The 263,542-nt window shown below is 32.3% G+C and overlaps 1 protein-coding gene across 2 annotated transcripts; it reads right to left on the minus strand.

The window, feature by feature from the left end:
- Positions 1 to 38,059: 38,059 nt before the first annotated feature.
- On the minus strand, positions 38,060 to 181,528 carry LOC143226015 (neuroligin-4, X-linked-like). Of its 2 annotated transcripts, none has more exons than XM_076456382.1 (8): positions 180,516 to 181,528; positions 95,552 to 95,701; positions 90,662 to 90,847; positions 62,583 to 63,375; positions 60,732 to 60,841; positions 45,009 to 45,511; positions 44,399 to 44,661; positions 38,060 to 38,590 (listed from the first exon to the last, which is right to left on the minus strand). In XM_076456382.1, the coding sequence occupies exons 1-8, from the start codon at positions 180,940 to 180,942 to the stop codon at positions 38,554 to 38,556; spliced, it is 2,469 nt and encodes an 822-aa protein (XP_076312497.1). In that variant the 5' UTR covers positions 180,943 to 181,528; the 3' UTR covers positions 38,060 to 38,553. The 2 variants fall into 2 exon arrangements, with proteins under 2 accessions (XP_076312497.1, XP_076312498.1); XM_076456383.1 differs by having other exon boundaries at positions 44,395 to 44,661.
- Positions 181,529 to 263,542: the final 82,014 nt, after the last annotated feature.

A 263,542-nucleotide genomic window follows, 5' to 3' on the forward strand; every position in this document is an offset into this window, starting at 1 on the left:
CGTCCACCCGTGAATTGGGAAACAGAAAATTTATCTTATGAAGAAGATAATGGATCATCTCCATCTTCCTCATCTATCGATTCTATTCCTGCAACATCTTAACATAAACTACCTATATGACAACAGAAGAACAGCTAAGTGATATGATTTGTGTCTTATCTCTATCAATGCAACATGGGGAACTTTTTGGCTCTCGTTTACATTAGTGAAATTTATTAGCTCCAGGAACAAGAGTTTTAATTTACCAAAGTCGCCATCAAAATCTTGCTTCTCGTTACCATATGGAGGAAATTATACGTACACACCTAGACCAACAACAAACAAACAACAATAAATCTCAAGATACAACAAACCACAAAGCCTATCATATGTTTATCATATGCATATCATATGTTTCCGACATCAGCGAAAAATAACCAACATTTGGAAAAAAACTTATAACAAAGTACAACGTTCCAGTAAACACCAAATTTATTCAAAAACAAGATATAAAGCTCAACCCATACTATGAAAAAACTATACTGACAAACACAACACAAACACAATTTAAAAGATATAATACAACAACTGCCACGACTTTATATTGGAAAAACAAGCAGAAAAATGGAAACTAGATTCGGAGAACAAAAAAAAAAATCTAAAACACCTTGACACGCTTTTGAACATTACATGGCCCGGCATGGCCAAGCGTGTTAAGGCGTGCAACTCGTAATCTGAGGGTCGCGGGTTCGCATCCCGGTCGCGCCAAACATGCTCGCCCTCCCAGCCGTGGGGGCATTACAATGTGACGGTCAATCCCACTATTCATTGGTAAAACAGTAGCCCAAGATATGGCGGTGGGTGGTGATTACTAGCTACCTTCCCTCTAGTCTCACACTGCTAAATTAGGGACGGCTAGCACAGATAGCCCTCGAGTAGCTTTGTGCGAAATTCCAAAACAAACAATGAACACTACATATCAAATAAACACAACATAACCGTATAAAACTCCCAGATTCTAAGTAGGGAAACATATGTAAACAAACGCAAAATCAAAGAAGCCCTACTTATACAACAACTAAAACCAAAATTAAACCAGTATAAAGGAATACCTTCATACCTATACTAATTAATAACCTAACATCCAACTGCAACTACCCCTACTATCTCGTACCCGTTTACACTCTCGTATCTAAGATGTCGAAACGTTGTTCTCTGCTTATCAATAAAAATGTTAATACCCATACCAGCCGTTCTGAGATACATATGCAGGATACTTTGTGCTTTGTACACATGCTGATAACCTGATGGAAGAATTAGGTTCTCGTTACCATATGCAGGATACTTTGTGCTTTGTACACATGTTGATAACCTGATGGAAGAATTAGGTTCTCGTTACCATATACAGGAAACTTTTGCTTCTGTACAAATGCTGATGAACTAATGGAAGAACTAGGTACTGAACATCTTTCTTAAGAATGGATACTTTTTATCCATTCATTTAAAGTAAGTCCGAAAGCTGTGTTTTTACTCAATGGGAACGTTAAATCATCGATTCTTGTTGCTCATGCTCTGAACATAAAAGAAACTTATCAGCTCATGTAGAATATACATTTTAAATGTAATTTTCAATGAATAAGTAAGTCTATTAAAGAAAAAGTCGTTAATTTACGATGCATGAGAATATTTTTAATAGATCTGCCACTACTCGAAAAGTAGTAGTGATCGGTTATTTTCAACATGGTTTTTACGATCAGCACTTTCAGGCCACTCTGAAACAGTTTCTTTTTCTTGTAGAAGATAAATTTTTGTTTGTTGCTCAGTGTTATGTGAAGTACCGCTCACACCCTCGTGAAGTGAGAGATGATATAAAGACGATCTCGGGGCGACGAAAGGACGACACTGGAGCGATACGACAAATTTGGTACTAAGCAATCAGAGGAAAGCTTTAGTGCGCGTGGTCCAAATGTCTGAAGCGGTATTAGATATAATATATGGCAGTCTATTTCAAAGGAATTGAATTTACTCTGTACTTACGATATATCGATAGCTACAACCATACTGGATAAAAGCTCTTCTTCCTCTTTGTGGGGCCTGGCATGGCCTAGCGCGTTAAGGCGTGCGCTTCGTAATCTGAGGGTCGCGGGTTCGCGCCCGAGTCGCGCCAAACATACTCGCCCTCCCAGCCGTGGGGGCGTTATAATGTGATGGTCAATCCCACTATTCGTTGGTAAAAGAGTAGCCCAAGAGTTGGCGGTGGGTGGTGATGACTAGCTGCCTTCCCTCTAGTCTTACACTGCTAAATTAGGGACGGCTAGCACAGATAGCCCTCGAGTAGCTTTGTGCGAAATTCCAAACCAAACAAACAAATCCTCTGTGTGAGACATAAGCGGTACGTGTGTCTTTTATTTGGGTGGGCTATTCTTTCATACATACTGTAAAATATTTTATGAGTTCGTGAATAAAGTTCTCTATAATGGACATTCTATTTGATCAGACTGTTTATTTGTTAACGCCATGTGTTCAAGTGGAAAGCTGCTCCTCGATCGGTCAGAATATAGCCTATCCTTCTTTACCAGTTCAGCTTACCCATGTCTTTGGTGCATGCCAACTCTAGCGTTGGACGTTTTCAAGATACGTCAGCATATTTCGTCAAACGTATTGATAATCTTCCGTACTGTTATATCGCAAACGAAGGACATCTAATTTAATAATAATTATTGTGAAAAAATATCGTAATGTATCGGAAAAATCGTATTGTATTTAGTACGTAGATTGTTTGTTTATTTCTGAAATTTGTGCAAAGCTACACGAGGGCTATCTGCGCTAGCCGTTTCTAATTTAGCAGTGTAAGACTAGAGGGTCTTCCTACTGCCAACACTTGGGCTACTGTTTTACCAACGAATAGTGGGATTGACCATTACATTATAAAGCCCTCACGGCTGAAAAGGCGAGCAGGTTTAGTGTGACGTGGGCTAAAACTCGGGACCCTCGGATTACTAGTCAAGTGGGCCCGCATGGCCAAGCGTGTTAAGGCGTGCGACTCGTAATCTGAGGGTCGCGGGTTCGCATCCCTGTCACGCCAAACATGCTCGCCCTTTCAGCCATGGGGGCGTTATAATGTGACGGTCAATCCCACTATTTGTTGGTAAAAGAGTAGCCCAAGAGTTGGCGGTGGGTGGTGATAACTAGCTGCCTTCCCTCTAGTCTTACACTACTAAATTAGTGTAACACAGACAGCCCTCGAGAAGCTTTGTGCGAAATTCAAAAACAAACAAACAAAAACAAAACTAGTCAAGTGCCCTAACCACAGAGCCATGCAGGGCCCCAGTACGAAGAGACCCTGATATAAGAGTCAAGAAATATATACACAAAGACGTTTTAAAACCAAACTCTCAACTACATACTTGAAAACAAAATAGTGTCTAATAGTAATACTGGTTTTTTGAACGGTTATTTATTTTCATTTATTTGAGTATGTTTTGCATTTAGCGCTTACATGTACATCATGGCCTCTTATATAAGCAAACCTACTCGTATCCATTTTGCTTGGTTTGTTTCTTGTTAAACACAAAACTACACAACAGGCTATCAGTGCTGCGTTCCACCGCGAATTTATAAACCCAGTTTTTATCATTAGAAGCTCTCATAATTAATTGTGAGCCACTCGGAGCTTTTTATTTTCAAGTATTACTGTTTATGTGTTAAACGTCTGAGAATAATAGTTCGTTCATCAACGGTTAGTGTAAAGTTTGCGGAGTTCTTTAACTATAGAGATTAAAGATAATTTGTATTATATATATATATTTAGTAAAATTAAATAATTTATATCTAAATGAAGTTAAATGAATAAAGAAAATCATGAGGAAGAACTGCGTTAAAAACAGCAAATCCCAACCTCTAATATTATAACCATAAAATATTCAAGTCACAAACCAAAACACATAATACATAACCTATAATTTTTACTCTAATCCCTCTACACAGTAATGGTTCTGTTTCATCTGTTAGCACGTGAAGGCTAACATGTGAAAATTGAAGATAAAGTCATACGGAAAACGAAATAAGAAGACAGGTAACAATAAAAGATATGGATTTCGACAAATAGATAAACGATATAAACGGAAATTGAGAAAACCATTTGAATTTGCGGATTTGAAGATAGTCCCTATGGATGGGAGATAAGGGTGGTGTAAATGCACCCTCTGAATCCCAAATCCCCCGCATCAATTTGAGTACATTTATCTCGCAATATTTACACAATAGCGCATATTTTACGGTAATTAGTAACTCTTGCATTGTTAAAAATAGAGCTTGTTTGTTCTTAAGCATAAAGCTCCACAAATAGGCTATCTCATCTGTAGCTATCACGGGTATCGAAACCATAAGCCTTCAGAATTTCAACTGAGCCACTGTGAAGCAATAAAGGGGGAAAATGGCATGATATAAAAGCTAGTTTGTGAGAAAATAAAGTTTAGTTATGAGTTTAAAAATGCTTTAAAACAGTGTCCAGGCTTTCTTGGACCAGATTCTAGCATAAGAAGTGAATAAATTAAGCTATATACATGTACCTGGAGAAACAGCTTGTATTTGAGAGAATAGTTCCACGTGTTAATGATAAAACATCATATTTTAAATATGAATGGTAATGAGAGCTAAACTTATCTATAAACGACAGTGCTTGCTTCACTTTAGAAATCCTCAGCAATGTTTTTTTTATAGCAAGGCCACATCGGACTAACTGCTGTGCCCACTAAGGGGTATTGAACACCTGATTTCAGGGTGTGTAAATTTGAGGACTTACCGCTGGAAGCAAACTACGGATATGTACCAGGCCAGGCGTGGCCAGGTTGGTTAAGTCGTGCGACTCGTAATCTGAGGATCGCGGGTTCGCATCCCCGTCGGACCAAATATGCTCGCCCTTTCAGCCATGGGGGCGTTATAATGTGACGGTAAATCCCACTATTCGCTGGTAAAAGCGTAGCCCAAGAGTTGGTGGTGGGTGGTGATGATTAGCTGCCTTCCCTTTAGTCTTACACTGCTAAATTAGGGACGGCTAGCGCAGATAGCCTTCGTGTAGTTTTGTGCGAAATTCAAAAACAAATAAACAAGCATATGTAATATATACGAAGTGTGCTTAATCTGGAAATTATACATTACTATACAGGTGAAACGTCGGATTCATGAATATAAGAAGCAAGGACAGGTAAGTAATAGACAAACAAATTGTGTTTATTTCTGCAATTATACACGAATACTGCAATGGTGAGACGTTAGTCTTTGGCTGTAACAAGCCATAAAATGTGTTGTGGACAAGCAATTTTTTGTCTTCTCTATAATTATTTTATAGATGTAAAGTATAAAATTATTGTAATATGGGAGTTTCGTGGCGTTTCATACTGGAATTCCAAAGATTAACGGCGAAACGTCAATTTCTAATTATTTAAAGGAAGTAGAATTAATAAATCTTGCTAAGTCGCCAGCGTATTTATGATATTGAGTTTTACGGCTTTAAATGTCAACAAATAGAAATGGTTTGCACTGGAATTTTGTTTCAATAATGAAGTGCATAGTTTAAAAGAAACTTAATTTAAACGTTTCAGCTTCTTTGTCTTTATAATTATTGGAGTAGTCTATCTATCTATCTAAAATATTATTTAACAAAAGTCTGTCTATGCATTATGCCCACTTATAACTGATGAAACACTGGTCCAGTAGTCAACAAACATTGCATGTACCCATAACGCCTATAGGAAGTGACATGGGGAAAGATGAAATTCGGAACTGACCTCCAAGTAAACCTCTGAAAGCCCTATTTCTTCTATTGTCTGCTTAGAACTGGCGAAATGGGTGTGATCTTTAATACGATTGTTTTGAAATCCGAACCAATTAATATAGTTGTTTCAACAATGGGAGTTTTTGTTGCTGACGTCTCATAGTGGAAATTCAACATAAATGTCAGTTTCTCAAAATTGTTTAACAATCATATATTTACTGTTTTGAATATAACTAATTTTGTGTTTGTGTTAAACCACATTCTTTTGTCACTACTTTTTTAAGTTTTTAATCTTAAGCTTTGTGTTATACTTGGACTAGAACACTTACACCCAAACCTTAAAAAATAAACAATAAAAAAACAGAAACCTTGATCTTCTTTTCGTTTCGAGCTCAATAAATTAAATTGGGTTTTCCTAATCTCCATTTATTCAAACCTTCTTTGAAGGCCAATAAAAATTGCGTCTATCGTAATCTTTCCTATAAAGTTTGGATTTTATTTTTCACCAAGTTATAGATTTACTATTTTACTTTAGAAAATCGCAGACATAATTTTGTTTAATTAACTTTTAAAAGTCTTTATGATTCACATATAATCTCAAAGGGGTGTTTCTTAGCTAATGAATATTCATATTCCTTTTGCACCTTACTTGATAGACAACTAATTACTACTAGTGTCAGTATAGTAAAGTCCGGTAAAGTGCTTTTGGTCTTTCGAGGATGTGTTTATTCTCACAGGAGTGATTGGAACACTATGAATAAATTCTTCTATGGGATTACTTCTCGCACATGGTACATAAAAGTAATGTTTCTGCTAACATTGCGAAAACTACGAAACGTGTTTACGTTGCTAAGAGACTTAAAAGGTATTTGTCTTCTAGAAATAGTCTTTGACTGAACATTGCAGTATATTTGTTTCTCCGTAGAGAGTTGGTTTCCCGAGTTTGAATGAGATTTTGTATTGTTGGTATTTACACTAACTATTTCGAAAACTAATACGGAAAACACTTTTTTCGAAAGTCTGTTAAACTGAATCAGCTTTGCTATTTCGGAACTGTTGATGAATTTCTCAAGCTAAGTAAAACAATATTCACTAGATGGTGCTCAGATAGAAATACATATTTTATATTTAGGGCAAGTGCTGGTTTATCAAATATTAATGCACTGAACTACGGAGGTGAGGGGTGGGAGATTAGTTCAGTATGACCAATTTTCAAAATAATAGTGAAGTTAAAAGGGGGGAAAAAAGTTCAATTTTAGTAACAATGTTGTTAGTACATTTCTACCACGGTATGAATACCTGAGTGAAATGAACCATTTCTGATTTTTGGCGTTTAAGTTTGCCAGGGTTACGTAACTTGCACTCAAATGAGAAGAAGCACCTTCACTCTTCTGACAGCAAAGACACATAAATCTGTAAATTGGAACCCCAGCGGCTCAGCGGTGAATCTGAAAGCTTATAATGCTAAACAATCGTTATTGTTACGTCTTATTATTACTATTATTATTTTTCACCTAATAATAAGCAGGTCTCTTATTAACACCAATGACAGTTTTTTTTTCTATAAAAGTAATTTTGTAAAGTAAAATACGTCGATTAACACAAAACAATTATGGTTAAAACTTTAAAAGGCAATACTGTAAAATCAAGATGAAAGGGTACCCTGGTAGCAGAACTTATATCCTTCAAAGTCGGGTTTCGAAACTCGTGGTGAGCCCAGTAAAGATAGCCCATTGTTTGACTTTATGCTTAATAGGAGATAAATAAAAAATAAATTGCAATTTCACAAATAACAGTTTATTTGTTTTTTAATTTTGTAAAGCTATACGAAATTGTAATTGAAAGGGCTAGCATGGGTAGTGTGACGAGAATTCGAATCTACGACCCTCAGATTACCATTCGAGCGCCTCTACCTACGTGGTTGTGTTGGATTAAATAATTATAATGTTCATGGTACGAAGAAGAAGTAAAAAATATTAAATATTTTCAACCCAACTGAAGCAATCAAACAAGTTGTTATATAAATATTTTAAAATCCATTTGGCCCTATTTTCATTATTTTATATGTTGCTAAATGAATTAGAAAATGATAATTGCACAAGTTTTTTGGTTTAACATCATACAACAAAAAATAATTTTATTATTTTCACAATGATTTTTGGATTTGACTTTCTTGTTACAGATTTGTATTTTCTATGGACGTGATTAATTTTTATTATTTAGTTTTCGCCTTTGCGTTATTTCGACTATTTTTCGTGGTTTGTTTCATTTATTTCTAAATTGTTAATAAAGACAATAAGACAGAAAAGAGGTACCCAAAATATTGGCTTCAACTCTTAAACGTGCCCTCCAGTGACACAGCGGTATATATGCAGAATCGCACCGCTAGAAATTTGGTTTCGATAGCCGTGGCAGTGAGTAGAGCAAAGATAATTAATTGTGTTGCTTTGTGCTTAATTTCAAACAAACAAATAGTGCATATTGAAAAACTTGTATTTTGTCAATCCCATTCATTCAGTGTTGACCAAGATGTAGCCTTTGTAGCTCTGAGTGTTGCTGTTTGGCTATCTTTTTTCTGATCTATAGTTTAAGATTAGAAATGCCTTGGGAGTTTATGGCCTGACTGTTTATCCCACCTGCGTTCAGATTGTATATTTCAATCATCTATGATATAAGATATTGATTTTTACGACCTTGAGTTGTTTGTTTTAAAGAATTTTGTAGTTTCTCACATAAATTATTTTATCTAATGTTTTAACATTCTCATCAGGGCATAAACTACGCAGTAAGAAATTAGGTATACCGTCTATAAAGAAGACCAACTAATGCTGCTATGGAGAAAAACAGAGAACTTTGAGCTTTTATTCTGGTTTGAAATCTATGAAATCCATACGCAACGTTCGGAATTTTTACTGTGGTCTAAATTAATTAATCGAATTAACCTGACAATTTAATTTTGCTGACTTCGCAACAAGATGTAACATACAGCTTTGGTAATTTATTTATGTTATTAGAACCTTAAACTAAGAATCATAGATATAAAATATAGCTTATTTTATTGAATTTCGCACAAACCTTTTCCGGGGATTGCTGCACATAATTTAGAAAGACTATGTGTAAAGCAGCTAGTAAAATAACTGTTAGGTTAGGGCTACTCTAAGTGAATAGTGGGATTGACCATCACTTTATAACGATTTTTCAGCTCAAAGGGCGAGTGTGCACAGTGATGGAATTTTAACCGGAAAGTTGTAGATTGCGAATATAACGTCCTTACCACCGGTCATGCGAGGCCCCCAATTTGTAGATTGCGAGTCGAACGTTTTTACCATCATGCCATGCCAGTCCCCAATTTTGAAGTGATAGACTAGAGGAAGGGCAACTAGTCAACACTGCCAATTCGAACTTTTGGGCTACTGTTTGTTTTTTTGAATTTCGCGCAAAACTATTCGAGATCTATCTGTGCTAGCCATCCCTAATTTTGCAGTGTAAGACTAGAGGGAAATTTGTGGGATTTTCGCACTAAAAATCACTTTTCAATACTTACTGCAGATAGAGCATAGAGCATTGTATGGCTTTGTGCTTAACAACAAGCAAACAAATATTTGAAAAATAACTTGTAAAATTTATTTGTTTTTTTTTTATTCCGCATCGAGATAATTAGTAGTGGAATGCTTTGTTTTATGTAATTTTTGCAATTCGTAGATTGGTGTGATTAAAGATGTTTGTTGAAAGATCGAATTTAAATGTTTTATTATATATGTATAAATAAGAATACGGTTTTACATATCACAACTCATTCCTATTGTAAATAAATAATCGTGTATGCTTAACAAAAGATGATGTTAATAATATTTTAAAGTCTGTAATATATATACTTTCGCTTACTCATCTTTACACATCTAAACATCCTTGTAATACAATACATTTGTAATTATGTATTAAATATCAAAAGCTGGCGAAGCATTTTAATCCAGTAGGCTTAATATCTGTGGTAGAACCAATCGGATTGCAGAAGCACATTTCTCCTAATTTGTCTTCTATGGATTTCAAACTATGGATGTGTAAAAATAGAGTTTCACACTTACTTTTTATTCCCCCACAAACCATTGTAACATTTTCGTGAAGATACACTTGGATTAATTGCATAATTTGAAAGTGTTGCCATAAAATTCGTGTGTTCTTTAGTCCATGCAGTTTAATATATTTCTTGCTGTCTTTGTCCTGTGCAGACGTGTATAGAGAGCCTCATCATTCCCAGCAACTTCTATGAGCACAAACAGCTCAGAAGCCAGCCAGTCTGGTAAACTGTATACATGTACACTGACTGTGAATAAAGGTTTTTGTTTGTTTACTTTATTGTCCGTGATCGATCCAAGCCTAATATTTCCTATGGCTTATATTTTGGAAATTCATGTATTGAAATATAGCAAGAGCTCAGCGAAATATCGTTCAAATATGTACATGCGCCTCATTTCTTTTCTGTAACATGTTAAAAATGAAACAAAATACATAATATTTTGAAAACTATGCCGCATTTCACAAAAACGCAAAACTATAAGTCGAGAATATTTAAAAATATTTGGAGACATTTGTCAAATAATTTGTATCAGAATAAATTATATTAATATTTCGTATTTAGCACTTATATGAAATATCAAGCAATTATTGAGCGAACCGTCTGAAGGCTTATACCATTTAAAACATCTTTCGATGCTCGTGTTGATACTCAAAATGTAACCCTCGTTGTGTAGTTTTTGTGCTTAACAACGAACAAATGCACAAACAAAATATAGGAAGATAGAAACTTCCTCCTTTTTTAAAAAATTACATTACTTAAAAAACAGAATTCAAACTTCGAAGTGTTAACTACTACGTATTCTCTAAAGAATATTTCACTTGCTCGATTCTTCAGGAAACTTTTGCTGACGCCATACGCCTTTTACAGATGCTATATTATTAAGGCAAGGTATTTTCTATTTGTTGTTATTGTTCGAATGCTACTAGTGTATGTTTCTTTTTTAAATAAATAGAAAATATACCGCTCCAAATGCAATCTTCAGTAAAGATATAATAGGCACAAAAAACTACTTTATAAAAAGTGATAGCAAAGCTTGATAAATAAACAAAAACTGCTACAAAATATAATAATTAGTGTCTTTTATAAGCCCTTATTTTTATTTGCTGAATAAAATAAACAATATTTACTTTTAAACAATCGAAACTTTAACTCACAATTTGTATTTAATATATAGTTTTATTGCATTATTATAAGTTTACGAAATATACTGAATTTTAACTTATGTACATTTGAATACAGAGAAATATTTTACGGAGCCATATACAGTGTTTATATTTTATAAGTAAAAATTCAGAGTTTAATCACTGCACTGGATAAAACAGGTAGTCCATATTGCATATATTTCTGTTCTTATTTGTTGTTACGCACAAAGTTGCACAATAAGCTATTTGTGCTATTCCCACTGCGGGTATCGAAATCCAGTTTTTAGTATAGTAAGCTTTTAAAGTTGTCGCTAAACCACAGGAGGGGCAAATTTTTGGGCTTAAAACCGAACAATAGAGTTCCAAAAAGTAATTTTTTAAATTATTGGATTGACGTCTTTTACTAGTTACAGAGAAATAATTTATAACATATGACAATGTGTACTCAAAAATAACCATTGATATATGATTTAATATTTTACTAAATACAATAATTAAATTTTATTTTCGTTTTGTAAACTTAGTTATTCATTATTATTTTATTTTAATTTATTGAACCTTATTCACATGTTTACAAGAGCTAATTTTTATTTAATTTAATAATTAATAATAACATGCCATCCTGCTTCTGGTTATTGTTAAATTGTGGTTATGAATTTCAAAAAAAATTATTCGAAATTTTAATATTCAAAGTAATTTTTACACTTTTTGTGTGATCACTAAATAAAATTTTCTGAGCATAGAAACAACCATCTTTGATTTTATTACTGAGATTGAAGTCAAAGTTTTCATCCGTTTCATTTTAAATTAATTTACTTGTTTTTAATCCTTAGCGTTGACTCAGAAGCACACAATTAATATGACGTTACATCATGAATTTTAGTCTGAGAGATTACATTAGACTTTTGGACTCTTTGCTTTCACATATCGTCCTTTGAAAAACTGTATGACGAACGTTATTATTTTTTATTAAGTACAAAGTTAAACAAAGGGATATCTGTGCTCTGCCCACCATAGATATCAAAATACGGTTTATAGCGGTGTTAATCTGCAGACATACCGCTGTGTCATTCGGGTCTTATAGGTGTGTGTGTGTGCGCGTCTTTTCTTATATAGCAAAACCACATCGGGCTATCTGCTGAGTCCAACGAGAGGAATCGAGCCCCTGATTTTAGAGTTGTAAATCTATAGACTTACAGCTATACTAGCGAGGGACGGGTCTTGTAGGACGAACAAACTCTATCGTATATTACCATAAATCATTTTTTTAAAAGCTTGCACGAACATAATAATCAGTTTAGTGTTATTTTCTTATTAACTCAATTTTATTATCATTTTAATAAGAATGAAAATTTGAGAGCGCTTAGTTTTATATTATATTTGACGCTTATATTACTTCAGTTTAGATTGTATTAGTTCATTCAGGTCAGTACTTTATATTATAATATCACCAGCACTAAAAACATTGTATCAATTAAGCACAACTCTTCACAATGGGCTATCTGTGATCTGCCACCACGAGTATCTAAACCTGAATTTTAACGGTATGAGTCCGCAGATATACCGCTGCGCCACTTGGGGGCTTATCAGCACTAAATGTGAGGTATGATGTTTGACGTTTCAAAACTCTAAAAATAGTTTTATTACTAAAATATAGACATGATGTGATTTTCAAACCCAATAAAAGATGATTTTTGTATTTCTATTTATTATATTCACTAAGTTTAGAAAATACACCTTTCTTTTTTCATGCATTAATCAAAATATTTCAACGCACAACATGATTACTATATAGTATTTTTTAAGTTTTTGATTCCTGTAGTTTGTTAGATTGTTTTGAATTTCGTGCAAAGCTACACGAATGCTGTCTGCGCTAGCAGTCCCTAATTTAGTAGTGCATGACTAGAGGGAAGGCAGCTAGTTATCACCACCCATCGCCAATTCTTGGACTACTCTTGTATTAACGAATAGTGGGATTGGCCGAAAAATTATAACTCTCCCACGGCCGAAATGGGCGAGCATGTTTGGTGCGACGGGGATTCGAACCGTACCGGGCCTATTCCTATTGTTGTCATTATAATAACATAATGAAGTTGAACGCATTCTACTTTTCTTTTGTATAGCAAAGCTCAATTTCAAATATTTGAAACGTGATTCAAAGGTTACAGTGAGTGTTACAACCCTCTTTTGAAAATACAGTTACACTGGAATGTATCCTTTTTATATTATTATTGTTTTCATTAATGTTAACAATGCATAAAATAATCAGTTTTCAATTTTCTGATATAAATTGTTATATTTAATACGGATCAAGTTTAATTTTCAAACACAGTTAACAGTACAAGGAGTTGAGAATAAACGTTAATTTCGAACCAGTTTACAGATACGAGAAAACCACACTAGTTTCGATTCATAAACAATAAAAAAAAACACGTTCTAAGTAGGGAAAATCTCATGTATACTGTAAATAAAGTCCAGACATACAGCTTTTGAGTAAATTATTTATTTTTATTTCAGCTCTATAACAACAACAAGTACAAGAATAGAACAAACTTTAAACTGAGCTTTAAAAACTATCTTGATTAAACACGTAAATACTTTTATTTGACTTAGTTTAGAATATATGAAATTTATTAATGATTCTCCATAGAACTTGTATCATATGTTATTATATATCTGTACTAGTATGTAATGTGACCATAAATTCAGGATTATTAGTATAGGATGTACTGAAACTAGAATGTATAAACAAATGTAAACTTAATATTTACGTTCAATATAATATGTCTAGTGAAATATTATATACCTTGAAACTATCAAGTTTGTAATGCAATTTGTAAAGTTTCATATTTCAAATGTGATACACACATCCTCAGCTTAGAACTACAAATTATATATATTTAAATATTTAATTTACAGTTCACGTTTTTTTTTTTGTTTGGGGCCAACAATATGTTTTCATGTGTAACTACATTTTTAATTTTCTTTGTCCCCCAGACAATTGTGGAACAGCCCACTTAAAACTATCTTGATATACAATTAGGACAACTAAAGATATTAACAATTAACGTGACTGGAAATTACTGTTTGGAGTTAGAAAGTATCTTTAATTAAGCTGAAAGGACTTTGTAAGCATTGTTTTCTTAGTATTGATTTTAAGATAAACATTGAGAGGATCTTTTAACAAGAAACTACGTGAATACACTTACATGTGTGTAAGTGATTTTAAGTTTAGCGTTTACACCAAAGTTCATTCGGGTATGTGAGCCCTGTTTATCGCTTTAAGATTTATAATGTAGTGATTGTGGTTTTAATCAACACAGAAAACGAATCAGACTGCGCTAAATCACATCGGAAAAGTTCTATTTTATTTAATTTCAACTGTAATGTGAATAATGACTTACGAATAACAACATATCATGATGTTAGACAGCTGGTATTTATGAGCATTTAGAATAATTAGTAATTTTTACTTTTGAATATTGTATTTAGTCTTTGTTAGTCTGGATGTATATATATCCATAATGTAGTAAATAGCATGAATATTAACCTAGGCTGAAGAGACATGAATTTAAAAAAACTATTAGTTTGGCTGAATTTTGCCTGTGACTATTTATTTCGTGATGCTGAAAGAGAACGTCGTGTCTATATATTCAGAGATGACAATAATATATCGGGTCGTGTAGCTATGGAGACCGTTGCTATAGTTAAAATACATAAGTCACAAGGGAACCTGTTTGACATAATAAGTGTGTATCATAAAATTTTATGTTATATATATACGTAGACGATAGTGTATGAATATATTTGTGGGTTGCTTTGGACACTTATGCTTAGATAATATAAAAGCGTTCATTAATCAAAAATACATAGAACACACCTGTCGAGTAAATGAAGAAATTGGTTTTAAAGAATTAGATGTAATATGGTCAATAAATATCACAGTGGTTATCTTGGATCACATTTAGACAATTAATAAAGATCACAGTGGTTATCTTGGATCACATTTAGACAATTAATAAAGATTACAGTGGTTATCTTGGATCACATTTAGACAGTTAATAAAGATCACAGTGGTTATTTTGGATCACATTTAGACAGTTAATAAAGATCACAGTGGTTATCTTGGATCACATTTAAACAGAAACATGCCCACTAGTGGTACACAGAGGCATGTTTGCGCACTTATAACACTAAGAATCGGATTTCGATACCCGTGATGGGCAGAGCACAGATAGACCCTTGTGTAGCTTTGTGCTTAAATTTAAACAAACAAAGATAGAAACATAGCTTATTCTGTGTTTCCTTCATAATGGTGAAGGATGTTTTTGATTTAGGCGTAAACTAAAATATTCGCAAGTGCGTGGTTTCTCACTTAAGAGAAAGAAGAGATATTTCGGGATGTTAAACCTGTATATTACATTAAATAAGATATACCGTCAATCCATTGTTTCCATTGGTGAGAGTAAAGTATCATTTCGCAGTTGAGGCAGGTGAGATATTCTAGATTCAGTTTGTTTTTTTGGGATTAAGTGAAAAGCTACACAATGGGCTACCTGTGTTGTGACTACAGCAAATATTGAAACTTGGTTTTTAAAGTTATAAGTCTTCAGACTTATCGTTGAGCCACTAGGGGCTCTAGATTAAGTAACTTGGTCTTTGGAGGAGAAAATCATTATCATATGTCTGCTTCAAAATGAACAAAAACATACTGTATCGACTGTTGATTTGTATGATTGTATAATTTCCGTACTGTACAAGTATTACTTAATGTTTCCTTATTATTTCTAAACAATGTATAGTTACGCACAAATTTTTGTGATGGCTATATAATATAACACTATATCGGAATGCAACTTACAATACGTCCTGTTCGACCTTCGGAATAAAGAGAATTTTTAGTTACAGAAGTGTGTAACCTTTATGCAGTCTGCAGTCTCTCGTTGGACCTTAGACCATGTTTTTATAACAACCAGAAGTTGAGATAGAAGCTGACCAGAGCTCTAGAGCTTGATGTATCAATAGAATATGTTCAGGTAAGAACACATCCGAAACTGGTGGAACAACATCTGTAGAGTAAGGTGTATGCATTATCTTTTCCATTTATCCTGTTTCTTTCCTAACCAACTTGTTTATGCCTTCAATCTAATGTTGAAGACTATCCTATAGTCGAACAATTTGATCACTATCTAATTTGTCACATCAATGAAGCCATGAGTCTTGCCAATTGTCTGAACTTTTCTAGCTCTCGTAATGGAAGAATAAATTCATGCAGGTAAACGCATTTTCCTTTAAAATATTTTACTGTATCGGATGTATAGTTTCAATTTTATTTAGTGATTATTACATGTTTTTAATAAATAGAGATGGTTGCAGTGCAAACACACATAATTGAAATATAAATATTAAAATAGTTTAGTTTTAAAACACATTGGAGTGTAATATTTTCACATTTTCGCTAAAGTGAAAAGGTATGCATTAATATGTAGTTTTGTGATTATCATAAAAGCACATTTTATAACGTATCGCATTTAGTAAAGTTATATTGTGAAACAGCATTCAAAGTTTCTGTATTTTACAATAGTGTCCAGTTTTGTAAAGTTAATATGAAAATTCTTAGTTTTTCTAAGTCTGATTAGTTGATAACGGGTGTTTATGTTACATTTTATATTCTAAGATAGTCAATAACAAAGGATTTTTAATGCATGTCTCTATTCATATTGCCATTGAATAATAAACTGTGTTAAAGGTAATTCTCACGAGATACCTTCTATTGTAAATATATTAATTGACTGGTGTTAAGTGATGTTCCTTAGTATATGACATATTGTATTGTAGTTTGATTAATTTCATCATAAAGATACTCGTATTAAGTATTCCTATATCATTTTGTAATTTGTACTAAGGATTCATCTTCCTATATTTTATTTTCAAACGGTGTATTGTTATGTTTTTAATTATTAACTGATCATTGTGAAATGACTTCTTAACCTTAATCACCGTGAATTATAAAACTTAAAGGATACTACATACTGTTATGAACTTAATAATAATAATTATTAGTTTAAAGAGTCTGCTCTTTGATTTGTTTTGTAAACTGGTGCTGATTTGAACTTTTAAAATAGAGTTATTTATTTTGTTATTGTGAATTTAATTTTTATATTGTATTTTCTATTGATATCACTGCATATTTATTGAAGTGTGTTCAAGATTAAATTCTGTGGTGTATGACTTATCTGTGTAAAAGTTATATTCTGTGATATATTTATTTCATTATTATTCACATCTCTTCTAGTTTGGGGTTTTTAAGAACTCGAGAGAAGTATTTTCTATCATTTTTAATTAGTTATAACTAAAAAGATATCCTCTTATTTAATTTGCAATGAGTTTAGCTTTTCTGCAGAATCAATCCAATCATGAATCTAGTTTTGATTCTACAAAGCATTTTTTGCCATATTTTCCGCTATTGCATAACTACTTTTATAGTTATTGTTAACAGTATACACCATATCTTATTTTTACATTTACTTGATGTCGTACTTACACATTAGTGGTACATGCTATTTTACTATTTTATATACCTAGGCTTTTCATTACAGGGAAATAATATGTTGAAGCTAAGAAGAGTTTCAGACCTACATTTAACACTAATTTTTCAAATCACCATATTCGCAAAACACATAAGACATAGCTTAGATAATTGCTTTCGAAGTAAATATTTTATTTTCATAATTTTACTGTTTGCATCGTAAATTTTAAACATAGGCATTAATACCAGGAACAAGTACATAAGAGAGTGATTTTTCCTTAATAAAGAGTGCTTCGATAAACTAAAGTCAAAGTTTTGTGCTACAAGTTTTTCATAATTTTATTTCATTATATATGTACATTAACAGAACCAAAACTGTAAGGTCTAAGAATCTTCTCACTGAATTGTATGTGAAATTTAGAAAAATGACATATAAATTAAACTTTAACTAATCATTTCGTGTGTGGTAATCCCATCTTTACTGTTCAAACCTAGATGTTCCTTTTTGCAATTAAACCATTTCTTGAAACGTGAAACGTTTGTAATGATATGAGAGATGAAAAAGAAGTGGGAATGAGACCATCAGGGAAAGAAACGCTGAGATCTGACAAGCATAGAAATATTCAATTTACGTATATATTGTTTTAGTTTTCCACGCATTCTCATCTTTTGCTCTTTAATCAGAAATAAATCACAAAAAAAAATTAAGAAAATAACGTTTTGGTTTAAGTAGGCGATAAATCTACAAGTTCGCTTTCAACGTTTATTTCTCACATGCCTATCAAGTAATCAATTTAGAATTATTTTTAAATTACAATCCAAACATTAGAGGATTTTCAAACATTTTTTAAAAATGATTTTAATGTAGCCAAATAATTAATATCTATTTTTGAATTAATACAAATATCGAAGATTTATCAAACGCTTGAGAATGCAGAAATGTAATGACAGTTCTAGTAATGGCCTACTCAGATAACCTTTATGTTGAGAAATAAAATGTTTTATGTAAATAATTTTAAAACGTGTACTATACACCAAAGACATCTATACCTCAGTCAATGCTTGCGATTTTGCTTTTTCATTTGTTCTTCTGTAAGTGAAGCCTTTACAGGTTACAATAACACTATGGAGTATTTGTTCGATCTTCGAAGCAACAATGGGTTCGTGGTAGTTGGAAAGAAGGTTATCGAAGTTCGTTGCAGATGGAGTGAAAGAAACAAGGCATGACTGAAGGAATAAATCTTTATTGGTAAAAACAAGAAACAGAAGTGCTTGAAAGGTAACTGACCATAAAGAGAAACAATACTTATTTTTGTAGCTGGTTATAATTAAACAGATATATGGCCTGGACAGTATTGGAACAAGACATTTTTTTTATAGACGGTTATAATTGAATGGCAAAAGTAGCTGTATTAAAAGCAATAAAGTAAATACAGTGATTTTAAATATATTAATGTAGATAAAAAAAAACAAGCAGATGGAACATAGACGGTTAGTAAGTAAAAACACCACTAGAGGCACAAGCACAAGACTTTTACAAAAAGTAACCTGTCTGAAAACTACTTGGACCATCAACACTGTTACTGTACTTTGCTAATAAACGAAGCTGGATTTCAAGCATCTGGATAACAGTCGTAAAGTATTTTCATATACAAAAGCTGATAAAATTTTCCATGAATCAATATAAAGTCTTTTCGACAAATTATGCCGCAGAAGATGAAACCTAGAGTTGAATTAGCACATGCTTTTGGCCGAATGCACTATATTAGAATTAGAACTTTTACAAAATCTAAACATTTTATTGTATTAAATGTATTCTCTAGGAGAGTGAGGTGTGTGAAAGTTGCAAACCACAAATTACTGCTGATATGTTTTGTTAACCTCAAACAAACATAACTTTAAGCTTAACTCTCTTGTAGGCACAGGTATAAATTAAGCTTTCATTTCAAACTGATTCTGTCTGTTTGTCTGTTTTTGAATTTCGCACAAAGATACTCGAGGGCTATCTGTGCCGTCCCTAATTTAGCAGTGTAAGACTAGAGGGAAGGCAGCTAGTCATCACCACCCACCGCCAACTCTTGGGCTACTCTTTTACCAACGAATAGTGGGATTGACCGTCACATTATACGCCCCCACGGCTGGGAGGGCGAGCATGTTTAGCGCGACGCGGGCACGAACCCGCGACCCTCGGATTACGAGTCGCACGCCTTACGCGCTTGGCCATGCCAGGCCTTAAACTGATTCTACTGATAAAACTGGTAACTTGTTTTCGTAAATCTAATGATTCATTCCGATCAACACGATATTAATAAAAAAGTAAAAAAAAACGTTATTCTTGTCCTTGAGAAAATGTCTTTATGTTTTACAAAACATATACTAGCACCAGGGTATATTGACACTTAAATATTAATTACCAAGTTTAATCCACCTAATTTATTATTATGTTTTCGTAATAATAAAATCATTTCTCAATAACAGTTCGAAGGAATTTAAGTTTGTTATTTGTCTGCTGTTAAGTACGAAACTACCCAATAGATTATCTGGGTTGTATGTACTACAGGGATCGGGCCATGAATTATAGCGTTTTAGTCCCTAAAGTTTTCCGGTGCAACACCTGAATAAGGGTGGAGGTAAGACCGAGTAACGTGTTTTGAAAGCTGTGTAACTGTTTTATCTCAGGACTTAGAAATGTAACTTACGATTACCTTGGTAATCCAAATTATCACTAAATCTCGAGTAATATTTTCATCTTTTATTACGGGTAAAGTTTTAGGGTAGTTGAATGTCCACGTCGTAAAAATATTTAGCAATGCTTTCGATAAAAGAATATTATTGATTTATTTGCCTAAGTACTTTCAATTTCAGCGAAATAGCTTAAAATCTAACAGCTGTAACTGACTGTTTTTATAGACGTAAGAAGCTGTAGTTCTCGTACACATATATTTAAAACAGGTAACTGCTTAAAATTAATATATAAAAATTACAAATAGTAACCGTATAAAAAATTCAATATAAACTAAACAGATGATTCATGAAATAGTTAGCAACGCGATAAAAGCAAATAGGAAGAAAGCATGACATACTGCATCGACGTCAATGCCTATTGAATAGAAGCAAATGTTTTTGTATTCAAATGTAAATTTTAATTTATTTAAAACGAATTTTTACAATGATTAACTCAAAGAGACAATCAGTTGAAACATGAAATCACATCCAGGCTTGAGACCTATTACCACCAAAATGAAAATAGACTTCACGATCTGTACTTTGAGACCATGAATAGATTATATGAATGACTGTGAATTCCATTATTCTATTAGTATAGCCCAAATGTTGGTGGTGGGTGGTTTCAGTTTGTCGGGTTTCTTCTGTTGTATTAATTAAAAATTAGGTATGGCCAGAGCAGATAGGCTCCGAGTAGTTTTGCGCAAAAATTCAACTTGTCAACAAACAAACACACCTTTTAAATTGGGTGTATACAAACTGTTATTAATAAATAAAAGTATTTTCTGTCATGTGAATTTAACGTAAATGATTCCTTTGTCAAAATTAGAATATAAGCGTTAAAACAGATATGAGCGAATTTTCTTGTTTGTATTTCGCGCAAAGCTACACGAGGGCTATCTGCACTAGTCGTTCCTAATTTAGCAGTGTAAGACTAGAGAGAAGGCAGCTAGTCATCACCACCCACCGCCAACTCTTGGGCTACTCTTTTACCATCGAATAGTGGTATTGACCTTCACATTGTAACGCCCCCACGGCTAAAAAAGCAAGCATGTTTGGTGCGACCGGGATTCGAACCCGCGACCCTCAGAATAGAGTCGAACGCTTTAACCCACCTGGCCATGCTGGGTCGTGAGCTACCTAAAACAACTTCTTATAATCTGTAAGCCTCCTCAGTTGTTGACCTATAGATTTTAAAGGTGACTTAATATCGCTTGTATTATTAAAATGGTTTTATTCAGTATCTTTATAGAATACATTACACCATAATTACAAATTTAGTGCTCCTCTAGAGCGTGTGATGTAATGTTACACTAATTAACTCGAGTAAATTGATTAATAAATCTAGTGTAAAGACTCGAGTATAGTTTTCGTGATCTTGCAAAGTATATTGCAAGGGTTGCTAAGTTACTTGACCATGACTGTTTTAAACAAGTGGAGGGTTAAGGTAAAATTATTCATATTTAGTTCATTTATTTTCTAATTTATTAATACATATAAGCATACATAAGGTATATGCTGAACTTAATCAAATCATTCTTATTTTTTAATGTTGAAATTGCTGTAACAAATCTTGTAACAATCCTGACTTACCATGGTTAAACGTTGCGTATTATAATAATTGTAAATGATTTTTTCAAAAATATGCTTATTTATAACAATAATCAAAATTTTATGACGAGTAGAAAATGAGGAAGTTTCTAAGGATAATGAGTTTTCTTAGCTAGTTATTTGGCCTTATTAATCAACAAACTAGAGATGTTAACTTCATACAGCTAGTTATTGCTTTCTTTTTGTATTTAGCCAGAGCTACATAAGGGCTATCTGCGCTAGCCGTCCCTAATTTAGCAGTCTAAGACTAGAGGGAAGACAGCTAGTCATCATCGCCCACCGTCAAGTCTTGGGCTACTCTTTAACCAACAAATAGTGGGATTTACCGTCACATTAAAACGCTCCCACGGTTGAAAGCATAGTTGGTGTGACAGGAATTCGAACATGCGACCTTCAGATTAGGAGTTGAGCACCCCAATCACTTGGCCATGACGGACCTCATCGAGTTATGGGAAATAAATTATTTGTTTGCAATGAACCAAAACTACACAATGGGATATTTGTGCTCTGTCCACATTGAATACTTAAATTAGGATTTTTACAGTTGCAAGCCCCCAGACATACCATTGAGCTACGAAGGACTAATCTTTCTCTACAACTTATTTTACCATGGAATCTTCTCTTGCTTTTCTAGTTATCGGTAAATGAAAAGTTACTACAGTAAATGATACTTTTCAACTATTTCTGATTGAAATCCTTTGCTAATGTGGATTCTTCCTTTACGAGCAAAATAATCTAATAATAAAGAAGTAAATTTATTCTGTTACTCAACCGGTTGGTGGAGACTCAACTGGAACATAAATGAAGCTTTAAAGCTACTTGAACCTTTCAGTTACAATAGCAACAAAACTAATAAATAAATCAGTATTTTCTCTCTCATTACAAATATCTTAGCAAGTGTTGAGTCTGTTTTAATTTATTTGCGATATGTGACTTAAAAGTTTACAGATAAAATAATATTATGCTTGTTTGATGTTTTAAATTGTGCGCAAAAGTACTTGTGGGTTATGTGCGCTAGCCATTCGTAATTTTTTTTTTGAAGCAATAGACTAGAGGGAAGACAGTTACTCAATACTAATCACTTCCAACCTTTGGACTATTATTTTACCAATGAATAGTGGGACTCACCGTCGTATTATAACACCATCACGAAAGAAAACTGGTAAATATTTTCTGCGATACGATGACGGAGTTCGATCCCACAAGTCGAAGATTGTAAGTAGAGCACCATAACGACCAGGCCATCTCAGGACTAAAATGAAATTATCAAAGAACAATATATGATTTTTGTTATTTACGCTAACTGAAATTCGACCTCAAATGGGCCTCCGTATGAAGCTGAAACGTCATCCCACTCTACAGATACACATGAATAGTCTATTAAAACGAAACCTCTAGATATTTAGAGATATTTTGAATATGTAACAATATCAATAATAATTTGACATACTTTGATGGAGGGTTATTTGTATTTTCTTATAACAGTATATTTTAACTCCTGCACTATCCACGAAATTATTCCTTCCATTGTCAACTGTAAACAGTCTGGTAGCCGTGATTACGCACCACTGCACGACACCGTAATTTTTATTTTAACAGGTTTTGCGAAGTTAAATATAGATCACATACATATTGAGAAACTTTCTACGGACAGTTCATTTTATGTGGACTGTGATTTTTCGAAGTCAGTTTTAATAGATATAAGGGTTCATTGGAGCTGGATATAGATCTTAATAGATATGTGCTCCAATACGGTTGTGGTGATTTTAGTCTTTTCGACTTTCTTTTTCATGAAGACAATCGATGATTCCGAAAATGTGGCTCTAGAAGATTTTGAAATTGTAGCTTTCGTAAAGTTTATATTTTCATTGCATTCTTCACAGTACTAGGACATACACTTAGCTTCAATGCAATCGCGACTCAAACCGAGAGGTTATTTTCTTAACGACAGACTTCACATTCTGAAAGAAAGCCTTGCTCTGGATTGGCTTGCGATGTCTCTTCATAATCCATTTATGTTTTAACTTTCTGTTGTACGAATGATAATAATAATAATGCGCTTTTATGAAGAACATGAGAGGATCACTTCTCTAAAATGTTGTGTTCTTTGGCTTTAAATTGGATCACTTTTCATAAGAATATTCTTCTTCAGAAAGAGGTGTGGCACAGCTCTATCTGTGGTGTTACTGCACTGTAAATGTCTGTGAGCTCGCCTTGAACCAACTATGCTTGTACTAAAATCAACTGCTGCATATCACAGTATTTACATGTCTTAACTATTCTTATAAAATGTACAGATTCTTACTTTATTTCATTTGCTATACACATTAACTTAGCTTTTATTTCAATTACTAATGGAATGGATGGAAATTCTTGTAAACCGCTTTTGTTATGTAGACGATTGTTAGAATCATCAACACGAAAACAAGTCTAAAAGAAGAAAGATAAGAAACATAACATGAATTGATAACGTATAAAACTTAAACGACACCAGTCAATTATCTGGTATGGATTAGGTTATACACAACATGTCTATCTACTACAGTGTATGAGCCTTCGCTCTTACTGTTTTATTCTACAACTGAACAGTGAATCTTCAACCAGACCAGTGTAATAAAACCTGACGAAAAAGCCTTTATGTTGAAAGATAATAAACAATAAAACATATGCTTCCCATGTATAGAGAATTCTTATTTGTTTCTGTTTATACTGCACTTAACATATAAGGTGTTTGATTACGTGCAAGGCATTTTTTTCAGCGACTTAGTTAAACAGACTACAGAAACTCAAGTGTATGCAATAGAAGTTAAACGCGAGAAGACATATTTTGCTATTCGCACTATAGTAGAAATAATATTTAGTAGATTTATGCAATTTTTACAGTTATTTTGTTGAATAAAATAACAATGTAGATAGAAAAAAACGTTTTCCATTATCAGTCCTACTAAAATATTTTTAACGACTCCTTGTAGCAGCGTTCTTCACTGTTTAAAGTGTAACAAATGAGAAATAAATAAAACAAGAAATAAATTATCTTATAACATCTTACTTCTTAATCTTTTAGTGGTACAGCGTTATGTCTGTGGACTTTTAACGGCAGAATCCGTGTTTGGGCAGAGCAAACATAGCTTCTCGTGTAACGTTGTATTTAATTACAAAGAACTAATTTTTTTAAAAACCTGAAAATTCAGTTTGCTTTATAGCTTTTTCAGAAGCGCTCCACTAAAACATAAACCATAAAAGATAGTACAAAGCTTCAAATGATTTATATAATAAATTCTAATTTATGTCGCTTTGGAAAAGCTTTGTATAGAGAGTCAGATGTTCTATTTTTGTCTGTAGGGTTATTCCAGTTTCCCCAGTGTACCTATCATGAGAGATGTTACAAGTAAGCTGGTAAACAACATTGTAGACAAGGCATCCATTTTTAAATTGCAAACACGTTTTTGTAAGACAGTTGGCTTTATTACATTATTGGATAGTGAAGTGAGGTTCTGAAAGTTTACTTGTTTGGGGTTGAGACTGGCTGTTATATAACTGTAATCGTCAATTTAGATTTCCTGATTATAGTTTTTGCTTTCTTGTAAATAGTTTCATCAATTAGAGGTATCATAAAATCATTCTTTTTTGTGTTATATGTGGGAAATTGTTTTTCCTACAAATTTATCTGTGTATTTTTCATGTTGGAGGTACAATAAAAACTTTTCACGTCATAGTCCTTGAAAATTTGTTTGGTATAAAAAGGTGGATATCTGTGGATAAAAAGAAGCCATTTTGGTTCAGCGAGTGTAGAGTATTTTCACTAAAATTGCAATCACTGATTTTTAATTTTCCAATAATTGCATTTTGTGGAATCATTGGGATGATAGGTGTTGAAGTTAAGTAAAAATATATTTTGTAATTAGTTTGTGAAGCATTGTGGATTGTATATATTATTGTCATTGTAGATCCTTAAAGTAACGTCAAGAATATCTATACTCCCATTGTTCAAGGAATTCAGGATTAATTGGATAACATAGCCTATGGAATTTAGAAAGTCTTAAGAATTGATTAGAGAAGATAAAACATAGTTCCATAGTTCAAACACCTCATCGTTGTATTTGAGCTGAATATCAATGTAGGTGTTGGTATTTTGATGCCACTTGTCAAATGCCATTGTTTTAAAATCATGCTTAAATATTATGGCATGAATAACATGGACTCTATTACCCATTGTGACTCTACTTATTTGGAATTTGTTATCAAAACGAAAATATCCGTTGTGAAGGTGGAAATGTAAGATTTCTCTGATAGCATCTATTGTTAGTACACAGATCATTAAATTGTTTCCATATGATTTCACATGCTGCAATGACCCCATCCTTTGTTTGTATAGATGAACAGAGAGCTACGTCGTTCATGTAAAGAGTATTGTTGTGTTCGTCACTACGTGAAGGTTCATCCTTGATTCACTACAGCATGTCTTGTATTATTTGTGTTTTCTGACGCCCAGTTTATTAGCCACACTTAAATTATATGCATAAAGCAAGACAAGCTTTCAGTGGCACTGCCATATGCCGAGACTATGAGTCTTAGTGGCATATTCTGTATACTGTAAACTGTATAATTTTGGAATATGGCTTCTAGAGGGTTTAAGTTTATTTTGTTTTCGTAAGTTCATCAGTAATTGTTTATCTTCAGTGCTAAATTGTTTTCTATAAACCAAGATGCACTAAGGAAATTAAGTAATAAATAAAACTATATATATTATTACAATAATAAACCAATAAACAGGAGAAAAAAATCAAGCTATGATTCAGTTGTGATTTGACATACTGACTAGAAAACTAAAGGGAAGTTACTGTAAGTATCATGGTGTTAGTTTGCTTTGCTTGTTTTGTTTGAATTTTGCGCAAAGCTACACGAGGACTATCTGTACTAGCCGTCCCTAATTTAGCAATGTAAGACTAAAGGGAAGGAATCCAACTCCTGGGCTACTCTTTTACCAGTAGGAAGAATGGGATTGGTCGTGACATTATAACTCCTCCAAGGCTGAAAAAGGAAAGCATGTTATATGGACAATATATATCTTTATGTAATAGATATTAATAAAAATATTTCATATTACAAATTCTTCTTTTGTATTTCATTGCTGATAATGCTGAAAATTTGTTAAATTAAATAAAACAAAAGTAAGTTGGAGTAAAAATGGGAGGAATTAAAAGAGCAATAAATATTTATATGACAAGTGATAGTGAAGTTGAGAAACGTTAATTAAAAACATTTGATAATTTTAAATTTATTGTTATGAACCACTGAATTAAATGAAACAATAACAATTTTTCAAAAGGAAAGGTTTTATGAATATATGATCAATAAACTTTTGTTTAAAAAAGGATTTGTAATTACTGAGTAATGGATGATTATATAATGTATTAAGTTAAATACGAATGAAATTTAGAACAGAACTTCGGCGTTGTGAATTGAAGTGTTGATATAAAAGTTTCATATTACAAAAATGTATCTAATTTAAGAGTTTGAATATTGAAAATCTTTGTTTATGATAGTTAATCTGATAAGACTGAATCTGAAGTAAAAGAAAATATCGTTATCTTCATTTATCAATTTTTTAAATATCATAAAACATGTATTTACAGATTATAAAACAAACTGAAGTTTTTAAGTTTAGTAATTATCACACATTCTCACAATCTCATTTGTGAAACAAAGACCAGATTAAACTTTGAACGCCTCTGTTGACTTAACTCAGTATATTCGTTTGAAACTGATTAAATTATGTGATATTGTGAGAACATATTTATAAGCTTTTCCTGATAAACTAAAGGATTCCTGTCGATAACCGAGAATGTGTATGTTGTGGGATTATAAAATATTAATGTACTATATGCTATTTAGTGAAATACAAACCAAGGACGTAATATAAAATTAAAATTAAGTGGAACCTTTAATTAGTTCATTGTCTTATACATATAAAAAAACATATGTATGTATAAATACGGGCAAAAATAAAGGTTACGAAAATAAACATCATAAACTAATATAGTCGTGATGGATAAAATTCCTTTTGGACACTTATGTATAATCAAAAATAAATAAATACAGTTAAATACAACAGGCTCTCTTTATTTATACGCTAAACATTATTTTTATTGAGATTTTAGTTCAGTCTGAACAATAAATTATGTTTATTGTGTAAAGAAAACTAGATTTTAGTTTTTAACTGTAGTTATTTATTTGAAGTCTCGAGTGGTGTTTAATTATATTGTATCATTTAAATAGTTCTTCCTTTATCAATGCGAGTGATAATGTATTGAAAAATTAAAATGAGTAAAGAGCCAAATTCAGTTGATTGTAATCGTGATATCCTTAAACTAATTACATATTCGTGTTTGCAGCTAATTATTGGAAACAACTGCCCAGTAATAAAATCAGCAAAAGATGAAACAACTCAACCATAAGTAAACCTAAAGAAATTAAATAATATTAATTTTAAAAGAATAATTACGCAGAGAAAGATTTGAGAAATGAAAAGTAAATAAAACTGAAATAAAATAATAGCGGATTATTCAATCATATATAATTAAAAGGTGTCGAGTTTCCTGCCTTTATTTTCAATAAAATCTGTTAAAAGCATGTGATAAAAAAGACGCCTTTGTATTAAAAAGGCACAAAACTAAATACAAGTGGAATATAAAAAAAAAAAACTCACTAAATTTAGGAATAACTTTTTGCAAGTAGGAACAGACTGAACTGTCCTTCGATCACCTCCTTTGTCATGTTTCTTGCAAAACTTGCTATAATAAATGTATAAACTTACAACAAAAATAATAATAAAAGTTTACCTGTTTTTAAGACAATTGAACTGAAAAACATTTACAAAACTGAAGCTCGTGTGGGTTATAAAATTAAATAATACAATTAAGGTGTCCGTAATATTCTTCAAATTGCTTGTTGTTAAACACAAGGTTACAAAAAGGGTTATCTGTATCGATACCCCTTTCCAGCAGTATAAGTCGGCAGACATACTGCTGTGCCCCTGGTGGGTATTTAAGATATTTGTATCTGTCAAAGTGATAGAAGGTAAAACAACTTAAAAAATGTTTTTGCAGGTGATTATCATATCATTCAAAGCAATATTTCATGTTTATTGAAAATGGGTTAAACATTTTGATTATACTAGGAAACTTATAGACCTTAAATTTGAGCTTTTCATTTAATAATTTAACAAGGAAGAAAAACTGTTAAAACTTTGATTTTGTCATAAATTATTAAATTAAAGTCTTCGCGAGCAAGAGAAGATATCGATTACTCTTTAACTATATTTTTCTATTTAAAAAAGAAAAAGAAATACCTATATTAAAATATGGAACTAATTTGCTTACTTTTATACGTTTTTTTTTTATGGAAATAGTGTGATATATTATTAAGAGTCCGGCATGATCATGTGGCCAGAGCACTCGACTCGTAATCTGAGGGTCACAGGCTCGAATTCCCTTCACACCAAACATGATTTTGAATTGTGGAAGCGTTATAATGTCACAGTCAATCTCACTATTCGTTGGTAAAAAATGTTGTCCAAAAGTCTTACACTTCTAAATTAGGGACGGCTAACGCAGATAATGTTAGTGTAACTTTACGCTAAAAAAATCGTATTATTTGAAGTAGTTTGAACGACGAATAATTCATAAAGCATGACATATTTAAGACATTAAGCAATTTGTTGAATTAAAATATCATACAAAATTGATTATCGTATAGTTCAAGGATAATACTTACATTAAAAGCATTTACATTTCATAAAACATTGTTTCAAGTGATATTCCAACGTATAAAAGATTTAAGATTCCTTAGGGTCATATTTAATATACAAGATTTATCCAAGCGTAGGGTTTGACTCCCCCATGTATCTGACGATTTGAAAATTATAAAAAAAGGTCTTTACTTGAACTTGTTTAATCTAACTGTTTCGGCTTACTTATTATGTTTCTAAATTGAACATTGTTAGTTTTTATAGTTTAAATAGTTTTCATATCTTGAAGATGCGTGAAACTACGTGAATATAGGAAAACGAAGGCAGATATGAGGAAAAATTATAGTCAAGTGTGTAAAGTTTTAACAAATAAAACAGATTGTAAATCTAAGTTGCTACCTTTAAAACTTGGAGCATATTTTACTATTTTAATATTGGTGGGAGGTTTATTTCTGAAAACGTAAGTGAAATGATTTCATTTATATGGACTAGATTCAGATTTCTTTGAAGATGATGTGATCGAAAACATCAACGATGCTCTCAAGTGCAGAACTAAAATTCCTTTAGTCATAATTTAAAAAAGTTACTCATAATTCATAATAGTTGTGGACAATACTTTCCCGCTGAGACAGCGAAAAGCCAACGGATTTATAGCGCTAAAATCAGGGGTCGATTCCTCTCGGTGGACACAGCAGATAACCCCATGTGGTTTTGCAACAAGAAAAAATACATAAACACAAAACGCGTGGGTAATACTATAGTTTTGCCATCTAGTGTTAAATATGCACAAAATGCCTTTACTTGATTGGTTTCAATTTAAAAATAATTATAATTGGCAAGTCTTGCAGTAGGCATAATTTAACACGTATTAATAAAAATATGTTATTTCGTGTGTACAGAATCTTTCTTTCTAAATATAATGTTAGAAAACAGTGAATTTATTAATTTGTTCCAATGTCTAACTATACATTATTCAGATTTAGATGAAAGGCGGTCGCTAACAAAAGTGTTATTGGTGTTTGACAACGTTATTGGATTTCTTTTCCATTATTGATTTATATGTTCATAGTTGATTTAACTCAACGATATTTCCATTTTGCTTTTGACTAATTACGTTTAATTAATTTCAATCAGTGAGCTTTGTGGCAGTTGTTGTCTTTGTAGGTTTCTATCTAGTTAATGAAAGAAAATTTTAGAAAATATATAAAACTTAGGATGCAGTAATTATCCTTGAAAATTTTTACAAAACTGACAAAGTTAACGGTAGAGATACAAAGACAGAAAAAAACATGCTTTTTAAAGTTTTACACACACCGAATTTCTTACATATACAACAGAGTACCTTTATGTCTCGCACTTTATCTGAGTCTTGCAGGGTATATTTCTAAACACAAAGATGTGTCATTAGCTTGTTATTTAAGATTAGATATTTGGTACGTAAATCTGATTGTTTATAATTTAGTAAATTCGTAGAAATTGATATTTGTGAGATTAATTAAATGTCAAATATTTAGTAAAAATTGATAGCTTGAAGGTAAAATCGATCATTTAGATTTTAATAACATTTAACATTTTAATAAAATATGATAGATAAGGAGAAGTATGAAGAAATGTTTGAACGGTCAAATTAAAGGTTGATAACTTAATAAGTGTTAATGGTTCAGATATTTAAATAATTACATTACCAAGACTGGACGTTTATAAGGTAAAATAACACATTATGTCTTTGTAAATTTGTATGTTTCAAAAGTTGGGTTGATGTCTTAAGCCTTAATCCAAATAAGTATTTCATGTTTACAGACTGTCTCGAATGCTTAACGTGTTGAAAATATTGAGTGTTTAACCTGAGAAGAAATAATTTCCTCCTGTTCAGCTATTTTTTCTTTCTTTGCATTAGACCATGAAACATAATAAACTGATAATTAAGATAGGGGTAACTTGCAACTTTCAGTTGCACTCACGTATGTCTAAAGCCGAGCAATTCTAAAAATCGAGTTTCTATACCCATTGTGGGCAGAGCACAGATAGCCAGTTCTGTCTGTAGCTTTGCGTTTAACAGCAATCAAACCAAGTAGTTTGCCGTTCTAAATAAATTCAAGTTTTAATATACTCGGCTATGTTTGTTGCGATATAGCAACAGTAATTCGTTTTGATACGAAACGCTGTTAAACTTATGCAAAAAATACGGTAAGATTAAATTTAATATGTGTGTCTGTTTTCATATAGCAAAGCCACATAGAGCTATCTGCTGAGTCTACCGTGGGGAATCGAAAAATGTATTTAAACTGAACTATAGTGGCACATAACAAAGATAAAAGAGGTGGAAAAAATGGAAGAATTATGATAAAAAATTACTTGTTTTTCAAAAACAAATCCACATGGTGTTATCTGCTCTGATCACATTGGGAAATCGAAACCCAGAATGTAACATTGTTAGCTTCTGAACTTACTGCTATCCTACTTTAGGAGACATTCTTTTCAGATAATGTAAGGTTATGCAAAAATTTTCTCTCTCTTAACAGAAGTAAAGAAAACACTTAGGATAAAACTGATATTGTTTTGTTTCTACTTGTTAAAATAGTATTATTCCTGTTGGGTGCCAACTGTTTTGTTGCAATGTTTATTCGTGAATGACTAAATTTTTGATCGTCTATTAAAATTTAAAATATTTATAATATTATGTAAGTTAATGCACAGATCTCTACTTTTACTGTCTAAAACAGTTTTAATTCTTCTAATAAAGAGTTACCAAAGTGTGGATCATGATTCTAGTTGGGTCGTGAAAGGTTTAAATTGTAAAGTATTTTATTTTTCTGTAAAATATGCACAAAAATATAGCAGTCTTTTAGGACTATTTATACTTTACTTGATAAGAATAAAAGAAATGAATTATGGCAGTTTCTTCTAAAGCATCACATTAATTTTAAAACGTCTGCTAATCCGAATCTTTCTTATTAGAGTAACTGCAAATAAGGGAACACAAGCGACTGAGGGTTGTAAAAACACAACTAGGACTAATAAATCTACAACCACGCTTGTGGAAACTGCTATCGCTTAAAAACGTCTTTCAGCCAACGTAATGGGATTTCTATAATTTAGTACTTCAAAGTGTTGTTGTATTCTCGCCCATTTTGCTAATAAAAAAGATTAATAAAACACTATTCCAATTTATCGAAATTTTTAAATATAGATTCCGGGAGAAACAGGTATTTCTAGGCAAAAGGTCACACTATGAAAAACATTGTGAGCCGTAAGACTTAAGGTATTTTAGCTCCATTTTAGAATTTCTGTAATCACTAATCATTTCATGCAAGTCTTACAGTTAGTTTGTCTGGTGCTAAGCAAAAGCTAAACAATAGGATATCTGTGCTGTCATCTCCCGGAGGAACAGTAGTAAGTTTATGGACCTGGAAAGCTAAAATATAGGGCTCGATTTCCTGCGGTGAACGTAGCAGATAGCATAATATGGTTTTTGCTATACAACAAAGAAGCAAACTATCTATCTTGCTTTCATCACGGGCATCGAAACTTGATTTTAAGAGTTATTAACATTCACACTTATATTTGAGCTACTCGGGAGGCTTAGCCTTGTGAAAGTTAACAGTGTAAAATTAAGTTGGTCATGATAAATAGTTTTTGTTATATTTATAATAAATTGTATTTCTAGCCTTTAAATAAAATTTTATATTTTCATTTCTATCCAATATATCAAGCGGTAAAAATCTAGCAAAGGAAGAAAAATACATTTTATCTGCCTAAGAGCGGAATATTTTACGATGGATAGGAGTTTGTGGTAAATACACATCCTCTGATAGACCAGCGGTAAGTTTACAATACAAAAATACAGGGTTCAATTCCTTACGATGAACAGATTTCAAACAGTCTTGTACAGCTTTTCACTAAAAAAAAATAACCGACAACAACTAAAACAAAGATTTACATTAGTTGTCAATGAAAGAGATGATCAGTTTCCTTCGCTTGTAAGCACGGAAATGAGTTTCATGCCTTCAAGTAATGCGTGAAAACATTTAAGGCTGTAAGTGGCAATTACGTTAACACTCAGAAAAAGACAAAAATCCGTGTATTCTTGTAGCTGATCAAGATATTAGTAGATGGCACGCTAGCCAATACTGACAAAAAAAAACCAAAACAAACCAGAACAGAAGAGGAAGCTGGTGGCTTTTAATTAAAAATATGTTGTGAAACCAGGTTATGGTGTTGGGACTAAATAAAACAATAATTGGTTGTTAAGGGGATAGAAACACTGAGAAAAACCAAAATGTATTACTGTGACTGATAAGGTAATAGATAGTCAAAAAGAACACAGAAATGTATTGTGGTTAATACATTAACAAATAGGATAAGTAGAACTGGAATGTGTCGTTATACATAATAAGGTAGCAAATAAATTGAGGAGAATCGTAATGTGTTTTTATGACGGTAGCGTAACAAATGCAGACTGAAGAATCGGAACGTGTTGTTACGGTTAATAAATTAAAGATATACATTGAGTATAATCGAAATGTGTTATTGTGAACAATTAGGTAACAAATACACTGAGGATAAGTGGAACCCGTTGTTATGGATAATAAGGTAACACATATAATGGATAAGTTAGAATGTGTTTTTGTCGTTAAGGTAAAAATGGGTAACTAAGTAATTAAAGTACAATTTAGAAATAAACTTTAAACCTTTAAAATGACTTTATATAACTACACAGTTAACATTTAAACAACAGGAATTCAGGTTGTGGCTGATTGTGTTATATGATGTAATTAAAACAATGGATATCTCAACAAACTCCATCTAAAGTTGGTCATGATTAATGCGTTCAAACAGAACATAAAGTCGAGTGATTTCTTAAACAGTTATGAGATACATTTTTGAAAGCAAAAACAAAACATAAACAAACATAATACCATCGAAGAGCTTAATAAAACTCTTATGTCATGTAAAAATTGTGATAACTTTATCGTTTATGATTATGTACTTCTTTAGTGATCTGTTTGTACTACTAGAAACGAAGTCATTTTATTCTGAAATTTGAATAAGAAAACAATCAAGACTATGCATATGTAGGAAACATGTTAATAATACGCAGATAAACTTGAAAAATCAGAATTTTTAAAGTTATTGAAATAAAATCTATTAGCGCGATATTTCCCCATTCGGTATGACAAAGATCCGTGAAATAGTGGACGAAGAAGGGTAATTATGATATTTTTTCATATGTAACACTTGTTCTATGTCCTAAAAGTCTGTTATTTAACTTATGAAAAACTGGCATGCCAGAGAAACCGGTGAGATAATAGAACACGTATTTGAGATGTTAGCAAGATATTGGAGTGTCTAGTACAAGAAGCTCTAACAGACACTTGGTTGAGTTGTTAACAAAATATTAGAGTGCGTAGTACAAGAACCTCTAACAGACACTTGGTTGAGTTGTTAACAAAATATTAGAGTGCGTAGTACAAGAAGCTCTAACAGACACTTGGTAGGTAGGTTTGAATTTTGATTGATTATTTCAGTAGCTCCGTGCATGTAGTTTGATAAAAACATAAAAGGTGGTATAGTTTCGCTGTAACGTTTAAATATTTATATTTGTCGTTGACGGACAAATGAGTGCATTATTTCATTTATAAGGGTGAATAATATTTAAGATTTATAAATAATGTTAGCATTTTTACCTTTTGTTTTCCCTATTTTAAAGTTTTACATATTGCTCACAACCAACTGTTCGATGGTGAAAATAATTCAGCTTGCCCATTATTCTTTTCTATTGATCTTCTCTTTATATGTTTTGCACTTGCGGTTTTGAAGTCAATAAAGAAACGGAATATTCATAGTGTTTGTAATTAGCTTTCTACAGGTTTAAATGTGTTGCAGCTTTTCTACAACTAGCATGGTTTTTATTTTATTTCGTGAAGACTGATTTGAGTAATTTATCAATAGTTATACAATTCTATATAAGGTTTATAAAGTTGAGCAACTGCGACACAAACCAATTAGAATAAATTTAACACAGCTTAAAAGCGTTTATCGAAATATTTATTGGATACAGCATTATTACTGTTAGTTTAAGTTATTTTAGTGTCCTTACTGAAACCAAGTTCACTGTGGCTAATTCGTCGAAGAAATTGAAGGCTCTTAGACCATGTTATTAACATATAAGTAAGACTGATGTACACATGATAGACTAGTTCGTCATTTTTCTTTTAAAGTGAGATATCGGCCTAAAATTAAATATTTTTTTGGTTATGGGTGCTTTCGAACATGCTTTCAAACAAAAACCCCATATCTGGTATTCAGAGTTATGTGCTAACCAATACAACAATTCCGTGTAAGCTGGATATCGTGTATTGGCTGTCTTACATAAGTCATTTAGAACACTTAGGCTCTCACGGTGCACTGAGCATCGAAATTAGGGTGAAAACAATAAAAACAAAACATCACGTAAAGCAATAAATCATACTACTAATTGTTTGCTTCAGATGGATGAGTCTGGATTTGACGTCAACGTGGAGAACGTTTGGATACAAACGAAGTTATAAAAATAAACAGGATAGCATCACGTTGTAGGCATTTTTTATTTGTTTTAAACTTAGTACAATAATTATGTAATGTAGCTGAATGCTTTATCGTATTATGATATTATTGGAATTGCCTAAATTAATAGGACTGTACGGGGAAAGACTTCATCCCTTTCAGCATGACTTATGCCATGTTGCATACAGTGCAATGGTTGAGATAAATAAGATCCATAATCTACCTGGAGAATTTGATGACAACATGAAATTAATTTAACTGTTTTGGTCCCTTCTGAAATGCATCCATCTGAGACTCGAAAAATCCTTCCTGCATTTGGAGCTGCATTGTAAGTGGAGTCAAGATCTATTTATTCTCTACACTAGTAAACTATAGAAGTGACCCTAAAATTATACCTATGTCGAAAGGTATACTTTTTTTTTCACCAAAGGGAAACTTAGGAAACTTGTTAAAAATGAATATACCAAATATAAAGCTGAATAACTTTATTGTTATTTGAGATAACAATAACAATTGAATATAAATACAAATAGTAGACTTGTAGGTTTTGTTTTGTTGAATTAATTTGTGTTTTGCTCTTGTTTTGTTTTTTTACCAAAGAGCTGTTACTGGAAATTTATATCTTCACATGCTACAAGGATTCTTTATTCAACAACTCCAAGATACTCTTGACTTGTTACAAAGAGCTATCCTCCAACACTAAGGAGCACCATGTTTGAATTGATAATTCTTTCTTAAAACCAAACTTTTCCAGAGCGTTGGATTTGTAGGGGAGGACCTATCAAATGACCCATTCGTTCGCCCAAATTAACCTGTTTAGACTTTCAGCTCCGGGTCTTTTTGAAAATAAAGGTATAACGTAACAAACCAAAAAAACCTAGAGGAACTTAAACATCTAATTATTGATGTTATTTTATCCATTGCTTCTGCTGTGTTGGAAAATGTTTTATCAGGATTTTAACGTATAATTAAATTAATTATAGCGACATGTGGAAGTTCATTAATTATTAAAACTAAAACTTACAAGTCTGCTACTTGTCTTAATATTCAGTTTTGCTTGGTACCTCAAATAATAATAAAGTTATTCAACTTTATTATTAATATGTTGATTTTCGGACACCCTGTGGGTATAACATCGTGTTTGGCAAGTTTTAGTAACAAGGTTTAGGATGTGAGTAAAGAAAAGGCAGACTTATTATCTTTTAAAATGAGAGATAAACAGAAAACTTTCCTACTCAGAGTGTACTGTTCCAATATTTCTAGGTTATAAAATACAGATTTTATTACATTATAACTTGAATTAGCCATTCGTAACAGTTTGTGTCTTTCTAGTACAAATATTTAATTTTATGTCCTTTATATCATTCTATCTCCAAAGCTTCTTATCCACAATTTCTACCAGGCAATTCTTAAAGCAAATTTATTGAAACTGAATTTCACTTTTATTATCATGCGTTTTTATCAAAACATGTAAATGTTTATGGCATTGGTCTTTTCAGTTTTCATTTTACTCAGCAAAGTTCAAAAAACAAGATGAAACAGTGATAAAATGTTATTATTTTTAGAAAGAATACCGTTCTTTGTCGAGAAATTAATGCCTCAACTGTTATGAAAAAGCACATTAATAGGTTATCATTTTTGAGATTAGGCACGTATGATAGCTAATACAGAAATGATGCTGTAATTTATATTACTATTTCAAGTTACTGTATTAGAATGTTAATAAGATAATTAACATCTGTTTAGGTATTATGTTCTCATAGCGCGAAGTCAAGGGAAGATATTATATCGATATTTTTGAGTTCATTTAGCAGTTTTTAGAAATGAATTACAAAAAAAAAGAGTACAATAAAGTATCTGTTTTATTAAATTTCAGGATAAAGGTGACTTTGACAAACATAAGTATTCGAGCACACAATTCTATCCTTTGTATGACTGTATTGAAATGAAAAAGGAATAAGTATTTTTCCGCTTTCCAGTAAACTACTGAATTACTTTTTGTTTACTTTCTTCTTCAGAGCTCGAACAATCTTTATTGTGAGTTAAGATAACAATATATGGTTTTGAGCAAAAACAAAGTGTTTGTAGCTTAGGTTAGTTGTTTATAAGACTGAAATACGTTATATTTCACCTGTAACCCAAATTTTCAAAATGAGTACATAACTGTATCACAGACTTGGTAATCAGTAAAGAAGTTGTGTTGCTCCACGAAGAACAGTCATCAGTGTGTTTGATAATATTTAACACAAGGTTTTGTTCTCCTGGACTTTGATTGGAAGTTCCAAGTTTTAGCGTGATATTCGGGTGAACTGAAGCTGGTAAGTTGCTTTACGTAGCTGACAAGATAAGAAATGACTTGCTGTTTAGAAATATACTTTAAACTGATTTTTAACTAGGATTCTAGCTGTCTTGACACTATTAAACAGATGTTTCGCCAGGCCTTTCCTGAAAATGACTAAGAAAAATATAGAAGAAGAAAGAAATCTTTTCATTTCCAGTTTTGTTTAGAGATTAATATTATAATAAAATAAATACATAAGCTTTTTATATAAATGCGGTAAATATACACACATACATATATATACATGTATGTACACAGCTTTATTATTACCTAAGTAGTTTGTATGAGTATTAAGATTATCTAATTGGAATATAATTAACAATAACAGATTTTTTAATGATATGTGTTTTTAATGGATACTAATTAATTGCTTAGTAGTATGAGTAAGGCAGTTACTAACGAAGAAACTATTATCTAATGTTATGTAATTATGTCTGAAACATCCTTCTTTGTAAAACAACTACAAGGTTCTGTGCTACTATATAACTTTTAAAAGTAAACATTTTGCACTTAAAGGCATCAAGCTACAGTTTGGCTATATGCGAGACTAGTAGACATACGTATTACATTCATTTACATTAAAATTAACAAATATGAATAACCAATAATATAAACAAAAAGTAGCCATATTCTACTTTCAATGTAATATTCATATGATGTGGATAATGTAACTATAATTTTATATTAGAGCACATGCAAGTAAAATTTAACGTCAGACATTCGTGCAACAAATTTATATTTACAAAAATGTAAAACTTAAACAACAATAGACATTAAGTAATATTTATAAAGATAAAGTAATATTCAAATTATGCACTGAATGCTACTTCATTGAGAGTGTGGGTGGTTTTCGTATAGCAAAGCCACAAAGGGCTATCTGCTCAGCCCACCGAGGGTAATCGAACCCCTAATTTTAGCGATGTAAATCCGGAGACATACCGCTGTACTAGCGGGGGTAAGTTTATTGAGGCCTCTACATAATAAAGAATTGTATCCTTTCATTGCGAAGTATATTGAGTGTGATGAATTGTTTCCTTATACTCCTAGAAAAGACTTTGTTTTTCAGGGTGTAAATAATACACCTAGGCGACAACAAAGTTCAGGTACGCTGTAAGTAATATTTGTCTTTCCAAAGGAATTATAAAAACTTGCCACTAGAACATTTCATACAATATTATATTGCCTCCAGCAGTTAAAATCGTTTTGGACAAACACAAACAGGCTCAGTGTTTTTCTCTATATTTTAATCACACCGCCAATAAAGAAAAAAAAGTCAATAAACTGCTCGTTAAACAACGTCATTTTACTTCTATAGGCTTACTTTCAGGCACCAGTGATGTTACGTTCTTCTATTTTATTTGAAATAAGTGGTGTTTGGACTGGTCGTTGGCTCCCATATAACATTGTTTGTGATATTCCTTATTTGGTACAAGTTAAAAGAATTATAGCTTGACTACTGTTATTATTTACAAACCTATCCAACTAATCTTTTCTTCAGTCTGTAACAGTGTTTGTTGCAATTAGTTATTCTAATTATAGGCATATTTTCATTCGCTACCGCTCAAACTAAGAATCCCCAATAAAAACACTACTGCTAGGTTGGTATTTGCCATCACGTCCATTTGAAAGTCAGACAGGAATTTTTGCTCTTCCATATCATATTGTAGAAAAAATTATGATATGGTAACGTCTTTGCATTTATAATTCACTTGAATAGTTAAATTACACTCCTAAAAGTGTGTGTGTGTGTAAGGAAGGCCATTACTAGTGACCAGTCAGTTAAGAGTAATGCAAAGTCTAGAATTTTGCATCAAAAGCTATTTGTATTATTTTGCAGTAGTCATTAAACCAATTGAGACTTAACCACAAACCTGCTAAACAGAATAAACTATGGAATGTTTTATTATTAATATTAGGACTGAAAAAATATATAAAAATGATTTAAAGCTGCAGATACTTCAGTCAATAACTGTTATAAGATTCATTACACAATAAAACTTAAATTTATAATATTTTTGATAGATTAACTTTAGTTCTTCTGTGGAAGCTTGATAACATTGTAGACTAAATAACATTTAGGCATAGCTTTTTACTTTATAAATTAGATTTATTTTTACGTCGATTTAAAACCTAATCTACGTTGAAGTCTTAATTAATTATACATCGTTTTGTATTTCTATAAATACATACAGCGATTGTGTTTATTTAATGGAATCGATGTTAGAATCTAACCACTTCTTACAGTCCATATTGTCACGCCTGTTCATGTACTGTCTCATCTTCTTACAGTCCATATTGTCACGTCTGGTCATGCTCTGTCTCATGACTATGGATGTTGAAAACAGCTCAAAACTCCTCTCTGCATGTTTTTCATAACACTTCTGATGTATAAAGATAACAGTTTACCCAGCACCCATTTCAAACAGTTCAATTGCACAGAAATCTGTAGATACTGCATAAGGTGACTTGTTTGTATATTCTGTTAAGGAATATCTGAATACCCATTTTATTCTCCGGCTTTCTGAGAAATGCAGTGGTTTAACGGATAGACAGTGGAAGTAGTTTGTGTACAAGTGACCTGTATTGCTCTTACATGGAATTGCCATTGACATTTATGTTTATGGATTCTCACATGTTGCAAGATAACATACTTTGCTTTCCACTGCTGAGGTATGACTTGTTGCATGGCTCTTTTAGGATGATTCTATTGCTCCAAAATGATCAAGATTTCTTTGTTTTCCAATACTTACAAGTACAATGTATATTCGCATCTTAGAAATTCCAAATTCCCAATCTAAATAGATATTTAAGATCAAAGGTTATGAATATTTTGCGTCTTAAAAATAATCAATTTTTGGGGGTATAATATCATCTATAAGATACCAAATTTTATATCAGGTGTGCTTGTTACGTGATTTGCTGATTTGTAAGTTGAAAACCATTTTTATATAACGTACTTAACCTTCTGCACCCTTACTATTTTTAAAAGTACATTGTGTCAGTACATATCTATCTAGTAATAAGATTTATGAAGACCAGCAGTGATAACATACAACAAATTAAAATCGTTGTTGTTGTTTTGAATTAAGCACAAAGCTACACAATGGGCTGTCTGTGCTCTGCCCACCACGAGAATCGAAACACAGTTTTTAGCGTTTAAGTCCGCAGACATACCGCTGAGACACTGGGCAGCAAATTGAAGTCAAAGTGGCAAGAGAAAAGGAGCTTACGGCTCTTAAGTAAAGAATTATTACTGAGTGGAAGATTGAAAGCATAAATATCCAAAACATTGAAGTACAATGACGAGCGAGAAAACAATTAGACTTGGTAATTCTGAATACCGTTATTCAGAATAGCCAAACAGACAGACTAGCCAAAGCAGTTGCTACTGGATTTATGTAAATATGAAAAGATGTTTGAAATTTAATTGCACATTTGTTATTTAATCCATCATCCCAAACTTCAAAAATAGTTTAAAGATGCAGGCCAGCACAACGATAGCAGGTAGGGAGTCCAACGTTGCTGGTATTCTCAGATCGTTGCAGCCAGTAAGCTACTCACTACAACCGTGAATAGAAGATTTCGGTTCTTATGGTGCTTTTAGCGTGAAACAAAGGAATAAGGATTACGGAATGACCACAACGTAAGCAATAAGTCCAGCTAGTAGTTGTTTTCTTCAGATATAACTGTGTTGCTAAATTTTAGTGGGGAGAGTAAAATGGCGTTATCATGTTTTAGTTGGTTGAAATTGATCCTATGAAAATACTTAAAGGATCCTTGAATGTAACGTAGTGGAAAATTTGGCACTGCCAGCATTAATGAAACCCTACAGGAAAGTACTATACTTCTATTAACTTCTATTAATGCAAATTACCATATAGTGCATCATATAGAACGTATTTTTGATAGCATAGACTACCAACTTGGGTTAAATGTCACACAAGGAGAGACGGAAAAGACAGACCCTGAAGTCACACTACATTTGAACTTGTTTTGTAAATCGATTGATAGTCTGTTTCATCAGATCTCTGGCTACGATCCAAAAATAGCTCCACTCCCTTATAAAATTGTATTTCATATACAGAATTTAGTACACTATATTAAAATTATTTTGAATATGCAAATGAGCAAATAACGTTGCAACCACAGTAAATATAAATTTGTAATGGATGTAAGTGTAGCAGAAATAAATCTTAACATGTTTTTCGCATTCTTTAGATAGTGTGATGCCCTTAAATATTGATCACTTTGGAAATGTATGAAACAAATTTTTCTATGTAAAGTATCTATACATTCAGATCATAAACACGTGTTTGAATCGGGGATTTAGAATTACCAAGTCAAGGATATTGGTTTTATTTAATGGCACTGGAAAACAAAAGAATATTGATAAGCATGTAGCACAGAAACAACAATAAAGAAACCTGAAACAACTATTACCTCAGTTGTGGTAAATATAGTATGGAGTCTTTTGTTAACTGAGAAACATCAGTGGAAAAATCCATCTGCTTTTACTAGGCAACATCATCCAACATAACAGAAAAATGCCCATCTGAAAAAGCGAAACAAGTTGCTTCCATGACTTGTCAGTTCAACTGTTTCATAACTCAAGCAGCTGTGGAATAAAACAGGTATTTCTGTTATTCAGTATGAATAAATACTAGTCAAGTGGCCAGATGCACCACCTATGAATTTCTGATTGATCTGACTGTTGATACAGGTGTTGGGAATCTGTAGTTTTAATAAACAAGATGAACTATGGAAAGCCTCGGATTGGATGTGCTCTGACACCTTTATGACCGAGCCTTTTGTAATGGAAAGGTATGTTTTAGGGCTATTGCCAAGATGCATGGTCGCTAAAAAAGCACGACTGGGTGTGGCGACATGGACTGTTTAATGTGAAGTATTTAATATCTAAAAGTGTGTATACATATAAATATTCTTGTGTATTTGTGCAGATATATATTATTAACTTACGTTCACAAAGTCACTACGTTTACGATAAAGAAAACTGCTGTTAAGAAAAGATTAAACTCAAATTATTGGTATTATACTTCTTAAAACAAACGTCAAATTAAAATCAAAATTATCTTTATTATTATTTTAAAATATGTATTTCTGAGTTCTTAAAGAGTATGTTAATTTAGGTTTTTTCTTGATTCTTTTAGTGATTTTATATATTTTATTATGAATTTGAGACAAAACCTAACACAGCATAACTAAGATTAATTAGAAAATATAAATATGTTATAATATATCTAAGAATATAATCTAAATAAGAAATACGTTATTAGTTATGATTACAAATTAATTTGTATTTATTTTACCATCTGGGTAAGTTAAAACCAGCAATAACATGAAACAACGTAATATCAACTCTGAATAAGAATAGAATTTATAATAATCAACTGGCAGTTACTTACAGCTTGCATCCTTACGTCATGTTAAGAACTATCACTTTTGTAGTAACATCTACCAATACTCCTATATTCTGTTAGTTTGAAACATAACAATATAGCAGAGATAAATCTTAATTAAAAAGATAATTATACTTATTATATACCAATTATCGTCACATTCTGAGTAATATTGAACAGAAAATATATTATAGGGACTAATATAAATTAGAACTGTGCTTTCATTCATAAATCTTTCTATTCACGCGCGTGCAGAACAACAACAAAAACAAACAGTTATAGCTATATATTTTAAAAAAAAATTCAAGCTTACAAATTCTACCATTATCTTCAGCTAATCTAAAATCAGAATAATTGCTCGAGCTAGTGTTCTGGACCTGAACTCAGCCCATTCACACTCGTTAAGAGATTCACTCACACAGTCTCATCTAAATACATAGCAAGCGTTTTAATTCTTATTCTAAAACCGAATCATGCTTATACTCATTAACAGACACCTACTCACACCCTCATCTCCTGGCTTGCTCGAACAGTCGTTGGTCCTCGAAAGCTGTGTGACAGGAGCGGCTGGCCTTCTGGAGGAGGAGTCTTCTCTTGACTGGTGGAATATGGAACAGTATGGACAGGTATGGAAGAAGTGGGGACTTGAAAACACAGTTCTTGCGAATGAGTGGACGGTATGGTGGAAGAATGGGCTCTGGTGTGCATTAGTTCCATTTTCATTTGGTTTAATTTTGGCAATGGGTCATCATCACCACATTCCGGTTGCTGTAAAAATACGAACTTTAATTTCAAATTTTTTATTCTGATTCTCTTTTTAGGTTCTTTTGATAAAAGATAACGTAAGGAAAACATGAAAATGCTGCATTTGTAATATATATATATATATATGCCTTTTATTAACCTAATTACTGTTATTATCACTTAATTATAATGATTTCTACTACACTGAGAAAATGTCTAAAGCTACAGATACACAAGAGAATTAATTATTCTTATCCTAATGAACAATGGGAATATAATGTATTTTAAATTTCTTTTTGGGAAGACAAAGCTAAGTCTTCAGAAGATGCCATTACTGTTTATCATCGTTGTATCGTATTTTTACAGCTTACCTCGTATATTCTTTTGTCCATCTTAAAATCTCGCTGTTTGTCCTTCTGATAATAAACTCCAGCAAATATTAAAACATTCAAGATTAAAAGCGAGCACCCTACAGCGATGGTCACGCTGAGTGTTGTGGAATATATTCCTTCTTGATATACGACATTTTGTGACTGTGTGTTATTCGTTGAGCTAGTGGCAATCACGTTATTTTCCACTACAGATCGAGAAGTTACTTCCATGTTCGACTTGACCTCAAAACCTGAACTATTTTCATTGATATCCGTGGGAATATTATCTTCTTTGGTTGAGTAGACTGTGGTGAGAACTTGATTGAAATAGGAATGATGATTACGGATAATTCCATCGTACGATAAAAGATTATTGTAATCATGTAGCCTGTGGTGCTCGAAATTAATATCTTCAGAACTTGTTCTATTCAATGCTGGGAGAAGATGTAACCAAAATGACAGTTGGTGAGCATGATAATGGTCTTTTACTCGAGGCTTCATTCCTATTAAAAATAAACCTTTCAAATAAAGCATAATAATAAAAATACTGTAGTTAAGTGGAACAGAATATTAACGTATTTGAACTCAGAGAAACTGTTTTTAAAAGATTCGTTCTCAACAATGGTTATTTTTAAAGCTCTTTAGTTTGTATAAAAATCTTAAATTTATCATTTCAACACAGAATTATTTCAATTTTGGCGCAATTCAGCTTCAATAATAAAAAGAAGACCAAAAACTAATTGATCTAAAACATAACTTCGTATGTCTAAAATGAAACAATTATAGTTATGGACACGTCTAGGGACAAGGGGCAGCAAGTGTTCATTTCAACATATTGCTCAAATAAAACGTTCCTTAAATCAATGTGGAACTCACAGAATACTTCATGAGTCCTACATTTTACTATCTGAAAACAACGGCGCATTACTTGGAGCGACTAATGAGAAGCACGCATTAAGATTTATATTAAAACACCAAAAAATAAGCTAACTTAAATTTGATAGCAACCTGAATCAATCTAATTTCAATTTCTTTAAAGCAATTAGCTCTTATTGTAGATTGTGTTAAGTGTGACGAGAAGATTAGGAAATCTAGTTTAATTAACTGACACTGTGAAGACACTAGGGTGACTAGGCATTGCTTTAATTAGTCTTAGAGAATAACTGTTTGACTACCTAATCGTACAACAGCTGTTGGTGAGTTACCGACTAATTCGATCACAGTATTCCGATAAGACTTCAATTCTTAAGATTAATTTAACACTTTGTACAACTTAGCTAAAAGATTTATTGGATTACTCATTCGTTCCCGAGTAGGGCAGAAAGAAACCTGCACAAAAGAAATAATTAGTTAATAGACTCTTTTGTAAGTTTTATAAATTAGCGGTTCTACTTGTGCAGAGTCACGGTGCATGGCATATTTAGCCATACTAAACGAATCCTCTACAGTAAGAGTAAATGCAATTCGTGAAGGTTGTATTAACATTTTTCCCACTGCAAAAATGTGATTAAAACTCTTGAGATACAGAGCTCACTGTAATACTTTAACGTTTTTTCTGTTCTTTCTACTGTCTTCACGTTTATAAAGTTCGTGTTTTAACAGCATCCACAGTCTAATGACCAATGTATAAAATCGTGATCTTTATGTTAACCTACAATCATTGTTGTCGTCTAAGAACTCCTTAGTTTTATATTTACTGTCAATGTACATGAAAGCTTCGTGAAAATACTCGTAAACAACTGGCAAAAACTATATCAGTTTATTTTCTCGCTATATTGCAGGCTAAGCATTCTTTGTTTTAAAGATATCTACAACATTGGTTGGGCGTATCCCATTATTTGTGTGTTGGTATATATATATATGTAAATCAGTAGTTGCACGATTCGAATTCGCGTCCCGTGACTACAACTTCACACTCTGCACTTTCGGGTGAGTTATAAAAGTGACAGTCAGATCCCACTACATTACTAAAGCCAAAAAACTAGCAGCTTATGCTGTTAACTAGCTGTTCTCCCTTCTGTCTGTCAATTAAAAATTATGGATTGCTGCCACTGACAGCCCTTGTGAAGTTTTAGCGTGTTTTTTTATCAAACAAACAAACTTTTATGGTGCATTATATCGTGTTATGATATTACTTTTCAAAATTTTCCATCTTTATATATATATATTTGTGTATCTATAATTATAAGTTAAGAAGAGTCCTAATTAGCTTTAATTTTAGTTTCCGACAAACATTTTCTTCTCAACTCAAAGTTCTCCCCCCTTTAGTCAACTGAATTTCTTATTTCCTTCAATAAAAGAGACAAATCCTGCATAACTACTAATACTACTAACAGACAGTGATATAACTAGGTATCCTTGCGCCTAGGGTATGTTTTAAGAACTGCCCTCCTCACTTTACATAATTATAAAACAAAACAAAACAAAAAAGTCACTCTTCTGCACATCAGAAATGTTTAAAGAACGAGAAATTAAACATAAACTGTAAAATGTTATTTAATAATACACAGAAATAACAAAAGCGTACTTCAACGACTGTCATTTTTGATGCTTGTAACTCCTGCAACAATGCCGTATAACCAAACGACAAAACTCGATCAGTGTTTGACCAAATTCTCAAAAGTTGGCAAAATGTTTATTATTAAACACCCTAGATTTTACCTAAAGTGGTTTTTATTACTAATATTAGGCCTTCAGGTTCTATTGTTTTATCAGTTTTCAAAGTTTAACACCCCAGCACTATATTTTTAGTTATGTGAAGTAGCATTTAGACATTAGTTTAGCTGCCATCTTGTCCAGTCTATACGATATTCTGGTGTTAAAATCCTTCTGTGCAGTATTTGTCGTGGTTAAAAAGAAGACCTAAAACGATATTAATACTCATTTTCATTTTGAAATCTGTAATAACCAATTAAGGATAATTTTTGGAAACACTCGAGGGTGATTTCATCACTATCGTGTAAACTTATACAGGAAACATCAGTTTTGCCTGGTAAAAGGAGTCAGACATTCAGACTACTGAAAGTAAAAACGTGTTTTGGTAATAGTAAAATATAACACGGATAAAGCTTCAGGATGGAAAAATCACTATTCATTTCTTGAGATCCAAGGTTGAAAATAAATTTGCTTTATATTTTGTGTGAACGAATGGATTTTTCCACCGAAACTGATTGAAGGACTAAGATGTTTAGACGGTCAACATTGCAATGAGAATTGATGAATTGTTGACCAACTGGTTGCTGGTTCTAAATACGATCTCTTTTTCTCCTTTTATCTCAACCCTGTACAGCAGCTACAAGAAATACAGTAGATCATCATATATTTTCAAGTCCAATTTAAAGTCTTCTTTATACAAAAACTTAATTTAGACCTTAATCTGACGCGGGATGTCATTATTTTATATAGCAGGCATCTGAAGTTAATTGTAATAGTTCATATTGTAAGTTCATATTGAAGTTCAATAGTAAGTTCATATTGAAGTTATAGAAATAACATTATTACAGACTTCATAAGTTTAAATTCAATGAAGTGAAAATAATTACTATACTAACTGAGGTTAAGAAAGAAACTCGAACCCAAAATGAGAGCACAGAGATTATTTTGTATATATATATATGTATATAATGTATGTTATGCTTAATTAATTGATCAAACATGCTTTATCTTAATTTTTAGAACAATGTTCTTAAGAATGCATTAGTGTTATACTCATTTCATTTTTAATCATAAGAAATCTTTGAAGTGACTGTATCTTTCAGTAGATAATTCCAACATCAGTAGATTCCTCTTTACGATAACAATGATACGTGACCAAACTGCGCTTTTATAGGTGCTATGTAATTTATACATGTTCAGTCAATTTACGTCTGAATCTTAAGCCTTTGTCACTCATTAACAATTTGCCGATTTGCTGAGTTTGAAATAAAATCGCAATTTAGAGATAAAGAGTTGTGATGATCCTGACAATATAGTGTTTTTATATGCACTGATTATTTCGCAAGTAAAAAGAGTAAACATAGAAGAAGGAATGATAAAAAATTAATATAGAATAAAAACAAAATTGTTTATCTTGATAGATCTGAACAAAATTGAAATAAGTATTTGAAATAAAGTGAAAACAATATTCATTTACAGTCAGTACAAATCAAACACAAGTGTATAAAGTGACAGAAAGCACTAGTGTCGCTAGCTATTGAGAACATAATAGTATTCTTTCTCTAGTTAGAAGCATTGCTAAATTTTTAAATAGTTTATTTCTATAGAAAAACTACATGATATCTATATAGTTAGTTTTACAGCAACACCCTCCGTGTGAGTATTCAGAAACACCAAAAAGGAATGCCCTGTAACAATGAATAACTGGCTAAAATATTTTATCAGTTATCAAGTGCGTATTTGTGTTTTTCTTATAGCAAAGCCACATCGGGCTATTTGCTGTGTCCACCGAGGGTAATCAAACCCCTGATTTTAGCGTTGCAAATCCGTAGACTTATCGCTGTCCCAGCGGGAGACATTAGTTATCAAAATAAAACAAAATACCGTTTGTATTATATTAATCTCAATTTTAAGATTTATATAAAAAGTAAATAAAATTACAAAATGATACAATGCAGCAAACAACCTCTCTAACACAGAAAACTGTCATAAGATTTTTGTTGTGCAACAGCATTATTCATAAAGTATTTAATAGAAATAAATTTTAAAATTGCATTATGGTGCTACTAATAAAAGTATTTGGAAAAGAAAACTCTTTTCTATGAAATTCTGAATTAAATCCAATTATAATATGTTTCAGTTTTGCATAATGACAATTTCCTGTAAATACAAAGTGAACTGCTTTAGTTTCTAGCTGAGACTAGAAAAACAGGTAATGATGGTGGTGGTCTGATAGCCTCGTCTTCCAATTCCAGGGCTAATCTCTTCGTGGCCTCTGTAAAAACCTGCACATAAGATGTATCAGTAATAAGCACACAATCATCAATTTGTCCCACTTCAGTTATTTACAACATTGAATCAATCCAAAGATGTTTGGGACCTTTTGAATAATCCTCCAATTTTTTAAGGTTGTCAAAAACAGATGTTTTTTTCCATTCCAAAAAGTTAAGGTTATAAAACATATGCATACGCGTGGAACGTTTGACAAATCCATTTGAATACTAGCTTGCCAGGAGGGCAAAAGAAATTTACTTTACACAATAAAAGTCATGACTGAGCAGTCAGAAATTCTGCTAGAGGTGAGAGTTCGAAGTTATTATAGCCCAGTCATAGCTACAATTGCTTTGATCAAACATTATTCATACAAGCATGCTTGCAGTAGCATGTTTATTGACTATAGAAAGTGTCTCTCAAGTGAATGGGCTCAATCCAGTAGGCTTTGTAGTGACTGATTTACAGACTTACTCTCCACTGTGTCATTGACATACGGCCAAAACTACCATTTACAGAAACGTGAGTCTTCCACCCTTCTTTGATATTAATGATAACAGAACCAAAGTTCAGGATAGAAGGATGGGTGTACAAGTGCTGGTTTCTATACAAATAACAGAAATTAGACAAGGTACAGTGCAAGCGCCGACTGTTACGCATTTTAATATGTCTCGGACGAGTCTCGAATTTATTACGTTATGTATTATGATTTCAAATAGTCTTAAACCGATTTAAATTGTAATTTAAATTTAGAAGATAATTAAATGTAGAAATGTACCAAATTTATTATATTTGCCAACAAGATTGATAAACGCAGTATTCTTTCTTAATACAAATATAGTTTAATAAACAAACAATAATAGAATTTATTATAATGATTATTAAAAATAATGATTTATTTTAAAAAGTTTTACAAATTTATAAACAATATTGAGTCTTCTTTTTGGTCTGGAACTGAATATTTTATCGACGGTTCACGATGAATGAATTAATTTCGAGTTGATATCAGTACACTCACACACGTGAGTTTTTCACCGCTTAAGCTATCTAATGTTTTCGTAGAAATACGAACATCCGATGGCAATCAGCTGAAGTTAAATGGTTTGTAATGTACGGAATTTATAAACATTTCTGATCAAGTATCTGTAGTTAGTTTTCCTGTTAATCAAGTTATATCTTCCGAGGTTTATAGTTTATCAACTGTAATAAACCAACAATATGTATACTGTCTCTGCACGTGTTGCGATGACTACCTTTTATAATACTTGGGTGAGATTCTATACATTTCAGCACAACAACAATACTAGCAATCACTGGTACTTGAATATACACGTAGTGCATTATTTATTCTTATATTCGAGAACTTCTACAAATTTAGTGAATAGGCGGGAATTTCGCAATGCACATTTAACAGTGCAAATTACATGCACTTTTAAATATACATATATATATTTTAACTGAAACAAAAATCGATATTAAAATAAATATATAATACTAAATCCGTCACACGACTTATAACTTCTGACTATGGGAATCCATTATCACAAACATAATATTTCTTTCTGACAAAATTTTGATACACCCTATAGCAACAACAAAGAAATAGTACGCGGGTTTCTTTCTGTCATGGGCCAAACACTTTAAATCCACTTTATCGTGTGTTGTAACTACAATTTTTATTGAAAATTTTTAAAAGAAATAATCAGTAAAAACTCATCTTTATAAAATAGTTCAACGTGCACAGTTAAACGCTTATTTTTGGAAACAAATAAAACATTAAATATACCAAACTAACTTTTGTCACGATATGATGGAATAGCATAAGTACATGAATACCCATTTCATTCTCCAAATGTTTGGAATATGCAATGGTTGAATGGATATGTTGTGAAAGCAGCTCGTGTCACTATTTCAGATGGAGATCTTTTTTTCATTATGTTGTGTATTTTGATTGGGACGGCTTTATAGATTCTTACGTGTTATAGAACATTGTACTTTGTTCACCAAAGCTGGGGTTGGATTGTTGTAGGTCTCTTTCAGGATTTTCTCGTTTTTTCAAGTTATAAAAAATAATTCAGAAGAGCAAACGAGCATTATGAAAATCGGTAAAATATAGAAATTTCTTGGTAAAAACACAAAATTCTACATAAATAGATCTTCTGCTATGGTCATGGCACCAAACTTGAACCTCACTGTCCTACTCTGTAGTATTATAAAGTGTAGTAGCTACTTAACAAGTAAGAATAGCTACCATACTAGCAAGAAAAATGAAGGTATATCTTATGCAAAATGAAATTTGAATTTATGACTTGGAATAAATTTAATCCAATGTTTAAAGCAGTATGAAAACAAATCACTATTTTCAAAAAGTGCAAGCCAAACGCAAGTACACAAAAAAAAAACACTAACACTACTACGATTAACAGCTATTGAGAGCTCTGAGTGTAAAAAAGATCTGTTGGAAGGCTCGAAAAAATCTGATTAAGAATTCATCACTACATAAAGAACACAATGGCGTAACATTTCTCCAAATTATCCCAAACACTTGCCATTATGTCAGTAAAAATAGAGAGGAAATATACCACTAGGTTTTACCAAGTCTTTATACGAATGATTTTGCTAGAGAAACTATACATTACTCGACCGTATAATCCTACGACACCTTTTGCGTAAGCACTGAGTAACAAACATACACACACAAGAACTCTCTATTACAACGAGTAATAAAGACACTAAACAGTTGTCCATATGTACGTCTAAAGTGAAAATTAGTATGAGATTTGAACATTTACTGACGAACAGAACCTTTTAGTTCTAAAATTGGTATTTCAAGTAAGACGATACACGCCTGATGTATAATACTAAGCAGTATGAAACCAAAGCAGAACGAAAAGTGTTCTAACCATGTAATGTTCTACCAGAATAACGTACAATATTTATAATGAGGTTTGTGGTGATTCGCAAGACAGTTAGACTTACACATGTATTTAGGATACTTTGAAATACAATTAAGTGGCTAAAATGAATATGTATAATTTATGGAAAATAATATAATATAAAAGATGATTGAAGTGAAAGCAACGGGTTGTTGGGCAAAATTAGCAGATGACTGATTCGACTATATAACAGTGATTCCCTTTAATGAAGAAAAACATAATAAATAAATATATGAATAAAATAAATTGACGATATGGGCTAATATTTGTGGTTAAGTTGACTGAAATTTTAACCATAGGTCCTAATTCTGGATGCTATAAAGATTATTTACGTTCATGTTCTATTGACTTGAAGCAATTTTTCCTTATTTAAAGTTTCCCACAGTATAGCCAAATAACGGCTTATAATGAATAGTTGAACACACATACACATATGTGTATATAACTGAGTTGTTACTTATATCAATGCAATACCTTCTAATGCACTGTATACGTTTGCAAACACTGTGTACGCCTCCCAGTGTCTCAGCGGTATGTCTGCGGACTTACAACGCTAAAAACCGGTTTTCAACACCCGTGGTGGGCAGAGTACATATAGCCCATTGAGTAGCTTTGTGCTTAATTCAAAACAACAACAAACAACAACACTGTGTACATTATGTACTTTTATCATGTAGGTATAAAATTGAGGATTTATATTTGAAACTATAGCTTTCAGGATGTGGTGTTTTTCAAGTATATCAAAATATTGTTAAATAACGCTAGAAACATATATATATATATAATTTAATAGACAATTTGTCAAAAAGGAAGAAATTTAACATTTATTAATAATTCATTTTGTCTTCAAGTTGTTAGTTGTGCTGTCTTTGCAACATCTTCATATACTAAATTCATACAGTGTTGATTATAACCTCTAAAGTAGAAAAAGCTCGCATTTCTTCAACGTTTTGTGTGATGCCAGCCACGGAATTACATAAATGGTGAAGACGTTTAAACTGTGATTTTGCAATTGCATTTTTGAATAGATGAGATATAAGTTGGGTTAGAACAGGCAGGTGTTTTAAATGCGTTCTGTGTTCTTGTGACTAAGTTGATGTCGAAGAAATTTACTAATTGGCTTGAAATGTTGCACATGCAAAGAAGGGCCGAATAATAAATGTTAATAAAATTGACAAATCTTTGTAATTTACGTGGCTGAAAGTTGCAAGCCAGACGTCCTCGCAGAACTAATGTGGTTTAATCGTAGGTCGAAAGGTTTAGTTTTACTTTTTTACATAATTTATAAATAAGGTGGAAAAAAAGAAAAGAACATTCTCTTGCTCATCGCTAAGCTGTTTGAGCAAAATGAGCGCAGACAATCTTACCAAAAAGTCCAATGATTTTCCTAATTAATTAAGGTAGACCCTTAAGATTTCATCATGTAGTATAACGTGTGTATAATTATTTAATGTTCAATCTGACTATGAAACAACAAACAGCTGTTATCACGATTTATATGAATATTCAAAGGCTTCATTGTTCTTTCGAACGAGTGTGGCATTGATGGTTTCTTAGGAAGTTCCAGATTAACTCGTTCCAACAGTTGCATACAGAAGCTATAGGTCTTCTAGAAGTTTCAGCCTTATAAGAAAATATATCTTACTTCATTACAAATCTAATAACTATACAGATTACTATGAATCTTAACATCGGACACGTCTAAAACGTGCTAGAACGCTTCAAGTTGAGAAACTGAATGTATTGGTATGGTTAAACTTTTACTTTTATTATGTATTGTAAGTAATTCATTCAAGTTCTTGGTTCTCAACAAAACTTTTGTTTGTTTCGGATACTTGCACCTTTTAACTCTGAGTAAATACTTGCACCCTTTAACTCTGAGTAAATACTTGCACCCTTTAACTCTTTAATTTTGAGTTGAAAAATAATAAAATGAAGCACACAGCTGGGATCTACTCCCGAATTACAGTGTTATAAACTCTCGAGCTTGCCACTGAGTTACAGAGGTGATAGGTGACTTAAAAAAATGGGTAGTGGTTAGAAGTTATACTAGTTTGTTTAGATAACTAGGTGCTACTCTTCATACTAGTATAATTCGTCTTCTGTGTTATTAATTAGTGCCTTTCTACTATAATGGGAGCTGTAATGGTAACTTCAAGAGGTAAGTTTTCAAAGTACTTACCTCCAAATGACAGTACCTTATTTTCGTATTCATATTTTTATTTCAATTAAGTTTTTCTTACTTACTTTGGAGACAATCAACTTCCCACAACTGTCAATAAGAAATAAAGGGTGACATTGATATGGGACATTGTGGGCTTGAGCACCCACATCTTGCTATCCTAATTTCTATATCTATTGTTACTCTTTTATTTCTTATGTGAGACTGGCGAATGGAAATTATGGCTGGCAGACGGTGTATCCCCAAAACCTAAGGTAATTTTACAATTTCACATTATAGTTTGTACCCTTGGATCATTTCAACTAGTACGGTGTTTTTATTTAATTTATTTTTGTTTCGGCTTGTTTTTACGTTATAACAAACTAATATATTTAGTTAGATATTTGTATGTGCTACTTTTAACGCAGTTCTTCCTTGTGATTTTGTTTACTTAACTTTATCAAAATGTATTAATTTTCACTATAATATATTTAAATAACTACGATACTTACTTTCTGCACAGTTTACTGGTCCATGCTATCTTTGCAATTGATTTTCGCTTATATAACATCTTTACCCGATTTCCTTTTTCTTTGATACATTTTCCCTGTGAGCGGAGCCTTGTGTTCATTCGCTTTCGCATTTGGTTTCTGCTATATTTCGCAGTTTCATAGAGTATACATTTTTGTCTTCCTATAGCATAAACTTAAGATTTGACAGTTCTTTCAGCTTGAGTAATATTTTTAAGAAACATTGAGATTATTTATTAATTTCATAATAATACAGTCTCAAAATGAATAGCAAACTTTTCCATAAAGGAATACAATCATGTTGCAAAGTCAAGTAAATTTAAGAAAAAACACTTTAGCAGCACACACCAAAAAAAAAAACCTAAACTGTATTCTTGATCAATACAAACATATTTTCTGGAACCAGAACCGTTTTCGTAGCTTTCTTTTGTACTAAAGTATTCTTTTGCTCCGTGATTACAAATAAGCCAAACTAAGCTACCTTTATCTGTCAGATAGGTATTGTATTTGTCTTTCTTCGTTAAGCTAAAGTTTCTAAAACTTTTGATCTTTACTTCCTTTAAACAGAATGTTTGCCTCACTTACGAGTATTAGATTACCTACATAGGAAAACAAATTCGGATAACTTGTGATCTATGATACAGCGTCGTATCAACAGAAAGTTGTTTCTTTGAAGTGAACATCGTTGAAATAGCGTGTGTTAATCAACTCACTATCTTGATCACAAATCACATAATAATAGAAGTACATGGAGTAAACTTAAATAGGTATTTTCTTGTGTGACAGTGACTATGAGTAAGATCCTCTTATAAAAACTGATAAAGCCACCTAATTTAAGAAAATTATTTTTGAAATTTCGCACAAAGCTACACTAGAGCTATCTGCGCTAACCGTCCCTAATTTAGCAGTATAAAACTAGAGGGATGGTAGCTAATCACCACAACCTACCTCCAATTCTTAAGCTACTTTTTTACCAACGAATAGTGGTATTGACAGTCACATATAACGCCTGAAAGGGCGAACGTGTTTGGTGTAACGGAAATTTGAGCTCGCGACCCTCAAATTACGAGTCGATTGCCTAAATTAAGAAAAATTAGTAGAGAAATAAACAGCTGTCTAGTATGTTGTTCATCAAATGTATTAATCTTATAGTTTTATAATTTAATCACCGGATTTTTATTCTGGTTCATTTTATTTTTGTAAAACTGAAAATAAACTGTTTTTAATATCATTCGTAAAGCAAGTACAGCCTTGGCAGACAATTTTGTACATTGTCCTATATTGATGTATTGTCTACATGCATGAAGTAGATATCTGTAAATGACTGAGTAGTAACAGAGAAGTTAGTGTATGATGAGTAAAACAAGTACAAGTTGTTATTCTGGTCTGCACAAAAGTTATTTTGAGTATTTACTCGTCAAAACACACATACATGCCTGTTTTGCATAGAATGGGTGTACTATTGGTGTAATCTTTTTTCGACACAGATCAACGTTTTGTTCAGACAGTTTTACTGTATTTGATGTAAAGTTTTACCTCGTCACGTGCCAGAACTTATAGGGCGTCACATAATTCAACTGTCCACAAATGGAATGAAGCAAAATGGCATTGCTAGAACAGTATGGTACTGTATTCAGAATTCTAAAATGGATTGCAGGAAAAGTTACTACAGTAAAGTCTACTGGTAGATGCCGAAAAACTGCTGTCCAAAATGACCGTATTTTGATAAAGTTAACACGTTAAGATTGAAATAAGTCTTGCAAAACAGTACCACAGGAATTCCATGAATACGTTCATTCCAGATTTCCAGAAAAACGGTCAATAGTAAACCGATCAAATAAGATTATTTTGCAAAATAGGTTACCTAATACAATTTTGAATATAAAAGAATAAAACACATTAATTACCGTTTTAAGCGTTCTTCCCACAAGTTGAATTTACAAAATAAACAGCAAATATCACGTAAAAATAAATGAATAATTGGAATACCTTCATTTATTGTGAGTCTATCAAAAGGCATAACACAGATCATGTCAGAACAATAAAACTTAATACAAATGTGAGAGTTAATGGAGAAAAGCGAAGGCTGCTAATGTTAATCAGTGTCTACTACTTGCATGATGAACGCCTTTTATTCAATTGTCCAAATGTACAGTTGCACAATAAATATTTTCTTAATGCAGCCATACCAAAAAAAAAGTAATCTTCATAATTATAACTGAATCCATACTGACATAGATTTAGTTGACTGATAATTCATAACTGTAAGTAAGGACTTGATATGGACTTTTAAGACCATAATGTTGATAAATGAAATCTAACTGTCCATGACTACCTTTGTAGGGAAAATACGGCCACTATGTGGAGAAGTCAAAACGGGAAGTGTAGTCATTCATTTGCGGTTTCTTTCCTTGAATCATATTTGCAGCTTCCAAGTATTTGAAGTAAAAATACTTTTTCTCTTCGAAAGTATTTTTCAGTGTTTAATAAATAGATATTACCATAAATTTAATGGTTAAGAGATTTTGCAATGTACAAAAACTTAACTATTTTTCAAGGTTTCATACGATTTCTTCTGAAGATTTTGTTCAACTAAATTCTACCCAATTCTTTGGATATCTTAACTGTAAAAGAAATGCCAACGCAATTGTATATGAAGGAAGTAGAAGAGAAATATTTGTTCTGATTACTTGTGCAAAACGTATTCTCAAGGGGATGTAGCTAAGTAAGCGAGTTCTCTTTGGAAGAATACTTATATATTTGGGCTTTCTTCTGTTAGAGAAAAACAAACAAACAAACGAAATAAATATACGTATACACCGAGAAATATTTTGAAATATATATATATATTTGGGAAGTTGACTGTAAAATGCTATAAGATATACCATATTCTATTGGTAGAATATATTGTTTCTTCCTATCACGAACAAGCCCATCTCCATTTTATACAAGTAAAAATCTTTATTTCTTTTTATAATAGAAGAGATACGAATCCTCAACAAATATTAAAATAAGCTTAACTTTTTTATTATTCTACAAAGGTGTAGCTAGTGAAGGAAGGTCGAGTAACTTGAAAGAACACGCCATTTTGCCACATACTATCTTTCTCTTTTTTTGCCAGCAATGTTTTGAAGTCCTGTATCTTAAACAAACGTTGTAGAGAAAGTTATAAAGTGCATTACCGTGTTTGACATATTGTCTGCATCCCTTTCGTAGTCTAGTTAATGAAGCTAACACTATGTTGGAACCAGAATGAGATTATATTAAAAAGTGTTTTCGAGATTAATGTTGCAAGGGAAAACTGTTTTGTTGATATTGAGAAGCTTGTTTGGTTTCCTTTTGTGCTTTGTTTATTTATAACCGAAAGAAACATTTTTTGGAGAGACTGAGAAAAGTTAACACTGAGTAATTTAATTAAATTATATTGTATAAAAATAATTGCTCATGGTATTTGATGACCAATAAAAAGATGAATTTGGTATTAGAATGGTTATTCACTGAATTTTAGGTGGCACTGTTTATTTGTTTGAAGTTAATCACGAAGCTACACGAGTATCGAATTCGGGTTTCTATTATTGTAAGTTCACAGACAGTGGATAGTGTGTATGGCTCGAGTATGAACTACTGACTTCCATAACCTATCATAAGTTTCTTTTTAATTGTAAAACTTTAGGGATCGGTTAAAAAGAATAATTTTAACTAGTGTGATTGTAGTTATTAGTACATTGTAGTTACTAGTACATCATTTTTTATTGAGTTCTTTAAAGAAAACTGTAAACAAATTACATTTCACTTATAAATGTTACATTAATCTTTACACAATTATTATCCAAGACGTTAACCAATATCAAATTAATACGCCAATTAACGAAATCCTCACTTGTAAGACAGCTACCACTATAATTATTATTATCAGTTCATTTCTTAAATCAGTAGTGTTCGTGAGATGTTTCAAACAAAATCAAACGGTTTTGTTTGTCTCTTGAATTTTGAAAGTTATCCGTGATAACTGTTTTGCTCAGCTTGGTTTATTTTGAATTTTGCGCAAAGCCACAAGAAGGTTATCTGTGTTAACCGTCTCTAATTTACCAGTGATAGGCTAGACTAGAGGAAAGGCAGCTATTCAATAATTTCCACCGCCAACTCTTAGACTACACTTTCACCGACTAATTGTGGGATTTACCCTTGCATATCACGGCTTCACAACTAGAATGGCGAGCATGTTCGATGACGGAAATCGAAACCACGAACCTCAAATTGTAAGTGTCTTAACAACCAAGTCATGCAAGGCATTTTGTTTGAAAAAATACGTAGTTATGGTAGTAGCAAAAACATTTTAAGTTTAAACATGTGTCAAATCGTGATTTTTCACAAATATATCTATTTGAACCAAAATAAACGATAATGCCATTGTTATATTTCACAGATTTAATGACATTTAACTTGAGAGAAGTTACATTAAATAAGAAACCATTCTAGCTGTAGTGCAATGCATGTGGAAGCAAAAACAAAGAGTTGTAATTATTCGGTATTTCCATTGCAATACTCGCGAATATGAGAAAATATATTAAGTGTTTTTTTATGCGTTCAAGTTACCGTCGTTAAACCATATCTCTGATTGAACATTTAGGATTTCAGCATTAGTAGATTATGTAGTGTAAACATGTATTAACTATTTTCAGCAAACTTCTTGTTTCCTTAGTAATGTTATATTCGTAATTAAAATGACTACGTAAATTAAATACAAATATTGGCAAGACATCTTGTGATATTTCGGTGTTGTCTTCAACAACTAGAATAGGCAGTTCAGATTAAGATTTGAATAGAACATCTGCAGTGGCTATGAAAGACAGAAATATCGATACAGAAAAATGTGAACTACAACAACTCTGTGATCACAGCTATTTCCACGTTCTCTAATTGTAAAGTCAATGTATGTAACTGTTGGGCAGACTGTAAAACAGCCTAATTTCAGTCACCCGCATCAAAGCATCAGAAAGTAATACTTTAACAATAACAACGTAAAAAAGGTAAATAACTATTTACGTAATAAGCTGAGAAAAATATAACAAAATGTAACATTTCATTACGCATAAAGCTTTAACAATTTTTATATATATGTGTAAAATCGTAATTGAGTAAAATCACATCTGATCACTAGAGCTCTTACCTATAATTATGTGTTTCTGGTAGGGAATGTCGTAGCTATGCCAGTCGAAACGGTTGAGTCTTGGGCTATGTTTATCGTCACTATTTCTGTATTGTGTCGAATTCGGATTTCTAAAACAATGAAAAAAATTTAGAAAGTTATTTTCACCTCTAGAAGAATAGTGGATAAAATTTGCAGACAATAAGTATCATAAAAGCACGACACCATTTTTTAAAAATTATACTACGTTTTACTACATTTTATCCGTTTTTATATAACAGGAATATTTTGCACCTATAGACTTTTAAATGTGTTAGGTACTTCACTACATTACTACTAGGCGTCGTAGATTTGTCTAGTAAGAGGTAACTTAATGGGTTTTGTGAAACAATGATGTTTGAGAAGATTTGTTTGTTTATTTTATAATTTAGCGCAAAGCTAAAAGAGATATATCTGCACTAGCCGTCCCTAATTTAGCAGTGTAAGACAAGAGGGATGACTGCTAGTCATCACTACCCACCTGCCAACTCATCGGCTATTCTTTCAGCACCGAATAGTGGGATTGACTGTACCATTTTAACGCTTCCATGGCTTTAAAGACTGTTCGAGAAAATCTGACAGCTTCTTTCTCTAAGAGCTACACACAATTAGAAATATGTAAACTATTCTATTTTTGCAAGGTAATTATACCTGCATTACCGAATTACAGTAGAGCTACTCCTAACTTGTAATGATTCTATTCTATTAGGAATAGCAGGCCAAGCATAGCCAGGTGGTCTCGACTCGTAACCCGAGGGTCGTGGGTTCGAATCCCGGTCACACCAAATATCCTTGTCCTTCCAAATGTGGGAACATTGTAATTCGACGGTCAATCCCACTAGTTTTTGGTACAAAGAGTAGTCTAAGAGTTGGCGGTGGGTGGTAATGAGTAGCTGCCTTCCCTATAGTCTTACACTGCTAAATTAGAAACCCCTAATGCAGATGGTCGGCGTGTAGCTTTTCGCACGAAATTCAAAAACAAACAAACCATTAGGAATAGCTCGCTTTTGTTAATTGAATATGGATGTCTTTCTGATGTTTGAAATGAGAAACACTTTGGAATAACGCTATTTTCTATTTTTAATTCAAATTAAATTTCCAATTTTGATTCAAGTATTAGAGTTTTGAATAAGTGTAAAATTTAATAAACAGTGCATCCGTACCGCTTTGTGGATCGTTCTTCTGCAAGACCACGTTGTGTTATCTGCTGTATCTACCGCAAGGAATCGAACACAAGATTTTAACGTTGTAAACCCGTAAACTTTTCGCTTTACCACCGGGAACAAAAGCTTAGGTAGTATAACTCCTTTGACATTAAATTTTGTCTTTATTTTTTATCCCTCATTATTTGAACCAGTTATTTCTGTTGTGGCTGTTTAGCTCATGTGTGGCACAAAGGCTGAAAAAATTAAAAATATCAAATACTTATAGTGATATTAATAATTCAGGCGAGCTATTGAACTTTATGAACTTGCAAATGTTTTGTTACGTGTATTTTTATTGCTAAAGTTTGGTTTCAAATTTGTGTGGCATTCCATATCAGTAATACTTGGAGTAGCTTACTATGAAATATACAATTTTTGTTCACTTGCGAATCTATTGTCTTATATGTCTCACATGTGCTCTTGTTTAATAATACGTGAATAAGTTATTTCAGTGAAACGTAATATTATTAACGTAAATGCCTAATTTCCGTCATGTGTTAGGTACAATGTTTTTTGTTTACCTTTTTCAAGGGTTTATTACCTACATTCACGTGTAGGAGGGTATTAATTTATGCTAATTTAAAAATCTGACATCTCACTAGTTTGAAGTGGTTAAGACATATCTTACCCTGTTCGAGCAAAATTCGTCCAGTGGGTAACAACAGCTTCAGAGAGAGACTCCTCCGACCGAGTATAGTTTGATTGAAAGTGTGCAAGAGTATCTACCAAAGGAGCACCAAATATGTATGGAAGATCCTCACCATGAATACAGCCAACCGTTGGTAGGTAGTCACCCTCCTCTGATTGGTGGTTAAAAACATAGAAATAGGTATCTTTCTGGACACGAGCCTGTAAGTTACCTAATTTTACGAGTGGGGCCACAGTCAAGCCATCTCCAAGAGCATCTATGGTTTTCTCGAAAAGGTTAATAGGGTGAAAATGATTAGGTCGACTCCAATCAGTGTATTCGTTGATAATTGTAAGATATATTTCTTGCTGATGATAATTAAACAGGTTTCTAACTAGTGTTCGTAAAATTCTGTTTCGCCTTTCTATATCAATGCCAACCTTTTCTTCTTTAGCCGAAAACTGAAAATAAGTTTCTGCTCGAGTGACTCCAAAGAGGAGATCGTACTGTCGGTTTATATCGCTGTTTTCTTGCATTTGGTATTCTGGGTCGTTTTGGAGAGATATACCATCTATTGTTGGCCCAAATGTAGTTAAATAATCTGGGATTTCTATTTTGACATCTAATATGTCTTGAAGTGAACGATGACGTAAACATTCAATAGTCGAAGTGTCGATACTTGTAGGACAATTCAATCTCTTAGCCAGATGACGGGCATAAAATAACGAGTCTTTTGCGATAGCCCATGGACTGAAGACTGACCCACTCTGTAGGATGACGCGATGGAAAAGATCTGAAATAATAATAAAAAACAACAACAAAATGTAAACCCCTGTGTGAAATAACGTGGTGAAGAATGACCTGAAACAGTCAGTTAAAAATGAAACAAAACTTGTTTACCATGCAAGATGAGAAGATCTGATATGGTGAAAAAAATATTATGAAATACATCAATAATAATCAAGAAAGTCAAAGTATTATTTATGAAAGTTATCATAAAACATATTTTGGTTTTCATAGCTTAGTTTTTGTTTTCACCTCCTCGATTGTTGTTTCTTAGAAAACTTTTCTTACACAACTTCCTTTCTTCAAACTAGGGAAAGTGCTGTTTTTATTACTAATGTAGATATTCTAATAATACGAAATTCATAATCATATTTTAAGTGGTTTTTAAACGAAGTGATAATAACATCGAACAAAGTACAAAAGAATTTCAAACAGTTTACAAAACTGCCTTGTAAAACGTGGTTATAAGGTAAAAAATATTAAAACAGTGATTTGTTTCTTGTGTTGTTAACGGAAAGTTTAGGTAAGATATTTAATCATCATTGAATATAGCATTGTATAATTTTACGAAGTGTTGCTATAATAATTATTTTTTCATAACGTGACGAATTCAAAACTTCATCTATTTGATTAATTATATCCTCAAGCATCGGTATGAATCTCAGTTACCTCGATTTAACTTTATTATATTTATGATTAAAATCAAAATATGCGTTGATATCTATATTCCACTTTATTTAAAACCAGAGATATGAGGTTTTCAAACAATATATATATATGTAAGTGTTACAAATAAGATGGTTCGAACAAACTTGAGTAAAACCTGTGAATCGAGCCATGCATTAATTATAGAAGAACATGACTGTAGTCGTGGCTTTAGAAAATATAATATCTAAATATTTAAATTAAAAGTTACCTTTTAAGCATTTTATACTTTTTTGAAAAACAAACTGTGAATTTACGTTGAAAGATTGGATAAATAGTATTTCAGTGACCACTGCTTTATTATTACATTAAAAAACCGTTACTAAAGTTTTTTTAAAACATTACAGGCTGATTTCTTCTGTTATATGTAGACATTAAATACTTGTATCTAGATCAATCTTATACCTCAAATATTTATATATATATATAGCAAAACTCTACGTCTTACATTAAACGTAAATCAGGTGTTATTTTTATTTGTTTGAAAAGCTATTACCTTTGTGTGAAAAATATTCGAAAAATAATGAAGAAATAGGCGTCATTCGAAACATAAATACTTTTATCGTGCTTGTGTCTCTTTGGAATTAGCCACCATTTTTCTTTATTTGTCTTATTACATCATCACGTAAGATAGTGGTTTAAGCATCCAAAAATGGCGCTTTTTTACTGCTTAAGACTAGTTTACCACAGTTACCAATCTCACTGAAACAACTAAAGACTATTACGTTACAATATTCTTTTTTATTCAAATACATGTTTTATTTTGTTTTTCCTTCTGATAAAATTGATTTTCATTTAAAAAGAGGGGCGTGCTTTCTGTCACTTACTGAAAGACTACTTACTCATAATATTTTTTTCATTATGATTATTGAGATTATTCCAACTCAGTTAAATAGATAGTCTATTATTTCTTTAGAAGCTGGTTAGGCATTGATGGTGACGGCCTGAATCAACGAAATAATTGGCTTTCGAAAATACTTATCCAGAAAGCTGTTAACTGAACAAAGTTTTCTCCTTGAAATCGATGTTTCTCAGTTTCTTACGGATAATAACGGTCGAAAATCAACTAACGCCTTTGATATTTTTTTCCAATTACAAACACCTATCTTCCCAAATTGAGGCATTATCGAAAGAAACTTGTACTTGATATCGGAGAACACAGTACTCATAGTTACATTGTCTGACACCACTAATTTCTTTAGTAGTAACCCCAGCATATAGAACAGTTGGATGTCAATATCTCTATGTTTGCTATGTTAAATAGCTGAAGTTTTATTTCTATAAAGTCTTTCACCAAAGCAATGAAACGATGCTACAAACCAAAATAAATATATTAGTTTTGTATTTGCTGTGCATAGAAAATAAGTTTGTTAAATATTCAAACTTAATAAGGTTTTGTTTCATTGTTTTAATTTTTATCTTCAATAAAAAAAAATTGACAAAAACATATGTCTGGTTTCTAGTGTTGTAAGACCGCTGTACCACTAGGGGGGTGAACTACTCAGGTTATTTTTGCTTAAAATGAAATATTATTCACTAAACGCATAACGAGTTAATAAGTATATTATTAGTTTTTATTATCTTTATAAAACAGAGAGACTCAAAATACAGAGAAACTTGCTTTAATATGTTGTGTTATTCACTACTAGAATTGAGCAGAGTAAACCCACACTTCGCTTAGTTGAGAAATATATTTAATGTTAATTGAGAAGACATATCCCCTGATATTCCAGAGAAAGAGCATTTTCTAATGCAATAGATATAGAAGTTTCGTTTCTTACATGTATCCTTATTATACGTTCGGCTTGTCAAATAAACCAAGTGGAAAATTCAGTGCAGTGAATGCAAGCACCGCTGTACATAAATGTTCTCATAGAAAAAAATACACATTTAATATTTAAAAGCAGAACAAAATGCACTACGTACCTTTCTTGTCACATGTTTTGTTTAACTATCTAGCTAATGCACTGAAATGAAAATGAATATATAAACTATGTGAAATCATATAAAGCAATAGTGCCACGTTAGTTGTTGGAAAGAAATATGCGAGTGATGGTACAAGCAATATATTTTGCAGCATGTTCGTTGCATGTCTTAAGCGTACAATGTTTTGATAAAACGATCAAGTTAGTAGTAGAGATGATCTTTTGTAAAGTGCGTTTTTGTAAAAGAAATAAGTTAAGATATTAATGTTGTACAGTTACAGCTGCCTAATCTTTTTCTCGTAAGATAAACTTATTATTTTGCTTCTTAAAAAGAGCGAATAATATGAAAAATACACCTAAACGTTGCTGTCGGGCAATACTGCGTTACCACCTTTTTGGGTAAGTGTTCTTTCACGACTACACTACCATAGTTTCCTGCGCTAGGTTTGCCCGTAACTAGTTCGAGAAGCATGAAAATAAGTTTAGTCAACTTTCTTGGCTATTCGAATCATCAAATATCATTCTAATTGAACATTATTAAGGTGAATTTGAACATCGCCATCCGCTGGCATCCGCTAACCATTTGCAGATGGTACATCTCAATGAATACGCTACGATCTAATAAGATATCTTCCGTTGTCCAATGACAGACCACACTACGATAATTCTAGGGTATTATTGCACCGAAAGGTAGTCAAACCTAATATTAAATTGTGGTTAAGTAATTGACTGGTCAGTTTCGAATCCATCTTAAGTAGCTTTATTTTTTATAGCATAGCTTGACTTGTCACTTCCTCGGCGTTTTAAAAAAAAATCTGAGAATTTGTTTCATATTTATATAATTTCACTTCTTACCTTGCTGTAAATTTAATAATCCTCAGTGAAGTTATGTAAGTCTATGTACTGGCCATGATATTCGATAAAATAACATATTTCTACTGTTTAGCGCATATAGCCTGGTTGATTTGCGCCGATAAACGCTAAACAACCAACCAATCTACTGTTTATCTATCACTTACCAAATTTCAGCTTAAGAAGTTTTCTAACTGTGTATTGAGAAATCTTACAATATTTGATGTTTCTTTGCTATTGAATATCTCCTATGTAAGGTGTGCTTAAACAAAAACGAACAGCGTTACGTCGTTTGAAAAAAAAATAGAATTTTAATCATTCTGTCACTACATGGACAATATACGTTTATAGATTTTGTTTTAAAGGTTATTTATTTCTGGAAATAAAGGACTTTTGTGAAGCTGCAACAAAATCATGAAATATAAAGTAACATTATTTTTTTAAAACTGTGGATATACACTGATATAAAATTTTGTGTTACAGATATAAACATAAAACAAGAACAACCAAACTTTTCGGTGGCGACTGTCGCCTCGATCAGTTGGCATACATAAGAGACAATAGTAACAACTAGTTGAATGAGATAAGTATTTAAATTATCTCCCAACGAAGCTTCTATTTACAACGCCTCTAGAGGAAAGTAAATGACAAACAAATCTGTGTGTTCTACCAAAACGTACAAACACATCTGAATTTATCATTTTGTGCTGATGTAATGTGAGTTATTTTTGTGGCTATTCATGAATAAATATTAAACCAATGACCTCCTAAGTGCTTTAATTATAAATATGGTTACACTGTCGTTTAATGGTGCTCGAATCGACTTTAAATGCTTTTTATATAGTTAGATTCATTATTTACTCAAGACAACATATAATTTGGTTATTGTTAAGCACAAAGATAGAAAAGAAGTGCTCTACCTACCACGGTTATTGAATGAAACCTCATTTTGAGGGTCGTAAGCTTGCTGACTTAACACTAAGTCACAGCGAGTCGAGCACCGTTGGGTGAACTAATCTTATTCTCGGAAGGCATAACAAATTAACTTTTATTGTTTCACAACAAATGGTTACGTTACGTGTTTAGAATAAACTGTGACATTTTACTGTTATTACATGTATATTTATCATAAGAAGATAGTTATTACAGTTCACGTATTTCGTTAAAATAATACTAGAACACTTAAAATAATCAACTCTATCTGAACTATTCGAATTTCAGCTCTAAACATTTCTTTATTAACGTTAACTTATGTTTGTAAACAATTCCTTTTGATATTGACGTTAAGTTGTTGTTCCAAAGATCATGTTAAATATTACTGCGTTATCAGTACAATTATCTATCTATCCATTTGTTGTTCAAATCAGGCCACATTATAAGCTTCAAACCTATCTGATATACACATTTCACTCTTGGATGCATATAAATCATGTAATAAGTTGTTGAGAGATTTTTCAACATTTTAAAAATAACATTTACATATGACTCTATCTTTCTTAGTTTCATACCATAAATAGTAGTGGTTTTCTTGGTGATACTTTGTGTGATATTTTCAAGCAAGCAAAGTAGAGCATAAGCGATATGAAATACAACACATACACACGATGTCTGTTTTAGCGCATAGGTACATAATGAACTATTAGCATTTTGTTTGCACAGGAAACTGAATTCCTGATATTAACAGCATAAGTCCGTAATCTTATTACTTACCCACTCTGGGACAATATCAAATACAACCAATCAGTTTAGGGTATTAGTTTAGAATAAACAAAATCTAATATGATATAGTAACAGTTTTACTTGTAGATGTTCAGATGATTTAGATCGATCGAAGGATAATGAATGACTTTTGCAGAGATAGGCAAGCATCCAATTAATTCACCTGGCATCGTCAGGAGGTTAGGGCGCTCGACTCGTAATCTCAGTATCGCAAGCTCGAGTCCCCGCCACACAAAACATGTTCGCCCTTTTAGCCGTGAGTATGTGTCGATGAATCCCACTGATATCTGGTTAAAGAGTAGACCAAGAGTTGGCGAAAAGTGGTGACGAGTAGTCTTACACTACGAAATAGTGCAAATAACCCTTGTGTAACTTTGTGCGAAATTCACAAAACAAACATACAGCTTAATTATTAAAATAGTAATTCGTATTTGAAAAGTAGAATACCAACTTTTATGTAACTAGGTCTTCAAGAAATAATGACTGCAAATATTACTTTTAAATATAATGAAATTATAAGAAATATCTAAGAAACTTTAGATTGACAACACGAAAAATCTCGAATACTAGAACTAAGGAAACTTATTTTAGATTTCCTAGAGATTCCAGAGAGACAGTTTTAAAACATTTTCAATTTTCTGATGACGTATTTACAATTCACAAATTTTAGAGGTCAGTATTACGTGAATTTTTTGTAGTTTTCTCTCTTTTTAAAAATGTTGTCTTAAAAATACTTATTGCTGTTTTCGCCAGAAGATTAGTTTTTACAGGAACTTTAACGTCCTTTAAGCCATTTTGAAAATTTGAAACTACACTAAAAATGCTTTGAAAATATTACTTATTGGTCTGGAAGTTTATATGTCTCTGCACATGAGTATGCAGACAGTATGTACAGCCTGATTTACTGTAATAATTATTGACTTTCTTGAAATACTTAAATAGTAATGAACGACTCTCAGTGGTAATTATTTAAAAATTGTTAAAGGTACTATAAAGGCTGAAAAAAATTCTCCCTGAGAGAAAGCATATTTGAAAATTCATTTTAATCATATATGGTATAAAACAACTGATTAAGAGGAATACAGTTACTAATGGTACAATTTAATACTTGATAACTAAATTTTATATTAGATTATAAATTGCATATGTTTTAAGTGTGACAGATTTACCGTTGTATATTTATTTTAGCGCCTACACTTTTTTCTCTGTAGTTTTCTTTTTTTGCATGTGACGTATATTCTTGTATTGCGCAACTCCCGCCTGTTCTCGGAATTTGTAAAAGGTTCATGAATGTAAGAATCAACAATATTTATTTACGAAAACGGGTTACACCGTTGTTGAAAATTCTAGAAACTCGCGTGATTGGTATATAAAAACCGACGCGTCGAGAGTATTATTATTATTGGACAGCTACAGTCAATATGGAATAGGCCTAGGAAGATGTAATTGAGATTAATGCTTATTGATCGGAAAACTACAGAAATGGACCAGGAACGTTTAGATATTTCGAATATTACAAATTATTCAACTTCAGTGAATTATTTCGGACGTTATTATTTCTGCGAAGACATTAAGTATTTTTGTTGGAAGGAGTCAGCTTGTAGCCGGTTTGAGGCTATTCAAGAAAAGACATCATTTGCTTAGGCGAGGTGTAAAAAAATCAACCCAGAATTAATTTTGTCGTCGAGAACATAGAGCATGAATAAATATAAAAACTTAGTATTGTTTGTAAGTTTGTGAAACTCTGGTATATAAACCATCATTTGTAATAACTATTAGTAAACACCGTTATTATTTGTCTATTTGTTTGCATATTAAAATGTATTTGTGTGGAAAAATTATGCTTATCAATCTTGTTGACAAATACTATAAATTTGATACGTTATCATTTAATTACCTTCGAAATTCGAACTCAGATTATGGTATTTGAAATAATAATACGTAACGTACGTAGTATAATATATCAGAGACTTGTCCGAAATCAAGTATAGTACGAAACATAGAAATTGAGGGTTCGCCTCGAATGAATTATAATACGCAATATAAGTAATTACGTTATTTATTTGTGAAAAATATTTTTCAGTAGGTGCACTGTTATGAAGTTAAGTGGAAGTGCTGTTATTTGAAGTGCACATAGTGTGTTAAATTTATTTTGTTTTGAATTTCGTCAAAAAATACTCGAGGACTATCTGCGCTAACTCTCCCGTAACGTATAATGTCACGACGACGGAAAGGACTAACATGTTTGATGGGACAGAAGTTCGAACCTGCGATTTTCAGATTGCGAGTCGAGCGTCTTAATCATGAAGAGTGTCAAAAGGCAGTCTGTCTTTAGCCATTCGTTAAAGTACTCTAAGTTATTAAAAAAATTAGACTAAGGAGGTAAAGCGGTCTTCTTTATAGGTTCGCTGTGTATGATTATTAAATGTTATATTCTCATATACTGGAAACAGATATAAAGTGAGAAAGAAAAGGGTGGGTTTGTGAAAGGAATATAAACAACAGGAGTTCGACGAATGAAAATGAAAAAAGACCGGAAGGTGTCAGAGAACGAATAAACCGAAATATGCGAAGAAAGAAGATAATATGCTGCTAGTAAGAAACAAACCATATTTTCAAATATTATTGTAGTAAACAGCAGTTTGCGTTCAAATTGATATGAGTCAATTATACTGATAGGAATAAGCTAAACCTAAATAAAGTTAATGGACTTATATAAGAATGGAAAGCGAATTACGAGTGTAGCACTTTAGTAATGTACACCCAAAATATTAAATATCAACCTCATCTTATTTGCTATTAAACACTTTATTTTTTGGCAGATGCTTTGAAAAAATTAAAAGCCCACCTCAATACTTTTGTCATTCTATGCGAAAAACAAAGAAACAACAACTTATTTTTAGATATTACTTTGAAGATAGATATAGGACATCTTTTGTTATCTGTATTACAATTCAAAATAAACAATTAACTTAACTACTCTTTTAGCCTTGTGATATCTAGCTGTTGAGATTTGTCTCTTCAAACAAAACTGAATTTGAATTTAGATATTATTACATTTTAAATTATGAAGTACATATTATTATTAAAAGTGCAGCAATGATTATGATTATGATTGATAAAGTAGCAATGGTTACTTTATTTTGATATAAACCTAAATTACCTACTTTAATAAATAACTGGAATACTGATTACCTTAAGATGAATTGTGTATGACATTAGTTGGACAAATGAAATATCAACAACTTTTGCATTGCATAATATTTGTTACATAAAAGGAAAGTTACTATACAGTTCAGGTTTTCCTATTGGACCACCAAAAACTTAAAAATATTCGTGATTCATTTTTTAATTCTTAAAATATTCTAATTAAAGTTTAAATATGTAAAAATGCAGTGCATAATGATATTTCGCAGAACGTATTAATGTGTTTGAAAAATTGTCTTACTTAAATAAATACAACACAACTTTCTTAAATAAATACATTTTAAATTCATTTGAAAATTTCGAACCAAAACTGAGAGATAAGCATAAAAACGTTTTTAATAGTTCAAACTCTTTAACTGAAAGAAAGCAACACTATTATTGTTTACAAGAAATCCTTGGGTAAAGTTTAAAATACGAACTATTAGAGTTTTCAGTCGGGTTTTTAGAAATGCTTATCAAATTTTGTTTGTTTGTTTGGGAATTTCGCACAAAGCTACTCGAGGGTTATCTGTGCTAGCCGTCCCTAATTTAGCAGTGTAAGACTGGAGGGAAGGCAGCTAGTCATCACCACCCACCGGCAACTCTTGGGCTACTTTTCACCAACGAATAGTGGGATTGACCGTAACATTATACACCCCCACGGCTGGGAGGGCGAGCATGTTTAGCGCAACGCGGGCGCGAACCCATGACCCTCGGATTACGAGTCGCACGTCTTACGCGCTAGGCCATGCCGGGCCTATCAAATTTTAGCTTACACAACAGTTTATAAGAAGTTAAATAAAAATTTAGAATTTAATAGGAATCGTTAAGAAACTAAGAAAACAAAACTGGAGATATTATATACATTATTCACTCAAACTACAAAACCCTATTTTTGGCTCTATGCTATTACTTAAAATTTCATTTGGTGAAGTTTAGATAGAGAATTTTACTTTGAGTAAGTAATGTCTACAATATTTTAAGTCTTCTTCCATTAATGTTTTACAATTCCTATTTGCAGCAATTTAAATTCCTAATTTTTCATTGATCTTGTTTGCTAGCTTTTTTATGTTAAACTATAGGCAAAGGACTACTTAATATGTTAGCTAACCTTATATATATTATAATGATAATAAACATAGCTAATAGCTATTAACTATTTGTCTGCAATAGTTTGACACGTAAAATATTTAGCTACAACTGCAGATTGTCATGGAGATTTGATGGAAACAACCGTGGACCAGGTAAATCTCATGAGTGATTTTTATTTTCTCAACGCTTCGTTTTCACTCCTTCTTTTGGAGCTTAGCCTTTTATAATAAACTCTATCATTCAAATTAAAAAGTATTGTATTGTAACAATTCAACTACATTGTACAGCATATTATGGATGTGCTCAAAGCTATTATGATAAAGGTCGTTGCATATACATACACAGCACAATACCAACATTATTGCTAAAGAAAGAATTTAGCCTGAAATCTGTGGTAACAATTACATTAATGCAGATGTTTTTATGTCCAACATTCATCTTAATTTTTTCACTGTGAATTCAAAAATCATAGGAGTGTATCCGTAATATACAAATTAAGAGGAATAAAGGATAAAAACACTCCTACAATTAACATGAGTTTTATGATATATTTTAGTCCTATAAGTTTCTCATGCTTCGATATCACTCGGAATTTAAACTGTGGCTTTCAGAGAAGTATGTTTCGTAATGAAATGAAAATTATAGTTGAATAGAATCAAGCGAAATGAAAAAGGAATGTTTAAGTTCTTATCCACAAATCAACATTTTTACTGGTACTTCGAGTATCAGGTTTAGTTACTATTTGATGAAATTTAAGCGAGGATCCCAAACATTAATTTTATTAATAACTTATTTATAATGTTTTATAAGACCTGATCAGTTGATTTTCCGATCTAAGAAACTGTGGGCTCCAATGAGAATTTTCAATATTATTGGAGAATCCGTTCTTGATATACCATGATTCAAGATGTGATGTTCAGTTACTGCACTTTTTTCTATCTCATCTTTCTTTACTTTCTATAGACATTCTTTCGTACGTTCATAGAAAATGGTGGACAGTGAGATTTCACAGACTCAAAGAGCCAGTAAAATCCAGTTCATATCAAACGACATGACTATCAATGCTATCATCAAAACCATTTTGGAAGTTAGAGTTACTAGGATAGAAGGAACTGAAAATCAAAAAATGAATCCAAAAGCTGACTTTCAGAGCTTGTCAACAAGACGTTATCCTGATACAAGGGTTGGAAGTCTTGACTGAATGAAAGCCACCTGTTTCCATTGATTATCTTGTTGTCTGATCTTGAAAAACAAGTCGAAGTTTTAATATGAATACATACAGAGTAAAACAGAAGCGGTGAGATCCAACGTGGATTAATTAATTAATTCATTATAAAAATTCGAATTGGCAGAAAACGCTTTATGCTTTATATTAACGAACTTATGGAACTCGCTTCTGACATACGTAATTAATAAAAAACACATAAAGCTGTCAAATAACTGACCAAATTAGTAGAATATGCTGTAAAATTCAAGGGTAACATATCAAGTGTATGAATAACGGAATGGACCAGAGGTCCTTATAGGACTTTGGTACACTTTTTCTGTTTCTCTCATTTTATTTAACAGCACTAATAAACAGAAAAAAACTTACTATGACAAAATAAACTTATCAAGACGAGCGCTTTCGGAAAGTCAACTTTCCTTCATCAGGAGCAACGGATACCGTAATACTTGTTATTAAGTTATGTGGTAGTTGTATCAGAAGTGAAACGACACGCTTTTTTCGGAATATGATCTAAACTGTGAAATAGAATTGTATGTATGGGTGATGAATAACTAGCAAGAAACAAAGCGAAAGAGTAGTTTTTAAAGGAACAGTTGTAAGAACGCTTGTTCGTGCAAGAGTATTTACAGTGTTTACTTTAGAGAGAAGCTATATTGAGCTGTCTGCTTTGTCTTTCGCGGATAATCGAATTTCGGTTTTTAGTATTATAATTTCGTAGACTTACCGCTGTCTCACCGGAGGACATTAGTATAAGAAATAATGTATCAGAACAACTTGGAGATTTATCAACAAGAACACTTTATTATATAGTAATTGGAAGAGTTAAATATTAATAAGTTTGTTTTTGTGTTTTTGAATTTCGCGCAAAGCTACTCGAGAGCTATCTGCGATTGCCGTCCGAAATTTTGCAGTGTAAGACAAAAGTGAAGACAGCTATTCATCATCGTTTACCGCCAAGTCTTGGGCTACTCTTTTACCAACGAATAGTGAGATTGACCGTCACCTTATAACATCCCCACAGCTGAAAGAACGAGTATGTTTTATGTGACGGGGATTCAAACTCGCGATCCTCAGATTACGAGTCGAACGCCTTAACCCACCTGGCCATGCCGGGTCATAAATATTGAAAATAAATTTGTAAAATGGAATTTAGTAATACTACCTTTATAAAGGAAAACACTAAAATAACTTATATTAAATAAAATTATAATATACAGATAAAAATCATTTTAAATAAATAATAAGAATTAATACTCGGTTAATGCATTAATGAGAAATTCGTTTCAAAACAGAGTTTTTTAAGATTTACCGAAAGCCATTGAGTTACAAAACAAAAATCATTAACAGGTAAAAGTTCCTATGTTATGAGGCGACAGCTTTTAAAATACTGATATAGTAAACGTATTCTCTTTTTATTTAGCCTTTTGACTTAAGCCCAGTTTCTTTACGAATGAGAACCAAGTCATTGATGGAACGGTCCTGAGAGAGGATTTATGACTATTAAACCATTTTCTTAGTGTAATATACACTCGTTCAATATACCGATCTTGCATTTTTCTAAAATAAGCTACATCGTGTTTTGAGTTTGGAAAGAGAATAGTTTGTTATGTTGTGGTGTTTTTTTGGTTTTTCTTGGTGGTGACAGAAAGCACTTCTATTTTTTATAACTTACAAGTCTTTACAGTCGAACTTTATTACAAGAGGAACATCCGTTCTGCGTCGTGCTGTAATTGACTTTAGTCTGAACAAGTATATCTCCAATACTTTTGTTTTTGGAAACAAACAACGGGAGTTACAGAAAATATTTATTTTAGAGGTTGAAATAGCTCTATCAGATGGAAATTTTTTCTAAGAATTTGTGAAACATTTCGAATTTTTGATAATATATAATAGCTTAGGATCAGTCTGGTTGAGGAAAAATCACGTATTTTTTTCATATATATGTTAAGCTGCTTTCTATTTCAGGAATATTTTAAACTTGTTTATGTCATGGATGTTTTGAAAAGAACTTGTTAATCATTACTCTTATTGTACACATTTTTAATGTTAAAGACTTTAAGTGTAAGTTATCTCGTGTGATCTGGAATGGGTAGCAAGTTTGATAGCGGAGGTATTTTGGTTTGTTTGTAGGTTTTGTACGATGCATTAAGTAGTAATTCATTTTTTAAGGACACAATGACATCAATAAAAATATATTTTTCTTGGAGAGTATTCAAATGTGGATTTTATTGATTGATTGAAAGAAACAGCATACGGAAAATAACTGAACGATTGTTTGTCAACAGTTCAAATGAAAAATCAGTTTATTGTTTCCAGAATCGAGGTTTAAAGGAACGTTTCTCGAAGACTTGTTTTTTGAATCCAACCAATGGAGATGTTTGCAAAGTCTGAAGAAATTTTAATGTTCATAAAATTAATTTGAAAGTAATCTTTGTTATTACATTCTAAATTATTTATGGTTAAAAAGTGTGGCAAACATATTGTCTTAATTAATCCAAGGTTGTGGAAATATTCAAGGCAGTTTGAAGAGCTTATAGATCTTCATTCCATTGAACGTAAGTGTAAATGGATGAAACATTCATAGCACAAAGAAAGAAAGATGAATATTATGAATAATATTAAGGAAATGAGAAATGTCTTTGATATAACAAGGAAGCGTGAGGGATGTATTTTATAGTGTGATTAAAATAAGCATATAGTTTTTAAGAAGCCATATTAACGTCAAAAATAATAGAACGATCACGATCATTAGGTTTATAGATTTTTGGACCTAAACTTAAATAGTTTGATTTCAATAATGAACAATACATTCAAATTAATTGTACTGGTGTGGAAACTATAACCGTTGCCAACTTCTCAAACAACTTTATGTGTAAGATTCAATATCAAATTCTAGTGATGATTTCTGTCAAACGACAGTTCTGGAAACAACGCATCAATGACATATTTTATATTCTGAGTCCAATCCATGGAAGACACTTTTTTGTACGGAAATATTTCCATCAATGAATAAAACTGTCATTTAAATATTCTCCAATAGAATACTTTTATGTCACTATATACTTAAAAAATGTTTTTCGACATAATCTCTTCTATAAAAAAATCCACAAAAAGTCCACAGTATCTATAATACCAAAGCTCTCATTCAACAACACTTTACTTACAGCCAAGTCCTTCGCACGATAAACATTTGTACTAACAGTAGTGAATGTGAACACATTGAAACATCCCTGAAAAAAAAGGTTGTAACATTTATGAAATAGATAAAAACAAACAAAAACAACAGCAAATGAAAACGAAGACACTGGTTGACACATGTTATCTTAAAACCTTTTAGAAAATTCGTTAAACAGCTCAGTGAAAGTCTATAGTAAACCTTCTCTGAAATATTTGTTATTTATTTTCGGAAAAACAAAAGTTTTAGAGATATCATTATTCACGTAAAAAGTAAATTATGCCCTGCCTGTTCCTCTTGTGATAAAGTTCAATGTTGTATCTACTATGGACAACATGTAAAAATCACTAAATCGTAACAAAATATATTTATTAAAAAAACAAAAAACATGCTATCTTATTATAACGGAACTTGCGATGTACACATCTAAAACTTGGATCTCGGAAACAACCCCACTGATCATCACTAATTATAACTGGGTGATATTTTTATAACTAGTCATTATTTTTGTAGTTAAACAATAAATAAAGCAATTGAAAATTCCACACGCACAAAAAAGATCTGTTTCAGATTTAACCAATAAAAAATCACTAAAATAGAAAAAGGTTTCAAATATAGAACAATCAAAAACAAACTTCAAAATTATTTGTTTTTATTTAGTGAAAACCGTGTGAGTGTTGGAACAGAATATCTATGTACTTTTATTGAGTGATGACGAGAAAACCCACTTGTAGAGAAATATATATATATGTAAAAATGGGTGGTTTGGGTTGAGAATTTTTTTTTAAAATTTGGTCTTTGATGTAATACTCTGATGATATCTCATTCTTAAATTGAAATTTCAATAAAATACTTTTTATCACAGATGGTGAATGTCAAGTATCAGTACATTGTTGTAGATCTGTTAGACAATTCCAAAAATAAAGCCACAGACCCAACAGCCTACCACAAGAACTAGCAATTATGCCAATCCGGAAGGCGAGAATAACGGCTAGTATATCATAACAATGCAATCATAAATCCGAACTACTCATGAAGAACAGTTTAACAATCGCAGATCTGCTGTTAAGACTAAAACAGATCTTATTTTTTGTTCTGCACGTTAACCATCTTGACGACATCAACAATGGCATGGTTATTATTAGTACTGAAACCGGGTTAAACCAGAAATGAAAGACTTCTACTGGATCTATAATTCAAACACTATCATCTTAACTCCAGTATCACTTATCTTTGTCCTTTAACTCGAGGATTTCTCTTAAAATCCTGGAAAAGTCACTTTTCAAACTAATTTCTTTATTTAAGTGTCATGGCCTGGCATGGCCAAGCGCGTAAGGCGTGCGACTCGTAATCCGAGGGTCGCGGGTTCGCGCCCGCGTCGCGCTAAACATGCTCGCCCTCCCAGCCGTGGGGGTGTATAATGTGACGGTCAATCCCACTATTCGTTGGTAAAAGAGTAGCCCAAAAGTTGGCGGTGGGTGGTGATGACTAGCTGCCTTCCCTCTAGTCTTACATTGCTAAATTAGGGACGGCTAGCACAGATAGCCCTCGAGTAGCTTTATGCGAAATTCAAAAACAAACAAACAAACAAACAATTGTTTTATAAATGTTTTTAATATCTATTATTTGTGTGTTCTTATTTGTATATGTTTTATAACTGGATTTAATTTCTTACATTTCTTATTAATATTTCAGTCTTTCAATTCTCTGATCACTAAGTACTATTAATAGTAAAGGTGAACAAATATTCCACTTGTTTTGGACGTTATTTCTTGCACAAGCACATATTTTTGTAATCGGTTTTTCTTTCAAATTCACTATTTTATTTGTTTTTCATCACTTACTCATCACACCAACACGCAATGTTATTTCACAATTCAGGTCATACCCTTAGAAACGCGTGTCATTCCACTTCAAATACAACGACAAAACTAATCAATCAATTCGTTTGCAATGCTCATTTTCCATTTAACCTTGATGAAGGAAAGTTCAGTTTCTTCAAGCACTCGCGTTGTCGGTTTTAATTCTTAATGCGCTTTCTTTAATGTTAAATAAATAATAAACCGTCATTAATGGTAATTTAGAATTGATGTTTAATTTATCATGTCTCTAAAACTAATTTAAAGTGCTCTATGAGTTTTTATGTTATATAATGTGTTGGGCGCAACTTAAAGCACAACACATACTGAAAATATGATGGACAAAATTTAGAAAATTTTATCATATACGCACCAGATTCCACAAAGTGTAAGTATATCTATATTGAAGAAACTGGAAGATCCTTTCTTGAATATACCAAGCACACACTCAGAATACAAACAAAGCCGAGATGATGGAAACAAGATCAGTATCTCAGCTCTACATCTCGAATAACGGCACACCAAGGACAGGTTTCTCAATAACATTTAAAATTCTCACTAGAACCGATGATTTCTTAGACTGTAAAATCACAGATTTGTTATAGAAGAAGATAAATCAGTTATTAATAAAAACAATGGATGACACCTATCTCACATGCAATCGAATATTAACTAAATTGACTCAGAATATTGAAAACAAAAATTGACTTGTCTATCAAAATTTAAAGATATTTCAATAATTTTTTGAAATTTTATTTATCATAGCTTTCTGTAATGTAAATGATTATTTCTTCTTTAACAGTAAGGTTTATACTATATTGAATACATATATGCTACAAGTTCTGTGATAACAGAAATACTAATGTGCATGATATTGTCTAATATATGATATAATTTTAAAAAATATAACGGTTCCTAATTTGAGTGATATAGAATTTATTATAAAAGTTAAACTCTTGACAATTACGTTAAGTCGAAACGTTGAGTGAATGACAACACATTTTAAGTTTTAAGTACTTATATTTTAATACCTGAATTTGTTTCAGTTTAATGCATTAATGTATATTTTTGGATGTATATTGCATAAGTCCCACTTGACCTCTAAATTTGTAGAAGATTCTCGAGAGCAAGAATCCATAGTTTGTGGTTTATGAAAATATTAGATTGTCTTCGAACATTGTTCACTGTGCGAGAATTTTGTATGACTGGTATCAGAGCCAAGAGACGGTAATAGAATATATTGTTTGTCAGTTACAGTCAGTTTACTATAAGCCGTGGAAGATATAATTGTGATTAAGACTTACTACTCGGAACACTACTAAATTTGACTAAAAACATTTATAAATTAACTTCCGACGTTAGTATTTCTACGATAACATTAGATTGTTTGTTTGTTTTGTGAATTTTGCGCAAAGCTACACGAGGGCTACCTGCGCTAGTCGTCCCTAATTTAGCAGTGTAAGACTAGAGAGAAGGCAGCTTGTCATCACCACCCACCACCAACTCTTGGGCTACTCTTCTACCAACGAATAATTATAACGCTTCCACGGCTGAAAGGACGAGCTTGTTTGGTATGACGGTGATTCGAACCCGCGACCCTCAGATTACGAGTCTAACACCTTAATCCACCTGGCCATGCAGGCCCATTACATTATATATCTATATTCCTTTGTGAAAAGTAAACTTGTAAACTACGTTAGGCCCAATAAGAATAGAGCTATCTAACACTCGTCAAGTGAAATTGAGTTGTGTATCAACATGAATGTAATTTGCGCCTCGTGGACCTGAATCTTCAATAAAATATTAATTTCCAGACTAGACAGAGAAATAAACATTGTTTGTAAGTTTGTAAATTGTTTGTATATAAATTATTATTTGTATTAACTATTTGTAATAACCGTCATTATAAATTGTATTGTTCTTTGAAGATAAAAATATATTTGTGTTACGAAAGAAAATTGTTTGTATAAATCCAATTAGCAAATTTCATATATTTGATACATATTGAAATTCACGTGCGTTCTAAATTAAAATTAAAATTTCACGATACTTGAACTCGTAATACATAACGTAGTTATGTGACAAATAGGAGGTGAGCCCTGGATAAATTATTATAATTTGTAACAAAACATAATTAGCTTTTCATAGATTTATTATTCGCCATTAATGAAATTTTGGGAAACGTGACAATAGTTCTAATAAGGTGTGTTAATGAAAAGTAAACAAAGTCAAAATGGTCTTAAGCAAATAAGTGATATAAATTACACTTTACAACACAATAAGTGATATAAATTACACTTTACAACACAATAAGTGATATAAATTACACTTTACAACACACTTTTCATAGCCTGTACAATAAAACTGTACACACTTTATTTTATTTGTATTAGCAACCATGACGACGATGGTTAAAGCAATTTGCGGGTTGAGGGCTCATTATCGGACACCCTCACCCCTTTTCGACCGTAGGAGTACTGTAATGTTATGGTTAATCGCATTTTGTGTTGGTAAAAACAAAAGGATAAGTAGCTTAAGAGTTGGCGGTAGTTAGTGTTTAGTAAATGTATTTTCTGTAATCTATCACTGCTAAATAAGTGACGTCAGGGCAGACGGCTATCGAGTTGTTTTGCACAAAATTTAAAACATCAATCCAATCGTGAATTAGCAAACATCACAACCACAAATATGCCGTTATCATGACCTATAAACGCTGTCAAATTGAACTGATATCATATCAAAAATCTAAATTTTATAATTTATATTTGTTTCAGAGGCAACAAAAGTTTGATGACTGTTGTTGTCATAGCAATATAAAATAGCTTAAACGTAATAATTTTTACTTTATTTATTTTACGGTAATAAATTGATAGTATGCATGTAGTTTACAAAAGGTTTGTACATATTGATACTATGGATCGTATATATACTATTGAAGCCAGAATATCTACTTCAAAAATTCAAATTTGGTGATTTTAATAGCTTCTGCAGTCTTATTTGTTTGTGCCGTTAAGTTCACAAGATCTTGCAATTTTTTTTAAAAGTAGCTTTACTAGACGTCTGTACTGATTTAATATAACTTTAAACAGTTTTCTTGCGCATAGATATATAACTTAATTGTTTAATTCGATTGATAGCCAGAATGTCTGCAGTAAAAAAAGGCAATGTTAATTAACGTACAGCAAAATATTAATTATTATTCATCGCAAGAAAACACGTGAGGTTGTGCAGAAATCGCTTGATCATGCTCTATCCAGAGGATGTTTTATACAAGGAAAGCAACGTGCGTGTGTAGAAAGAGTAATACTTGAAGTGGAATTTACTTTCATAAATCAGCACTACGTGTGACTCTCATACGGAAGTTGTTTTTCTTGTGGCATTCTACTTTTCCTATAAATAGGACTATTTAAATAGTTGAATAATTGTAACCAACGCTTAAAAGGATATTTTATGATGTTTTAGAATGAAATACCTTCACATCTTTTTGTAGATAATAGACTTAATATGAAATTTCCGGTTCATTTAAACTTGTGTACAAGGATTCGCTATTTTGAATATGCCTAAGCTAGTCGATTTCCATTTGTACCGTTGCTAATAGTTACAGAGTGTTGAGTTAAAAAAAATATGTGTGAATAAAAAGACGTTTTCAATATTCGGTAATGACTTGGCATACCTTAATGTAATTTAATATAAATGCATATCTTTTCAATAGGGAAGAAAAAATGTGAAGGAATTTTAATGATTCCTATAAAAAACTTTCCTTAATTCGCACACACTTTAGTCAATATCTTTCAATGAATGTAACTAAGTGTCTCTTGTGACTATACGTAAGAGGTGTGGTAAATGATATATCTACATAATGGTCTATCTTGATATTCATGAAAAGTGTTGTAATTCTTTTCTGGAAAACCAAGTATGAAACATTCTTAGATGATTTGCATTCTAGAAATGAGTATTAGAAGAGTTATCGCGCTTAAAACTTTGTTCACAAGTATTGTTTTCAAGATTATGTTAATTCAGAAATGTATAATCACCAGTTTTCTAGTTATCTCAAGGGAATAACTTAGAAATAAATATCTTCTGAAGCCTGTTTGGCTTCGAGAAAAAATGGATAGATCTTGGATTATTGGAGTATCTGTACACAAATTTAATGTTGTACTGAAGGTTAGAGAAGTGTATTACTCTTGATTATTTAGTCAGTTATGTTCATTAGCAGAGGCATAAAATATCTGAATAGCTAATATAAAGACATGGCTGGTCTTGGGAGGCTTTGTTTGCAGTCATTTAAGAGAAACACCTGAGAAGTTCTGTATGACGAAAATAGTATTTTTCTAATTTTACTACTTTCGCTTGAAGTGATTATCTTATAATATTTAGTTAATTGTAGCGTGATTAACATCTCACAATTGTACTTACAGGCATTTACATACGAATGTATAGATAAGTATATGAGCATAAGGGTTTCAAAATTAAAGAAAAATAAGACATACGGAACTGAAATTTTTAATAATCTACTTCTCTCTGTTCATTATGTGGTTTAATTAACTTACTGTTATACATTTATTTTAATATCTGCGTATGTTTTAGTTTGATACGTGTGGCGTATATTATTAGATGATATTGCACAAGTTTCACATTTTCCTCAATTTGTAAAAGATTCTCAAGAGTAAGCTTCAACAATATATGTCTTACGATAACGCTACCGTGTATTCGAATATTGTTGAACGTTCGAGAATCTCACCTTAAAGTTTATAAATCGAAGCTCCAAGAGACAGCAATAAAATATTATTTAGACTCTACAGTCAGTATACTATAAGCCTCGGAAGCTATAATAGTGACAAACGTTTATTAATCGGAAAACTACATATATTTGACCAGAAACTTTTATAAATTTTAAACATTAGGAACCTTTTAACTTTAGTGAATTAACTTCAGACGTTAGTATTTCGTATATTGGAAAACTACAGATATTTGACCAGGAACGTTTATAAATTTCGAACATTTGGAACCTGTCAGCTTCAGTGAATTAACTTCAGACGTTAGTATTTCCACGAGAAGATTAAATATTAACTCAAAATTAATTTACATGTCAGTTATGTCGAGAAAACCCACTTGTAGAGAAATATATATGCAAAAACGGCTCGTTTGGGTTGAGAAAATATTTTACATATAAGAGCGAACAACGTGATAACTGCCACGACTTCTATATTGCAGAAACATGTAGAAAAATGGAAACCAGATTCAAAGAACATAAAAAGTCACCTTCACACGTTTTCGAACACTGCAAGTCAAATAAACACAACATAACCATAGAAAACACTCAAATACTAAATAAAGAAACAAACATAAACAAACGCAAAATTAAAGAAGCCTTACTTATACAACAACTTAAACCCAAAATAAACCAATATAAAGGAACGCCTTTATACCTATATTAATATAATAAAATATATAAAATTATATATTCAAACATCTAACACCGCCCTCTACATTCCGACACTCAGTTGCACAACCCCTTTCAAACATGTAGTCAGCTTCTGGTCAGTTACCTCTTTCTTTCTTTGTGAACCTGACGATGACCGAAGAAGTTCGAAACGTTGTTCGCTCTTATATGTAAAATATTTTCTCAACCCAAACGAGCCGTTTTTGCATATATAATTTACATGTCGTGGACGTCGATCGTCAAAAAATATTCAGTTTCAGATCAGATAGAAGACTCGTTATAGTCTATAAGTTTTAAAAAACTCTTGTATATATGTGTGTGTGTATGTGTTTTTCTTATAGCAAAGCTACATCGAGCTATCTGCTGAACCCACAGGGGGGAATCGAACGCCTGATCTTAGCGTTATATATTCGTAGACGTACCGCTGTACTAGCGAGAGGCTCTCTTGTATATAAACCAATATTTGTTATTATTAAAATTTATTTGTTGTTTATATATTAAAGTATGTTTGTGTTAAGAAAGAAAATTGTGTGTATCAATCTTGTTGGTAAATATCATAAATTCGATACATATCAACATTCAGATAACCGGAAATTTTAATTTAGAAGTTAAGGTAAAAAACTGTGAATAAATATGTCTAATAAATATAAACTGTTTAATGACGATCGATATGATTAATATGTTTAAAAACAACACAGCACATAGTCTAATGTGGTTTTGCCCTAAAACAAAAACAACTAAGTTTAAAATGAGTTATTGAGGAACATTTGGACACAATTTCTGAAACTTCATCTAAGCTCATGGGAAAAATTTACTTGTGATAGGATCTGTGTTGCAAATATTTATTTTTTCAAGAATTATCGTTGTTATTCGGGTATCATTCGTTACTCGCGCTTAAGAAGAAAATATTTCTCATCCACATGACAAACCAATGGTCTCAATTACATGCGCTCAATTAACTGATGTTTTCATTATAAAATATTTCTGCAAAATATAACAAGGTAATTTTCAAATCATACTTTCCAAATACTCTCCAAGTGTTTACTTCCAAATTAAATACAAATGCACAGAAATATGTCGCAGCTGCATTAGGAAATTTTCATGTAGGGCCGGGCATGACCAGGTGGTTAGGGCCCTCGACTCGTAATCTGAGAGTAGCAGGTTCAAACATCCGTCACGCCAAAGATGCTTGCCCTTTCAGGCATGGGGGCGTCATAACATGACAGTCAATAGCATTATTCATTGGTAAAAGATTAGCCCAAGAGTTGGCGGTAGGTGGTGATGACTAGCTGCCTTCCCTCTAGAGTTACGCTGCTAAATTAGGGGGATCTAGCACAGAATGCCCCTCTCTAGCTTTGTGCGAAATTCAAAAACAAGCAAACAAAACGAATGGTCGAATGAGATTACTATGGTTCAGGTTACATCGATTTCCTTTATAACAAAAACATTTGTTTGTTTTTAACGATGGGTAGACAGAACTTCGTAATGTTTTGGCTTTTGAGCTTTCATAAACTTATTTTCTTAACGTTACCAGAAGTCATGTGTGAGGGATCCATCTTCGTAACCATAGTCTTCACTTTACGGATAAGGGAATTGATAGCATTTACGCGGATGAGGTTTCGAATCTCGCTGTTTTTCTTCAAGCAAGTGTCTTTTTCACGAAATGTTTTCTCACTTGACACAAGATTGTTAAGCAATCTCGCTATACGACTATCATCCCTTGGAAAAGATTGTGTTACATTTATACAGCTATTCCACTGTCCAAGGGTCGATAATTCACTTTGAACGAAACAAGTATGTGCTAATCATGTTACCCGAGAAGCAACAGTTTTTCTCTTAAGTGGCATACCGCAATATTAACATATGTAAATCTTGCTTGTAAAGTATGAATAACCTTCTGTTCATAAATTATTTTCTTGCGTTGTGAAGGAAAATAACGGAGAAACGAATAATTATATGACATGTAATATTTACGACAGATTTCTACTCTATATCGTTTATGTGGTTGTCAACAGCAGGTCAATTGCACAAAAGGTGGAAGAATCGAAACAACTATGGTTCTCATACGTCCCTAATTTAGCAGAGTAAGAGTAAAGGGAAAGCAGTTAGTCACCGCTACCCATCGATAACTCTTGGACTAATGTTTTACTAACGAATAGTGGAATTGATCGTCACTTATAATACCCCACAGCTGAAATGGAGAGCATTTTTGGTGTGAGTGGGATTCAAACCAGCGCCCCTAAAACTGGGAGTAGAACGCCCAACCATATGACTATGCCGGACTTTCTTATAGGTACAAAGAGAAAAAAATTAACAAGCCATTAGTTACGTTTATTATATGTGAGGAAAGTTAAAGACTCCACTGCTACATTAGGTGCAAGAATACCAACATTAGTAAGTAAATTTATCTTACGTACCCGCAATGTTAAAACCTTATTTTTGTTTTTATTTTCTTTTATTTGGGTATTATGAAGACCAGATATCTTCCCACAAGTGTTTGTAGGCAGTGAAGTGCAAAGTAAATGTGGGACTATGTAGATTTGAGCACCCGCGTCTTATAAGAGGATAATATATATATATATATACATATTTATGATTTAAGAACTTATTCTGTTTTCTTCAACATGTGAGACTCTCGAACTGACTGGTAGACGGTGCAGCACAACTACGTGGGTTTTACTTTCGCGGTCACCTCCGAAACTCAGGGCATATTTTATATACCACCTTATAGTATGTACCCTGGAGACCCTTTTAATTTGACCCCAGTGGCACAGCGGCATGTCTGCGTAATCCAACACTAGAATCTGAGTTTCGATACCTGTGACGGGTAGAACACATAACCCACTGCGTTGCTTTATGTTTAACGTCAACTCAATTCTTTTGATTCATGCAATGTCTTCATCTTTGCTTTAGTTTGAGTCTGTTTTGCTCATTAAACTATTTTATATGTACATATATAAAATATTACGTGCACATGAATAATATATTTCTCTGTAGAAGAAATTTGACCTACTGCTACATAAGTATGATGCTACTGTGTAAATTTTGCTGCTGGTGATATTTATAAAAGTAGACAGACCAAAATATAAATTATTTTTCCTGGAGTTTTGATACAAGCGCACAGAAAGATTTTCATGCATTTTAAAGTTACATGTTTGTTTAAGCTTAGAACTGGGATAGCCCGGCATGGCCAGGTGGTTAAGTAATCGACTCGTAATCTTAGGGTCGCGGGTTCGAATCTCCGTCACACGAAACATGCTCGCCCTTTCAGCCGTAGGAGCATTATAATGTGTGGTCAATCCCTATATTCGTTGGTAAAAGAGTAGCCCAAGAGTTGGCGGTGAGTGGTGATGATTAGCTGCATTCCTTCTAGTCTTACACTGCTAAATTAGGGACAGCTAGCGCAGATAGTCCTCGAGTAGCCTTGGGTGAAATTCAAAACAAACCAAACCAAAACTGTGACAAAATTACGATGGAAAAGTTTATATGCTTTAATTCCTGATAAAGTCCTGACGAAAGTTTGTGACTAGTCCAACTTTTGAAATCTGTTTACAATACGATTAGTTTGTAAATCCAGAAATTGAATGAATTACGCATTGATGGCCTTACGAGAAGACAGATTTAGTTCGTTTCATGTTCACTTAGTCCTCACTTGTCGTTTCGTTCCTTGGTGATGTTGGAGCTGAACGAATGACAGAAGGAAATAAGAGTGTCAAGATATCGAACACATAATTGATGTCCAACGAACAACTTAATACACACATCAAAGTATCGACATAGACAAGGATTCGATCAAAACAAGCAGGCGCATTGCTTTGTGAAATTTCTTGCTAACACACAAACAGTCGCTTATGTATGCTAATAGACGTGTTACTAATTTTGTATCTTGAGATTTGGAGAAATAGTAATATAGCTGAAAACGAATTAACGAGTGCATGTGATTGCAATGCGACTGCCAGTGTATTAAACTACAATCGTTTGGTTTACAAGAGAAGTTAATTAATTATAATTGATTTATAATATCAACCACGATACGCAAATACTGATAATACAAATACTTAAGAAACTCATAGAATACTCACACATTCTACGTAGATACTAAATAATTTTCACTTGCACTTTGTTTGGTTGAAACGAAAGAAAAGTATTGAAAAGGTTTGCTTTTTTTTTATTTCGTTCAAAGCTACTCAAGGGTTGTCTGCGCCAGCCGTCCCTAATTTAGCAGTGAATGACTAGAGGAAAGGTGTGTTTGTGCGTGTTTTTCTTATAGAAAAGCCACATCGGGCTGTCTGCTGAGTTCACCGAGGAGAATCGAATCCCTGATTTTAGCGTTGTAACTCCATAGACTTAACGCTGGAACAGAGGGGTACAGAGGGAAGGTATCTAGTTATCACTATTCGCTATCTACTTATGGACTACTTTTTACCGAAAAATGGTGAGACTGACCATCACCTATAACGCCCCTACGGCTAAAAGGACGAACAAGCTAGTGGGACGTAGATTCGAACCCGTAACCTTCAGATTGTGAATCAAGTTCCCTAACCAGTACGATACACAAACTTCACAAAGTTATATAATTGATAAAAAAATATATAGATAAAAGAATAATGACCTCATAGTATGGACCTACATTTTAGGACAACTCATTTATTATTTATATTTTATAAATGTTATTATTTCTGTAAACGTTTTATCCCATAATATTGATAAACAAAACATTCGAGAATGATGCCCATGGTCAGATCAATGGAATTGTTTCCAGTGTAAATCTTTGATTATGTTCAAATGATACTTAACTTACGTTAACGAATTATCAATCGTCCTATTCGAAATCATGCAAAAGTCTTCAGATTTCGTTGAAGCTCTATCTTAAGATGAATAAACGTTATATACATATATACAAGTATTTTCTGTTTGCTAAGACATTTTGTAAAAGGTTGACACCTTGTAATATTTGTGTCATACTTAAGTTTCCAATGAAGAAGACACAGGATAGGTCACTCGTAATGCACAAAATACTTCTTGTGAAAATACAGTGAAATAAATGATACAACAAACTTGAAAAATGAACTCTTCATAGAATTCATTACCAATAGTAACAATTATATGTAGCTTAATATCTGAGGGCGAATGACTTAGTATTGATTGGTTTAGAATGTAGGCTTATAGGTTTACTTTAGACTGTTGCTATGGTAACAAAGCTACCAGGCTATTTTTGAAATATGAGGCTCTTTCTGACAGATATGAAGCTGAGATGAGATGTGGTGTTTCATAACATGGTGTGAACATCTATTGGATTATTATCATCAGAATAACAAAAGCAGAGTCTTCGGTCCTTATGATTAGAAAGTTTTCCATAGAACCTTGACACCCGTAGCTCTCTTTTATATTTATAACCTTATTCAATGATCATAGTATCGAATTTTTTATGAGTTATTTACATACCACTTTTTTAAAGAATATTGAAGACGAAAATATCCTTACTAGAATTAATTGTATGTTTGTGATGGGTTCTAAATCGAATCGAAAGAAAAAAACATTCATATTTTTTTTTAAAAACAAACCTCTTTTGAACCCTAAAAAATACGTTTTGATAATTATACGGAAAAGTAAACAAACTATATAACTGTTAGCTGAAATATGTTGGAAAGCAATACGCATGACAAAAAAGTTTGGTTTGTTTTGAATTTTACGCAAAGCTACTCGAGGGCTATCTGCGCTAGCCGTCCCTAATTTAGCAGTGTAAGGCTAGAGGGAAGGCAGCTAAACATCACTATCCACCGCCAACTCTTGGGCCACTCTTTTACCAATAAATAATGGAACTGACAGTCACATTATAACGCCTCCACGGCTGAGAGAGCGAGCATGTTTGGTGTGAGGGGATTTCGAACCTGCAACCCTCAGATTACGAGTCGAGTACTTTAACCACATGGCCATGCCGAGCCGACAAGAAATAAAACCTTAAATAATATTTCTTGAAGACAAACAGTGTACGTGAGGAAAAGTCACAGTTTATCTAGATTCATAAACAACCACAATTCTAATTCGCAATCTACAATAACTTTTCCTAGAAAATGTTCACTGAAGTGTACGAAAAAGAAACCATTACCTTTAGCCATGGGAGTTATCATCAGGATATTTGCACAGGCGGCTCCGTGACCATGACCGAATATCGTTACATTAGAAGAATCTCCACCAAAGCCATGTATGTTCTCTTGTATCCAGTGAAGAGCTGCTACCTGGTCCATGAGGCCGTAGTTTCCTCGAGCGGAGCCTTCTATCGCCGGGAAGAAACCTAACAACAAATTAATATTTGTCTGTACTACATACTTTTTATATACATACTTAGACTATTAATCGAGAAATTGGATCATTTTTTGCATTACTGTCCCGTTATATATAATTAAATGTTGTTGCTTTTGTTGTTGATAATGAAAAGCCATGCAATCAACCATCCACGCTCTACTTACTACGTGGAGACGAACCTGGGATTTTAGAGTTGTAAACCTGTTGGGAGACTAACAAAAACAAAGTTACAGTAAACACAGTGTATTTATAACAGTCAGTATTGTTTAGCTATGGTTTATCTCGTAGTTTAAACGTTGCTACACAAAATATCACTAGAAATTGTTAAAATGAAAGAAAGTAGGTGCAGACGAAAAACATTCAAAAGAAAAGACAGAGTAACACGATTTGAACACGGTTTTTTTATTGTCAGAAGATTTTATAGCAATACTTAAAGTAAACAGTGTCAAAACCATATCAATAATTCAAACACAGGTATTAGAAAATTATGTTTAAAAACATAAGTAGAAAAGAATAAGTGGTGGGAGATATATTGTGGAAAAACGTACGTGACAGATAAATTATTGAAAAGCCTCATATACACATAAGTTCTCTCAAAATGAATAAATTTGAACGAAACAGCATGTCAGTTTAATACTCCTGGAAATAAGCAGCTATACTTTGTTGATAGATTATTTTATGGTATATTGCGAAACTTAGAAACTGAAAGTGTAGTATTTAGAGTTTATGTATGTATTTTCCTTGCGATGATTTATTGTATGTGTCTGTACGTCCATAGAATTGCTACTATGCTGTATTTATTTGAACTTTAAATACCTTTATGCCATTTTGGTATTAATTAATAATGTTTGTTTAAAAAAAAATATATATATATACACTTTTTTGTTTAACTTTGTGATTATTTCAAACGGTTTTTTATCCTGGTATTGACATAAGTTGTTTGATGTAAAAAAACCTAATATTATAAAATTTGTATTATTAAATTTCACATTATTGAGATATTCTAATATCAAACAATATAGTTAATTTTCGTACCTAGTTGTATTTTGTAAAAAAATAGTAGCAATAACATTCTACATTATTAGTTAGTAATGTGATATATGGTAGAGGTGGGAGATAAGTCCTAACAATAAATATCGCACATTTTAAACCTAAGAACATTAACCCTTCATTCATTCTCTCTGCAAATATTTTCCACTTCTACTCAAAAGTTAAATAACCCGAAAATTTTATGTTTATAAAATAGTTATTAAAGTCGTTAAACATGTGTCTCTAAAACCCAGTACTTCAGGAATGTTGGAATTCGCAGGATGTTACAAGTCAAAATTACTGTTTCGAATAGGGGTTTATTTTTAGAGTAAATGGGATTTCTCAATTAGATTTTCGTAAAGTGAATGCTATTATAATGAATAAATCTTCAATGTTTTAGAGGTCTGGTGTTGCTCGAGACACCAATTATTTGAATACAGCATAAATTAGATTGGTCTAATTTCATTGAAGTGGATATTGTTACATAGAAAATTAGAATTGCTAAAGACTAATACATTTTGTAAATAGTAGAATAGAAACATCATTATTTTTCATTTCCACCAATTTCACTGCTTCAACTGAATGAAATATACAATCACTTTCACAATTCATAGCGAATATAAAATTATAAATTAAAACTTGCCTCATAAGGACACTATATATACAATATTTAGTTATATTGATTGTGAAGACAATGTACCGACAAACTAGCAAACTTTATTACAGTTGAGCCAGACATGGCTTAGTAATTAGTGTGTAGGGTTGCGGATTTCAAGGTTCAAAGTTCGACATGTGATGCAGCTGAACACGTTCCGCGCACTCAGCTGTGAGCTCGCTATTAATGTCACCTAATATCTTTATTCGGTTAAAAGAGCCAAACAAATCTCTGCTGGTCGCTGTCCTTCCTCTCTTTAATTAGTTATTCAAAATTAATGATTACTAAAATTCAGCCCTAGAGGTCTTTGGCCCCATAATTTAGAGTATTTGCCGGTCAAAATGAAATTTCTATTAATAGGCTTAAAAAAGTTTAAATCAGAAATATTGGTTCTGTTGAAAAGCACGTGAAACGAAGTGAATTGATATGTTGTTAAGTATTGTTTGTTTATGAATTTCGCGCAAAGCTATACGAGGACTATCTGAGTTAGTTCGTCCCTAATTTAGCAGTGTGAGACTGGAGGAAAGAAAGCTAGTCATCACCACCAACCGACAACCCTTGGGGTACTCTTTTACCAACGAATAGTGGGATTGACCACGGCTGAAAGGGTGAGCATGTATGGTGTGAGTGAGATTCGAACCTGCAACCCTAGGATTACAAGTCGAGTGCCTTAACCACCTGACAATGCCGAGCCGTTGTTAAATATATATAATAAATATAAATTTGTGATAAAAAATATTAATGATGAAAGTGAATAATCCCTGTGATGACATTCTTCATAAAATGTCTGAATTCTTTAAAAAAAATTATTGACATTCTTTTAGCATTAAGTAGTCCCTGGTGGCACAACGGTATGACTTACAAAGCTATAAACAAGGTTGAGTTGAAATACTCGTGATGAGCGAAGCATAGATAGCCCATTGTGTAGTTTTGTACTGAATTACAAACAAAGTAATCTAATGCTTAATTTAGGCCTACTTAAATAAAATACTTCCCATTACTGAATCCACAAATCTTTATTTCCTGTCTTTTGTTTCGTGCATTTCTCGCTGATAATGTATGTAGTAGAGTTGAATGACTAGGTTTTATAACTTGATAGTAACTACTTAAATATTCTTTTTGACTTATTTGAGACCTTTTCACGATTAGAATATATAAATAATTACTACTGATTGTGAAGAAATTCTTGTTTATAAGTCCAAATAAGTTAAAGAGAGTCAAAAGCACGACGTACAAGCTCATTTGTGTTAAAGCATTAATAAAAAAACACAGTTTGAAAGAACTAAATCTTTTTGTGTTTTTGTAATTTTTATTTTATTTGTAACCACTGTTGATATTAAGCAGATAAACAATGAGTACATAAATTAGAACTTTTTACGTTTACAATTTAAAAATGTCATTTTAAGTAGTAAATATTTCGTTATTTCATCAATAAATGTATTTTTAAAAGACATTGGTTTTGGCATAAAAGTATTTTAGTGATGGATAGTTGATGTTATGCAAGAATTGTGCTACTTGTTCCCAATAATGTCTCATAACTGTGGAACCTAACTGAATGAATTACATAGACAAAAAACATGGAATAGGTTTCTTTTCTCCTTTCACTTTTTTGGGTTTGCATAAAGAATTCTGACGAATAATAGCTTATTTCAAAGGCTGCTTTATGTAATCAGAATGTAACAAGGTGGATAAACGTTTATATAAATACTTATTTTGATGGATATTAAACGTTGCATCAAGCTTAATGTGCCGTGCTAGTTTAACGAGGTTAATACGTATTCGCTCAAGAAAAATAAGGATTATTTTAAAGTAGACTTCTTTAGATACTCTTATTTGTTTTTTAACGTCGACTGCTAATCCTACAGTAGTATATTGTAATAAGTATAAAACAATACTAAATACAGCAAAATTTTTGTTTGAATTTTTTAGAAACATTTGAGTATAATTGTAAATAAAAATAATCTGTTTTTGATGTTATCTTTAAAATTTTGATGTCTTAAGTGAGAAACTGCTTTTATCAGTTGTTTCTTCATAAGAATTCCAATATCAGTTATAATTATCTTATTTTGTGTTAATATAACGTGTGTAACAGACTAAAATAATTTAGACATTTTCCTACCGGTAGAAAAAAATAAAACATATCAGTCTTCTTGACATCTACGTTAAGGTATAAACAACAGAATTATTTATTTAACCTAAACCAAAACTGGTTATTTTCAAAATAATTTATTTTAGCCATCCCATTGTAAATTATTCATGTCTTTTTAAAATAATATTTTATCAAATATACTTTCTACTTTTTTGTCATTCTTTTGATACAAAAGTTTGCTAAACGAGGTGCTGTTTAAAAATATTTTCAGCCGAGGAATATCGGTTCGTAGAATAGCTCTGAGTACAAACTTTTAGGTCATAGCTTCGTTTCTTGACCGTTCTTCCGGTCTTAGATCTAATTACAGTTGCGACTATTGAGGGTTCACTCTTGCTTCTTGAAAAAATTAAGGAAAAAACATACACTTAAGATTACTTCGGTAAACTGTTAATATTACGCTGTTGCCGTGTAAGGAATGAAATTTATGAATTAAATTAGTTCCAACCATATGTTTCATTTCATGATGTTCACTTTGTAGAGAAGTAGAAAAAAAATAACAAGAGCATAAGTTTTAGTAACAGTGTAATCCCAAACACATAAATGTTTTCAACCCATAAGAAAGGCATTTATTTGTTTCGTAACGAAGAGAAGTTTGTAAAATTTAAATTAATTTTTGTAAAATTTGTAAAGTTTGAAAGTCACACCTACAACACAAAGTCTGAGGTTGTCAGTAACAGCAACAAAACTATCATACTCTCGTAAGACATCTAGCCTGAAGGTGTCAGTAACGATAACAATGTTTCCATACTCAACTAATCAAAATAATCTGAAGGTGTCACTAACGATAGCAATGTTTCCATACTCAACTAATCGAAATAATCTGAAGGTGTCACTAACGATAACAATGTTTCCATACTCACCTAACACACCCAGTCTGAAATTGATGGTAACAACAACAACGTTGCCATAACTAGCGAGGACACTTCCATCATAAGGATTCCCGGAGTTCCAGAAGTAAGATTCACCATGAATGTAAACCATCACAGGCAGTTTCACTGGTTCTCTAGCAACTAAACATGGAAATCAAGCAATTACTATTTGAAGATTACCTTTTGATGGTGGATAAAGAAAGAGGTAGAAACATTCAATAACTGGAAGCAGCCGAGTAAATTAATAAAACTGCAAAATATTAATCCAGACAGATTATAATAGTACATAATCAGACTACTTACGTAAATGATACAAAATAATAAGTGTTTTATTTTGAGTCTTTCTGTAAAATGGTAAAAATGGGTAATAATATTTCGGTCATCCAATGATGTGGTACAAAAGGGTAATAATATGTTAATTATTCAACAATATGGTACACATGGGTAATAATAGTTCGGTCATTGAATGATATGGTATAAATGGGTAATAATATTTCAATTATTCAATAATATGGTACAAGTGCGTAATGATATTTCAACTGTTCTCTAATAAAACATAAATTTGTCCTGATTTTTCATTCATTAAATTTAGACAATATGACACGAACAATATTATAACACACATAAAGCTATAAACAATATTAATACATTTATTTGGTTGTTCAATAATAATCAGCAGTGAGAAGTCAGTGTTTTAGTAACACGACATTCAGCAGTCAATAGTATTAATACACTAGTCATTTACTTGTCACAGTATATAAAGTTAATATCAATGTATATGATGGTAAAAGCTAATTCTCATTACATACTTGTTCCACGACATAAGGTTTAGTATTATAAACTTCGAATATCACAAAGGTTTTAAAAGAAAAGCTTAAAATTTGTTTGAAAAATAAAAAAATCGATTGCGATTTCCTTTCCATAAAACTGTATCACTAAAACAGCAAATCATAAAAAAATGAACATTTCCTGTCTATTTTAAAGCAATGAAACAATTTGCCAAAATCCCAAAACGTTTTTCTTTTTGAATTCTTTAAGCTAAAATGTTTAACGCTGGAGACAAAATGTCTAATCTTTACTCTAGAATGTGTAACATTATTGTAAACAGTTTTGTAGAAAAGCTTGCATTAATTATTTTTACATGATATAATTTTGAACGCATCCCAGATTAATTTAGTCTTGGCTACAATCAGGGCTTCGATTCCCCTCGGTGGAGTTAGCAGATAGCTCGATGTGGCTTTGCTACAAGAAAACATACACACACACTTAGCCACAAGTACAAAAAAGAACATAACGAATGTTGCAAGGTGTTTTATGATTATTTTGAGGTGACGTAGATACATTTCAAAATACTTGAATGAATTATAAAAATAAATAAGTGGTCAGATTTTAACAAACGAGAGTGCTAACTGATCTACATATGACTTACTGATATAGCTAGGATTTTAATTACTACAGTACTTTTTGATTATAGAAAATTAACAATGCAGTAATTAATATTGTAACTTCTCAGCAATGAAGAATTTAAATGTAGAATTATTTTATTATTATTCAAGATTTCAATAATCACTGTGCCTCACTTACAGAATCATTTTGGATTTAAAATTTAGGATAATAATAATGTGTTTTGACAATTCAAATTATGTAGACGACCATAAATATTTAAATTCAGTTCAACACGCATTCATTTCATTCGAAATGGCTCTGTGTTTAATTTTGCGCACAGCCACTCAGGGTTTTATCTGGCCTAGAAGTGCCTAATTTTGAAGTGATGGAACAGAAGAAAAGCAGGTAGTCGATACCATACACTGCCAATCCTTGGTCTACTTTTTTGCCAACCAACTGTGCGATTGACTGCATGTTATAACACCCCCACTGCTGAAAGAGTGATCATATTTAGTGACAGCTCATTCAGAAAAAAGGATTTAATCTAATAATGTGTTTTGTCTCATACAAGTCTTGTTACAGTTTCGGGTAGTTATCATTATCATATTAAATTTCTTATTACACAAACATAACGAAAACGAGGAACCTCAACGTGTACTGAAAAGTTATATTAGCAACTCTGTCTATTTTAAAATTACCTCATAGTGAAGTGGGTCAGAATAAGATTGAGGACGTATAACACTCTAATAACACGATTTCGATACGTGATGGATGAAGCACAAGTAGACCATCGTGTAGCTTTTGCTTAACTACAAACAAAGACATAAAACTATTTTAAATTACACTTGTGATTTAGGCTGAATTGCACTGTAATGAAATATATTAATATGTCTAAAATGTATAACCGTATTTTATTATTTTAAAAAAGTAAACTTGATTTACACTCTATCATTCTTACAGATGGTTGAACTTATGAATTCACACTGTTGGTCTTAATGCAAAAAAAGATACAGTTAGGATGTCGGCTCGAAACATATAAACCTTAAGTGCTTTCATAACGTCGAGTAAAGTGTTTGTTTTCTTGTTTCTTAAACGTCTTTTCAGTGGAGTATCGGAAACTATATCTCTTTATGATTACAAGAAAGAAAGCTTATGCGAAAGGTTTTGTCATAAGATTGTCATGTTTAAGCCACTCTATTCCTCCATGCATGCATTTCATAATCTACCATGTTTATGAGAATGATGATGTCTTAGCGCTCATTTCGCTAGCTCGATCGCACTGAAATATCTAAACGCTTCGTCCGATGAGTTGACTGAAATGTTTTCATGTTTAATAGCTTAAATTTCCGTTTCGTTTGCTAGCTAATACAGTTTATCGAAAGACATTACTGGAAGTATAATCTTTGTGAATTCATACACTCTTTGTCTCGTTTTCAGATGAGATATGTCTTGACTATGTAACGTACCTTTGCCTAAGATACTTGGACAGCCTTTGGCTATGAGTTTAGTGTTTATGGATTCCCATTTGTTAGAAGATGCCCACTTTAATTACCACGAATAGGGCCCAATTTGTTGCATGTCTCTTTCTGGATGGGCTGGCTTAATGTACCAAGTTGATACATATTTCTTTTTGACAAATGTCATTAGCTACAGGGATATTTCAATTCTGGAAATTCTATATCTCCGATCTGAATGCATGCAAGTCCACCGAGGCTTTATATCGATTGAAGGTGTCGTATGTTTTTTCTGATTTGCATATTCAAACTTGTTTTAATATAGCATACTCAGTTTTCTGTATAAATAATGTATATTTCATTATTGTGAGAGGGAATGAAACTAACCCTTCTGTCCTAAAAAATAAAACAATTTAAACATTATAAACCAGAGTTGTTCAACATTGTTTACGAATGGTATTTGTTTAGTAAAAGAAGAGACAAAATGTTTTATTTGAATCATTGTCTCAACTTAACGTTGAGTAGAAGTAAGAAAGCTGGAATTTTCAAAGTTTTCTTCAAGAATATCTGAAAAGGTCACATGAAACACTTTTCTTTTCAACAGTATATACATTTCTCCAGCAAACAGAGTAAACTTCAAATGCATGTTTAAGTAGTAAAGGGAATACGGGGATGGCAGTTTTTATATATAAGATTCAAAATAAAAAAAGCGTGTAAAAATACTTTAACAGTACAGTATGGAAGTAAAATGACTTAATGTAAGACTGTCTATCCATTAAACTTACTTAAAACTCTTCTAAAGTCATGTAAGGTAATGATAATTATTCTTCAAAGGTTCTCAGAGTTAGTAGAGATAAAATAGTACTCTTTAAAATAATGTGCAATACAATGTTATGAATTGTATGATCGTAATAATATAGAGTGGATTAAAGGGTGCGTGCTACACTTGTAATACACCAATATCTGACCACGTAACGGAATAGAATCAATAAATGGGTTGAAACGAGCTAGACAGTTGCTTTTGATTTATGAAATTACTATGAAATGTATAGAATAAGGTGCACTTGAAAGCAATAAGTACATTCAGTTGAGGTAATCAAAAGATGCCAGAATGGTTCGACAAATTTAAGGGCATGAATCAAAAAGATTCTTTCTTATTTGTATGGTTATATCCTATATAATCACAACATTTAGTTGTTAATTAGTTAGTATTCCAGACGAGAGGATTACGCTCCAGCCACACAACCATCGCCACAGAAATATTTCATAACAGTACTTTATTGAAGACGGCAGCAGATTAGCAGTCAAAACATATAAACATAGTTTTAATTAGTAGATAGCTACTAACGAATAAGAGGAAAAGAATTAGTAGTTAATTACTAATTAGGCTTTGATTAACCATGGCAGTCCTTGAAATTCGACACTTCAATATTACCGTAAATACCTAAGATCACTTTGTGTATAACAACAACAATAGAAACAAGAATGGATGAGTGAGATTCCCAAAATCCTCCTAACGACCATTTGTTAAAATTCTACCTTCAACTATACGTACGTACAGGTTTTTGTGGTTTTTTTTTTTTACATTTTGAGAGATAAAATCTATTTCCAGAATCTGGTTTATACGTGATATTTTTCATCCTTTCAACGAATTCGATATATTTTCTTATCTGTTTTGTTTTTTTATAAATTCACAGATTGGAACTATAGCTCACTGTCTTTCTATGACATAAGTTAAATAAAAAAGTTTGTTTTTTTGGTTTATGGATAACCTTCAGGGGCGTAGATTTTTTACACCCGATGGGGGGGATGATTTTTGCAACTTACGTGGACTGTTCAATTTGCAAATTGGTAATCTCTGATTACGTGAACCTGAAAGCTGTAAACATGCAGTCACAGACCAATCTTGTTACCACGATGCTTCAAGGTTTCCATGTAGGTTTGTATAAGTGAGGCGTTGTGAACAGTTTTCAAATTGTTAATAGAATAAAGACAAATGTGTCACAAATTAACTGCCACATGAATTTATTCCTGCACACTGCACAGTACAAAAGATGGACATTATACTTGACAAGGTTACTAATAATTTTCATTGCATGAATTACGTTTTCAAATATTAATAAAATTAGTAATTACCCTTGATAAGTTTATATCTACTGAAAAACTGTTCATGTTGTTTGATAAAAATAATTAAAATGTCTTTGCAATCTCTTGAAAATTGCACATCAATACAGTGTAGCACATAATTATTCATACTTTTCATTGAAGTGAGATTCATTTAGTCCTCTAGTCTACATGTTCCCAAACGTAGACCTCCTTTGTGATGATCTGTTTATGAATTCTTTCGTAAGCCCTTCTATATTTATCTTGTCGACATCATCTTTGTGAGTGTGACAAACTGTCACATGGTTGAGGCGGCACTGAGACATAGTTGACCTTAACCACGTCTTCATCCGTCTTAATGCAGAAAAGCTGCGTTCATATTCGCAACTGGATACTGGACATAAAAGCAATATTTTCATGGGAAGAAACACTTCACTAAACATCTTCTGGCTTTTTTCATTCATTTTACAGTAAGCATTCTTCGCACCTTTCAGAGATACTGCTTTTGTTGTTCCTTTGAACATGGGCAACTGAAACTCGAGCCGTTGTGCAGAGATTTCTGGATAGAAGTTTACAGCCGAGTTGTCAATCTTGCCAGATGTGATCATGTACTCAAGTGCCAGATATTGCCTCAAGTCATTGTTGACTGCATTGAATCTCGTGGTCAGATGTTCTATGACTGTGTCCACAAATTCAAAATATTGGCTTCTATAGTAATCTCTAGCTGTTGCAGAATGGTATGCTGAGCCATCACCTGTGATCCTTCTGCGGGTCTGCGAAAGCATGGTAGTTCAATAGGCACCATATCTAGAGAAGTTACCTTTTTCTCAGCTTCATGAAATATCTTGTAATTTTCCTCTGTTTGCAATACTCGCAATTGCTCAACTGTCATTGCAGATGCTTCAATCATGTCAGATACTGTCGCTAATTTTATTTGGAATGCACGAATTAGTTCCTCTAATGCAGCTAATGGATGCTGAGCCATCAACAATCCTAAAACTGTCTTTCCTTTGTCAAATCTGTTCAGCAGACCTCGTGCTTTCACTGCTACATCTGATTTTTCATTTGCTAATTCAGACAAAGAATCAACAATGCCACTGTGGTGATCATTAGCACATGTAATTGCAGATAGGCGGCACAACCAGCATGTTGGACAGAGTGGGCGGATGTATTTAACTGGAACATTGTGGCTGTCTGACGATACAATATTTTCAAAGATTGTCATGTATTTGCCTGACCTCTGAAGCAAGACACCAAGTTCATGTACCCACTGGATAGAACCTCAAATACATTCACAAGCTTCAACTGCATGTCGCATTATTAAATTAGCCTTGTGTGCTCCGCAGTGACGGTTGCTTCTCTTTTATTTTTGCCTGGCATCCACTGTACGCACCATCATAAGTTTGTGCTCTTAATCCTGACAGTGGTAAATTGAGTCTAGTCAGTACATCAAGTACAGTCGAGAATATTGTTTCATCAGTTGTATTGGAAACACTGTACAAACCAAAAAATATCTCATGGACGTCAAGGTTCTCATCTACGTATCGTACGCATATTGCTTCCTGTTCGGCACCTGTAACATCTGGAGTGCCATCAACCATTAATGTAAAGATTTAACTTTGCTGCACTTCGTGCGCTATGTTCCTCAGTATTTGATGGCTGAACATCTCCATTATTTTATTCTGAGCCTGGAGTGATGTGAATGTGGTTTTCTTTGACAAATAGGCCGTCAACTCAGGATCTTCCTCTTCCAGGAGCTTCATTAACTGCAGGAAGTTCCCCTCCGTATCAGTATGTCCACGTAATGCTAATTCTTGACGCAGTAAAAAACGTAAACTTCTGAATATTTTGGCTAGACTTCTTTTGCATTCTTCCTGCTACTTCTTTTTTCCATCATGTACCTGGACAGTCATTGGAGTTACATCAAGTGAACCTTCTGGAGATATAGCGAATCTGTGCTGAGAGGAGGATTGGTGTTCGTTGAATTTCTGTTTTGCCTTTTTCCAGTTGCAAAAAACCGGTGGATATGAAAGTATACTCCACTGGCCTCTCCAATTTCCCTGTAAAAAGGTTTCTATTTTCCGTCTTGACACAATGAAAGCATATGAGTTTTTGAGTCTGATTGTCGAAGGAAGTTGATATTTTGAGATTTTGCTTTCTGTTGTGGTATTAGTTGTGCGTCTGGATGATATGGCTTTCAACACTGTATCTGTGGAGTGTCAGATTTTTTATTACTGCACAAACTTGTTTCACAACTATCTGGTGATTCCTGATGTGCAATAGTTGCACAAGCATTTTCAGACTCGTCCTCTGATGAACATGGTATTTTCTCTGAATTGCAAGTTTCTATTCCTTTGCTTGAGGTTGTTGGATTATCTGCATCTGCATTGTCACTTGCAGTACTAGTAACTGGCTTGCAAAACTGTGTAATATCGTAAAGGTTCAGACGCTTGCTTATCATAATTGGAATCTGTTTTTCAGATGACTCAACAGGCTAAAATACAGTCTTTATTGAAAAACTCTTACGTACAACGAACGAAGGTAGAACAGAATGGAAGTAGGACTGAACTGTATTTAAGTCGAACGTGCGAATCCATCAGTGACTACCGAGCCGACTGACATCCTGAGCATCGCTGGGACAATAATGTGTGCTCGTTACAACACAAGTAATTGCAAGTTACTCGAAAAATATTTAAACAATCACAAATATATTATATTCCTGTTAAAGCTCATCAAAAGGCAAACACGTTGTGATATAATGTCTATAAGCACGTCTATTAAATAAAAACACCTAAACAAAAACTAGCAATACAATTCGAGTAGAGGCTTCAGGCCGTTGAAATCGCTCCTTTTGTTTTCTAATTATGCAAGAAAATACAATACTTTTACTATCTATGATAAGAGCACATATTGTTCTTTTACTATAAAGCACAAGAACTTTATTAGAGGGCGATGATAATCTGAAATTTCATGGATTAATGAGGGCCACAAACACAGGTCTAATGAGCCCTGTTGTAAAATCGAGGCTCAGACTAAAGGCAGCGGAGGGGGTGATGTAGGGCGCGTTGGATCTGAGCGGCCCGAACCTTTCGTAAACTGTACACTAAACGTACACTATGGTCAGCGCCTTCGGCAGCTAAGGAGAGTAAGGCGTTCGACAATAAAACCGGCTAGACATGCATAAGAATAAATGGCATAGGAAAACCGTACAATATACACATAAGATTGATGCAGCTACAAGCTACAAATGGCCTGCCAGATCTAGATCACAGGTGTTTACGCTTGGGAGTAATATTTTCGAATTTCATGCTCTGTTCAATCTGTTGTGATGAAAATTTAACTTAATCTTACACTACGTACAAGACGTAGGTAGATTCTGTGATAGTGCTTGCAAGCCTTGCATGGACACTTAGGCCTACTGACTGATACTTACGAACTATCGCTTAGATCGAAAAGTTTAGAAGCACGCGTATATTAAAGATGTACATTTCGGCTCCTGTAAAAGCCTACATCTAGGCCTAATTATGTAATTCGATTGGTAAGGACATGAGAATCACAAGAACAAACACAGTCCCTTTGTAGGCCTGTGATGCAATAAAACAATTTAATAGACCAAACTGTAAGAGGGATGATTGTATGCACCATACCCCCCACCTAAAATGAAGGGGGGATGTATACTTCCATTCCCCTAAGATCTACGCCCCTGATAACCGTTATGGTTTGATTCGACTGGTTTCAGTGTTTCCTCATCCTTAGATGGAATTTTTAAAAGAAATAACGGATGTATTGCGTTATGCAGTGTTATCAGTTTTGTACCGAATATTAAACATAACTTATAAATAAATATACGAATTATATTATTTTTTACAAATATCTGTTATTAGTACTTTTGTTATGTACATAAAACGCTCTTTTTCTTATGTTCGGGTGTTTCTTAGTTTCATGTATATGTTGTTGTTTTTTAAGCGATATACGTTTTGCTGTGGATATCTCAGCCAATGGTCTGACAGCTTATAACGCTAAAAATCAGGTTTTGATACCAACGTGTTTCACTGTGTAATTTTGCGCTTAATAATACAAAACAACTGATCTTGTGTTACCAGGTGGGCGCATTATATACCATTTATGGTTAACAAAGACATGTTACTGTAACGTAAATATAATTATCACTACATCAAATCTTTTTCAGTTTAATTCGAAGATTCATTGTAATTTCGCCCCTTTGACGATTTTTAACAAAAAGAATAACCGCAGTCAATAACGTCTCCATTCGGCGGGGCAGTAAGAAAACATAGAAAAAGGCGTAACAGCGTCTTCTATCGATCTCAAACAGTCCTATTTACTCTTCACGTGCATGTAGAATACAAGATGCTTGGAATTAGAGGAACTGTAATAAATGTTTGCAGTAACAGATCCTTTCGCTTGAGCAAGCGTAAGAGGAATATAAAGACAACATTGTTAATGTACTGAGTGGATGAAATAACAATTATTTCTTGGCTAGACAACGAACGTCGAAACAGAAATTAATTGAGGCAAATACCTAAATATTTGTAAGCTTTGCGTGCGTATAAACTTGGAAAGATTGGGTCTCCTGTAATGATCTGAATCCAATCTTGCCATTATGAATCAAACGCCTCGGGTTATTTCATTAACCATGTTGTTTGTCTATCCCTACGGAAGCGTTAAAAAAAACTCAAAAAGTTTGTTCTTTCAGTGTAAGACTGTTTTCATTGTGTTACTTGCAACTGTTTCGAAAAACCTGCTCTGTAAGGGAAAACATTATAAACAGGTGATATATTACATGCTTTATTGAGGAATAAAAAAATCCCGACAAGAATGTCATGTTAGTTACCTAATTATAAAACACACTATATAAATATTTGAATATTTCGTAATGTCTACATAATTATCTTGACATAGAAATTTCTCCACTTATAGAATACCTCATTCATAACTTAAAAAAAAAACACTTTAATTTGTCACAGTTTTAATTGCGAGTTTATTTAAAGACACCATTATATGCAAACACAGGTGTATAAATTATGACAGCAATATTATTGCCAAATGCAACTGTTATTATTAGAAGTTTATTGATATACTACACGTTTAAATTATATTTGGAATCTAAAGGGGTTTAGAAAATTGATCGGTAATGAATTTACCGCTATCTTGCTGTGAAATGCAAGTACACAACAACTTTTGTTTTCCTAAATTAACTGAATTCAGTTTAAAGCCTCTTTGTAGCTTTGAGTAAAATTAATTAAATTAAATTCGATATTCTATTACATTTCACTGTAGGGCAATAGTAGTAGTACCTAATAATAACATTATATAATTATTTGTGTCAAATTAAGTCTTAGTTCATAATTCGTAAATGCATTATATAATACACACTGTACAATTGTTGAACATGAAGGAAGATATAAATATTCATAAATTTTAGTATTAGTAGGGGAAGAGAGAACTTACTGTGATCATGTGTAAAGTTTCAAATAGCTTAAAATGGAGGTTTGCAATGTTAATTTTACAGTATATCTACCGACAATACGAACTGACAATTAGAATTTGTTGGAGTACGTATACGTATCAATTTATATATATATACACATATTACCATTTACAGTTAAAGAAGCAATTATTATTTCTTGACATAAACCACAGAAATTAGATTGCTTAATTTGTCTTTCCTTTCTTTACAAATGCCAATGAAACTTTTTTTATTTTAAAGTGCAGTGGGAAATACAAGCGTTATACGAAGAGGTTTCCGAATGAAAATCTGAAATAAATGAGTGTGAGGAAATACAAGCATCATACACATTTATTATATTTTCTATATAAAATGATTTTTGTACTAATAACATTTAAAAATTGAGTAAAGTTTTAGCAAGCTAATGTAAGATCTAAAAAAATTCACAAAGTTATATGATCAAATATATAATACTCAAACTTAATTTATTAATAATCGCTGAAAAGAAATGGGATTTAGATTATTTGGTGAATATTATTTTCCGTGATCAAACTACACTTTTTCTGATATTCCAGTTATTTGGATATTTACACAACTTTTTTATATCATCCCTCCCAGTGACATAGTTGTATGTCTCCAGACTCACACCCCTAACACCGCGTTTCGATACCCGTGGTGGGCAGAGCACAGATGACATATTGTGTAGCTTTGTGATTAATTCCAAATATAATAATTGTATTATATTTCCCTTTGACTATAGGGTGTTGATTAAGTTTTATTGAAACAATTTTGAACATACAAATAAGCAACACCACATGACAACCTCAGAAGATATAAAGTCGCGTGTATCAGGATTGCGTTTTGACATTGTTTGACGATATGTAAGTAATGTGACGCCAAAAAGATGGGCTCTGTTTAGGAGCTTTTAGAATTTCCAAGACACGGACATTCTTTGTGATTAATGGCATTGGAAAACAAAGGAATATGGATAAACTTGGAAAATCGAGAGTATCTCTAAAGAAGCACTTAACAAGACAGTTTCTGTAAACAAAGTACAGGTTAGAATCCATGAACACGAAGGTGAATTATAAAAGCTGTCTACGTGCCCTAAGCAACAGTATACAACACAATCAAAACGGATCTCTGCCTGGAAGTGTCATAAAAACCGTACATTTATAAGTTTCTTCCATGACATATTCGTTCAGATGGCGAATAAAATTGGTATTTATTTTTCGCATGGAATAACAACGCCTACAGATTTATGTATGTTACTATTGCTTGGAAGAATATAGGGAAGCTATAGTCTTTGTACATTTGATGGATTATAGAAAGCATGCAGAAATAGTAATGTAATTTGAAGATAACAGCTTTTGTGTAATGAGCTTGCTCATCTGAAGCATTGAGTGATTTTACCTAAAACTTTTACATCTTATTACACGCTGAACTCCGTTGAATGGATTTAGGCTATACAACTTAACCCTTCCCTTACACTGTAGCTTTAAAATGTTAATTGAATGATTCAACATTAGCTTGCTAACAACATTTTGTTATTTATGTACAAACAAAATTAAAGTAACTGGAAATAAAAATTTCTACACATTATGGTCTAATACTTTGAATGTACTATAAGAACAAAGCCTTTTTAATACAATTACAAAAATAAAGCATATTATACTTAGTTCTCAGAGAAAAGTGAACACTGCTTTTTTGAACCATTGTATTATAAAATGTTTAGCGATAATCGTATTCCATCATAAAAGTTAACAATTACCCAAAGTGAAAATAATAAAAAATAAATACATTTTCCTATTTGTTGTTTTTATCTACTAAAGTCTCTTCTCTTCGTGTGAAAGCAATCTTTGTAAGCGGCTATATGAACTTTTATCAATGTATTGGAGCTCTTTGGAAACTTGCACTAAAAAAACTCTGAGCTTGCTACCTCTATTATTTTGCTTCTCACTAGTTCTGAATGCACGTGGACGCCTTAAGAAGATATACGTTTCTCCTATAACAGAACTTTGATTAGGTTGATAATTTTTCTTCACTTCTTAATATTTCTGAAGCTTATAAACGAAATACGAAAATAGAACAGCAGGAGAAGTGAAGTAAACCTTACTTTTACTACCACAAGCGATATATATATACTGAATTCTATTACTTCTCATATCTAAAAATACTATTAACTGTGTGCAGGCAGTTGTGAAAGTTTGTTGCTCTTAATGAATCAGGATTGTAAAAATAATAATTTTTTTATTACATTAGCACCACTAGGGTGATAAGCAAAACTTATCATCTGAATTGGATACCCTAATCTCAAAAATGGTAGTAATATCTACGCAAACAGTATAATAAAAACTAAGTTGCCCAAATTAAAATTTTATTATATTCAGACCATCAAAAGTATTTTTTCCTTCTAATTCGGAAAACAAAGTGTCAGTAATCTCACTCAACCTTTCTTTCAAACTGTACTGTTAAAACGAGTGCTACGTTTGCTTAACGACCTGAAATACTCCCGTTTTCTGACAAACACTGATGTGCAATTAACAAAATATATAGATTTGATATGAAAAAGCACCAAAATAGGTTTGATGTAATTAAAATCGCCTTTAATTTAAGAAACGACTTATGTGTTTTACTACATTAACGTTTAGCAGCTTACACAAAACTTGGTTATGTTATAATTTTCTAATTGGAGTAATATTTCATAATATCTACCATCAGATATAATAAATTTTATCAAAGAATATTGTCAAAAATCCATATGTTTAAGTTTTGGAACTACAAGGTCTAAATTAATGAGAAAACTAGTTAATCACAAGTTCTGCAAAGTTTAGGTAACTAAATAATTACCATTTTGCATAAAAGTTGAGGAATGTTAGTATTAGATAAAGAATGTTTATGGGCTCTACTTGCATGATTTTTTAAATTAAATTTTTAGCTCACAAATTATTTTGCAACTTGTAACTTGTTTGGTGATTATTTTCTCTGGTTTGATTGAACGTAAGTTATTAGACCTCAAAATTAATAGATTTTTCATGCGTTCTATTCCGTCGTAAGCTTTCAGGATATTTATATCCGACCAAAGAAAGCAGAGATGAAAGCAAGCTGAAGAGATTCAGTCGACGCGTCAGTAGTATGACTAGTTATACAAAATATTAAGAACATTTTACAGCTAAAGCACCAGCAGATACGTAATAAATACTGGAGACGATGTTAGTTTATTCTAGTTAGTTAAAACCATATTAACTTTGCAGCATAGATACATTTTATTTTATCATATTCTTTGTTTAGCGATGGTTCTGCGATAAATCTAAAGGCTTACAATGCTAAATACCAGGCTTCGATCCCCGCAGTGGGCAGAGCACACAGGTAACCCACTTTGTACTTAACGGGCCCGGCATGGCCAGTTGGTTAGGGGCGCTCCATTCATTATCTGAGTGTTGCTGGCTCGAATCCCCACCCCATCAAAAATTCTCGCCCTTTCAGTTGCGGGGGCATTATATGTGAGAGTCAATCCCTCTCTTCGGTGGTAAAAGAGTAGCCCAAGAGTTGGCGGTGGGTGGTGATGAATACCTGCCTTCCCTCTAGTCTTACACTACTGAACTAAGGACGGCTAGCGCAGATAGCCCTTGGATAACTTTGCGGAAAATTCAAAAACAAACAAATAAAAGAAATGTACTTAACGAACAAACAAATTACTTTAACGTAGGATGGAAAGTGACAATTGGAGTCATTAAAACAATGTGCTACAAGGGAATGAAATTTTAGAGTTAAACTAAATTCACATTTTTTTAAAGTAATGTTTTTCTGAAAGTATATAAATAAACCGCTTTTTATGTTCTCTGGAGGAAGTGCTCGAAATACTTTAGCACTTAAAGAAGCGTAATTTACTTCTTTATTTTTTATTCTTCTAAAAATGAATTTTAAAGAATCGTGAGAATTTTCCTTTTTCAAATGGGTAAAAGTGATTTTTAATGACACATAAAACGTTCATCTAGTAAATTGACCTGAAGAGTAGACTTTCAATGAAGATAAAAAACACCTTCTAATTTTCTCAAATGATCCGAAAACGTTTCTTTATTATTATTTCAAAATGAGTGATGATTTGCTTTGGAAATGTTGAAATGTTTTCTTACATTGCTGAAAACGTTTCTCACTGTAAATAAGTAAATAAAAAGTCGATTCTCGGCCATATACAGGAGAAAACTAGTCGGTATGCAAGTTTTTTTATTAGGTTTATGTGAAAAAAGCATCTGGATAAAAGATAACATTGTTTTAGCTCAGCCTGCCTGTACTGTATAGGATTTTAGAACTAAGCCGAGAGAGAGACGAAATTTAATGACTATATAAAGGTAGTGAATAATTTATTTAATATTACCTGTGTAGTACTATGTTTATTTAAGCATTTAGAACATTTCTCTTTATATGGCTTGAATTCCCGTTCTGGTCACTACAGATTATTATTTGGTGTTTTATGGTTTAAAGCATTTTCCTTTCGTTTATTTATCACATCGTGTCGCATTTCTATGCTGCTGCTATTATTGTTTGTTTTGTTTTTTGAATTTCGCGCAAAGCTACTCGAGGGCTATCTGCGCTAGCCGTCCCTAATTTAGCAGTGTAAGACTAGAGGAAAAGCAGCTAGTCATCACCACCCACCGCCAACTCTTGGGCTACTCTTTTACCAACGAATAGTGGGATTGACCACACATTATAATGCTCCCGTGGCTGAAAGGGCGAGCATGTTTGGTGTGACGGAGATTCGAACCCACGACCCTCAGATTACGTTTTTGATTTGCTAAAAACAAATAAAATCACGATTTAATACAACTAACTGTTAGAAAAGTGTTAACCAGCTTTTATATTTGCGGTGTTTTTGAGTCTTTTTTAAAATTCACTAAATAGTAATATAAATTAATTTAGGTGAAAGTGTTATTACATTGTTGCATAATGTTATATATAATTCATTATTCGATATTATACAAAGGACCAACTGTTTAATGAATGTACATATAAATGTACAATATTTTTTCTTTTCACCAAATATGGCACCAAACATGCTAACCCTTTCAGCTGACGAAGATAGCTCTCATGTAGCTTTGCTTGAAATTCGACTAACAAAAGGAAACAAAACAAACTAAATGTAAAACTTAAAAGACAGAATCAATGACGTCTGGACCTAATACATTATTTGATTGGCTGTATATATATTGTGGATTGCAGTTTCGCCTATTCAAGGTTTATGAGTACAGTTTGGATCAGCGAACTAAAGAAACACATTTAAGCCTCTTATAATGGCGATGTTTTATTAACAATCTTTGTGAGATTTTTGAAACCTTTTTAATTCACCGTTTTGTGACCTAAATTAATTTTGGTGTGTGAACAGTGTTACGGAATTACACCTAATTCAATATTCAATATTATGCAGTAGATTAACTGTTCAATTGAATTTTTATTTATTTATGTGTCTTTTCTTTTCAGTTTTATGTTTGTTAAAAAAGAAAAGAATTCTGCAACATTTATACGTATATATACAAACACACATTATTATTTTTAGCTCTTGCATTATTAAGTACGTGTAACTTCTCCCGTACACTACAACGTTAAACGTTGTATCAACGTTAAACCTGTATCGATTTAAAAATGTATATAAATGTGTGTAGTTTAATGTGATGTTTCATCACATCTTTACATTTGTGTAATATTCACTTCTTGAGAATGAAAATTAATTTCATGTTTTTTCTTGACTAATAGCACCACCAACGGTGGCTCAACTGTAAACTTGAGGGCTTATTACGCTAAAATTCTGGTGTCGATAACTGCGGTGAGCAAGGCATAGGTAGCCTGTTATAAGGTTTGCGTTTAACACAAACTATCTTGAAAATGAATCAAAGAATAACCCTGTAGATAATCACGCCAGTACTAACGATGCACGTAATATAATGGGATAGTTCAGAGCAAACAATATTTTATTAATTAAAAACTGCGGAAGATAAATCTCTTTAAAATCGTATAGTTGCAATGAAATATCGTACCCCTTCAAATCTAAACCTCTCATCTCTTTAACACATAATCAAATGCACTGGATCAACATTCATTTTATTTACTTTTAGGTCCAGTTGTACAACCAAAAAGTAAGATATCGTTTCAAGTGTTATTTTTCTTTTCGGCTTGATAACGCTTCTGTAAATTAAAGTCACAAGATATTAATTGAGAGAAAACATCAGCTGTCGATTTTACCTTGAGGCAAATGCAGACACTCTGGATAAATGTGGTATACATAAAGTAAGAGACAGCAACAGTTGCCCATTTTCTATTCGGGTCGATTCAAACTTTCTGGGTGGAGAAGGGCAGCCATAAAAGTAAGGTGTAACCTTAGTTACTGAACTTATTTTAGAACGGATTCAACCGCTCTGAGTGAAAATAGCAGACGTAAAGAACAGTCTCAGATATTGGTTTCCTCTTAGGATAGAATCAGTCACACAAGATGAAAACCATAGATATGAAGTAAAGGATACTCCTAACTGTTTATTTTCTAGTCTTGTAAGTACAGGATCCTAGGTAAAGAGCATAACAATAATTGTAGTCTTTTTAGTGCGAGTGTTATGGTTTAGTAATTCAAATATAAGGCGAGTGATAAATTTAGTTATTTTTAGAAAGTATAATTTATCGCAAGTTTGTTCACGTAACTGTGCGAATCATACTTTGTGTAATTCAGTTGTTGTGAATTGACGTTTGTTGTATTATTAAGTTATGCAATTAGAACCTTCTCAGTTTTTCTCGTTGTTTTAATTGATTATTATTGTATCATAATATCTCGTAGAGTGTAGAACGTTTTCGGCCTCAGTCAAGCTATAAATACGCGTCTATAATGATGTTCGAGTTAATTAATTACATAGTTAGGTAAATCTAGACTGAGTGACTGAGAGTTAAGCCATAAGAAGCGTATACTGGCAATTTCTAAAATGTAGTTTTACTGTAATAACAGAGTAAAAATAATAATTCAACTTGTCAAAGTGTGTTCTATAGAAAATAAACCAATCTGTGTGGACTTTGTCGAAAAAGAGAGATCAATTTAAAGCTTTGGATACAACTGTGAAAATCAACACTGTAACGAACATTTGTATATACGTTCGATTTGTTTCTATATATATCATACCAAAACAATTTGTTGTTGAAATTTATAACCAACAAGCCACAAACATCTACTGTAAAAATTCTGGCCCATACATACATGAAAACCTGATTTAGTCAGTTTTCAGTCCATCTCATTTGAGAAAGTTTTTTAAAACAAAAGTTGTGTAGAGTAAAAAGTAGAAACTAAATTATAATTCTGCAGTCACGTGCCAATAAAAAATATTTCTGTTGAAGAAAGTATGCTATAATGTTGTCATATCTTTTGAAATGCATAAGTTTGAGAACAGATAGAATAAAATATGTTTTGCATTTATAGAATGCTACTTAGGCTAACTATCACCGTTTCTAGTTTTACACTACTGACCATGGGGAAGGCATCAGTCAGCAACACTTTACTAACATCCACATTCCGGCTAAGGGATCGACTTTTTAACTCACCCATAACTTAAAATGTAAGTAATATTTTGTAGTATTGCACTGATTCGAAACCGGATCGTCAGCTCGAAAATCCAAAATTCTAACACGGGGTCGATCCATTTCTTAAAGAGTGGGAGACTGAATTTATACTTTTTTGATATTCACCAAGGAAAGATGCTGTCATGTTTTCGTCCGTTAGTTAGTTTGTTTCGTATATTTACGAATAGTTAATTTTGGGTTGATAAGTTAGAAGGAAAGTGTGTAGTCAGCAGCGTTCACTGATATCTCTGTAACTATACTAACAAAACAATGGTATTTATTTCACTGTAATTCCTTTAACGTAGCCACAACTCCCAAGTGCGAAGAGCGATTTTATTTTGCTTTGATGGAACACAAACCTTAGACCTTTACATCCACATTTCGGCGTTTTATCCATTCTTTCACTCTCAGTCCACTCTATTTTTCTATACTGTGGGGGAGTTATTATATTTTATTTTATATTTTAAGGCTTCAGCAAAGCGATTAAGATTAAATTAAAAAAGAAAAGTAAAGAAAAAAGATTAACAGTTCGCATGACAGTCTACATAACTACTTGAAAGTAAGTTGTACACTTTATGTTTTCAAGTAAGTAAGCATTTCTATATGAAAATACCTAGGTTTTACGTGTGGAAAAATTTTATGCAAGATACATGACCAAAGTTTCTTATAAGTATTAGGTTATTTTAAAATGTGTATACAAACATAACTGAAAATAGTATCAACTGTGATAATTTTTTTAAAAATAATTTTCATGTAAAATGTGTAGAATACTTTATAGATAGCAGAGATTTGCGATCAAACTGGCTTCTTTATTGCTACAGAATTTAAACACAGCATCTCTAGAATAATACAAAATAATTCTAATCGTAAGCATCGAAATCTACCCTGCCTTTTGTTCTAGGCCAAATATCAGTTATGCCTTTTTATCGAGTTCGGCCTCTATTCGATAAAGAAATAAATTAACACTGTTAGTTGTGTACTTTTTTAGTTAGTTGTGAATTTTACCTTAGTAGCATCAACAAGTAAATTTATAATTTTATTAATTCAACCTAACGTTAAACCTTTTTAAAAGCTCTAAAAAGCTTTTGACATATTGTTGTACAAATTGTATACTAAAGTATATTCATATCCACCTTTTGTTTACATCGGTTGAAATGAAATGCGAGAGTGTGCGCGTTTAGATAGTAAAGTGCGCACACATTTTGAGAACAAACAAAAATATATGTATTAAAGGTTTCTTTTCTTTTTAATCAGAGTAAAACTTAGAAGAGCATGTGACGTAGAGGCTTAATGCATTCCTCGACAGTCCGTGGACAGTAGTTTATCCTATTTAAGGATCATCAACACAATTGGGTCAGCAAACCAAAGAAATATCGTTAGGCATCGTATAATGGTAAAGTGTATATAATATCTGAAGTTTTGAGTCCGTTTTGCTTCGCCATGTAGTAACCTATCTTAAGTAAGTATTATTATAACCATTATAAGTATTATTATCAGTTATTATTTTAATACAAGAAGAAAAGGTAGTCATTGTTTACATAATGGAAGATAAAGGCTGTTAACATTTTTTCTAATAAAAACGCTTAACAATGTATAATTTAATCAAGAAGATTAAATTTAAGAACTAGAAAGAAAAGCATAAAGACAATACCTGTACAAGCAGAAGATATAATTAACAATTATATCTTTATTTTTTATTGAATTTGGAGATATCTCTGGAAAATGTCTCTATATAATCTTCTGACAGACAGTTGCAGAAGTTGGACAGTTTCCGTACACAGTACAATATTGATAAGGTAATGTTTTTATGAGGTTAATGAGAAATAAATAGTGATTTTTTTTAGATAAATTATCATATATTTTAATATTTCATGACATTTTACAATCACAACTTTGCATACATACGGTGAATAACTTTGGTAATAAGTTTAGTCCCGTCAGATCTCAAATACGTAGTCCTATGGAATACGTTTATCCACACAACATTAAAAGTATTAGTTTATGTGGCTAATTAGCAAAGTAAGAAATCAGAAACAAATATTTATTATTAAACTATAGAAATAGCTCAAATTAAGTATTTATAATTCCACTGAATTTTATATTTAGTTTATTTTTGTTGCTATGTTTACCGAAGTCTAACATGAATCACTTCTCGGCCATCTCAAAGTGCTAGACTGAAAATATTTTTCTAGCAATAATTCGCTACACTAAAACTGATTTAGTGATTTTGCTTATATTGTATTTGTTTCGTTTTCAATTTCACACAAAGTTACACGGCCATTTGCTCTAACCGTCCCCAATTTACCAGTGTAAGACCAGAGGAAAGACAGCTAGTCACCACTATCCACCCAACTCTTGGGCAATTCTTTTACCAACGAATAGTGGGATTGATCGAAACATTATAACGCCTCATGGTTGAAATGACGAGCATGTTTGGTGTGAGGTTGATTCGAAACCGCAACCCTCATATTACAAGTCAAGCGCCCTGACCATCTGGCCATTCTGGGTAATTGAACTTTTTGGTAATATTTACTTATTCTACTGATAACCCTAGTAGTAATTTTCTATATTTCGAACAATACTGAACAACTGTGCCTGAGTTATAACTTGAAAACTTTTTTTACTTCAATGAGAAGAAACAGAAAATTTTAAGCACTCTTATGGATAGCATATACTTTGTAAGGTTTCTCCAGTCATGGTGAGCTCTACAGATGTATATTCTTTACACACTGTCTTGTTGCAGGAGTTTTGTTATTCACTGCTTTTCAAACAATCAGAAATTTTTCAACACTTTGATTCAGAGTATCCAGTAGGTCAAGTTTTGAAACATTTTCTAATTTTAAGGGTAAATATTACAGCCTTTTTATTGTTATTCTAGAAACATAATAATTATGGTTTGTGCAAATAATAGTGTACGTGTGTGTGGTGTGCATTCTTTTAACTTATTGCATGTGTACACATTGTGAGTGAACATTTGCTGTCACACACTATATAGTGTGCAATGCCATTTGGGCGATGTTGTGGTAGTTGTGGTTGTACGCATGTACTAAATTTTGATAAATTAATTAATTTAATTAACAACTTCACGCCAGCGCTAGGACGTGGTCTCTATATAATTGTTATATTTGGCGCACTTATAACTGTGATAAATCTGTTTGTTACACAGCTAGAAACATTCAAAAGTGTTAGTCAGTCAGTGAGATAAATAATTTTGTGTTTTTGTCAATGTTTTGTATCTGTCCTGCTGACTTTCTCAAGTAGTTCAATGATTCGTGATTTTGTATGTAGTTTGTTTATTATATAAGGTTGTATTTTAAATTCTTTTGAAGATTTAACATCTGATTGTTAAAGATGTATATGAATAAATAATTTATATTGCATGTATCCACCCAATTCCTACTATAAGTACTAAGGTACTTTTGAAATTTCAATTGTAAGTGTATTACAAAAAAAATAAGAAAATGAAGTTGACACTCATTTACACGTCTAACAAAACTTGAGGTTAAAATTCTCTATCACTATCAACCCATCAGATTTTTAAAAAAGATATATCAATACAACTCTCAATGACTTTCTTCTAAACAGGATTATCCTTGAAATGAGTAAAAATTACTTTATCGAGTAGTATATACCTTTTTATAAGGAATAAGTTGGTTGTGAATATTTACAGGTTTAGCTACAGCACAGTAAAACGCGCTGGTAAAAAACGCCTGTAATTATTTTAGTAAATATATTGCTATTTTGTTTGATTTTCTCTAATTTTGAAAACCGGGAATTTACAAAAAAAAAGAAAAAAGAGAACATTAGGTTCTAACGTAGTTACAATTTAAATGTTTTATAAAGACTGTTTTAAAAATTCTTTGTAAAGTAGCTAGCGAACTACTTAAATTGATAAACTCTACAAATGTTCAATTTTTTACGACTTCACTGGGTATAAATATATCAATAATTTAACATGAAATACATTTGATAGGTGATGCCGGTCCAAGTTGAGTTTGGGTTTGTTTTCAATTTCGTGCAAAACTACACAAGGGCTATCTGCGCTATCTGTTCCTAATTTAGCAGGTTAAGAAAAGGCAGCTAGTCATCACAACCTACCGCCAACCCTTTGGCTACTCTTTTACCAACTAATAGTGGGATTGACTGTCACATTACAACGCTCCCACAGCTGAAAAGGCGAGCATGTTTGAAGGGACGGAGATGCGAACCTTCGACCCTCAGATTACGAGTCGCATGCCTTCCTGGCCATGTCGGACCCGGAAAAAAAATACAGAAAAAAGCTATTGTAATAAATTCCAGTATGTGACACTACTGATCATGGAGAAGAAACATATTCCTCGACTTGAGGCATATTATCTAAATTCCTTGAATAAGATTCAACAGATCGAATGTTTGTTTGAAAACGTTTTCAGATTTAATATGATCCTTCTCCAGAAGTAGTTTTTTCTCTTTCTAAACTTGAATTGCTAACTAATTTACAAAATGCCCTTTTATTGCTTATTATATAACTATTCTTGTTTAAAATAACTGTGTTCTTCAATTTACCTTTTTTATTTATTAAACAGTAAGGTTTTATTCGATACTTTTATCATTGTAAGTATAAAGCTACGATAAGGGCTAACAGATGATATAAGAATCAAACAAATCTGTAACTACAGATGCAAAAAATACTTTTTAGTTGAGACAATATTACTGCTTTTTACCATAATTTCTTATATTGTGTTCTTATCATGTTCTGCTGTGCCGAAATATTTAGTCCTTTCATTTTTATACACTCTTATATTCTGCTAAACAATAATTTAAATTATGTTTTGTCTGTCTGATGTAAACACATTCACATTCAATTTTATAAATTTAAGCTTTCTTCATCAGCGGTATATTATCTTTAGAATTACCTAAAATTTATTTTATCTTTTTCATTGCCTCTCAGTGGGTTTAGATACCCTTGGTATCAACAAACATAGCCAGCTAACAATCTACAGATATGTTGATGAAGCATTCATAATACGGCCGCACAATATAGACCACAAATCCAATTACTTAAGACGTGTAACGAAGGCTTTATAGATGTATAATTTACAGATTGGACAAGAATTGTAATATAGAAAATTTAAAGAAGAAAGAAAAACACACAGCTACAAGTCTTTACAACGTTTACCTGGAACAGGAAATCTACATATATCGGTAAATACCTCGGCTAAAAATCCAACTACTCCAAACATATAAAATGGGTTTTATGGGTGTATATTTTCTTGATTGAACAATATTACTAATGCAGAAAACTCTAAAAAGAGGGAAGAAAAACCCAATCAATAAAACTATCCTTGTTAATGGGTACTTTGGAAGCTAATAAATAAAGAAATTAACTAATATCAGCATTACAAAACCAGCCAGCTACTACTGTAAAATAATGTTATAAGTCAGATCAGTATTTAGAAACAGTGAAGGAAAACATTTGCAGTTAGTTCACACAAAACCATCTAAAAATTTAATGTGGAGGGAAAAACAACATTTACAATTTCCCCTGTGAATGTGACCTCCAATATATATTTGAGAAACAAAAAAGACAAATAAATGTTAAAATTCAGAAGAATAATAGATATTCAGGACAACTTATCTGTTTGCAATAGTTCATTCTGCCAACAAAGAAGAACATGTAATAAATTGGAATAATAATTAGATATGAATCACACGGAACAAAAGAAAAGATAATATCCACCTACATGATAAAATGCTCTTTCACCCTACCATAAACTGTAATAAAACCTGAATACCTCTCTCAGAAACATTCAAATAAGTTCATTGAGTCAAGCCCTAATTAAGGAGACATTGTTTGAGTGTATAGTGCACTAAAAATACTCAAACAATATCTATATAAATATTCATTGAAGAAATGTAATCGAAAAAAATAGAGAAAGTTTGTTTGTTTTTTGTATTTCGCGCAAAGGTATTCGAGGGATATCTGCACTAGCCGTTCCTAATTTAGGAGTGTAAGACTAGCGGGATGTCCAGCTAGTAATAACCACCCGCCGCCAACTGTGGGGCTACTCTTTTAACCAACGAATAGTGTGATTGACCGTCACATTATAACGCCCCACAGCTGAAAAGGTGAGCACATTTGGTGCGACTGGGATGCGAACCCGCGACCCTCAGATTACAAGTCGCATGCCTTAACCCACCTGGCCATGTTCGGCCTGAAAAAAATACAGAAATAAGCTATTGTAATAAATTCCAGTATGTGACACTACTGATCATGGAGAAGAAACATATTCCTCGACTTAAGGCATATTATCTAAATTCCTTGAATAAGATTCAACAGATCGAATGTTTGTTTGAAAACGTTTTCAGATTTAATATGATCCTTCTCCAGAAGTAGTTTTTTCTCTTTCTAAACTTGAATTGCTAACTAATTTACAAAATGCCCTTTTATTGCTTATTATATAACTGTTCTTCTTTAAAATAACTGTGTTCTTCAATTTACCTTTTTATTTATTAACCAGTAAGGTTTTTTTCGATACTTTCATCATTGTAAGTATAAAGCTACGATAATAGCTAACAGATGATATAAGAATCAAACAAATCTGTAACTACAGATGCAAAAAATACATTTTAGTTGAGACAATATTACTGCTTTTCACCATAATTTCTTATATTGTGTTCTTATCATGTTCTGCTGTGCCGAAATATTTAGTCCTTTCATTTTTATACACTCTTATATTCTGCTAAACAATAATTTAAATTATGTTTTGTCTGTCTGATGTAAACACATTCACATTCAATTTTATAAATTTAAGCTTTCTTCATCAGCGGTATATTATCTTTAGAATTACCTAAAATTTATTTTATCTTTTTCATTGCCTCTCAGTGGGTTTCGATACTCTTGATTGGCAGAGCACAGATATCCCATTGTGTAGCTTTGTGCTTAATTATACACAACAAAATACTATTCATCAATTTAAATATACAGTAAAATTGTTATCTTTTAAACACTTTTAACAAGCTAGAAGTTAAAGCTGGAACATATGGTAACACTAAACATTTCTCTTTAGCTTTATCTTAACTCGGTTTTAAGGTAATATCTTGATTCATTATTTCCAGGTTTGTAAATGCTTGAACTGCTCTAGCTAAATAATTGAATTAAACCCTCTTTGAACTGCTATGTCTTTCACTATTAACAATTTATTTTTAAAGATCTCTTGGTACAAATATTAATTACAGGCTAGATAAAAAAGTAAGTGATTTGTTCTAGTAGTAACATATAGATTTCTCTTAGTTGAAAACCGAGACGATCTTCCTCAAAGGAGGTTTGTAATCAAATTATTTTAAAAACAAAGTTACTCTTGAAATATTATTTTTCTGGTTACGACTATACTTTTAGCGTTACATCTTTGCTAAAAACGTGCAACTATGTAGATACACATAAACTGGAAAATATAATTAAAATTTCTACAAAAAGTAGAGATCGTTTGCGCCTCCTAGAATTGCTATAAGAAATATCCAAAACAAAATAAATTCTGTATAAAAAGTACGCAAATAAGTAACGTGATGCTAGTTAGATGGATTTAAAAACGATTTCCAATTTCATTTAAAAATATACCCAATAAAATCACTTTACTTGTTTGTGTACGTTTTACCCAAACATTTGTTTTATTTTGGATAATTCTTATAGCAATTCTGTGAATAACTTATTATCTTTCTCAAAGAAGGTTTGTAATCAAATTATTTTAAAAACAAAATTACTCTTGAAATATTATTTTTCTGGTTACGACTATACTTTTAGCGTTACATTTTTGCTCGCTGTTCCTAATTTAGCAGTTTAAGATTAGAGAAAAGGCAGTTAATCATCACCACCTACCGTCAACCCTTGGTCTACTCTTTTACCAACGAATAGCGGAATTAACTCACACATTATAACGCCCCCATGGCTGAAGGGGCGAGCATGTTTAGTGTGACGGGGATTCGAACCTGCGACCCTCAGAGTGGGAGTCGAATGCCTTAAACACCTAGACATGCTTGGCCTTATCTTACAGCAACTGTGCTAATGCTACAACTCATGAAAATGCAATCGCACAAGATGTACAAGTAGTATTTCAGCTTCAAACTAGAGTAACAGATAATAAATATTTGTTACAGATCTCTCAGTCATTCTGCTTATACCAAGTGTCACAAACAAAGCAGTACTAACAACTTTTATAGATAAAATCGATGTACCAGATACTAATGTTACAATCTCTCGAGTGTTATCCACGTTTGTATAAAGTAAGCTACTCTATTACAAACGAATAATGGGATTGATCGTCCCACAATAATGTCCCCATGGCTATAAGATCTCTCAGTCATTCTTTCACAAACAAAGCAGTACTAACAACCATGTTATTCTTGTATAAAGTAGTTTTACCAATACATTGTACTAACTTACCACTGAACTCATAAATAAAATCGATGTACCAGATCTTTCAGTCATTGTGTTAATTACTTGTTTGTTCTTTTTTTTTTTTAATTTCGCGCAAATCTACTCGAGTGTTATCCACGTTAACCGTCCCTAATTTAGAATTTACAGAAAGGGAGGGCAGCTAATAAACTCCACCAAAAGTCAAATCGTGGGCTACTCTATTACAAACGAATAATGGGATTGGTCGTCCCATAATAATGTCCCCATGGCTAAAAGATCTCTCAGTCATTCTCCTTATACCAAGTGTCACAAACAAAGCAGTACTAACAACTTTTATAGATAATATACTAATGTTACAATTCTTGTATAAAGTAGTTTTACCATAGTAAATACATTGTACTAACTTACCACTGAACTCATAAATAAAATCGATGTACCAGATCTTTCAGTCATTGTGTTAATTACTTGTTTGTTCTTTTTTTTTTAATTTCGCGCAAATCTACTCGAGTGTTATCCACGTTAACCGTCCCTAATTTAGAATTTACAGAAAGGGAGGGCAGCTAATAAACACCACCAAAAGTCAAATCGTGGGCTACTCTATTACAAACGAATAATGGGATTGGTCGTCCCATAATAATGTCCCCATGGCTATAAGATCTCTCAGTCATTCTCCTTATACCAAGTGTCACAAACAAAGCAGTACTAACAACTTTTATAGATAATATACTAATGTTACAATTCTTGTACAAAGTAGTTTTACCATAGTAAATACATTGTACTAACTTACCACTGAACTCATAAATAAAAATTATGTACCAGATCTTTCTGTCATTGTGTTAATTACTTGTTTGTTCATTTTTTTTTTTAAATTTCACGCAAATCTACTCGAGTGTTATTCACGTTAACCGTCCCTAATTTAGAATTTACAGAAAGGGAGGGCAGCTAATAAACACCACCAAAAGTCAAATCGTGGACTACTCTATTACAAACGAATAATGGGATTGATCGTCCCATAATAATGTTCCCCATGGCTAAAAGGGTGAGAGTTTTCGGTGAAGGGAATTCGAACCCGTGACCCGCAGATTTTGAGTCGAGCGTCCTAAAAACGAGGACATGCCAGACATTAATACCAGAACTGATAAACAAAAACGCGGCAACCGATTTCACAGACTTTGTGTTTACACTAGATTACAAAAACAAAGTCGTAGAAACAAGCATTACAAACAATGTGTTAGCTTATCGCAAAATCTCATTACCAAAATAGCAAGACAAGATGTTGCAGGTAATTTGCTTGAATAATAATAAATTCATAAACGCAATATTTGCACCAGATATTAGGTACAAAGTGCTAACACTACATCTCATTAATAGCACCGTCAAATGTTATAGACATTGTGCGAACTTAACATTAGGTCTCTCGAACAAAAGTAGCAGCAATATATCTTACAAAAATGATTGTGCTGTAGTAACACTGTATATTGTGAAAATTGCATCACAAGATTTTACCTTCACTATTAACATCAGATCGTATAAATAGAGTAGAAGTGTTAGCAAGTACTACCTTAATACTAGATGTCACAAATAAATTGAAAGTACCAAACATTACAGGCATTATGTTTTCTTAGCACTAGACTCACGAACAAAGTAGCAGCAGAAAATACGTGTGCGTTGACATTCGCTCTCTTGGAGAAGGTAGCATCAGGAAATCTTGTAAACACTGTTGTAACACGAAGTTACGTTGGAAAAGCAGCGGGACTTATCAACATTACACTGTACATCACGTAGAAAATGTCTACATCATATCCATTGAATATCATCTTTAACTAACACCAAGTAATTGTTAAAATAAAATATTAAATTCAGATAAGGCAGTCACTGTTTTGTCTTAACGTATAACATGGTAGACAGAAAGAAAAAAAAAGTTACGTATTGAAATGCGAAGCTAAAAATACAAAACATCTTTCAACATATACTTCCGTATTTTGTACAAAAGTATAAGTGATGCCACAGAGAACTCCAAAGGAGCCCAATCCAATCTTAGTTTAGTGAGAAGCTCTTCTGAAGGAATGCAATCTACAGTCTTTGGATTCTTTATTGCAAAACCGATATTCTGGTCTTTCGTCGTGATGAAAGGATAAGCTATTATTTTCCAGCAAATGGTTTCCAAGAGGGTATTTTTGTGCCTGACTGCCTGTTGGCAAAATCTTTATGATCCAAGAGGAACATCGATGTTTTAAAGCGCCAGTATTGGTACGGCAGCAGCTTCCTTCTGTCTCAACGATTTTCTTTCATTTTTGTTATGCAATCTTGGTGTTTGATTCGGTTTCACGTACTTGAATTTCGGAAGTTAGACTTTTTTTTTCTCTCTCTCTCAAACAGGGACGTTGTAAGTTAAATCGATCAGGTTTAAACAAATTCAGAGCAAGGAGGTCACAGTTGCATCTATAATTCTTTACTGCAGATACCACATTAACAGAGCTGTAGAAAGAATTACAAATTATAGTGTTACTAGAATTATATTTTGTTGTCTTTATTGATATATTTTTCAAATTTCGCACAAAGGTACTCGGAGATACATTTTAATCCAGCTTCTCGGTGGTTGTGAGTCTTTATTCAGCTGCTATATGTATATTATACAAAACACAAAATTTAGGTCTTATTTAATGTTTATCTTGAAGAAGTGATATATGAGCTATTACCAGAAGTTGTAAAATTATTATTAAAGCAGCTTAAAAACCTTATAATATTTATTCATTAATAACATGAATTTTTGAAATCTTTTGTAGTTTAAACAACGTTTCCTTCTGTTTTCTATATTTTAAAATAACGTAGCTTTAATTGCCTTATTTCTTCTCTTCTCAAACCTTAAGCATTACGATACAATGAATGTGAACTGTTATGTTGGACTTTATTTTTCATATGAGTGTGTCTAAACGACATTTCCTATATTTTCTAATGAATTGTTTTATTGTGTTTATTAAATGGTATTTGTTTTTAAAACTATTTACAATTGTTTCTCTGTTCATTAATTTTCTTCCTTTTCAGTGATTGTTTCTTATCTGTTTTGTTATACTTTTAAAGCATTCTGTACAACTATAGATGTCTTTTGATTTTATAAACCAATTACTCTGATTACATACTAGGCTTTTAAATTTTATTTTGTTATTGTTTGCTCTTCTTAAGTTAATTCTGTCTTTTATTATGCGTTTTTATTCTTTTTACCAAACCAAATTGTGTCTGTTTTTAGTCATTGATTTACTTGTCCCTATCAATTTACTGTTTGTTTCTATTAGCTGTATCTTTTCTTATTAATAAACAGTTTAGGAAATTATTTCTTGCTATTAAAGTTTCGTTTCTTTTATTAAGTTTTATTTACGTTTATAGAAAGTTAAGCATTTTATTTTCTTAATTTATTTCATTTGACTAAATCACTTCTCTAATTTAATTTTTCTTGATTCTATTTTTAATGCCCCCATACCTCAGTGGCAGAGCGAAAGATTATAAGAGGTTTCAGTACTCGTGGTAGGCGCAGCACAGACAACCAGCTCATTGTATAGCTTTGGTTGCAACTATAAAGAAAGAAATCCATTTTTAATATTCATTCTGTAAGTTTGTAGTTTTATAAATGTTGCATTTTACTTTCAGTCGTTCATAATAATCTTATTTCATTATGATTTATCTTTCATCTTCCTTAACTTTTATCTCTATTCATTTTTTACATTCCGATGCTTAACTTTCTATTGTTTTCATTGTATTAAACGCGTTATTCCTTTACAATGAAATATTTGTTCGGCAATTAATGAAATGAAATCAGTTTTAAAGAAATTAAAGAGAAGAAACCTTTATGCACTAAAAAGGTATATAATGTAATAGAATGAACTTTCTTTCGCTGTTTAAATTTAGTTATCGCTTTTCTTTTCTTCTTAGCAAATATATGCAGTTTATAGGTGAAATAACTACATAGATGAGACGTTTATGTGTACATTTTCTATCCGTTACATCACGTCTTGAAGCTTAAACATTATATTTCGCACTTTTATCTTTGTTTCCAAGTGGTTTAGCACAATTATGAGGCTAAAATCGGATTGGTAGAACACAAAGGGTTCATTGTCGAATCTCGTCATTCCACTACGTTTGGCAGTTGGCAGTAAGTGTAGTTGAGTCCAGTTGCTTTCCCTTTAACTTATCATTTAAATATTAAGGACAGTTAACGTAGTTATCTCTTACGTAGCTTTGAACTAAAATTCCGAAACAAGTAAACAATTTACTTATCATCTTCGTTTCATGAATGCCATTTTTATCCCATTTTATTTAACATGTAATATTCAACACCATGAAAACGCAATTTATATGAGATAGTTTCATTACCAAGGACACGAGATATTGCATATCACGTGAAGCATGTAATAGAAATGTTTAGAATTATGAGAACATGTAATTATGGCTGTTAAAGATTAACATCGCAACGTACAAGACTTAATCACTATTTTTGAATATGATATTTTTTTCTTAAAATGTGTGTTAGAATATCAAAAAATATTTATAAAATCGTTAAGCATTTGTTGAGAGAATTGTGGAAACAGTGCAGCTACGTTTGCTTACTAATGAAATATATAAGGTAGAAATCATACTTACATGCTGCTCTGCTACATAAAACGCCAAATATGTTTAAAAGTTGAGGCAATAATTATCAAACGAAATTTGTTGATATTTCTATCAACTAATCAAAGCTTGTGCAGTTCTCCGTCCAAAATTGACAGAAAAGCCAGTGCAAACGTGAATAGCGCTCAGAGTGTAATTCCACTGATGTGTCACCATACCTCAATCTGCCAAAACCAGTGGCGCCAGAAATCAATAATGAGCTTTGAAAATGAATGGTAAGATTCCTAAAAGTTGTATTTTCATCGATCATTCTGCCTTTTTTTTCTAAATTTCTTTTCCACTTTAACTTCTGCCTTACGTGGTATAATGTGTTTCTAACTTTAATACAATCATCTAGGTTGGGATTTGTTTTCCAATCTCTTCAACAGCCTATTGTAGGGCAGCCTGCTTCTATAGAGTGAAACGGGCTGTAATTTTTATGCAGATTGGGGCTTATCTTTTACATTACTATTCTTATTCAAAGTAACCAAGACGGACTTGGGGCTTTAAAAGGTTTTATGAAATTAAATTTAGTTTTTCTGTGTACAGGATTCTCTCGTAGATCATAAATCATAAATAATTTACTTTCGCGTATTACATCACCTATTAGTAACTTTTTAATACGTAAGTCTTGAAAAAAAGCAATGAGTTATTTATAAATGAAGTGTTTTTTTCAACTGGTTTGATTGTATAAGGTGAATACTAATTTTCACTTGTTATATTTTAATAAAATGAATTAATGCCTGCTTAAAGCAAAAAAATCACTACGTACGTTTAGATGTCGAGTGAATTATAAAGTTAATATTCTTTTATGATTTCTACAGTGAAAGTATTTTTAGATCTAGATTACATTCATGATAAAATTATATTGAAGGTGTAGTAATATTTTATTCAGAAATTACAGAAAAGGTAAATTATTATTAAACTAATATCGACCACATTACTACTATAAATATAACTTTTGGAACGATATTTGTGTAAAGTAGCATACTCTATAAATCGATATTTATTAACATGATTTGCTAATTGCATGCTACAAAACATTGACTATAAGATGTAGGCCCTGAGTGAAAATAAAAACAAAATTTAAGCAATAAATAGAACCTACAACTCGATATTATAAGAGTGATGATAAGTGAAATAGAATGACATGTAATTAGCATTTATTACACTTTTTGCCAATTAAGATACTTTTACAAAGAAAGATAACTTGCAATTGATTGTTATTCCAAAATAATGTTTGTTATTTCATTCTGAAACTTTAATATACGAAATATAATTGACAAACTATTTGTTAATGTGCAAAAAACAATGAAATGAGCTTTTTGTAACTATTTCGTGGTAGATATACAAAAATAAGCTTAAGTTTCGTGTTAAAATATGAAAAGTAAGTATCACAATATAACGTATTCCGAAACAAAGGAGAACGTGTACAATATCTTGTTGATATTAGGAAACGCCCAATGTGGTTTTGCTATAAGAAAACACACGGAGAAAAAAATAACATATTTTATATAGCAAAATACTCAATAACAAGAACTAGAAAATGAAAAAAATATTTTCGATAATAATATATAGTTAAGTATACATTGATGACGTTAGTACCCTTGGGGTACCCTTTTATTAACTATAGAGGAATTGACCGATCATTATAATGCCCTCATGGTTGGAGGGTCGAGCATGTTCGACAACAGGGATTCGAAGCCACGCTCTGCAGATTTCCAGTCGCGTGCCCCTAACCACCAGGCCATGATAAGCCCTCAAGTAAAGGAAACGTTTAGAAATGAAATTTAAGTCATAAAGAAACGGAAATCATAAAGTAAGAATAATATTAATAAAAATAGAGACAGAAATGAATATTAACAAAATAATAGTTGTTGTTTAAAACAACTTGGTTCAGTCTCTCTTAAAGAGTGTGTTATTGTCAGTTTTAACATAGAAATAAACAAATCGGTAGTACAAAAATATGGTTCTGACACTCTTGATAATTTACAAAATGTCATTTAGTACAAATAGAATACGAACAAACGGTAATTATTGTGGTATTACCTTTTTACCTCAAGTAATTAAACTTTCAGACATACTAAAGCATTTATCAGAGACAGTCGGTTCTCTGAGAGATGATCGTCTGTGCAATTCGTCCCAAAATTAGCAGTGTAAGACTAGAGGGAATGTAGCTAGTAACCACCGCCCACTGCCAATTCTTGGTCTATTCTTTACCAATAAATCAAAGATGGGATTGACCGTCACGTTACAATGCGGTTGAAAGGGTAAATATGTTCAATGAAGGGATTTGAGTCCATTGTTCACAGATTGCAAGACGAGCACCCTAGCCACCAGTCTATGCCGCGCCCCTTTTACATACAAATGGTTGAAAGATACATTAACTATATATTTGGCAATGCTGATGATCTGTTTAGCTTTATGTATATCTTAACATCTTCAGTAACGTGTGTGTGCCTAAAGAGAATGGTAGAAAGTGTAAATGTTTTAACTTAACTGCACAAAGCTACACAATGGGTTATCTGTGCTCTGCCCACCACGGGTATCAAAACCAGGTTTTAGAGGTGGGAGTCCACAAACATACTCCCATCTGTCCTCTAGACCAGGTATTTTCAATCATGAGTTTGAGATCCCCTCAAGACTTTGAATATCCTTGTGAGAATTGACACCTAATGATTTAATAGAATTTTTTATACCAACGACTTCTTGACCATTATGTTGCCCCATAATAAACTTACCACTTCTAATTTATTATTCCAAAATCTGGTTACATCTGTCTCTGACATATTACGACTACATTTGACTTTCTCTGTGCATTCGCCTCCTGCACTCACCTTCATTTCTTAGATCGTGAGAAATCCTTTTTTCATCATTTGTTTCTCTTACTAAGAGTAATTGTATATAAAGTTGTCTATTACCGATATTTTTTTAACGTCTGAAGATAGGGCGTAATCCTTTGATGATGTGTATATGTGTTTTTTTCTTATAGCAAAGCCACATCGGGCTATCTGCTAAGTTTACCAAGAGGAATCGAACCTTTGATTTTAGCGTTGTAAATCCATAGACTTACCGCTGTACCAGCGGAGGATTTCTTTGATCTCCTGCCAGTCGTAGTATTGAATTAAATAAATATTTAAAAATCAAAATAAAAATAGTCACGTGTTTGTGTTTTCTTGTAGCAAAGCCACATTGGGCTATCTGTTGAGCTCACCGAGGTGAAATGAACCCCTGATTTTAGCGTTGTAAATCCGTAGACATACCGCTGTACCAGCGGGGAGCAAAAAATAGTCAAACCAAGCTACTTTTCTTTCATTGCAATATTTTGTTTGAAAATAAATTTAAAGCATAAAGAAAATTTTATGATCATATTTATTGCGATAAATAAAATGATCCATGAAAATGTTGCTTATTTCAGTATTACAACAGTATTAAAGAAAATATTTCGACATGTGCTGATGCCCTCCTGAAACTATCTCACAAAGGTCAGTTTAGGAACCATTGCTGTAAACATTTCCTTAGTGGAAATAGTCCCTCCAGTGGCACAGCGGTATGTCTGCGTACTGATACCGCTAAAAACCGAGTTTCGATACCGGTGGTGGGCAGAGCACATATAGTCTATTGTGTAGCTTTGTGCTTAATTCTAAACAAACAAACGAACACTGAAATAATTCTTCCACTCAAATAAATTTAATCTTAAACGGTGCCAATTCAAGGCTTCAGTAACCAATAAGGATAATAATATAAAAAAGATACTAGTTCAAGGCTTCAGTAATCAATAAGGATAATAAGTTACAAAGATACGAATTCAAGTGCTTAGTTACCAATAAGGATAATAATAATAATAATAAAAGAGTTCAAAGCTTCAGTAACCAATAAGAAAATAATCTAAATAGATACCAGTTCAAAGCTTTAGTAACCCATAAAGATAATAATTTGAAAAGATACCAGTTCAAGTGTTTAGTAAACAAAAAGGATAAGAATCTAAAAAGATACCGGGTCAGTAAGCAATAAGGATAATAATTTAAAAAAGTACCAGTTCAAGGCTTCAAAGATCAACAATGATAAAAAGTACAGGAAAGATTTTGAGTTTGTTTTGTTTTCGTTTGTTTTGAATTAAGCACATAGCTACACAATGGGCTATCTATGCTCTGACCACCACGGGTATCGAAAACCAGTTTTTAGCGTTGTAAGTCTGCAGACATACCGCTGAGCCACTGGGGGGCGAAAAGATTTGAAAGGACAGATGAGTGGGATCTGTATTATAAAAACATTTTTAGGTAAATGCTTTTATTAAAAAGGTACTAAGGTTAGTAAATCTTTCTTTAGCCAATCCTCGTTTTTATAACCACTAACATGACTAAAAGTAACCTTTTTAATATCAAACAGAAATACAATATATTTTTTTAAGGGAATTATAAACATAACAAACTGACAAATGATCTGAGCGAAACAGTCCAAAGATATGTGTATGTGTGTATAAAGAAATCTACCACAAAACATATAAAGCTCATCTGTAAAACGTTATCTACCATGAGTCTAGCTAATATAGCTCCAAACTACAGTACTCGGTTGTTCATGGTAAGAGATTTGTCATTCAATACGAATGTTTTTTTATTTTAAAATTAGTACACATAACGGGCAACTATTACTAACTGAATAACTAACTGAACTTTAAAGGTGAATTAAAGCTCAGAATCACAAATACATTCTGTGTATAGTCAATATTTGAAATATGAGAAACTATAAGAAATTTGATATTTTACCTATTAGAAAATGAATTTTTGAGAACTATAGATTAAATATTGAAAGTAACGCATTATTTTTGCTTAAAGATATTTATCAAATATCAAATTTTAATGTTTAAAAATAGTTTATTACGAATAAAAGAATAAGTAGATCATACTAAAATACAACTGAAAAACCAAGACATTTAGGAAAATGTACATTTCACACCTAAATAAGACCTATTTACTTTGATAATTATTGATAATAATTAAATGTGTTAAATACTTAAAAATGTTTTTGCACCTATTGGTCCATCGGCTAAGAAACCTACAATCGAAATTGTTGTTTGCTTATTTTTCCGCTTTTCTTGTCTCATTCAGTTTCTATTATCTTGTTGAAACAACTGCAATTTGATTATGAAGCCCTCAAGTGGCATAACGGTATGTCTGCGGACTCACATACGCTGGAAACCGTGTTTTGATACTCGCGGTTAGCAGAGCACAAATTTGATTAATTTCAAAGAAAGAAACAAAATTTATTTTGAAAAGAGACTGGCGTATTTTCTACTGATTTGGGTGTCGAACTGTGAATACAAGTGCTTCCTGTCTATTGCCTGGAAATTGCACCTTATAGTTGGAATCATGCGTGCGTTATAAGTGTGATAGTGAAATTCAACAATTCAATCAGAGTAGTTCAAGAATTGGTGGTGGGTGCTGCTGAATAACTCTCTACCCTATGGTCTATCAGGATGAATAGCGTTCATAACTTCTGTGCAGCTTCGAGTGAATATTCTAAAGAAACAAATTTGATTGAATAGATGATTTCATCTGTCATATGAAAAGTTACAGTTATACTGAGAGCTAATCGCATTTTATAAAAGCGATGTCACAAAATCTGTAGATCCCTTGGTACCATTTCTTTCTTTTCTGGTCGTAATCTATCTGAAGGACATGATTGTACACTAATTTGACTTTTCACTAATTTTTCATTGTGCATTGCTACCCTCCAAGATCAGGTTTAATCCGCCAAAGGTGTAGAAATCCACTGGAATCGCATCGATGAATTTGACACATTTGTACTCAAAGAGGACTTCAGTTTATTTCATATTTGTTAAAATTACACATTGGTTTCAAGGAAATCAAGTTGGGTGCTTTTAACCTTTCAACATTGACATCCTTGTTTCTTATCTTGTTAAGAGTGAAGAATATAAGCAAACGTTAACACAATGACTTTAAAATAAAGGAGTCTGTGACACATTACTTGGTTTTACTATGCATTACTTTTGATCACTTTGGGAGATGGTCTTAAAGCTCATTAGTTTTATAAACACACCTTTGTATTAGAAAATGTAGATCTTTATATAAAGAGTGAATAATCCTCTACCGAAAAAAAAACTTCCCTCAAAAACCTCCATCTGTTACGTCTATACTTTTAGATAAAGGATTTTTACCACATTCAAGGTGTTATCGGAAAATCAAAAACTAGGGAGAAAACAGTGAAGTTGTTTGTAAAAAAAACAGTGAAGGTCTAAAAAGTGAGAAAAGACGAGCAATCAGATAGACTGCATACCCTCACTCCGCCACTCCTTTTTGAGATTGCGTGGGTTTACATTGGATAGCGTCAAGATTCACCTTTCAAAACTCAGGAAATCCTTCGCAGATCCAGAAACGGATCATTTTTTTAGTGCAATGAAGAGTCTTAACTATGACATCGGATAAAAATCTGGTCACACCTTACAGATCTATTAAAATCAAACTGTGAAGATATCCTATCTCCCCTCTGGAGATCTTCAACAAATGTGTTTTTAGACACTAATACTGAAAAGTAAAGAAATTGAGAGCAAAACCTCAAAGCCTCAAAGACAGCAAGAATGTTTATCTTGTTTTCTGTGTATTTCTATCGGATTTGTAAAGTCTATGTATATATATTGTATTACAATGACGACACTCTCTGTAGTAAGGACTACATTGTCAGAATACATCTGGGAGAGATAACTTTATTGTTGAGCTTTCAGGTTCTCTTAACGTAAGTAAGTTGAGAAATGTACGTTAATAACGCACCAACACAAAAGTTTGATCTGAACTTTAACGAACATACAAAAGCTCGGTAAGGATTTGAAAATAGTAGTTAGGGAAAAAATTACTATAGTTTTATCATTGTGTAAACAAACCATTGCAGTTAAACGTGAAGTGGTGAAATTAAACGAAACTATATATTTTTGATGAAAATATATGTCAGTTGTAGCCGATAATTAAATATTTCCTATGTTGTACAAGTAGTAACCTATTTCTAACTTTTATCTTTAGAGCGTGTGTTGCCCACGTGGTACAGCTCTGGGTCATGTCAATATCACAAAACATTTCCTACATTTTAAGCTTCGTGTTAATTTTAAGAATGACAGTTAGTCCTTTACGTGGACAGTGGATGGTTGTGCTCTGCTGATTATCTCTCTACCTTCTCTCTGGTAAAACATTAGTTAGATAGATAGCTTTAGCGGCTTTGCCAGATAAACAAAGTACAAATGCAAAATTTTATCACTTTAATTTAGGTTAATTAACTTAATTAAATTCTTTAAATTTTGCTTTAAGTAAATAATAAATGATGAGTGCGATACACTTTGTCCAAAAAAATACATAAACTATTTCACAGAAAAAAATTACGGCACTCGACTTGTAATTTCAGGATTCCGGATTCGAATCTCCGTTACACCAAACATGCACGTCCTTTTAGTTGTGGGAGCGTTATAATGATGCGGACAATCCCATTATTCGTTCGTAAAACAGTGGCCCAAGAGTTGGCGGTGGGTTGTGATGACTAGCTCCCTTCTCTTTATTCTTACACTGCAAAATTATGGACGACTAACGCAGATAGCCCTTGTGTAGCTTTGCACAAAATTCAAAACGAAGAAACAGAAAAGATTCACGTTCTTAGGATAATATACTTGGATTTTGATTACCAACTAGCATATATATTGAAACTTTTTAACTTGTTTCATAATATTGAAATGCCGTATCTGACGCGAAGAAAAAAATTGTTCTATTGATATTTTCTTTAAGAGTTTAAACACCTTCATATAATTCCAAAGTGTCTAATAAAATTAAAGGTCAAGAACAATTACAAAAGTCACAATTCAGAGTAAATAATAATTGCGATGTTTATATTAATATTCCTAAATTAGTTATTAAACCTTTGATAACGATAAATTAACAAATCTAGTAAAGAAAGATCTTTAGCGCACATTTTTTAAAATCGTTCTCTATAGGGACAGCGACAAGTTTATGGACTTACAACATTAAAATCCGAAGTTTGATCCCCAGCATGAGGACACAACAGATAGTTCAGTGTGGCTGTGGTAGCACTACAATATACAAGCTGTTTACTCCTTTCACATTTAAATTTGCTCTTACAAAACTTTGCACAGCAACTAAAAACTGGTTTTTATTTTATTTTTCTCAATATGTCTTGCCCCCAGTGACACAGCGGTTTGTCTGCGGGTTTACAACGCTAGAAACTGGGTTTCGATATCCATTGTGAGCAGAGCACAAATAGCGCATTATGTAGCTTTGTGCTTAACTTTAAACAAACAAACAAACAAAGACAATACGTTCCCCGGATTTACAATGCTATAGTCCAAGGTTTGATTTCCTGTGGTGATAACCCAAAGTGGTCTTGCACGAAAACAAACAGACTCAGTAAAACTAATGCTAAACGAAAATGTTGCAACATAAAAAAGTGGTTGCTTTCTACAAATTAAATAACAGTAAAAACCTAGTAAAAAATAAAAACAAAAAAGAGGAAAAGGTTTACAAAACCTTAGGACGTGATAACAATTTTTCGGTATTTTACACTTTATTGGAAAAGTTACGTAGACTATCTGTTTCTGTTGTTGTTTTGAATTAAGCACAAAGCTACACAACGGGCTTTCTGTGCTCTGCGCACCACGGGTATCGAAACCCGGTTTTTAGCGTTGTAAGTCCGCAGACACACCACTGAGCCACTGCGGGGCCTATCTGTTTCTAATTACCAACTAGTGAGAAGTCAGCCCACTAGCACCACTATACAACTCCCCTTTCATCTGCAGGAATTCACTGTGTATGTTTATTAGAGCAAAGTCACATCGGCTATCTGCTATATTCACTGAGGGAAATCGAACCACTGATTTAGCGTTAAGAATCCATAGACTTAACTGTTATCCCAGCTGGAGACAGGAATTGACTAGTTTTATATAACTCATCCACAGATTAGAGTGCGGGGAATATGCTATTATATTGTAAAGGGTCAAGCGCTGGTTGTCAACTATAAAATAAACTTTAACAACAAGGCCAATCCATCTCCCCACCACAACTTGGTACTTTAATTGATAAATGCAACTATATGAACTAAAACTAGATAAAATATTGAAATAAAGTGACTACAAACAGAGTGAAACCACTGAATCACACACAGTTATTTTAAATGTATGAGCAAAATTTCTTAAAGACGGGTAAACCGTGAGATGATGCGTTCAATAAAATAGAAACTTACGGTTATGAATTATCTTAAGCTGGTTACTTAAAACGATTATAGAAAACCGCTTTGAGCTTAAAAGGGTTAAAACAAAAGTGTGTGGGTTTTCTAATTCCAAAGCCACATCAGACTATCTGCTGAGCCTACCGCGGAGAATCGAACCCCTGATTTCAGCGTTGTAAATCTGTAAACTTACCGCTGTACTAGCGGGAAACTGGTAAATATTTACAACTACATTTGAAATGAGTCTTTATAAGCTAATTTACCATCACCAGAAACAGAACAGTGTTGTGATTTTTTTCTTGTTCTCTCCAATACTGTCTATAACCGAACAACATATGTGTTCCAAAATTAATTTATATTGCTTTGACGAATCACTACTCAATCTTAATGAGACACCTACGACAGTTCTCCCACAGGGACAAAGGTAAGTCTTTAGATTTACACTGGTTCCAATTCCCTCGCTGGACATAGCACATAGCTCGATGTAGCTTTGCTATAAGAAAACACACATCCATGACAAGTAATAGATAGTGCTAGTATGAATCTTAAAAGTTTCACTGGTATTTACAAATTTATTTATGTGTTCTTATCAAAACTATGGCTGCGTAATTACTCAGATACTTTCGAGGTGCTTTATAATAGAAAGTATCTTTATGATAGTTTTGTCATCACAAATCAATTTTTGCAGTAGATGAAGATATTTAATCGAAGTTGTCTTTGGATACAACTTTTTATAATAACAATATAAGTTTTGAAAATTAGGATTTATCATAAGTGTATTTCAACTGAGTTGTACGCTCATTAGAGCGTTTAGAAATTTTTATCTTTTCATTTGAGTTTTGAAGACGGTTAATTAGACTTTAGAATCTCCAGTAGCAATCAGTTGCTTTGCAGAAGAGGTCAATAAAATCAAAGAGGTTTTGCAAATAAATTATTTTGGATTTGTTGCTGATAAATACGTAAGAGAAAACTAAACAAAATTATTATCCAGTTTTCACAAATTAGTTTTTCGAAACGTCGATTAATATTTTACTGACCGGCCTAGCATGGCCAGGTGGTTAAGGCACTCGACTCGTAATCCTAGAGTTGTGGGTTTGACTCCTCGTCACACTAAACATGCTTGCCCTTTCAGCCGTGAGAGCGTTATAAAGTGACGGTCAATCCCACTATTCGTTAGTAAAAGAGTAGTCCAAGAGATGACGATGGGTGGTAATGACTAGCTGCCTTCCTTCTAGTCTTACACTGTTAAATTAGGGACGGCTAGCGCAGATAGCCCTCGTGTAACTTTGGGCGAAATTCAAAGAAAAAAAGAATATGTTACTGGGTATACTGAAGAAGATGGGATTTGAAGTAGAAAAAATAAATAAAGTAAATTAAACCAAATTTATTTATCGACAAGTACAATTAAGATGTCTTTTCAGAGCAATTATTAGAATTAATCGTTTGTTTAAATACATAGACGCAGTAATGAAAGGTAAAGCTTTCGAAGGACTTTTTTATATTCTGTTTATCTATTTTTTATTTAATAAATTAAACGTTTACTGTTAAATCTTATAGATATATCCACTATTTCAAGAACAGGTCGACATTTTGTAACATAGGCATGAACACCAGTCATTTCAGTATTTCAAGTCTTGTAAAATATACGGTAAAGCAGAACACTTGAAAGTCTTCTAGCAACACACAAAAAGTCAGGTCTGAACCAAGAAGACTTGGCTATTCCATTATTTATATACATATAATGTGGTTACGTTAGTGACCAGTTTAGTCCAAATTGTTATTACTTTTAACAATGAGTATGACTAAACTGTTACTTTTAATGTTTCAATGTTTTATTATGTTTCAACATTAATCATCTTGTTTTTATAGTAAATATGAAAATAGCAAACTACATGTTTACGTTTGCATCTACTTGTGTACTTATGTATTCATATCTATGTTTAAACGCAATATTTGCAATGAGCAGTGAAAGCATTTCTTTCATAGTATGGTTAATAATTTTTTTAGTTTAATCGCGTTCGGAAACCGTTTGTATTTAGTGGAGAAAAACAATGATCGGTTTTAACTATTAATTTTTTGTGAAGAATGTTGTTTTCACATACTAAGGGTATTTCAGAAAAGAAATTATAATTCATTAGTGTGGGTATAACAAACGAACATTAGCTGTATAACGCATTTAATGCTTGCCAATTCAAATATTTTATTTTTGTTTGTTTTGTAAGAAGTACGTTTTCTCGAGTCTTATGTTCTCGCTCTTTAAGAAGTCTTGACTTGTTCACAGAGGACCATGAATCTTCTAAATGAATGTATCACACAAACGTTAGATAACCATTTTAGTTAGTGCATAAAATACTAGATGTCTGACATTGAGTTATGAAAACTGAGCCCTTGGGTATTTGTTCAACTAGATGATTCGCATTTAGGCTTGTCAAATGACGCGCTACTAATTTAAATAGGCTAATAGTTTGCAGTGAATAGATAGGTTAGACGTTATTATATCGCTTAGGGGTTCCCTATAGCGTTATTACTGTATGACCAATTTAAAGTAGTCTATATAGTATCTCATACTTAATTTATGGTATATAACTAATGAAACATAACGTGTACACTCATGTACGACACTACGACACTTGAGGTCATATAAATACAAAAGCATTGGGATAAAACATTGTGCTGTTGTCTAAACTATTCAAACTTCCATCTTATGTTTCTATAAGACATGTATGTATACAAATGTATTGAGGATTGTTTGGAGCGATTTAAAAATATATTAGAGAATTTTGATATAACGCATGTTTACTTCATTCACACATGTGTTGTAAGTAACAACTTCAAGAGTTTTGTAGTCGGTTGGAGCTTTTTTAAAAATGTTTTATATTTTCTGTTAAAAACATTACTGGATAATAAAATTGAAATTCACACCAACTGATAAATATCAAACTTAAATTGATAGTAGTTTCGATATTAGTTAGTCCATATAGTTTATATAAGAAATAGTTTCCATTTAAATTTGGGATTGTTCCGTTAGTGTGGGTTTAAACTTTAGAGAAAATTACTTTGAATGATACTGTGCAATTATCTATTCTTTATTACTGAATAAGTTGGGAACCCCAGCTGAAATAGTAAACAAAATTATAAAAATATTGTTTTTAAAGTGTTTACATTGTTACTATGACAATATCGAATCATCAAGTAAACATTGAAACACGTAAATCGATAAGGATTCCAAATATTTAACGCACCGAAAATCCGCCCTCTAGAATTCCTAAACAACGAAACGACCATTCAAAGTATTGGTTACTATATGCACGTATACTAATAATTCACTGAAAGATCGCTAATATATCCCATATAATAATTGAAAATTTTATAAAACAGCGAAATTTTAATCTACTACTTACCTTCTTGGTCATGTCAATGAGGCGATGGCTACAAGATGTTTCCAGCTTACTTGACTGATTGGTGGATTTTCGGTTTTTGATATTCCAATAACCTTCCATTTACACACAGGTATAATATAAATGGTAAACATATCATGCATATACGTAAAAGTCTTTTTAACCCTATATGTAATGTATATACATTATACACGTATAACATAAAAAACAAACAAACAAGAGTACTAAAAATATGAATTTTAATATGAAGTAGGAATCCTCCTGCAAAAAATAATGAAACAAAAATTAAAATAACTATCACAAACTTATTAAAGTTAATCCCTACTTTATCAGTTTTATACGTCTATCTGTAGACCAAAAGTAAGTATCAAATTTTAAAAATTTATTTGTGGTCTTAATTCTTGTAAAAGTTATAACTGTTAAGGAAAAGGCTATACTGAAGGCCTATAGATGTATCCATTCCATGAACATATTAAAACTGAACAAACAAATAGGAAAAAAAAGTTAACAGAAATTAGGAATCATTAGTTATTCGTAGAATTTTTATAAGAAATATCCAAAACAAAACAAATACTGAAATAAAAATTATGTGAAAAATAAAGTGATACTAGTTGGGTGGATTTGAAAACGATTTTCAATTCGAACTTTAGTTGGTAAACTTAGACTGCTACATTTAGCTATAAAGATACCTGTTTTGGATACTTCTTGCAGAAGTTCTATAAATAACTAATGATCCCTAATTTCTGTTAATGTTTTATTTTATTTTTTCTGTTTATGTAACTGGCTGTTATAGCAAAAGGAGAAATGAATTGTGTTTCCGTATTTATTATGTTTGATATATATTAAATCATTGTAGTAGCAATAATAAACGCTACTAGGAAATGTGATAAAAGTAAAACGCTTTTTAAACAAATACAAATAAACAGACATATCGTGTATAATAATAAAAAGCCTGTTTCTGTGTGTGTGACCGCTATAACTTCAAGAGAAAATAACCAAGAGACCTGAAACTCTGCGCGCATACTAAGGTAATTATGAAGGTTTATACCCGTGTATTAGATTTTCAGATTCCTTTTATAATAATAAAAGAGTTTGAATGTGTGTGCAACCAACATAGCTTGTTTGTTTGTTTTAGAATTTCGCACAAAGCAACTCGAGGGCTATCTGTGCTAGCCGTCCCTAATTTAGCAGTGTAAGACTAGAGGGAAGGCAGCTAGTCATCACCACCCACCGCCAACTCTTAGGCTACTCTTTTACCAACGAATAGTGGGATTGACCGTAACGTTATAACGCCCCCACGGCTGTGAGGGCGAGCATGTTTGGCGCGACTCGGGCGCGAACCCGCGACCCTCAGATTACGAAGCGCACGCCTTAACGCGCTAGGCCATGCCAGGCCCCACCAACATAGCTCAAGAGGAAAGAAACCTGAAACTTTGCCTACATACAAAGGGAATTCTGAAGGTATGCTCCTGGATATTATTATATAATTTGCTCAGACAATCTTGATGCCGTTTTTTTATCCTATATTCTTTAAGCCCCATAATTCTGCTTCCAGAAGGTCTATAGAAAATAAAGCTAAGAAGGTTAAGTAAAACATATTTCTTATTAAAAGTATTGGATTGAATTTCGTTAGTAAAACGGAAATAGAAAAATTAATTTAAAACTACGCACTGGGGTAAATACAGAAGTAATTAAGATAATGGAAATTCTTGACTGGTACACTGAGGTCTCTGTGAATCATGAGAGGACTTTATAATCCTGCAGCGAAGCGTGCGTATATTATGCTAGTAACCAATAGTTTAGCAAAATTATAGTCATGATAATTTCCAGTTTTTCATTTTCTATGATACAGGGTGTTCGAAAAGTCACTGTGCACTTATATATTTATTAACAGACATGTTTCAATATAGAATACAGGAGGTAAATATGAATGACAATTATAAACAATGTTGAAAGTGACCCCCGTTGGCATCAATACAGGCCTGGATCCTTCTTATTTTGTTTCTAAACACCGCTATCAGTTGCTGGCTTAAAATAGACTAAATAAAATATGATTACAAAACTGCACAGTGATTTCCCGAACACTCTGCATAATAAGTCTTATATGTCTTTAAAAAGTTGAATCAACCTAACCAGCTCAAGTGAATCAAATTCAAGATTAGGCTGCACCTTTTTTTTCAACATTTTCAATTTTGATAGTGAGAAAAAAATTTTACTTGTTAAAATATTTTCCTCGTGTATTTCTACACAATGAGGTAGGGTGTGAGAAAGAATGGGTGTAGTCAACTCAATCTTGTACATATACACTTCATCCTAATCCTGTTTACAACAGAGTTTATAGTTCACATAAACATATTTGGCAATTCTTAAGCTTACTTCATTGCATGATAATTTTATTGTTATCTTCACGTAAACATATTTGGTAATTCTTACGCATATTTCGTTGCAGGTCATCCAAAATATCTTCAATCATATATATGTGTCAAATTAATGATCGAATAAACGGAAAGTATTTACAAAACGTTGCTTATAATAAATAATATTTTGTTGCACCTATATTATTCTTACAAAGGCACTTCTTAATCCAAAACACTTTGAACACTAATAAAAGGGAGTGGTATTTAAAAAACTAGTAAAATGCGTAAGTTGGCAAATCTATTAATTTTAAAGGTGATATTTTAATCATTAAATCAAATTATTTCATTTCGATATAGACTTTTTAATTATTATTTTTTAAATTTTCGTGAGATTGTCAGTTGAAATAATCATCGAAAAAAAACAACTGATGAAGCTGGAAAGTGGCGCTATTTGTCATATAGAACACCCATGAAAAATATTCTTTATATTCCTGCCGAGAATAGTTCTATAACGGTCTTTTAGAGGATCTGAAAGAACGAGAGTCTCTTCACGATGATGAACGTTTTCAAGTACATACGCGACTAAAAGACAGCGCAAAAGACACATTTCAAGCATAGAAATACGTTCGCTACCTCACATTACGTTCAAAAGCAGCTACTAGATATCAGTTCAATCGTGCCCAAAATCACCAGCAACATATAATCCGCTCATCACTAGAAAGTAACAAAGTTGAAAAGGAAAAGATCTCGAACTAAGGGAACTAACAAACTTTTGTGATTATTACCGTTCACACAGACAATTGCTTGTCCAACGTACAAATAATCTTGCATATTCTGTCACGACTGAAAAGACCATCAACCTCCAGTTATGACTGTTTACTGAATAAATAAATGTGTTGAATAATTTACAATAATAAAGAGATAACGTTAGTGTTACATACTTTTTTCAGATAATATATAAGTGTAGGTCCACTTTAGTGAATAAAGGACAACTCAGAGCCATTTAACTTGAAATCGTTGTATTATGACATTATTATATTGAATAAAGATGTTTCAACAGCTATCAATCTGAGGTTAAAGATTATAAAGGTGATTCTGTATCTTTCCACAGCCAACATATATTTAGTTACAGACTGAGTGTATTGGTTTGTCTTTCTTTCATCACATAACCTAATAACCCACAAGAAAATAAAACGTTAATGTTTCTTTCCCGATTCAGTGTATAATCAGAATTATGTTCAAATAAGAAACAACAACAACATATCCAATAAAAATGCTCCCAGATTTCTCAGTTGTATGTCGTTTAATACTATGTCATATAGTATTTTATTTTTGTACTGTACAGTTACAATAATATGTTACAATAACATATTTTTGACATTAAAGTATTGATTAAGAAACTAATATTCAAATAATCAAAGATAACCTTTTAGTACTTTTGTTCAAAACCTGTTCTACAAAGAGCACACACGAAAATATGACGCAACTACTCTATTAACACTTTAGCACATGAGGCAAGCACTGTTAGGGTAGTTAAGTATTAAGTTTACTGATATATTACTTTGAAAGTAACAGCCCCAAAATGAATGGAAAATGAATAAAATCGTAGACAAATGTTTTAGATCTTTAACCAGAGGTAATAGATAGAACCTGGAGCGTTAGATGTTTGGAACGTTAAAATCATTCCATTTCTCTTTTGGTATCCACACAAACCTTCAGTTACGTTTGATTTTTTAGCTATAAAGAATCTCCAAAATGATAAACATAGTTTCAGAGTAAAGTATTATTAACATTAAAAACAGATATAAATATAAATTAAAAAAAGAAAGTTTGTATGGATAAATTCGTAGGTTTTTTTACAAACAAAAATTATTTATTCCAAGGTTTTAAATTAAACTTGTTTTTAATAAGTTATAATACCTACCTATATGGCTGAACAGTCAACTAAATCAATGGTAGGCTCATAAAAAAATCCTCCATAGAACAAAAATCTCAGCTAATGACTGGATAGAGTCGAGTAAGGACAGTTAATTTAGAAAATAGCCATGTGCTCAGATTAGGTTTGTTTTGTGTACTATTTTGTTTAATAAGCAGCCAAATTCTATATGTAAAAGCAAATCCGTCCACAAAAGCTGTACGATAATTCTTCCTGATGACAGGTACCTTGTTCCCGGAGAGATTAGATGATTTGCGTCTCAGCAAACAAGTCTAGCTTATTTCATTGTAAAATTTATATATATATATACGCGGTGAGATTAATTGTTCTAGTTCGTAAGCATTAGATGTAGACTTGGTATAGGCTGTTTGCTCTTCAAAAGTTGCTCTATGTTTAATATGTAATTATGATTTGAAAATGAAACCCACCTTTGGATTATAAAGACTCGTATTACCTTCCGAGTGATTGGTAAAATAATGTCACTAGCAGGAAAATAGAGTGTAAATAACTGTACAAAAGTTAATAGTAAAACAAATTCTCGAGTAAATCAATATTAGAGATCCTGGTTTTATCTGTCTAATAAATAGTTAACTCTGATATTACATGACTCTATATTGTTGTTGGTATTTTGGTACTTTAGAAATTATATCCAGCTCTCATGATACAATATTATTATAAGGTACAGAAACATACACATTCAAAAATTAAAAAAAACGTTATATCAACATTCATCTCAACGGTTTCATGTGAAGTTGATTTTATAAAACTGACTGGGAAACTCAAACGTTATACGCCACTTTATCGTAATATATTTAATTTGTTGGTTCTTGTAGTTTCTTTAGGACAAACTTTCACTGCTAAATAAGCGCAGAAAACCATAATAAAAGAAATACACTGTTTCATCACTTTTCACACTTGTAACACTTAATAGACTGGTTGAATACAAATAGGGAACAATGGTGATGCATATTCTCCCTGGGCCCCGATATTCAGAAGATATCTTATGCAAACCACCATCTGTTAATTTGAATGCAGGCCATAAGCAGTTGTAAATTAACGTTATTATGAGATTATGCGTACAATCTGATTGAGCTTAACATTTACTAATGTACACTGACTCAAATAAGAGCAACTAATAATATAATGTTATAATAACCTATTAATATTGAGCAATAAAAGTCCAGCGAAGAAAATGTGAGTCAGGTTAACCTCCGTTCAGGAAATATTAGGCATGCACTCAACCTATGTTGTTAGGTCATAACCGGTTTCAGAAATGCAGCAACCAGAGAAGCACAAATCCTTAACTACCGTTCGTCCTCACATCCAGTTTCAATACTAAAAAATTTATGTTTCGATAGTGATATTGCATTTTGATAACAAGTGTTGAGTTATGCTGGAAGCATTCCGACATTTTATCCGAATGCGTTCCTTTATATGATTTTTACAGCCACTTGGTGTTGTATATTGCATATTATATTGCGTACCTGACAAATGACAGTTTTTATTTCTGGAATCTACATTTTCAAAATGAACTTATTTTTTTTGATATCTGATTTTAAAACACAGAAAGTTTTTGTTTGAAGATATATACTCTGCTAAGGAAAGTCACACACTTTTAAACTTATTGAAAGTATTACTACTTAGTAATAAGACTATTACATTAGGTTTCACCAGAAGAGTAAATTGAATAATTTTAGCAATGGTTATTCCTTTCAATGTATCAGGAATAACTAGACAATACATTCTCAGTTAAGTTAATTAAGCTTTAATTTCCAAATTATCAACTTGTTTTAATATCTTTCACTACCAATGGTACCCACGTATTACGTCATATTGATTAATCTAGCAGCTTTTTGGTTTTACCTTTGAAAAATTGGTAAAAATTGAATGAACGTACTCATTTTCTATGTAAAATAAACTAGAAACCTACACTGTAATTGGTGAGATTACAGTGACTGTCAAAAGATTAGTACGATCTAACAAGAGCTGTTTTTGACTTGTTTTTGACATCTCACAGAAGCTTTTGTTTGGGATAATATTATACATTATATAGATTTTGAAAGAACATTTCTTGCTGGATTTATTGGTGAAGGTAGATTTTAATTATCTTTATTGTGAGTTGAGTTATGATCCAAAACATATAATGTGATGAAAATTCAATAATAACATATCGTGAAACAACATAAATATGTAAGCTGAAACTTTGTTAAGTGTAAAATATAAGTTACAGCACTGTTTTTCAACATCATGGCATATTTTAAGCATTCAAGTGTGCCACAAATATGATGTGAACGTTATAAACACTTTCTGATATAATTCTATCTTAAAATTTAAACATTAGAACATGGAATAATTTGAAAATTTTACGTTTTCTGTTTCAAAAATAAAGTATTTGTTTCATTTCAAGACTTTTTATTTTTACTTCTATCAGTATTTTAGCGATATTCTTTGATGTGAACTTTTTATTTTATCTAAAGTTTTCTAATAAAACTTTTCATTCTACTTACATTAATAGGAAAGAAAAATTTTACTGTTTTCCAGAAGAACATTACAACTGTAATCGCTGCGCTAAAAAATCTTAAAACAGTATAAAGGTATTTCAAGTAATTCAACGTTTCATTTTAAATTCCACGTTCTTGGTAGAAAAAAAATTATTCATTAGTTTCAACTTCAATATAGAAACATTAATACAATTTGTAAAACGCGGTGTAAGTTTTAAACGTAGAATACGTAAAAACATGTAATTCGGAACTAAGTTGATTGCAATACGTAATTCCGCTTCTTTGTTAGGATTTTTTTTTTTTTGTAAATACGTCATGAATAACAACTATAACAAAGCTCCTCCTGCGACAAAGAAACAATTCTGTAAATTAAATCATCTTTGTCTTTCCAACATGTTCGATCTTTTCAAACACCTAACTCGTGCCATTACTTATTTACTATCTTTTAAACGTAAAAACATTGGAAAAAGAACTTTAGTGGAAAGATGAACTATGGTGCTTTCAATCTGAAATTGTAGTATAATACTTTGTGCCTGTATCTGAATCGTTATTGAGCCATTAAGGGTTTGTTCAGTTTCTCTTTCTAAAGATGAAACAACTGAAACATTTAGAACCTAAACCAGAAATATGGCTTTATCATATTTATATATATTTACAATGTTAGAACTCCGTAACTTATTATGTTAATATTGTGCACGACCCGTTAATCTTCGAAATATACTGATTTACTTATGGCAATAATAATATGTAATAACAGAAATATTCTAAATAAAGATGACTAAATCTGAAAACCAAAATGCATATTACGAGGAGGTAGTTAATCTCCTTAACTGAACAAAAAAGCTAACATTCACATAAGAAACAAACTACAGCTAAAGAATTCAATGGATTTACTGTTATACATGTATTTTAATATCTCTGTTTGTTTCAGTTCGTAACGTTTATTGTTGAATGCGTATTGCACAAGTTCCATATGTTCACAAACTTTGTAGAAAAATCTCGAGAGCAAGAATCAAGAATAATATGGTTTATAAAAACACTGATGTGTCTTTGAATAATGTTGAACGTTCAAGAATCTCGCTTCAAAGTATATAAATCGACGCGTCGAGAGACAGAACAAAATATTCTTTAGTTTGCTAGAGTTAGAATACTATAAGTCTCTGAAACTATAATTGTAAAAATCGCTTATTCATTGGACAATGATAGATATTTGATCAGGGACGTTTATAGATTTCGAACATTATGAACCGTTCAACTTCAGTAAATTAATTTCGGACGTTAGTATTTTTAAAAGGACATTAAATATCTTCATCAGTAAAAAGTTGGATTTTAATGGTGTGAGGCTAGACAAGACTAGACGGCTAGTTAGCTTAAGCGAGATGTGACAATATCAACTCAGAACTAATTTGCTCGTTGTGGACCTGGACTAAATAGAAGACTCAGTACAGTTTGTAAGTTTGTAACTTAACTCTTGTATACAAACTATCATTGTATTAATTATTAGTAATAACAGTTATTGTAAACTGTATTATAATTTTTGTATTAAAATATATTTATTTAAGAAAAAAGATTGTGTATCACTTTTGTTGGCAAATATTATGAATTTGATACATATCGAACTTCAAGTAACTAATTAATTAAAATTTCCTGCTATTTGAAATCGTAATACATAACGTACGTAAAATAATTAATCGGAAACTCGTTCAAGATAAATCGTAATACGTAAAAGGAAAAAATAAAATAAAATATTTACACTAAAACTACCTTTTTTATGTTTTTGTTTAAGTAAAAGTCATCGAAACATTTACAAATAACAAATATACGTTTCAAGTTCGTGACGTGTTTATATCGAGAAACTTTACTGCATGATGCCATCATACCAATATACCGTTCAAAAAATATTTAATATCTAACCTCTATAAATAATCTTCATCAACGTGCTTTATTTTCTAAATTAGTGTTCTGTGTCTGGTAATTTTATGTCAGAATGGCTTCGGTTGGCGAGACATGCTTTTCATAATGAATTCTCTAGTACTATAGAAGTCCCCCGCTGAGACAGTGGTAAGTCTATGGATTTACAGCGTTAAAATCAGGGGGCTCGATTCCCCTCGGTGGGAACAGCAGATAACCCAATGTGGTTTTACTATAATAAAACCACCCCACCAGTACAACCTAAAATGATGTAATTTAAAGCATACGAGATAAATACAAAATTATAGATTTAGAAACATACAAATAGGAATCGTTAAAAAAATAAGAACACAAGGCTAGACACAGTGTAGACATTACTTACTGAAACTACTAACCACTATTTTGGCTCCATGCTGTTACTTAAACTACATTTGGTGTAGTTAAAATAGGAATCTGTAATTTAAGTAAATAATGTCTACAGTATCTCTAGTTTTGTTTTCTTCCTTTTCTACTATTTTTTAGTTGCAAGTTTTAACAATTCCCAATTTTTTATTTTTATTTTTTACTGGCTTTTGTATATTCAACTATGGCAAAGGATTACTTGATTTTTGTAGCTAATTTCATACGCTGTGATGACAATAAACACAGCTAGTAGGTAGCTAATACGGTTCATGATGATTTGATGTAGCTATTAACTTTTCGAGTGCATTAGTTCGGAGTGTAAAATGGTAACTAAACTGCAGCTAAAGATCTGTTTGAAAATATAGTAAGAATTTATAACTTATGTGTTACTAGCCTCTAAATATATAATACATAGTAATGGGCAAATATACGCCTAGACACAGAAACCACACTAAGCGCGAAAAATTATTTTACGAGTACAAAGGCAACCTTTTTATATAAAACATTTGCGTCTAAAAATTTAATTTGGTTTGAATTTCGCGCAAAGCTACACGAGGGCTATCTGCGTTAGCCGTCCCTAATTTAGCAGTGTAAGACTAGAGGAAAGGCATCTAGTCATCATCACCTACCGCCAACTCTTAGGCTACTCTTTTGCCAACGAATACTAGGGTTGACTGTCACATTATAATGCCCCACGGCTGAAAGGGTGAGCATGTTTAGTGCGACAAGGATTCGAATCTGCAACTATCAAATTACGAGTCGAGCACCTTAACCAACTGGTCATGCCAGGTCCGCGTCTGAAAGATCACTTTAAATAAACTTGTGTGTTTTAAAGTAATTATTTTACGAATGTGTATAATAAAACACAATATTACGTGAATTGTTCTTTTGTAACTCCTTCACTTCATACATAATATAGGGGTTGGATCCCTAAAGATACCAACTGTATTCTGTACAAATTATCTGTATGTTACAGTTATCTAATGTTCATGTGTTATGAACTGGTAATTCCTTTTCCACCATGTACCTAAGCCTTTTAAAGGACACCAGGCGTTCGTAAGATAACATTGCTTACATTAGAATTATAATGGTTTTTCAGCTTATTAAATGAAAAAAACAACAGCTTGACATTCGCAGTACCTTATTTAATATTGTAAAAAAGGTGTAAAGTGTATGATAAAGTGCAATTACCCCAAGATTTTTGTTGTAGGCTGTCAAGAGAATAATAATAATTATAAACGGAACGTTTTAAGTTGGTATATTAAGAGAGCACATTCTAATTCTACTGGTGTATTAAGAGATCACATTGTGCTGGCATATTAAGAGAAACAATTGTTACTATTTTCCTTGTAAGTCTAACATGCGTACTTTTTTATGCATTTCCATACGTACACAGCCTTAGCAGTCAATAGTACAGGTTTTAAAGTTTTATTTGAACTGAAGTTTTGCTGTTTAAAGTGCTTTTTTTTTTCCCCGAACGTTCTATTAGGGTTGTGTGCAAGTCTTTGCGAACCCTATTACTGAACACTATCATGATTCACGATATTTGAAACATGCCTCAGGCATATGACAAGATATATTTTGACGATAAAGACATCCTCTATAGTTAAAGTTAGATAACTGTAAATAAAAGAAAAAGACAGAAAGTTATTTTCTACGTAGAGCAAGGTAACTCGTGTTGGTAAAATACAATATAAAGTTTAAATACAACTATAAGACAGGACAGTTTTATTTAAACAAAAAATATGGTACTCAATTATAACTGCAAGAGAACGTTCAGTTTATAAATTAGTTAAAACAAAATCAATTTTCTTCAGTGTGAGAATTAAAAACATATTTATGTATCATATATTCGCCAGTATAAATAAGGAACAATCACCACAGTTTTTAAAATATCATATAATACGTCCACTAGTATAAGTAGGAAACTATTAACACCATATGTAGTTTTTGGTTTGTTTTAAATTTCACGCAAAGCTACACGATGGATATCTGCGCTAGCCGTCCCTAATTTAGCAGTGTAAGACTAAAGGGAAGGCAGCTATTCATCATCGTTTACCGCCAAGTTTTGGGCTACTCTTTTACCAACTAATAGTGGGACTGACCGTAACATTATAACGCCCCGACGGCTGAAAGGGTGAGCATGTTTGGTGGAACAGGGATTGGAACTCGCAGTCCTCGGATTAGGAGTCGAACGCCTTAACCCACCTGGCCATGCCGGGCCATACAGTTTTTGATACTGTCTAGTTTAAAACTAGATACATTCAATTGAAAACCTACTGAGATACAAAATATCAACTAGTATAAAGCAGGATAAATTCGGTAGTACATGTGTGTCCTGGAAGAAGTTATATTTGTTTACTGTTAAATAGGCTAGTTGTGCTGTGCTCATCACAGAGATCAGGATCGAACTTAGAATTTATAACTTTTCGAACTTTCAGTTGAACCATCGTAGAAAGTTTTGGAATAAATCAAAATTAACTTCTTGATAATAAGGTAATAATTATGCATTACGGAATAAAGCATACGTATGCTTAAGAATAGATTAAATTAACTTCTTTCAATAATACACATTTTTCAATCTACAGTTAATAAGAAGTGATACAAGATGGTGTTATCCAGTTTCCTGTATGTTGAAAAAAATCAACTAATGAAATGTGTTGTTATAAACTAAATTATTTGTCATAACTACGACTGGCTAAATGCAAGTTTCTGAAAAGAAACGGGTAACTTTCTATTTTAAATAGAACCAGTTTAAAAGGTTTAAAGCATGTATTTCTGTAAGCTTTGATAATTATAATCATTGTGAAATAACGTAAATGTGAAAAGGACCTCTATCACTGTAATTTGCTTGTAACAGTTTACATTATAATAGTAGTTCGATTAACTTATCAGAGCATAATAAATAGGCACTAGCATTTTTGCATGTAGTAGGTGGTCGGTAGTCGGTGGTACGTAATAAATGTTTTCTGATAACTTTCCACTGACGCATTGTTTTAATCCCTTACAACACAGTCACGTATTTATTTAAAAGTTTTTGAAGACTGTATTAATTTCGAATCTTATGTATATAAAAAACTTATTTGTTAAGAATCATAATAAAGTTTTATAGCATTTAAGAATAGGCTAGCTTTATAAATTAAATTAACTTCATTCTACTTGACAGAGTTACTCTGCTTAACCAAACCAGATAACGTCATGACTACTTTGTTTTCTTTTTAAATTTGTGACCCTTACTTTAGTAATTTCTTATTTTCAGGAACTCCATCTAAATAAATTAAATTTGATAACTTTCTGTCTTTTTAAGATGTTGTGGAGGCACTTAAAATACAGTTAATTGTCTTCTTATATTAATGAAGGTTTTGATACAGTATGAAATCACACTAATTCTATTGTCCTGCCTTTTATCGTTAATTACAATTTTGGAATTAATCTTATAATTAACCCAATAAGTGAAATAAGGACTTTATTGACCGTAGTAAAGAAAAAACATACTTAGTTGTAACAAATTAGATGAAGAAAGTAGAAAGATTATTTTAAATTAGAGTGATTACATTATTAAGATAACTGGCATATAAGAAGAGACTAGTAAACTTGTTAATTTAAATAATGGTCCAACATTTACAAGATAAAAATAATACAGCAGTACGTTTCACAGCTGGGTAAAAAACAATACAATTTTAGCGACTTTTATAAAGAAATTAAACATGTTTGCTCTGATGTTCGAGTTATGTGCGTTAACTTGAAGTTCAGAAACCAGACCTTCTTGTAAAATCAACAGTGTTATTACTAGCAATTATTATCATATTTCCAAGCAAAATTAACCTTTCTCTCAAGGCTATTAGCAGTTGCAGTTTATTGCATGAAGAAATGTGTCAAATTAAGTATTTTTAAATTGGCGAGTTTAAGGATAATTTGGTATTAACACATGTGGAATAGTGAATAAAATAATCACTAAAATTTTAATGTTTCTAAGTGTGTGTGTGTTTTTTTTCTTAAAGTAAAGCCACGTAGGGCTATTTGCTGAGTCCACTGAGGTACCGAATCCCTGATTTTAACATTGCAAATACGCAGACTGATATTTCTAAGAAATGTGTTGCAATACTACTACTGCATAGAGAACGATGCGTTATTTCATAAGAAAGAAAAAATAGGTTCTGTTTTTTAACAAATTTCGTCCACAAATTAAGAATCAGGGCATTTAAAGAACCTCTAAAAATGTATTTCGATTTAAGGATGTGATTTTTGTTTCTAATTAAACTCAACTGCACTGGCTACAAATATATATATGTGTGTGAGTGCATGTATGTAGTACAACAAAACTAGGAGTGCATCTCGTATTGCCAAACCTGTCTTGACAGTATGCGACATTTCTATTAAGATTTCATTATGTAGAAGAGTTGAGAGGAAAACAAACTAAAGATCTGCAAGAGTTTTGGTGATTACTGAAGCAACTGGATTCACATTACATGTTACTCCTTCACTGTTACTTTTCATCATCTACTGTTTACACATAATTTTTTCTGATGATACTTTAAATTTGGCTATTTTGTATACTGTTTTCCATAGCTTGATAATAACAATAACTAAATCGATAGTGAAATATATGCTAGTGTTGGTTGTAGACGTTTATGTTTCCAGATAATACTAAACTTCAGAAACTGTTAACAATTAGCAAATTGTTCGATCTATAGAGTGTTGTAAATTATATGGATTTCAGTAATTTGGTTAAATATTATTTTTAAATGAATACAGTTTTGAGAGAACATGACATTTAGGTAAAAAATAAAATACAAACTAAACAAAGACATTTCGAGTATACTATAACCATATACTGAATTGTCATCGGTTTCCACTTATCTGTTTAAAAATTAGACGATTGTTAATATTCCCACATTGATATTATAAAGTATTATGAGAAATCTGACAAGTTTTGTTGCCACTAAGGTGACCTGTTTTTTTTTATTTATAATATTTGATGCAAGCTTCATTTTTGGGTCCTTCAATACTTAATTGTCGCTTCATCATTATATGAGTATAATTACATTTTTGGAATGAATAATTACTTATCTTAAAGGCGCAGTAATGTTGAGGTGAATGATAGCATGCACTATAAAGATGTTTTGTAAGGGATATTTGCAAGAGAAGTTTCCTAAATCCACAATAATATATCATTACCCAAGAAATTAAATTTCAACATCATTTATTGTCCAAACTTTATAATTTACATTCGGAGATATAAAACGCTTTATTGTTCTGGGATCACACACATCTAGCTCGTTAGATGTTCTTTTCTGTATATGCATAATTATATGAAACATTTACACGTAATGTACTTGGACCTTTTCTAACTTGGTAAAGTACTTACTTACTCCCTATGATTGTATATAGCTAATTAGCAGCGAGAGAAAGAATCACAAAGATCTTCTTTATTCTATCAAAGCTTCCAGGCACCAGTTAATCTCACAACGTTGTCATAATGGCTACCAGCAAAGTTAAGTCGAAGCAGCATGGAGGACAAGTCTCACTCCACTAACACAGTCCGAGAAGTACAGCAGTAATTTTATTCATGACGTTAAGTGATGGATATGAAGAACCTCTTTGTAAGGTGAGCCAGAAGAATAGCATTTACTCTTTAAACAAAAACCATTAGCGAAATTTCAATATATATGTATGTATTTGGGGAAAGTGAAGAAAGTAAAACCGATATAAACTGCAAAAAATAATAATTAAAGGAACAAGTACGCGTCTTATATAATTTATTTCAGTGTTCCAAATGTGATAATATTTTTATTGTTTTAGGTAATTTGCCTCATTATAGTTCCATCTGTATCCATATTTTAATAAACGCTAAAATATGGAGAAATAAAATTTTAAAAAATGAACAATATCACCAAAACTGATATCTTATACGAAACAATATTTTAAACAGTTTACATGCGTTTATTCAAGAAATGTTTGAAACATTCAACATCTAGTGTGACTTCCATGGGATGTGACACACTCCTGACACCGATTTGGCACACTTCGAATCTGTCAATCGATGTTATCTTAGGGTATGGCAGCCCACTCGTCTACCAGGGCTCGTCGAAGTTCCTGTACATTCTGAGGAGGGTATTGGCGTTCACTAACACGCCTCGACAACATATTCCAACAGTGTTCAAAGGGATTTAAATCTGAAGATCTGGCGGACCACTCAAAAGTCTCTATTCCTTCATCGTCATGGAAGTCCATACACAGTCTGGCGATGTGTGTGTGTTTTTTTTTCGTATAGCAAAGCCACAAAGGGCTATCTGCTCAGCCCACCGAGGGGAATCGAATCCCTGATTTTAGCGTTGTAAATCCGAAAACATACCGCTGTACTAGCGGGGAGCCAGTCTGGCGACGTGGGCTCGCGCGTTAACCTACATGAGAATGAACCCATCGATGACAGCACCGGCAAAAGGCCTAACAATGGTTCCAGAATTTCGTCCCTATATCGTCGTGCGTTTAGAGCACACCTGCCGAGTATGAGTAAGTCCGTGCTGCCACCCAAGCATATGCCTGCCCAGATCATTACAGAATCTCCTCCATAAGCGTCGAGTTGTACAATGTTACAGGCAAAAAATCGCTCTCCTCGGCGTCTCCACACTCTCGTACGTCCATCATCACGAGACACAGTGAATCTGCTCTCGTCTATCTACAGCTCGTTGACCCACTGACAAAGTTCCCAGTCCAAGTGCTGACGAGCAAACTCCAACCTGGCTGCACGGTGTCGCGCTGTCAGAATAATTCCTATTGCAGGAATTCCTAAGGCGTCCTGCGTGCAGACGACTGTAAACTGTTTGGGTAAATACACGGGTTCAGTGGAATGCTGAAGGTAATTTCGCAGTGACCGAGCCGTAGCTAACCTGTCCTGCAGAGCGGTAGTCACGATGTAGCGATCCTCTCTGGCTGTTGTGCAGTGATGACAGCCTTGACCTGGTCTCCTGCCGCAAGAGTTCGTCTCCTGGTAGCGCCGCCAAAAAAGTCGATTGGTGACGCTTGGTGACACACCGACGCGCTGTGCCACCCTACTTTGGGTCTGGCCTTTCTCCAGCATTTGGCCCGCCCTGGCCACCTCCTTCTCTGTCAGATAAAGCCTGACTGCTTTGGTACACAAGATGAAGGTACAATACGAGCCAAACAAATGTTGGTGTTTGTTTGGAGAATTAATGAGGAATGCATAGTTTCACATAACAACTTTATATAGGATATCTTGAGTTGTATTCTCCTTGAATGAGGTGAGTTTTGTTTGAGTTGCTTCAAACTTCACTCACAAGCTTAAAAATACACTTGTAGACAAACGGATATGTTTTTCATACATAAATTTAGTTATGACAAAAAATACTGAAATACATACTTGTTTCTTTAATTTTTTAAAGCGTTGTATATTTCGTTCGTTGCTAGTTAAGCGCAAAGCAGTACAAATGAGCTATCTGTATCATCGAAAAAGTCGAAACCCAATTTTTAACGTTTTAAGCCACTGGAAGGGAAGTATTTAAGGCGTCATTTCACACGTGGTAATTATATATAAACATGTGTATTATATTATATATAAAGGGAATCTTCGATAGTCACGACAATTGAAATGTCTTAAATAGGATCAGAGTAGATTGATCTATAAGACCTTTGTTTCCTTTCTATTTGCTTTATTTTTGTGCGTCAGGAATACCAAGATTGGGACGCACGTATACCCGATTAGATTTTATTATTCCTCAGGATCTCTACAAGCTCACCCTAAAATTGAAATTCTTTTCGGCAGTATTAAAGTAAATTAACCTGTGAGATCATGGGCATGGTTAAATACATAAATCGAAGTAGTTTGACCTGAGTCCAAAACTATAATTAGATTTCAAATCGGTTAAGAGATGAAAGTGCTGTGAGCTAAACATTTGTACATCAACAAAACAATAACAACATAAAGTCAAAGCCATTGTATAAGATATTATACTGCGGCTAACAATTACCACGTGGAAAAAGTTTATTTTACTGTGAATCGAATGATAAACTTTTGATGCTTGTTCAGCGAATAAAGCTGGTATCAAAATAGGAATTTTTCTTAGCTTGTAGTCCAGTTTTTATAATTTTTTTCGTGTTTGTCCAAGGAATAAATTAAAAGTTCTCTGATATGGAAGCTTGACATTAATTACTCTCGCAAAAAATACACAGAAATTGATGACAAGGAAAACCAAAACAGTTAGTATTAGCTGGGTAAAGAAAATTAAAATTTATAATTATTTCTCAGCAAATGCATTGAAATTCATGTGTTAGACTTTATAATTATTTTTCAAAACATGTAAATGATAGCGCTAATTTGATCTTAAAGGTGCTATACAGCGTTAAAGTCGGAAAATGTTATAATCGACTCAAAAACGTAATATTGTGAGAATGTATTCACACTAAGAAGGAAGTGAAGTAAGTAAACGTTTTCCAAAGTTAGGTTGGAATATTTATAATAATAATTTAGTGATTTCTATTTTATTCTCTTTGTCTTAAAAATAGAAAGTAATTCTCAATAGGTGCGTCACTTGAAATTCTTTTAGAGAGGATTAGAGTACAATAATATGTGATACCCTTCCCCTTTTATTAGCTATATTTTTGAGCGTGTCCGGCATGGCTAGATGGTTAGGGCGCTCAACTCGTAATTTGAAGATCGCGGTTTCAAATCCCCGTCACACCAAATGTTGTCGTCCTTTCAGTCGTGGGGGGCGTTATAACCTTAACCATCAATCCCACTATTCGTTGGAAACAGAGTAGCCTATAAGTTGGCGGCGAGTGATAATGACAAGCTGACTTCCCTCGAGTCTTACATTGCAAAATTAGGGACGGCTAGCGCAGATAGCTCTCTTGTAGCTTTGTACGAAATTCAAACAAAATAAGCAAATCTTTGTGCCCTAAAAATATCAAGCGTGAGGTGTGCGTAAACCTGATTCAATTTTGTTACCCATCAGGATTTCTACAGTCTACTTTCAAATTGAAATTATTTTAGGCTGGAATAAAGCAAAATAATCTATGAAAGCTTGGCGTTTTCCTATATATCAGTCAAAAGGATTTGATCTTCTAAATCCAAAACTATAATCATATCTCAAATAGGCCAAGAGATGACGGAGCTATGTACTAAACGTTCGTCCTTCAAAATAGAAACACAACAAATAAAAAAAGTCAGACCGTTCTATAAGCCATTAACCGCGGCAAAACACAAAAAACAACAAGTAAACTAAACTGATTATGTTTTTACTGGAAAAGCAACACTGTACGTCCAACGTCGCTAATTGTTGACTGGAAATGGCCAAACCAATTTCAAAAAAAACTTGATAGAAGTCTTAAAGATCAAATTTAAATGAATAATCAATCTGTCGAAAGGCCTGAGTTTATTTAGCCGTTTCAATTTTCACGTCTTAATGCCACAAACGAGAGATTTACTCAAAGAGAAGGTCAGTAGTGACGTGTGAAGCCAATACCATAGAAAGCGATGTTTAATGAATACCTTTATATCGGATAAACCATCGTGCGCTATGACAACACACCCATTTACAGTATTAATTTAAGCCTAACAATGCCGGTTATGCACATTTTCTAGTCAAAAACAAGTGCTTTATAAACTTAACCATTCTTTGTGAAGTTAAACTTTAACAAATAACATATAACTAAGATAAATATTTCACTTTCATATGTTTTCTCAAATTTATTTTTCTGGAAGTTATCACTCAGGTTTGTTTTTATTACACACGAATTTAACATCCAATAAAATATCATATTTACAGGTACGTATTTATAACATAATGTATGTTTACTTTCTGCCATACTTGACTATAACATGACAGAGATGTTCCTTTATTCTGTGCTGATTATCTCTGTTGTCAAAAATGTTCATTTTCCCAACATACGTTACTAATTATATCTTTCTGACATGACGTATTGCTTTATTCATGCCATTCTTGAATAATAAATAATGTATTTCCTTATAGATTTAAATATTATCATAAATGTAGGATTTCCTGTTTCTCTATGCCCTCATGACACAGGGGTAGGACATTTTCCGTGTAACTTACCTTAATATTAGAATTATGTTTCTTTTCTCGATGATGTATAACCATGTTATTTAGAATGTTATTCACAATACGTTAATACAGCATCTTTAACTTGTTTCATCTTTTACACAATATCTTAACATCATTAAATGTTCCTTTTCCTGTCATATAAAACCTTAACATTTATAATCAAGATAATAGATGTATTTATATTCACTTTATATTTTATATGCAATCATCTGTCCTCCACAATATACTTGAAGATTCTACAGAAGTATAAACTGTTTGCCATCTAACACATTAAAATACCTCCAAGTCTATTACTGTAAACAACTAGCTCATTCTTTATCTATATTGAACTTGAAGTACAAGAAACTACACAACCTTCATTTAATTCAGCTCAATAGACTTTTAAATATAACTTGGTGTTTTTATTTTTATCAGTAAACAACAGTATCCTTCTTTATCTATTCAATCAGCCATTGAGTTAAGAAAAAGACTACACAATCTCCATTGAATACTGCTCAATAGAAATTGGAATATACATTGATGTTTTTATTTTTATCAATAGATATCTTTGATGCATTATTTATGAATGGTTTTTCAGCAATACAAATAAAGCATCCTATAAACACGTTCTATGTCAGAAATTACATACTTGTAAAAACTAACTTACTGCTTTAGTATCTAACAATAGTTTTTTTTATATTCAAACTTTTCTGTTTTCTTACTTTATAGAACAAGACAAATATTCCCGAAGTTTCTTCACAACGTTTGCAGTTAGTACCAGTATATGTACTGGTGCCATGCGTCAGTACCGGCAGTATTGGTATTAGTTTATAGTACATCATATGTTTAGAATAATATCTGTTATCACAAGTTCTATCTTGGAAGTTTTGACCAATGCCTCCTATAATATTTCTGCCTCACTTCTCAGAGAGTTATAAATGTTTTATTTAGTAGTTTTGAGTTCATAATTCAGTCTATATGTAAATCTCACTGAATAGCATGAACAATTGGAAACTGGCGACTCTTACATTGTGGAAGAGAACGTGAATGTACGTAAATGACTGATTGAACTCTAGATAGGTGCGTGCGTGATTAACCTTTAGCATGCGAGCTGGTAAAAAGCACGTGTCACGACGTTTTAGTGACTTATATTTAAAATTTAACTGAAGTGCTTAATTATCCATCCCCTGCTAGTGCAGCGGTAAATCTACGGAATTACAACACTAAAATGAGGGGTTCGATTCCCCTCAGTGGACTCAGCAGATAGCCTGATGTGGCTTTGCTATAAGAAAACACACATTCTTAATTATCAAAGTATATAAACAAACTTCACGTCAAACCATAAATAATAAATCAAAGTTCAATTTTATGTTTTAATTGTACAAGGAAATATCTAAAAAAGAACCTCAAATTCCTTTAGAAAACTACGATATTTAGCGTAAAATATTCTTTATAATTTCATCATGATGTTATGGAGCTATATTTTTATATTATTCAACCTTATGGAGCAAAGGGGCAATCAATAACATTTCAGAAACCACTTTCCACGTCTACATCTGTCGTGCTTTAATTAACAAATTCCTGATAGATTTTTCTGAAGTTACTTGAGAATACACTGGGAAGAATAATTGAATTTTATCTGCCCAAGCCAGATGATTAGAGATGTTCGAGTACCGGCACCAGTATCGGCGGTACTGTTACAAACTGTGTTTCTTCATCGTTAGTAACTTGTAGATAACATTTGGTAACACGTTAGAGTTAAAGCAAAATCTTCAGTAAAATAGGCCCGAGGCTACCGTAAGTGTTGATCGACACTATAATAATTGCAATTTATTCACACTTCAGTATGAAAAGACAAAAAAAAATCAATTTAATTAAACGCGCAATTATAATAAACATTATGAAAGATAAAATAATTACACTATCACTCGATTAGATTGAATTATACCGTATATAACATGCATGAATATGACTAGGCAGTTCAAAATATGTTTGTCTGCCTTTGAAGTGAGAAATAAAATCGTATCTTAAAGCCTTAACTTAAAAGACGAAAGTTACCTGTCACTACTAGGAAATATGGATTGTGACAACTCATTCTTCACAATTCATTTTGTGATGTTTCATTTCATTGCACATAACCTTAACTTTCATGGGAGTGCAATCTTTCGATGCACTTAATTTAACATCTTAAAAAATCTCATTATTGAGTTACCAAGGTCTGATAAACTATCGAAAATGACACAAAACAACTATATTGACAACAACTAAAGAAATATGACGTATTTAAGACCATAATAAAAAGGTGTTGAATAAAACCAAAACTAGAGGAATATGTGAATTTTACAATAAACGGGAAAAAAGATATAAATGGGTAACATTTATGATAATACTTAACATATATACTGTTCTCAGGGCCATAGAATGTTAATTCGTTACTATTGCAAAGCCTTTGTTTTGTATGATTATAAAAAATTTCTTTATGTTTTTATTTCGCCAAGAGGATATGAATATGTTCATTATAGTAATATTAATAGAAAAATTAGTGCACAGGATCACTTATAATAGGTGCAATAAATTTCACAAAAGAAGAATTAGTCACATATTTACAAGAGCTCAAGTTTGGGGTTTTCTTTTTAAATTCATTTCACCTTGCCACATATGACATTAAAGTTAACTGGATCATTAATTTTTAATACAGATTCCTACTGAACAAAAAAAAAACAAACGAACTCAGCCATACATTGTCATTGAAGTACAAAGAATGTTTCTTGATTACCATATACAAAAAACCTAGAATAATCCATTATTATATTTGGAAATAACTTAAAGACAATTTACAACGTAGATTGTCGAAGTACATAAAGGTACGATAACCAACGTAATTGTACCAAGCCTGATGTTAAAGTTACAACAGTTATTTTGACTATTAGAAAGATGGTGACTGGAAGAGAATGGTTTTTAAGTTCTAACATCTAGTAGGATAAAATATTGTTCATCTGTAAAGAAGGCCCCTTTCCCCTACATTTTTACTTCTTTTGTTTTTGATACCCCCTAAATGTAAATTTTCACTTTGTTTTCTCGTCGAACCTTTCTCCTGTAATGCATGTACTGCGTTTCTTTTCTATTTTTTGCCGTAAATAAATCATTTTCTATTAATGTAGTTGGTAAAAATGTGTACACAATATACAGAACTAACATCATATTTACAACATAACCGGAAGTATTACTACAGAGGATATTCTGAAGTTATTTAGTTCAAAAACAAAAATAAGTAAGAGAAAAGATGTTGCTGAGTGCTGTAAAAACCTCTGTAAAAGCGGCTACTAGACTCTACTATATTTCTGAACAAGTGAGAAACGACAAATTTTGATACAGTTAGGAAGCTAATCGTGAATACGAACATTTGTGACTGAAAAAAAGGTTAATGAAATTATTGATCTAGTACGAAGTGCTTCTGGAATGAAGTTTACCAAGGTGTCTACGTCATTTGTTCTTAGTACTTAAGATGGTTTCTTGAGTGAAAGAACTTTAAAACAGGAAGTCTTATTAAATTGGTACATTATTCGTATTGTTATGTCCTATCATTCTATAAGCAAACTCAGACAGTTTTTTTCATTGTTTTAAAAATGGTAATTAACGGGTTTCCAATTTTATTGATACGTTTGAGACAATGTGTACTGTCCTAACTACTTATAGAATTAATACACTGGAGATGAAACAAAACTGAGCACATAGGGCTTACAATTTTTATTTGTTATATGATGTAGTAAAGTGTATATATACAGATATGTATGTTTGTAAAAAGTTTGATTTTTGTGAGTTTTATTCAGCATTTGCTCAAGTTTCCTTACACTCACTTGCAACAACTGTTTGATATCTTTACAATATATCGTTTTCTTACTTATATATATTTTTAAATGAACTTATTCATTGATTACATTAGTCTCACACAAGCTTGTTGCAACTAATTTATAATGACTACAATTAAAATATATGGAAAACAAAATAAACAAATATTGTTTTACATATAACATTTTGTATTTCAATAACCCGCAAGCTGTTTTAAAATTAAATCACCTTATCAAAAGAATGGTTATGTGTTTTAAATCTGTGATATGTGACGCTGTATTATGACCTTAAATTAAACAGTTTGTTAAAATGTCCTATAGGGAAAATGGTTGTCGATCTAGACAAGAGGCTTAAAGGATAATATAAGATGTTTTGAAATATATAAAGGGACCAAACTAATTCTAGAATATTAAAGAAATTTAAAAATAACTAAAAACACATATATATTCATTGCTAACGATTTAACACATGAATAGGCCTCAAATTAGGCTTAGATCATAGCTTTAATAATACTAATTGTTACGTTAAGAGGTTAAAACCATTAAAATTAGACCCTTCGCGCTGAGATGGACAATAAAATTATTTCAGTACAGCCTAAAGAATGATATCTTCATGGATCTACGAGTCTTCTATATTTTAGAAGTATGGTTGAACTAATAAATTATACAAACTATATAATACACATATTATATCTTCTTATTTTAGAAGTCATAATTTTCTTTTGAGATTTAAATTGTTTTTCTCTTAATTTGAAGTACACTTCCCTTCTTATTTATTTTCAAAACTTATTTATACAAAATAAACTACTGTAGAAGTCATAATCAGTAACTGCCAATCGACCACTTAACTAACCTATTAATATTATAAAACAATTTTGTAAAGGATAGAGAAACTGGTGGGAACATGTGAGCCGTTGTTTTGTTCTCTGTACCTTTTGTTCCAATAACATCTATTTTTGTTGAATTTACAAAGCAATAAAGTATCAGTAACTAATATCTATAAATATTTGTATTATTTTGTGAATTAAGTGAAATGTTCACTCACGAATTTTTGTTTTAGATAAATTCGGGTATGTTTCTTTCGGATATTTACGCAAAGGTACAAAAGAGTTATCTGCGTTAGATGTTCCTAATATGAATTTAAAGACTATAGGTATGCCATGTATGCTGTTCAACAATATCTAGCACAAATCGTGAACTACTTTTATCATATAATGGGATTTTAGCGTCATGGTCCAGAAGTGCGGGCCCCTCAGTGGCACAGCAGCATGTCTGCGGACTCACACCACTAAGGACCAAGTTTCAATACCCGTGGTGGGCAGAGAAGATACAGCCCATTGTGTAGCTTTGTTCTTAATTCCAAACAAACCAAACCCAAAGTGCGGTGTGCGAGTTTAAAACAATGGGACACCAACCTCGGACTCTGCATTGTCCAGCACTTTAACTACTGAGCGACTCCCGGTCATGGTATATATTTACGTGCTTTATAATGTATATTTATTGAATAAGAAGCTATTCATTTTATAATGAGTCATATAACATGAAATATATCTAAATGAAATATAGCTTACACTTTTTTGCCTTAAGGATAATATAAAGTTATAAACCAAATGGAACGATGTTTTAATTTTAAAACGAACACAACAGTTGTGTTATTTATAAATTCTAGTGTTTTTCAAAACCAGAGCTTTACATAATAAAGATAAACGAAACGGAATAAGACTGAAGACAGACAATAAATGAAAGTCAACCAATATTTATGAACATGTATATATAACTATATGCAGAATAACTGGATGGACTGAGCGAACAAAGTCTACAGTACCAAAGACTAAAGATTACATAAATATGTAGGATTTGATTTGGATTTGTATTGAATTTCGCGCAAAGCTACACGAGGGGTATCTGCGCTAGCCGTCCCTAATTTAACAGTATAAGACTAGAGGGAAGGCAGCTAGTCTTCACCACTCAGGGCGAACTCTTGGGTTTCTCTTCTGCCAATGAATTATTATAATGCTTCACATTATAACGCTCCCACTGCTCAAAGGGCGAGCATTTTGGTGCGACAGGGATTCGAACTCGCGACCTTCAGATTACGAGTCAAACGCCACCTGGCCATGAGGGCCTAAATATGTAGGAATCTAGTCTTTACCACTTTACTTCAAAATTTGACCAAGATTTAACAAACAGTCCTAACTGACTGAAGGTCTAAACAAAACTGATTTTACTGCAGACCAAATGCTAGTTTCTTATACGTGCGAGCGTGTTTTTAACGTCACATTTCTGTTTGAATATACGAGGAGTTATTTGATATTGGTATTGCAAAGAGAGACTGTAATATGCATCTCACCTTTAATATACATACATATATACACAAAGATGAGCGGATATGTGCTTATTCAGCTATCCATATTTTTCTCAAAACACATGAAGGTATAGTTTACAGCGGCGTCTTGTCATCTGACTCCTACTCCGAAAAAAAAATTAATATATTTTGCATTGATATTTGACAACCCTTTAACGCTCCGTGAGTTTTAGCACCTTTATGTAAATAGATTTAGCACCTAATTAATCCATTCAACTTTCTATGACTTTAGTCATCTGTATTCAAAACCATGCAATTATTAGACATAACAAGTCTTCTTACATTCTTCATTTCTTACTCCTCTATTGACAAAACAGACATCTGACATTAACATATGTGTATTTACTTTACGAATCTACATAGAGACGCGAATACTCTATCGGAAATGAAAATTTATCATTTCAACTGTGTCAGCCTGAGTTCGTTAAGATTCAAGTCCCTGCATGTTCTTTGCAGTAATTTAACTGGAGATCAAACACTAGTTTCCCAGGTACTGATATTCGACACTCACGTGTGACAATACAACTTCCCTTTCTTTACCCTTTAAAATACATTACCGTGTAGATATTCGTAATTATTGCAATGTATGCATCCTGCTCTCCATAATTTTGCCTTTCTGTGTACAATCATATGCTGATGTGTAAAAATTCATTCTATGGCTTCGTCAGAGTATAAATAAATAAACACTTATATTCTATGAAGCACGTGGTCATTCAATCTACCACAGCTTTCTCTTGTATATTTATATTATATGAAGCACGTGATCATTCAATGTACCACAGCTTTCTCTTGCATTTTATGCAGAAAAATAATTACAGAAATATGCTGTGAAACCATTTATACAAATTAATAAATGCGTTGCAAAATAAACCAATTCAATACAGAAAATATAAAATAAACTAAAAATTAAATAGTTTTTTGTTTGTTTTCAAGCGCTAAGCTACACAATGTGTTCTGACTATAGTGGGTGTCAAATTCCGATTTTACACAATGTATTCTGACTACAGTGGGTGTTAAATTCCGATTTTACACAATGTGTTCTGATTACAGTGGGTGTCAAATTCCGATTTTTAGCATTACACATCTTAATACATACCGCTAGGCCATCGGGTAAAATTATTGAGTTATAAAGTAAGTTCGATTTCGTTTCTTTTTATAAACACACGATTTGGGTGGTGGGATAGGCATGACTTCGTGGTTACTTTGACAGACTGAGAAACAAAAGGTCCAAAGTTTGAGCCAGCAATGTATTGCTAAAAAAGTTCTGCACTTGCACATATGTGGCGTATTATAAAAATAACATTCCCTCCTGTTAATTGGTACAGGAATTGATGTTTTTTATTGAATTCCTCTTTTAATCTCTCTCAGATAAGCAGTTCATAATTAGAAATGCTATATTGGAATCATACATGGGCGTAAAGCCCATGTGACGTTCTGCTGTAAAACAAAATAAAGCTTTATACAAAATGGGCGATTTAATTAATAAAAACGAAACAGCTAACTCTGGTATTTGTTATTTTTCTATATTTTCTCTCCAATATGTACTGAAGTTAATACAGATTTTTCATTAAAATAGAATCGTGCCTAAAGTTTTTTGTTTCTTTTACTTACAAAACATAAATCGTAAATGTTGTTTGTTTTATTATTACATGCTATCCATGACATTTCATAGTAGTTTGCCATTCAGTGGGAACACAAATAACTTACTTTCATTCAGCGTCATGTGAAGTTGTAGTTTGTTACGATACTTAACAATACCTAATACGCAATCTTGAAAATATTTGAGAAGCCCAGTAGTATTTACTGTTGTACAAGATTTTGTTCGAAAGTATGACCCAAATCGACTTACACGTTAATGTAACATAGACGACTACATTTATGATATTTTGTAGTTTCACTACTTTTCTACAAATACTTCGTCTGTTATATTTTAAATGATGGTTTATATTCTTTAAAACATTAAAAGAACCTATAACTTCGGGGCTTAACCGTAAAGCATTCGAGGCGTTGAAAACTCTGTAATATATAACTTATAAAGTAATAACTGAAATTTATATTTATATCAAGACTAAGTCACTACATGTTATGAATGTAATAAAAGTAATAGTCCTATTGAAAATGTTAGTTTGATGCTTAACTGTTGAATACGGAACAAGTTTGGTAATCATGCTCATTTATAGGTGTTTATATTTATTTTCTTCATATATACGACATACTCTTGAATATCTAACTTACATATATAGCATTCTAATTATCTTAGAACGATTTATATTTAAAAAAAGACAGATAACAAAGAATTTGAATCCGATACAAGTAATTAAATATGTATTATTTAAAATGTAAATAAGGTTAGCGATTTTTTAATCAGTATTTAATCATATTCGAAAGCTTTAAAGGTTTCATTAATGGTAAGTAATGAAATAGTTAACACATCTTACTAATATGACTTTGCTCACATTTGTTAATTATAGATATAAAACTTTTGTCGACTACATAAATATCTTACCAACAAACATTAATATGAAGCGTATGAACTAAGTTTTATATCATGGTAATTAATTATGAACTTATAAGATGTTCCTACATTGTTTTGGCTACTATAAACTATGCATTAAGTCTTACAAAATCATGGTGTAGGGGGACAGAATGCTTATGTATTTTTAAGAGTTTGTTCTTCACAGAGAACTTTAAAAAACAGTGCAACTAGTTTTTCAATACATCTATTTCACTTATTTCCATTCTGCTCCGTATATGTTGACATTTCAACCTACTTCAAGTTTAATATCCTTTACCTTAAATTAACTCCAAACTTCTCTGTTTGACTTCCTCCCATTCGGAGCTTAGATGATGAACAACAGTTGAAGCAGCCAGCGAAACCAATAAATGTAAATAAGGCAAAAGTAGACAATGTAATATACATAGTGAAATCAATAGCTAAGAGTTTCTTGGTAGGTTTCCTGCTTACTACCAAACTTCGACACTTTCTTTAAACAAACATGAAAAAAGGCTAGTTTTATAACCTGAAGCTATGAAGCGCATGGCAATTGCTTTACATGTTTTAGGGAATTACGCGTTTAATATATTGGAGGAAGAATACATTAGGTTTATTAGAAACTTTTATATTCTGGAATATTAAAGAGCATTAAAGTTATGTGAGTTTAATTTTTCTTACGTGTATAAAACCACTGGTCCTCAGAAATCGTATCTTCAACTAATTTTTTTAGATTTTAGATGTATACTGTTATCTAGAAATATATTTTTCACGTCTTTAATATAAAAAGGTCACAAAACAAGTAAAGTAGTAACCAGAGGAACATGCTATGCTGGAATAAGTTTTGGAGTAATGTTTTACAGATTTTCTTTTCAGTTACTTTTTCTTCTCGTTGTCGAATGAGTCCTCGTTATGGGGAACATGCTTATTCATTTTAAAACTAAGTGAAGAGCTAAACATCTAATAACCAGCAAGAAATGTAAAGATGTTCATAAAACAAAATACGGTGTTAAAAAAAAACTACAGAAGTTGTGTATGGTAAGTTAAAACGATATTGTACCATCACCACGTCGTTAGTGTCCATGTTGTTACGTCCAGTCATACTCTACCTGACAACCTTGCATTTGAGAATAGATCTGTGACGTATTTTCCATTTCAAAGGGTGCCGTCATGACAAAAACTCTCCACTTGAAATATCTCTACTAGTATACAAGAAAGACGATCGTTGAACATCCTTTTTAATATCCGATCACATAGTACACCATAGGTGCTCTATCCTGTGGGTTTACCTAAATTAGTTTTTTCACACCTAATAACATGAATACCAGTTTCACTGTTCTGCAGCTTGAAGTACGGAACGGTTAAACAGATATTTCGTGAAAGCAGCTTGTTTACACGTGTCATGTGTCCTTTTTTCACATGGAGAACTTTTTCATTATGTCACGCACGGTGGCCTAGATTACCTGGACGGCTTTTGCCGCTGACCTATGAGTCCACATTTTCTCATCACGGTTGAAGCACGAACTGCTAGAGCTTTCTTTCTAGATATTCTCCAATGACATTAAATACAAGGGATGTCTCTGTCTTGGAAAACCTGATTCCCGATCTGCACTTATTTTCATGATTTGAATGTGTGAGTATTTTGTGTCAAAAAGTTCTATTACATATCCTTCCTGTTATGAAGTACGGTGTAAACATCGATAGAGTGTTGAGAAAGGTCACTCACTAAGGGACATGATGTTACAGCCTAAGTAGTTAGTGAATTGTTGGAAGAACAGTCATCTTTCTAAGTTCAGTGGCTTTGGAAGTTACAAGAATTCCTTCAATTATGATTATCAGTGGTTTTAATTTAAGGAAAATATGTGATTGGCATGGTTTGGAGAAAAACATGAAATATGAGATGATAGACAATAAACAAAAGCACAAAGAGAAAGGAGGGAACTGTGATAAGAATACACAGAGAGAGAGTTGCAGGAAATCATGCTGCTAATAAAAAACAAAACTAGTTCTAAACTTAATGTTCTTATGTGTTATCGACATACTGATAAACGAAAATTTATGTTTAAATTTGGTATGAGTCAATTTCTGGCTGAAATAAGAAAAACTTAAATAAATTTAAAGTAAAGTAATGTGTGAGTATAGTGCAATCGTAACAGTCGAGACGTTAAATTTTCAGTATGTTTCGTTATAAGCTACTGTTAAAAGACGAGTTAAACGAAGAGAGTATTGCCAAGATAGGTTATTCTCAGAGATCCTAGAATGTCAGGAGTTTAAGAGGTAACATATTTTCAACAGACAAGTTAAACGAATAAGAATAATCAATTACGGGTGGTTTTAATCAGAGATGTTAATATTTCTACATATTTCGTTATAAACTGCTCTTAATAGACAGACTAAACTAAGATAGGGTTCCTAAATAAGCTGTTTCGAAAATAGATGTTAGATTTTTAAACTGTTTCGAGGTAAATTAACATTCTTAACTTCATAGAGGTGAGAAGAAGCCTCTTAAAGACCACTTAAGAGCATATTAATATAGTTAACTCTCCAATTAATTAAGTGTGAAAATCAGATAGCAGTCCTACACCTACATATTAATGCATATTTAATCTTATAAAATGAAATCCACATAGGTTTAAATTAGCGTAATAAAATGTTACAATTCTATTCTGAAAATAATAGAAAGTTAAATTATTTTCACTGATTAAAATACAAAAAAACTTTTGCTATTTTATTCAGGAATGCTCATTGCATAAGCAAACTAAGTGCTGTCGGATAACAAGCCAAAAACATGAGAGGAAATTGGACTGTACTAGAGCACCAACTCTATGATTCGTGTTTTATTAATGTCAGCTTTCAGGTACGTTCGAACTTTCTAGAATTCTGCGCAGAAATAACCGTTATTATGAGATCGAAGATACGTCTACAGATGAAAAAAAAACACAGCAATAACATCATGAAAGCTGGTACTATGTTAAGTACCAAAATACTGGATAGATTGATTCAGAGTAAAGATTGTAGTGTACAAAACATAGAATGAAAAAAAAAAGTATTTAGAAATTTTATTTTTTCACACATGTTCATTCAGAAACAACGAATCTTATGTGGCTTAAATTTAAATCAAAATTATATAAATGTTGAAAGGTAAGTGTTGTGTCAGAGCAGCCTATTTCTCCAAAGTAAAGAGATTATATCTGTTTTTTTTTTTTTTTTAAGTTCGCGCAAAGTTACACGAGAGTTATATGTGCTAGCTGTCCCTAAGTTAGTAGTGTAAGACGAGAGGTAAGTCATCACCACCTATCTCCAAATATTGGGCTACTCTTTTACGATCGTACATTTCTATTGACAGTTACATTATAACGTTCCCACGGCTAAAAGGGCGATCGTATTTGGTGCAACGGGGATTCGAGCCATTGGTCCTCAGTTTACGAGTCGAGCTTCCTATCCACCTGGCCAACGTCGGGCCAGTTATGTCTGAATAAGTTAAAGGTACGTAATAAACAGTCTTTTGTGTTATAAACTGTAAGCGAAGTAGTGTAAAAAATAATCAATTTTAAAAATTAACATGTATCCAACAATTGTTTGACATGTGTGAATTTGTTTCTACATTTATGACGAAATATCAGAAGAAAATGCAAAATTATTTTTAAATTATTTTCATCTAAATGTTATAACAAAGTTTTTGTTTTTCATGTCCTCTGGAGTATCGGCGGTAAGCTTGAAAGCTTTAAAGGTGACATTCGAGGTTCGATTACCTATAATGGACACATCACAGATATATCACTCTGCAGTTTTGCACTAAAACCAATAACAATAATTTGTCTAATTTTCACAAAATCATCGAAACGAAAAATAGTAATCTGAATTTTGAAACAAGATACAAAACAAATTTAGTTAACAAAAGTCGAGAAGCAACATTAGGAAAAAGTAATAAACCAAGAGGTTTTTTAACAGAATCAATAATGTTTTTCAACCGAAGAGTGTTTGGAGTAACTTGAAGAAGCCTTCGTGAGGAAGTGTTCAAATACTGAGTCCAAGTTTTGAATAAAAGGTACGGCATAGCTACTTGGTTAGGGGTACTCGACTCGTAATTTGAGGGTCGCGAGTTCGAATCCCCGTCGCACCAAATGTACTTGCTCTTTCAACCGTAGGTTATCATGTATAGTCAATCAGTTAATTCCACTATTCGTTGTTAAAATAGTAGCCCAAGAGTTGGCGGTGGATGATGATAACAAGTTGCCTTCCATGTAGTCTTACAATGCAAAGTTAGTGACGGCTAGCACAAATAGCCCTCATATAGCTTTGCCTTAACTAAAAAAACAAAACAAATCGAAATATAAAGTTTAGTTATATAATTTATTAAGTAAAAACAAATTTGGTTGTTGCGGTTAAATTTCATAAAAACAAATACAATTATTATCTAAGATACAATGGAACTATATTCCTAAAAACGCATTCTTTTCTACCTTTTTTTCTTAAATTTCCTTATAGTGGCGCAACGGTATGTCTCTGGACTTAAAACACTAGAAACCAGATTTCAATACCGGGGTGAGCAGAGCACAAGGTAGTCCATTATGTGATTTATTATAAACAAACAAATCTTTTCTAAAGTCAACGTAATGTTCTTTATGTATTCAACATTATCGGTTCCTCGTGTTCTTTTATTTTTACGATGCTCCAAATACTTTTATTTTAGTTTAATATCCGAGTTATTAACAAAATTATCAAATTATGTTATCGACGCTTGAAAAAATTTGGATAAAATATTCATTGTTTCTTTCAAAATTTTCACAAAAGGCTTTGACAAACAGCTATTTGCGCATAGTTTTTTAAATTTTGGACTGAATTGAAAGTTGTCCAGTGGTTAGAGTAATAGGAATTTGAAGCTGAGATTTTATAGTTTGCGTTTCGTTACCGTTAAAACAATAATCTTGCTTCTCGCTTTTGGGATCGTTGGTGCATTACAAGAGTGACTATGAAATCCCACTATTTTGTGTAACAAGAGTATTCCAGAACTGGCGGTAGGTGGTGGCGTTGTTGCTTTCCTCCCAGCCTGTTAGTTCAGAATTAGGGACGACTTGGACAGATAATATTCATGTAGCTTTTCGTGAAAGCCAGTAAACAAAACATTTTGTACTATATACTAGATAAAAGGTAGCTATGGAACAACAGCCACCTACTGGAATATTATAGCATTATGCGAGGCGCGATTTTGTGGTAAGTCATGAATTTTCGGATTTAGAATCCAAGCATGCTAACCACTAGGTCATGCTTGGCCATTAAACTATGCAATACAGTGGTGTTTCAGATAGAAATTCCAATATTAGAATGAATAAATTCGTATTTAGAGTCAAATATACCAAAGTATACCACCCGAGTGATTTCAAAAGTTAAACCCTTCTTAATTTGATGCAAATTGAGAATTATCAGAGTAGCTAAAATAAAATGACATAGCTGTGATAATTTCCTTTGTTAATCTATCCAATTTTTGATAATTCATTTTGATAGCAACGTCCTGAAATAAACTTATAAGTCTGTTTATGGCTGTTTTCCAAAACTCGAAAACACCATACACCATATTTTAAGACTCATGCCACGCTAAACTTCCTGTCTTTATGTAATTCATAGATCTATAAACAGATACCTTTAAACGGAAAACAGCACAATAATTACACAATGTAATAATAAAATTTAGCATTTTAACGAACTTACTCAAAACCTTTTCAAGTTTATCTCCCAACTTCCGTTCATAAAACTAACATTATTTATTCATTCTTTCGCAAGTGATGTACTTCATCTCAACCTTTCTAATATTTTTACTTCGACTTCAAGCTTCAAATACTTTATGCCTTACAATATTCTTCCAGTGTTGTCTTCCTCTTCCAATTTACTGCAACAATCGCACTAAACTATTGTTAGCAGTTTCTAGGTCTTTCATACTTAACCGGTACCAACGTTTCACACTCTAGTATCTCTGCTTTTAACAGCTCCTCCACCCCAGGTTCTGCTAACAAATCCAACCCAAAACACACTTTCGTATCACAACCTCTACTATCCGTTCTTTCCTACTCACAGTTTCTCCGTCTTCTACTTTCTTACCTTTAAAACTACCTAAAGTCAACGTCACTGTAACTACTGCATGATCTACATTATAATCATTGGTAATCAGTCGTATTCTCATTTCTCCTACAGAGTTCCCTTCATCAAAACACCTGAACCCCTCCCTATTCTTCCAACAACAACTTTCATAGTAACTTTCAACCTATATCTTATGCTTCGTCACACATTTTCTTAAGAACACAGCAATTCCACTTTTCTTTACCTTGAAATCCATGTTTCTTTATCTTGCCATTCCAATGACATTCAGCCAGGCCAGGTGGTTAAGGCACTCGACTCGTAATCACAGGGTCGCGGATTCGAATCCCCATCACATAAAAAATACTCACTCTTTTATCCGTGGGGGCATTATAAAGTGTCGGTCAGTCCCATTATTCGTTGGTAAAAGAGTTGGCGGTGGGTAGTAATGACTAGCTGCTTTCCCTTTAGTCTTACATTGCTAAATTAGGGACGGCTAGCACAGAAAGCCCTCGTGTAGGTTTGCGCGAAATTTCGTAACAAACCATACCAACGACATTCTCTTACCAGTGTTCGCCAACAGTCAATCTAAACAAAACTGTGAATCTTTTAATTATTATAAAAGAAAACAACTTTTTCGAAACCCAGAAAGCTTATTTAAAACTTCCTAGATTCCACCAATATGTCAATTCGCTACTCTGTAAAATACAGAACAGAAACATACCCCGTCTCTTACACTAAAATAATCTATCACTGTAGGAGCTAATTACCAAACGCATTTCTACAATAAATGTCACTATATTTTCGAAAATACCTCTTTAGAATTTATGGATATTACTAAGAATGTCAGTCAAAATTATTTTAATATTCTAGATGAGATCTTCTATTGTCACCTCTATAGCCCCTCACTGAAAGAAGTTGACAATGTTAAAAAGAGAACGGAGTCATTATCTTTAAAAAGAATAATAAAAACCAATGTCTCAGCAATAATACCAATTTATAAGTTGTGACTGATCATAGCTTCATTTTTAACATTCCTCCTCTTTTTTGATAAAGAAACTTCCATAGTAACAAGCACCCTGCTAAAACTATTAAAATCCCATTTTACAGTAACGAACATCTGAACCAAACGTCCAAACTCAGACTCCGTGAATTATTTCCCAACAGCTTTCACCCTGCTGATAACAACATACTTATTTTAAAATACGCTTCTTGGGCACCACATCTGGAATTTTGTGCTCAATATAATACAGTGGAAATATTAAGTAAACCACAGTTGTATTAACAATTTTTATACAGTTGGGAAATAATAAAATACAGCCAATTCCTCTCAATTTCTGCTGGCGTAGATATCAAACAAATATGTAACATAACATAATGTTTAGGGACAACAAGGAATCTATTGGTCCATCTAGGCAGTCCAATCCTCTAAGCCAACATAAAACTTTTAAAACATTTAAAGCCAATCCTTATCATTCATATATATACTTAGCTTTCTTTTAAACTCACCCAAATTTACTGCCTCCACAACATCTAAGGTCAATCTTTTCTACAGACCAACCATTCTGTTTGAAAAATAAAACTTTCCTAGCTTAAGACGGCTTCTACCTCGCCAAAATCTACATTCGTGTCCCCTATTTATACTAAGAAAACCAAATAATATTTTAATGTAATTTGGTCATGCGGAGATAATATGTCAAGGTCTATTAGACCCACGTCTTATTCAGAAAAAAAAACAACAGCAATCTGTAAGTTACCCGGTTATAAAAGCATTAAAGACAGTAAAATATTAAGATGTCATAAAATTACGAATGTATAATGGTACAAAGAAGAGAGGTTTCAAAATGGCGCTTTAAAACTTAATATATCAAATTCCTCTGTTGAATACGAACTAGTACGTAAACGTTAATACATTGTCATAATCTCTATTTATCCACTCGTAACTTTCTCTTTTTATATGTTATGTGAGAAATGATAAGATAAAAGTAAAAACGGAAACACACGCACATGTATATATATACATGTATTATATTCAGTAACTTTAAATTCAACAAATATTACTATCACATGTTTGATAAATTATTGCTTCATAGAAATTTATTTCAATTACTGATACAATATTCTGAACAGATAGTGTGCATTTACTTTATGAAAAACCAGTTTACCTGAGAACAGTTAATTAAATTAATCCTGAAAACACTCAGAAATCTTGGTGTACATCACTGAATATATTTATACAACTAATTTATTTATAGCAGTAATATACTAATACAATATATAAAGTGTTAAGTACGCTACGCTAAAACGAATTTAAATATTGAAATCAGCGTGTCATGTTACACTCGTATCCGATATAAGTTTCTGGTGGAATATTATGTTTCAGTATTACGCTTTGACCTAATTTGACGTTCGCAGGCAATGCGATACCATCAAAACGTGAGTGCTTTTGTGACAAACTTGTGTAATATAGCACTATACGACACAAAATATTCATCCGCTCACGTCGCAGAATTTGTTCAGTTCGGAGATTTAGAATTTCCAAGATATCCTATCACTTATAGTTAATGGTATTGGGAAAAAAATAACATAGATCAACAAGAAACACCAGGACCGCCCACAGAGACATCTTCAACATTATGTATATAAGAGATGGTAAGTAAAGTCCGGTGTCTTGTAACTGGTGACAGTCCAACAACACAAAAGTCAGAGACAAATGCTGTCCACATGGCATCTCTACTTCAAATACTTTATTTTCGTTAATATTCGGATCTTTAAAATTGCTCGTATTCTATTTATGAACGTCTGAATCTCTACTGTGAAGACAAGCCATGCGTTATTTTTTGTATGTGCTCTTGTCAATAGTTAAATATGTGGAGTGTAGTTCTTTGAAAATGATATAAGTCAGTTACAGCTGCTAAATCAAATGAGAGAAGGACTCCATATTTATGTTTAGGAACTTAAACAGACAACCTGCTAAGAAAAGTCCAAAAGAGTAGACTAGTAACATTAATGCTGCCTATTCTTACAAGAACGTATATAAATATAGGCTTGCTGTAGTGGTTAAAAGATAGTCAATGATCACCAATAGATATGCTTTTTTGTTTCGGATATTCGAACAAACTTAATAAGTGCTATCTGAAATAATCATCTCTAGCTTTAAACTGTTAGACTATATGTCCCCACGGTACCAAGTGTGGAACACTATTTTGCGACAATGCAACACAAACCATGAACTTTAGCACTTACTGCCCGTCATACAAGCCACTAAGCAACGCTTGTGCATTGTCGCTATGAGAAGTCTAGTCTTGTTTTTTTATATATGTCCTTGTTCAGGGTTTGATGAGAGGTGGAATTTCCCAAAACCGGTGCAGCTCTAAAACAAGTGATCAATTGAATATATATGTTATACTACACTGCTATTAACAACACTACTATATTGTTATTTCAAAACATAAACTAAATAATTACTAACAATCCTAATATATTGTTATCCCAAAACATGAATTTACTACTTGCCAACAACACTAATGTATTACACAGACCTGCGCATTTAAACTTTGTAAAAGTTATTTTGGTTTTAATAAGGGATTTTCCATAATTTAGCTACTCAGATTCGAAAATAATATTCCTTTTTTCTATCACGTAAGGACTTTACACAAATCTGGAAGAAAAACAACTTTTTTCTAAGGTCAAATTATTATTTCGTTAACCGCAATGAACATTTTATCATTACGTTTATTAACAAAAATATGAACAAAGTGAAGAAAAGGGAAGAACATTGATGTCAAACTAATATACATCTCCATTCTTCCTGGTTTTTATGTGCAATCTACGTCTTTTAGTATAAAAAACTACCTGTTGTGGTCTTTATTGCGTCTTGTTTCAATGACCAGCAGCACTCGGAGATTATGCTGATGTTCCACATTCTTTGATACTTCAACTCAATTTTCCTGATGTTTTGATGAAACATTTCCCTTTGTTCTTCGCTGAAGGCATCGAGATTTTCAGGGAAATTGTCAAATGTGAGTGTAGGAAAAGAACTTTCAAGATCATATTACAATTGAACTCTGAATTTATTAAGCATGTTATTTACAATATTTTATTAATTTAGGTCCTTGGCGTTTCCTACAAATTTGTCAATAACATATTTAAAGAATCAACGGTTCTTTTTCAACTTTCCTTATTGTCCTTTTAAATTGTTTACCCGAAGTCAAGTTCCTAATCTGAAACCCAACAAAAATTTCTTCTTTAAGTTTCGCTTCTGAAAAAGCTGGGAACTGCCCTCATAGATACTTGAAACAGTTCCAATCTTTACAAACTGCTTCATCAGGCCCAGTTTCAGTGAAGTGGAGTAAGTAGGACTTTCTGTGTATCAACCAAACTTTCACGTTCAATGTTTTTCGATCCTGGTATCTGACTAGCTTTGCGTGGCCATTGCTTTATTATCCAATGGTGATTTCTCGCTTTGCTGTCCCATTCACACACACACAAAAAAAACATGAAAACTTTCTATAGCCGGATTGTTGACCTAACAACATACAAAGGACTTTTAAGGCTTCACAAAGTATCCAACCATGCTATTTTCATTTCATCTTATTAAGAAAAAGTTCGAGATTTTCTTGTGTTTCCTTCAAGTGGCCAAAATAAGCAATATGCACAGATAGATGCATGTTACCATTGTGAAATATGTACAGATAGATCCATGTTACCATTGTGAAAAAACAACACCTTTCATACTTCTTTTGAAAGAATCAATGAACGATCGTCACTCACTTGGTCCATAAACTGCAACTCTTACATTGGTTTTAGTTCAGCAATACTGTTGCAATAAAACAATGAAAGGTATAAACTCTTTCTCACGATTTCTGTACCAGTAAAATAACATATTTGGAGAAAACAAGTTCTTAGTTCGAAGTGTGGACACCAAAACTCTGAAAAATTCTTTGAAAGGCTCAAATATCTCAACAAATCGTTAAGTTCACCTAGTGGGAAAAGCCGTGGTTCACTAATTGTTTTAGGTTGGAAGCAATCCCTATCATCGTTTCTATTGGTTTCAATTCAGAATCAAATTAAACTGTATCAAGAGTTTCCGGCTGTGTAGGTACAGGTACATCAGGTCCGTGAGCAACAGGTCTTATAGCAGATTGAAGGTTTCGATAAAAAATTTCGTTTTTGTTTCGAGTGTTGTAGATTGCACGTCACGTGAGCAAAAATAGCAGTCATCGTCGTGGTTTATAGGCTCACGTTGGACTATTGTAATTCTAAAAGGTAAATATTTTTCTAACCATTAGCCCATTGTCTTAACTCTTCGACACAAATGGTGCAAACTTTGTGTAGAGCTCATGATTTGTCTTTGCCCCTAAGTTTTATTTTAATATGTTTCTTTTGACGAATAATGTTACTTTTGCCTTTGTTTCTTTACAACAAATATACCACAAATATAACAGAATATGTTTGGGTATTGTAAAAAAAAACTTCTTGTAACCAAAGCGACGAATAAATTATTTTGAAAAGAAAAAAATAATGTCAAAGTGCACGCACAAGCAAATACTATTCAGAAATGACACATAATGTAGCCTGTTAACCGTTTATATATTAGCGGTGTTTTTGTCGTGAGTTCTAGAACGATCGATAAGACTCTCACGTTACGATTGGTCTCAGAAAAATCTATAGCCAGCGGTTGTAAACATTGTAAGGGTAAAAATATGACCCGATTTCAATGAAAATGGTTCACTTATGTAAAAGTTGGTACGAAGTCTTGTTAGAAATCTGTACACGGAAGAGAAGAAATGGATTCAGCGTACAGAATTACTATAGAACATGTAAACATTTCAAGTCAATCAAACTATCGCAGAGTTGTGTTATTATCCCAAAACACAAACGTACTATTTACTAACAACACAATATATTATTTCAAAACACGAACTTAGTACTTACTAATATACTACTAACCAAATCCGCAATATAACAAAGCTGAATTAGACTTTATTTAAAGTTTATTACAAGCTATAGTAATAACTTTCGCTTATTAATGTTTCCATTACAAATTTCGGTCAGAAGCTTTTAGATTTATTAATATTAATTAGCTCACACAGCTGCAGCTGGTAATACGATTTATGGATAAAAACGATTATGATTTAAATCAACCGTTATATTTACTAGCTGTTAAAGGGCGCTTAAATAATTGGAACTAGGAATTATGAATCTGTTTAATGTTATAATATGGTCTACATAGTTTTCATAATATTAAGACAAATGGTTTTGTTTTTAACACAACAGTAAATACTGCAGGCGTTACAGAGTGCTCGTTTCTTTGATCTTGTGTGTTTATATGAGAGTGGGGGTTATAGGTATGTATGTAAAATCGGGTCGTTTGGGTTGAGAATTTTTTTTTTTTTTTTTACGTAGAGGAGTGAACAACGTTTCGACCTTCTTCGGTCATCGTCAGGTTCACAAAGAAAAAGAGAGGTAACTGACCGGAAGCTGACCTCATGTTTGAAAGGGGTTGTGTAACTGAGTGTTGGAATGTAGAGGGCGGGCTTAGATGTTTGAATATATAATTTATTTTATTATTATTATTTATTATATTATTTTTTAATATAGATATAAAAGTGTTCCTTTGTATTGGCTTATTTTGGGCTTAAGTTGTTGTGGTCAGCTTCCGGTCAGTTACCTCTCTCTTTCTTTGCGAACCTGACGATGACCGAAGAAGGTCGAAACGTTGTTCACTCCTCTACGTAAAAAAAATATAAAAAATAATTTTCTCAACCCAAACGAGCCGTTTTTACACATATATTTCTCTACAAGTTGGTTTTCTCGACATCACTGGGGGGTTATAGGTAGTTTCACCTGACGGGAAATTAGCGTATAAGTTGAAGGAATATATATTAAAGAGTTAATATAAAAAAGTCATTTGTTATTTATGTTAGCACTCCTTGTTAACTTGAAACAAAGAAACGGATAACCGAAAAATTATACCTGGAAAAAATAAGAGGCTTAAGAGAGTGCGTATTTCATACTGAATCGTTATTAACTTACAATTCCGCAAATGATTCACCAAGTAAAGAATTAATTGGAATATACTGTTTATAGATTTAAATATTATACCTTATCAATTTTACGTTGACAAACCATGACCTACCACGCTTACAAAACTGAAAACTTTTTTTTTGTTAACTCATGAAATATTTTTTCCCAAACAGTTCAAAATCGTTTTCAGAAAACCAACTTTATGTAATTCTTTGCACATATTAATTCCCTAATTACTGTTTCCTATAAATATATATCTGGTACTAAATTCTGATAGAATTTATGAAATGAAATAGGACACTGCACATTTTTACCTCTTGCAGGGGCATAGATATTCAGGTAGAGACAGTCTTCACTGTAGTTCTGTAAATAAGGACGTAGCCGTCGAAGATATGCTAGTCTTCCAGCAGGCATTCTTTGTAAAGCCTCAGTTTCATTCTGGATATCTGGAAACACCTGTGGACAAACAGGTGCCAGTTTATCAGCCATCCTGACTTTTTTCCATCTAGGAAGAGTTACAGGAGGCATGAAACGTAACGACCCTATAGGTGGACTAGCGAACGGAACGCCCAGAAAGACATCTACAGACTGAAGTCGTCGGTTTGATAGTGTCCGAATAAGACCCCTTACAGATCCATACTTTGTATGTACAACTCGAGAAGGTTGCTGGCGAGGCTCACATGGAAGCTGTTGGAATGCGGCAAAAACAAATATCAAGACGGTCACACTCGTTGTCAGCATGATGTAAAGATTTTCGCTAAGTTTCCTATTAGCTTTTCACTCTATTATTTCTTGTCTTTAGCCTTGATGTTTGTAGATTACCCCTGTAACTAATCACTAGTGTTGACCATTCCAATGTAAGTTAACTTAGAAAAAGAGTTATTTTCACAGGACTGCATCATTTAATGACTTTTAAGATCAAAATAGTTTCCTATACTCGTAAACTTACAAATTCACAATTTCAAGGAAATTACCAGTTACATGCTAATAAACGTTGTTTTAGAGTAATAGTTAAAGTTAGTTTTCAGTGTTATCAGCTAGTTCTTATCGAAATAATCCCAAGAACACTGAAAGCAAATATAGATATACTTTGTAAATAAGAAAGAAATAGTGTTTAGGGCCTCAGTAGAATATCTGAAATAAGAAAGCCGAATTCTTCATCTAACAAAAACGCTATCATTTCAACACAGTTGGGCTTTCGGAGCATCAGTAGTTCTGCAATTCTCCCCTCACCAGTTTGAGGAAGATTAATATTTCGTTAAACCTACCAAAGGAAAATCAAACCAATATTTAAGCTTTATGACCACACGCGAAGCCACTGTCATGAAACGTCTTCTGATGCTGTGAATGTGGGCGAATGTGTTTAATCCACAATGAGAGTGCGCAGAGGATGAGGGAGATCCCAATTTACGACATAGGGGAATAACTCTACTCATGTCCATAAAAAACTAGTAACATTTCCAAAATATTTAGAAAAAATGTAGAATAGTATACCATATTTTGCTAGAACACACAAACTAAGCCCTGGTTTTTAAAACTGAATAAATGTTTAATTGTCAAATGATATATGTAAGATATTTTACATTGGCATATCGGCTTATTGCCAATAGCGTCATCAGCTTGGTTGTTTTGTACTAAGTGTAAAGCCCTATCGATTCTTGAAGCAACAATGTAATGCTTATCAAAAAATCCAATAGAAAAATAGTAACAAGATGTATGACTCCTGTAACGTTGATTCAGACGGTTGTTTTTAATGGATAAAATCTAGTGAGTAAAATTATTTATAACAAAAGGCAATGCAATAATACAGTAAAACTTTATTAATGTTATGTGTAATGTTATGAAACTGTTTTATAACGAACAATACGTAGTTTCTTGTAGTTTTAGTTTCTTATAAAATAGTTTGCCAGAAATATGGCATAATTTAAATACTTTCGTGCTCATATGGAAGTTTTAAAAAAAAGTCTATAAAAATGTATACAGAAAACATTGGTTAAAACTTACGCCATAACTAAAAATAAATGATAAAATGTTCACCGACATTCGGCTATAAAGATTTTCCTTTTTTTTTTTAACTGCAACACACAGAAGAAATTATGATACCATGTTTTAACTTTACTGAGTTCTTGTTTGTTTGTTTTGTTTTTGGAATTTTGCACAAAGCTACTCGAGGGCTATCTGTGCTAGCCGTCCCTAAGCTAGCAGTGTAATACCAGAGGGAAGGCAGGTAGTCATCACCACCCACCGCCCACTCTTGGGCTACTCTTTTACCACCCAATAGTGGGATTGACGGCTGGGAGAGCGAGCATGTTTAGCGCGACGCGAGCGCGAACTCGCGACCCTCGGATTACGAGTCGCACGCCTTACACGCTTGGCCATGCCAGGCCTTACCGAGTTCTTATTTAAACTATTAGTTTGCTATTAAAGGACTCACTAACAGTGTAACACTTAGCAAACTTCGTGAGGTAGGAACTCCAAAACTGTACTTATTGCTGTTTTAGGCACAGTCGTTAAAGCAACGAAAATACGATTCAGTAGTTCAAAATTATAATAACAGCATATTTGATATGTTAATAAGGTAATAACTAGAGGGGTAATATTTATTCTAGAGTTATTAAAATGATTTATTTAAATTTTGTAATGAAAAGAAAGTTAAATTATACGATTTGAATCCAGAATAAAGGAAAAAAAGATAATAATAATAAAGAAAATAAAAAATGTATACACACTTCATTCCACAAACAGATGCCAATTGCGTAATTCGGGTGGCAGAGCATGTGCAGAGTCTTCCAGATCGTTGCTTATGCAAGGTGCCGTCTGCCTCAAAATTAACAGGGATGCATAAAATGATCTGTTACGTTCAAGGATCTGTCGCAAATTCACGTCTCCGTTGCTGTTGGACTTCACACTTTCTCAAATTTCCACTATTACTCCAATACCAATTTCAGCTGTTCGAACGTCAAGTTTACATTCTCCAAGTTTACACCGATATTTTTTTCCTCCCCGAAAAGCAAGAAATAAGCATGAATTAGTCCTCATTTATTTCTGACACTCTGTAGTATAATTTATTTTATTATACAGTAGAGGTTTGGAAAGTTTATGTTTTATTGGGTTTCGTTAATCTAATCAAATAAACAAGTAGACTGTTTTCCATCTTATATGAAAAAAAGCTTTACGTGTTGCTCATGTATAAAAATTTATAGTCCAGTCCTAAAATCTTTGTAAAAATATTGAAAAAGTTTTGCCTCAACAGTATGAGTTTTAAAAAGTTAGTTTACCACAAAGAAAGTGCTGTAATAGATTATAGCAAAACGTATCTTCAGACACATTACATTATGAGTAACTTCCAAAAAGTCCGAATAGTGACAAAAGGAAAATTAGGTACTTTGGATTTTTTTCATATATGAAGAATATTATAGAACATATTCTTCACGAACGTGAATATGAGAGAAGGCGCCATTGTTAATCTGGATTTTCGGATTGAATTTCAAATCGCAGACATTCTCAGTTTTAATCGATGTGTCGGTTATTTACCAGTAGGTCAATGAACACATCTGTTACTGCTAATGTCAAGTACGAGACTGAAAACTCATATCACGTCATGCAAAAACTTAAACACAACCAGCTTCTGGTGAAATGACTTTTGAATTTATGGCCTCAACTCTTCCAAAAATTAAATATTAAATCATTAAGGTTTTGGAATAACTTCAAGGAAATTAGCATTGACTAAGATTGGTTGGTTTGTTTTGAATTTCGAGCAAAGCTCCGCGATGGCTATCTGTGCTAGCCGTCCCTAATTTAGCATGTAAGACTAGAGAGAAGGCAGCTAGTCATCACCACCCACAGCAAACTCTTGGGCTGCTCTTTTATCAACGAATAGTGGGATTGATCGTCACATTATAACGCCTTTACGGCTGAAAGGGTGAGCATGTTTGGTGTGACGGGGATTCGAATCCGCGACCCTCAGATTACGAATCGAGTGCCTTAACCACCTGGCCATACCGGGCCATGACTAAGATAAATTCAATATTCTAACTTGGTTTTTCAATCTAAAACAATTTATTTTGGGACGAGAAGTATTTAGACAGACACTTTCCTCAAAATTAATAAGTCAAAATATTTATATTCAAATGAAATACAAAATAAATAACGTGTAGCTGTTTTTCCAGAAATTACTTAATTCTTAATTATTACAAAACAAATTTTCGAAAATAGCATGAGCAAAGTTATGATTTACATAGGTGCCGAAGTTGATGTTTATGAGCTACATTGTGTTATGAAACAGAAAATATTATTATTGAAAGACGCTTATTAAGTTCTTTACCGAAAGGACTGAAATGTGTGTTTATATTGTTTAGTGGAAGAAAAAGCAGCAGGATAGATTATCACTTAAATCACAGATATCATGAAAAATGCATCAAAATGCATTCACACCCGCAATATATATAAAAGAAACCTTGGCAGCATTTTAAGAAGCGATATCATTAGGCTTAAGAGCATTCAACGCAATTAAATAAAAAGTTCTTTCTTAACGATAGGCTTTATCCTGTTTTTGTTTTAAATCCACTAAATGAACAATAAAGAAATAATCTATAATAATGACAGCACGAACACACAAGAATCATTAGTTTATTCAACAAATGTTGCTTTCCTTTTTTAAATATAGATCACAAAAGATGCTTTTCTTTATTGGCAAGAGATGGGAGGTACGAACTTTACTCTAAATGGAAATGAATTATTTCATAAAAATGCATATTTCACGATGAATATGACAAGAAAAAGAGGAAATAAGTTAGCATTAATGTCTGAAATTCTTTGTTATAGAAACTAGTAGAAAGTCAAATGGAAACGTTGATGTAATAAACGTATTTATTCTGTGTGAGAAATGTGAACAGTTTCAATGAGCGATTTATGAGGAACCGTGAGTTTATTTCAAGCCCTTTCTCTAGGGAAGTTATTTAATTTTTCAGTATTTTTTATATTGTCCTTATTTTTCGAATCACAGAGAAGAGAAGTTTAATTGAATCCCTGCGGTAGGAAAAATTAAATAATTCACTAATTTATGACCGTCACATTTTATTATCTTCTCCTAACATAACAGCTGCATAAATATTAGGTTGTCCAGAAATAAATGTCGTTTTTGAACTGTGAAGTGTTGTAAAACATGATTTAATCAAAGCCCCATTTGCTTCAACACACTTTTGCTAACGTGTAACGATGCTATTTATGCCCCTGCTATAGAAATCAGAGTTTTTATGGTCAATGAACTCCCTGAATGCTTCTTCTGCAGCTGCCTGGTTTTGAAAGCATTTATTGTTCAAAAAAGTTATCAAGGAGCTTGAAAAAATAAAAAATATGTAGGGGAAATGTCTGTGGAATAAAACAGATGAGGCAGAACCTCGATTCCCAATTCGTTCAATTTCTGGAGGATCATCCTTGACAGGTCTCATAACATCGATTTTGTTGATCTTCAGTCAGCTCATGCGGAACTCTCTTATTCACTCAGGTTGTTGACAACGCTTGATTTGCTTGTGCCTAGCTTTTCTGCAAGCTCACGTACTATTGTGTGAGGGTCTGTCTCAACTGCTTCCCTTAATGTGTTTTTATTTAAGGATTACTTCCTTCCATGATTTTTGTGGTCTTGAAAACTTTCATCTCCATGTAGAAGTATTTGGAAACAACACCGAACTGGTTGATGTTCCGTATAGTTTTGGTAGTTTTTCGTCCAAGTTTGAAGTCGTATAGGAAAATCAGACAAAAGTCCTTCTTGTTAATGCTGTCCCGGGGGTTGCGAAATTTACTCTCAGTGGAGTTAAACAGCAGACAAGTAAGACACCTTGTAAGCGACAAATGTTGGATTAAATCAACCAACCAATGATAAGTTACTAAATATTCAGCTTCCAAGTATCATCGTTAGAATTTCGACATTTATTTGTGGACAATCTAATAACTTATCTATTGTATGTACAAATTACGCGTTTTCCTTTAAGCTCTAAAGAGTGTACGGGAGTTTTGATATAGCTGTGGCTCTACTTAAATGAAACTGGGTATCATAAATTTCACATTAACAACACTATAAGTTAAACACCAATCCTACATGTCAGGCCTCTTTATTTACACACCATTTCTCCTTTCTCAAGACTGTATGTTATTAACGTTTTTAATGCAAATAAAATCTCAGTTTGTAGCCCCTCGCTCAAAAACTGGGTTTCTATAATCGCAATGGGCACAGCACAGTGAGACTACTTTGTAGCTTTTCTCTTAACAACAAACACAAGAGCACTCAATTGTGCACGATATATTTCTAGGATTCCTAGATGTTTTGCAATTCAGGATGCAAACACGGACAAGTACATTGTTGAACAATTCTCAATTTGATCATACTATTGTGGAACGTATATAAGTTCAATTATATTAATGAGTTTTATTAGTATACGTCACATATCAGTTGCTAAAGAAAAGAAACACATATATTTATGCATTCAATTCTTAATAGTGACCTCTGGTGACAAATACATTTTTGTTGTGCGTACCGAATTCTTAATAAATTTATGGTCGCTAGGTTTTAGAGCAAATCTACAGAGCCAACTTTCGCAATCTGTTTATCGTGAGGAATCGAACTTATCACTGACCCACCGAGGGGACTAACAAATTGTTGAAATTAAACATTATTGTAAATTTTTATTTTTAGATATATGAAATTGTTTTATCATTGTCTAACTAAAGGATTGTTTGTTCTGAATTTCGCGCAAAGCTTCACGATGGGAATCTTCGCTAGCCGTCCATAGTTTCGTATTGTAAGACTCGAGGGAAGGCAGCTAGTAATCACTGCCCACCGCCAACTCTTGGGCTACTCTTTTACCATTGAACAGAGGGATTGACTGTCACATTATAAAGCCCCTTGGGCTAACTAAAGGTACAATGAAAAAATATGTTAACATTTTAATTTTCGCAAGATAATCCACAGATAAGTTTCTTTGAAAAAGTCTGACGTTATGACATTTAGTTTATATCAAAATAACACATTTATACCTTGGAGAAAAATTTTAGACTGAAGGATTTGTTCCTCTTAAGTATAATACCAGAATGTTTTGTCTGGACATGAAATACGTCATTATTATGTAGTACTTTCATCAATATTATATATTGCTATTACTATGAAGAGATTATAATATAAATTGATAACAAATTTTAGTTGTTTAAATCGAGTTATTAATTTTTAAGTACACTATTACGTTACATATTACTATATATTTATATAAATAGCTGTTTTCTTGTTATATTATGTTTATAAACGTTTCATTCTGTCGTCGTATAAGCGATTTTTACTGACCTTTCTGTGTGCGTGTATATTTTCTTATAGTAAAACCACATCAGACTATCTGCTGAGTCCACCGGGAGGAATCAAACCCTTGATTTTAGCGTTATAAATCGTAGACTTACCGCTGTACCGTTGTTCAAACAGCAAACATTCCACAAAAAAATTGATATGGTTTGATCACATAGTAATCTTTCTAAAGCTGAGCCTACATATCTTACGCAAGGTTATTTTATAACTTTGATTCTCCCATTATAAACATATTTTATTTAAGAATATTATTTCACATGCGGAACAGAAACGGAAACACCTTATTATAATTCTGAGTGGCTTAATTTTTTTAATAATATTTATAAAGTGAAAATTGAGATTTGGAGAAGTTTGAAATCATGACTATTATTACATAGCAAATGTTTTAGTTAACTAAACTACTTCGCTACCGATGTCGTGATTCTCAGTTTTCATTTCAGTAATCAGCTAAGGACATAAAAAAATCATAACGCTTTGGCATAGGTTTCAACGTAAGGTGCATTGAAACTAAGCATAATTTCAACTTTCTAATCCACAAATTTATATATACATTTGTCGATATAAGTATAAAAAAGTTGACAAAAATGACTTTAAAGGAATTAGAATACATAAGTATTAGCACACAACCGTATTATTTAATATACACTGTTTCTGCTTCAGAAAAATGCCTACAACTATATTTTATATAAATGAATCTTAACAATTAGCAAAAGTCATAAACAAGCTAATTAGATTTTTTGTATTTCCGCACAGTGTATTTCGCTCTTATATTGACGGTTGATTGGAATATATGTATCAAAAATAATAAACATTCACATACTTTTAACATTTCACTATGAAATCACCGATTGTTGTACATAATAAGATTTGTTTTTAACGTTTACCTCTTTCGTAATGCATAAATAACGTTTTTCAGCTTGGAGATCATATGATAATTAATTTGATATATTTATTTTGATTTAAGGCTTATTTAAGCTACAGTATAAATCATCTTTCAATTCTAACATTTACATACACGTCTATGAAGAGGTTTTTGTAATTACAATTATACTGTTAGTTGTCGATGTTCTCTAGTTCATTTCTGTTAACATAAAGATGATAACACTGTTTTTTTCTAGATTTTCTTCTTTATATCATACCTGTTTCAGAATACACAAACTTAAAACCTTTCTAGACTGAAATCAAACTAAGCTTATATTTGAAACTGCAGATCGTCAGTTTCAACTTGGTAATTATTTAATTCTTTAAAACTAAGCATAAGTTTGATTTATTCGGAGAAACAATGGTGCTAATAAATGGAATTTCTTTGAAACATTCAATTGTCGTTATTTTCCTCAATTCTGTTATTTACGAGTTTCACCAATTACTGACTGTTTCGGGCATTAGCTATATATTTAATCTAATAAACTTTGGTCTTATAACATTAGAAGCCACGTTTCGATACCCGTGATGAGCAGAGCACATATAACCCATGATGTAGCTTTGTACTTTATTAAAAAATGTATACAATTTTCAATATGAATTACATAATAGTTATAACACAACTTCAGATATTAATTATATGCTTGATTTAATACTACTTCAAATATTAATTATATACTTGATCTAATATAACTTCAAATATTAATTATATGCTTGATCTAATACAACTACCGTAATATGAAACTTTTACATACATTTGCTTACTATGCCTATTATATTAATTCTTGCTTTTAAGAATACTCTGTTTTCTAGACCACCGATTATTATTTTCGTCGAACTGCTACTTTTACGAGAAAACATCTAACTTATATCTTCTGTGTTTTCCTGTCTTTCATTTTCTGTTGCATAGAATGTATCTTTATTATTTTTATTACTGGTTATTGTTTTATCGTCTGCTTTAAGATGAAAGCTACGCTTTTTAAAAATGTCCAAATCACAAGAGAATGTAAGGATTCCTTGAAATAAACTCTCAGTTAGAGTTTTATAGAGCAAACAATTACATGAGAGCAATCATATATTTTGTTCCTGTAAATAGGAAGCAGAAGTTGTTGATTATTTGGTAAGTGAATCTCAAAAAGAAAACCTATTGGGTTATCTCGTCTGTAATGAGTAAAAATGTTCAAGAGGCGAATGACAAATCTTATCCATGAGGAGCGGTAAAACAGATATATAGACTTGTTTCTGTGTAGAGCTATGGAAAAGAACGTTCTTTCTAAATAAACAAACTCGTATGGGTATTCTATTTAGTATTATAAATGGCACGATAAAATTGTTACATTAAAATTAAACGACGTGTTTTTTCCTTAGTTTTTTCTTAAAGACTAACTAACTTAAGTAATTTAAATTAACAAATGTATGTCAAGAAAAAACAAATGATACGTTTGAGTTTAAAATTATTATCAGCTAAGATAATAGCTATACTTGTCCGTAGTTCACGGTTTTATCAACGAATAAAAAAACGTCTATCTAAAAGCAGAAGACAGATTTGTATAATGTTTTATAAATTTTGTCGAAGCAAATAATACCGTGAATCGTAATGCTACCGTATTATTTCCACACTAAGATATAGTTACTGCTGTTGATAATATAAATACATTTAACGGTAATGTAAACCGATGTATAAATTATACAGAAAAAACAAAAATGAGAAACATAAACATAAGCAACATCTCCAACAAAAGAGCACCTCTTAGTGGCTCAGCTTATAACGCTACAAATCGTTTTTCGATACCTGTCAATGAGCAGAGCAGAGGTAATCTCTTGAGTAGTTTTGTGTTTAACAGTAAGTAGACCTATCTGAAGGTATTCTTAAATATTATATGCTCTATGTTATGATTTGTTTCTATCATATAATGTATGTTTGATTTACAACATTAATTCTAATGTGGAAAGTCTTTGCACATTGATTTTCACTTTCTTTTCTAGCGGCTATTACTGTGTAGGTTAAAGTTCCACTGCACAAAACATTATCCATTTCGATTTAACGATATGAATTTGTATTTAAGTGTCCCAAAATATTTTTGTCCTGTAATAATGATCATCAGAGGTACTATTGCTTTCAGTGCGAATCATTTCTATCAACTGAAAAAAAGTCAGCTCTTTTAAAGGGGCATAGTGGAGGTCATATTATGTAATCACACATTAGTTTTCTCATTTTAGAGTTATAGGAGTCACAGACATGTCAAGATTTTGTTACCAATGTCTTGATAACTGCGTAGTCTAGCATTACATGAAGAGTGAATATCTTCAAATGTAAATAAGAAACAAATAATTGATAAAATAATATATTAAAGATAAAACAATGATTTTCTTTACTCTTTGAACGCTTTTATAGACAGTAACCTAGCTTTTATTTTATATACAGTTACAGTTTAATTTGACTATATCAAATAATTATGATATGTTTACAGCAGTACGAATAATTAGACTATTTGTTCAAATGTAGTTTCAGCAACACGCATGATTCGTGGACACCTACAAATGTAGAGATACAAATTGCCACTGTAGTAAGAAATATTTGCAATAAATCAGATCGAATATAAGTATAATAACATATATACTTAAACTACAAAATGAAGCGTAACTACAGTGGCGCATACACCATATTTCAAAAAGCTTAGTGATAGAAACAAATCTTGTCCAATTATTTAATTTGTATAATATATATCTCACGTTTCTTTGCTAGTTAAAGTTATGAATGTCAGAAAATGCTACGGACAGCTAAAGTCAAGATATTAGGAGGGAAAGAGTTCATGTATGAACACTCAATTTTACGTAGTACTGATGGTATCAGTGACAAAGAATTTTGGCTATATACTTATATTTGATTTAATTTTGGATAATATTCTAAAGGAATGTAAAACGTTTGAATATGTGAATGTGAAATATTGTAAACTAAAGATTAATTATTTTTAGGTACATGCACATTTTTGAAAGTATATCGAGAGGAGATTACATTTCGTTTTAATAATACTGAGTACATTACCCAGAACTAAGAGATTAGAATCATTCCAGCTTGTCTACAGGGAGCTCTATAATGCTGCTCTTTATCGCCGTGATTGCAAGCAGTCGGTTTTCATGGTACCTTGAGCGTCAAAATTGGAACAAAGAACAATCAAAAACCATAATGTAAAGCGATTAATCCCAATGTTCAAATTTTCTTTTAATGAAAGGGACTGGACTTGACAGCTGTACAGAAAATATTTTCTATGTGACAGTTTCGGCTCATCCATTAAGAACGGTGGGGCAGTGTCTTAATGTGCTTGCTTTGTTAATTTGGATTTGATTCTTTGGTAATAAAGCAGCATGTTATGAACCATTTTTCGTATTTTGAATTCAGAGTAAAACTGTACTTTCTGGAAGCTAGAAGAACGACATATTGAAATTTCAGTACAGTTAGAACTGTATTGGCAGAGAAGTGCCACTCTATTCCACCATATATCTACTAACAATTTAGTTGATAACAGGTTCTCTACGCAAAGAACTGAGCTTGGAGAACGATAAAAATGAGTTCATGTGATTTTAAAATTGTACTTAAGAGTTAATCTACGATATATTACTTTTGATAATATAGTAATTATATAGTTGCATTCGTTAAGTGTAACCATTTAACTAGACAACAAAATCTAGTGTTAAATTTAGCACTATAACTGATATATTTTGCAAACTTGTGAGTTTTGCAACACAACTATTCTTTTTGTAGAATAAATTACACTGAAGTAGCGCATACTCAGTTGAAAATTGGCACAATCAGTTTTTATTCTTATGAAAATAGTACAAGTCTAAAGATAATTATGAGAATTTTATAATAAAATGTGAGAATTTGGCGCTATTTATATTTCAAGATAGTGTTACACTACTAAATCATCTGACACGTTATTTGCAACTACGAGAGAAAATAAGCACTACAACTGTGAAGTGCAAGCTAGTTCAGCTGTTTTTCGTTTTGAACAACTTGTAACTTATGAACACTTCGGCGTTGTCGGATTGGCTGTATCTAAATACAGTCGTCGTCATGAAGAATAATTTATGATTGAAAAACAAACATGAATTGTAACTACTTAGTTCTACGATGGTATTACTGAAAATGAGAAAATGTGAATTACCACTTTTATTTATTTGTTATGTTTGATATCACGATGTGCCAGACTAGAGGGAATGCAGCTAGTAAACATCATCCTAACAGTGAGGCTATTTTATTAGACCAAATAGTAAGACTTGATCGTCACTCACTTATGGGGTTAACAAGGCTCATACTGTAGAACCTCAGTTTTATAGTCTGCCTTGATCAATCTTTGTAGCTATATATCTACGTTTTTTTTCTGTTGCGTTTTCGCTAACTGTCCCTAATTTTTAAATAATAGACAATAAAGACCCACTGCCAGCCCTTGGACTACTTTTTAACAATGAAGAGAGGGTTGACTTTACTATTATAACGTTTCAACACTTGAGAGTGAGAGTATGTTTGATAATGGGTTTCAGTTCTGCGACCCCTAACTTACGAACTGATCTGTGACAGATTTGCTATAATATATTTATTTTAATATCAGTGTTTGCTTTAGTTAAACATATATTAAGAAAGGCATAAGACTTATAATGTTAGATTTGTATTGCAGAATTCTATAATTGAAGAAGATTCTTCATTATAAGAAGCACCAATAACTGTTTTACGAAAGCACTAACATACCTTCAATATTGTTGAACCAACTGAAATTTCTAGAACCTCGCCCACCGTTAAAATCGACACGCCAAGAGACAGTGTCTATTGTTAGCTTGATACATTCGGTATACTATAAGTCTCGGAAGCTATAACTGTTATTAACGGTAATTAATCGGGAAGTTACAGAAAGTTGACCAGAAAAGTTTGTAGATTTTAAACATTATAAACTGTTTAACTTAGTGATTCACATTGGACGTTAGTATTTTTATGAAGATATATTATATAACTTCAGTGGTGATAAACTCACGTGAGATCAGCGACAAGGTAGCTAGCTCTTGGTTAATTAATTAAATTAATTGTACCTCTCTCATCTCAAAATTAATTCACTGTCGTGAACCCTCGATAAGATATCAAAGTAGTTCCAGATCGGATAGAAAACTCCATATACTGTTTATAAGCTTGTAAATCTTTTATATATAAACCATTATTTGAAGTAACTACTTATAATAACCTTTACTATAAAATGTACTATTGATTGTTTATAAAAACATAAAAATGTATTAATAAAGAAAATTATGTGTATTATTCTTGTTGGCAAACATAATATACCCTGCTGGCTAAAATCTTAAGGCCAATGAACATAAAGAAAAAATATGCATTTTGCGTTCTTAGACTCAAGCACTTATTTGTGCTTCGAAAGATAAAAATAAGAAAAGGGAAAATAAAAATAAAAAACTTTTTTAGCATTTAATAGCGAAAATATGAACACTATAAAATTAGCCTAAATACTAGCTGGTCAAAAGTTTAAGACCATACCTAAAAGAAGTCCTAAACAGAGTAGGAAATGCCCAACAAGAGGTCTCAGTAGTGAGTTGCACGACCGTCATGGTGAATAACTTTAAACATTCGCTTTGGCATGGTCGATATAAGCGTTTGCAGAAGGCTGGCTGGAATGTTATTCCAAGTGGTGAAGACGGTTTCACGAAGATCATGCACTGTTTGGAATTTACATCTATTTCTATAGACTTCCCTACCCTCCAACCCCAAATATTTTGAAAACGCTGGATGGTCCAAAAGAATCACGTTATTCGCCATGAAAAAGTCCTTTGTCCTGCAAGCATTGTGGATTGCAGCGTTGTCCTGCTGAGAGATCCAGTCATTTCCACACAAGCGAGAGCCTTTAGTCAATAAGGAAGCTCTGTCCAACATGCCAATGTAGCCAGCCGCTGTTTGACACCCTTGTGTAACCTGAAGCTTCATTGTTACATGGAAGGAGAAAGCACCCAGATCATGATGAAATTTCCTCCACTGTGTCGTGTAGAAAATGTCTCCGGTGGGATATTCTTATCGTGCCAGTAACATTGGAAGCCATCTGGACCATCCAGGTTAAATGTTTTCTCATCGGAGAACAAAACCTTCTTCCATTTTTCTACGTCCCATGTTTAGTGCTTCTCAGCAAAGTTTAACCAAGCTGTTTCGTGGTGTGGAAAGAGGCGTGGCCTTTAAAGACGTTTACAGTTTTTAAAGCCTTTATCTCGTAGATGCCGTCTTGTTGTACTTGAGCTGTGTTCTGCGTCTGTAAGGGTCTTAATCTGGTTCGACGATCGGCTGATGTCTTGCCGGACAACCCATCGAATCCTTCTGCTCAACGCCGGCGAAATTTTCTTGGACTGACCACTTGAAATCCTCGTTCTGTATCCATCAGGGTCTTTTAAGAAATTTCCAATAACAGTTTTGCTACGCCCAATATAACCAGCGATGGTACGTTGAGAGAGACCTTGCTTTTGTAGCTTGACAATTCTGCCATGTTCAAACTCTGTCAACGTTTTAGCCTTTGCCATGTTTTTATCCAATGTAACACAAAAGATGTTGAAAACGCCAATGCTTAAACAGAAATGACTAAATTTCGTTACGTGTTGACCGATTAACGCTTCGTTTCAGTATGGTCTTAAACTTTTGACCAGCTAGTATTTAGGCTAATTTCATAGTGTTCACATTTTCCCTGTTAAATGCAAATGAAGTTTTTTTATTTTTATTTTTCCTTTTCTTATTGTCATCTTTCGAAGCTCTATGCAAATAAGTGGTTGAGTCTAACAACGCAAAATGCATATTTTTTCTTTATGTTCATTGATCTCAAGATTTTGATCAACAGTGGATTTGACACATCTCTACATTTAATTAACTTCTAAGTCTAAATCATAATTTAACTAAGTTTTAGGCTATTTTAAATCGTAATATGTATCATAATAAATTGAAGTTTGTATGAGAAAAAATATAATATTTAACATTATAAATTGGGTCTCTTCCTGGATAAATCGTGATATATAGCAGCTCTAACAACCAGACCATGTATCTATTGATCAACCAAGATTACATTTTTGACAAAGAGCAGTCTCTCTAGCCTGTTTCTTGATTTAAATAGAACTTTAACAAAACAATTAATATATTGTTGAGCTACAGATGACTCAATATATAAATATATATATCAGACAATGTTGAATTTGGTGAATTAAATGGAAGAAAAATTAAGATTTCTTCAATTACATGATAACACCAAAATGGGAAATTTATATTTTAATTAATAGTTAATGTAAAAGCTACTTATTTAGGTTGTTAACGACTAGCTTAAGAATATATCATTCTAACACATAGAAAACAGAGGAAAGATGCATGTTTATTTTCAATTACTTGAAAACTCATTTTGAGCCCCCAGATGGTAGAACCAAAAACCTTGACGAAAATATAAAGCTGTTTAATATCTTACAAGTAAAAAAAAATTGTCGAAAAGTTTGTTTGTGTTTTTAAATTTCACGCAAAGCTGCTTTTTAGGAAAGACAATGAAATTGGTCAGCGTTTACTTGAGGCTAGCTTTCACATCTTAATGAGAGAGTTCATAATAGTAACAAATGGTATAATATTAAGCTTACAAACATGTTATTCAGCTAGTATTCAGGCTTATAACGTGGGTGAGAAAGCATCGAATAAACAGAAGGGGAACAAGTTTTTATTTCTAGTTTAGTTTGTTAAAGGTGATCGTTTAAATGTTATATCTTAAAAGCAACAACAGTCTTGGACTAAATGTTTGCATACTGATCTCTATTGGTGTTATTGTATACATTCATGGAGTAGTTATTGAGTCTATTCCCGAGTAGTAACAGACAAGGTAGCATCTGATTACATAATCATAAACGATTTATTATTGTGGTACGTATAAGATGTTTTGAGATTTTGTTTGTCTACATACACACATAAACTTCTGTTTTGCATAAAAGGATAAGTTTTCTGCATAATATGTTTGAGCCAGATCAACGGACCCAGCATGGCCATATGGTTAAGCCACTCGACTCGTATTCCGAACCCGTCACACCAAACATGCTTGCCCTTTCAGCTGTAAGGACGTTATAATGTGACGGTCAATCCCACTATTAATTGGTAAAAGAGTAGACCAAGAGTTGGTGGTGGTTGGTTATGACTAGTTACCTTCCCTCTAGCCTTACACTGCTAAATTAAGGATGGCTAGCGCAGATAGCTCTCGTATCTCGTGTAGCTATGCCAGAAATTCATAAACAAACCAAACCATATCAACGCTCTATTCAAACAGTTTCTTTGTACTTGATATAGAGTCGTATCTTGTCACATGCCAGGCGTCAAATTGTTCGAGTGTCCAGAAATGGTATGAAGCAAATGGACAATACCAGAACAGTAGGTTATACTCAGTATACTGTATCCTTAAACGTCATCAGACTACAGGAAATTTTGTTCCAGGAAAGTCTACACACATCGAAAAACTACTGCCTGAAATGACTGTGTTTTAATCAGGTTAATACATTAAAGTCGAAAGAAGTCTTGCAACACCTTAAGACAGGAATGGCATGAACTCATTCATTTCAGGGTATCCAGACAAACAGTAAATAGGAGACTAACCAAAAATGTTATTTTACAAGAAGGACTAACTGAAATCCGATATTAACCAGAATTCACCGCTGTTCCTGTGTTACTTGGGCAAGACAGCATGCCAACTTACAGTTAAGACACTGGAAACGTGTCATTTTTTAGATGATTTCCATTGTAACCTTGTTAAAGCTAATGGTATGATTCGTATTCGTCGTTTTCCTGAAGAACAGGTAAAGGCAAACTATCTTTCCCACAGGAAACACACATGAGATGATGCAGTATATTTTTGTGCAGCTATTCACAATGGTGAAAGAAAACTATTCTCCATATTCTCCAGGAAATCTTCAACAGCGCCGCTTACAGGCATCACATTGAAATAATACTTCTCCCATGTGCTAGGGCAACATTTGGCAACAACCTTGTTTTCTAGAATGGCAATCGCTCACAATGTTCGTATTGCACAGGAACAAGTCGATCAAGAGGACGTTACAAAATTACCATGGCCAGCGAAGTCTCCAGGTTGTCATCTCATTGAGAATTGTTGAGCAAAACTGAATCAGAACACTGTTAATCACGACTATAAACCAGCTGCTGTAGCTGCGTTGCAGTGTCTTCTAGTGACACGTGAGGAAGAAATCACAGTGAATTACATCAGCAGCATGCCATGTCGCCTCGAGGTAAATATTAGGGTACGAGGAGGGCCAACCAAGTGCTGAATGTTTAATGTGAACTGATTTAAAGTTACAGACACAATTTATAATAATTTGATGTTATATTTCGGCATTAGATATGTTTTAGTAAAGTTCTGTTGAGAGTGGTGAAATTTTCTATAAGTTTCTGATAAATTGTTTGATGTTCTAACAAATTGTTCATGGTGTCCGTATAGTCTATCTCATTACACAATTTACATATGTAGATGTTTAATGCACTTAATGTAACAGTGCTAAGTGTATTTGTATTCTGTCTTAACAATAATGATAATATTTGTTACATATGTTTCGCTTTGGCTAAGATTATAGATCAGAGTAAAAGCAGTCTTTAATAAATACTAGCTGACGGGATAATTCAATGTCATAAGAATTACGTAGGATTCATACTTGATTGTCGACCCCTATCTCACTTCTTGAGAGGCTTAAGAGGTGCATGCCTGGTTTAATGACTATCCATCATATATACGAACACTCTCATACTTTTGTCAACTAATGGTTTAAATAAACAAGGAGCAGAAAAAAAAACTCAACTTCTTTAAATGCTCTTTAGTTAATATATTACTAAGTCTTTTCAGATGTAATTTCAAGAAAAATAATAAACAGTCTTGTTAACTTTCACCAAGTTGAAGTTTTTTTTTACGTTGGAAATAATACTGTATGTAACAAACCTAATTTACATTACTGAGATTTTATGTTAGACATTTTTAAATCTACAATTCACAGTTAAGATATAATTTAAAATGTTATTTTCATGTTATTTTAGTTAAGAAACAATAATTAAGTAGGTGTTATTTTGATTTCAGTGTTCATGCAGCAGGAAAGAAGTTATAAAAAGAATATAATCGATAATTCTCCTTCTATACATTTATCACAGGGATCACTATGAAGTCACACGTTGTGTAAGTTTTCTTCTTTAAGTGACGAGTACTTTGTTAAATAAAACAGCTATTTTAAAGTGAAATTATAATAATAAACGATAAATAACAATACATATTTTGAAATAATTCACTTATTATTAATATATATTGTATGTCCAAAGGATTACTAAGTACATGTTAGAGACATGTACTAAAATGTACTTAAGGATGTACTAAAATTCACATTCCAGTGAATTCGTGTCATTTCATACATTGATTATATCTATGTATTTTAAAAGTTATTTTTTAAAATTGAATTACCATTTATAATTGCAATCTGTATTTGGTTAAATTATTACCATATGGACTTATGAGATCAAATTTCTTTTGGGTTTTAAATATTTATTTTAAGTAATCTCTTTATTAAAATGTTTTGTGTTGTTAAGATTTTTGTAGTGTTTAATAAAAAAAAGTGCACGAACGTATCGAAGGATCAAATATATACATACAAGTGTGTGTACTTCATCCATCAGTAACACCGTATTACAATAAAAAAAATGCTATCAGATGTCGCTTCAACTATAAAACTACTTATGTAATGTTTACTGCATAAATATTTGTTGTATATTTTCGCTATAAAATACTGTAGTTAGTTAAAATAATACAGTTAAGTTAGAGCATCACTCCTACCAGAATTGATGTTTTGACATTTTGTGAGTTATATGAGTGACCAACAATATCTGAGAATATTTAGGAGAATTTTCGTTGTATAAATAAAACAGCTGTAAATAAAAACCTCTGTGGTGGAAAAATAGTTAGAATCAATTTATTAAATACATCTGTAGAAGCTCACGAGACAGAATCATGTTACAAGACTAAAGGTGAAAAAAGTTGGAGAACGAAACTGAAACATCAAAGGTCAACGAGACAGAATGACATAATATGACGAAAGAGTGGAAAACAAACAAAGAAAATATGAGAACTAAATTGAAACATCAAAAGTATATTACATCTGTATAGCATTATATATCATCGTATTAAAGCCTGAATTGTGTAGTTTAAACCGAAATGTATTATTCAGATATGTTAACTATAATGTTTTTTTATTATTATTGTTATAGCATACATAAAATATAAAATCAACAATGCAGGAAGTGACAATGTTTAATTTACCTTTACTTTGCCTACCTAAAAACAACATTAACAAGTCTATTAGATAGTCAGGGTTACAAACTAATGCATAGAAATTCTTCTTTCTTCCCTTTTGTTTGCCATAATTTAAAATTTCATCTGTTCAAAAAAGTCACGTAGAGAAAGTTAAACGTGACCAAGAATATTTGCTGGTTCATTTTCTTTCTTACTTCTTTTAAATATATTTGTTTTGTTTTTTTCAGCGAAATATTAACACATAGCCACCTTTGATTTACAGATCTTTTGACGCAACTTATATATAGTTATCTACTCAATCGAGCCTCAGTTGTTCAGAGTTTTAGTAGAGTCCTTTATCAGCCTACAGTTTGGTGTAGGAGAAGGGAAGGAATACTTTTGTTCATCAATACAAGGGATATAAATTATTAGTTAAATCTACAAAGTAATAATCAACTTTACACGTGATCATCAGTTACTCATTACATAATGATCACCATCTTATGCTTTCTTTTCTTAGCATTCGGGTTTTTCTACGGTTTTGTAGAAGTAGTTTGGTTTTGGTTTTTGAATTTTGCACAGAGCTACACGAGGGCTATCTGCGCTAGCTGTCCCTAATTTAGCAATGTAAGACTAAAGTGAAGGCAGCTAGTTATCACTAACCACCGCCAACTCTTGGGCTATTCTTTTACCAACAAATAGTGGGACTGACCATCACTTATAACTCCCCCACGGCTGAAAGGGCAAGCATATTTGGTGTAACGAGGATTCGCACCTGCTACCATCGGATTACGAGTTGAGTGCCTTAACCACATGGCCATGCCGGGCCCTTCTTATAATAAAGGATCTTTAGCTAATGATTCACATAATTCTCTATTCAGACTTAAAATACGTAATATCCTTGAGATTAACTGAAACATTTACTATTCAGGTTTTTCTTATGAATCTGTGTTTTTTAACTTAATCCCTGTGTTTGTTTCACATTATACAGGTTTGACTGTTTGACTGATTATATGAGTGCTTTTGTTTGTTTGTAATTAAGCACAAGACTACACAATAGGCTTTCTGTGATGTGCCCACCACGGGTATCGAAACTCGAGTTTTAGAGGTATGGATCCGTAGACATACCGTTGTACCACTGGGGAGAGTTTGAGTTTTACAAGAATGTAAGATAAGGTCATTATTTGTTTTCATTTTTTAATTTTGATATGGTTATTTTTAGACTTATTGTTCCAGAACTGAAATTTATATTAGATAATTAGAATTTGTAATAAGACTGCCATTATAAGATAAAAACAGCATTGCAGAGCTAAATCAACCTTCCCATTCATTATTGTTATGTAAATCACGCATGTTGCAACCGGTCGTATGATTTGAAATTGAAACGATTGATTGCTTGCCATATGCTATATATATATATACGGTGGAGAACCATCATAAAATACTGACATTATCTTATAGTAATAGATTAATTTTATCGTATTAAAGTATTGTAACTGCTTTTTTGTATTTTATAGAAATACGATAGTTTTTTAAAATATATATTTATTCAAATACTAACGCAGAGGTTGTTGAAAGTAACTTGTTTTTACTCGCTTTAAATAGAATACCCTGAATCAGAAACTGGTTCAAACTCGAAAAGAAAATGAAATATATTAATATAATGAAATGTAACACAGAGGTGTTACATGGTAACGCTATGTAACAATGTTTTTACTTTTTCTTGTTTTGGGCAGAAAGTGTTATTTCCCAATTGCTTATGGCTAAAGTAAATAGAAGAGACCTATTTTTCTCTTCAAACTTTGCTTTTGAGACCTGGGAGCATATAACGAAAACATGATGGGAAATTACATTTGGGGGTTGATATGTGACAGTTATTTTACATTACAGTCGCAAATCTCGAGAAACTACTCACTTCTATGCATTTTGTTAATTTTTGTATAACTTTAGTATTAATACACGTAAATCTTGATTCATATGTTGTTTCATTCAGACCTTATGTAAATGAAAATATGCAAATTTGGACTTTTTTACACAGATAATAAGTTAATTTCTAAATTTCATTATCCAGGTCACAAAAGCAAAGTTTGAAGGGAATAATGACCATTTTCTGTACTTTAACAACATAAGCAATTAAGAAATAACACACACTATCCAGGAAGAAAATTTGTGTTACATAGTGTATAATCAATGCTAAAGTTAATATTCTGTAATGATTGAATTAATTAATATAATATTTCTTACAGTCGTCTCAATTTTTGTAGAGTTATTCCATACAATTAGTCCTATGCCTTACACATGACAGTTTCAAAAATAACGTACTGAATGACCGCGTTATTATCGCTGTATAATGTTGGGTTGAACTTCCATTGCGAAGCCCTGCATGGCCAGTGGTTACGGCACTCGACTCGTAATCCGAGGGTCGCGGGTTCAAATCCCAGTCACACCAAACGTGCTCGCCCTTTCACACGTGGGAGCATTATAATGTGACAGTCAATACCATCATTCGTTTGTGAAAGAGTAGCCCAAGAGTTGGCTAAATTAGGGACAGCTAACGCAGATAGTCCTCGTGTAACTATATGTGACATTTTAACCAAACCAAATTAAACCAATCTTTCGCTATGATAATAGCCTGGACTGGGCGTGGTATACATTTCATATATACTGGAAGTTTTTTTTCACTGCAGCCAATCGCTAAAAATCGCGGTCTTAAGAGTTTTTTTTTTTTACAGATTTCGTCAGACAATTTGTGGTGAATGCGAAACTAAATATCACCTCAAATATTCTTAGTTGGTTTGAGATTCAGTGACTGCTTTAGTAAACGAAGAAGACAGCAGACATTTCACGTCTTTTGAACGGGTGCTATGGGTTCTTATATTATCCTCTTGAAAAAGCACATTAGGATAGAAACATAGAATAGCTGGGTTGATATAATAAATATATCACGGATATTATCTTTCTAATTTAATGAAAGAACATAAACCATACAATAAAGAAACACATATCAATAGAATGAAGAGATTAATCTCCTGATTCGAATTTTCAATAGTAGATGAATGTAAAAAACAAAAATACACATTTTACAATATTTTTATGTATTTGTTGGTCTTGCTGGTTACCAGTGCTTCAAAAGCACTCAATGTTCAAACCACAACTTTTATTATTATACTACATATATAAATAATATTTATATATTATTTTAATACATACAAATATATATATATATTTAGATAATATTTTATGTTTCATTGTCCAGTCCTACTGATAAGTTATGGTGTTCAAAAAAAGACCTCCTAGATAATGAATTATGGGAAACAAAATGTAGGACTGTATTATTATTTATACACGGCTTTGACTTCGAGTTGTAAATGGACAAATTATGAGAAAGGTGAAAAACAAACATTTGCAATTTATGTGATTTTTATCACAATATAAGATTATTGTTGAACTCCTTAAATCAAATGAAATCTGCTAGAACGCTATAAGTGTCATCGTAATCAACATAATATGCACAATTGTACCAAACTTTAGTAGACATAAATAGTTGTAAAATATTACAAAATGTACGCTATAAATATGTCAGAAAAAAAAACTTTTTTCTTTATAAAACTAGATATTATGCAGATACTTTGTTTCTGCAAACAAACATGAAATATTAGAAGATGAATTGTTATATAAAAAACACCATTACTACAAGGAAACCAATAGATATCTCAGACTGTTTGAGGATTCAAGTAGAGATAGTGGAAAGGATCTCATGACTTTCGTCGTTGGCAGTAGCTAACGGAAAGTTGAAAATGAGGTAAGTGAGAGAGCAGTGTGAGGTATTGAGTAAATGAATCAGAAAATATGAAAGAAATGCGAATATAATAATATGCAAAAATAATGAATAGTAATCAAAGAAAAACATTAGAAGGAAGTGTAAAAATAAAAAAGCCGTATATAAATACAGCAATTTATGAAACTAAAAGAACGTTACATGAAGGGAAATTTATTGTTGAGCTCAAAAGAAGTATATATATAATATAAAATAAATATAAAATCTCAGTATTAAGTCTAGATTTTGAATAGAAATGTCAAAGGTTTAACATTGTATTCGTATCAAATTACTTTAAGTAATTAATTATATTATTTTCTTCAAATATATCTTTTATTGCAAAAAGTATTAAAATTTCCAAATAATTCAACTTCTCATCCATTTTGCTTTTTGTTTTTCTTGTTCATTTCTGTACTAAACTTTTCATACTCGGAGTTTTCTGTTACTGAACAAAACAGCTCGTCAGTTTTCATATTCCTTTATCATCTACAACTTCTTTTCATTTTCAAATACATATCAATAATCCTAATACTTTTGGACACTTTCATTTGTTGTATCGTATGATCCTTTGAAATCAGTAAATATTTGTCCAACTTTATTTTCTTTTTATTTCAAAGATGTCACCCACATTCGACTTTGACAGCTTTACTTCAAACACTTTCTTAATATTGCACAACGTGCTGACATCTGAAAATGAATCTAAATTGAATATTTAAATCCTATGTTTTCTTTTGTTCATATTTATAGGGTCAATTTTATGTTCCACTTGCATTGTTCTCAAAAATACCAGATATTATTTTTAATTAAAATAGTAATATATTCAAGCATTGCAGATCTTAACTATTTCAAAATCATGTTAAAATTTAATTATGTTTTTAACTCTTTGGTTAAAACTATCGAAAACCAATTCTTTTTTTCTAAAACATTACATTTCAATCATTTTTCTTAGTATTGCTACTTCAATAAACCCAAAATATTTTAGAAAAGGAAGTAAATGTATGGATCGCTGATAATTATCCTTCAAAGAGAATGCAAGCAAAAGACAAAAGGATTCTATTTAATTTCGTGCAAAGCTACTCGAGGGCTACCTGCGCTAGCCGTCCCTAATTTAGCAGTGTAAATCTAGAGGGAAGGCATCTAGTCATCATCACTCACCGCCGACTCTTGGGCTACTTGTTTACCAACGAATAGTGGGATTGATCGTACCAATACAACGCCCCCACAGCTGTACAAGCGATCATGTTTGGTGCAACGGGGATTCGAACCCCCAACCCTCAGATTACGAGTCGAACGCCTTAAACCACCTGGCCATGCAGGGCCGTAGAGAGTAGGAATAGCATTTAAGAAAAGCCGTCGCGCCAAACATGCTCTCCCTTTCAGCCGTGGGGGCGTTATAATGTGACGGTCAGTGCCACTATTCGTTGGTAAAAGAGTAGCCCAAGTGTTGGCGGTGGGTGGTGATGACTAGCTGCCTTCCCTCTAATCTTACAATACTAAATTAGGGACGGCTAGCATAGATAGCCCTCGAGTAGCTTTGTGCGAAATTCAAAAACAAACAAACAAACACATTAAGGAAGGAAGGAATCAACAAATAACAATATATAAAACTATTCAATTACAGGCTAGTTCAATTTATACTATTTTTGTTTAACATTCTACTGCACTTTATGCTTTTCCTTTTTTGTATGAATGATACGAATGCCTCCATTGTTTTTAAAGGATTGATATTGGTCAAAACAAGTTTTTTCGTTACTTGACTGTTATTGGCTGATAATTTTTGTTTCACCCTATATTTGCTAATTTTAAATTAACACTAAATTTATGCATAAAAGCTAACTTTAAGGGATAATACCAACAACGTTTACACTACAATTATGATTTTTTTTTTTAAATTACTGCAAGTTACTAATCTTTACAAAAGTGGATATTCTATTTTATACTATGTCACCTAAGTGGAAATGATTGACAGCATTGTTTTGAATTTTGACTTATGTCATAAAAAAGGAGAAAAACAGGAAATTAAAGCTTTTTGATATAACATTTACAAACATGCCAGAACTTTTGACTCAGTCATTACATACATATCGTTATAAAAAGGAAACACTGCATGGTATAGTAAAGTTCTGAAGACATATTCAGAAGATATTTAAAACACTATAACGATTAAAAATCCGTCCCATTTCTACAATGGCAATGCTTGGTACAAAAGCGATTGTTCAGGTGTATTGTTTTAGATTCGACGATTATGAAGTTTTTTTTAACATTTCAACAAGAAAGCTTAGTTAAGTCTCACGCTGGTACAGTGGTATATCTGCGGATTTACAAGGCTGAAATCAGGGGTTCGATTCCCTTAGGCGGACTCAGTAGATATCCTGAGTTGCTACAAAACACCCATACACAGTTAAGTTTTGTTGAAGTATATTCGATCGAAACGTTGTGTTGTTAATACTTAAACATTTTATCCTTTTTATTAAACTATGAGCTGAATGAAAGTACATTACGTCTCTAGAGAATTTCATGCGATTTTACACATGTTAGTTTTTATCTTCATAAAATAGACATGTAAAATCTTCTAAACAAAAGTTATTATTTGTGATTTTTTTCGATTTAGATCATATAGAAGTGTCTTACATTACAACATTTCTTCAGCAAACCAGAAACGTGTTTTGGAGTATTTTTTTTCTAACAGATTTTGAGTAAAGCATACTCTTCAAATATAATGCAATGTTATATAGAATATGTACACCAATCACTTCTCGGTTCGCTCCCGCTAGTACAGCGGTATGTCTCCGGATTTACAACGCTAAAATCAGGGGTTCGATTCCCAGCGGTGGGCTGAGCAGATAACCTTTGTGGCTTTGCTAAAAGAAAAATACACACAAACACACATTTGACTTGCAGTGTTCAAAAACGTGTGAAGGTAACTCTTTATGTTCTTTGAATCTGGTTTCCATTTTTCTACATGTTTCTGCAATATAGACGTCGTGGCAGTTATAACATTGTATTTTATAAATAATGTTGGTGTTGTGTTTGTCACTGTAGGCTTTACATAGTAAGACCTTAGTTTTGTGCATGTTTTTTGAATAAATTTGGTATTAACTGGAATGTCATAATGTTTTACTAGTTTGTGCCAAATGTTGGTTATTTTTCTGCTGATGTCGAGAATATATGGTATGCAGCAGTATATGGTTTCGTGATTTTTTGATTCATGAGATATATTTACTTTTGTTGATTGATTTTGCTTTCTGTCTAGGTGTGTGCCTATAATGTGCGAACAAACATAAACAAACGCAACATTAAAGAAGCCCTACTTATACAACAACTCAAGCCAAAAATAAACTAATACAAAGGAACACATTTATACCTGTATTAAAAATAATATAATAAATAAGAATAATAAAATAAATAATATAAAATTATGTATTCAAACATCTAAGTACGCCCTCTACATTCGGAAAATTAATTACACAACCTCTTTCAAACATGTGGTCATCTTCCGGTCAGTTACCTCCTTCTTTTTTTGTGAACCTGACGATGACTAAAGAAGATCAAAACGTTGTTCGTTGCTCTACGTAAAAAAAAAAAAAATTCTCAACCCAAACGAGCCGTTTTTCATATAATTTTTTCTCTACAAGTGGGTTTTCTCGACTTCACTGATTATTTAGAAATTCGTTTTCTTTGCATAAGGCATACATATGCAAAGAGTAAGGTATGCGTAATTTTTTGTGTCTTTAGTTAAGGATGCTTTTGCTATAGCGCCTAGTTAAGGATGATAGAATAGTAGTAATAAGAAAATATAATGAAATAATTTTGCTCGTTCATGGAATAATCTTAAACGAACCGTTTCAAATATCGTTAAAGTGTTGTAATGACGAGGCAGGAATTAAATACTGATATTAAGTAGAACAGTAACGACACCTATCAAAAGCAACTATCACAGATGAAAATAAGCATACAGATTCTCCTTTGACAAATATAGTGAGGTAGATGTAAGACTAGTCAGGTTGTAAGTCTTTATTAAATTAAGCCAAACACAAGCTACTCGGCTGATATTGCAAGTGATCTCTTGGGACGAAATGAAAGAACCGCTCATTTTCTACGTATCCAAATAGATGCAATAAATTATACGTTTCAAAACATACTTTAAGACCTCGCTTCCTCTTCTCTCAATCGGTTTTGATTTTTTCACTCTTATAGCCTGACATTTTTTCCCATAAGAGGAAATGCTTGTTTATTAGATCGATAAATTCACATTTTCTGAATGTTTTCCTCATGTATTCGTCAATATTATGCGAATAACAAATGAAAGTCGAACGTTCTTATTTCGAAATGTTTAAATTTTATTGTGTCATTCAACAAATAGAATCTTGTTTGTTATTAAACTACGAAACCACAATGGATGATCTCTGCTCTGCCCATCGCGGTTACTTAAACTTAATTTTATCGTTATAAGCCCTTACATTTATCACTGAGACACCAGGGAAATTAACTATTGCAATACATATTAATTGTATTTATGGGCTTTCCAGTAATTAAAAGAAGTAGATATTTAACCCATCAACTGTGGTTGACTTCATATGATGCAAATATTTTGCGTGTAAAATTTTGTTTGGAGCTATCTGTGCTAGCCGTCTCTAATTTAGCAGTGTAAGACTGGAGGGAAGGCAGCTAGTCTTCACTTCCCACCGCCAACTCTTGGGTTACTCTTTTACCAACGAAAAGTGGGATTGACCGTCACATTATAACGCCCCCACGGCTGAAAAGGCGAGCATGTTTGGCGCGACGGAGATGCGAATCTGCGACCCTCAGATTACGAGTCGCACGCCTTAACACGCTTGGCCATGCCGGGTCATGTAACATTGTAAATGACCCGCCGCAAAAGTTCCCGATCTTTGCGCTTTTGGTGATAGGCTGAAACGGAGGGTTAAATAGAGTCTTTTTGATTAGCTGTATAACGCAAACCTACATAGTGAGCTCTTTCCTCTACGGAGAATCAAAACCCATGTTTTCTCTTTGTAAACCCTTAAGCCTATCGCTGAGTCACGCACTAAGTTCACTTTCAAAAGAACAAATTATTTTTAATTAAAGCCTCACGAAACAATCTGGAAGTTATTAACATTTCCGTGCTTGATATATGCGATAGGTTATAATTTATTTTCGTCTAATTGCTTCATATTTTAAATGTCATGTTTTGACAGGTTGTTCGTGGACCTTATAAGAAGACTTAAGTACAAAGAATAGATGAAAGTTAACTAAATGCATCACGATCATAAAACATTAGATGTTCTAACGGATTTTCTGTTATGTATTTACTTTAATGCTGATGGGTTTTTTTGTTAAATATGAATCTAAAAATACATGTTACTTATATTGTTAAATATATACAGTGAAAATTCCGCTTGTTCTCTAAACGTTTAGGAGATTCTCGAGCGTGAGAACCAACAGTATACGATGTGTCTTTGTAAAATACCAGTGTTATTATCATAGCTAAAATTTCTAGAAATTCTTCTCTCAGCTTTATAAACATAATTAACGCAGCACACAGGGAGACTGTTTAATACTGTTGGGTCTTTACAGTCAGTATACTATAAACCTCGGAACCTATAATTGTGATTAACGCTTATTAATCACAAAAGTACAGATATTTGACCAGGGACCTTTTTAGATTTCAAACATTACAAACCGTTTACACTTCAGTGAATTAACTTCAGACTTTTGCATTTTTACGAGGACATTTTCATATCACTACTCAGCAATAAGTTATAATACGTAACAATGCAAATAATTTTTTATGACGTAGTGATATATAAGGGTCATAATAAATAAATATTTAATTTATAGAATTGCCTTACTTAGATGTTAAATATTTTTACCAGATTACATTTAAGTACGACGATGATTTTGCAACGACAGGTATGGCTGACCTCGTTTTATCTTGATAAATATTTTAACCACTATAAATGACAAAATTAAATGTGAAATAAAAACTATCTTTCCTAAAATAACAAACTTTGTTATATCTATTTTCCATTAATAAAAGAGTGATGCATAAACATGTCTATTTTATTTTAAAACGTGATGTCACTATTATAATCTGATTTTATTAGCCCAGGGTGAGTTAGGTCTTGAACGTAAGACAGAAAGTATAATTCTTTAGATGCCTGTATTGTAAGAGTAATTTCAGGAGATTTCAGCTTATTGTGAATATTGAAAAGTTTGTTCCTCAGGCTTTAATTAGGAATGTACTGGAGTGAGAAAATGAGGAAAGTAAATTGTACCAAAATAATTAGACCCACGATTAGTATCATACAGTTCAGTTACTCCATAAATGATTATTTTAACCAGAACTCAAGTAAATTTTTTGAAATAATAATTGAAATTTTGTATTTTTATCATAAGTATCGCATTTTGCAGCACATGAACTAAGCAACCAGATCAGATACGTTAAGATTCAGGCAGAGCTATCCAAAATTTCCAAGTGCTAACGAGAGAAAAGAAACCGATTAGCAACACCTATTGCCTACACGGCTACGTTTCAGACAAACCAAGATGGTAAACGTAGCCGAAACATAGGAAAGTTTAGTTTGGTTGAAAATGATGTTAGCAAACTAAGATCAGGGCTAAGTCCTCAACCACAAAACTTAGTAGTTCTTGCAAAGGAAAATGAGAAAAACAACAACAAAATTGACTAAAGGCAGCACACCTTAAACATATACCAATAAAACAAACATGGAAGTTGCACAAAGAAACACGAACAGAAGGGAGAAAATGCAAATACTCAAACACACTAAACAGAAAACATAGAAGAACACAATAACACATAAATACTATACGCATAACATAAAGAAGCACACAAGAATAAACAAGCATAACAAATGAAATAAAGAGAAGAGAAAGAAGAAAGATAAATAAAGTCATTCAAATCTATGGAAACAGACAGAGGAACAAATTATTTCTCACTAGTAGCGTCAACAAAACAAACAAACATGATCACACATAGAGAAAAAAACACACAATCAACCATCAAAATAGTCTCTTATCATACAACAAGTTCCAAGACAAAATAAGCCGACAAGGCTCAGAAAAGGAAAGTAGCAATAGCAAACCAAAGGAAATCCAAACAACTTACTTAATAATAAAATAAAAGATCAAGAATTAACAATAGTTCAGGGGGTAGGAAGAGGTCTAATTAGTAGCCGACCCTTCCAGGTCTCCAAGTTTTAAAGCTTATTGATGGATAGGTAAACTTTTAATCAAGCACATTGAATTTAATGAATGTTAATATTATTATAATTTTCCCATTGAAGCTTAATCCAGCTGTATTGTCTGTAACGGATTTACCGTTGTACATAGTTTTCATATTTGCATGTGATGTATAATCTTAACTGTATATTTCGCAAGCCCCGTCTGTTCTCGAAAATTGTAGAATGTTCACGTGCGTAAAAGTCAATAATACTTATTTGAAGAGATCGTGAGGGAATAATGTCGAAATTTCTAGAAACTCTCGTGATTCTTATAAAAAGCGGCTAGCCGAGAGACGGAATGAAGGTTATTATTGGACAGCTGCAGTCAGTGTGCCATAAGCTTAGGAAACTATAATTGTGATTGACGCTTATTAATCGGAAAAAAAAACTACAGAATTTGACCAGGAACGTTATAGGTTTCGAACATTACAAACCGTCCAGTTTCAGTGAATTACTTCGGACGTTATTATTTCTACGAGGATATTAAATATTTTTGCTGGAAGGAGTCAGTTTTTACCTGGTGTGAGGTGGGCTAAGAAAAAGACAAATTTATCGTCATAGTGCGACAAAATATTCAGTTTTAGACCGAATATAAGACTCAATGTAGTTTGTAAGTTTTAAGCAAACTCATGAATATAAACCATCATTTGTAATAACTATTAGTAATAACCGTTATTATAAGTGGTATTGTTTTATGTTTGTATATTAAACATATTTGTTTTAAAAATGAAATTGTGTCAATAAAATAAATGTAATACATATTAACAGTTAATTAACTACTAAATTAAATTTCAAATTTCCGCTTATTTGAAATAGTAACACGTGAACATATAATAAATCAAAGATTTGTCCGAAATAGGTAATAATACATACCATAATATGCTCCAGTAATTTAATTTATATGTTGTCTGGCACTGTCGTTTTGACTATTTGGAGCTGGCGTTTACGTTTATTATTACAGTTTTATTCACTGCATGTGTTGGTGGAAGTGTTCATACATAGGTATATTGTCCATTCTACTGAATTTGTTAGATTATTTAAAGAGGTGTAGAAGCTGCGTATGAACGTACCAGTTGTCATTTATAAATGTATAGAAAATGATAATTAAATTATACCACTTTTATATAACTATAAACAATAATTAAATTGTTATTTATCATAAAATGATACAAATGTGTAGTTTAATTTGATTCATGAAATTAGTCATAATATTTTCCATTTACTAAAAACTGTAGAATAAACAAAGAGAGTCTCAGGCTCGGCGTGGCCAGGTTGTTAGGGCGATCGACATATATTCTAAGGGTCTTAGGTTCGAATTCCTGTTACACCTAACACATCGTATTTATAATCTCGCATTCAGTTTTAACATCTATCTAACACATACTCCTATTGCATAACCTTCCTATTTGTAGTTAATTTGGAAAAAAAGGGAGTAAAAAAGACAAAATGTATATCATCTCTTGCAGGGATATAATTATTATGTTGTGTAGATAATAAAATAAAAACGTGCTAACACCACTATACCAAGAGGAAATGGCATCTTTGTGGAGAATGATGCCAATAAAGAAACTCTATGAACACAAATCGTCTAATTACACGTCCAAGTCAATACGCCACTTCCTCTGAAAGCTGCCAAGTACCTACAGAAATTTCAGCTATACCATTCGCAACTATCTCTCAGGCCTATTGGAGAGCATGTAGAGAGATGAAGACAACACTGACCTAAATTCTTTGTTTTAAAAAAATGCTCCTATAGTAGAAATTGCACTACAGAGAAACAGTCGATAACCTGAAATATCAAAATAAGTGTCATCCGTGGTGAGCAAAAGCACTGTAAAGCTAAAGCAGTTGTCGTGTATCGTTATCACCGATCACGAACACCACTCTGTATTTCGAAGCTAAAGAGTATTTCAATAGATTTATTAAAACATCAAAAATCACAGATACATAAAAAAGCGAGGTTGAAACACAAAGTTAAATAAAATCTTTGGATTTTTAACTAGCTGAGCAACGTGTTTCGAAAACGTATGGTAAGTGGAATAGAAAATCTAAAATAAAGTTTCTGCTAAAAAAAATAAAGTTCTGATTTTGGCTAATATTACGTAAAAACGTGAAACGAACTTTTGTCACGCGAACAGTCACTCTGTAAAGTTTTTCTTACTTTCATTTTGTCTTTTTTTCTATATTGACTTTGCCGGTGATTTGATAAATCAATATTTACGTTATACAAGAACATGTTAGAAAAAGCAAGTTAAAAATTAAAGTGTAGTTTTAGCAATTTTTTCTACTTTTATCGGTAAAAACGATTATTAAATCTCAAGTTCTCAATAACTTCATAACTAATTACGCTCCTAAAATAAATGTTTTAACACTTATGGATAACGTTAAACGTATTACATAGAAGAGTCATATTCAGCTTCTGAAATTATGAAAAGTTAAGAATTTATTAAAGCAGTGCGGTAACATTATCATCGTCTTGATAAAATGATAAATGCTTTTCAGTTTATGACTGCAATTTAACATCCCATTTACAGCCCCTAATAGATATATATTTTTCCTAAACATTTTCTATAGCTATATAAGATATTATCAAGGAAACTTAATCATCGAAACTTTACGTTGACATTTCCTTTTCAAAACCACTAAGAATGGGACTTTAGCTGACAATCCTATGTATAAATACGCATAACTAAAGCAGCACAAATCGAGTTTATTTTCATTTCTATGAAAATAAAGAATACTTACTTTTGAAAGCCTCATTAAAGCAATCTCGTTGAAGTACCACTTTCAGATTACTTTTCTTCACTGGACTTTATTCTGAAAACTTTTCTAAAAATATTAAATTATTTACTAATATTCCATTCTTGTTGAGTCTTCTTGATACTGTAGATCTGGATGCTTTTCTATCATTTTGTACAAGGTTGTTTATCACATGCTTGAGATCAGTAGCAGTCTTCCTTCTGTCTTGAAGACTGCATAAACAAAGATACTTAACATCAGTAACATTGAGTTTATGTGATCTGCCTCTTCCTTTCCTATTTTCAAACTTACCTGTCTCGGTCTCACTATCTACGGTGTGCACTTCACAGTGTTTGTGGAATGTTTCAAGTCTGCAGCAACTTGTCAGAAAGTCCAACCAGCATCACGTTAAACTTTTATGCGAACTCTCTGCTCTACTGACAATTCTCTACGTTTATTGGGCCGTGGCATGACAACGTAATTTAATATATAGTTTTAAACACTGTTTTTATCAAGGTTTGTTTGTGGAGGGTTATTAAATTGACTTCTTCTCTCATGTACCGGTATCATATGCTAGTTCCTTTCTAGCTTCTTCCTATATAGTTAAACCACTGCATGGGGTACCATGACAATGATTTTAGACCCTAAATTTGATCAGTATATTCATTCAAGCGCAATCCTTGTGACATGTCCATAGTACAAGTATATGGGAATAATAACAAATGTTAAGTACTCTCATCCTGACTTATTCAGTTGTCAAGAGAGATCAGTGAAGTATTACCATAGTGTTGAAATTTACATTCTCTATTAACATGGAAAAATTAACACCAAAAAATGGAAATAATGACAAAATATTCTCTTGTCCTCATACTTTTTGCACAGTACTGTATACATGAAAAATTAGGTTAAATTTTTAAAGCTTTACTGCTTTCGACATGGTTGATCTGCTCCCTTTGGGAGCAAAGGTTAAGACAGTTTTATATTCCTTATTTGTTTTCGTGCTTTCATTTTATAAACAAACTCATTATATTCATTAGTTAACTATTTAATTAAACACTTTCTGTTTTCATACAATTCTCAGAAAAAGTGTAGTGTATGTTTTGCTTTTGATTTACATTAATATTTAACATGTGGTTATAATTGTCTTCCTTAAAGTCAAATGTTTCCAGATTATTTTCACTCCAGCATCTTTGTTGAATGAACCATTTTACGTTCATCGCTACTTTGGAAGTCACTATACTAATAAAGCTTAATTAAGGTCCGTATCTAAAATTATAAAAGACAAAACATAAATACGAAGTGTATAGAAACATTTTACTTTAATAATACGTTAAGTACCATAAATTCCAAGTAATACATAAAAATCGTAATATAAAGCAATAAAGAGGTTATTTTTTGGACAAAACTGTTATAACAAAAACAAGTGTTACGATAATACATGACCTTTTGAAAATTCTAATGTATTCTTTTGATAGTTTAATACGTCTACTAGGATAACACAGTGATAACTTGAAACCATATGTTTTTATAACGTCTGGAATATTTTAATTTGAAACTCCTACTACTATTTTCATTTCATATCTAGGAAACTAAAATAGCAAACTTTGAAAAATTAATGAAGAAGAAAATATTTTTCTAACACGAGGGAAAGTGTTGTGTTTCAAGTCTAAAAATAACTTACTGCAGTTAATAAGTAAATATTCTAAAAAAATGTTTGAAATGTACAGAAAAAATATATCTACGAGATGATTTTGTTGTAGAAAGAAATACGCATAATATTTTGAACTAATGATTAGAAACTACACATTGCTTTTATCAAAACATGTATGTGGGTGTTTTTCTTATAATAAAGCCACATCTGGATATCTGTTAAATCCATCGAGTGGAATTGAACCCCTAATTTTAGCAGTGTAAATCCGTAGACATACAGCTGTACCGGCGAGGAACTCCTCGAAACACCAACAGCAAATAATAACGTCAAATGATTGGCTTCCAGACTCTGAAATCTGTAAAATGAAGTTTTTGAGCAGTGGAACTCCTCAGAATAAAGAGATAAATATGATGTTTCTTTGATAACGTGTGCTCTGAAAACGTTTCTACGTTAAATTAAATGAAAACAAAAACTTGCTGTTTAAACTTGTCCAAAGTATTAAGAGTGTTTTGTGAACTATAAAACTATTTTCTGCTATATTGTGACTTTTGATTTCACAGTAACAACGATAATGGTGCTGTTGAAACTTGTTTTCTTCTTCTTCTTAAGGCCCGACATTTTTAGGTGGTTAGGGTGCTCGACTCGTAATCTGAGGGTCGCAGGTTTGAATTCCCATCATATCAAATACGCTCGCCCTTTCAGCCGTAATATCGTAATTATGTGACAGTCAATCCCACTATTCATTGATAAAAGAGTAGCCCAAAAGTTGGCTGGGGTGGTTATGACTAGGCGTCTTTCCTCTAGTCTTACACTGCTAAATTAGGGATGGCTAGCGTAGACAGACCTCGTGTAGCTTTGGATGAAACTCAAAAACAGACAAACAAACATAAAACCCTTTTTGTCTTACACTTATGATTTATGCTATTCAAGCTATCTTCCCGTCCTCAAAAAATTATACAATAGAAAATAAAAATAATGCCAATGAGGGTCATATTCGTTAATGAAACTTTATTTTTACCAGTGTTACTTGGTTAAATAAGTTGACTTTATCAGTTCTAAACTCTGACCAAATAGAATCTACAGATATTCATATTTCACGAGTTAAATTTTTCAAGACATTATCAATAAAGTAGATTTAATTACTATTTTTCTGCTATTAAACAGAGCTCTTCTTTTTACCCCACGGCCCGGCATTGCCAAGTGGTTAAGGCACTCGACTCATTATCTGAGGGTTTCGGGTTTGAATCCCCGTCACACCAAACATGCTCGCCCTTTTAGTCGTGGAGACGTTATAATGTAACGTTAAATCTCACTATTCGTGAGTAAAAGAGCAGCCCAAGAGTTGTCGGTGGGTGGTGATGACTAACTGCCTTCCCTCTAGTCTTACACTGTTAAATTAGGGACGGATAGCCCAGATAGTTCTCGAGTAGCTTTGCGCGAAATTCAAAACAAACAAACAAGCTTTGCACGAAATTTGAAACAAAAAAACCAACTAAAGTATATTTACAACCCCATTTTTACATTTGTTGAAATGTAGTAAGCGCACATATGTATTTAGATAGTAAGACGCGAACGCATTTTCAGTACGACAGAACTGAATATTATTATGATAGATATTATGCTGAATTCACTTTAAACATGGACAAATATTTGATAATATTACTTACTCTGACATTACTTAAATCTTTACGCAGGCTTACACTATTTAAAATTTAGCATGTTGTGATTTAAACATTTCTTTTATTGTTATTCATTGTTTTAACAAACTCAGAATTCTGTGCTGATATCTGAGTAACATATTTTATGTTTTAACCATCTCCAGGGGGCTAGTAGTACGTTTCTGGATTTACAGCTCCAAAACCGGGGGTTCGGTTTCCTGTAGTACACAAAATGCCGATATCACATTTTACGGTAAAAAAACAAACAAACTGATATTACGTTGCGGTAATAAATCTAATATTTCATTACTTATGTATTAAATACAAGACAGTCGTCAGTAATACTCAATTATTTAAACTTATTAAGCAGTTAATCAAAACCACTAATTATGTAAAAGTTGTTTATGAAATTTCAACTTAGGCTGTTTAACTTATGTTTCAAAAGACTTTGCACGTAAAATATTGTTGTAGTAATATGTAGATTTTTTGCATTATATTATTTCTCGATCCTGTGAAAATACTAAAAAAGGATAAAAGTCTTAACTTCCTAAAATATTTCGTTAATTAAAACTGATTTTATTGAACATTTATATTTGTTGGAATATATGATTTCATCTTCGATCAAAACAATATATATTCGACGAAATTTAGATTACATTCGATTATTCTCGCTGGTGTAAAATGAAACTTATTGTTAACATCATGCGCGTATAACCGACACCAGTTTTTTACTCTGTCAATTACAAGCATATTTTAAAATGCAAAATAAATATTTAAGAATTATACCTTAAATACTCCAGTTTTGATGACTGACTCAATCGCATCCTTCTTACACAGACTTAGGTGTAACCAAAAACTATCTATATATCTAGAAATGGAGACGGAAAAGATATCTTATGATTGATGTCACAAAAGGGATAAATATTACATATCAAAACGTAAATAGACGTAAAAAGTAAGAATCGTAATTACGACTAAATCTCATATTGTTAGCTCGTGCATAAAGCCTACGGTTATGGATATGGGAACAGATTTCCAATCCCCAATCTCATACATAAGATTTCAGACGGGCACAAAATTGATAATACACATAAAACACATTATTAAAAGATCGAAAAGCTTCTTTAGAATTCAATAATGCCTCGAGCTTTCCATTGTTTTTCTCTGATTAAACCACGTATCCACTGGTTATCTACTGGTGTCTATACTTACGTTTAGACGAACAAGTTCCAGTTGCGTGTAAGCTGCGTTAGATTACTTCACTATGTTTCATTACAATTTGAATTTCTTTTAAATTCTCTCCTTTATGTAAGTTATTTAAAATAAAATTAATGAATTAGAGAATTCTAAATACAATTTGAAAATTATAAATTAACTGATATATTTTTCGTTTGAGAAATATACTCTATTTGTGAACTCAAATGAAGTACCTTAAAAATAAATGTTTAGTACTGAAAACATACAAATATTTACGTTATTAACTTACATAAAAATTATTTTACTAAAGTTGAAGTTTTACAGAAAAAATAATTCAATGTTTCAGTTATAATTTCATCCAACAACAACAAGATAAATATGTTATTTTTTATCACCAAAGACTGGGATTATACAATATGTTTTATAACAATATTATACGAAATTCTCATTATCTAGAAAACTTATTATCAGAGTTTTTTTAATAATTTGTGGAAGGCTCAATTTATTATAAGTACACTCTGAAAGATCAGTAAGAAATAATTTTGAAAATTTAATTGAATAATATGTTTCAAAATAAATAGAGCATTTAATTAGTTTACATGTCGACTACTCACCTTTTATTTTTATAGCACTAAATGAATTCGTTAAGTTTACCAAAATTGTATATTATATATATATATACAAAGATAATGAAATAACTCATGAATTTATTCAGTATATATTCTTTAAATTTAAATCTAGGAACCTTTTACTTATTTAATGGAACCATTTATAATCAGATAGATCCTGTCTTATCTGTTCTTATGTTTTTAACAATAAAAATAATTCAAATATATTTGTAGGAATAGAAACATTTTTATCTCGTCTGTTAACTTGAGGATGACCTTGGAAGGTCGAAACGTTGTTCTATGCTTATCTATAAAAGTGTGAATACCGACGCCAGCAATTCTAAGATACATTTTTATTTCAAGTGGTTTTCTCTTCGTTAAGAATAGAAACAGCTGTAGCATTTAAGATAAATAAATTACACTGATGTGTTTTACTTTAGTTTCATAAATAGATTGCAAAAACTTTTTTACATACAGTGTAACGTTAAAATGGTCATTAACTATTTTTGGACTAAAATTCAATAAAACAATTGGTTGTTAAATATTAACAAACGTTTTCAACATTCATTGCATGGTTACACTTGTTGAGAAAGGTAGTTAAAGTCTAACAATTTGGAGTACGTTACAATGACACTTTATATTACTTAATATACAAAGTAAATAGTAATTCCCATAATTTTCAGTTTTGTGTTGTACCAAGAAAAAAATAAGTTACGTAGTTCTTTCTATTTGCCTGCTCACTATCTTGTGTAACTCCAACAAGGACCGGCACTAAATCAATAAGCTTACACAATACCTTTGGTCCTCAAGTAGCAGGTACATATCTTACAAATACTTTTTATATGATGTTTTGGGGCTATCTTTTGATAAACGTAACTATTATCGTAAGGTAGATTTGAATACACTGAAATAATGACTTTAGTAGAAATGCAGTGCGTTCATGAATTGTGACGTGATTTTGATGGTTGATATGTACATGTTTTGTACCTTTGTGTCACCGGGAAAACCATGAACCAATACACGAACCTAATATAACGTGAAGGCTTATCTGATAGAAGTCAGTAATTATAAGTTGAGGTACATCCAATAAACAATACAAGTGCACTGAAGTATTATAGATGGTCTAGCAACTGCAGATAAAACCAGAAATGAAGTTATGTATCAATCTAATAGAAACAACAACAAAAAATCGATTTGACAAAAACAGATAATGAGGCTTTGTAAACTTCTAAAGATTATAGAACAAATAGGTAGATCGTATAATAAATATAAGATGAGCGATGCGCGCACAATTTTCAATCTAAAACTAACAGTAATTAATGTGTAATAATGCAAACTGATAAAGACGGACATATACGAGGCAATATTTTTTGTGGTTAAAATGACAAAAAGTTGTACTAAGGAGGCATTTAACCCTCGCACAGAGTGAATGCTTGCCTTGCAATCCACTCAAAAGTCTACTGATTTTCACGAAAATGTTCTTCCCTAAAATGTGAATGTAGAAAAACTGATATTCTATAATATAGGCTTCCTTTTTCTTTAAGTTATTTTTTTACCTTTAAGAAAACATAAGTTGTTAAACATCCTGCACTTTAATTATCAATTGTTTACGTGATCTTCTGGCAGTTTTTTCAGACAAAAAATTGTCTTCAGTGACACAAACAAAAACGTTCTTCCCGTTGATGAGTTACAGAATACACGACGTGAAACGTTTTAAAAAGTATTTCAGCTACTTGGGATACATTTCATAATACAGTATTAGTTGACGTCTAAAGCTACAAAAGTTATTTTTTTCATAAAATATGAAATCACTTTCAACTGCTAGATTGTTTTTATACATTTATTTTGCCAATATGCAAGAAAAATCTATTTTATACGATTTTTCATCATTATTTATTACGTTGTTTGCTGCTTTATGTTTTATAAGACCACACTGGCTTAGCAGTAAGTCAGAGCTTTCAACGCTAGAAGTAGGGTTTTGATACCTGCTTTAGGCGGAACAGAAATAACCCTTTGTGAAAATTTGTTTTTAATGTAAACAAACAAGCATTATTAAAATTCTATAATTTAGTATTTCGAAAGTGTATAGAATAATACTTTTAGTATGTTCATTTTGCATTTTCTTTACTAAGCCTAAGCCATATTTAAAACATTTTATGATAATCGTTAGCAGAACTGGGACCAAGTTGGACAAAACCATCAACAATTAGAGCACTTAACTTGTAAATAAAGATATTGATCTATTCACTAGACTTTTCATATCCGCTAACATCTTAATATTGTAACTTTCAATAGTGCTATTAGCCAGCGTCTAGGTGTTAAATTAAAAAAATATATAATTTTAAAAACTGTATTTCGATACACAATATTTTAGTACATTGTGTAGCTTTGTGCTTAATAAAACACAAAGAAACATAAATCCTAATACTGCCAAAGATACGTTTTCTTAAGTGCCCTTTATAGCATTTAAACTTTAAGTAACTTTAATATTAATTTATATCGCTTGACATTTTTAGACAAGTCTCTATATTTTACTTTAACTTAACTGTAAGAGTTCCTCTTGTCCCCCATACTTACCTTTTTGTCCATACACTAAGGTTTTCCAAGGAACGTGTACGCTCAAAATTACTTTCTGATGATCTGTGTGTTCGCTCCCCTATTTAATTACGACAGAACATGGCAATAAATCATGTTATTCTACCATATTCTTTCTTATAAATTTAGTGTGTTTGAAGAAACGATTTTGAGAAGACTATGACAGATTCGGAAACTGATATAATTATGTCATTTTTTAACATTTCTAATCTTAACATTCCATTCACTGCTTTTAAACGAGTTAATGAATCGTTGAAAATGGAATTACCATTGGGTATAACACGAAACTGATTAAAGGCGTCTACAGAACATCCAAGAAGCATTACCCAAACAGTATTTAAATACCTGTTTGTTCTTAAACAAAGTATTGTAATATTTTATGTACAGTTTTCGCTAGTTTATATACAGTAAACAAATTTGCTTTGATAAAGGCTATAGATGATCATGAGTGAATAAACCATATCATTAATTTTCTTTAATATAAAAAGTATAATTCTCTTATTTTTAACACCTCTAGCTTATAAAAAAATAGAAATTAATCATATATGTACATTTCTAAAAGAGCTTTCCATATATAATGATTTTTTTAAACAAGATTAATACAGGATAACGTATTTAAGAACAACTTTTAACTGTTGCTTCTGTTTATTTAATTCACATGCAAAGCTACACACGAGATACCTGCACGTGAAAGTCCTCACTTTTGAACTGGTAGGCTAGAGGACAAATACTAGTCTACAGCCCCACCACATATATTGAGCTACTCTTGTTTGATTAAATACTGGGATATGATCGACACTTTTATAGCCCGCCAACGGTCCCAAAGTGCGGAATGCATATTTGAAGCAATAGGCCAAGATTCATAAATACGTGGGTCAACAATCTGGACAAGCAAATATGATAGCTACACTCAGATTTCAACTTCTGTCTTCATGACAAGTAATTGAAAATGAACTCGTACAAACAGAAGATGTATCTAATACACAAGTGTTTTACAAACAGAAAGTGTAGCTGGTAACATAATATATGAAACAAAGACAAAATGTTGCTGATACCACAAAAAGAATCAGAAATTAGGATGTAAAACGCATTTCAGTGACACTTTATGTGTTTGCTGCCAGTATTATAAAAGCAGTCAAATCCAATGTGTAGGCATGCATGAAAATTACAGAACCAAAATGTGTAGTCGGAATACAGACATTAGTGTAAACAGTTATTTACCAGATTCACGAAAACTTCTGTTGACACATATATACTACTCTCCAAAATGTAAATAGAACCTACTACTGTTTGACTTATGTTGTTCAATCTGAATAAATAAAATACATCATACAGATATATCAAACTGTCACTATGTGTACGGATACGTTTTCTTTATTGCTGTTGGAAAACATATGCAGAAATACCTTGACTCACGGCTTTATTTTGACAAATAAATCATAACTATTTGGTTTGTATCCTGTAATAACTAAAATATATAGTAATAAAATATCCATCTACAATGTAGATAATAAAGATATTGCTGATGTTAAGATTTTTTGCTCTTTTATGATTCACATCAATTTATTCTAGTGTTGGAATAAGCGCAAAAGCCTGGATTAGAGAAGGACTTCATAATTCAAGTACCCTTTTATGATATTTTATTCTTCTTGATGTATAATATAGTGTTTTGTAGAATCAATATTCAAGATTATTTTTAAATATAATACATTTAATTTTTGAAATTCAGAAAGTATAAATCTTGATCACATCTCTACTGTGAAATGGGCTTCTTTGAACAAGAAGTGACTCAACTGCTTTGCCATTTTTGCCAAGTTTCTCAACTTGAGAGGTAAGGAGAATACTTTTCTGCCAAAGGGTATTCTAAACTAGTTGAACTCGCCTGTGTGGACTTTAGCGAAAAGGGCACAGTTATTTAAAATTCAGAATGTAACGTATGTGAACTATTCCATGATAAGAATAAATGAAAATAATTCGTCCTATCAGTTGGATTTTAAAGTAATTAAGACAGCTGGTATGGACTTTTGGCAAGAAAAGAGAATTATTTAGAGCTTGAGGTACGACTGTACTATTCATAGTAAAAAGGATTTTGTACATATGTTTGACTTCTTTTGAATATATTGTTTTAAAACAAGTGGTTTGTGTACTGCTTATCTGTCGTTCGAATTTATCCCCAACAAGTAACACATATCTACTGTAGAAGAATCTCAGCCAAATCATATTTAAAACCCTCACAGTTACTCGTTTCTAGCAAATATGTGAGTGTTTTTCCTGTTTTGAAGAGAAAACAAACAGAAGAGTGCAGTCTCCTTAAAATAACCTGCAAAACCTTTAAGGTTTGTTTGTTTGTTTGTTTGAAGATAAGCACAAGGTTACATAATAGACTATGTGTGCTTTGCCAACTACAGGTATCAAAACCCGGTTTTTAACTTTGTAGGTTTGCAGACATGCCGCTGTGCCACAGAAGGGCAAACATTTAATGCAATTCATTTAAAGTACATTGCAAGAACTTCATAAAGAAAACCTATTATGGACTGAGAGTTCACTTTTTCTGTAAGCTTCCACCACGGGTAAAGCTGGGTACGCAATTTGCTGTTAAAAATATCAGTCAAATTACGCTTACTTAATTAAAAAAAGAATGTCCACTCTTTAAAATATTTTTAAAGTTTCAGGCTTTCTAGATTACAACTGTTAACCCGAATGCTATTTTATAACATAGATGAAAGTGCAGAGCACTACCAATAGCATCGTAGCTTAAACTGTGTACCTTCAATTATCAACCCAGGGAGTGGCTAAACCCAGTCGTATTGGGTGTCAGTTTTACAAAGACAAGCTATAAAAGCATACAGTTGCAAAATATTATACATCTGTAAAGTTTTAAAAGTTTACTTTTCATTATATATTTATAAAACATCGTTAAGATCACGCTGCAAGCGAATAACAACAAGAATATATTATTTATTCCCAACAAGAGTTACTCATGCAACTAAAGTTAAGTTTAGGGTTAGACTTTCCCCTACACTTGTGTCAAGATATTGGTAAACGTTCATTGAATTTTATGAAATAACTTCTTAGAAGAAGACTCGGTTTCATTGCTGAACTAAACCTAGTCAATATCCACTTGGAGAATATCCGATAATCATGTTTAGTGTAATTTCAGCAGCAAATAACAATTGAATAATGTGATGTTTACTTGAGACTCCAATATTGTGGCGACGATGGTGTTTTTAATTGAAGCTAAAATTGATAGAAACAAAAATCTTCTGAAAACATTAGAAATTAATTGAAACATGAGAGGAAAAATAACAAAGCCGAATGAGCTTAAGGGTGAAATATTTTGTTGCTCTCATTGTTATCACTTTTATTGTCTTATAAAACTCAATATTTGACAGATTGATTGATTGATGAGACTTTAACCAATAAAAGTCATAAGAAATAGATGAAGAGCATTTATTTTCTTTGTATGCACTAAGTGCGTAGAGCATCTTAGATGCTAAAGACAGTTGCAAACCATTCTGTCAATACAAATAAGGGTAAAAAATGGAATGACCCCTAGAAAAAGTAACTTTGCTTTGGAGGTAATTTCATAACCGCCAAAATAATGTTGAGGAAATTCATTGCGTTTAGGAAGCCAAGGGTCGAACCCTAATCTTATGCTAAAGTTTATATGACAAATTAATCTAATGGAACTTCCCTTGTTTGAAGTTGCTGCCGAAAAAATGACAGCTTCTGTACGATCTTCTCAAGGTTATGGAGTTGAAATATTTCAAAATAACACATTACAATAAAGTCTGCATTTTGGCTAAAATCAAACATCATCTTTAATTAAAATGACATATAAATTTCGGCCCGGCATGGCCAAGCGCGGTAAGGCGTGCGACTCGTAATCCGAGGGTCGCGGGTTTGCATCCCCGTCGCGCCAAACATGCTCGCCCTTTCAGCCGTGGGGGCGTTATAATGTGACGGTCAATCCCACTATTCGTTGGTAAAAGAGTAGCCCAAGAGTTGGCGGTGGGTGGTGATGACTAGCTGCCTTCCCTCTAGTCTTACACTGCTAAATTAGGGACGGCTAGCACAGATAGCCCTCGAGTAGCTTTGTGCGAAATTCAAAAAATAAATTAAGATGCATACTTTACTATTCGACCAAACAAGAGATGACAACTGGCGCTGTTGATTAGAGGTTTATTTTTTTTCTGATCTATCATTATAACAAATATGTAAGAATTACGCAGACAGTATCTGTGTAGGTTTGGGAGAGAAAGAATGACTGTATCTAACTTTTTTATATTTCGTTTTTCATCATATTTAAGGTTTCTTACTCGTTAACGGAAATTATCATTTAAAGTCCTGTTGGCTGATTTAATTATCTATCATTTTATCTTCATTTTTAAAAATTTGGTCAATACAAGTTCCTTTTAATTACCAAGATATTTTGTTAATGAAACCATAAAATTAGTGTTTCACTTATCAAACTTTCTAACCACTTCCTTAAATCTAGCCATTTTAAAATAAAGGACTTCTGGATACAAAATAATACGTGTTTATTAAGATTTGATTTTATACGATAACGTTATTAATACTATTCATATATATATATGTATTAATTCTGATGTATTTTTTTTAAGAAGTGACAGCAATTTTTCCAGTTTCCTAAGATTTAGTAATAATTTCCTAAAGATAACCATAATAAATAGAGCGCCCGTTGACTTTGAGAAATTCTTCGAAAGCTGTTATAATTTATAGCTCAGTTATCAAAGAAATGGCCACGTGTCTACTTCGGAACGATCAAAATATACATCAATTTATCGTCGGTTTGGCTTATCAGATCAATTTCTAGTTCAACTTTGTGTAACGTACGATTTCTCCATTCCTGTTTGCGGTTATATAGAATTCAAATATTACAGGATAGTTTCGATCCAGAAAACTATGATGTACATGAAAACTTTTAAAAAATTTAAAAACGACATTTTAATGCTTCAGCAACTCTATGATTAAAACTCACAAGATAAAAATGATTGAGCATTACCAACTAAATATTAATATAAACAAATACACTGCAGCAAAAAAAAAAGTGCTTATAAAAGAAAATAAATACGTGATGAACCCGTCCACGAAGTAAAGTATTCACGAAGTAACTTAGAAATGAAATATTTTCAAGTCTGGTACTTTGTACTTATTTCTATTACCCTTTTTTTCTTAACCGGCAATCATACAGATTTGGTGTCAATTATCTTCACTGAAAACACAATATTATGTTTTAATTCTGATTCAGAGTACCGAGATGTCTATAAAAAATATTTATAAAAACTGGTTTCGAATTTCGCGCAAAGCTACTCGAGGACTATCTGCACTAACCGTCCCTAATTAAGCAGTGTAAGACTAGAGGGAAGGCAGCTAGTCAGCACCACCCACTGCCAACACTTGGGCTACTCTTTTACCAACAAATAGTAGGATTGGCCGTCACATTATAATTCCCCTACGGCTGAAAGGGCGATCATGTTTGGTATGAAGGAGATTTGAACCCGCAACCCTCGGATTACGTGTCGAACGCCCTTATCCATCTGGCCATGCCGGGTCGTTTAAAAACTGACTTTCAGAGAAAACAAGTATTGTGTTTACATCACGATTTCTTTTAAATCTTTTAGTCTCCAGATTTTGTTTATGTGGAAGTTATCAACTAAAATACAAAAGCTAAAAACGTCGTATGAATTTCTATCTTATGATTAAGATATTTTCAAGGTATTTTCGTTGGTAAAAGCGTAGCAAAAGCGCAACATTGAAAAAGATATAAAATTAAATTAGACAAGAGTAGAAGTATTTTTAGAACCTAATACGACTAAGTTGTTATTCTATTCGAGCTGCAAGTCTCAAATTCGTGATTCGATGTCTACTTATAAGAACAAAAGAAACAGAGAGAGACAAAGTGCACATTACACTTTGGGGCCGTTGCTCCATCGTAAGAGCAGTGATAAAATTTCATTACTAGATCAGGCAAGAGTAGGGTAGCGTAAGAGCTGGAGGAAGATAATGTTTATAAGTCCCTTTATATCTAGTTTACCAGTTTAAAATTGTGGATAGCTAGCTATACACAAGTGACCCACAAGTAGATTCTAGTGTAATTCAGGAGTAAAAACAAAAACAAATGTACTATGTTTAAGTCTCTAGCTGTTTATATAATGTAAAATAACGTTTTTATCATTTGATTAATTTATAAATAAACTTCAGAATTTGAATAGCATATCTAGAGTTTTAACTATCTGACTATATTTAAATATAACTAATATTTATTTGTAACTGAAGATGTAGGTGTTTTCCGTATATTAAAGACCCATCGAATTATCTGCTATGTCCACCAACGGAAATCGAATCCTTGATTTTGACATTGTAACTCAAAAGACTTACTGCTATCTCATCGGAGGACTCCACCGAAGAAAAGTAAAAGAAGGCGTAACAACGCTGGGTGCATTTAACAATTGTTCAAATGAAAATTACATTAAAAAGTAAATTCTTATCTACACAATGAATAACTCTGTTGTTGGAGTATATCTCTAGGGGATATATTTATGCTGGATTACATTGTCACAATAAATTCAGAGAAATGCCTTTTTTATAAACACGGAGAGTAAACCTTCGTCCTTATCAATCTTTTTTTCATATATTTATGTAAAAGTGCTACAGTAAGGAACATATAAAACCTAAAATGTTTATGTTTATTTAATAGATGGTCTAATCTCCTGCTATGTTTTTGTCTAATATTTATTTAAAGCTAGCCCCTTTCCGTTCTATAGTCTTATCGTTAACAATAGCTAAACAACGTTGGTATAGAACCAACAATGTTATAGTTTAAGATTCAATTATGATTCTTATTTCAGGTAAAGCGCTAATAAGAAAATTTAAAACACTAAATAAAGAATAGGCTTAATACTAAATAACAATTATATGATTCGGTTTTGTTATGAACACCTTCCGTCATAAAGTTATAAGTATAACTGTAATGAACGGTTCAGTGATTTAGTTAGTGATAAAATACAATTAAATGTAATGCTACTTAACACTTTCTACGGTTTATACTTCTTGCAAATGGAAATATGTATGTGTGTATGAAGAAATATAAAAACTTCAAATGATAGACATAAGAAAGATGGATAGTTAGAGAAATATACAGAAAGCATGAAATAGATAAGCATATTTGATAGGTAATCTTATAAAAATGAATAGAAAGTTATTTTATATATCCTCAAATATTTCTGTACATAAATGTATGACTACTTTCTAAAACAAAAATATAACAGATTAATAACGTTTATAACAGTTCATTAAATAAAAATAAACCTTTCTTGCGTTTCAGCGTAGATATAGATCATTTTGTTAAATATCCATACTTTATGCATGCAACAAAGATGGAAACGTAAACATGATCATTTTGTTAAATATCCATACTTTATGCATGCAACAAAGATGGAAAATTTCAACTGAATGTGAGTTTCTTGATTCCCGCAAGGTATTTAATTACAATCTTGTTGCATCTGTTAACAAATTAAATTTAAATATGCCTAAAGATAGAAGGATAGATAAGTAGAAAAACTAGCAAATACAAAGAGACAATTTGCCGAAAGATAGAAAGAAACGGATGGATAATTAAACAAACTGTTCTTAATTAAATCAACATTAGATAATAAAATCAAGAACGGAAGGTTTTGGCGCTGTGGCCTCTAGAAATTTAAGAAAGATTACAAAAGACTCCAGCAAGTTATAAGTTTATTTCTCCTTGGTTACTGTTAATTAACATCGAAATTATTAAGAAATGTTTTAGTAAAGCAAATTGTCAATAAAGTTATTTAAAGTGCTATTGAGCTAATAGAAAAGCTGGTACAAATAACTATCAATATAATTTTGTTTGTAATTGCTCAAGATGCTCTCTTTAACTTTCCGAAGGAAATACGTTTATGTAGTTTAAATAAACATCAGAACATTGAAACTAATACCAGTTACTAGATACAAAAGGTCTACTGAAGGGTAATGCAGTTTATGATAAAAACTACTTGGTAATTTTATGTATCAACCATCTCAAGCTTGATTACTGAGACGAAGAAAACACAGTTTCTTTATTTTTTATTAAGATAATACGTTGAGAGGCGAGACGCTTGTCTTGTTGCTGGGGGAAACAGAGTCAAACGAATTTTATTTCCCATGTTCCAGGGTTTTTAATTTTTTCCTTACTAAATAAGCTTAAATGGGTGTGTAGTTTCAACATCAAATAAAATCGCCATCTCAATACGGCGAGATTGCTTAATACGTAGGTTATACGTTAGATGAATAATTTAGAAATATGATGCAGCATTTTAACACCAAATCGGATACTGCTAACGCTTAATTATATATTTTAAGAACGGGTTTTCTTATAACGTTGAATGGCATACCTTAGTAATAAGATTTTCTATTATCAGTTAACGACATACATAAAAACATGTTGTCTGAAACAGTTGAACTGAATGCTTTAGATACACGGTAATCTGATAACGTTGAAAGAAATATGTTAGTTCAACATTATCTGATAGTGTTGAACGACATAAATTATGTAGAAGATAGTCTATTAAATAATGTTGGATGGTATACCTTAGGTGTGAGATTGCTTAGTAACTAAATAGAATGCTTTATACAAAGTTCTACGGTAACATTAAACGACATTTTTAAGAACAAAATTTAGGAACAAGATTTTTGATAACGTTGAACTGTTACTAAACGAACAAGCCTGTTAAATAACATTGGATATATGCAGGTATATATGATAACGCTGAAGATATAATATCTTGTTTTTTAAAAACTAGTATTGACTAGAGAAACGCGGATATTTTTGCACACAATCAGCATAACAACAATCCATGAGTAATGGCTGTCGTAGAGTTAAAACATAATTCTAAGTTTGCACTCAATAAATTCAATCGTAATTTGTGTGGATCTTTTTAATTCGCTCGGGTTATATGGTTTATATCAAGATTTCTTAAACCTACGCGTTTTTCTGATACCATAAATATAGAAAACAAGTAGTCCTTTTCCTAAACATTAAATATGTTACCACTCAATGTACAAAATAAGGTAATAATTTTCCTAAACTTGTTGCTCTCCATTGGCACAGCGACATGTTAGCGGACTCACACTGCTAAAAACCGGTTTTGAATACCTGTAGTTGGAAAAGCACAGATAGCCCATTGTGTAGCATTGTGCTTGATTCTAAACAATCTAAGCTTGTTAATATTAATAAAGTAGAAAGCAAGGTATTCATTTTTTAAAACTTTAAAACTTGTTCTACGTTTAACAATGAAAAGTTTATTGTTTCTATGCATGAAAACTTATTGTGCACTTCATTGAATAGAAAACTCGGAAATCTGTTTATAACCTTTTTAATTTGTATAGTTTGTTCTAAGTTAAAAATACTGTCGATAAATGCGATAAATCTGCTAATTATAAATATTTTAATAAACAACGATATGACTCGGACTGGGAAGTGGGCATTGTGGTGACGCTGCTGAGCTTAAAATAAAACTTTACTAAAGTCCATGAAGCTTTATATGAAACTGTTTAGCGTCGCTTGCGTTTTTATCATTATTACGAAAACGCTATTAAGGAAATATGGCCAAGTATGTTAAGGCATTCGACTCGTAATCCGAGGGTCGCGGGTTCGAATCCTGGTCGCACCAAACATGCTAGCCCTTTCAGCCGTCGGGGCGTTATAATATGACGGTCAATCCAACTATTCGTTGGTAAAAGAGTAGTACAAGAGTTGGCGGTGGGTGGTGATGACTAGTTGCCTTCCCTCTAGTCTTACACTGCTAAATTACAGACGGATAGCGCAGATAGCCATCGAGTAGCTTTGCGCGAAATTCAAAAAACAAAAAAAGACAAATCAAGGAAATACGAAATTGCGTCATAAAGAAGCCCACTAAAGTACATTTTTATACTTAGAAATGAAATCAGGAAAACTCGTCGTAACTGTAACAAGAATAAGAAAAGTAATTCTAACAGTAAGTCAGCTACACATACAGGTAAAGTCAGATAAAAGTCATGGTAACTTTAACAGAGGACTTTCTTGCACATATAGAAAGTAATGGTAACAGTGGGAAAAAATACACTTGCAGGAGAAGTCAGAAAAAACTTCTGGTAATTGTAAAAAAAACAAATGTTAAGAAAACAGTATACATCAAGTAATAATACAGTTTTCAGCTTACAATTTCAAGTTTTATTTGCATAATCTGTAAAATCTCCCAAATTAATATCAAAAGTTTTTAAACAAATTTTATATTTCATCTGTTATTTTCTCTATCTATATATTCAAAAGCCTTCATATTTCAGAGATAAGTGAGCAATTACACCTTACATTTGTACATCACATCAAATTGTTGTGATTGTTTTCTTGCACCGCGAGCCACGTTATCTTACACTTTTTTAGCTACTGAATCATTAAATTCTAATTAATGTAATTTGACTAATGCAATTAACAGTTTTTACTTCTTGTTTTATACTTTTTAAAACCATCCCACAGTTTAGGTTAGAAAGTAGATGTAAAAATAAATAAATAATGTTAAACTTCTTGTTTGTAAATTGTACACTCAACCCTTATCAATAAACACAGGTTGATGATATCGTTTTGCACGACAACGATAAATCTGAATATTTTTTGAATAAATTAACATGATCTGAAAAAAAAAGTTCTCGCTAAAACTACTTCCGTCCGTTGATTTGTAAAGTTAACTGGAATCAGTACTTGTTATTTTATCAGTACTACTAGTAGTAGTATGCTCTAAATTGGTTGTATCCTATATATATATGACTAAAGTTAGTTATAAACATATATTGGAAAACAAGCAAAATATGCCTTGCATTTAGGAATATTAAATAATCATACTTCTGTTTATAAAAAGGAAAGCGTATATTTCAACCATGATAGTCAGATATCTAATTATATTGACAAATAAATAAGAAAACAGTTTTATTTATTTTTCTAAATTTAACGTAGCACCTTAAATATAACATTTAGCAGCAAACCATGAATAAAGATTCAGGCTACTGCTCTTATGCCTTTATACATTTATCTAAACGAAATAAATAATAGGTGTTATTATACTCACTATGTTAACAGGCCCTGCACGACCATATGGATTAAGGCGTTCGACTCGTAATCTGAGGGTCCCAGGTTCTAATCCCCATAACGCCAAACATGCTTGCACTTTCAGCTGTGAGGCTATTATAATGTTACGGTCAATCCCACAGTTCGATGATAAAATAAGTAGCCCAAGAATTGGCGGTGGGTAGTGATGACTAGCTACCTTCCCTCTAGTCTTACAATGCTAAATTAGGGATGGCTAGCGCAGATAGCCTTCGTGTAGGTTTGCGCGAAATTCAAAAAACAAACTATGTTAACTTCGCAGCAACAATCCTAAACACACAGCTTGATAAAATTAAAATTATTTCCTTGAAATTGAAATCAAGAATTGTTTGAATTGCAATAAAACCTAAAGCAAAATAGCTTAGCAGTAATCACATAAAGTTGAGATATTTGTACATCATAAAAGATTTTATGCTTTAACTTTGCAATTTCTCAAATTGTTTTAAATTAAACAACTGTAGCAAGCCAGTTCCAGTAAACATAAGGTATTCTGGTCATTATCTGAGTAAATTCCTTTTGGTGTTTCTTTGTTTAATGTACCATAAAGCGATTAACAGAAATCCTATACATATGCAGTTTCCAAATATTTTATGAAACTGCTCATTTCGATATGCTTTAGTTGTAACTGTTTTCACGAGATAAAAGTGGTTAATTTATCTTTGGTCACTATTACTCTGATAGGACAAAATCAACTCAGTTTAAACAGTTTAAATATTTAATCAAAATACAAGTGATGCTCACACACGTGTAAACCAATAAATCCTTCGGCTACCTATACAGACTGTTTGTTTAAGAACAAATCCACATTGTACTATCTACGGGAAATTGAACGCTATGTTTTAACTTTGTCAGCTCGTAAGCTTTCCGTTGTACCATCGAGGGATACCTACTCAGTTCAGAATTACAATATCACAGTAAACAATATAGCTGATATAATATACTGGTCTAATAAGGAATGTACAATGTCACAATAGTAACAACACGTTGTAATGATTAATATGTTTTGGTTTTTTTTTGGTTTGTTTGGAAATTTCGCACAAAGCTACTCGAGGGCTATCTATGCTAGCCGTCCCTAATTTAGCAGTGTAAGACTAGAGGGAAGGCAGATAGTCATCACCACCCACCGCCAACTCTTGGGCTACTCTTTACCAACGAATAGTGGGATTGACCGTCACATTATACACCCCCACTGCTGGGAGGGCAAGCATGTTTAGCGCGACGCGGGCGCGAACCCGCGACCCTTGGATTACGAGTCGCACGCCTTACGCGCTAGGCCATGCCGGGCCTAATATGTTTTGATTCATCAGTTGAAAATTCGTGGTTGTTATCTCAATAACAGCTCATGTGGTTCCGATAAAATAGTGGATTTGCGTTAGTCCTAAAGCTAACAATGGAAAATAATTTTCATAATAAATCTGTATTATTATGATTTGTTTTTTGTAGTAAAGCACCAAGCTACACAATAGGCTATCTGTACTCCGCAAACCACAGATACCGAAACCCCGTTTCTAGCATTGTGATTTCGCAGATATATTGCTGTGCAGCTGGGGACTATTCTTATAATAAATTAATTGAAAATAATTATATGTTGTATATATATTTCATTAAATATTAAATAAAACTTTACTTTCGAGCCATACGACTCATTTTTTCTTTGATGTACATACTATTTATTTTAGGTTATTTTGAACAATCCCATATTGTTTCAGATTTAACAACAAAAATATTTTAACTTTATAAAAATTCGAAAATGCTTTTTTTTAAATTAATGAACAAAGTAAGCTACTGTAAAACTACTGCTTCTAGCTATCCATAATTACTTTAATGTAACTGTAGTAATTACAATACCGAATTATCTATGTTAAGAAATATAATTTCCCTATACTTGTTATTAAGAGATGATAAAAAAACAACAACTTGTACCTGATTCATTTTCATACTGTACTGGCATAGCCCTATTATGAGTGGGAAAAGTATGATATTTTCATTTTTATAATAGTAAAAAAATCACAAATAAAGAGTGAATTAGTTATCAGTTAAGGAATTTTCAAATAAAAACTTCCTGAATGCATTTGGTTAATATAATGATTACAGAACACTGTCATAAATCTTAATCACGTATTTTGAAATGCAAATAAACCCAAGATTAAAATAACAATAACAGAAGACAGATGATACAACAGACAGCATAACCTCTATCAAAATACACATTATTATTCAAGCGTGATATTCATTTACCGAAATATTCACATAAAAAAATCTAATTCACTCAAAGAATCTTAAAGGAAAAGAAGTCTTTTAACGATATAGGCTATTCTAAATGCACAGAAGTAAAGTGAATAAATACATCTTAGGAGCACCTGGAGAAAGTTCACTGTATAAGTAAATGACCATACTATCTTCTTTCTAACACATAAAAAACATTCACCCTAAATGTAATTACACACTAAGAAAACACATTGCAGTCTTCTAGAAAAAGAACAAAAGTCATTCAGATTCAAGGTATAGCAAGTAAAAAATCCAGGAAACAAATATCACCCATCCAATCAGTAACATGGTGATTAAGATTACCAGTTTCTCGACTAGCATAAAACAACTGGAAACAGAAACAGTCAAACAACTATTAGTGTATCATGACCAAAGAATACCGCCTCACGCTGATTGGCTGCTTCAGGTGAGAGAAAGTGGGAAAGGGTGTTATTAACAAAGATGATAAGGTTATAGTTCCAAATGGTGTCAACAGAAGTGCGTGCAGTCAGAGACGCATTGCTAAGCCGCCATGAGAGCCGCTCATTATGAATGATTACATCACAAAGTAGAGAAGATATTTTTAGGCTGTCATGACTCATACAATACGTGTCTCATTGTGTTGATATTTAATTAATTAATTAATCATCCTAAAAGGATGCTCAAAACTAATTCATTAAATTATTTATAATTAATTAATTAAATCATTTATAATCAAACTGTCATAAAAAGACATTTAAGACTATTTAATTCAATCAATAAAAGGATGATACAATACTTAAAACTTAATTAAGTTAAATCAATCAATTTTAAGTGACATGAACTATCATTTATTATGATCACAACATATATTTTAATAGGCATACAATACATTCCTTTGGGTTAACACGATATCATGCAATAATTAAAATTTATACTTTTACCTAACTGACTTTATAGAATAACTTACATCGTCAATAAAATGTTTATTATGAAATAACACTTTTACTAATTTCTGAAAAAATAATTTACATATGTGGAAATTTACAAACGCGGAATTTCATTATTCTATTACTAATTACCATAGTGATTTAACAAATATACTCTGACAGTACAAGTCACCAATGATTTGATTTGATTATGTTAAGATTCATTATCTGTAATAAAATAATACATAATTGGCTTACTTTGTTCATTTTTATATAGCCATTGACCACTAATAAACGTACACAAAACTTGTGAAAGTATGGAATAAACAAGTTAATTCAATGGTCTGTGGGACACGTAATGTTTTACAAATCATACATAACAAATAATTGCCCTACAACTAAATATGATAAATAAATAGCATACTGATTGCTATTAATTAAAACCACAGAACTTTTAAATTGTCTATAACACATATACAAATTTCTAACTATCATTTTCAATTACATGTTAACAAGACTAAGGAACCGATGTTTGTTTGACATTACTTCACATGTAAGAAAAGATTGTAACAGTATGCGATAAAATGTGAAGCTTTCTTCCTCAGTGCCTTGGAGATACTGATGTTACCAACAATACAGTTTACCAAGTGTGACTCACTGAACGTCTGGAATGTCTTAATTAAGAAATGTAAAAGCTTAGAAAATCATCAGGATAGAAGTGTCAAACATTGATACTGTTTAACTTTATTTCAATGGATAGAGAAATACAAAGCCAACCAATACTACATAATTAGTTCATAAGCCAAGTAACTGAAGTTTTTATAATAATTCAGTGTTTGTAACAAAAACATCAGTTACTATAATCATGTTATTAACACTGCATCGTTTATTAGAATACTTAAGTTTTGATGTGGCATTTCCAACAGTTTTTATGAACTCGGGTATTGATAAACATGTGAATAATAAACAAGGGTCAAAACACTGGTTACTCCTTGGTGTCTTCTTAGAAAGTTCATTACTTCTGGATATATATATGTGTGTAAATGAAGAAAAATAAATAAATAGATCCATGGGTTACGAGTGCAATCTTTGTAGGAATTTTATTAAAGGTTCAATCATGAGATCTTCAATTCTGAACAAATAATTTTGGTAAGAGCCCTAATTGTTTTGTTTATGAAATGTATTTACTTACATAGTCATATGATTGAACATTTAAATATTCCATGGTTACTATATTACTGGTTCCTTGGTACTATCCAAAGTATTTAGATGGGAATTCAGACAGAAGATGACGAAGATGAATATTCTTATTCCAAATAAAATGATTTTCCTTAAATGTATGGAAATGTAAAGTTCTTTTATATTTATAGTAAAGTCATCATCAGTTATTGTCATGTATGACTACCTGATTATCTTTGACACGAGTTTGAGATTTATGGATCTATGAGCTAGTTTCAGTGTTTTGTGAACCTTTAATAGAAATTATAGGAATAAACTGTAATTCTTTCACTCATTATTTTAAATTGCAGCAACATGAATTGCTAGATGAATGACATGAAGGTGTAAGAGTATATTTTTGTCTAGATTACTTAACAAACCGAAACAATAGATTTGTTACAATCCTATGGACAATCTCAAAATAACAGTCATTAAATCTAGTGTACGACTCGTGTATTTTTGTTGCTGGCAAAGACATTTGTGTAGTTTGTAGAATAATACATGAGAACTTAATTTTTTGAAAAGGAAGGTATCAATATGGTGTTTTCTAAGATATTTTAGACATACTGTATGTTCTGCATGTAATTGTTATGATATTGATTATCAGTGTAATAAATCCTACTAGAAATGTTTGTGTAAACAAAGCCTTTGTCCTATTTTTATTTAAAATAAACCTATCACTGCACCTACATCAGCCAAAAATGACCATTGTCAGTTATTTGAAATATTAGTCTACAATATAGCAATAATGTTTTGAACATGAGAGAACAAAGTGTAATGAAGTCTCACATATTATAATCGATCTTTTGTTTTAAACTGATTAATACAGTCTGACAATTTGTTACAAGTTTGACACAGTATCATAATTAATAATTGTTTTTCATAAATATGATGCAAATATCACATGTTTAAATAGAATAGAACTTTTATTTTATTTTAAGTAGACGCACTTCAGTAAGTAACAACAAAAGTATAACAAGGATTTAACACTAACTTGTATGACAGTTCGTTTAATCCATAGATATTTCAGGACATTATGCTGTCAGATAAAAGCTGTAAAATGTATGATATCAATATTGCTTTAAGTAATTAATCGTTCAAGAACTAAAGACTATGTATCTACCTTTGTGTATTATATTTAAACATTAAATATCCGAGTTCCAGAAGTTTTCAATTGTTTTGTATAATTTCCAAAATAGAGAAAACTGATTACCTGTATTAAGTGAATATTAATTAGAGTTTGTTATTTTAAAATGATTATAGCAACCAAACATTTTTGATGCAAGCACTGAATTCTCATTAGAAACTTTATTCACTTGATTTAAGGACTAATTATATATTACTGCAAGTAATCCAAGGTGATTTCCTCTAATTATGGTGAGACACTTTACAAGTCTTTATTTGCATATGGAAGATGATATTGTAAGCTGCAATTAAAATGCATGTTACATATTAGTTAGAGTTAATTATTAAATTTATATAGTGATTATAGCAACTGATGTTTTATAAGTATAATAATATATAAAAAACAATGAATTGTATAATTCATGTTACAAAAAAGGTTGATCACTTGGTTGATAATTTATGGTCTTTGAACTTGCTAGTCAGTTAATGCAAAATAGACCTAAGTATTCTAATTCTATAGCTGTTTATAATTTTGTATGTTTTCTTAACTAAGACAGACTTAACTATTAAACACTTTAGACTATAAACCAAGATCATCAAAGGACTTAAATATTAAACCCTTTATACTGTGGTCATTCTCTCTTCTCAGGTTGTTTGAAATTAAAACGACAATGACTTCAGTATTTTAGGTAAAGTTATGTGCTTTATGTGTGTGTGTGTATGACCATTCTGTGACCTTGGCAATTCTGTATCCATATTGTATGCTTGTGAAATAAAGTTACACAATATAAAGGTTTGACACTTCTAATCCAATAATTTTCTGAGCTTCTATATTTCGTAATCAGGATGGCCAATGACTCAGACATGGTAAACTGTATTGTTAATGATGTAAATATCTCCAAAGTGCTGTAGAAGAAAACTTTACATTTGATCACTTTCTGGCACAGTCGTTTCTTACATGTGAAGTAACGTTAAACAAACATCAGTTCCTTAGTCTTGTTAGAAACAACAGTTAGAAACTTGTATAAATGTTTCATGATAAACAATTAAATTTTCTGGTATGTATTTCATTTATTGTATTTAGTTGTAGGGCAGTTATTAATTATGCATGATTTGTGTTCTTGTTTTGAATTAAGTACAAAGCTACACAATGGGCTATCGAATTTAGCATTGTAAGTCCGCAGACATACCACTGTGCCACTGGGAAACATAATTTGTGAAGAAGAACTATGAAAGAAGTTATGTATTCCATACTTTCACAAGTTTTGTGTATATTTACCAGTTATAATTGGCTATATAGAAAATGGACAAAGTAAGTTAAACATTCATTATTTTAATAAAATTGCTGAATTTTGATATAATTATATCTAGATGCTTATCAACGCGTCCGTCTGGTGGCACCCTTAGAAACTAAGCCGTCGTCATTTTTGATGAAATCATTCTTCTACACCCTTTCTCTGACGTAGTCAATCAGACTGACGTGGCATTCTTTGGTCGTCATAATGCCTCTCTAACTACTTACCATAGTGCCACTTCAAACATACCAAGCCTATTTAAATTCATGACGGATCTACCCTCTTAATCCCACAATTAACTGAAGACTCATATCATGCCACCCGTTAGCTAATGTCTTTTTAATATATTATCATTCCCCAATAAAGTATCGTCACATGTTAAGAACTTAGAATCACTTCAATTTATACAAATTATAGAAACAAACACCATAACCTATCAATAAACAGTTATTAGCCTTGATGCATCCAACTTGTTCACTAGCTAACGGACCCTTGAAACAATATTTATACTTCACTACAAGCTCGACATCAACGAACATAGCCAGCTAACAATCTACAGATATGTTGATGAAGCATTCATAATACGGCTGCACAATATAGACCACAAATCCAATTACTTAAAACGTGTAACGAAGGCTTTATAGATGTATAATTTACAGATTGGACAAGAACTGTAATATAGAAAATTTAAAGAAGAAAGAAAAACACACAGCTACAAGTCTTTACAACGTTTACCTGGAACAGGAAATCTACATATATCGGTAAATACCTCGGCTAAAAATCCAACTACTCCAAACATATAAAATGGGTTTCATGGGTGTATATTTTCTTGATTGAACAATATTACTAATGCAGGAAACGCTAAAAAGAGGGAAGAAAAACCCAATCAATACAACTATCCTTGTTAATGGGTACCTTGGACAGCTGATAAATAAAGAAATGAACTAATATCAGCATTACAAAACCAGCCAGCTACTACTGTAAAATAATGTTATAAGTCAGATCAGTATTTAGAAACAGTGAAGGAAAACATTTGCAGTTAGTTCACACAAAACCATCTAAAAATTTAATGTGGAGGGAAAAACAACATTTACAATTTCCCCTGTAAATGTGACCTCCAATATATATTTGAGAAACAAAAAGACAAATAAATGTTAAAATTCAGAAGCATAATAGACATTCAGGACAACTTATCTGTTTGCAATAGTTCATTCTGCCAACAAAGAAGAACATGTAATAAATTGGAATAATAATTAGATATGAATCACACGGAACAAAAGAAAAGTTAATATCCACCTACATGATAAAATGCTCTTTCACCCTACCATAAACTCTAATAAAACCTGAATACCTCTCTCAGAAACATTCAAATAAGTTCATTGAGTCAAGCCCTTATTAAGGAGACATTGTTTGAGTGTATAGTGCACTAAAAATACTCAAACAATATCTATATAAATATTCATTAAAGAAATCTAATCGAAAAAAAATAGAGAAAGTTTGTTTGTTTTTTGTATTTCGCGCAAAGGTATTCGAGGGATATCTGCACTAGCCGTTCCTAATTTAGGAGTGTAAGACTAGCGGGAAGGCAGCTAGTCATCACCACCCGCCGCCAACTGTGGGGCTACTCTTTTACCAACGAATAGTGGGATTGACCGTCACATTATAACGCCCCCACAGCTGAAAAGATGAGCACATTTGGTGCGACTGGGATGCGAACCCGCGACCCTCAGATTACGAGTCGCATGCCTTAACCCACCTGGCCATGTTGGGCCTGGAAAAAAATACAGAAAAAAGCTATTGTAATAAATTCCAGTATGTGACACTACTGATCATGGAGAGGAAACATATTCCTCGACTTAAGGCATATTATCTAAATTCCTTGAATAAGATTCAACAGATCGAATGTTTGTTTGAAAACGTTTTCAGATTTAATATGATCCTTCTCCAGAAGTAGTTTTTTCTCTTTCTAAACTTGAATTGCTAACTAATTTACAAAATGCCCTTTTATTGCTTATTATATAACTATTCTTGTTTAAAATAACTGTGTTCTTCAATTTACCTTTTTTATTTATTAACCAGTAAGGTTTTTTTCGATACTTTCATCGTTGTAAGTATAAAGCTACGATAAGGGCTAACAGATGATATAAGAATCAAACAAATCTGTAACTACAGACACAAGAAATACTTTTTAGTTGAAACAATATTAATGTTTTTACCATAATATCTATGTGTGTTCTTATCATGATCTGCTGTGCCCAAATTTTTAGTCCTTTAATTTTTTACACACTCTTATATTGTGATATGGTAACATATGGTAACACTAAACATTTCTCTTTAGCTTTATCTTAACTCGGTTTTAAGGTAATATCTTGATTCATTATTACCAGGTTTGTAAATGTTTTAACTGCTTTAGCTAAATAATTGAATTAAACCCTCTTTGTACTGCTATGTATTTCACTATTAACAATTTATTTTTAAAGATCTCTTGGTACAAATATTAATTACAGGCTAGATAAAAAGTAAGTGATTTGTTCTAGTGGTAACATATAAATTTCTCTTAGTTGAAAACCGAGACGATCTTTCTCAAAGGAGGTTTGTAATCAAATTATTTTAAAAACAAAGTTACTCTTGAAATATTATTTTTCTGGTTACGACTATACTTTTAGCGTTACATCTTTGCTAAAAACGTGCAACTATGTAGATACACATAAACTGGAAAATATAATTAAAATTTCTACAAAACGTAGAGATCGTTTGCGCCTCCTAGAATTGCTATAAGAAATATCCAAAACAAAATAAATTCTGTATAAAAAGTACGCAAATAAATAACGTGATACTAGTTAGATGGATTTAAAAACAATTTCCAATTTCATTTTCCAATAAAATCACTGTACTTGTTTGTGTACGTTTTACCCAAACATTTATTTTATTTTGGATAATTCTTATAGCAATTCTGTGAATAACTTATTATCCTTGTTTTTGAGTAAAATTTTACTTTTGCTATTTACCTGCTCAGTTTTTATAAGTTCACGAAAATGGACACAGCATCTATACATTTTCAGTATAGCCATATCCCTGATAGTTATAACTTTTACAAAAATTAAAACCACACTTAAAAATTTATAGCACAAGCGTGTGGCACAAGGGTATGTCTGCGGACGTAAAACACTAGAAACCGAATTTCGATACCCGTAGTGGGCAGAGCACAAACAAACATCACAGATTAATAAAATGTAATCCTTACTTTAAGCCTAAGGATATACGTATAAAGTTGATAAACTACACAATGTACTATCACTGCTTCTCGCACTATGGGTATCGAAACTTGGTTTCTATCGTTGTAAGTCTGCAGACATACCACTGTGTTACGGAGTAAGTAGTAGACGAAAAAGGTGCTGTTTTAGAAATTATTTATTTGTTAGCGGCCTTTTAAGCGTATCATTAGTATATATGCGCATAATATATCGTAACCAATACCTTGAATTGTCTGTTATTTGTTTAGGAATTTAATAGAGTGGTTTTCTGGCGCATGAAATATTTGGAAACCTTATCGATTCCTATAACAAAGTGCAATAGTACTTTCTAATAACTTACTTTTAACTCAACTTCTTTTGAAATTTCACCAATTACAATATTGTAGTTTGTAATATACTAATTAATTGTCTGGAAGTGGTTTAACATTTAGTTTGTTCTGACTGAATTCAAACGTTTATAGTTTAAGTACCTTTGCTGCAGATAATTCTCTCCGAACTTTAAGATTGCGATCGTTTTAACAAGTTAACAATTATCTCTAATGTTCGATCAGATAAGAGGAACTCAAGAGTTAGTTTTAGGTCGGATTTACACAAAAAGCTAGTAATGTCGTTTTGCACTGAAACTTTAAACAAACAAAGAAACTATTAACGATTAATGTTATACATATATATATATATATATATATGAATGTTTAACATATATTCATACATACAAAACAATTTCGTAATGTATTCAGTTTTTTTTAGAAGAATGTATTAAAAAGTTTCAAAGTGAGTGTGTGTGTGTTTTCTTATAGCAAAGCCAAATCGGGCTATCTGCTAAGTCCATCGAGTGGAATCGAACCCCTGATTTTAACGTTGTAAATCCATAGACGTACCGCTGTATCAGCGGGGAACAAATTTCAAAACGCATTGAGTTGTAATGTGATATCATTATAAAAAACAGACAACAAATAATAGTTTTACAGGGGTTTCTTCAGAAATACAATTTTTGTCCAATCATTTTTAACAGTTTATGTTCTAAAGTAAACAACTAAAGTAACGTGTTTTTTTTTTCAAATATAAACACCAGATTAAATATGATATCATAAATAACTTATTTATTTATTTAAATGCAGTATCAAATTCAAAGAATTAGTCCTTTTTGTTTCCGTACGTTTGGTTTGCTTTAAATTTCGCCAAAACTACAAGAGAACTGTTTGTGCTAGCTGTCCTTAATTTAGCAGTGAAAGACTCTTGGGCGACTCTTTTACGGAGGAATACTGGGATTGAGCGTTACGTTACAACATCTCAACGGTTGAAAGGGGGAGCATGTTTGATGAGACGGGGATTTGAACCCGCGACCCTCAGGTTACAATTCGAGCATCTTAAAAACCCGGGTTGTCTCCGTAGAGCTCTGCCTTTTACATCTATTTTAAAACAGTTTTTAATTTTCCTTTTACTAAAGCTCACGTATAAAAAATACTTACACAGTGTTTACTGCATAGTTGTTGTTTTTTTACCAGATCATGACATTTTCGTAAAATATACAGAAAAACACTTAGTAAACTTCTTTGAAAGTCACATACAACTGTCGCTGCTGGGAATAGAAAATTTCTTTAGTTGGTTTGCTTGACAAGTGTTTCAAGATTTCTGGGAGTCTACCATTAAATTCCATATATTTTTGTTATACATTTACTCTGTCTTGAAATGGTAACTGGCGGAACGAAGTGCGAGGTTACGTCTAATGTTTTACATCATGCAAGGCCACACGCAAATTTATCACGATTTCCGTTTCACTATGATGGATGGCTTTTTTTGAACATCAATTTTCTTTTTATGAAAGAAGTACAGAACGTCAGAAGCTAGAAGATTATCAAGTCTCCTGAAATGTTTATTGCTTATCCGTCTTTTCGGTTTATAGTATATATTCGCATTCTCCGTTACCGTACGTTGTACAATACAAAACTAGCATGATACGATAACAATTTAGACATGTTATATATAAATGTTTAACATGTTGGCTAAGTTATAGACAAATATTGTATTAACTTCATAAAATAATTGTGAAAGATAATTCATTTTTGATTATAAGAAACCCACTTGAAATAAAAATGTGTCTCAGAAAGACTGATATGGATATTAACACTTTTATTGATAAGGATAAAACAACGTTTCGACCTTCCTAGAACCTGAAGATGACCTAGGTAGGTCGAAACGTTGTTCTCCTCTTATTAATAAAAGTGTTAATCCTCTAATTCATAACCCATACCAGCCGTTCTGAGAGACAAATTAATTAATTCATTCTTAGTGAATGCCCCCGCTAGTACAATGTTAAGTCTAGGGATTTAAAACGCTAAAATCAGGGGTTCGATTCACCTCGGTGGGTTCAACAGATAGCCCGATGTGGCTTTGCTATAAGAAAAACACGCACGCTCTTAGTGAACGATCAAATCACAAAAAAACATATACACACACACACACGCATCAAAACAACCACACATTATTTTATTACAAGCACCGGGCATGACCTAGTGGTTAGCGTGCTTGGGTTATGAATTAGAAGATTCATGGTTTGTGTCTCGTTGCCATATAATCGCACTCCACACTTTGGGGCTGTAAATATATTATGAGAGTAACTACTACTAGGCCCAATAATTCGATTAGAGTGGCCCAAGCATTAGCGGTAGAAGCTGTTGACCTCCCTCTAGTTTATAAGTTCAGAAGTAGAAAGGGTTATGCCCATATAGTCCATGTGTATCTTTGCTTGAAGATTTTAAAAACAAAACAAATAATACTTTATAACCATGAGAAAATTCCGTCGAAAATATCAACCAGTTCATGACAACGAGAGACACTTGAAGTAAACTCTTTGTTAACCTGAAGATGAATTATGAAGTTTGAAACGTTGTTCTGTACTTTATTTTAATTAAAGTTTTAATACCCATATCAGCCGTATTTAGAGTACATCTACCAGATAATTTCCTCACGTAATCAAATTGAGTTTTGTAAAGCGACTCTACACGATACACTTCATCAATTATGGAAAGCAACAGATAATTTAGTGCTGAATAGAATCACTTACGCTAACTTTACATCAGTGCTCACAATTACTGCTCAATATTACTTTGTTCTTATGCCTGACATCACTGCCAATAAACCTGTGGATTATGATGCTAAACATCGGATGTTGGTACTAATGATGGTCGCAGCACAAATAGTCCATCGTGTAGCTTTGTGCTTAAACGCAAACAAACAAAACAGCATTACATTAAATAAAATATCTACTCACATGTTCTTTTTCAGAACTGCAAAATACTGGAGAAACTTTAATCGAAATGCATTAAAAATTAACTCACACAGATTTCAGCAAAGCCACAGGTTACTTTAAGATTCACGATTTTAATTACGTCAAAGTTCTTATTATTGAAGACATTAATATGATAGAGAAAATAATAGAAATGTACATTAACATGTAGAATCCTTTCTTCCAAATGGATTTAATGACGAATTTCAACATAAATACATTTTAAGTCTAAATAAAATCCATGTATTCGTAAATAATCAACCAAGTACGCCTTCTGAAAGCAATAATAAAAACCAATATATAAGTAAACGAAAATCTTGGGCAGCTAATGTAAACAGTCAAATTATAGGTTATATATATTGATATACATCTGATAATGTTGTTAAAATACTCACTCAATATTCACATTCATTAAAATCGTATAAAATTGAATGCCTTCCAAAATATATATTTCACTGATAGTCACACTGAAACTTTAATGATGCATATTTGTAAAAAATAATCTAATATAATCTTGACTAATACTAATCATTCACACGATTTACACAATAAATATTTTATAATTTAGTTCAAACTTCCTCTAATTAAAGAACATAGCATTTCTTCAGTGATTAACAACACCCTAAACTCCAAGCTTTCTTCGGTATCCTATATATAATTTGTTATGAATGTAATCCTACAGTTCATTTTTGAATATTTAATCACCAAAAGATAATTAATAATCTTGAAGCAATGAATGATTCTTCAGTTTCGTGATATTGTTAGAAAATTCTATTCAAAGATCCGGTCTCTGACACACCCATCATCTGTCAGCTCAGTATCAGAAAAATAGTTAAAGACATTTTCAAATATGACACCAAATATGGGTTTCTGTATGGAGTGAAGACAGAACAGCTAGTTAAGTATGTTAGTAAAAATGTTGACAAATTGGTCGTTAAACTAAGCTGTGCAACATTACATTAACCAAAATTATTAATGGAATAACAACTTACTTATCAAAATCAATAATTTATCCAAGCATATTAGCCTAAATAAGCTTGAATATATATATGTTTTTCTACAAATAAATTCAAAAGGTACAATATTAGCTTGTTATATTCCCTCTTGGTAAAACCAACAGTATACGTAAATGTTACGTTCGATAGTCAATTTATCATCATCCTAGCCAACTTCGAAGAATGCTTAAAACTATACTAGAGATTTAATACTTAAACCCAGAGTGGTTAATATCAGCCACTTCTGATCGTTATCAGTTTCTCTACGTCTTTATCTAAAATACGGGGCCTGGCATGTTAAGGCGTTAGAATCGTCATCCGAGGTCGCGGGTTAGAATCACGGTCGCACCAAACATGCTCGCCCTCCCAGCCGTAGGGGCTTTATAATGTGACGGTCAATCCCCCTATTCGTTGGTAAAAGAGCAGCCCAAGAGTTGGCTGAAAGGGCGAGTATGTTTGGTACGACTGGGATTCGAACCCGCCACCCTCGGATTAGGAGTCGAACGCCTTAATACACGTGGCTATGCCGGGCCCGGCACATTATATAATGTACCACCTCATCATTTTTGGCTCGGTGTTCAATGATTGTATGGTGCCAGTAATTTTTTCATAAATTTACATTTAATTACGCACACAAACACACATATATGGACGTACATGTATGCACATTATATACTGTGAGGCGGCGAATTATACTTCTATTTCGTCTTGGGACTTTGTCTGCTGTTCATTAATTATTCCTTCTCATTTAGTTAGTTGTGAATTTTAAGTTGCATTTAAGCGCTAACTTACCTTCAAACTGATCGTGTTTATTTTAAGTAAATTGTATGTATTATGGGACTGACACCAGTTTCTCCCACCAGTGATATTCAGGTATTATTAAAGTTGCGAATGATGCGTAAGTTGCGTAAAGTTACAATCACATAAAATATAATTTCGTGGTATAACTCCCTCATTACTGATATATGATGTTCCTTATTATTATGCTGGTAATGAGACGAAATATTGAACTGATTCTCTTTCCCTTACTTCTTTATTTATTGAAATATAAGCCCTGATACTTATGGAATATTGTTATTTAAGGTTATTAGTAGGCCTTAGACAGGCACGTAGTTATTAACTGTGTTTTAGAAATATTTAAGTTTTTTACTCTAATTATTCAATTTCTTTTGATTTTTGACTTTTATAGTTGGCATGGCCAGGTGGGTTAAGGCGTTTGACATGGAAACAGCATGTAATCTGAGGCTCGCGGGTTCGAATTCAAATATCATACAGTCTTGATTTGGTTGAAATGACTAAGCAATTGCATCAAACATCCTCTAAAACGTTGCCCTCCCAGCCGTTATGGCGTTATAATAGGATATGTCTCACTCTAGAAAAATCTCACGTAATATTTGTTGGTAAAGAAGTAGCCCAAGAGTTGGCGGTGGCTGTTCAATGCTCTAAACTAAACTAAAATTATTAAATAAATGAATTAAATATATTAAAGCCTTCCTTAAATTTAGTGCCTTTACAACATTCTCTAGTCTTACACTGCTAAATTAGGGACGGCTAGCACAGATAGCCCTCGAGTAGCTTTGTGCGAAATTCAAAAAGAAACTTTGAAATGAAGACAGTCAAAAGGTTTTAGTTATTAAAGATTTGAAAAACAAAAACACTTTTGGTTGTAAACAAATATCCTACAAAATAGCAAATAAATTGACTTCAATGCCATTTATAAAAAAAATAAAAGAAATTGTATGAATGGTTACCGTATTGAACGAAAACAGAAGCAAAAATTGAAAACCTGAAATATATAAATAAATATGAATTTAAAATAATAATAATAATACGTTTCTGAAATATAACAAACTAATAACATTCCAAAAACATTATAAATTAATAAATATTAGGAAATATAATAATAACGAATCATAAACTATCAGATTTAAACAATAACACTAAAAACATGTGGCTATCATAAAATTTTAATAAAATAAATCAAGAATGTAATTCAAATATATTGCTATAAATATTGGACTCTAAGGTCAAATTAGCTTAAGATAAGAAAAACTTCTAAATGTTAGAATGGAAATATGAGCATCAATTTTAGTAAAATAGAAACTAAAATGACGATTAAGTTTATTTCAAAATAGTTTTTATTTTAGAAATAATAATTTATAACTTGTGTGTGTTGTTTTTTTTCAGCAAAGCCACATCGGGCTATTTGCTGATCCCACCGAGGGTAATCCAACCTCTGGTTTAAGCGCTGTAAATCCGTAGGCATACCGGTGTACTAGCAAGGGGAGCTATTTGTAACTTATATAACATTTTTTTAATATATAAATATATGTAGTTATGAAACCAATAATAATAATGAAGAAGAAACTGTTTCGAATATCAAATCAAAATTTCTAGTTTTCGATAAAAAAAAAGATCAGAATTTTGTTTTCAACATGGTGTGTTGAACAATATCATGTACCTATGAATCATATAACAATGTTTATAAAACTTATTTTTCACGTATTGATAACAATGAAGTATTTGTAATTTGTATGAAGGGATGAGTTATCTACATAGAGAGAAATTACCATAATTTATTATTTCTAAATCTATTTATGACATAGCTATATCAGTTTAATTAAAATTAGTGTAATTATTAACACTATGATCTTCAATACGGTTTTGAAGCAGGTATAATATATAAACTTTGCATCAAGATTATTGTAACTCAGATGTTGTTGGTATTTTTCTTCTTTCTGTCACAAATTATCAAAACTTTTGATCTAACACAATACACAAGCCATTAAACTCCCTCCCATCGGCTATTTTATTTCCTATTAAGTAATTATTTTAGTTAAGAACTGAGTTTCGTGTATACGCAATATTTTTTTATAATTTGCAACCTGAAAGTTTTCTATTTGTTTCTTTATCAAATACCCGTTTTGTTTTTTAAAGTTAGTATCTTGAGGTAGAGTTATTAACTGTCTCGATTATGTTTTTACTGAACATGAAGTTATTTAAGATGACGTATTTTTTCTATTAGCTGTATCCCTCGGTGAATAATCAGAAGGTCTATAAATTCACACATTGAAACCGGGAACTCTACTTTTCTTAAAGTCCGACACATACAGTAATTATGTACCTTATATTAAAACGGTTTTGGAGCCTCGCCACGCCATTATATTCCATTTTGCAACATCCAGTCATGTTCCTCTTAACTGTACGTATCAGCTATAGCCTCACAGCATTCCAAGATACCTTGTCGTGAGACTGTCGTGTCCAAAGCACACCTGTTCTCCTTGTTGCTTTCGTAGCCACACTTATTATCTATTTCAATGAACATAGGAGAACTTTCTCGCATGCTGATATTACAGATATATATATTTTTTTTCATTTTGTGTGTTGATGGTACACATTCAGCAATTATAAATGGAAGATGTGTGTTTGCTTGGTCCTTTGTTTTTTTCATGTTGAGTTGCTTGCTTGTCTTGGTTGTGGTATGTTATGTTAATTAGGTAGTTGTTTAAATGTGTTTTTTATTATTATCATAAATAATTCTTCATCCTCTTCCACTATTATGTCCCGCAGTGGGTGACCCAGAGATAAGCATGAAGGCTTATAACGGTAAAACCCAGGTTTCAATACAATGAGGGGCACAGAACAGGTAGCCCCTTGTGTATCTCAGGACGGCTGGTATGGGTGTTAAAACTTTTATTCAAATAAGGTCGAAACTTTGTTATGCACTTTATTTTAATAAAAGTTTTAATACCCATACCAGCCGTCCTGAGATACATTAGCCCATAAAGTAGTTTTGTGCTTAACGGCAAACAAAGAAAGCCAAAATTTGTAATTTTATGAAAAGATATATGATGTTTTTTCTTAATTTTAGACGTTCTTATATTTCCTATATGTAAAATATATTATAGGTATTTCTTTGAATGTTCAAGGACTGTAATAAATTGAGAGAACTAAAGAATTGGAATGCTCATTGAATATTATTCACCTTTCGGTTATTTTCTAATAGGTTAAAAAATAACTTCGGAAACGTTCTGTGATAACAAAAAATAAATTCGCCATATTTGGCGATACAGATCATTGCCCCAGCATGGCCAGGTGGTTAAGGCAATCGACTCATAATCCAAGGATCGTGTGTTTGAATCCCAGTCACATCAAACATGCTCACCCTTTAAGCCATGGGGGAGTTATAATGTGACGGTCAATCCCACTATTTGTTGGTAATGAGTAACCCAAGAGTTGGCTGTGGGTGGTGATGACTAGCTGCCTTCCCTCTAGCCTTGTACTGTTAAATTAGGGACGGTTAGTACATATAGTTCTCGTGTAGCTTTGCGCGAAATTAAAAAAAAACAACAACAACAAAAATCTTTCAGACTGGAAAACGAAAACCATTATTAAAAAGATTAGTTTTACTCTTAGAAAATACTTAAAGTTAATTATGTGTTAGTAGCTACAGAAATTCTTAGGTCCATATAAACATGCATTATATACCTGTGTTTGAACAAATGTGTTTTGTTTACATTCTTATTGTTAAGCCTTAAGCTACAAAATGTGATATTTATGTTGTGCCCAATGCGAATACAAAATCTCAGTTTTTATCGTTATAAGACCCTAAACTTACCTGTTAGCAAACAGTAGCAAGAAAATGGGTTAATTGTTTGTTTGTTTTTGAATTTCGCACAAAGCTACTCCGAGGGCTATCTGTGCTAGCCGTCCCTAATTTAGCAGTGTAAGACTAGAGGGAAGGCAGCTAGTCATCACCACCCACCGCCAACTCTTGGGCTACTCTTTTACCAACGAATAGTGGGATTGACCGTCACATTATACACCCCCACTCCTGGGAGGGCGAGCATGTTCAGCGCGACGCGGGCGCGAACCCGCGGATTACGAGTCGCACGCCTTACGCGTGCGGCCATGCCAGGCCCTAAATGGGTTAATTAAACTTACAACTAGTTTTGTTTCAACAAAAATTTCTTATTCAATAAAATATAGTAGTTTAAAAGTTATTATTATACCTATCTGCAGTTGTAAGTTATCTTAAAATGGTTTTACGACACCAATTTGAGTAAAATACATGTGTAATTTACAAAGTAAATATTTTTATGTTTCATATAAATTGTTTCAAATAACTTTATCAAATCAGACTTTTTATAATTCTGTATAAAATGACAACATTCAAATAAAACATTAAAAATTATGAATATATTGTATATTTCTCCATGAAAACTTAGATGCTGTATCGTTGAAGTTTTCTACGGTTGAAATATGTTACTTTAATCAGTTGTTTAACTACTTGCTTATGTAATTTTAAACTCTGATACGTTGATAAAAGACTTGGTAATCCAGCGTTAAAAACATGTGAGAAATATTAGATAGTTGTTATACATGGTTCATTTACATAACAACTCAACACAGGCTGGTTTTCAAACAATGCGTATATCAAAGATTGTAGTTCTTATAAATTGCTTGTGATTATTCTTAGCTTATCGTCAGAAATAAATATGGAAAGTAGTATTTAATAATCCATACTGAGCTGGTAAGCTATGATTGTTCCTTCACCAAAACATGCCACGTTGAATACTGTTGAGAATAATGGTGAATAATAGGTGTAATATTTCAATTGCGATAACATATGTGAACTTTTCAACGTATCTTTACCCTGAGTCATAAATATATATATGGACACAAAGTTGTTTTTGTTTACAAATGGATGGTATTTTTTGTTTTTATGTAATAACACTCGACGCATAATTTCCCATCTACTTTAACTCATCAGCTAAAGCTTTTAATCTTTTGATAATGACCATTAGGATTTTCATCACATTTGTATGTCATCTTATCATGTTACCTACGTTTATTGAAGATGTTTCTTGCTTTATTTTTAATTAAAAACCATTATTTATGCACCATATCATTATTGTTAGGATATGCTCTCCATACTACACGGATAACATATTTACTATAATATTGTTCTATATTTACAACGAGCGCCATTCATTAGAATGAAAAGAATATATCAGAGTAGTTCACTATATATAATATATTTTCTTACAAGGATGGTTAAAGTTATATTTTTCATAAATATATACAAACCATTCAGTAAAGAAACGACAACTGAAATCGACAAGTAACCTGTAAAAGAAGAAAAGCATTCTGTGGTTGTACAATTATAATACAAATGTTGAAATTCTCTAGTGTACAGTACACTTGTTTATTTCTGATATTTTCAGCTGGTCGTCCACTATCTTGAGCCGATAAAGATAAGGTAGTATTAAATACCGTTCTTGGACTACTATAACCGAATAGTGGAATTTAACGATCCATTTCATAAGGCATCAACGGCCTGGAAACATAATCTGGCATGGTAGCTACTAGGCAACAGTACAATTGGAGTCTTACATTACCATAGATAACATATACATTTAGTTATAACAATGTTATACTGAACTTCTAGTAAAGGTTTGTTTCCTTCTTTCTGATGCAAAGTGAATGTTTACTCTTTTCTGGAGTCCTCTTGCACTTTCTTCTAAGACGAGTTAGTCACAGGTTTTTTTCCTGGTCCACATTATTTGATTTATTTTTTGTAACAATTATTACCTTGTTCGAGAACTTTCAAATACAGAGGTTGAATGCATTATATTAAAATAATTTTGGACACTCCCTACATCGTTACTGTCCTGTCAGTACATGTTGTTATATCTGAACACGCTCTATCTGATGAACGTCCATCTTGACAACATCTCTATAGTACAGTGACTATTGCAAAAGACTCTGTCTTAAGGTATCCTGACAATAGCCTAACCCTATTTTTTATAAGTGACCTAGGATAACTGTTTCCAAGCGCCCGTTTTAGCAGTATTACGCTAAAATAATGCGTAACTGCTGTGTCAGACAACTTGACCGCTATGTCTTCATACGAACGAGTATGAATGCTTGTTTCATTCACCAGCTGTTTGAAGTATGTGACGGTTGAACGTGCAGTCGCTTTTACAGACAGATACTTTTATATTATTTTGCGTACTATTGCCTGATACAGGCGCACAGCTTTTGCCACAGACACTTGAGTTCTTAGATTCTCACCAATCACAAGATGCCGCACATTGCTTACCATGCCTATGGTTCTAGTTATCGCAGGTGTATTTCTGGTTAGTCTTGGTGCCCCAAGTTTGTTCACATTTCTTTCTCTTTTTAGTAACATGTAAAATAAGAAAGTACTTCACACCTGGAAATACCAAATTTCCAATTTGAACATATTTTTTAGTGTCAGAGTTTATGGATATTTTGCATCACAAAAACTGTTATATCCAAACCCAAAAACGATCAATTTTCGGCTGTTTCACGCTATCTACGTACAACAAACAATTTCAAAAGATAATTCTAATAAATACTACTTCACCACGATGTTATAACAGTTATTTCACTCATGTGACTTGTTGATTCGCACATTCAAAACTGCTTTAATATAACCTGATAAAACCTCTGTATAACTTCGAATTAAATAATACTGTCTCAATTGAACTACAAGAAACTAGGAAATTCAGTCATTAAAACTTGTGCTTTTCGTTAGGAGACAACGTAAGAATTATGAATATCTTTACATCAAACGAAATATCTTTGTTTCGAAGTAGTTAACTGTAGTTAAAAATCTGATATTTTATGGATCTTAATTCATTAAATATATTATTATAGTTATACAGTTGTGTCGATTCCAGCAGTTTGGAATATTATAATTAATGAAGAGGCATTAAGTTGTGAGATTTATGACCAATCTCATTTTGCTTCACAATATGGATAAAGCAGTAAGCTCTTACGTTATCTCCCAAAAATAACCAATTCAGTTTGTATTCCACGAAGCATACTAAAGAACGGAGTGAATAGAGATGAAAACAAATCCAAGGATTCATTGAATAGAAGTGAAAAAAGGTCCAAATTCCTCGTGACTGATGACAATAAGAGATCTAAAGTGTCAGCATTTGAAGTAAAAACAAAAACAGGTAGTTTACGATTTCCTGAGGAATAGCGAATAAGAACAGTTTTGTACATGAAGATGAAGTCAGTGGTCTGAGCAAGTGAGGGTGGACCCAAAGAATAATGTTAAACTTTTATTTATTCATCTCTCTGGCGGTGTACCATTTGAATGAAAGTAGTGTAAAACAAACGAGTTTATGTTTTTTTTATATTTTTTTGTTGTTGTTGAATTATTTTATTATTTCGTTGTATTATTCTTAATGTTATAATTCTGGTAATAAAGCTATTATAACACGGGCTTTATATTTAATTTATGTAACAACATTATGAAACTTCAAAGAAAACAGTATAATGCACAAATATTTTAATAGAGCAGAAATAAGAACAAAAATTGTATATAAAAGCATAAGAATGAGAGAAATATATACAATTTTTGTTCTTATTTCTGCTTTATTAAAATATTTGTGCATTATACTGTTTTTTACAAAATTAATTCAATATTTCATGCTAGAATTTTTATTTTCTTGGCATAGTCTGTACCCTAGCGGCCCAGTGATAACTACGCAGGCTAATAACACAAGAAACAAGGTTTCAATACTCCTAGTGAGTACAGCACAGATATCCCATTTTATAGATTGTGGGGGTTACGTACAAACAGACAAGACTCATTCTAGTTTACGTCTTGTTAGTCACGCGAACATTTGAAGACGAGACAGCACTTGACATGTTTGTAACTACAAGTTTATTATAAACAAAGTTTTAATTGTAAACAAGCTTTATTAAATAACATGAATATATTTGCTTCATCACTTCTTGAAAGTTTAATGATGTCATTACTTTTAATAAATAAAGTTCAAATTATTGTAGTACTTCATCTAAAATTAATACAAATATTGTTTTGAAATATCTGTTATATGACAATGTACAGTTACGACAGAAAGTGTTCGTACCCCTGCGTCCCGAGTGTATTTGTGCTCATAACTTAAAAAGTATCAATATTTGACTATCTATCTATCTATCTATCTAGACTATCTATTATTAGACTATAATATTTATTAGACTAATAGATATTATAATATCATATATCATAAATATTATACTAACACACATCTATATAAACTTGTATATAAATTGAACGACAAATAAACTGTTTATAAACAAATTACCAAACATAGGAGGAGCAGAAAGTGTTCGTACAGTTCAGAACGTGTGAAAAAACTGATATTCCCGTAAAAATTTTGTTTAGTTTGGGAAATAAACTACATTATACCATCCTAGAACTAGACACTTTGTTCATAATTATAGTAATTTAGCCAGCAAAAAATGTACTTCCGGCAATTTAGCGCCGTCTCCGTCATTATCTGCTTGGTTATCATGGCGAACAGGAGACAACTGTCCAGTGATTTAGAAAACCGAATTATTGTAAAATACAAGTCTCGTGTGTCTCTTTCCGGTATTGCTACACAACTGAATGTGCCGAAATCTACTGTTCAAAGCATAATTGCCAAGTTTAAGCTTACAGGATCAACTGCTATCTTCCCTCGTTCCGGACGCCCCACCAAAATTCCAGAGAGAACCAAGAGGAAGGTTCTCAGAGAAGTTAGTAGGAACCCTCGTTTGACACATACAGAAGCTTATAAGGGAAACTGGGGTTGAAGTAAGTACCTCTACAGTTACGAACATGTTATGCTCTTCTGGGTTCAAAGCATGCCATCCTCGTAGATCTCAATATTTAAAGCCTGTTGATTTAGAAGCATGATTAAGGTATGCAAGAAAGCATGTAGATAAACCCTTTACGTATTGGAAGAGTATTCTTTGGTCAGACGAGATTAAAATCGAGCTTTTCGGCTACAATGATGTTCGCAATATTTTCCGTAAAAAGGGGGAACGAAATCTTCCAAAGAACACCGTCCATACAGTTAAACACGGAGGTGGCTTGATCATACTATAGGGTTCTTTCAGCTCTTCTGGTGTAGGCATTCTTTACCGCGTCAACGGAATCACGAAAAAAGAGAGTACATTGATGTATTAGGCACTTATATCAAGAATGATGCTCGGAACTTGCAGCTTGGGCGTCATTGGATATTCCAGCATAACAATGACCCTAAGCACACATTGAAATATGTGCAATCCTAGTTGCAGAGGAACAATATAAGCGTTCTGGAGTGGCCATCGCAATCACCTGATCTCAACCCAATTGAAAACGTTTGGCATGAGTTGAAGACCAGGGTTCATCAGCGTCATCAGAAAAACTTGCAAGAGTTGGAGGCCTTTTGTAAAGAAGAATGGAAAAAAATACCAGTCGAGTACTGTCAAACGATCACGGAGAGCTATGAGGAGAGATTGCGCCAAGTAATTCACCTGAAAGGCTACACAACTGACCATTAAAGTAGACGCACGAACACTTCTGCCCCTCCTATGTTTGGTTATTTGTTTATAAACAGTTTATTTGTCGTTCAATTTACATAAAAATTTATGTAGATGTGTGTTAGTATAATACTTATAATATACTTTACTTTCACTAAACTAATTGTGATATTTTTTTTAAGTTATGACGAAAAAACTACTCATGCGCAGGAACACTTTCTGTCGTAACTGTAGTAGGTAGTATTGCGCATAGAAAGACTTAATATTAGTAAGGCGCTGAAATTATAGAAAACACATGAACACATCAAATACTCACAGGCTAATATTATGCAAAATAAATGTATCTAGAGAGATTTGTTACTATTGTTAGATTATAATATTAAATATTTTATCAAGAGTTTTGTTAACACTGTATGAATGAACTGCTCCCTTTAAAACATTTCCCGTAAATAACTAAATCCTTCACAATTTTTTTAACTAACTGGCCAAAATAATGCTTCAATTAAAATATTTTAATATCTTAAGTTTATGCTTACTTACACTTGTATACGCTAATAAACCTTACGTCTTACGTTTCTTGACGTTTTTTTTCAGCTTTCATCCTATATTTGACTTAAAAATACATAAAAAGTATAGTAAACATTAAATTGAATAAGCACATTAGCAAATACAAAAATTACAAGTTAAACAAAAGTTGCAAAACCATTTTATTATCAAATTAGTAACAAAAGAAATTGATGAAAGGATGTGAAATATTTAATATATTGTTCAAAACAGTACATTATGAATTTTAAAAGGGTCGTTGTTTCTTTCTATTTTGGAGCCCGGCATGGCCAGTTGGGTTAAGGCGTGCGACTCGTAATCTGAGGATCGCGGGTTTGCATCCCCGTCGCGCCAAATATGCTCGCCCTTTCAGCCGTGGGGCGTTATAATGTGACGGTCAATCCCACTATTCGTTGGTAAAAGAGTAGCCCAAGAGTTGGCGGTGGGTGATGATAACTAGCTGCCTTCCCTCTAGTCTTACACTGGTAAATTAGGAACGGCTAGCACAGATAGCCCTCGAGTAGCTTTGTGCAAAATTCAAAAACAAACAAACTTTCTGTTTTACTCACCAGGAAAAGAGTCATTCTTGAGCGCCATCAATCTTTATATTTATTCAGTTACACCTGAAATTGTTAACCCCTTTTCTTCTCTTAATCTTCCATTAAAACGAATGTAATCAAACATAACAACTTCAAACAGTTCTACATTTTAGCTCATTCTAACTTTCTAATGTGATTTACCGACAAGTGTAATTTATTGCTGTGTAAAAACATTTCATGCTATTCCTATAATACCAATAAAGATCCTTACATTTTAAAGTCATCTACAGATGAGTAAAGTCTGTTATTGGGCGAAATATTCAAAGCCTTGTTGAGAAACGTTTTATTTACTATCAACATTATGCACTTGTGACTTTATACAATAACACTATTTATTCGTTAGTTTCGGATATTCGTACAGAGTTTCACAAGCTAACCGTCCCTCGTTTAAAACACATAGACAAGAAGATGTTTTTGTTGTTGTAGAGCACAATCACACTGAGCTATCTACTGTGTTTACCGAGTGGAATCGAAACCCGAATTTTAGCATTGTAAGTCAGTAAACTTACTGTTATTCCACCGGGTCACAGACAAGAAAAAAGCCAGCTAGTCAACAGTAACTACTGTTTAGTATTGGGCTACACTAATCAATTTGTAAGATTTTACCATTACTCTTATAACGCACCCAGAGTTCTAATATCCGGAACGGTATTTCACAAAATCAAAAAGAGAACCATGGACTCTTGGATTCACTCTTCGGTATGCTAACTGTTCACCACAGTCATTCTTAAACAATAAAAATAATTTAAGTTTTCTATCACAGATACATGACAGAGTGGAATTTACCGATTAGATTTTTTGTTGTTTCTTTGAAGTTTTCGTAGGTGTAAAATTCACACATTTTCTCACTCGTTCATGGAAGCAGAGGTTAATTTTAAAATCAGCGCTACCGTCATCTGGTGAAGCTGGTCAACGTTATTTAAGGTGAAAAAGATAATCCAGAAACTTACTTTGCTACATTACAATCTATAGGATTGAGCACTCGTTGTTTCATATCATTACCAATAATTTGTAATTTTTTAAACAACTTATATTCAATAATAGAACATTTTATTCAAACATAAGCATGAAGTGTTCTTTATTTTGTTTTATTAAGAGCTCTTTCGTTTCGTTGTAATCATACGGTATAAAAGTTATACGATAGCAAAAAAGTATTATTTTTAATGTGTCTATCAAATATAATCCACTTTCACAATAAGTTTTAAAAAATGCCGAGTAATAATATATGTCGTTAAAAGTTTAATACACCCCACTTTATATAAAATAAGTTATTTTTGTATTCGGGAGACATTGCTTTCTTTCTATTTTTGATACCATGTATTCATATATATATATATGAAATATATTTGGCCCAATAGAACCATTTTTGTCATGTAACAATCATCCTTTTTTTACGACATCCTTTTCTGTAGTCCCCCGCTAGTACAGTGGTATGTCTCCGGATTTACAACGCTAAAATTAGGGGCTCGATTCCCCTCGGTGGGCTGAGCAGATAGCCCTTTGTGGCTTTTTTTTCTGTAATGTAGAGCACGTTCTTGCATTTCATGTAAATATTTTTCTTTTGATATTTTGTTTTCGTGCTTTGGCAAAAGAGTATTTGGTAATATAAATGTCCTTTTTTTATCTAACACTTAAAAATAATTATATCATAAAAGTTTGAAAAATATTGATTGCTTAATTTTTTAAATTTAATCCAAATTTGATTGATATTCTTATTAATTTAAATGATCAACTGATCACTTTTGTTTCTGTCGAATGAAAGAATGTTAATGTTGTATTTCTCATTATTAAGTGATAAATTAATTCATTGCTTTATTGTTTCCAGGTAGTAAAATATATATTTAGAGCTTGATTTTTTTCATATTAGATATTAAAAACTGTCATTTATTTTTATAACGGATTTTACAGCATCTTTAGAGCTCACAATTGCAATAATGTTTAATGCATATTGTTAAACAGCTAAACAAATAATTTATCAACAGGTAAGTTATATATTAATTTAATATTTTCAAAATCTACTTAAGTGCGTGATGTAGTAAATTTTATTACGTTTCAAAGAATGTCATCATGATATTTCTTTTATTCAATATATTGATAAATGCATTATATTATAAATTACTGTAAACTAAATATCTAGAAGCCAAAACAGTAGGCTTGTTTAATGCGAGTCGACACTCCTAATAGGTTAATTTTCAAAAGACTTAGAAGAGTATATCAAATACAAAACAATCAGGTAAGAGTTGCTAAATCATTAAGCATTAAAATTAAATATTTACTTAGTCCATTCAATGTGCTTTCAGTACAATGTTTATAATAATAATAAATAAAACTATTAAGAAATCGTACTCAAAATTTAAAGGCAATTGCTTAAGATTCATAACAATAACACAGTTTATTATGAAATATTACAGAGCACATTAGAATACAAAGAACATGAAATACTTCCCCAGAATATTTTCTGAAATTATGAACTAAGTATGATTTAACTTACACTGAAAGCATCTTCGAAGTGCCAGTTTTCTCTCAAGCACACACAAGTGTTTAATGTCTTTTTTTATATATTCTGCTGAGAGCTTATAATAATTTCCAATAGATGTCAGTAAAAGTAAAAGTTCGTGTAGAAAAGCGAGAAATTTGAATTAAACTGAAAATAGATGAGTTTCTTGATTGCCTTTCATTTCTTGTTTTGAGGGGGGTAGATATATGTTAATTTTTATGTTTTTAATGTTTGCTCAGAATATTTTCTAAAGTTTTCTAAACTTCGATGTTGTTTATAACATCTGATTGCACATAACAGTATCGATATATTCAAATTATCACGTAAATTTATCTATAGTCTCAAAAAATTTGCATAATTTTTAGATATAATCTTAGAACATTCTGTTGTATTGCTCGAAATGATTTTTTATGAATTTTTCAATATCTACATATTTTACTAACATTTATAATACATCGCTTCAACTAAACGTTGTAACAGTCGATATTTTTCACAACTTTACGTAACTTTACTTAAACACAAACATTTAGATTATTTGTTTCTAATTCCTGAAACATAGATATAATAGTTTATTTCATGTTTTTTTTAGAGAGAGCAATGAAACTATTAACAATTTTAAAACTAAAAAACTAAGTGGCTGGGATATGGCGTAAGAATGCCATCAAAAGCTTATCCAGTAAAATCATTCATGGGCCGAGAGGGGAAATGAAGTTACCGTATTTTAGTTTCTCTATCTTCTTTTTTTTTATCCAAATTCATGTACAACTTATTTTTGGGAAATCCGATGAAAGACACGAATATCAACGATAAACTAAAGAGCTTACAATGCAATAAATCTGGGTCTGGCATGGCCTAGCGCGTAAGGCGTGCGACTTGCAATCTGAGGGTCGCGGGTTCGCGCCCGCGTCGCTCCGAACATGCTCGCCCTCCCAGCCGTGAGGGCGTTAAAATGTGACGGTCAATCTTACTATTCGTTAGTAAAAGAGTAGCCCAAGAGTTGGCGGTGAGAAGTGATGACTAGCTGCCTTCCCTCTAATCTTACACTGCTAAATTAGGGACGGCTAGCACAGATAGCCCTCGAGTAGCTTTGTGCGAAATTCCAAAACCAACAAACAAGCTATAAATCTGCAAGTGATCTCTGCGGTGGGTACAGAACACACGGCCTATCGAGCAGCTTTGCGCTTACATAAACAAGTATGCCATGTGTACACTAATATTTTTACAACAAAAATAGTTGTTTATCTTTTTTATTATTTTCAAATTACACTTTTCAATTTGTTTGATGATCAGATTAAAACACTAACTGAGTTATGCTTTTGAATTGTTTTTTTTTAGTTGCAACACCTCCATTTATCGTTACAAGAAATCTGAGTTGTTTACTAACTAATTTGCAGAATGTATCGAATACTGATAGTCGCCAAAGAAATTGTTTCTTTAAAATTGAGAAGTCTAGTTTACATAATTTAGTGTTTATATTCCAGGTTATATATTTATATAGCACCATTTGCATGAAAAACTTGCTTTAAAACCAATTGTTGGCCCGACGTGGCCAGGTGGGTTAAGGCGTTTGACTCGCAATCTGAGGGTCGCGGATTCGAATCCCTGTAGCACCAAACATGCTCGCCCTTTCAGCCGTGAGGGCCTTATAATGTGACGGTCAATCCCACTATTTGTTGGTAAAAGAGTAGCCCCAGAGTTGGTGGTGGGTGGTGATGACTAGTTGCCTTCCCTCTAATCTTTCACTGCAAAATTAAGAACGGCTAACGCAGACAGCTTTCGTGTTGCTTTGCACGAAATTCGAAACAAACGCAATTGTAGTTTGAGCTTAGCTTATTTGAAGTGAAGATGAAACATTAATTAACGATAGAAAATTACCCTAATACGTAAGCGTATTTTGTCGAACTTATATTAAATATTTTTAAAATTATAAACGTGATTCTTGGTTTTATTTTTTCAGAGATTATGTATAGCCATCACAAAATAAAACATACTGCCACCCATTCTGGACACACCGGATTTTACTTTCATGTTTTTTCACTTTACTGTTGTAGCCACCATATTCTGATTTAATGCTGTTTAAACAGATATTCTGCTCGAATGTGTTTAGGATTATCAATAAATATGTGTTTTCAAAATATCAGGAGAGCTAACAACAGAAACACCACGTGTTATTACAATATATCAATATTTTTTTTTCTTTTGCTAGTGATTTAAAAATACCCTCATCAACTAATCAACGCATTTACAGAGTTCCAACACACAAAGTGTATTTCGTTAACTGCTTTACCAACTACGTCATTATTGTTGTCACCCTACAAACCGGTTTTACTAAAACGTTCAGGGGACAGGTAATGTTGATTTTCTGTGATGTTTTAATCCATACGTGAGGGCTCTAGCGTCTACTAGTTACATACAAATCATAAAGCTATGGAGTAAGGAGTTTAATTTTTATGATGTGATGTTTGTGCATAACCATTCTTAATGGGTTAGTAACGAACTTCTCCATTTAAATTTCACCTGTTTATACTGCAAGAAACATCATCCATACCTTCTTTTAATTTAAAATCGGAAACTAATTTTTAATCTTATAAAGTTCTGTTTTTACATATTGTGATTTATAATCGGAATTTTTGGCTATAAAATCCACATAAACTAAATAAATGCGTTTAAGCACATTGCATGACTGGAAAAACGAAAAGCTTTAAAAAATGAAGTTCGAAGTAATTTCCTTAAAAGCAATGAAACATAGTTAAAATCAAATTGTTCCTTTTAA

Source organism: Tachypleus tridentatus, chromosome 9, assembly GCF_004210375.1.
Source record: "Tachypleus tridentatus isolate NWPU-2018 chromosome 9, ASM421037v1, whole genome shotgun sequence".
Taxonomy (NCBI): domain Eukaryota; kingdom Metazoa; phylum Arthropoda; class Merostomata; order Xiphosura; family Limulidae; genus Tachypleus; species Tachypleus tridentatus.

Coding starts and splice junctions, on each gene's coding strand:
- LOC143226015 (XM_076456382.1), bottom strand. CDS start 180,942: ATGCTGACAACGAGTGTGACCGTCTTGATATTTGTTTTTGCCGCATTC. Junction 90,848..95,551: donor TTTCAGACTGGGTGTGTTAG/GTGAGTATGGAA, acceptor ATTTGTTGTTAG/GTTTCTTCCCGGCGATAGAA. Junction 45,512..60,731: donor CCAGAAACACATAATTATAG/GTAAGAGCTCTA, acceptor TATTTTTAATAG/GAATGAAGCCTCGAGTAAAA.